The following is a 230,859-nucleotide window of genomic DNA, read 5'->3' as shown; positions in this document are numbered from 1 at the left end:
GATTATGGTGTCTAGTACATATTTGCTGATTCCACCTGTGATTAATTTTGTCCATCTATCTTTCTTATATTCATTAGTTAACGAAAGCACTTTTTTGGACTTAGATGGTGGAAAGCAGATGGAAGCCATGGTCACTGGCCTCAGGGAGCCCGCAGGCAGACACGTGACGGTCGTCACAGGACACAGAGGAGAACATGCGGGTGGCTGTGGCAATGCCACAGGCAAGGGTTCTGGTGGGGCTGGGGAATCCAGGAAAGGCTTCTAGAAAATAAGAGTTCCTGTAAGAATTAAGTGGCTGTCACCTAAGCACCATAGCTGACTTGTGCAAAGGTGCATTGGTGAACCCAAGCATGAAAGGAGCACTTGGGTTCCGAGTCATTTGCTATTTCAGGAGCTTCTGCTCAGAAGCTCAACCTAATCCCAAGGTCATCCACTAAGGTCAGGGCAGAAATGGGCCATGAAATCACAGGCCCTTTGCCTTGGTAAGTGGGCTCTGAGTGTTCAGATGCACCTCATGGTAACTGGGGCTTCATAAAAATCAAAGCTGATTGATGGGAAGAGGCTCTGCCCTCGTGTGTTTAGTCTACTTGCGCTTTTAGTCCTACAGTGGCTGTGCTTTCTAATGGAAATGCATTCCTATCTCTCACCATTACCTACATATAGACACTCTCAGATATATAAGAACCTTTTTACCCTAGGATTTCTGTCTTGTAAGGCATCCCTAATTCAGGAAGAAACTGAGGAGGAGTCAGGGAGAACCCACCACCAATGTTTTGTCAGGTAGTTCAAAGAGAGAGAGACAGGAATTTAAAGAGCTCATTTCCATACAGCTTGGGTTTGCAGCATTACTCTGACTCAGTCCAGCTCAAGCAATTAGCTTTCTCTTCCAAAGGGCTGTGACTCACCAAAAATAAGGAAAATATTTTTTTTGGCTTTGAAAAAAAAAAATGCTTCGAGAAATTATGACTGACAGAATAGTAAAATCTTCTTCCGAGGGCTCGACAGATATTACCATAGCAAGTCTGACAAATTCATTGTGAGGCACTAATTATCCCCAATATACAGGGTGGAACCTGAGGCTAAGAGATATAAAATAGCACATTCGAGGTCACAAGCATGTCCTCTTCCACAGGTGGGCAATCTGGCCAACACCCAGTGCCTTCTAGACATGACACACGCAGGTGTGTCAAATGCCAAGGCTGTCGATGTTCTGAGGTAGAAAAGGCAGAAACTGTGCCTATCTCTTTTACAGGAGGACAAATGAGTTGCCCATCAGAGTCATGGTAGGCAGACTTGTTAAAGGGAGATAAAGCAAACTTGGTGCTAATATTCTGAGGTTTCTTTCACATCAGCTGTTTTTTTCCTCAGATTGGTGGCTTGTTCTCGACTACAAAATCATATTATATCCAGCCCAAACTGATCTTTCCATCTTGATTCTTCCTGATGGTCAAGCTAAAAAATGTTCATGCTCTGAATTGAGAGTTCAAATGACAATGTGGAACTATGTCCTTGATTTGTTCTGTGACTGTGGTGGTGTCCCCAACCCTCTCTGAGCCTCTCATGATCTGCAGAGACTGACTGTATGTGGGCACCAGGGAAGAGTGGGGCTTCTCCAAGAAGCGCTGGAATCTGTTTTTCTTTTTGATGGAAAAGGAGAATAGGCCAGATGAAAGGAAGTGGGCGTTTAGAAAAGGAAGGAAAAAAGCAGTTTGAAAGTTCTGCAAGAGCCAGGCTACAGAGCTGACACTCACCTGCCCTCCTACTTCACTGCAGAACAGGGGGACACACTTTTTTTGTTAAGAGGCCGGTTTCTAGAAGTGGGCCCAACGCTTTCTGTGAAACCTGTCGTGAAGACTCTTCAATCCTGAAACCCTCCCTACATCCAACTGCTTCCTACCCATAGCCAGTAGTGTTTCCAAAGGCCTCAGCTCATGGCCAAATTCTTAAAGGAGACTTTAGTTCACTTTTGTTTAACAATGAAACAAAAAGTACTTAAAAAGTTTAGAAAAATGTGAACAGAATATGAAATGATACTGGAAATCAAAATAATATAAGGATGTTAAAAGCCTCTGCTAGAGGTGCACATCCTTGCAGGATGAGAGTGGGGGATGAGGGCTTTATTCTGGGGCACAGCAAGTGTTTCATCTGCAATTGACAAATCTCAAATTCTCCCAGCTTCTGATTCTCCCTACTTAAGACCTGGGTCACAGTATTTATTTCCTTCAGCGACGGAGAGGAAGGCAGGCTTAACACTGACCACCTGTCAGAAAAACAGCAACCTGTCTCTTAAAGGGATTTCAGCACACTCCTAACATTTTTATAAAACAAAAGGAGATTACCAGAAATTATACAGGAAAAATCTTCACCACTGGAGCTACAAGATGTGGTGGAATAGAGAGGGAAAATTTCAAGGGGAGAGAGACGCTTCAGGAAAAGAATAGATCTGTGGGTGCCATTTTAAGCAACTTTAAAGAGCAGTGACCCCTTCCTATTTGGAGATGAAAAGGGATTTTGCAAAGTATAATAACCAAACTAGGAAGTCAGTTTTCCTTATCTGCCTCCCCTAAATGCCCTTGGGCTTCTTCATATTTCTAGGATGGGAAGTATGTTATAGTTGCGAAGAATGCACACAAGCACGCTCTCTCTGACACAGTGCCACCTGGTGCTCTCTGGGGTGAGTAGTCAACAGACAGACTCCTGCCTCGAGAATCTCAAGACACAGCAGGGGTAACCACTGACAAGATGCCAGGAGGTGATCTCCATGTATGAACTCATATGTCACAACTTCCTCCTCACTGTCACCCCGTATCTATGGAGAAAATGAGGACCCAGGTGCAGACAGCAGTGCTAGTCCATGGTGGAGCTGGGATCTGGGCTGGCCCACTGGCCCTAGGGTCTCTGCTCTTATTCACTGCACCATCCTGGATCTCAAGCAGAGAGGAAGTGATCCAACTTGATATTGTTGGAAAGCTGTTTGCAAAGTACTCCAGAGGGTTCCTACATGAGGGACAGGAAATGTCCCAGGCTCACATCAGCTCTTGAAGGCATTAACTTAACCCCTTGAAGCAGGGTGATGGGAAGGGCATGTGCTATGGAATCAGACAGACCGGGTTTTGAACCTTACATTTTCCTAAGGGAAATGATTTAGTTTGGGGGAAGGATACTTTCCTATCTATAAAATGGGGCTTATGTGACTTCCCCCAGGATTTTGGGACGATCAGAAATAAAATCTGAAACCTGCTCAGCAGAGTGCTTGGTGATAGAAGGATAGAAAGGCCCGATTTATAAGAGCTATTTCCAATGTTTCCTTGTTAGCAGGCCCAGTGGAGACAGCTTTAGGTTTTTGAACAGTTTTTATGGATCTTGTGGTGGCACATGGAATTGTGGCCTGGTCAAAGTAATCTCTGTCCAGGAGCCAGCCTATCCTATGGATTTAGCAGACTGCATTGCTTCCTGCTCCCACACAATGGAAAGCAATTTTAGTAAGTGCACAGCTTAATTAGTTTGTGTCCAGACGTGCTCCTACACTTGTCATGGTGATCATCCATCTATTTACAGAAAGCTTGTTTTTTGAGAAGTCTGAGCTTAGCTCCTGGTACAAGAGCCAGGTGAGATTTCCATTCAGCAGTCTACCTCTTCGAGCCTTGAAGTCAATACTCTCTTCTACTGAGGGAGCAGGTCAAAGGAAGGTTGTGAATTTCTTTCAGAACTTACTTTGGCCCATCTTAGCAACCATGGCCATGGACCTCCTCTCCTTGGTAAGCTTGAGCATCTTCTCTGCAACCTTGGACTACAATGCCCACCACAGGCTCTGTGTGACATCTAAGATGCTTAACGAATGCTAACAACTACAATGGACCATAATGATTAAAAGTGAATCTGAGCTGAAATTCAGGCCTAGAACATTCTCTCTGCTAGTACAGACATTGAGAATTCCTTGTAGGAATTGCACCAAAGGATTCACAGGTAAGATGTACCCAAATGCAATTCAAGAGGCATTGATGGAGAAGTAGACTCTGGAGATACACTGTGGATATACTGACTTTCTTCAGTGGTCCTTCCAGAAAAAAATTTTTAAAATGCACCATTTTCCCTGCCCCACTGCCTGCCCCCTCCTGGCTGCTGAAGCGTTTTATTGGTGGATATTATTACAAGAAAAAACAGTGATGGGGAGATGGTGACTTGCTCACAGGGACAAATGAGAATATGCAGTGATGACTCTATCATTAACAGCTTACCCATACAAACACACCTGAAATGGTATCCACATACATAGTCACCCCATTCCCTCAAACCTTACGAGGGCCAAAGATGAAATCTGCACCTTCTGAAATCTACGGCAAGATAGATGACAATACAATGGAAGGACAGACCATGCTGGGGGCCTTACTGACCTACCGGCCAGCTTTTGAATAGTGGGCAATTAAGTTTATTGAAAATTAGAAAAAAAAATCTTGTATTTTAATTGTTCTGAAAGGGATTACCATGTTGCATACGAAGAAATTCCTACTTCCACAGGACGAAACTACCACCCTTCTACCAGCCAACCCTCCAAACAGCACAGATTTAAAAATCTTGCAATTTTATTTGCATATAAAGGCCGCTAGATATAGAATATCACAATAAATTTAAAGAAACAACAGCTTTCCTAAATTTCAAGATAACATAAAATAGAATAAAGCTCAACAGCATTTACAATGGGAAAACAGAAATGACTATTAGCGACAATATTTTGTGCTAGCGAAGATTGCATCGACACACAGTGCAAAATGGGAGAGGGGGAGAGGAAGTAAGAAGACAATTCAGGGCATTTAAATAGAAAGGACAACTAAGCCTTATTTTAGTTAGCTTTCATTGCATCCATTTAAGTCTATACACGCTTGTAACTGTACCTAGATTTAACTCAAGCTCTTTAAGACCTTGAGTTCTGAGAAAATGTGTCAGTTCCTTCGGACTTCTCAGGTGCTGCCATACAGCAACCCTTGGCAGTTGTACTGTCCTTGGCAATGTTAAACTCCTAACTTAGTCATAGTACACAAAAAATACTTATATGTATAAACCCATATTGAAAGGAGTCTGCACACTCATTTTTTTTTTTTTTTTTACTGCATGAAATACCTGCTCTTGGCAGGTTCATTTTCCATATTCTTAAAGCTAAAATAACTTAAAAGAAACGAACAAACAATGAGACCTTGTAAAACCACGATATGGATCTCACTAGCTAAGCCATCCTTTAAATGAGGGCTGTGTCTCCCCTTGACACACAGTCTTCTTCTTTCCAGCAAGAATGTGAAGAGAAGGCTTTTTCATGCCCACTTCAGTTGAGAAGATTGCTTTAAATCAGGGCCACATCTGCAAAAACGAAGCATTACCAAAAATACGACAACAACAAAATATTAAAAAATAAAATACTTCAAATAATACTCTTAAACAGTTGTGCAAATCTGGGTGGTTTTTAAAACACTGTCTACCTGTTTCCTTTTTTTTTTTTTTTCTTTTTCTTTCAGCTTAAAGCATATTAAAATAAGACTTCTATCACTTTTTAAAAGAAAGCTTGGCTGTCCTTTGGCGAACACTAACAATTTACAATGGCGTGGCCTTTGAGAAAACAGAAGTCATTTTACAAATTCACAATGCTCCTTTGATTTCAAATGGGTGCCCCATTTAAAAATAAAAATAATAATAATAATAATAATAATAATAAAGAAGAAGAAGCACAACCTCTAGCATCATTTTGTTTTGTTTGTTTTGACAATTTACAAAAAGAACTCACAGCATTTGGAAATAAACGAGTAAGAGAATGTAAGTTTATAATTAGAAAAATGGCAGTTTGTAGACCTTCCTCATATTCCAATAGGGCAGTCAGAGCTTCAGGAACCCTGTGGGTTCGGAAGGTCAAATATAATCGGAGGGTTGGTCGGTTGAAAGCTGACTGTACATGTGGAGGCATTGATGTACGTTGTGTAACCGTCGGTCATGATGCCGTAACCTGTGGGGAGACAGTGTCACAGTTACTGTAATGTATACAAATGATGGTGGCAGAACGCAGGGCTGTCAGGCAAGGCAAACAAGAAAGCCTTTGTTAGTGGGCAGGGAGTTGAAATTCAGTTGAGCCTGCCTGCCCAGATCCCAGGACTTTTCAGGAGCAGCCGTCTGATTTTATTCTATTTTCTTTAAGGGGGGGGGGGGGGGATTCTCCACTTCGACAAAGAGTGATTCTTTTTTCTTATTTAAACACTAACCTTGTCAGGGAAAGACTGTGATTTCTTTAGTAGGGAGAATGAAAAAAAAAAAAAAAAAATAGCAATCCCACCCCCACCTTTTTAAAATAGCATTTTCATTTCAAAGCCCTGGTATGAACTATTGAGTTCTAGGGAAGGAAGCGAGTAACCCAGGAGAAACTCCTTGGGGACAACAGACCAAATTCCAAGTGGGCTTCGGGGCAGGTGAGGAGAAAGAACTCTGGGAGTTGGGAGATGTGGACATTGGGCTTCCATTGCTATGGAATAAACTGTCTCTGTGAGAGTTAACCATAGGTGATTTTACCTTGAGTCCTAAGCTTACCTGGGCACTGGATCAAGCAAAATCAATCCCTGCCTGCAGCAGAAACCTCTCAAGACCTATTGGAAGAAAGCTAAGAAAACTTCCCTAGAACTTTGGCATGTATCCTTCTTTTATAGTTTTTATATGCTTAATTTTAGGACATTTGGAAGTTTGCACATTTCCCTGGATACCATCTATTTGCTTTCCAGCCTCTGCAACTAAGTTTGCAATTCTACATCGATAACAGGCTCTAAAGGCATGTAAAAATATAACCATGAAGAAATAAAATTACCAGGACTTAGAGAAATCACTGATAAGGTTCTTTTTCTCCATTTGCTAAAATTTCTGCAAGTAAGCCTGTGGAGAGCTTAATGAGGGTCAATGGAAAAATCTCTTAAGAAAAGAAAAGAGGCATTTAAAATGTGCACTGTTTAGTTCTGGGGTCATAAAGTCTTGTTATCTCTCTCCATCAAGAGGTTGGTATTTGCCCTCTCTCTGCCCTCTTCAGCTGTCTTAAGTGAATAAAAGCGAGACAAGTTTATTTGAATATGATCTCCTCCTTTTTAAGCAAGTTTATTATTTTGGGGCTTTAGTGGAATTCCCCAATTGTCTGGCTAGTTTAAAGCTAATTAATGATTTAAATTTTAAAAAGGTGGGGTGGGGCGTGGAATGCAATCTCGAAGGAATGCTGGAGGAATTCAAACCAGTTTTCAAGATCATCCCACCCCCCCGGAAATGCAACTGAGATATGAATTCTCATCTCTGGTCTCCTCTCCCTGTGTCCTACCCTCCTTCATCACATCATAGAGAAGCACCCTTCTTCGCGGGAAGTACAGGGGAGCCAGGGCAGGCTGGTGTCTGCTGCTTGCTTTGGAGGAGCTGCATCCCTCTTTTCCATCCACTCAGCTGATGCCTGTGCTTGGAGCAAGCTGAATTTTCTCTGGCCTCAGTAGGATGATTTTCAATATGCTCTTTATTACTCACATAACCAGGAAGCCACTGGATTTGTGGGCTTTGAAAAGCAAACTTTGTTTTTTGCTTCGTCAGGCACATAGCCTTGTACACCTCAACCTGACTGCAGCTTCATAAATTACTGCAGGGAGCAGCTGCAAGCAGTGTCTGGGGAGAACATGGTGGCTGCCCACATAAATGCACCCATTGCACATAAACGTGTGCCCCTGGTAGAGCCTTGTGGGCTCAGAAAACCTAAGGCCAGCTGAAGAAGGGCTTTGTGTCTGTACAAAAGCCCAGTTACCTCTGGTTTGAAAAAGGCAAGAGAAGCAAAACCCAGAGCCCTGAAACCTCCTTTGAGGCTTTAGTTCTGTGACCTTGACTCAATTTACCTTGAAAGGTAGAAAATGGCAACTGGACCAGTTCCCTAAAATTTAGGGGTGATTTAATTACTCTGTTTAGTCTCAGCCTGAGCTAATTGTGCTGATGATTTCTGAGAAGTCCGAAATAGTTTTCTGAGGTTAGCAAAGAAACATCTATCTCCAAGTGCACTGGTTCCTTTTGCTTCTGTTGAACATTCTTCATTGCAGGGTCGCAGTTATTTTTCAGAGAATGCCTTGCCTTCCTGAGTCTTTTTATACATTCCATATGAAACACAATATTTATAGGTAGGGATGAACTACAATAGCTTTAAATAGCTTTTAATATCCAGGGTATTTCTTCTAACCCTCTTAAAGAGAAAATTTGTCTTTATGTATCTCAGGCTTGCATTGCTGCAGTGATTATCAAATATTCCTCATTACAGCTCTGAGATTCTAAGAAGCTGCCTGGGGGTATGCTGAGTTTGTGGTAAGGTGGGCCAGACATGGTCCCTATACTCTACTCTCTGTAAAAGAGAACAAGCAGTTCCATATAAAATATTTACCAGCTTTATATGTGGATTTTTCTCAGAAGATTTCATCATATTAAAGGATTCCACTTCTAAAATGTTGAAGAACTGCTGCTCCTGTTCTTCCCAGTCTAGTTAAGCTCTCCCCTTACAGTGAGACTGAGGATAATCACAGAAGATGTCATGAATCCCTTTTCGCTTACCTTCATGAATGCCACCAAACACATGGAGCTTGGGTCGAACTCGCCTCTGGACCGTGTTTAACAGCTCCACGCAGCCCACCCTTTGAAGCTCCTTTGGAACCCAGTCTCGAAAACCTAAGGGTGAAATGCAATCAATACTCTTAATTTTCTCTCTTCAGGTAAGGTTTCATTTAGACTTTCAGGAAGCCATAACTCACAGAAGGATTATTACATTATCTGTAATCCCAGCCTCTCCATTAAAGCTCACAATGGCTTTTAAGAAACTTTTCACTCGTCACTTTGTCTTCTTTAGGTTCTTGAATTTTTTTTCTGGTTTCCATTTTTTTTCCAGTTAATTAACATTTTTTTTTTTTTTTTTTTTTCTGTAAGGACTTTGATTTATTCAGCCACGGGTTTCAAATCTTCTTCATGGGGCTCAATGACATTTATTCATTTATTCCCGGCAGCCCCATAACATCTCTTTCTCCCTCAATTCAGTTACTTTCTCTTTTTAATTTTTTCTTTCTTACACTTTCTTAGAGCAGTTTACTTCCAAAATGGTTCAAAGAGAGAGGACAGGAAGCGAATCATCTGTGAACTGGCCACAAGATCCCTTGCTCTCTTCAGAGACATCAGCTCTTAACCCTTGGTCTTGCCCGTGACCAATGCTTTGGAATGCCCAGTTGCTTCTCCACAGTCTCCTCTCCAGCAATAAGCAACAACATGACCTCATGGTGGCATCCAGCAAGTTGGGGCTAATTGACCACTTTTAAAGTAAAAGCCACTTAGTACCATGCTTAATGCAGAAAATCTATAAAAACTGACATCAATTATAGCCAAAGTCAGCTATATGGATGATTATGATCTGAAATGAAATCCATACACCTCAGCGGGATGGAGTGCAGGTGGGAATCCATTCCACTGTTCCATTAGGTTATTCCTACTATTTAGAAATGAATGGACAGAAAGGAACAGCCTTCTGCTTCATTTGGCCAAACCGTAGACATGAATATTTAGTGTCTCTTTAAAGACAGGTTAGCAGGGTGTGGGAAATGACCAGAGAGTCTGGGAAGAACATCAGATGAAGTGGAGGTTCCTGGCAAAAATCAAATCTGGGTTTTCAAAACTTTTTAACAAAAGGGGAAAATCCTGAATCCACAGAGACTGGCATATTTACCTCATGGATGTGTTTTTCTTGAAGGGGGAATATATTCCATTTCATACACAAGCACCTGAGAAAGCATCTCGCTCAAACCATAGTAGTAAAGTCCTCTGGCACTGTGGCTTCCCTCACAATGGGAAAGAATTCAAAGTCAATCTTCTTGCCCTACCCCATATAGCATTTACAGAAGCATCCCATAACTGTATTAACTAGGGTTGGACTTCACATTACAAAAACTGCCTGACTTTTTATTTTGGAACCCTTGGATGGAGATCTCCCATTGCTACCCACACAGCCTGGTTTACTCAACGAGAAGGATGTTAGCTTCCCTACTAAGAGTTCTTGGAATGCTTGAATTCTCTGGAGTCTAGTAATCAGACTTACTGTTACTGCCACTTACTTTTATAACAAAATGAATGCCTTGATAAAATTTGTGAATTAATTGTTCTATTCAAAGTCACACTCCAAATAAATGTTTCTATGCTGAATACATCCAAATCCCTTACAAAAACTAGCCAAAGGGACATCATGACTACACCTAATTAATTTAGGCAGCTCAGGCAGAGGGATCAACTCAGATGGGATGATAGCTCTGTAGGGTTACTCAGGTACCCTCACAGGGTAAGGAACACTGATAAGAATATTTAGCTAGCAATTTAACAATTTAGCAAGTGTAAGTGGTTGTCAAATGGGAAATTAATTGATTTTGACTTGATAAAGGGTGTCGCCAAGTATAGCCTTTGAAAACATGAATGGAGTAGGGATAAGCATGAGGACTGTGTAACACTTCCATGTCTGCAACTGGCTCCCTTCCCTCACCTCTCCATCATTGGAATGAGCCACCATGGCCTGTGTTCTGGTCCTCCCTTTCCCTCTTTGCAAAACATGGGAGTGCTTCCCTCCTAAAAGAAAGAAAGCAGCACCAAATGGCTTGGAGGAGGCAGTGTCTTCAAGGTTCAAATTTGCATTGGGGATGTATATGAAATTTTTTTATTTTTCAGGGTGATAGAGGAGGGAGGAGACATGAATAACAAACCCAAACCAAGAAAAATGGTGAGGATCACTTATAATTGTATTATTTCCCTCTCTCAACAAAATTATTAAGAAAACTCTTTTAGTACTGGACAATCAAAAATAGATAACAAGAGTAGAATTCATGTCATGTATCTTTTACCACAATAAAGAAAGAAAGAAAGAAAGAAAGAAAGAAAGAAAGAAAGAAAGAAAGAAAGAAAGAAAGAAAGAAAGAAAGAAAGAAAGAAAGAGATACCCACACACTTCTGGTTAAAGTGAAACATCTAGATTTTCTGAGTACCACTTAGATGGGCAGGCAGGGTCCTTGCACAATGGGTACTGAATAGATGGGGAACAGGTGGTAGGTCCTGGTTGAAAAATGTTCTGTGGCTAAGTCAAACCATAACAAGCTCATGAATAGTTAAGGATAATTATATAAATCAATAATCTTCTTCTGGCCCATAATCTGGGTCCCTAGGGGATGGCTTTGAAGTACACAGACAATATAAACCTGGCTGCAGCCCCAAGGTGCCTATAGAATGAGTATCCTTAAGTAACTTTCAACATAAGTCCGTACTGAACACTTTAACTTAAAAAAAAATTCTTTTCTCGTCTAATCAGCTCAAATGTTAAACTTTAAAGAGCCCCCAGGTTCCAGCATTATGTGGAAAAGTAAAATGAGCTCCTTTGAACAAAAGTTTCCATCATTTCATTGCCATTCAAAAGCCCTGAGATTGGTAGGCCCGTGTCTTCTTTCCATTCCCCACCTCCCCTTACTCCAAAGTGAATACAGTTCTTAAAATAAATTATCAAGCTCAAAAGACTGTGGGGCTCCATACTCATTTGATTTTTCCCTGACTCGACTAAATCAAAAAATTTAATTTCATGAACACCTGTAAGCCTTGCAGAACTGCTGAGTTTAATTATCATACTGGGTTTCTTTAAAGACATTGACTTTTCTTTTTGTATTCACTTTTTTTTTTGCGGGGGGGGAGGAAAACGATTATGTCCCTAAAGCATTATTCATTATGCTTGGGAAAAAAGTCATCTCCGATGACAAAAGGACAACCTTTGCTTCACTTACCTAGAGGAGGTCCATGTGTCATGAGGATGTCGATGCCCTCGGGGATGAGGTTCCACTTGTCCAGCAGAGACTGACCTCTGGGTAGGTTAAAGCCCCATCCATTAAACCACGGGGTCCTTTGGGGTAGATAATGCACACGGTATCAGGCCAGCACAGCCACATCTCCATTCTGCAATATTTCTCTCTCGCACATTCCCCTACGGTTTGCATTGCTCTCTTTTCTCTTTTTGATGGTTGGCCCTGGCAGCAGGATGCTTTTTTGTTGACTGCTTCAAAACCAATCCATTTGAAAGCAAGTGTGGAGCCTATGAATTGTTCCACTAGAAAGGGGCACAGGAGCCTTTACAGTGGAGACTTTCCCAGCAGGCCTCTATCGAAATCTTGACAATGCTTTGTCTTCCCCCAAATCTCAGTGCTTCCTAAGATACCCGGCCCTGATCCAAAGCATTTCCAGCCTTCCTGTAGTGCCTCAGAGCTAAGAAATTCCATCAGTACTCCTTGACCCTCCCCATCACTATAGAAGTACTTCACCAGAAAGATTCTTACTAAAGTCTTCCGAGAAAAAGGACAAGGGATTTGAGGCAAAAAAATCTCTGTCCACTGAGATGTCTCAAATACTCTGGATCGAGACGGCTGGAAGAAATATGGGGACATTCCAAAGTAAAAAGAGTCACAGTGAGCAAAAAGCAAATAAGGAATTGGGGAACTAACTTGACCAAATCACACTGTTATACTATGTGCATGTATATATGTTATAATATGGACTAATGAATTCCAACATTATGCATAATTATAAAGCATAAGAAAAAAGCTAAAGAGGAATTTTCTTCCTGCCACCAAAGGGAAGGTTTGAGGACATCACTGGTCACTCTGAAATCCACTACCCTGACAGTGACTGTGAGCACTACACTGGAACTTCTGCTCCAGGAATGAGTTTTTGAACAAGCAATAGGATGAGAATCTCTGTCCATCTGATTAATGTTTTAATTAGAGCTGAAAATGTCTCATTTATAAATATGCCATTTATAATAATGGGTGAGTGATCATTTTTTCTCTATAAATACGATAGCATTAGTATAACACACTTTCTAATATTGTCTTATTCTCAAATGTATTTTTTTTTAAAATGAGCTCTCTTGTCAGAGGTAGAAGGACAGCTATGGAAAGTTACGTTGAAATCCACATTAAAGGTGAGAACCTCCATTCCTGCAGAGGTGGTGGAGAAAGTTCCAGAAAGAGGAGACTGTGTAGCCCCAGCTAGACAGAGAAATCAAGAAAGTATCTGACTTATTTACTAACTACTTTTCAACCCCTATGCCATCCTCAGAGAGTTTACTTATGATAACAATAAAATGCTAATCACAAAAATGACAGCTGTCATTTATTGTGTCAAGGTACTATCTTAAGCACTTCATTTGCATTACCACATTTAAACCTTGCAACAAACTCCAGAGGTGGGTACCTTTATCATCTCCATATTATAGATGAGAAAACTGAGGCACAGAGAGGTCAAGTAAATACAACCAATAACTTGGTTCCAAATCCCACACTCTTACCCATTATACAACTCCTCTTCTTACATACTACCTGAATTAACGTACACCCTGGTGATCCTCTTCTAACTCTTTCAAGTTTGAAAGTCTTGTGACTTGGAGTCAAATAATATGCCAGTTCCATGGTTCTGAAGTCCAGCAATAACATGGTAGAGTGGATACCTGCTGTTTCTATAGACTGAGATCTTTCCCCCTCCTTTTGGTGACAACATCTAAATTTCCTTTGGGAGCCACCTCCTCCCTGACTCAGTGCGAGGCTATACCACATAGGGGTTGTCAGTGCATGGGCTTCTGACAAGGTTGACTCCATTTCTGCTCTCAGATGAAGCAAGTATTGCATTTCTCTGAACATGATTTTTTAGGGATGGACATGTGACCTAAGTTGGGCCAATGAGAGTCATCCTCAGTATTTTATTTGTTAGTGCTGTCGCAAAAAAAAGGAAAAGAAGAAAAAGGTCCTGGTTTTCTCTCTGCATCTTACAGGATATAAGCCTGGAATTGCCTGTGAGCTGTCTTAGCTCCTGCTTAAGAATCAAACCTAAGAAAGAGAGGGTTCTGATGACATTGCTGGACTTATGCTCAATGCCAGGTGAACTTTTCCAAGTACCTGGGCCAAAAAAATCCTTTCCTTTTTATTAGTTTGTGCTAGATCTTATTTCTTGCAACCGAGAGTCCTACTAGGAATACTTATTATATGAGGTGTAAAAATGACCTAGTACTTGTGGTAGGCAATAGTGTCCCTTACCCTACCATACACGATCCCTGGCACCTGTGGCAAAGAGGAATTCAGTTGACCTTAAAATACAGCAATTGCCCTGGATTATTCAGGTGGGTCCAGTGTAACCCACAAGGGTGCCTAATAATGGAACAGGGAGGTCAGAAGAGATCAGAATGAAGCAATGTGAGAAGACTCAATCCACTTTCCCTACTGGTGAGGATGGGAGGAGGAGGACCAGTAGCCAAGGAATGTGGGAGGCCTTTAGATGCTGAAAAAGGATACAAAACAAATTCTCCCAGAGAGCCTCCAGAAAGGAACACAACCCTGTCAACACCTGGATTTTAGTTCATTTGGAATAGTGTCAGACTGCTGACCGATACATTTCTCAGGTAACTGTTCTGTAAAGATATTGCATTTGAGTTGATTTGTTATAGCAGAAACAGAAACTAATACAGTCAGTGCCTACCGTGATTCCGAGGCTATACCACATAGGGGTTGTGAGTGGCAGGGACTCCACATGGCACCTGCTCAATCAATCAACTCCCATCCACAGCCCATCCACAGCTACGCCGCCTTGTTCCACTACCTGCAATGCCTCTGGGATCCTTAGAAAGCAATGCTCCTTTTGGAATCCCAGCCTGCTGGGCAGCCCCAGCATCGCAGGCCTGGGGACATCGCCAGGAGACCCTTTCAGAGTTGTCTTCCTCGTCTTGCTCTCTCCAATCTTCTAGCACTTCCTGCCTTCAGATTCTCAAACATTTTCATTAGAGTCTAAAATAGAACTTTCCCAGTTTGGGATGCCCCTCCTTCAATTTACAGTGACTCCCTTCCAAGATTTGTCTTAAAAGTAAAAGCAAAACAAAACAAAAAACAACTTCAGAACCTAATGAAAATCCAGTGAGCATTTTGGCAGGGAAAGACAGAAAAATAAGCAAAAACATCTGTTTTTCTAAATTTTGAAAACAAGCTTCTGGGACTAACGTTCTTATTTGGATGGCGAATAAAGAAGGGTTTGAAAGAGTACCAAGCACACCCAAGTTGTCACTACATAGAGGGGTTCTGATTTTACTTTATTTTATTTTATTTTATTTTATTCAGTAGTGGGGATTGAGCCCAGGTGCATTATACCACTGAGTCACATACCCAGCCCTTTTGTTATTTTTTATTTTGAGACTCAGTCTTGCTAAGTTGCTTAGGGCCTTGAAATGTTGTTCAGGCTGGCCTCAAACTTGTGAGGCCTCAGCCTCCCAAGTTGCTGGGATTTCAGGAGTGCCCCATTGTGCCCAATGAAGGGCTTGTCCAGTGAGTAAGATTTAACGCAGATCTGCTAGTTACAAAGTCTATTTTTTCTTGCACAATGCTGACAAAAATCTTTTAGCTCAAAGTCAGTTTTGGCTCTTAATATATAAAGTAAAAACATGGCTGCTCCATACAGTCTCCTAGGCTGAGCACTGTACAATTCCACCAAGTGCCAAGGAATGATGCAACCAAAGTGGCCCTAAATTAAACAGTGTGATGTGGCCTGTCTGGGGGGCTTGATATTTCTCTATAGAGGTAAGGTTTTTCACAGAGTGGCAATTTCATATTGCACTGGGAAAAGCAGTCCAGAATTATCCCACATTGATATAATAAATGGGGCATAAGAAGTTGAAAGATCTTTGTTCTTCTTCTGGCCTTGATTCATGAACTCACTTGCACCTTAGATGAGAGCAAGACCTTTACTGGACTAGTTTTCTCATTGGAGAAATGAACAAGTTGGTGGCCTCAATTATGGGATTTCAAGATTGCTTTTAGGTTGTGGAAATCTTATGAGAAGCCCAATATGCAAAGCAGAGGTGGGGGATGGGAGGAAGGAATTCAAGAGTCCACTCATTCAAACCCTCCCGCCCCGCTCCCACCCCCATCCCCAACCAGGGCCAACCTATGCCTCTTGATCAGAGTAGCTGGCCAAACTAGGAATTGATCCTCTTTCTATGATCTCAAAATCCTAACATTTTATCTTTCTGTGCAGATGATCAGGGTTGTGAGCAAGTGCTGTGAATTGCTCTCAGTGAATTACCCAAATTGCCTGAGAGGGACTGAGTCCAGTGGGGGAGAAATATCTGTACAGAGCAGAGACTGAATGTGTCAGCATCAATGAATAATGCTTTATCCAGTTCAGTTTCAACCTGAAACATGAAACCCCAGCAGAGAGCCCATCAGGGGTTCACTGGAAAATATGTGCACAGCCAACCTCCAGAGCCCCACAATGGGTTTTGTTCTGTAGCAATGGGGGGTGAGGGGGAAAAGGAGGGGAGAAGAATCCAAGGGAACAATGTCTATTGCCTGGGCCAAGGACTTAATAATTAGCTGTGACTAACAAACACCACATGGGAACCAACTTGTAAGAAAATGTCCCACAAAGCACCTTATTGCCAGTGGGCCAATCTGAGCCTGCAACCCATCCCCTCCTATGGAGGAGGGATTAGAAAACCCTGGAAGGAAGGGGAGAAGCTCCATCTGCCTGAAGTCACTGGACCTGAGACTCAGAGAGATGCAAGCTGGGGATGCTTTCAAGGTACCCGCCCCCTTGCTCTTGAAATTACAGGCACTTGGCCTCTGGAATTCCAAAGGCTGGGGCTAAGGGAGTTAACATAGGCAGAACTTCTAAACAATGTCAATACAAAACAGGTTTTCTATATGGAAGCAAGTTGAAATGAAATCTCTGCAAAGGTCATCTGTGTTTGCAGTACACATACGGTGGTGCAGGCAGAACAGAGCTGCCAGGCCATAAATCCAGGGAGGCTTGAACAGGTAAATGGCTGTTGACCTCTCTACAAACTTCAGAGGGGATCGGGCATGTCCTGGGAAAGCAGATTTGGAAGTAAGATGCTGGTGCTTACTCTGTTCAGGTGTGCTACTCAGGTTGCCAGGCCTGGCGCTGGTCAGCGTGCACAGATTCTTGATGGCCAGACAGGTCCTGGGCTGTCTGTACCACAAAGACTTGGCTTCTTATTAATAGAGTCTCCTGGGTGCCTCTTGCAGGGATTAAGGCTTGGAAGCTCTGGGGCAGTTCCACTGGGGTTCTGTACAGTAGCTGTGAAGGGTCAAGTCAAGGGCTCACAGAACATCCGGATTCAGGACCTAACAGGCTAGCTGTGCCACTTAGAGCAATGAGCGCCTGGAGGCTCTATAAAAGTTAGCCATTCTTATTCTAGAGACAGAGGTTAAGAGCATGGATTACGGAGCCAACCAGCTCCATGTTCAAGTTCCAGATCTGTCGATTACTGACTTCTCTGAACTTCAGTTTCCTCTTCTTTAAAAAGAAAAGAAAAAGCAAAGGAGAGAAAAGAAAAGAAACGAAAAGAAACCACCAAGAACCAGAAATTTTCATATGTTGTTTAAAGGAGTTAACTTATACAGAACTTTGGGCAGATTACTGACTAGGAGTGTTAATGCACAACTTTTAAATTTATATATGATAGATATTAGCAAGGCACACATTTTCTCTCTCTCTCTCTCTCTCTCTCTCTTTCTCTCGCTCCCCCCCCCCCACACACACGCAGTTGCTCATATTTTTATTTCTTGAATTTTCCATCAAACCACAGACCCTCCTGCTACAGGATTTTCGAAAAATTGCCAATGAATAGGCAAGTATTACTGGATGGCTGGACCGAGCCTGATTTCTTCTGGCTGATGACTTATTAAAAAGCACTTCCTCAGTTCACTTTTGAGTGGAAGTTTTCCAGAGAGGCACTGGCTCACTCAACGCTCGTCCGCTCAGTTGTGCATAGACAATCCCGCGGAACATGAGAGCACAGGGCAAAGCAGTTAGTCAAGGCTGCTTAGCCAGCTGGTACAGGTGGTTAGATTCTGACAAGATCTTAAATTGGGGAAGTTCAAGAAGAGGTTATTTTGGGTCCTTGGAAATATTTATAATAGGGGGCTCACAGAGGTTCACTGGAAGAATTGACAAGCTACTAATTAATGCTTTCACTGCTGCCTGGCACCTCCATTAAGCAAAACTCAGAAACTAGGAGCCAATTTTCACACACGCTCTCTTTTCTACATCCTGGCCCTTCCGAATGGCAACCTTCTTCACGCCTGGCACTCCCAGCCACCATCGGCCCCTCAACGACGGCACATCACACCAGGTCCAGGAGAACTAATTTAACCACCGCTGGTTAAAATCGTCCTGCACTTCACAGAGCCTTTCACATGCCATGAAGCTGTCATGATAATTCTTGATCTCTAGCTCACCTGACAGCTCAGCCCTCCCTTGACTGCAAAGCTTCCCCATCAGTTAGAAATAGCAGTTTCCCTGGCACCAGATGTGTCATCCTGAATATCCAGATGAAAGGCAGATACCTGCCCCTCCCTCCTTCCTTCCCTCCCTTGTTTTCCCTTAGCTTTGGATGTGAAGAAGCCAGCCTTCTCCCTCCACCTGGACCCAAGTCTCTCCACTTGGCAGCCTGGAAGTTACCCCTCCATGCAATTAAAAGGAAGGGTTGCATTAGCCCACAGAGCAACTTCACACCTCGCGCATCGAGGGGACACACACACCAATTGACATCGCTAGGAGAGGGAGGGAAAGCGTAACTCCAGGGCAGGAGTTCCACTCAGTGCAGCTGCCTGGGAAGCCTATCTTGCCAGAGCAGCGCTCAGCTGCCCCCAAGGGCAGTGTGGCTTCCCTCTCACCAGCTGTCTTGTCCCATCACTTCATTAGGACTTGGGAACTTGGTCTTCCGCTATGAGGTCCTTGGGATGCAAAGAGATGCTGTTTTGATAAAGGGCAGGCCTGGGTGGCTAATGTGGTACTGTGGATGGGAAAGGAAAAGATGGTACCTGAGGTCATTCCCATAAGCCTCATGAGCTACACACTGGGCTTCCCAAACCAAGGGAACACACACAGGCCAGCTGTGTCACCCTCTTGTAACTCATAAGGAACAAGTGTCAGAATTAAGTCTCTGTTACCATTTTCCTTTCTCCTGCTGGAAAGGAGATGGTCTGAGCAGAGCTTGCTTTAGGAATCAAGAAATAACAAAGGGCATTACAACCTGTTTTCAAACAGTGTTGCTCTGAATTGTTAGGAAAAAATGTCACAGTTTCTGCCCACTCCTCCCTCCCAGGCATACTGGCCTTTAATACTGTAAACAAGTTTATAGTAGGAAGAGGAATCTTTTCAATCCACTTCCTTCCCTGTGACTGTGAAGGAGACTGTGCCCATCCATCACACAGAGAGACTGACAAGGCAGAGGAAAGATCATAGCAGGGCTTGTACCAAGTCCAGACCACCTCAGTCAGAACAAGGGTGGGTCCAGCTCAGATCTGGGACTCTGACAGGAATAGGAAGAAGGCCCTGGACTGGGCAGCCCCAGTGGAACCTGGGCTGAGGTCTGATCCCAGATAGGGAGGATTCTTCAAAGAGGGACCTGACAGCACCTCTCCTTCAGATTTGAAAGAGAAAGGTAGAGTGACTGAATGAAGAGAAGTAAAGAAGGCAACATTCATTGTGGCAAAATATACACAATATAAAATTTACCATTTTAACCATTTTAAGTGTATAATTCAGTTGCATTAAGTAGATTCACCATGGTGCATAACCAGCACCACTATCCATATCCAAAATTATTTAAGCATCCTGAATAGAAATCCTGTACTCTCTAAACCCTAACTACCCATTTAGCCTTCCCTGGGCCATGATAACCATTATGCTACTGTCTGTCTCTATGAATTTGACTCTTCTTGGTACCTCATATAAGTGGGATCAGGCAATTGTCCTTTTGTGTCCAGCTTACTTCATTTAGCATGTTTTCAGTCCTTCCATGCTGTATGAGTCAGCAACTCATTCCTTTTTGTGGCTGAATAATATTCCATTTTATGGTATGCAGCATTCATTTTTTCATCTAAGGTTTCTGAATGCCCAGTTGTGTCAGGTGCTAAGTGCAGCAACCGGGAGACCCAGGTAATAAGCTCCAGTCCCTTTCTTTGCGAACTGCACACTTCCTGGGTCAATAGCCCAGTGAGGATAGGCTCAGTGAAGAATTTCTGGGGCATCTACTTATTCAACAAATTTCACTTGGATGCCTGTTAAGAGCCAGGTTCTGGAAAGACAGGTACTGGAAATATGAATTTCAATCTAATTTCTACAATGAACCTAGAGCTGGCCATTTCACAGGTAATGCAGCTCTGTCTTTAAACTCTGGCCTTTATTTCTAAGCAATCGAATTGCAGAGGGACAGCAGAATGATCTGAGAAATAATCTAGTAGTTCCAAGTAGATTGGTCCCTAGCCAAGAGATGAACTGGGACAAGACTGTCACGAGGAGGTCTCCTTTCCTTCCTATGTGCTCCCTAATAAGGCTCTGCAACCAAAATCAGGGCCACAAAGCACAGAACCACATTCCTCTAGAGAACGAGGCTCATGTGGAGGGCAGCATGTGTCACATGCCTGGCTGGCTATAAAGCATAGGACCAACAGGACAGGGGAGGAGGCGGGAAGGCTGCCAAGTACTTGGGAACTGGGCAGAGAACACCTGTGCTCCTCTTCCCCCTTTCTTACCTGGAGACATGTCACTGAAACCACGCAGAGGGAGAGACTGCTTGTCTAATTTGGATTTCCCAAAAGAGTAAGAAAAAGAGGAAAGATGGATTTTCGGGATTAGCTGAATTTTGTATTGTTCCATGGTGAACTCTCAAGATTTTAAGGGATAGGGATCGACTATCCCCCCTCAAATAAAGGATGATACATTTTACTATGTTTGGTTTAGTTTAGAAACCACATCAGAACATGTATACACCTTGATGGTCAGTGGAAAAGCCAAGTATTATCTTCCATATCTGTGTGAATTCAAGTATGTAAAAAGATGCTTAGAAAAAAAAAAAGAAAGAAAGAAACAGACCAATATACTAAATAGTTATCATGGGGAGAAGGATTATGGGTGTCTTTTTCTTTCTTTTTATTATTACTCACTTTTAAAAGTAATGACCACATATCATTTGGAGAGAAAAAAATCAGCATAAAAATCTTCATATGGCTAAATGTAAGTGGAGTGTGGATGGAAGAATTTGAAGAACTGGTTATCTACATAGACTCTACTATTGGCAATTACTCCAAGCGTTAGAAAAATTGGTGGATTTGGGAGACTTTTGCTCAGAACACTGACTTCTTTATCTTCTAAGGCCTGACTTCTTTATCTCTACTCACCACTTGTATTTGTGGGATCAGAAAGGCATCTCTGGCAGCAGAAGACATTTATTCATTCAAGTACTTCAATATATATTTACTGAGCACCTACTTAGTAAAAGGAACCACTTTGTTGGGTATATGTTATACATCTGATTGAAAACTTTCAGTGTAAATATCTGTATATATACTACACATTGTTCTCACATTTATTAGTTCACAATAGCTCTGAGAGGTTATCAGTTAATACCTTGCTCACCTGAGAGCTTACTTGGGCAAGGAATTAACTGTAGAGAAAATAAGGTACAGAAACGGGAATTTTATTGACTTGCCTAAGCTCACCTATGTTAAGTAGCATGAGCAGAACTTTGTAGTGCAAAGTATGGTTAACCTTATAGGCAGGGTTAAGTTAGGTCTGGGTTCAAATTTGTACTGCTTTCTACTTAGAAACACGGCATTGGGTGAGTTCACTCATGTGATCTCAGTTTTTGCATCTATAAAATGGAGAAAATAATACTAACTACACGGGTTTATGGTGAGCACTAAATGTGATAATACATGCAAGATGTTTGGCAGAGAGTCTGGCCTACATTAAGAACTAAATGGTGGCTGGGGATTATAGTTCAGTGGTAGAGCACTTGCTTGGCATATGTAAGGCCCTGGGTTCAATCCCCAGAACTACAAAAATAAATAAATAAATAAAAAAGAATTAAGTGATGGCTCTTGTCATCATCTTGATGAGTGCTAACGTCATCTTAAGTATCAATGCCACCAACCCCCTGGTTTTTGATTCCTATTTTCATCTTCTTCATGTAATCATAAAGTTTGCCTTCTCTCAGCTTCTCAGACTTAGGATTGAAGAGCTACAACACAAAGCCTTTGACGTGGTGGGCCAGCTTTGGATAATGGCAAGTGACTTGGGAATTAGAAGACAGGGTTTTCACTGATGGGTCATCCCAACTCACCTGCTATGTAACCTTTCCTCCCTGAAAGCCCGTTTCCCAAACTGTGAGATAGGATAACAATTTCTAGGAAAACTGCAAGGCTGTCAAATGCCTGTATAAGCCAGTTACAGGGAAAGGAAAGCACCTTCGGATGAAGCTTATTCTAATTCCCGGGTCGCTGCGTGTCTGCCTGGCCTCTGTGTGCTGTTGGAAAGCTCAGAGGAATTGGAGTAAGTGACAAGTGGGTCAGGTCTAAGTTAAAGTGTTGGCCCCCATTTATCTACCATTTTGGCTCTAAACGACTAGTTTCAGTGCAGACTGATTTAGTAAAGTGAGAAAACTGTGACTGCACACTGGCAGCGCACACAATCAGAGGAATGAGTGAACAGGCCAAGCCGCCCCTTCAATTCAGAGGTGAAAGCCAGCACACAGGCCGGGTGGCTCCCTCACCGAGTGCCAGCCAACCATATATTATTAATTGGGCTCAGCCAACATTATGAGAACCTTCTACTGCAAAACTCTGGCAAGGCACTCTGGGGAGATCTAAATACAATGCGAGGCAATGGCCCACCCTTCACCAACCTGCCATCTGGTTGGGATAACAAGATCGTCACAGGCAAAACTGTTTTCCCCTATCTCTGCCCATTAAAATTTTACTGTGCCCTCAAGGCTCAACTCATAATTATAGTTTCCCCAAGAAGCTTCCCCCAACCCCCTCAGCCTTTTGTTTAACTGTCATTTGTGAAGTTTATCATATTTTGCATTATCACTGGTGTATGTGAGTGTGTGTGTGTGTGTGTGTGTGCGCATGCTTTCTACTTTATTCTAACAAGCCTTCGCATCAAAGTCTTGCTATGGGTATATCTATCTTCCCCAATGGTCAGAGATCTAACAAAATACCTGGTGCCAAATAGATGTTAAGAAAATATTCCTAATAATGAAAAAAAAAAAAAAGGTCAGTGTAGAATAAGTGCACAAGGAAGTGGTCCAGATAATATATGTGACTGGAGGTTAGTTTGGTTAGTTGAGGGCAAGACAGATTAATGTCGGTCTTTTAAAAAGCAAAGATTATTTCTAAATACCAGGCTTTATATGTGTTATATATGTATACAAATATCCCAGGACAGTCCTGCCCAATATGACAGCCACTGTGTGATGACTGAGCACCAGAAATGGGACAATTTTTGAAATGTATGTATTGGTAAGTGTGAAAGACACACCGCTTTATACAAAAAAAGAATGTGAAAATGCCTTAATAATTTTATATTGAGTACGTGAATAAATATTCAAATGATAATATTTTAGATAACTGGGTCAAATGAAATATATTATTAAAATGAATGACTCTTACTTTCTAATACGGCTGACACAAATTTTAAAATATATATGTGGTTCATGTTATATTTATATTGGACAGTGCTGTTACAGACCATACAAATGCTTATACTATGATTCAGTAATCCCAGCTTACACATTATTTACTAACAAACTAATCCAAAAGCAAATAGAAATGCTAAGCAGAGTTGTTCACTGCAAGTGCTATTTCTAAGAGCAAATCAATGAACACAATTACATCCTTCATTCTGCATTAAAAAGGAAGAGTTAAAAAAACCAGTTGAGTGTGGTGGTAATACTTCTGTAATCAGGGCTGGGGCAGGAGTATCACAAGTTTGAGATCTTGTCTCAAAAGTAATCAGTAAAATAAAAAAGGGCTGGGTAGATAGTTTAAAGGTAGAACACTCTGGGTTCTCACCCCAGTACTGTGAAAAAAACAAAACAAAACAAAAAACAGGAATACCAATAAAATATCACTTGTGAAGACTAGGTAGCAATGCAGAAAATTCTTTTTAAATTTTTTATTTGTTCTTTTTAGTTATACATGACAGTAGAATGTATTTTGACGTATCAGACATACTTGGAGTATAACTTCCCATTCTTGTGGTTTTATATGGTGTGCAGTTACACTGTCATGTATTCATATATGCCCAATGCATTCCATTTTTTCCCATTCCCATTCCTACTCCCTTTCCCCCTCTCTGTAAGGAATTTCCACGGAACCATGCTGGACACGGGAAATCACATAAGGGAATTTATTAAGCAAACAGTGTCTCCCTGCAGGGTAAGAGAGAAAACGAGAGGAAAAGAGAAAGGAAAAGAAAGGGCGCGCGCTAGAGAGAGTGGAAAGCCAGGAGGATAGAGAAAAGTGAGTAGGACAGATAGAAGAATGGAAAAGATGGCGGGGAAGCTGCAGTAAAACAGTTGAATTCTGCCGGGCTAACAGGGGACCAATATCGGAGAAGGATACTTGCAAGCTGACTGATGAACCAAGAGCTAGCTAGGATGTTCACAGATTGACAAGTGGTTGGGAGGCGGGCAAAATGGCTGTACCTGGTGGGCGGGGGAGCAGCTTTATACATTACACTCTCCTCTCCCCACAACACAGACAATTCTTAAGAAAATAGAGTGCTGGAAAAAATCCCCCCATAGCACACACTGCACAGTGTCTAAATCTACATACATTTGCATGTAGGCATGTTCTTCCATCACATCACGCTTACTCAATCATTCCCACACACCAGCTCTGTCTTAAGGGAAGATTAGAACCGGAGGTGAAAGGGGACAGAGGCAAGAGGCAAAGCCCGGTAAGGGGACAACAGTGAGTAAAATGGAAATGTACACAAGGTGAGACGGTCACCTGAAGGAGGTCCTGGACTAAGAAATGGCTGGGAAAAATGAAGAAAAAAAAGAAGGTATTCTGATTGGGAGGTGATATCCGTTTTTCCTTGGGTTCCCTGTTTTCTTGGATTTTTACCATAAAAGGACCGACTGGACATGAACATCTGACTTCACATTAAGCCAATGGCACCAAGCAGATGCTCACGCTCCATGAGCCATCAGGGAGCCCTCGAAGTGAGGTGCTAGAGTCAGGCTTGTGTATGAGCTGGCTCCAACACTTCCACAAGTGTGAGCTTTGGCAAGTTCCTGCACTTCCTGGAGTCTCGGTTTCCCCATCTCTAAGGGAGATAATTGTAATATCTCTTCATTAATACCTTGTTGAGAAAATTAAATGGAATAATCCACCTAAGGCAGAGTGCATAATAAGCACTAAACAAACAGTGACTTTATTATTATTACTGTAGGGTTTAGGAAATAGCATGACACATCCTTGATCAGAATGACCAAGCAGAAGGTCCAAACCTGCCTGCTCCCTACGCTCCTGCCTAGTTGCACTGGGCCACTTACTTTCAGTTTCTAGAATCCTTTATAGTCATTGAATTTACTCAACCAAGTTTTCGTTTCCATTTTTATTTATTTATTTATTTTGATTCACTGAACACAAATGGGGTACACCTGTTGTTTCTCTGGTTCATTTCCACTTTTAACACCTTGAAAGATGACAAAATTAGAAATGTTCTATATAATGTGATATTGGAATAATTTACCAAGAAAATTATATAAGTTTGCTATTTTTCACTCAGCAGCATAATAACTTTAAGAAGTCAGATCGCACCCTCATTTCAAATTTCACTTTTTTGTGTGGTAATCCTAGGGCGTGAATCATTTGGTTTCCAATCTACTCAGACTATCAAGCACAATTTATCATTCTCTGGGTAACCTCTCATTATGCCAAAAACAAAACCAGGTCAATTGCTTAGGTGCTTCTTAAAAAGATGCTGATGAATTTAAGAAAAATTGAAAGCAGGAACATTTCATTTTTCTGACACCAGTTCTGCTCTTTCTCTCTTATTACTAAGTAAGTTTGCATGAAAACAAACTTTGTTTTATAAATAGAACAATGTTTAAGGTTTTCTAGAGGTGTCTGCTAAAAATAAAGAGGGCTGTAGTTCTTTACAGCTTTCACAAAACAAAACACCAGAGCTTAATTAAATGGGCTATCTTTCATTTTTTAAAAGATATCTTTATGTGAGTCAGTTCTGATTTGTGGAAATGAATTTCTCCAGAAATTAGATTTTCTATGTTTACAGAAGGCTTACCTCTGTAATGATATCACAGCGTTTGTTCTTTTTTCTTTTTATCTTTAAAAAAAAAAATGTGCCCCAGAATGAATACTACTCAGTGATGTAGTATTTTGCCCCATAAAATATTTTATACTTTCACCCTATAAAATATTGAAAATTCCTGTTTGGAAATTGCTTATGCTAAGGAATAGAAAAATCATCAGAAGGTAAGTGGTCTTGGCTATTGGCTCACAAGTTGAGAGCATGACTTTGAAGATGAACCTCCTGGTCCACAAACTGTGAACTATACCCTTAACTACTTCCAGGTTGCCTGGTTAGAACTGAAGTATCGTAGTATAGAAATAATGCCGGGTTTCCATTCTTGCTCCCAGGAGAGGGTAATTCATACGACAACTAATACACACTGACAAGGATCATGTTGGAACAATGTGAACATGGATAAGACACCTCTGATTTTCAGCTCTAGTTACCAGGGACATATGCCTCCTGGCCTTGGTGGAATGAGGTTCCCCAACCTCCAGTTCGGTGGTGGCCCTAGGGGCCAGGCAGGGACAATGACTTAGAGATAGCTGAAGAGAGGCTTCCTGGTGTCACTTTCTAGGGTAGTGTTTCCGACATTATGACTGATAGATCTAATCTGTTAGGATTGTTCTGGATAAAATCAGGTTCTGTGGTTAAATAAGTCTATAGTTGAGTAAGTGCATTTCTCCTCCAGCTTGGAGGTATAAAGTGAACTTTACCATAGTAAAGTCTCTCAGAAGCCCTGCAGAAAAGAAACCTGTTTAACTTGCTGTAACCGAACATGTTCCAAACATATTAGGCCACTATAACTCCTGTCCCACTTTTTAAAACAACATCTATGAATAACAGCAAACATTTATATACAGCTTGGGATGTGGCAGGCACTGTTATAAGCTCTTTCTGCACATGAACTCATTCGATATGCATGGCTTCTCTACCAGGTAGATGCTATGACTAATTTTATTTTATAGATGAGAAAACTAGGACAATGAGAGGTTAAAGATTTTTCAAGGTCACATAGAGGTCCTTGCTTAATCCCAATGCCAAAATAAACCCTGGAAACCAACCTCCTTGAATGCCACTTTAGGAAATGGTGTCCAATGGGCGGATCCAGACCTACTTCTGATGGCCACTGTCACCTTTCCTTTTCCTACATTGGTCCCTTACTCTCATGCTCCCAGTCCATGAGTCTTTTGAGATCAGATTTAGACATTTTTCTGAGGGATAAAAGTGTTTCCATTTTGCAAAAAAAAAAAAATGACAAAGTCTAAGGATGGGTCCTTCTTCATGAAAGAAATATTCATCCACACTTTTTTTCAGAGGAAATCCAGGTCTACTGGATCCTGTTGGATGAGTTTTCTATTGCTGCTTTAACACATTTCCACAAACTTAACACAAATTTAGTATCTTAACCATTTTCGAAAGCTTTTAAAGTTTTTGAAAGTCCAAAATTAATCTCAGTGGAATAGTATCAAGGTATTACAGAGCTGGAACTTTTGGAGACTCTAGAGAAGAATTCATTTCCTTGGCTTTCCAGCTTCTGGAAGCTCCCGCATCCCTCAGTTCCACCTCATATCATCCTGACCTCTACTTCTGTGGTCACAGTTCCTTCTCTTACCTTGAGCATCTTGCCTCCTCTCTTGTAAGGACCCATGTGATTTTATATTAGGCTTACCCAAACAATCCAGGATCATCTGCCCATCTCGAGATCTTTAATTTCATCACATCTGCAAGATTCCCTTTGTAGATAACATTCACAGGTTTCAGGATTAGGGTATGGACCTCTTCCAGGGGGTTATTATTCTGTCTGCCACACTGGCATTGCACTATTTAGGGTGCAGAAGGGGAGGAAGACCTGGAATTGGTAGGGAGTGGGGGAGAGGAGATTAATCTGCAACACTCCGCTTCCAATACAGGGGATCTGGGAAAAGACAAGGTCAGGGGGCTTCTCTCTTCCTTATGGGCCCCTATTACCATCATCATCTCAGCTACAATTGCCTTGAACAGCAGAGAGAGACAAAAAAGGAGGCCTGGGCTGTACTCCTCAAACCATGATGTGCTTACCCTCAAGGATATGGTTCCATGCTGGGAACATCTGAATCTATAGATCATCCTGGTTCATCATGCTAAAGAAAATTTTCCTTAAAGGTGGTGAAAATTTTAAAATTTAAAATCATTATTTTCATATGGATATAAGCTCATTTATTTCTGATTCTGCTTTAAAGCAATATTTTTTAAATCTCCCTGGTTGCCAGAGTGTATGGAGATACACAATCACTTCCAGTAGTGACAGATATTTTTAAGAAATAGATACCTATCGAAATGTGTCCAGCACACGGGAAGTTCTCAATGAGCTTTATTTCGCTATTATACACAATTATATGATCATCTGCTTTTAGTATCACAACAACTCTGGGAGATAGGAACTGTTATTTTCTGTTTTATAGACAATCAGATAAGACGAGGTCTACTGTCTACTGTTTAGATCATGTGGTTGGGGTCAAGCATGTGACTGTCAAAAGTTGGACTCCAAACTCAGATCTGTTTGTCTCTAGAGCCCCTAGTTTCTGCGTTTCTATTTCTCCTTCAAATTTGCTACCCAGGTTCCTCTGGGGCTAGTGGAGCGTGTCAGAATCATGCGTTAAATCAGAGTGAGCATAGTTTCTGAGTGAGCTCCTTAGGGGCTCTCATTCACGGGCTTTTGGAGTTATTAATTCTGCAGAGAACAAATTCCTATTTAGTTCCTTGTTGGTGCCAGTGTTTGGGGCAAGGGGACCAGATTTTTTTTCCTTGGAAAATGGTTTATGTCTGCCTGGTATCTCCTGCTCTTCCCTGTCACCTTTATTCTCTGGTGACCCGTCATATTTTGTGTGAAATGACCACAGCCTCTATGTAGTCAAATACTTTCTTCTAGAAGCCTTTCAATGAACAGTATCCAAACTGGCATTGCCTGACTTTTTCAACACGTAGAAATTTCCCAAAATCAGATTTTTGCTGACTCTCCCTAAAACAGAAAACTTTGAACCAGTGACAATGACATTTAATCACAGTGGTCATACATTTGGAAGACTGCCTAATGTGGTTGTCCCCAAATCTATGCTGCTTCTGAGTATTTTGGTTAACCATATCACAGGGAGAAAAAGAAAAACCTCACCAAGGTAAAGAATAGGAAGCTGTGTAGTCCATGTACAGTGACAGACACTTGGTCAACAAATCTGACTACCCATCAATCACATCTCTTCCCTAGCCTGGAGTTCCTCTGGGGTTTGTGAGCTGGCACTAACGGGGATTGGATTTTCTAGCTCTGCTTCTACCAAAAACTAGCCATGTTAATATATGTGGAATAAACTAGTAAGTGACAGAGTCAGGATCTGATCTGAGGTCAGCCTGTCCATGAGCCTCATGTATTTTTTTATCCATAACAAGGGGTGGGGTAAAGGAGGACAGGAAAGCATGCTCAGGAACCAAGAGAACTGGGTTTAACCCTCAGTCCTATCTCCAAGTAAGTTAACTAAGCTCATTTGTGGAGTTGTCCCTTCATCTGCCTATCAGAGTGGAGAGCATGGAGCATATTTTTTTTTTTTTCCCATTAACAATAACATACTCTGCCAACCTGAGATAACAGAGCTCAGTATACAAATTATTTAATCTCACTTTCCAAGCTGTAAGCTCCAGGAGGGGAGGCATTTTTGTCTTCGCTGATTCTACAATAGTGCCTGCCAGGTATTAGGTACTTGATAAATATTTATAGAATGTTAACAAATTCAAGATGTAGCATCCTGTGGTACAGTGGTTTTCAAACTTCAGACTGATCAGAATCACCTAAAAGGCCCACTCTAAGGTTCATGGGTATAGGTTGGGGGCCTGAGAATTTGCATTTCTAAGCCAGTCCAAAATGATTCTGATACTGCGGGTCCTGGGACCACAGTTTGAGAAGGATTGTTGTTATGAGCTGGCATCTGATGCAGCCTTCCTTAATTCAAATCCTGGCCGTTAGCTTACTTTATCTCTGAGCATCAGCTTCTTCATTTGTGAAAAAAAAAAGAGAGATGGGTAACAACAGCACCTACTTTATGAGTTTCATGATATAAGACACTTTGAACAGCCAGTTACATCATAAACATTGGACTTGTTGCTACTATTATTGTGGGATTTTTTCTCTCCTGCTTTGTTGTTTCAACTTATATTAATGTTAGTTCTTCAAACAACAATATGAGTATGTATAATTTGGAAATCCTGGACCTCATCCCAATGGTTACTGGGACACTGTAGGGGCTCACATTTTTCCCATTAAGGCCTATATGGATTTGAGACTTAGCTGAGTGACAGAAGGAGACCCCTCACTTAATAAGCTGATGTACCTTTAGTCTTTTAAGGTGAGCATTTATATTTTCCAAACCAGGCAACATCTAGGTTCCAAAGATAAATAAAGACATCACCTCTTGTCTACACTGCATAGCTGGGATGGTCATTCTCTGGCTGGTCAAGGCCCTGATGGATATCACCTCTCTGAAACTGCCTGGGCTGACCGTGGGAGGTGCAGAGAGCTTCCTTTATTTAAGCCGAAGGAAATTAGCAGTGAAACAAATTAAAACAACAATCAGATTTAAGTGGCCTCTACCAGGAAATTAACTTTAATGGATATTGTCATCACCAGGCCTACCCCAGAGTTGCTGGGCTCACAGCGTTGGGAATGCAATAAAAAACTAGGGCCTAAACACTGAGTTACCCACCCACAACTCAGAATGGATTTTCTTTTTAGTACCTTATGTTTGCTTTAATATGTTCCTTCCCCTGTTCATTCAGCCTTTTCTACGGTTCTATTAAACTGATTACACAATTTTTCAAGTGTATAATCCTACCTTAGTTGAGATAGAATCTCAAATAGGGACTAGGAGAAGGATTCAGACTCTTGAGATCTGAAAGCTTCTCCTTTCCCCATCAAATTCCAACTCTAGGATGGCAAAAAGGTTTAGAAGAAGCTACCCTGTTTCTAAGCAAGCCCTTTCCTTGCCGGACAGCGCTGAGATGGCAACCTGAACTGGGCTCTTCTGGGTCAACACTTACTTGCATACTAGCCTGAGTCCAGTCTGTAGACTTCTTCCACCCAGTGGACTTGCCTGCTGCCTTCTCCCTTCATTTAAAACACCTGTTGACTCTGCTTTGAAATTTAGGCATGGATTCAGCTGTCTTCTTGCTAACTCAGGAAGATCAAGAGTAGTTCAGGTAAGGCAGCCAGAAGGAATCTGACCTCACTAGAGAATCCCCTGACTTGTTAACACAGTGAACCTCCAGGGCCGAGAAGTAGGGATCTTGGGGAAAATGAAGTTAAAGAAATCTGGTCAGCCTAATACAGTCTAATAGATGGCAGCACTGGATGGGTAAAGGCCGAGAAGTAGGAATCTTAGGGAAAATGAAGTTAAAGAAATCTGGTCAGCCTAATATAGTCTAATAGATGGCAGCAGTGGATGGGTAAGAGCATAGACTCCAGAACCAGACAGTTGGGCCTTTTTTTCTTCGTGGTGCTGGGGATCAAACCCAGATCTTTGTGCATACGAGGCAAGCACTCTACCGACTGAGCTACATCCCCAGCCCCGATAGTTGGGTCTTTATTTCACCACCCAATAGCTGCATGAACTGTGGCAAACCTCCTGGTGCCTCAGTTTCCTAACTGTAGGAGGGGGTAATATAGTTTTTCTACGTCAATGGATTATCCTAAAGTTAAGTTCAAACATCCAAAATATTGGGGCTGGGGATGTAGCCTTGAAAGCACAAGGCCCTGGGTTCAATCCCCAGCACTGCAAAAAAAAAAAAAAAAATCCAAAATATTTAGAACAGTGTCTGAAAGTAAGTGCTAGGTGTTTGTTACATGAATAAATTGTAGTAAGACCTAATGTTTTGGAGATAACCAAGAAATGGCTCTAATTCTCAAGTTCGTGGTCCAGTAAAAGGGACAGACTTGAGAAGTAACAGCAAAAGTGTATCATATTCTATGTTTTCACATTTGTCCTCTATTTAATCCTTTTTAAAAGTCCTACAAGACAGGTAGTTAGTCCCAAGCTACCCATGAAACATAGGGCTAACAGGATGAAAGTCAGTGATTTAAGGGTCAAAGACAAGTGGGATTTGATCGCAGAGATGCCCGACTTCAAAGTTCACACTCTTTCCCTTGACAAGGCATAGGAGTGAGATGCTTACGAAACCACAGGCCATGGGCCTGTGCATCCCAGTAGACACAGGTGAGGCCAGAGGACAGGAGACCTGTTTTGTTGTTATTGTTGTTTTGCTATTAAAACCAGAGATAATTGCATAGCCTTAGAGAAATTACCAACTCCCCTGTGCCTCCGTTTCTTTAGATGAAAGACAGGTACTAATTGTTGTCCCATCTGCAATGACTCCCAGAATTATTTTGAGATCAATAAAGATAACCAGGGCTGTCCTGAAAAGCATTTAAAGTACTGGAGAAAACAGGCTGCTCCAACTGCCAGCTCAGAGTACAACATCCCTGAGTGACCTGCCTCCCTATCCCTTCCCGAGCTGCACCCCACCATCCTGTCTCCTTAACCGGGTCAGACACCATCTCCTCCTCTATATCCCTGTAGCATCTTGCCTGGTGTTAGCCACAGAGAAGGAATAACACTAAATGTTGTTAAAGAACGAGAGTCCAGCCAGGGAGAAGTATAGTTGTATAAAAAGACAAAATACGCCTAAGGAACTTGTTGAAGGATATGGAATTTGGTGGAGCAAGACAGCAGGACTAAAACCAAAGAACTGGGAAAGGAACAGTGTCTAGATCTGAAGTGTCCTGCATTCTGTTAAACTCAGGTTAGGCCCTTGTACTTTCAGATTCAGAGGAGAACAAAACCTCCAAGTCTCTGAAGATTTGCCAATCACTAATTATATGGCAATTATTCTATTTTGGGCTTTTGCTAATGAGATCTGGGAAGTGTTTTAATTACCCAAAATTATGAAAATAATTTCAAACTTGACTCTAGGGCTAGTTTTACTCCACTTAGGAAGAAAAACATAAGTAAATGTACACGGGGTTATTTTTTATTAAGAAATCGTCTACGTTTGCTGGAACTCAGCTGAGGTGTTTCCTATTAAACTCAAGTCTACAGTATCCTGGCACTTGAACATTTGAAGTTTCAGACATTTGCAGTGTCACTACTACATTCAATAGACTGCAGGTAGATTTCGGTGATTTTTGGAATAAAAGTGATTTCTTTAACTTATGATGAACTAGAAATCCCAACCATTGCTATGACTAGAGGTTGGGGCATGTGTTTATGTATTATATACTTTTCCTTATGGATTGCCTCCAAGAGCCCAAGTAAAAGGGAATTTCCTTAGATAATACTACATCCTAGTTGAGTATACTTTTGTAATTTATAATCTGTTTTTGTGACATTATAAGAGACAGGAGTTTAGCATGGTAAGTATGAGCACAGTTCTTGGTTCTACTTATTAATTATATTGCCTTAAGCAACATCTCTGTGCCCTTGGTTTCCTCAGGGAAAAATCAAAACATTGTATCACTCTTACAGGGATAGATGTCATATATGTATAAAGCCTTTGACATACTCTAGATCAGAAATTGGCAAACTATGGCCTATGGTCAAATCTGGCTTCCTGTTTTTGTAAATAAAGTTTTATTAGGACACAATCATACTTGTACATGTATGTACTGTCTATAGCTGCTGCTTCCACAATGCAATGACAGAATTGATTATCCCTACCAGAGACCCTCTGGTCTGCAAGGCTTAAGCTATATATTATCTGGTCCTTTACAGAAAAACTTTGCTGACCCCTGTTCTAGACTCTAAGCACTGATATATATCAGGGCAGTCATAGGACAAGTACATTAGCATTAGCCATTTTACAAATGCAAACAAGACAAGCTCAGGGGGGTTAACTTCTTACTCCAGGGAACAGAGCTGGTTGTGCCAGGACAGGCCCCAACCATCTGACTTCGAGTCCACCATTATTTCTGTTGGAGTCCGTTGGCATGTCACTCAGTTCCATAATCAGGGCTGAGTTGGCACTACCAGCAAATCAACAACTAAGGCCTCGTCTCTGACTTTTGTAAAGGTAGGCCTGCCTGTAATTCTTATCACCACAATGATGCATATAGAAGAGGCTCGTAATCCCACCGCTACCATGTTTCCCAAAGTGTATTCTGCAGAATGTAATGTTTCTTGGGTTAAGAACAGGGTGCCGTAGTCCAACATATTTGTGAATAGTTGAGGAAAGAGGTTTTTTGACTGTAGGACTTCTCAGATCCTTTAGTGCATTACCATGTTTGTGAATCTCCAAGAGGACACAGCAAGCAGCACTTCCTAACCCAATCCACTCTCTGAGTTACTCAGCAGGACTGGTGGTCTTCAGAACACTCCTTGGAAAACACTTCTTTCTGGTCTCAGGAATAGGGTTTTCTCATTTCTAGGAAGGGACTATACCTTCCCATACCCAGATGACATATTTTTTAATTAATTAAAAGAAATTAAAACCAAGGAAATGCCCTTTTAATTACAGCTGAAGCATTTACTGACCAAATAGTTCCCAGGAGTTATTACCAGCAACACATGCTTTCCAACACTGCTGAGAAAAGATTTAAGTAGCAGTTTATTCTCCTTCTAATCTTCCCAGACTTTCATAATTCTGGGCTGACCATGAGACAATTAAGATCATCGGTTCCATGTGGAAAATCAGAAATGGAACAAGTGAGAGATCATATTTTTATACAACATTTGCCACAATCTCCTTCCATGCAACCAATCACTCTTAGAAACATCTGTAATATATAAAAAACTTACAATTGACTACAATCTTGTGGTCACAGTTAATCATGCCTCCAAAAGATGCCCTCCTATTCCAGGAGCCTGGCAACAGATCTGTGATTCTGTGGTCCAGGCTCCTATTTCTCTCCCACTGTGTCCTTTAATTCAATCCCAATTATAAAAACGGGAAACATTTCTAAAGCTTTGGTCCTAAAAAGCTTTTCCAGTGCTGTGGCCCTCATTCTCTTGCCTTCTTTCTTTTTCACTTAGGTTTCCCCATTCCTGAGACCCAACAGGAACAAGTGCTGATATGCTGGCAGTCCTCAGAGCTCCTGCCCTGGGCCACCTTAGGTGGCTTTCCTGTTCCCTCTTTACTGCTCTGAAACACTAACCTTGAAATTGCTTCTTTGCTGGAGTAAGTTCCATGAGGCACAGCCCTGCCTTGTTTCATGCCGAGTCCTTGCAGCCTAATTGAGTGTCTGGCACCTAGATGTGAACTCACTAGTTGTGTCTGTTGATCTCTGGCTCATTGGGAAATTGGCTTTGAGCTGGCAAGACAGAGCATTTCATATATTTTCCAGACACATGGTTTAAGTAGAAATGTAGGAATTACTGGAAAGTTGTGAAAAGAAGTGGAAAGACTCTTCAGAAGAATAGAGAAGACCCTTCAAGGTTGGCAGTTTAAATTCTGAACTTCTTTGGAAGGAGAAAAACATGGAAGAATTATCTCCAGACTGAAATAGTTAGAGGGTGTTTTAGAGCAAACAGAAATAGAGTCCAACTAATTAAGATCCATGATGTGAATACTTAAGTCAAATGAAACTGAGAGTATTTGCAGAATTGTTTCTGATAGAGAAAAAAAAAGAGCACAAAAGCAACAAACCTGTGCCAAACACCTACTATGTGTGAAGCAGCACACTCAGGCAGCAGGGAAAAGAGGAGAGACTAAAAACCTCTCCAGATCCCTCCCATCTCAGGGCCTGGGAAGAGAACAAGATGTATATGTGCTGCTATTCATTCACCATTTTCTTCCTTCAGCCACAGACAGATATTACAAGGTTTACCCCACAGAGGCTAAAATGGAGAGTCCCAGGAAATATCACACGAAAAGTGACATTTCAGCTGACTATCCATTGGAGCTCTTTTTATTTTTATTTTTTTAAACATTACCAACACTAGCTTTGATTCTGATATGCTACAGATCAATCACAAGAGAATTTCTTCAGATGCAAGATAAATATATCCCTTCTATACTCACAGGCACAGACCCCTGAAACCAATCTTCCTCTACCCCTGCTTCCCCATCCGCTCTGCTGGGGACTTAGTGGGAAGTGATGCATTAGAAAAGTCATAAAAAAAAGAGCATTTATGATGAGAAGATGTGAATTAAGAGCTGTCAGCACCAAGGGGCAGCTTCCTGCTTCCTCTGTATCCGGCCCCAGACAGTGCGTTAGGAGCTGGGTATATCATCACTGTGAGGCATCAGTAGCTGCTCTGTTCTCAGTGGAGGTGTCCAAGGCTCTGGGAGGTTGGATAACTTATCCAAGGCCACCTGGCACAGGTCAAGCTCTGGTCTGTCTGGCTCTGGTTCTGCCTTACTATGCTCCTTATATATCACTTCACTGTGGGACCAGAGGAGAGACAGAAAGTGGGGAGGGACAAAGCGAAGGTAGACAGTAAGACAGACAAGTTAAATATCAGAAAAGTCTGGAAAGCATCCAGACTTCGCAGCAGACAGAGCTGTGTTCAGATATTGACTCTGCAGAATGAAGTTAGGGAAGAGGCAATGCTTTGTACCCAGTTGGGGGGAATAAGCAGTAGACTCCTCCTCCATGATCCTTCTCAAGAGAATGACCTGTCCCTAGCTTGATGGATTTCTCTGCCTACTTGAAGACAGTATGAGTCACTGACATTTCTCACCACAAGGATGACTGTGTAACTGAACAGTAAGCCCATCTTAGGCAGGGATGGGCCCACCTTATGCTTCTCCCTAGCACCCAGATGCTCAGAACAGTGTGTTGCCCTCAATCCACATTTAATAAATGGATGAACAAACACTGCCAAGGGACACAAGAATTTCTGGAAAACACACTAGTTTCAAAGCAGAGTGAATTTCTTCCTTCCGTCTGCTATTGCCATCTTGTAAGAGTTAAAGCAAAAAAAAAAAATTATTTTAGAAGAAAATTAACCAAAACTTATTGCAGTGAGTTCCAAAACATGACTATTCACTGGAAAAGGTGAAAAGCAACCAAGCAGGACCAAATTGTCATGGTAAGTGAAAAGTCTGCTCTTAACATGCAGAAAGAATGAAGGAAATGGAGAGAGAACTACTGGCCTGGCATGATCTGCATTCCACCTGCATTGTGAAGTAATGAAAATAAAGCCATGTGCTGGGGCAGAGTTGTCACTTTCAATTGCTCGGGATTGCTTTGCTTGTCTCACAAAGTGCTTCAAACGTATCCGATGCACTTGCCTTTCTGAAGGAGTCCATAAAAGGACTGCAAGTTACCAGTGATTTCCGAATTACTCTCAAACACACAAAACATTATCCTTTTTTATTTTTAATTAAAGAAAGGACACATTTCTCCAAGATGGTCTAATTCCATGATAGCTACAACCCATTGAAAACAAACATTCCAAATAAATTCACTTCAGTGCTGAGGAAAGAAAAGAAAATGTACATTCAGTGCAGACCTAAATAATATTATAGGGTAAGACATAAAAAGAATAAATTCATGTGGTCATTTTTAAAAAAGACATTTGTAATCTTGCTTCAACCTACGTTTTCTTTTGGCTTTTCGACCTGTATTTTTGGGGTTGTGCTGTTTTGGGGGAATATTTTCCATTTGTTTAATTTATTCAAATTAAAAATGTAGCAAGGGGCTGGGGATATGGCTCAGTTGGTAGAGTGCTTGCCGAGCAAGCACAAGGCCCTGGGTTCAATTCCCAGCACCAAAAAAAAAAAAAAAAAAAAAATGCAGCAAAACATTAAAAAATTTTCATTTTTTTCTTAAATTCCCATAACCATGTATGACACAGAAGCAGCCCAGCACTACCTTGATTAAACAGATTTCAGAATGTCCTCTGACTTACTTGTCAGGGATTTCTGGGAGTCAGTGATCAGCCACACTGGGCTGAAGGAACAGAACACAGGGCAATTTTTTAGCAGCAACTACATTAATTTCTTTTCCTCTTTGGGAATTGTGAAATTAAGTTTGGGGGAGATGAACGGTCCCTTTATGGTTTCTGTCTTCTCTTCCACTCTTTCCTCCTGACAATGCCTATTCTAGGTATTTAGTCTTTGTCTGAATGACCTGTGACGAAGAAAAAATAAAGAGAGCCAACCCCAGGCTGACCTCATTAAGATGTCGAGTGGAGAACTCACTGGCAGAGAACGGGCGCTGAGCGGGGAAGACTGGAATACTGTTCAACCCTCTCACAACACAGAGAGAAAACAGGGGCCTCGAAGGGCTGCACTGATTTGTCAAAGACCTTCCACTAGTCAAGGGACCGAGATTCCATACTGGCTGATGCCCACACTGAAGATCTTTCTATTCCACTATTGGACTAGGATGCAAGAAAACTAAGTTGTAGTCCTATCTGTCCCTGATTAGTGTGACTTCTTTTTCAATTGTGGTAAAATATGCATAACAAACAATTTTCCATTTAATCACTTTTAAGTATATGGTTCAGTGGCATTAAGTACATTCACCTTACTGAACAACCCTCACCGCCACCCATGTCGTAAATTTTTTCACCTTCCCAGAGTGCAACTCTATACTCCTCCTGTGATTACGTTGTCTGCCTCCCAGTCCCTGGCAACCACCATTCTACTTCCCACCTCTGTGAATCTGACTACTCTAAGTACTTTCTGTGAACAGAGTTAGACCAGGATTTGTCCTCTTGTGCCTGATTTAATTTTAATTCACCAGACATAATGTTTTCAAGGTACAGCCACACCGTAGCATGCGTGAGAATCTCCCACCTTCTAAAGGCTGAATAATATTCCATTGCAGGTATCTATGCTTTTGTTTATTCATTCATATGTCAGTGGGCACTTGGGTTGCCTCAATCTTTTGGCTATTTTGAATAATGCTGCTGTGAAAATGGGTATACAACCGCCTGTTCAAGTTCATGCAACTTTTAATCAATCCATTGCTCCCTTCCCTAGCATCACTACTATCACGTTGGAAGTGATGGCAATGGGAGTGTGTACCTTCTTGAGGTCCATGTTTTCTAATGGCACCAACATTTCTCATGGACTACCTCAGATTTCGCTTAGATGGTAGCAGAGAGCAGCAAAACCAGTCCCCACTTAGACTACCACAAATTGAAGAGCTTTGTAGACAAGGTCAAAGGTTGTGAGTTCCAATTCTTTCCTGGGAATTACAACTGCATCCAGCAAATAGTATGTGTTCGAGGAGACTGGCAAGTCTCTCTCCTCTTAGCATTTCATCCTGTGCAAACACTTAATTCAGCTCAGCCTGACGACCATTTATTGAGCACCTAGTGAGCACCAAGCTCTGTGCTAGGAGTTCACTGGCTTGATCAGAATCATTCGAACTACTTTTCTTTTGAAGACGCTATGATGGAATGGCATGTTTTTAAAGGTGCTAGTTGTTATGAGGCATGATTTTAAAAAATACATTAACTCCATGTGAGAGAGGAAAAAATAAAAACAAATACAAGTAAGCAGAAGAAATAAACAACCTTCCATCTCTTGGCACCTTTGTCTGTGTTTGTTTCCCAGTTTCAGCCTCCATGCTCTGCCAGGCTGTTTCATTCTTCCTTGCAGGCAGGATTTTAAATATCTACAGAGCCTGCTCGGCAAAGCAATTAGAGAGCCCCATGTATATTTCAATCTGGCTAATGGCTTCCTAAGCCATTCCCTTGCTAAAGAAGAGCATAACAGCAAAGACAGCCAATGAGCACCCCTCCGATTCTGCACTCCCGTAATGGAAAACAAGCAGCTCGATTTGTTTGCCAAGACTGTCAGTGCCCCCCACTCCCACCCCTCTGATGCCGAGTTCGAGTCTAAAATGACTTTTTATGTCCAAGTTACTGATTTCCCAGATAACAGCGACTTATAATGAAAATGTGGACATTTAACTCAAGTGCTCTTTTGTAATGGTTTTGCATTAGCGTTTGGAGAGGCTGAGCAACCACAAAGTTACCCTGTGTTTTCTAGTAGGGAAGGAGGGATGGAGGGAAAGACAAGCTGCGGAAAACAAAAGGTCATTTGATTTGATAATGTTATAAGAATATTAGATTTGTACTTATGAACAGGGCTGCATAAACTCAGGGTGACTCGAGGCAGACAGGCTGCTGTTTGGCAGGTGGGCTCTCCCTGCCTGGCATGCCTTGCATTCAAGTCCTATCTGGATGTGACAGAGTCCACTGGACCAGAAGCTGTCCTCCTGGGCGGCTGCTGCGCACGGCGAATTTCATACAACTTCGTAACTTCTGACAGTCCGATTTGATAAAAATTCCAAACCCACAGTAGCCCATTATGTGGGCAAACTATTCATTTTATATTCACCTCCTTGTCGTGTCAGTGCGGAGGTCATCTAAAGAGGAGGCCTAATTAATCAATCTGTCAGAGGCAATGAGGAGGAGCATGTTAATAGGACTTTTATTTCACCCAGGAAAGCGGCGGCCTGACAGGGACCGGAAAATATGGCCTTGGTGTTGCTGTTTATTAGCAATGCTGAGATCAGTGGTAATAGGAGCCAAGCAGTGTGTGGTTGATAAAGTGCGGAGTGTCAAGAAGCAGCAGCAACCAGAAATTAGACTGACAAGAGCCAGCACTCGCTGGATACTGATAGCTGATAAATAGGAAGCTCAGCACAAAGAGGCATATACAAGAGGGTGGCACAGTCAAAAAGGGTTTGTACAGTTAGGCAGGGGTGAGGAGGCAAAGGCAGAGCTGGGGTTTTTGTCCTTTGCTGACAGCTGACGCGGGTTTGCTTCATCCGGTGTATGAATGCATCTTTCATTCATTCCCGGTTTCCTGAGAGGCTGCTATTCTCCACTGGTCCCTACCCTGGAGATGGAGAGAAGCACACGAGGCCACCCCTACCCTCCAGCACTGGGCTTAGGGCTTTAGGGAGCAGCCCCTTGAAAAAGGTGAAGAAAGCTATGGATCTCGAAAGAGAAAATCCATTTGTACACCAAAGGCATAGCGTTTACATACAATTTTAGGAGCATTACAGAACTGAAGCCCCCTCAGCAATGATTGCAGGGGGAATCCCTGGCTTAACATGAAGAAGTTCTTGTCACTTGCCAGCACCTACTCTCCAGAGGGTATTTTCTCAGAGGTCAATGAGCATCATTTGTGGTAATGGAAAGAATCAAATCAAAAGGGTTTTATTTTTCTAAGAGGGGTAAGGAGTTCCCATCAGAAGACTAAAGAATATCTTGATGTCATTCACACTGAATCCTACCCATCTTACGCTTTCTGCAGTAAGGTCTCTATCTATTGCGGGGGAGGGAACCAGATGTTCAGAAGTCATCCTACAAGGGAATCACAGTTCCCAGAATAAGGGGCTTTCAGACTTGAGCCCCAAGAGGCACAGCAAAGAACCTGAGGAGTCCAATGATCGTAGATGCCAGGGCCCTACCCGGCAGCCTCATTCTCCAGGTCTGGGTTCTAGCCTCTAATCACTGCTTGGGTTCCACAGAATATCATGGAGGCACTAAAGTTTTAGTGCTTAGTCACATTTGTTCTTACAACAGCCATTATTCTTATGACAAAAGGTAACTTCTATGAGTTCAATTTGACCTACAGGAAAATGAAATTTTCAGCAATTTTCTTCAACAAGAATGAAATGCAAGTTTCATTTTTTTTAAAAAAAACTTTTTAGAAGTCATCCCTTAGTAACACAGAAGAACGCACTCCATTATTTTTAATCTCTGCTCTCTGAGTCCTTCATAATGCTTGTAATTAATAACTTTGGATTGTTTCGTTCTAGTTATCTGTTTATTTGCTTGTTTTTCATTTTCCCCAGCTAGATTTTAAGGTTATCAAATAGGGACTGTGTTTATTTCATTCTCTAATCTACATCCACTGCTGGACATAGTGCCCGGCACATGGTAGGTAGTCCATGACCATTAGTGGAAGAAATGAATGAGCGAGCAACACTAAGTACAAGTGAAAATTAAGTTAACCAGAATATCAGGAATCCTATAGTCCTGCTGTGCTTATATACTGGAGGAGTCCAGGGCGTACCAGTCCAGAATATGCTACTTTGGCATAAGGATTATTTTAGCTGAAGGCAACTGGAATCAACAGATGCAGGAAAAGCTCTCTGCTCTTCCCTTTTCTGCCTAACAGCAGGGCATACATTTCCCTTTTTTCAAGGAGATGTAAATCCCCTTTTCCTGTGCTAAGAGGAGAGGAACTCTTATGACCAGAGATGGAGTCTGCATTACAGACCTTACTAAAATAACCCTTTTCTTCCTTTAGCTGCCTGTGTGTTTCCTAGTCATATTCCTACAATTTGTGGATCCTAAAGGCCCATACCTCCCTGCATTTGTCTAGTCACTTCTGTACAATTTATTGTCCTTTGTTAAAATGGGATATAATCTGCTTGGTCTAACCATTTCTTTGGACTTCCACTTTTTTTCTGAAGTCCCCGTGAGTAAAATCAAATACTAATAAAATTGCCTGGCTTTTCTCCTGTTAATCTGTCTATTGTCCATTTAATTCACAAGTCAGTTTTTTTTTTTTTTTTTCTTCTTCTAGGGTATGAATTCATCACCTCATTCCAAAATAAGAAATGAGCATCTATTTCTGCCAGGTTTGCCAGACCTAAAGATGCAAAGGTTAGGGTTAGGGATACAGCTCAGTTGGCAGAAGGCCTGGGTTCAATCCCCAGCACCACAAAAAAAAAAAAAAAAAAAAAAAAAAAAAATGCAGAGGTTAACAAAAGAGACTTTGGCCCTACCCTCATGAACTCTACAATTTCATTCCTAATTTAGACCAGAATAAATAACTATAATGCCTGAAGAAATATTAGTAATAACAGGAATTATTTATAAATTGTTCTTTAATTTCAAGCACTGCACAAAGTAATTTGCACATATTATATCACTGATCCTCACAACTGTCTTGTAAATTAGATGTTACTGGTCCCACTTTATAGATGAAGATGTGAACTCTGGAGAAGTAAATTAACCTGCTAGTGGATAAAACTGAGTAAAAGGGGAGCTGGGATTTGAGAATAGCTGGCTTTGGTTCCAAAACCTGAATTCATAGGATAAGCAATAAAGTCTCTCCCAAGTGCTTCTGTAATATTCAGTAAGCAGAAAAATAACAGTTACACATAGGAACTTCCTGTTCTGCATCCAGGTTTTGTAGTCAAGAATTTCGCAGTTTTCAGAGTTTTTCAATTTGTAATGCATTTTCACATAACACAACACACTCTGCTCTAAGAGAAACTCTGTAAGAGGAAGAGGTAGAATATAAGCCCCTTTTTTGAGATGAAGTAACAGGCTCAGAGGAGGTCTGGCTCAGGACCTGAGCAGCAGAGCTGAGACCTGAGCCTGGGTTTCTCGGCACTCCAGCTTTCCAGTATCATTTTAATTTTTGCATTTAAAAGATTCATGAATGATCCCAGAGGATCCTTGGAAAACAATCTGTGGTTAGCATAATACCATGAGACTTGAGAACAGCAGCTTGGTGTGACAGCAAGAGCCATTCGTGTGGGTTTTCATGCCAGCAGCACCACTAACTGAGCAAATCACGTTACCTCTCTGGACCTCTGCTTCTTCCTCCATTACCAAGGTGATGGCAACTTTGACTACATGATGTACAAGTCATTTTCCAGCTCTGAAACTCATCATGAAGCTACATTTCACCTCGCTTTCTTTCTCCTTTTGGGAGCCTCTTCAGCTGCTTTTATGACATTCGAGGACTGGAGGTGACAAAGTTCAGGCCCCTTATGACGAAGGACCTTGGCTATCAGGCCTCAGGAACACTGTGCTCACTGCTAACCTGACCCATGTGAATTCGAAGCAGACGCTCAGAGTGAAAGAAGTGGTCTTTTGCTATGATGGATAACAGAATCCAAATGCCCGATGTTATTTATCATTAAAACCTGGCTGGTGAGGGATTTTGGTACTCATGGCCAAAAATGTAGTTTATTTCAACTCTTACTAAGAACTCCACCATTACCACCACTCCTACCACCTCCATGGGAGATGTTTTTGAATATTTAAAGAAGTTGGTACTACAAATGTCCATGTAGCTTTCACTATTTCATGTCTACTCATGAAATAAATACCCTTTCAACTCTAAAGAGAATACAGCTGCTTCATGCTATAGACCTTCTTATCATGCAACTTAAAGAAATGGAGTGGGGACATTTTCAAAGGCCTAAGAATGTCTGCAGACAAATCTTACTGACAGGCTTCAGTGAGGAGTCCAGTTGGAGACATGGAGGCAGCAGACCTAGTGTCCTAGTTCTGGCTCTTCGCACACTGCAATGCAATTGTAGGTAAGTCTTTAACCTTGATTTCTTAAGTTGGGAATGGAACCACACCAATTAAATCTGACTCAAAGGAATATGGGGAGAGAAGGAGCCACAAACAGCTCAATCTCCTGCCTCATCTCATTCCTTTTTGCTCACTGAATGCTGCCTAAAACCATCTCCACTTTACTTCTGATCACCATGGAAAGAAAACAGAAATCTGATAATTGTATTTCTCTACTTTAAAATCCTTAAAGGCTTTTCGCTGCCTATCAATGAACTCCCAATTCTTGAGCTCAGAACACAGATTCCTCCCTGCACCCAGCACTTGGGCTGCACCCATTCCTGTGAGCCCTGCACATGACCATGCCCTTGCACCAACACCTTCTCTGTTCCTATAGCACTCTGTGACCTTCATTGAGGCAGTTCTTGCAGATTGTAATCTCTGATGTTTCTGGGTCCCCCTCCCCCTCTGTGTCAGTATTTCTCTTGTGGTCCTTGTGTAAGAATCACCTGGGATGCTTATCAGAAATGAAGATACGTGGGCTGGGGAGATAGCTCAGTTGGTAGAGTGCTTGCCTTGTTAGCACAAGGCCCTGGGTTCAATCCCCAGCACCCCCCCCCCAAAAAAAAAAAAAACAAGAAATGAAGATATGTAACTCCTACTCAAATTGAGTAAATCCCAATGCTTGGAGATGGGGCACATTTTGTGCACCCTAAAGTTTGAGGATTGTTGTATCGAGAGTGGCAGGAATCCTGTCTGATTTACTGTTGTGTCTCTAGACCCAGATCCTTTGTTGTAAATGAACTGCCTTAGAATGTCTCTAGAAACACATGTGTCCAGAAGTGTGGGGTTATCCAAACCACTGTAAGGATTAATGAGCTGAGAGACCATCGTCAAGATTCTCTGTCAACATTACTCCATGATAGTCTAAGAAAACAAAGTTGGAAACTTGCCACCCAAGAAGGGGCTACGGGAGATGGAGACCCTGTGGGCTGCACCTGCATCTTGTCCACATATAACCTCCTGGTAGACTTAAGCAGGCATCCCCAGCAAGGTTGGACAATGGGGTTGTGTGTGCCATGGGCCAAAAATTCAGACCTCTGAAGTTTTCCTCTTACTCAGAACATTAAATAAACATAAAAGGTTAAACTATCAACAGCCTAAGTCAGGTCTCTGGAGACAGCCAAAATAGAAGTAGTGGATTCCCTTGGACTTTTTCACTGAGGAGAGAAGTTGGGGTCCAAGCCAAAGGGGATATGCTATCACATCAAGCTGCAAGGTCAGACTAGGAAGCCTCTAAAGTTTCAAGATCCAGAAAGACAACTGGGGAAACTGCAGAGGTGTTCAAGCTGGCTGTCCCTCTCATGAACTGACTCTCAAGGCATCCTTTAATTTAGTACTTTTCAAAACTGATCTCTTTGAATTGAGGCTTTGCAGGGGCCCTAGCAAAATAAAGATGGAGGCCACTTTATTTTATTTCTGGAACAATCAAATTTTTCTCCAATAGGGCAATTTCAAGACTGGTTATTTTTGTAAATGGTGTACTGCAACCCCAGTGGTAGTACTGAGCTCCACATACCTACTTCTGGCTGCACATGGTGACACTCACTGAATTCGATTCCTTACACATTAGGAAAATAACTGATTTTTCCTTCCCATGGGGAAAATTGAGTGCACCAAAAATTTCTGATCATTTCCTACAGTTTTCTTTGTGATTTCGAAATGGCAGATTTCATTGGACACTGATAAGGCCAAGAAAAGAAGACTCTCTCTTCTACCCTGTGCTTCCCCATTTGGCTGGGAAGGGCAAATGCTCTCCTGCTATGTATAACTTGATTACTCCCTTCAAAGGCTGGCCACGAATCTCAGATTTGGTCTCTCTGGGGCTGGCGCCCCCACTCCCCCCACCGCCCCCAGGGGATCATATTTGAATGGCATTTGCATGCAGCCAGAATCAACAAGGGAACTTGTGGGACTCTGTGCTGCTGGGGAACACAAAAGAGTTCTGGAAAGTGTCATTTCTTTCCCAAGAGGTCATCCCTGATCTTGTCACCTCTGTGCCACACACCTTTGTTTCTTTGAGGAAGCCACAGCTTCTTCAAAAGCTTCCTTTAAAACAGAGGGGACTTCTTTTACCTTGGCAGGAGACTTTGTTGCTCGAAAACAAAAGGAATCTGCACCTTAATCCGATGTCATTGCTATAGGAACCTTATTTACAGTATGACAAAAACCCGCTCCATTCTTACAGCCTCATTAAATCTAAGCCTCATTTAACTAGTAGGACATTTTTACAATGGGTTTACTGGCGTACTGTGATAAATGGCTGTCTAACATCCTTCAACAATAGCCTGGCTACAGCCATAACGTGATGTGTATAAACACTGCATCAGTTTAACAATGCACAGTGCTGAATAGCAGGAAGTGAAGGCAAACATTTTCCCTGAGCAGTTTTGCATGGACGGGGATGGCTGCAAGGAAAAATTTAAAAAATTTTTACAAGTTTAATGTTTCTGCTGAGGACAATAAAGATGGCCTTTGAAACTCACCACCAAGTTTTTTTTTTTTTTTTTTTTTTTTTTTAAGGAATTCCTAAAATTGGATAATTTGATCTCTCAAAGACAAAAGGAGTTGGCGATAGGATGAAAATGATCCTGTTCTCTTTCCTTTATTGAAAAATCCTATATCTGAAGGCAGGAATGGAATGGCTTGTGAATATATGCAGCTCATCCTTCTAAAGGCTGAAGTCCTCCTTTTCTTATTGCTTATACAAGAATTTGTGTTAGGTTGCTGGGCAAATCAAAACAATCAGTGCTTAGCTGGATCCTGAAGATCAAAACATTTTAAAAAGTCAGAGTGTCCATAAACTTTGAATTTCCCTATATGATAGAGACTCTTTAACTATCATATTTCTATTTAAGACCACTGGACCATCTTCCAGGTACTTGTGAGTGCTGACGGGTGGAGAAGCACAAGGTTTCCTAAATTAGGGGAGAAACTGAAATGTACTCAACACATTTAAATCCTATCTGGATTTTCACTAGCCTCTGATTTAATTTCACACCAAATGCTATTGCATAACTGGACAGAGCAAAGCCTCTAGTATTTACACTGGAGACTAAGGTCTGACATTCTGTCTAAATGAAATTTCCCAGTTGTCCCAAGCAGTTTTTACCTTGTTTCCATGCTAGCTGTTTGAAATGTCACTACATATTGCTGCAATGACAGGTGAGCAAAAGCCAAACCTGACTTGGCTGGTGCTCAGAACAAACAGGCCTGGGAGCCAGCACAGTGTCCCTGCCCCACTCCCCATGGGGACGCTGGCCCCTGCTCCATCCCACCAAGCAGCACTGCCAAAGGGGGCCCCAGAACTCTGCAGCAAGCCTCTCAAAAGGCAATTAGGAGGGAATACTGAAAAGAAAAGACACTTGATCTCTCTCTTGCCCTCTCTCTTTCTCTGTGCTTTAAGAATAAAAGGCTTCCTTTTGGAGTTTTGACAATAGCTCTATTTTTATTATTAAAATGTATATTTAAAACTTAAAACTTGTTTTTCATTCACAGTGTTAAAAAAGCTACATATATGTGTACATGTCCTTAAGTTACTTTAGCATCTTGTCTTTCTTTCTTTTTTTTTTTTTTTCTCCATAATGTCAAGAGGCAGCTTCTACAACCTACGCCTTCCCCCCATATGGGATGGGAGGTAATTAGAAGACTCATCTGTGTTCTTCGTCAACAGTGTAAATCAATTAAGCACTGCTATTCCCCCCCAGGAAGCCATCCCTTTGCAGATCAGCCTGGCTGAACATGATGAGATATGGGAGCTCCCCACTCTCAAAGATTCCTCACCTGGCAGTCCTGCCAAGCCCAGATCAGCCTCTGGGTACACCCAGCACTGCTTCATTTGCCAGCCATTTGGCTCTGTGAGACTGACATACCCACGCTTTGACCAAGAGCTCTGTGTCTCGGTTTCCCCACTCTAACATAGGTAGGGCACTGGCCTGGGTATTATAGCATTACATCCTGAACTGAAAGGCCTTGAGGTCTTGCATTTAAAGTACAGTGTAATTTCTAAGAACTTAAAACTCTCTCCGGGCTTGATTTTCATAGTCCACTAACAATATTATTTATCTATGGTAGACTTGCATTAGTAGAAATGGAGGAAACCTACAGCAGTTCATTTCTGGTAAAGGAAAAATTCAAGGGAAAGTCACCGTGAGAAGAGGAGACCAAGAACCTTGCCAACTACCCTTCGACGATTCAAGGAGCTATGAACAAAGGCTCAGATGATATGGGTTCAGTTGAAGGATTATTTGAGCAGAAAATACATCCTTGCCTGATAAATGGTTCTCAGCTGAGAAACAAACACGGGGTAGTGCAAGAGGAAGGAAGGGGGCTGGTACCCAACCAGCAAAATCAGTCTGAACTGGTATGGGGTAACAGGTGTCCTGGCCACATTCCATACACGACTTGGGCAGTACGGCAAAGAGGGGGTGAATTCATTCATACTCATTCTCATTCTTACTGTCTCTTTCTCCTGGTGTGTGTGTGTGTGTGTGTGTGTGTGTGTGTGTGTGTAAGAGGAGTAAAGAGGAGTATATTTACTGAATGTCCAGACAAACATTAAGGAATGTTATGATCCTGAGATGCTATAGTCTCCAAAATCAAACAAAAAATAAAAATGAAAATAAGTGGCCTAGGTCCCACCTCCCACCTTTTTAGCCTACTTTTTCTTTTGTCAGCTCAGTATATCTTTTCTGGGCCTTTCAATTTCTTAAATAGCACCATAAGAGGTTTTTATAAGACATGCATTCTTTCCAGTAGGGTTAGGCTTGTCAATACTTGGTGAGCACTGATTCTTCAGGTAACCACACAGCTATCAATATGAACATAATGGTGAGACTGAGCCAGATGCACTGGCCCATGCCTATAATCCTGGTTACTTGGGAGGCTGAGGCAGGAGAATTGCTTGACCCCTGGAGCTCAAGGCCAGCCTGGGCAATACAGCAAGATCCCATTTCGAAAAATAAAAATAAAAAGGTTTGGATTGACAAATACTTAGCAATAGGAACTAAAAGACACTTGTACAAAAGTGATCTATATTTCTGTTAAAAATTAATATTTCATCAAAAGCAACAAGTTGCTGAAAGAAAATTCAGTTCCTGGAAGGGGTCAATCTTCTTACTCTGTGTCGCAACTTTTATTCACTGTCCTTTAGTGGGAGAAAATTCACTCACGGAACTTCGTTGGTCTGTGAAAAAACTCACCAGCATTTACAGAGTAAACCACCAGGCTTTGGGAATGTGCTTCCAACACTGATTCCACACTTGCTAAAGGACTCTTGAGAAGAAGAAAAAGTGGGGACAAGACGAGGAAGAAGTTTTCTGCCCCAGTCTGTCACAATGAAAATGCTCAAGGGGAGTTCCTCATTTATGCAGGAGTCTGGCACTTTAGCCCAATTTTTTTCAAAACAATCTGCTAGGATTTGAATGCTCCCAAAAGCACATAGGTTGGAAATTTAATCCCCAAATATGTTAATGGCTTTTAGAGGTGGAGCTTTAGGGAGGTAATTAGATGTGGCTGAGAAGGGTGAGGCCCCGAGGATGACATTAGTGGCTTTATAAGGAGAGGAAGAGAGATCTGAACTGGCATTCTTGCTGTGACTCGCCATGAGACACCCTCTGCCCCATCATGCACAGCAAGAAGGCCCTCACCAAACACTGGTTGCCATGCACCTGAACCTCCCAAGTGTTCAGTTACGGTGACAAAAACCAGATTGTGACATAGTCCTAGACCTTTCTTTTTAAACTACTGAAAGCTGGTCTCCCCAAAATGACCCCTTAGCATTTGCAAAATTGTTGATAAGTGCTTTAAGATTATAAAACTTCAACCCCTAACAATACCAAAAAGTAAAGGCCCATGGAAGAAAAAGAGTATTTACTCAGTGCCCATTAAATTCTTGGAATCTTTGTTATGGGTCTCATTTAATTAGCAAACTATCTGGTTGCAGCCTTTATGCTGACCAGGCTCAGAGAGGTAAAGTAACCTGCTCAGGGTCCCAGTTAGTAGCTGAACCACAGTTTGAACACAGGTCTAAGTCCAAAGGCCATGTTCTTTCCAATACATCGAGCATAACAATGAAGTTTGCAATTTGTGTTGCATTGGTATGCTAAGATAGTAGCAAGAGTCATGTGGGGTTTACTTGTGGACTGACATAGTCATACTTGGATGTCCCTAGAATTTCTGACTCCAGAGTAAATACAGAGTTTGATGACACAAATATACTAATATGCATTCAATTGCTAATTTTCAAAAGTCCAGGGCAACATCTGTTGCTACAGAATGTAACAATTATGGGGTATTCCCAGAATAGAAGAAATGGAACCCTTCGTGTGACATGCAATTAATGTCACAGTGGGAGGAGCCGTGACTTGAGAGCTAAGGCCCTGGGCTCTCTTTCAGGCTCCTCCAAAGCAGCACCTCCTACCTGCTTCTCAGACTATTTTCTCTTGTGCTAAATGAGAGATTAAGAATAAATAATCTCAAAGGTCTTTTCCAGTTCTGTGAATGAGAAAATGTTTTGAGGGTAGGAGAGAAAATGTTAAGAGAATAATCTAGAGAACCATAAAATGTTCAGAATGGAAGGAAACTCAGAGATCAATTAGTACAACATTCCTATTTTATATGTGAAGAAAGTAAAGACCAAAGAGACAAAATGATATCCAAAATTATACCACTAGGAAGTGAACTCTGTATGTAATTGGTGTCCCCTGAATTTTATGCCAGTCCCCCTTCCACAACACAGAAGAGTGAGTTTGAAATGAAACAAATAAGGAAAACTAATTTTTAAAATCACTAAAAAAAAAAAACAAAAATCACAATTATTCATAGTCCAACCAACCTAGCTCCTGAGTGAACTGGATTTGAAGTTAGTCTGACATCTACTTTTACAGGAAAGAGGCAGAAAGATGTCCTCCACCAGGAGTCAATTCTAAGAGGAAATTCACAGCCAACCCAAACACCTTGCTCAAGTAAAATTCTCACACATTAGTGGGCATAAAAATCACTCCGGGTGCTAACGTGAAGACTTCCTGCCCCACCACCAAAGTTTCTGACTCATGTCTAGGAAGGGTCCAGGCACTGGATTAACAAGTACTCAGGTCAGGACTGAGACCTGCAGTCGGTAATCACATATTCTAAAGATGGATAAGCTAGGTCAGTACAATTATGCCAACTATGGTCACCTCGAGACACTAGAAGGCTCTGACTTAAAGGTCTTAGGATGAGTTTTGAAGTTATCAGGATAAAGAAATTCTTAGTTTAATCCTCAGAGATTTAAACTGACCCAAACACTCCATCTACCAAAGATGCCTATTCACTCATGTTGAGCTGCTTTCTGTGCACAGGGCTAACATATTCAAAATTAGACCCAGTTTCCTAATATGGGACTTTTCTGGGACTATAGAATATCTGGTTTGAAATAGATGTCACTATGACAACTCTAATTTTATAATAAGAAAGCCCACAAACAATATCCCAGCACAGAAAATAAAACCTAAAGTATGGCTTTTGAAATGCTGAGCCTCTTGAGGTTTTTGTACAACTGTAAATGTTCAAGTCTTCATAAAAAAAGAAGTCACAGCAGTGCCTCTAGGTCACGTTATAAGGACAGGCCTTGACAAGAAGATCATAAAATATTCAGCATAGCAGTTTTCAAATCCACAAAGTTGTACACAGAAGGGCTCTCTCTGGTGTCGTATAATTTCAAGAAGTAACACAAGTTAACAAAGTTACCTGAAATCAGAAATAATGTCCTCCTGCCCCTTCCTTCCTCTGTTCCCCAAACCAGACACAGGTACCATGTAGCAGAATCAAACATTTCTTTCTCTTTGGAAATTCTGAGCAGAACATGTGTATTGTGATAATTAGTTTTGCCCAAAGGTGGCAAGTGTTTTCAGAAAGCCAAACTGACACTCTTTTTCCCAGAAATAAAAGGACATGGATTGTACTATCTGGAGGCGAACATCAGCAAGGAGGCCGTATCTGAGAGTTCGCCTGGCATCTGTTCCACTTTGTAAACCACAAGGACTCCTGCATAGGACAGAGATGACACTGGGAGCTGGGCTCTTACAAAGGCACATGAGGCGTTTTGTACTTGACACACACAGGACCAGGCATCCTAAAATGAAGCAGTGATGGACAGATGGGAGTGTTAACACCCTGCTTACAGCATTTTCCTTTTAAATCCAGAGGACACTGTATCCTTTGTGAACACTGTCTTTTCTACTCTGTTATGCCATAATTTTTGCTTTTCTTCCCCCCATATCCTCTTTTAATAATGTTTGCTTTCTTGGGCCCAAGTCAGTGCCTTCACATTTCACAACATTTTCCAACAAGAATCAGGATTTGCCCAGTGTTGTGGGAGTAGGGTGAAGTGGGAATTATGGTTCCTAAAAACAATCTGACAGATGACTGGAAGGAATGTAAAATGGGGCAGCCACTATAGAAAATGACCTGGTAAGTCCTCAGAAAGTTAAATATGGAATTATCATGTAATCAAGCAATTGTACTTTTGAGTATTTTCCCAAAAGAACTGAAAGCAGAGACTTGAACAGATTCTGTACCCCCATGTTCACAGTAGCATTATTCCCACATGGTTAATAGGTTGAAGCAACCCAAGTGTCCACTAGCAGATGAATGGATGAACAATTTGTTGTGTGTACATACAACAGACTCTTATTCAGCCTTAAAAAATAAGGGAATTCTGACACACACTACACATAAACCTTGAAGATACTTTGCTAAGTGAAATATGCTAAATACAAAAGGACAAAGATTGCATTGTTGAACTGAAATAAGTATGGCCTAAAGTGGCCTTCATACTTGAAAGATAAAGTTTGGCCCAAAGTAGTTTCCATATATAACGAACTACAACCTAGCTTGATGGGCAAGCAATTTGTAACCAAACCAATTTGTAAGTAAGACTCAGCCAATCACAGCAGATGACCCCCAAGACAACCCCCGGCTGCAAGCTGCCAAATTATGGCCAAAGTAGACCAGAGCAAACTGCATTCACCAGGTAATCTCTGTATGTCACTTCCTGCTTTTCCAGTCATAAAGATATCTCACCAAATTATAAGAATGTAGCATTCTGAACCATCTTCCACATAGAAGGCTGCCAGGTTCTAGAACCTTTTTCTTGCTCAAGTAAAATTTTAAAATTTTAAATGGCCCCAAAGTCTTTCTTTTAACAGTATAATTCCATTTATACGAGGTACTCAGAGTGGTTAAACTCATATAGACAGCAAGTAGGATGGTGGTTGCCCGAGGCGGGTAAGGGGAGGGGAAATGGGAGCTACTGTCTAATGGGTACAGAATTTCAGTTTGAGATGATGACAAAGTTCTGGAGATAAATGTTGACTGATGCCCAGTGATGTGAATGAAGTTAATGCCACTGAACTGTCTGCTTAAAAAATTGCTAAAATATCAAATTTAGGTTATATATATATATATATATATATTGCTACAGTTTAAAAAAATAAGCCACAATAAAAGAACCTGGTAAGAAATGGTGACGTCCTACCACCTATGCCACTAATGGGGCTCAGTGAGCACTTCTTTTGTGCCACAGTGAAGTTGTTCCTGCCGGAGTGGAAAGGATCCTCTGGCTTCTGCAACTCACACTGCAACTCTGGTGCCAAGAGAAGAAGCCTCCAGAACTATCAGGGCTGTGAGAGGATGAAAAGATGGAAACCTGGCTGACCTCACAGTGCAAAGCCCAGCACCTTGAAGCTGGCACATGATGAAAAGACCTTAAGAAACAGAGATGGTTCGCGGAATAGATGTTAACTACAGTGGCTACATCTTCTTCGTGAAGAGTCGATGTTCTTCTGGCTCTCACATATTTAAGCAAAAATCATCCTGACAATTTAATCTCTAGAATTTTTTCCTAAGTCTTGTTTCTGATTCTGAAGATAAGCAGCATATATTTCCTATCACAAATGGAAACTTAACTATATTCCAAGAGATTATCCTGTGTAAACATTTGGGCAGAGGTGCTGGGCACTCACTGTCTTGCATAAATTCATTTGATCAATTTAGCAATTGTGTGCCAGCAAGTTGTTATGCCTCCTTCAAGTGCTGTCAGGCTCAGGGGTCTGGGATAAGAGGCCTGGAGGGAGACCAGGTGAAACATTGCAGATCTCAAACAGTGACCTGCACTAAAGAACCTGGGAAGCTTTGCCTGGGCTCTGGACATAAGTTTTGAGAAAAGAAAACTGAAAGTTCTCATTGAACACTTTTTTCTTTTTATGACCTCCTGCTTTCTATGATAAATAGGTCCCCATTACAAAAGAGTAATCGAAGATATACGCATTCATTTAACTGAAAGGTAAACTGAAAACTGCAAAAAGCAAACAACACAAAAACTTCAAGCACCAACCCCCTGTATGGACTCATTCATATCATTCTATGCCACATCTAGAAAGGGTAAAAAATCACCCCAAACGGTAGACTCCACTTGGGCTTGAAGAAGTAGTAAGACTTCAGTATTAATAGTAAGACTGCATAAAAACCACCACACCATTTTAAAATAATAGAAAGATACTAAGAGTCTTTTAACAGTATGTTCAGAAATACTCTTAAAAAGGAAGGGAACAATTAGTGTCTTTTAAGACGTTTAAATATTACTTTAAACAATGACTTCCTTCATTTAGAAAAAAAAAAATCCTGTTTCTATTTCAGGCCAGCAATCTATTTTCCTGGACTGGATCTCTAAGAAAAGTTTACTAACGTCCAAGTACTTGCAAACAAGGAGCCCCATTCCCATCTCCTCCAACTTCCATGTAACGGATGAAATAAAAAGCCACTGTAGTATTTTTTAATTGATGGAAACTGAAGTAAATAGATGTATTTATTACCCACATGGCAAAAAAATATGGAAAAGGGCACAATTTCTATCATCTGGCATTCATATGATGGATGGAAAGTTTAATGAGAAGTCTAAAAAGGCTCATATGAAGAGATTTTTTAAATTTGGAAAGAAGAGTGTCCACAGAAAGGGGCTGGCTGGGGAAAAGAGTATTAACTATTAGGAGGAGGAAAGATCGACTTTTCTTAAAAGAACTGTGGTTTACAAAAAAAGAAAATGGAGCACTCAGCAATAGCCGAGTAATTTAGGATTGAATCTGTCCTTTTTTATTCAAACAGTAAACTTATAAAAGGGGAACAAGAAAAACCACTGGAATCCAACTTTGTATAGATTTATGTCTCTAAATAGAGGTTTCTCTGCCATCCAACACATAATCCAGTTGTGTAAAGGAAACAAGTTGCAGAAAGGAGCTGTCCACGTCCTGTCTCCAGTACACAGCTCCTGGTGGGCATTTACTGGTTGCTTTTCTGTGTTCCTCCATTTCCTCTTGCCAACAGCCTTGACTTCCACAGGGACCTAGGGTAAGCTGGCTGTACTTCAGGTCCAGCAAGGTAGAGCTCACGTCCTAGGCTAAGGTCATTAATGCGCTTCATCCCTCTGCCCTGGTGAGATTACAGGGTTGGGCACAGGACCCAAGTCGGCTGTGGGATCGGTCTCAGGATTTTGCTGAGTCTTTCCTCTCTCCTTCTTCCTCAGAGCCACTGGCAGCCATTGTAGAAGTTTGAGGAGACAGTACGCCTAAGAAGGGAGCCAATCTGTAAGACAGAGCTCAGAAACAGGAAGGAGAAACAGTGCCCCATCACAGGTTTAAGGTCACATTTGACCTCCTCTAATGTCATAGCTACCTTTGATGTTTTTAAATATGTGGCACCCAGTGTTCCATTTGTTCAAGCCAGTTTGGGACTGAATTTCCTGTTACTTGCAACATAAAAGTTCTAACCAATATGAAATTATGCCTGAAGTGTTCTACTAATGTGTTTTAGAAAATGTAGGTCAGGGGAGGCTAGGTTGAAATTTACTCACTCATATCCAAAGAAACAAAATTCAAAGAGAATACTGAAACTATTAGACCACAAGTTGGTATATAGTAAGCATTCAGTAAAAACTGGATTATTTATGTTGATATATGTCTAAGGTATCTTTAAAACTACATAAATGTTCATTACAAATAACTCGTGATTAACACACAATGGCTTCAACGAGTTGATCTTTTTATTAGGGCCAGAGGTTACTGGGCTTTCAGATCTCATTAACAAACAACATTTTAATAAATGCTTATGTACTAATATGCTGTAATTGTTAATCTACCATGAAAGGATACTAAAGAACTAACACATGCACATACCTACACTCACAAACATACACCACACTTGACTATCATCTACATTTCATTTAAAAAATTTTCAAACCTGAAACACAGGATAGACAAAATTTCAGAAACAGGGATAGTCCTTCCAAGAAAGATAAGTCGATAGTGCTACAATGAAAATGCAACCCATACGTGCATATTGTCCTTTTCTTTTCACTTTGTCAGAAATTCTCCTTAAGTTTCTTACTGACTTGATTTTAATAAACATTTGAAACTCAGGTTTTCACTAATTCATACTGGCCCTTTCCCAATCATCTGGATAAACAGTTGGTATTTCACATATCTGCTCTGTGCCACTGGGCAGAAACCTGGCTAAGCTTCTTTGCTTATCAGAAGAGGCTTTGATCAAATTTGGAGAAAAATCTAGAAATAATCAAAGCTAAGACTCATTGCTCATCTTTTATCAATTTACTTTTATGATTTAGAATCTTATAAAATGACAGTTTTATAATGTAGCTTATGTTTTACTTTCTATTTTGAGGGTACAAGGATTTAGATGGGTAACTACTCAAGAAATTTATCAGGTTGGGAGGACAATACTGACACTCATGGATAGCTATCACAGGTTATGGTCCAATACTACTCAATTAAGAAGTCAGTTGTGGGATTATGCAAACTGAGTTTGATTCCTGTTTCTGCTAATCACTAGCTACATGACTTTAGGCAAGTAATCTCTTAGCTCTATGGTCTGTAAAATGAGAATTAGTATACCTTGCTTCCAAGGTTGTAAAGATGAAATGTTTAGTCTGGTGTCTGGCACATGGAAACTTCTTCAATGGGAAAAGTGACACTACACAAATTAAAATGATCACAAACAGGGCTGGGGTTGTGGCTCAGTGGTAAAGCACTTGCCTCACACGTATGAGGCACTGGGTTTGATCCTCAGCACCACATAAATAAAGAAAGAAGGAAAGAAAATAAAAGTACTGTGTCCATCTACAACTAAAAAAAATGATCACAAACAGTTCAAGCTGGAATTGCATTTAGAGTTCACATGGGTAGGTGAAGGGGTAATATTAAAACAACTGGAAATAATGATGGGAGACTACGGTACCTTAGGGAGTTCCTGTCTCACATCAAGACCTTTAAATTTATTTTTCTTTCTATGAGCAAAATACAGTACATGTAAAACAATGCACTTGGAGTCCAAGGTAGCCCGAATTCCTAGTGTGTGGCCTTGAAGGAATCTGTGGCAGATAGAATCTGAAGAAGCAGCAAGAGAAAGGAGGATTTCGGTGAATGGGGGGTCTTTGTAAGCCCCACTCAGGCTGGAGTGATTATGAGGCTTTCTCTAAAGTAAACACTCCCTAAAACGTCACCCCATTTTATTCCCATGAACAGTCCTTGTCAGTATCTGAAATTCTTTCGCATTATTCTTTTTGTCGGTGTGCCTATTCCTGGCTAGAAGCTAAGCTCCATGAGGGCAATGGCTTTTCTCTGAAGTCTGGCAAAAGGTGACAACAATGAAAGGCACTGACTTTTATTTGTTCCTGTGATTTCTATACAGAACCACTTTGTTCACATTAGGAATTTTAGTCTCTTGATTCATCTTTCCTTTTGAATTCAGACCCAATTAGAACAGCAGAGTTCATAGTCAAGTTGTGCAATCAAGGAATTAATATGGACTATTAATTTCAAAGGTGTTAGAAGAGGAATTTGGATTTATCAATTAAAGGATGTCACTCTCAGTCAGAGGGCTGACTGACAGAGAGAGGAGGTGCTACTACTGGAGGCTAGGACCAACCCAACACCTGATACTAATGGCCTGTCCTGCAAAAGCTGGGTCCACTGGAGAAAGGGCTCTCTAGGGAAGACAGACTCCAGAGCCAGTGCCGGTGGCCAGTTGGCAAAGGGGCCTGGGAATCCTAGCTGGCAGAGCTCAGTCCACCCTAAGATGCAGACAGAGCAGGGTGGGGAACCCGTCTGAATGCAAAATACAAAGGATCAGTGTTTTAGTCAGCCTTTCCATTGCTGTGACTAAAAGACTGACCAGAACAATTTTAGAGGAGGAAAGTTTATTTGGGGCTCAGGGTTTCAAGGTCTTAATCCATAGACAGTCAGCCATATTCCTCACAACTAGAGATGATGCAGAGCATCATGCTGGATGAGTGTGGCAGAGGGAAGTGGCTTACATGACAAGCAGACAGCAGAGAGAGAGGCACACCCCCAGGGACCCACCTCCTCCAGCACACCCTACCTGCCTACAGTTACCACTCAGTAAGTCTCATCAGGGAATTAATTCACTGTTTGAGTTCAGACACCATAACCCAATAATTTCACCTCTAAGCCGTCTTGCATTGTCTCACACATGAGCTTTTGGGGAACACCTCACATTCGATCCATATCAATCAACATAGTCTTGGTGTTTTAAAACATTAATGCTAACAGGGCATTAAGACAAGTGGATCTAAGGTTAGGCCAGACACTGAGTTCTGTATTATTTCCCTCTCTTTAAATACTTTAGCAAATTCAACAATAACAGTGCTTTTCAGTCCCAAATATCTAATGAATTACTAGATAAAATACAGCTGACAGAGATAATCACTAAGGCCTGTGCAACACGGCATTCAGATTCTATAATTCTGCACGGACTATTTAGTAAGGTAGGTAAACTATGTTTAATACGATACCTATGTGAACACACTTCTGAACCTGTGGCTTGAGTGAGTCTATGTAACATTGTAACATACACTTTATGCATACAAATGCATTTTGGATTTTTATTTCACACATGACAGAAAAGTTATGGAAATATTAACTTGTATTTGGTTCTCCTGTCTTCTACTTCCTTATTCTAAGAAGGTCTTTGTGTTCCTTTGCCTCAGGGATGTTTATGTGTGATGGTGTAAACAGAGGTTGCCAGAATCACCACCCTCGCACCCTTCCTAGTTTTGTTTTCACTGAGAGCATGAAGGTCAACACGGGGGAGAAGGACAAAGAATGCCTCTAGGGACTGGTGGAGGTAAAGGACTTACAGAGAGCAGTCAGGAAAGCAGGAGGGAGATCCTCCTAAAGAGAATAGGCAAGGACTGTGTGGAATGGTGAGGTCTTGGATGGGGTTCCTGGCAAAGGGGAAGGGTGGGTGGGGAGCAAGAAGCCCTCAGTAGAACAGTCGTGTGATCTTCCTTGGGAGGCCAAATCATGCTCTTGCCCCAGCTTGGGCAGGGATCTCTAAACCCGAGTCAGGGAGAACACAGCCATCACTTGCTCTCAAAAGCCCATGAAATGCCAACAGGGGCCCATCAGCAGCGGATAGCGTGGAGCAAAAGCTGATGGTCCCTACCACATGGCCTGGATGTCCTCAAGGCCCTGGGTTGGGAACCAGGGTACGAGGAACCTCCATCCTAAGCGTATCTCTTCCTTTTCACACAAAGAAGCAAGGGCTCAGATTTAGATTTGCCTCAACTCCAAAAACAAACACACTGATGTGAAATTACTTGCATCTGCATATCATAGTGGAATAATATTCACACCTGCTACACATGTTTAAATGTTTAAAAACTCAAGTTGCTAGTGCAGAGTTATTGCTCACGCCTTGGGCTTTCGTCAAGCAATGCAGCTGTGGAATTTTGGCAGATGGGAGGGGTTGGTTGGATTCAGAAACCTTACCTCTGAGAGAGATGCACCAAAGCTACAACTGAACCCAGGTAAGATGGCATGGGTATTCTTTAGAGATCACTCAGCGTGGATCAGTGCCTACATTCCATAGAGATCCCCAGGGGCCACCAATACAAGTAAAAGATGTCATGTCTTCTAACAGTGTGGCCCAAGTTTCAGCCCTGATGTGTTAAGAGTCATGATTCATTTGCCACATCTGTGTACCACCTGTACTAATATTTACTAAATATTTCTCTACATATGGACTCACTTGTATTACTTGAATAAATTTATCCTCAGTCTAAACAACAATATCCATGAAATCACAAGAGTGGTGTGCTACACATACATACACACACTTTTCAATATGCATGCAATAAATACAACATTAATAGAGAACAAACGTGCACCTGTGCACTGCCTAAGATGACGTCACACTTCACGAATGGCAAGACTTAACCACAGTTTGGGAGCCCTGCATAATACGCACCTCTGTCAGAATACAGGGGTTCTGAATATTCTGATCTCATTTTCTTTTTCCTTCCATCTCAGATTCTAAACTTTAATAACTTTCTGGTGATGATGAGTTTGAGCATAAAACAGTACTAAGAGAGAGGTAGAGGAAAGAAAGGAGGCTAGAAGAAGGATGAGAAAAACAAAAAGGAGGAGAAAAGATGCTTAAGCAAGATATTCATGCAAAAATATTTTAATATGTTTTTGTAGATATGGATAGACCTTTATTTTATTCATTTATTTATATGTGGTGCTGAGAATCGAACCCAGTGCCTCACACATGCTAGGCACGCACTCTACCACTGAGCTACAACCCCAGCCCGATGCAAAAATGTTAATGGCATAGAAATCTCACCTCGTATTTCTGTATGTATGAACAACACAACTGCACCAGGAAGTTTGTTCATCAAAAATATGATTGCCTCGTGGAGGGTGGTGTTATCCTTGACAATGAGACTACACTGACCCTGAGCATAAACCTGAAAATAGGAAGCATTTATGCTCTGCTCCTCCAGATTGTTCCAGGCCCCTGTGTCACCCTGTTGCTTGATCTCTGCCTTTTGCTCTATGCAGATGTACAGCAAGCTGCAGGGCCAGCCCTCCCTCACCTTCCCCACTTACCTTCCTTCTCAGCTCAGTAAGAATTTTCTGCAAAACTCTTCCTCTGGTCACTGATATCTCTGGGAACCAAATCCATTAAGATATTTTTGATCCTTACTCATGCTATTTTGAATGTCTGGTGCACAGGAAGGAACCGATAAAAATAGAATTACAATGCCCTTACTGCCAAAGTAGCAAAGGAGCTGATTAAGATTGATGTCTGAATAAATATACAATAGCAGGCCCTACATTTTAATAGCCTTTGATGGAAGCAGAAAAGAAGTAGTTTTCACTGACTGTATGTGTGCATTTGTTTCATTACTGTGTTCTTTTTACTTAAAATACGGCTTCTCTTCTTTTAAATATTAAAAGTAATATAGAATATGACGATAATATAAAATAATGTCCAACATTCATTGAACGCCTACTGGATGACAGGCTTGGTTCTAGAAAGTTCACATATACTAACTCATCTAGTACTCAGAATAAACAAGTTAATAAGAACACATGAATACTGCCATTTCTTTTTAATAGATGAAGAAACTCAGAAAGAGAGATGTAGCAGAAGCATGGTAGAGAGATCCAGGTCTAGTTCTGTTTCTCCCAATGAGCATATCAGCAAGGGACTTACTTCATTTCTCTTGAACCTGGCCTCTTTCTGCATATAAGGGGTACCTAAGATTGCTATAAGCACTAAGGGGGAGGGTCTATAAAGTCCTTCAGAGAGTACCTGCCACAATTTAAGTCCTCAACCACATGCTTTATACTTATCATCACTACTGTCATTATCATTATCATTGTCATGACTGGTCCTTCTTCCATATCCTCCACTGATTAAAAGGCATTTTTTTTTCTCTCAGTATTCATGAATCTGCATATATAAAACAAGTAAATTTCTTTGAAAGCACCATGACCCTAAGAAACCCCTAGGATTTCTCCAGGGGCTCACTCTCACGTGTGTGGGAAAGTATGTAGAGAACTCCATGGGAAGTGTCTTCAGCCCAACTAGAAACAGGTTCTTCAAATGCAGCATCAAATTTATGATATGTAGACACCTCAACCCAAAGAGCCTAGTGAGCTTGCTTGGGAGTGGCCATACTTGGTGACTGAATCTTTTTACTGTCCATTGTCATCATTTTATCCACTTTTATTTTAGTGTATTTATTTTATATAATTTTATTATTTAATTTCCCTTGTAAGGTATAAATAGGATGTTCCATCAAGAAGTGCACAGCACATGAATTTTCCTTTGAAAATTCACTCTTATCCTACTGTTATTTTATATGATACTGGTGGGGCCCACCTGATATCCTGTCTGGCTCAGGAAGGAGCACATGATTAGATTAGCCAATCAGAACATTCCATGCTTCTTTCCACATTGATTGGTTCTGGGAAGGACATGAAAATCAAGCTGAGACAAATAGTCTCCTGTTTGGCCATAAAACTGGGTATTTTAAACTGCAAGCAGTCATCATAAAGTTTGGTTACAGATAAAGCCGATACCTAAAGACTGCCAAAAAATAGAGATAGATTCCGATAATAACATATGGTTATCTGGATCAAGTCAAGCCTGATGTCAGTCATTCCCATGGACTTGTAAGATATGTGAGCCAGTAATTTCCCATTCTTTTGCTTGTGTCATTTTGAGTTAGATTTCTATTCCTTGCAACCAAAAGACTTCTAATTAATATGCTCACTCTGTTTTGCTGCTCCAAGATCTAAAACAAAACAAGTTGTAAAACTTGATAGATTACAGAATGTTGCTAAATACAAACTGAAAATTTTCTTGATTATTGAAAGCAGGAATAGTCTTGAGTAAAAGTCATAGTGAGCCTGGTTCTAGAAGGGTCATTCTCTAATATCTGAAGAAAGACAAACATGGAAACTAGAATTTGGATTGTTTTGCTAAAGAAGACTTGGATATCTTTCTACTCTTTTTCCTATCCTATGAAATAACTGACATAAATTTCCTTCTTTTCTTGTTTTCTCCCTCCCTGTCTCCCTTCTCCTTCCCCACCCTGCCCTGATAAATCACAGTGATAAATGTTGAATGAAGAAAGCAAGTCCCAGGAGATGACATTCAGCTAAATATTTTTTTTAAAAAATCAATTTTATTATGGTACAATTTGTGTGCAACAAGCTGAATCCAAAATACTATTTTATGGAAATTTGCACATGCATACACATCTACAATGATGAGACATTGCTATAATCAAGGTACCAAATATTTCCATCACTCTCAAAATATTCCTCAGACCCCTTGTAGTTTATCGTTCTCTATGCCCCCAGTGCAAGCAACCACTGATCTTTTTGTGACTTTAGATTAATTTAATATTTCATACAAATAGAATCCCACTTTATGTACTCTTTTGCATCTGGCTTCTTCCACTCAGTATAATAATTTCAAGACTCATCTATGTCATTACATCTATCAGCCGTTCATTCTGTCTTACTGCTGAGTAGTACTCCAATGTATGGATATTTGGTAGTTGTTTATCCATTCATGTGTTGATGGACATGTGGACAAATTCCCCAATTTTTGCTGCCATGAACATGTGTGGACATGTCTTTATGTGGATGTGTATTTTCAGTTGTCTTGGGTGAATATCTAGGGGCAGAATGGTTAGGTGGTATAGTAGATGTGGGTTAAATTTTTAAGAAAGTGTCAAAATGTTTTCCAAAGAATGCAGCATTTTACATTCACACCCACAGTGTGCAAGAGCTCTGCTACTGCATATATTTGTCACACCTGCCAGCTTTTAGGTTTCAGTGATTCTAATGGCTGTGTAGCACTGTCTCCTCTTGGTTTTCATTTGCACTGCAGCCATGAATAAGTGTTTAATATCTTTATTTTTTCTTTTTTTAGAGATGGGAGTCTCATTTTGTTGCCCAGGCTGGCCTGGAACTCTTGATTTTCCTGCCTCACCTCTCAAGTAAACAGGTAATATCTTTTCATATGTTTATTGCGCATCCGTACATATCCCCTACGAGGAGTCAATTCAAACTTTTGACCATTTTTTAAATTGGAGGGTTGGTCTTCCTTATTGAGCTGTAACATTCCCGAGTGCATATTCGAGATAGTTATATAATGCCACATTGATACATTTTGAATATGTTCCCAGACTGAGTACTCCTTTTCCAATTTTGAAACAATATTTTTGAAAGAGAAAAAGTTTTCAATTTTGGTAAGTCCTGTTGACATAGTTTAATTTTATGGTTCAGACTTCTTCTGATTCCTGTCTAAGACATCTTTGTCTATCTCATAGTTGTAAACATTTTATCTTAAGCTCATTTCTAGAGTTTTATAGATTTAGGTTGTTTTAAATTTAGGTATAATATGTACTTTATTTTGAATATGGCGAGAGGTAGTGGTTAAAGTTTTGTATAGTTATATTTATCTGCCAAAATTTCATTTATTTTTTTATTTTTATTTTTTGCTTTATTTATTTATTTATTTATTTTTAATTTTTGATTTTTTTATTGTAAATAAATGGGATACATGTTGTTTGTCTGTGCATGGGTTAAAGGCATACCATTTGTATAATCATAAATTTACATATGGTAATGTTGTTTGACAAAATTTCATTTATTAAAGATATTATTTCACCCCTCAATTGCCTTGACACAGTGCTACAGTCATTTGATCATGTATTTGTGGACAGACTTTCCTTTTCCATTGATCCACGTCTACTTTTTACCAACAGATTCTAAAAGCTTTATAGTAAGTCTAAAAATCAGGTAGTATTTAAGTCCTTCAACTTTTACTTTAAAATTGCTTTTGGTGCTGGGCATGGTAGTGCACATCTGTACTTCCAGTGGCTTAGAAGGCTGGGATCACAAAGCCAGTCTCAGAACTTAGTGAGACCCTGTCTCTAAATAAATAAATAAATAAATGGCCTGGGGATGTAGCTCAGTGGTTAAGCATCCAAGGGTTAAATTCCCAGTACAAAAAAAAAAGCTTTTGGTGACTGTATACCTTTTTCCTTTTCAAATAAACATGAGAAACAACATGTTCATTGCCAAAAAAAAAAAGAAAAAAAAAAGCCTGCTAAAATTTTTACTTAATTTATAGAGTTGAATCCACAGGTCAATTTGAAAAGAAGTGAACAGTCCATGAACATGGTACATCTTCATATGTTTAGGTCTTTCATTACTTTCAGCAATGTTGTTTAGTTTTTAGTGGAGAGATTCTCCTCATCTTTTGTTGTATTTTCTCCTAAGTACTTTATAGTTGATTTTATAACTGGCATTATGCCATTATAATTGACATTATTATATCATGTTAATCAGCTTTTTGTCACTGTGATCAAAATACCTGACAAGAACAACTTAGAAAAGAAAAAGCTTATTTGGATTCACAGTGTCAGAGGTCTCAGTCCATGGTGGGTCAACATCACAGTGGCAGGGTGTGGTGGAGGAAAGCTGCTCAGCTAATGGCAGTCAGGAAGCAGAGACAGAAGGACCTAGGGACAGGATATAAGGCACACCCCCAGTGACCTACTTCCTCCACTCACCTCCCATCTTCCTGTAGTTACCACTTAGTTGTACATTCAGCTATCAATGAATTAATCCATGTCCTGTATTCATCCACTGATGAACCTTAATCACTGACTAAAAAAAGCACCATTTTTGAATCTTGCTGCATTGAGAATTTTGTTTTCAAAACAAACTTTTGGAGGGAAATTCCAGATCTAAACCATAACACTGTGCTCTTATTGGTGTTATTATAATTCACATTTAAAAAATTCATTTTCTATTTTATGCTGAGAGTATAGAAATACACAGCTTTTCCTGATAGCAACTCTGTATATCTTGATGCATATTATTTTGTAATTTTTTGATATTGTGTTTGTTAGCTTTTGGTATTCATTTTATGCTGGTCATAAAACCTGTATCCTAAAACCTTTTTCTTATTCACTTATTACTTCTAGTTTTATAGATGCCTTACAATTTTTTACAATAACCATGTCACAAGAAAAAAAAAGTTTTACTTTTTTCATTTACAATTTTTGTTTCTTCTGTTACTTTTTTTTGTGTTTTATTACCCTACTTAGTTGGAACCCTCACAAAAATGGTGAATGCAAGTGTGAGTCCAGGAATCCTTAACTTGCACCTGATTTTAGTGTAAGAGCATTAAACTTTTACCATCAACCATGACGCAAACTATAGTTTTGCGGCTTTTATCAGATTGACAGAATTCCCTGTGACTTCTAGTTGAAAGTTTTTATCATGAATAGGTATTAAATTTTTTTCAAATGTTTTTGTCTTCAACTATTGACAAGATCATTTGGTTTTTCTCCCTAATTCTGTGAATAGGGTGGTTTACATTGATTTTTTTTTTTTTTATGATATACCACCCTTCTTGTATTCCTGAGATAAATTCAAATTGATCATAATATATTACCCTTTCTACATGTCTCTAGAATTTATTTACTAATACTTTATAAAATATTTTAATATCTATTCATGATGCATATTATTTTGTAATTTTGGTACCATCTTTGTTAGATTTTGGTAATTACATTATAATGGCCATAAAATGAGGTAAGGCGTATTCTCTTCTAATTTCTGGAAAAGCTTTTGCAAGATTTGCTATTTTTTTTTTTTCTTTGAATGTTTGATAAAAATACTGAAGCCATCTGGACCTCATATTTTTTTGTTGGAAGATTTTTGAAAATTAATTCAATTTCATTATTATATATAGTGCTATTCAAGGTTTGTTTCATTTTATGCCTTTTTTTTGGAAGAGTGTAATTTTAACAAAAGTTGTTCACTTCATGTAAGATGTCAAGTTTTGTTGGCATAAAGTTGTTCATATTTTTTTATTATCTTTTTATTGTTCTACTGCTCTATGATGATAATTCATCTTTCATTCTTGACATTGGTAATTGATGCTTTTTTCTTGATTATTAGTTAAAAGTTTGTTCATTTTGTTGATCTTCTCAAAGAACAAGTTTTAGTTTTGTTATATTCTAGTTCATTAATTTCTACTCTTTGTTAATTCTTTCATTCTTATTATTTTTGATTTGGTTTGCTCTCCTTTTTCTGGTCTCCTGAAATGACACCTGAGGTAATTGGCTTTAGCCCTTTTTTTTTTTTTTCTCCTTCCTAATATAAACAAACATTAGAAACAGAAATTCCTCTCTGTATCACACAAATGTAATGTATTTTATTTTCATTATTATTGAGTGTGAAATGGTTTTGAAATTTGGGGATTTCATCTTTGACTCACTTTGAAGTATGTCATTTAATGTCCAAATAGATTTTTGCATGTATCTCATTGGTACTGATTTCTAACTAAATTTCATAATGTTCAGAGAATATAGTCTGCATGATTTCTATCCTTTTTAGACTTACAAATTTATTTTATGGTCTAGCATATAGTCTACCTTGGTAAAAGTACCATATATACTTGAAAAAGATGTATATTTTGCAGTTGCTGCGTGTTCTATAAATATAAATTAGGTAAAGTAGTTAGTAATGTTCAGATCCTCTATGCTTTGCTGATTATTTCTTCCTTCTCCTCCTTCTCCTTCTTTTTCTCCTTCCTCCTCTTCTTAAAGGGACTAGTTTTACAATCAATTCATGAGAAAGGCATGTTAAAATTCTCCTATTATGATTGTGGAATTGTTCATTTTCCTCATTAACACGGTAAATATTTGCTTTGCGTATTTTGGAAATCCAATTTTATGTTAGCTTTTCATCATTGTGACCAAAATACCCAACAAAAAGGAGAGAAGAAAAAAATGTATTTGGGCTCAAGGTTTCAGAGGTTCAGTCCATAGTCAGCCAACACCATTGCTTTGGGCCTGAGATGAGGTGGCGTATCATGGAAGAAGGGCATGGCACAGGAAAGTTGCTCAGCACATGGCAGTTGGCTGAGAGAGAAAAGGAAGCACCAGAGACAAAATATGAAGCCCAAAGTCACGCTTCCAGTGACCTAACTTACTCTAGTCACACCTTTCTTGCCAACAGTGAACACAACACATTCAAATTATTAATCCATCAAATGGATGAAACCACTGATTAAGTTAGAATTACCATAAACTAACCGTTTCACCTCTGAACATTCCTGCATTAACACAGGAGCTTTTGGGGAACCCCTCGTGTTCGAACCATAACAAATGTTAAGCATGTACACATTTATGACTGTTATATCTTTCTGAGGAACTGATCTTTTTTATTATATTTATTTTATCTGACATTAACATAGCCATCCCCATCTTCTTATGCTGACCACTTGCATTTACATCACTATGGTTTAGATATGAGGTGTCCCCCAAAGCTTGTGTGTGAGACAATGCAAGAAGGTTTAGAGGTGAAATGATTGGGTTATAAAAGCCTTAACCTAGTCAGTACATTAATCCCACTTTTAGGGATTAACTGGGTCATACTATAGGCAGGTAGGGTGTGGCTGGAGGAGGTGGGCCCCTGGGGACATGCCTTTGGGGTATATATTTTGTCAGTAGTGAAGGGAGCTGTCTCTCTCTGCTTGCTGGTGTGATGTCCTGAGCCATTCTCCTCCCCTGCACCCTTCCACCATGATGTTCTGCCTCACCTCAAGTCCCAAGGAATGGAGTCAGCTGTCTATGAACTGAGACCTCTGAAACCATGAGCCCCCAAATAAACTTTTCCTCCTAAAATTTTTCTTGTTAGGCCTTTTGGTCACAGCAGCAAAAAAGCTGACTAAAATATACATCAAGTTATGTAATTCCATCCATTTATACAAGCCTATTAACATATTATATTTAAAGTCCTTATTTATATTTACAGTGTGTCTTTATATTTTAAAGATGTCCTTTTTAGGTAATATTGAGTTGTTTTTTAATGTATTTTTATAATCTCTGTCTTTGAAGTTCATGTAATGTAATTATTAATGTGATGTTCACCTTTTGTTTTGTCTTTCTTTCCCTTTTCTGCTCTCTGCTGAATCTTTTGTTATTATTTGAAAATTGTTAGAATTCCACTTTATCAACTGACTTTTTAACTATACCTCATTGTATTTTTTTAGTGGTTGTCGTAAGATTATATTGTACATCCTTAACATTTTATAGTCTAGAGTTAATATTGTACCATTTCACATAAAATATGAAACTCTTGCAATCATGTAAGTCTCCTTACCATACTTTATGATGCAGTTGTCATATATATTACATCCATATGTGTTACGAACACAAGATACCATAGGTTGAGGATCTCCTGAAATGCTTGAGTCAGAAATGTATCAGATTCAGAATTTTTCAGATTTTTGGATATCTGAGTAGAGTTTACCAGAGGAGTACTCAGAACCTGAAAATGCAAAATCCCAGATGCCTCAAATATGAAACTTTTTGCACATAATATCAGCACTCAAGAAGTTTCAGATTTTGGAGAATTTCAAATCAGATTTTGGAATTTGAGGGTGTACAACCTGTATGATGGTTGCCTTCAACAGTCATATAATTATTTAATCAGTGGGAAATAGGTTTTTATGTTCACTCAGATAATATTTCAAATTTCTTCTTTCAATCCTACAAATCCAATTCCCCTCTAATATCATTTTGCCTTAGCATGAAGAATTTCCATTAGCATTTCTTTTGGTTGAGTCTGGAAGCAATACATTCTTTAAAATTTTATTTGTCTGAAAATGATATTATTTTGATTTTATTCTTCAAGTATGTTTTCATTAGATGTAGAATTTCAGGGTTTTCCCCGCCACTTTTCAGCTCTTTGAAATCGTTCCACTGTTTTCTGACTGCTATGGTTTCTGATGAGAAGTCTAAAAACCATTTTAATCACCATTCCTTTATATATGATTGTTTCTAAGCTAGCTACTTTTCATTTTCTTTGATGGTCAACAGTTTGACTATGGTATACCTAAGAATAGTTTTCTTTATGTTTTTTCCTGTGTGGCATTAGCTATGTTTCTTAACCTGTAAATTTGTGTCTTTCATCAAGTTGGGGGATTATTTCTTCAAATTCTTTCCTTTACTCTGGGTCTCAAATTAACTGTATAACTAAACCTTTGGATATCATCTCCTGAGGCTGTTCATGTGTAAAATAAGTTTTCTTTCCCTCCTTCACATTGCAAAATTTCTATTAATTACCTTTAGGTTCACTTTTTTTTTTCTCTATTAGTTAATCTGCTTATTAAGCCTATCTGGCAAATAACATACTCAAATATTACATCCTTTCAGCTGCAAAATTTTCAGTTAGTTGTTTTTGGTTTTTTACTTCTGATATTGCCTAAGTTTTTATTCATTATAATTGTATTTTCTTTATCCTCAGTATAATTATAATAACTGTTTTCAAATTCTCATATGATAATGGTAAAATATGATTCATCTCAAGGTTGGCTTCTGTCAGCTGTTTCTTTCCTTGGCAATCAGTCACATTATCCTGGGTCTTCATATGTCAAATAATACCAGTTATTTTGAATGTTATGGTTGTGGCAACTCAGGATTCTGTTATATTTCTTGGAAGAGTGTTGATAATTTGTTTTAGCAGAAAACTAACTTGGTTAAAGTCAAAATTGTAAACTCAATATTTTCTGTAGTAGCTCATACCTCATACTTCAGTTCAGATTGCTCCCAATCTGTCTATACGTGCATGGATCAGGGTTTGGAGACTTCATGGAGTTTATACATAGGACTAGTGTTCCTCTTAATTGGCATTCTCCCCCTTCTTCCTTAGTCTCTGATGACTCTGATCACTAAGCTTCCTCAAATGGTTCCCCTTGACAAAAAGAAGAGTCTTTCTGCTAGAATTTTAGCTACCCCGTGCCATGACTCTACTCAAAGTGACAGTCCTGTGGGCAAAACCACAGAAATGAAAAATTCTATGGCAGCTGCTTCCTTTAAGGTTCAACTCCCTCCAAAAATCTGCCCACTTCTGTGCAGTCTCCAAAGTGCCCAGAGAGTGAGCGAATTATTTATCATCTATCCTCTATCTATTTATTCATTTATTTTTCCAGGGGTTATAGTTAGTTGTGAAAGGTTCAATCCATTAGGCATTTTCTCCTCTTCATAATGAACAGAGAAATCTACAGCATCATTTTTATAAAATTCAAAACTAGTAACTATATGTTTTTTAGGCATGCATGTGTATCTGTACACAAGTGTGTTACACAGAGCATCTACATAAGTAAAAGAACAATAAAGACAAAATTCAGATTGATGTGCATCTGGAGAAGGAAGGTAGGGGGATAAGGGAGGAGAATGCACACTGATAAATACAAGTTATTGTCAGTGTTCCAGTTCTCTGGCTGTGTATGGGATAATGAATTGTTTGCTATATCATTTATAAATGGATAAATAACATGATAATAATAAGGGTTAGATATGGACCAATGACGACAATGTGTCATCAACCAATTACTTTGATTAATTCTGTCCATCTGAAAACAAATATTCATGGAATCCTCCTCCTGCTTCTGGAATCCTGAGAAGTCTTAAAACGAATAGAGTTCTGAGAAGTTGTAGTCACAGGCTCTAAGAAGTGGCTAAGGATTTATGAGATTCATTTATAAATAAAATTTATGGTCCATTCCAATTCAGGCATGTCTTCGATACATGGTTACCTCGATACATGGTTAATAATGAAGAAACCTACTAAATAGTGTTGTCATTTTGAATGGGAAGGATATGAAACAAAACCAAGCATGTGTGTGTTGTTTCTCTGTTCATAACACAGACAGGCTGTTTGAGAAAAAAAAAAAAAAAAAAAAAAGTTCTTAAAGGTTTAGAAGCAAGGAACAACAGGCAAAGAGACTGAACATAAGAATGCTGAAGCAACTCTCAAAGCAAGAGAAAACTTCAGCATGCATGCCTAAAAGCATATCCACATGTCAAGGACCGTGGGACATATTCCCAGAGGGGACTGGACAAGAAGCCTCCTTGGTCCTTATTATCTTTAAACTAGGCTGATGGAAACACCAGGGAATATGCCAAAGGGAGGGAGATCACACTGGCCAAGGGGGTGGAAAAAGTGATGTAATCATAGAGTTCTTTCCCATCTCTAATTTTATGACTCTCTCTAAAAAGGAAGGAGAATTCAAACCACTTCAAAATAAGATCACCCAAGACCTGGCTTAGAAGATGGGATCTGAGGAGGAAACAAGTTGATCAAAATTTATTCTCTAGTTGATAATTACATACCATGCCAAAATACCTCCTCTACTTACACTACTGCTTCATAGCAAATATCAGGTAAAATTTTAAATGAAAGCAGGAAAATGTTTCTGGAAATTGTGAATAATAGGGGGAGAATATACTGACAATAAAAAAGAAACACTTTCCTTTCCAACAACCAAAATCTTGACAAATCAGGCCCAACCTTACATTTCTCAGGATATTTAAAAGAATACAAGAAACAGAAATGCTCCCTTCCACCTGCTGGCTACGTGGTTTGATTTTAAGAATGTACTCTGAAGCATAACTCTCTAAAGAAAAAAAAATCAAATTTTCTTTTCTGTTTTCTTATTTAATGTCATTAAGAATAAATCTTATGTATGTTCCTAAGTCCTGCGGAGGGGTTAGTTGGTGACTGTTGCTTTCACTGAAGTAGCCATAAAAATACATATTAAAAGCTAAGCCTTACAAAAAATATTTTTTAAAAAAAGAGGATCAAGAAATTTACTAATTGCTTGAAAATTCAAATCTCCAATCAACAGAACACCCCCCATGGGTGTAAGTAAATAGGGCCTCTTTGGGGGAAGGTAATCCTAATTATGTGGCAAGCCACAGGGACATCCAAGTTTATGTCAGTAGCAGATTCTGATAAGATATGCACCAAAAGAATTGCGTCTGGACTGTTTCAAGTGAGAGGTGCTGGTGTAATGTTGGTATTTAGTTGTGATCCCTGGGCCAGCAAAGGTCAGACTGGGCAAAGGAGTGTCTAATGAAGCTCCTAGTGTCTGGGGTGAAAGAGGCACAAAGCCTTTCAAATTAGCAGCTGAATCCTGACACTCATTAGTGATTATATATGCAAAGGCTGCATCTTAAGCCCCGGCCAGTAAAACAGCCTAGACGCTTGGCATGCACACAAAGGAAATAATGTACAGACATGAAGAAGTAGAATCATTTAAATGTGCTTCCTGTCACATTTTGACATTTCTTTTTCTTTTTTGTCTTTATTTTTAAATTCATGACAGGACTGCAGTGTGCTTACCTTCCAATTTAGTCCTAAAATAATTACCACTGTGACAAAAATGAGACCTTCGTTTAAAAAATTTTAATCGGGGAAGATCTAGTCAGAAATTGCTTCTGAGTTCTGTACAAGACATAACACACCCGTGTTCACTAACAAAACCAATAAATCACACTGAAATACTTATTAAAGTATCTTCTAGGACTAAATTTATCACTGATGACAAATTTAATTGGGGACTCTGAGAATTTGTTCCTTGCATATACTTCAACAGATTTGAAGGTGGGGTGAGAACAGTATTTCATAAGTAATGAATGTTAAATGCTTGTGATTTTTAGAGATGAACAAGACAACTTTCACCAGAAAACTGAGTTTTTCCTAGAGTCTCACTGTCACTGGGAAAAGTCATGCATTAAAAGCCTTTTCCAGTCATGCTACCCTTTGCACAACGGAGTTGGGAGAATTTTTTAAATGGTGATAATGAGCATTTTACGAAGCAATTTATAATCATCACTCAGTTAACCTACACCATCTCCACAGGTAGGTCAGTTCTTGTCCCTTGATAATGAAGATAAGAAAATTGAGATACAGAGTTTTCCTGTGTAACAGGTAAAATAATTTTAATCTGTGGCAAGGTCGTTTGGCACAAGGGAAGATGGAAAGAAAAAAAAGTAAGGAAATTCACAAAATCGTATTGAGTTTTCTCATAATTACCTAATACCATAGCTAAATTGTGATGACATTCTCACTCTTTAAGTATCAAAAGAGAATTACATTTCAAATACACATGAAAGTATTATAAATAGTTAACCTTTGCTTGACACCTTCTAGACCATACTATAAATAATGCCTTATTTTCTGTCCCAGTCAACTGCACTATGTAGTTTATTATACATCACAACCAGATTACCAAAGGTATATTTTCTATAAACTTTTCCTCCTCTTAAAACAGCTCTACAATTCTACATTAGCATTTTCCTGTTGTCTTTTCAAACGGTATTTTCTTTCTTGACAATGCAATTGGCATATAAAAAGCAAATTTCACCGCCTGGTCCCGTTTAAGGCAAACCAAGCAGCCTGAACCACAGCCTGACAAGGAGAACACATTAAGCTCTTGAACAAAAGCATCCAAGTCGACCTGTTTTGCAGACTGATTAATAGAAACAAGCTCCAAGGACTAATCACAAGTCGAGCCCTGTTTTGCAGATTAATAGAACAAAGACACACCAGAGGAGGAGAGGTTACAGCACTGGAATACAAATAAGCAAAGGTAGGCACCAGTCTTTCCTTGACTTAAGTCACATGCCGTGAAGTCAGACCCAGAGACCTGGTTCCAGGGCGTTGCATGCAGGTATGAATAGAACTGGAGCACCAGAGAGGTCTGGGTTTTATTAATGGACCCAGCAGCAGGTGAGCTATCTAGGTTGCACCTTCCTTGAAAATTCTGATTTAGAAGAGGAGACACCCTTTTTCAGCAAAATGATGCATGGCGCTGGGTGCTTCAAGGGAATCCTTCATTTTAGCACTTGTGAATTAGGACAAGCACCTCCAACTCCTCATCCTTTGCAATGGCCTGTCACACAGGTGACTGGTGAAGTATGTGCAGATCCACAAATAAATCTGACTATGTACAGGACTTGACCATAAAGCTAGAATAAGAAAGTTCATTTCCAAATTACCCGCAGACACACATTTTACAATTAGAGAATGTGGCCTTTTTTCCTGACTGTAAAAATAAAACTATGTCCTGTAAGAATGTTCAAGATCCCAGGAAAAGCTGAATGAGAGAAAGGAAAAACACAAGAGAAAATCACTGCCGCCCTTTTAGGGCATTTCCTCTTGACTTCTGTTATATATATATATATATATATATATATATATATATATACACACACACACATATATATATATAAAATTATTATAATGTTATGATTCATCTATATATTTTCTATGAGGATATGGTTTTTTAAATGCTTCCTGCTAATTAAAGGAAGAAAAACCTGTCATTGCTTCCTGATAAATGATGCCAATTCTTCAGTGGCTAAAATCATTCAAGGTCCCTATGAATGGCTTTACTTGAATTGTAAAATCTTCACCCTTTTGAGTATCTGGCTAACTGGTGAGAGTTTACACAGCTTGGGAAACTGAATCCTTAACCATGGGGATGTTTTTTTGTTGGTTTGCTTTGTTTTGTTGCATGATTTCTATCCTTGATGATTTTATTTTTCCCTTCATTTTTTTTTTTTTTTCTCATGTGTAGACAAAAGCTTTGTTTGATCTCATTCAGAAAAAGATCTGGTGCAATATTTTCACAGTGAACCAAATAGAATGGATAGTCTTTGCCATGTCTGTTATTCTTCTTTATCAACAACTCAATTGTTCTGTTTTTGGTAAGAGCAAAGCCAAAACCGATTCATAATGAAAATTCGCATCAGCAGTTACAGAGCCTGAGATTGACTTCAGAGTGCTGGTGAGCTTGTGTGGTTCACAGGTTAACCAAACTTCAGAATTTCCTAAGAAGTGATCCTGTTTCTCTCAGGCTTTTCAGAACAAGAGTTCAAACTCTGTAAAAGGTAATTCCTACAGCAAATAACCTTAGAAACCACTCCCCTCCTTGGTAGCAGATTTTTCCCTTTGGTAGTGATACTGAGCAGCGCATACATGAGTGTAGGAAGGCACTCAGTCAGTGCTCTGAAAATTCCCTCGCCTTTCATGGCCTCCTCTGATGCTGCTCTGCAAGCCAGCAACCACACAGAATTCGCCTCTGGTAAGAGCTATTTAAAAGCGCAAAGGTCAGATTCAACATTAAACACACACGCTTGGGTTTCCCACTTTTTCTACTCATTCTGCTGGCCCAATAGGTAAGTACCTCTTCTTTCATAATTATCTCTTTTTAAGAGAGAGGCTGAATTTGGATAAGAAAAGGAATGAGTCTGCCGCTTCATCTGAAAGAACCCACATTAAGGAATAAATGCTCAGTAACACAGGCAGCATCAGTACAGCGCCTGAAATCCTCATTGCCAAAATAACGGGAAGGTAAAATCCACAAATAAACCCGATGAGGTTTTTTTGGTTTTTGGTACCGGGGATTGAACCTGGGGTGCTTAGCCACTGAGCCACATCCCCAGTCCATTTTAATTAACTAATTTATTTTTGATTTTGAGACAGGGTCTTGCTAAGTTGCTAAGGGCCTCCTTAAGTTGCTGAGGCTAGCTTAACCCAAAATTTTTAAAACAAACTTGTTTTCCCCTAAATGATAACACCAAACGAAACAGAGAAGAGTGGGAAGGTGACTTAGAAAACCCAACAGCATATTTTGACTAGTTTTGCCATCAACAATTTCAGATTTAGTTTTAGTCTAGCAGCTAGACTAAAGCCAGAGTTTTCCTATTGATTTCTGATTCAAAACAAAAATAGAGGGCCCCACAATGAGAGTGATTTAGGGGTTAGTATTATATAAATCATTAAGGCAATTTAAAGAAAAAAAAAAAAAAAAGTTTCCCTAGTTTCTGTCTTCAACAAGCTTCTTTCTAGAACTGTGGTGACCTAAGCTACTTCTCATGGCTTGGGAAGCCTTGCATGGCATGGAAAGTCTGAATACCATATTACATTCAGCTTCAAGATGATATATCCCAGAATTTCAATATATACAGTAGCTCAAAATGCAGTGAGAAAAACAGTAGCCTCCATTTATTAAGCCAAGCAGCCGTCAGAAGCACTTAGGTTTATGTGCAACCTTGCACATAATATATGAAAGAAATGCATAACCCATTTTAGAAAAGAATGGAAAATCAGTGTGTCAACTCTGACCTTTCTTTTCCTTTACAAACACAGCATTGGTTTTACTTAATCTTCAATGTTGATTCACCATGGATTCATATGAAATTCTAGTACCACTTTTTATTTATGTGATCCATCCTCTACACCCATCAGGCCAAGACACTAGGCCTAATGTATCTAAATGAACCAATATATATCACCAGCACCAGCACTTTCTGATGCTGTTTTGGAAAATTCCATCCTGGGTAGAATCTTATTTAGGCAAGGGCTTAACCACTTTCTCTAATTTGCCCTTATATATGAGGTGCTTCTCTTCTCGTTGCCTTTTTATTTCATTTTTTTGGCTGCAAATTTCACGCTTGAACATTATTAGTCATAATAACTATATTTGCACTTTAACCAAGTTGATCTCTTCTAATATTTGAGCAAAACAGTCTTCTGTCCTCTCCTGAATTAATGCAGATTGGCAGCTCACCTTTTCTGCTCTTTGCAGAACGCATGCACATTCTGCTAACCTAGAGGTTTTCAAATTTGCCACTAACTTAGTGTTGGAGCAGCCCTCGTGGAACATTCACATTCAGTTTATAGTCACCATTTAACATTACCTTTATTTTTCCTGGGTGAAAATGCACTGCCAAGGGTTACTCATATATTGAATATGATACTCCGTTTAAGTGACCTTAAAAATGTCCCATATGTCTTCATTTAACTGACATCTATTCACTCTTCCACGCCTTTGGACCAAACGCAGCCAATACACAGGATCCTTTCCTAACTGGTTTTCTACTTATCTAGATTATAAGCAGTTTGTCACATAAAGAAACTGTAACCACTCACTTCTTAAATCCTCTCTCTCTCTGTCTCTCTGTCTTCTCACTCACACAAGTTAGCCATTTTTCTAGGCTGTGGCCTATTTACTTCATTTCTGCCCCTACTACCCTAATATATCACCAGAGAGACAAAAACGAAAACATCACAACCAGCTGAAACCAAGATTTTTGCTTTTCAGGGAAGAGAAAACACTTTATGTAACATTTACTGAGTACCAGAAACTTGACATACATGATCTCATTTTAATCCTATGAAAAACATGAGTGATGAAAAAAATAAAAATAAAGTCTTTGGAGGCAAATATATTTAGTTTGATTATTTTTTTAGTCCTTGCAAAATGAGTATCCGGGGTGAGCTATTTATCTTCTCTTACCTTAATTTTCTCATCTCTCAAATGGGGATAATAATACTTCCCTTATAGGGTTGCTGTGAGCCTTACAAACAGTTACATATGGTGACTGTATTTGAGTGATCCTCAAGATGAAGTAGTAATTATTATTTGCATACCCATTGGACAGATGAAACTGCAGCTCAGAGAGATTAAATAGCCACATTTAAGTGTTTAACAAGGTAATAAGTTCTCAATGATAAAACTGAGACTTAAGCTTGCTGGGAATGGCCTGTTTCCAAGGCCAAAGCTGCAGAACTTAACACCATGCTGCCCTAGTAGATAGAAACAGTGTCTGACATGCAAAGTTCTCAGTGTGTGCCTTCCTGCTAGGAAGGTCCCACTGGAAGTTCGTAAGCCTAAGAAACTGATGGTTTAAGCGAAGAACAAATAAGTAAGAAGAGTTTAGCCCAATTTCCAACAAATCCTTCACCATCAGGAGGTGTCCCTGGCCTCCACCAAGCTTCCCATGGGGCTTGCAGAGGAATCCAAGAGCGGAATGAGTGACGTCATGCCTTGTTAGCCCTCTCACAGAACGCACAGAAGGGCAGAGTGCTTCTTCCCTGTCAAGCATGGAGCACAACATGGCTTTGATTATTGAGACCACAATTGTGAAACAGCTCTGGCAGCACACAGGCTCACCACACAGGGCGGAAGGGATGTCCTGTGTGATGCTCTGCAGATGCAGTGGTGCTGGCAAAAGGAGAGCACTAGGCAGAAGGGCAACCTCCCATCTGTGTGCCAAGCTCATGTCACCTTCATGGAAGATCTCTGGAGAATTTAAAATTGTGTATCGTTACCTGGACTAACTTGTGAACACAGCTGAGCTCTAGGGGAGAAGTGCAGCATGGGAAGGCAGAATAGCCGCCATGACCAAAGCCAGACAAATGTGGGTTAAGACTGTCATGGGACCCCAGTGGGCTTACTGTCTGGTGAGATCTGGAGAAATTCACCCTACACTTACAGAGTACAAAATTAAAAAAAAAAAAAAAAATGTGTGTCTGTCAAACAGTTTAAAAATAAGTGGTACAGCATCTACCTGACTCTGACTTGAAGAATTCAACCAACCATTGAGAAAAAGGAACATGACATAATGGATAATTGGCTTATAATATCCAGAAGATGCACAGAGAGCCCACCTGGTGTAGCTATGAACCTCAACCTTTATGCTGCCCCTTGACTGCTGAAGAAAAGAAACAGTCTCCAAACCCACTAGCAATTTCTCTAGCTTCTCATGGCATGGGGATTTAGGTATCTGAAGTAAGGAAACAAATCTATTAAGAACCTAAAAATGCTGGTGGAGCCTGTCTTTGAAACTGTCCCTGTCTTAAAGTTAGGGTTGTTCTATTCTCTTCCTCACCTTAGGAAACCAAGCTCACCTGGAGAGCTACTGTGCTCTCTGCACTTCTGAATGCTCAGGATGGAGGTAGGCATGTTCTTGAAAACCCTTGGACATAGTGCAGGGCTTTGTTTGGTTCCATTTCCTTCTATAATCTCTAGTCTTCTGTAGATTCACAGCTGCCTGATCTTGTATTGGAATATTTTCTTTTATAATACTCTCTCATCTGTATTAACTTTTAGTCCATCAGCCATAGACATATTTCCATCTCTACCACCATCACTCATTCCTTCCTCAGATAAGGACTGCACGTTGACTATGTGCTAGACGTTGGGTTGGATGGACCAGGTTTTGCGTGAAGAACAAAGTCAACAGGCCCCTCTCCTCGGTGAACTTATAGCCACTTTATAATCTCCCTTATCCACGAGCTGCAACTCTGGATTAAAGGAGACAGTGAAGGTAACATGAGAAAATGAGATGACACCCAGTGACTGCCAGCCATGCCTCAGAAAGTCCAGGTCTTCTCTGGAGTCCAGTGTAGGGCCCATGCCAACCTGGCTTCAGCTGTGGCACATTGCCAGCATGCCAACGCTTGCTTCCTTTTTGTGCATATGCCCAGGAATGCTACCTCTCTCAACTGCTGCATGGTGATTCAGCTGGGAAAGCCACACACAACACATACTTGACCCCTGATGTGTGCTGAGTGTGAAGTTGTCTTTGTGATGCAGAAGGACTAGAAGGAGCTGACCCATGTCTACAACACACTGGGATGACACTTTTTCTTTTTTGAAACCTTACTCTCTGGAGCACATCATGCAGAAGATGCTGGGGTATTCCCTTTTTCTCAATACTCCTGTTTTTCCCCTGTAAGCAGGCCTCCCCACTTAATTCTGAGAGTCCCTAATGAATAGTGGCATGGACTTCTGTACACACTTTTTGCAATTAAGTAGAAACAGACACGTCTTTATGATGAGAAGTGGCCACTTCCTGAGCTGCTTCAGGTTGAGGAGTAGACTAGGATTATCCTGGTTTAGTCTAGAGAACCTGGCAAAAAAAACTCTGGATTCTGGTCCTATTTCTCCCCGAACCAGCTCTGTGACTTTGGGCAAGTGAACCCCCCTTCCCTCTGTCAAAAACTCCCTAACTTGGTCTCTCCATCTGAAGGAAGCAATACTGAGCAACCCTGATACAGAAGCACTTGTAGATGCTGGTTCTTGTTCAGTATTATTCCTACTACTACTCCTTATTTTAAAGAATTGCCGTGGGCCCAAGTGAGATAACACATGAGAGTTTTCGGAGTGAAAGACATCATCCAAAGGTAAGTTTATCCTTGTTGTTTGCTGAGTTGCCCTCTCAGCATGTGCAGGCAAAAACTGACATGATGCCAGCGGCTGATAGGAAGCACAAATGAATAGCCCAGGAACCTTTCTCTAACCCCCTCCACATTCCTCCATGCAAACGCCTCCACGCATCAGATAAAGTCAGATAAAGGTAACCGGACAGGCTGCAATGGTTGAGCTGCGGGCGTGAAGGTCTGAGTGGAATCCAATAAAACAGGCTCTGCATAAACCAGCTCTGGACGTGGACGTGGTATTTACTGTACCCTTTTGGCTATCAATGGGAGGTAGGAAGCCAACTGATCGGTTTTGCTTTCTCCTTTTTCAAATAAACAGGGCAGTTGTTAAACTAGAAGTGAATCTGATCCCGTGCGGCTTTAAGAGCAGTCAGCTGCATTCTGAAACAGGCAAAATGTAAACAGAGCCCTGTAAACTCTAGACCAGGGCAGAGCAGCCATAGGTTTCATAATGGGAGAGTCTATGGGCCCTGGGCCAAGAAAAATGAAATGTTAGCCCAGGCCTTTAAACAGAATCATGTAAAAGCAGAGTGCATATTTGTTTAACACATACACACAAGGCCTCTTTCTGTGCCAATACCTTTCGGAACCCTCCTGAATAAAAGTTGGGGATCCCTAAAAACATGGTGCAGAACCAATATACTGCTTACATAGTCTTATTCTGTAGTACAAAAGTATTTTTCTGCTTGCTGAACGTGAGATGTTTCTTTTTTTTTCTTTTCTTCTTCTTCTCCTCCTGTTTTTTTTTTTTTTGCCCAAGTTAATTACAAAGTAGAACTGTGAAAATAAAATAAATGAGCCCATTCCAACCATCCCCATATCAGAATTCTATCACATGAGTTGCCAATTGGTTTTCTAATCCTCTCACTCAATATCTGCTGTTAATTTGTTCGCTATTTCAAGAACTTAAAGACTGTCAGCAAAATACATGATGCATTACAAAACTTATAATTGGAAATAAAAACATCTGAGGCTTTTCTGACAGGGTAAACATAAAGTACTACCGCACTGATCAGAACAAGGAAACGTGAACAACCTTGTAGCTGTTTGTGTGCAAACACAATTATAAATGCTGCAGAGAGTGGAATCAACACTTAACTCCCACTTTGAAAAATACTGAGAAAATTACGTCTAAATGAATGAATGAACTCAAAGTGTTCGTGATATGAAATGAGGGGAAGAAAGGAGGGGGGAATCCTGCTCCAGCCTCCTTTGAAAATGCGACTCAATGGGCTTTCTCTTTCTCTTTCAGCCATTTTAGAATTACACTGCCTCGGCCTGATCTAATTTTCCTGCTGTAGAAGTTAAGGCACTTCCTCCACAGTTACTAAATCTGACAAATTACACCTGGGTCCACTCTAACGTGAAAAAATGTGCTCTTTGTTCCTGACCCCTTGGTCAGCCTAGAGATCAAATTCCTGGACATCGGAAAGTCCCACTCATATTCATTAAACGCCACGGGAGACCAGCTCTGTGTTTCTATTCAAGAGAACGAGGTGCAGGCTATTGCTGAACAATACAGCTGCTCCACTCCAGTCAGTGCAATATGGACCTTTCACTTTTTGCAGCTCTACTGCTGATCAATTAGTGTGTGGATTTTCTTCTACATAGCATCTTAGTGTCAAAAGAACAAATGAAATCAGAAAAAGTAGAGCCCAGTTGATTTTTAACTCCCAAGTTCCACAAGTAAGTTGACTGAAACCTGCATGCACTAAATTCAACTCATGGTCAGTAACCAAAAATTAAAAAAAAAAAAAAAAAAAAAAAAAGATTTTAAAATTCTACCTCCCCTTAGCCTGGCCAGACAAGCCTTTCATTATCACTGTGGCTAATATCTGACAGATTAGATGTTTTGTCTCTTTCTAACCAAACTGAGCCTTTGGAAAAGACATTCCAGAGCTGAGAGTGAATCCAAAAGAGGAAATAGGGAACCATCTTGGAGACACAGAATCTACACAAGGGGCATGAGAAATCCCTGAGCTTTCAAAGTTCAAGGCTGACCTAACTGCCTGGCAACACAAACCCTCTTCTCTTGACCCCCCAAAAGGGAGAGAAGAAACCAATGGCAGGGGAAGTTAAGCAGATCTGTGACTGAACGGTTCAAAGAAGATGCCCACTTGTTTTCCTCAGGGTTCCTGAAAGAAGGAAATGATGACAGGATACGTAAGAAGTCACAAAACCTGCCTTAAGGCTTTCAGAGGCAGGGGTGACCCAGAAAGTCATCGACGTTTGCCCTCCCTCCAAGGGAGCCCGTCTCCTTCCCAGACATGTCACATCACTCACAACTTCTTCAGTTGAAGACACTAAATTTCCCTAGACCCACCAAACCACATTCAAATTCTCTTGCTTGGGGATCTAATAAGTACCACAGCATACTCCGGTTGGAAAAGCTCTGATGTGTTCTAAGTTATTTTCTACATACAAATGTCTGTTAAATTGTAAATCAGGAAACTGAATTCTTCTCAGTCTTTAGGAAGCTTTTAGCTGAGACACAAGTTATAAACACGCAATGAATACAGATTAATATTTTCTGAAACTGAACTAAATCTGAATCGATATTTTTTTATTTATTTGTTGTTCATTTTTTATTTTTGATGCTGGAGGTCAAACCCAGGGTCTTGTGCATGCTAAGCAGTCACTCTATTACTGAGATACACTTTTAACCCCTATATTTAAAAAAAAAAAAAAGTACGAGTTAATAGTTATTTACTTGATCTAATGGCAATTGCTTTTGAGAATCCTATGGCAGGACAGAAATCCTTAGTGTCAGGCTTCTGATTTTGTTTCTGCTTTTAAATTAAAACTGCTAGCAATATTAGCAATTCAGAACTTAATATTTCCTCCAGAAAATTCATTGGAAATGCATGGAAATCAATATTAATCAGTTTACATGATTTAGGGATTCAAATATTTATTGGATCATTAAGCAGGCATTTACTTGCAGGAGAATCTGAGGGATGGCACAAAACTTTTGAAGGGATAAAAATAGTATCTATGGTATGAATTCTCCCAAATTTTGTTCTAGTCAAATTTTTAATAGCGGAAGATGTTAAAAAATTGTACAAGATATCAAAATCATCATGCATACTCCCAAATATATACTTAAAAAAAAAAAAAAAAGATTCTAACTGTGGTACACATTCCACTGGGGAGGAGGGCTATGGAAAAGACTAGGGTAGATCTCATTCCCCATTTTACGACAGTGTCCTATTGTCACCCAGTCAGCAGCAGCTGAACTAGGGCCAGAACTCACCCATCTGACTCCAAGTACATCAATGTCTTAGGACGGCTGACAAAGGAAGGAAGCAGAGTGGAAACATCAACGTTCCACTGGATGTAATGGCTACACTTATCAAATGTTTACTCCATGCCTGGAAGTCTTCTACCTGCTGTGAAGGCATTAACTCTGTCTTCAAACTCAACCACTTCAGGGAAGTAATGTTTCCCATTTTAAGATGAGAAAATAGAGGCAGGAAGGTGTTAAGAAAACTCATCCTGGGTCCCACAGTTGAACAGAAATGGAAGACATTGTTCTCCCTATACAGAAATGCTAATGTGGACATTCCTAAATGAATGCTCAGATTATCAGTAGTCCTAGAAATATTCATTTTAACACTATAGCTTCACAGTGAGATTCAAACAACTGATGTCTTCAAATATAGGATGAAACTGAAATTTCCTTTCCATCAGCTTTTGTATTCTTGATCGAAATACAGAATGCCAACAATTATGGATGGGAAAAATCCCATTTAGACACCTCCCTCATTGTAAAGAGGTGCTCAGTAGGAAATAATTCAAATTTGTGGAAATCCCAATACACACTACATGTAACAACAACTTCAGGATAACACTTCAGAAGACTAATGCTGCCTGTCTTCTTAACTTTACCACCCTCCTCAATATTAAAATTTTAAAATCTTAAATGGTTCTATCTAGTTCAGAGATAACTGTATTGTCTGAAGTTTGTAACATCACCAAAGGCAGCTCATGCCCAACACATATCACATATTTGACTTACTCTGGTTTGTTTTTATTTCTTGAGATACTGCAAGGTCTGTCTCAGGACCAAAAATCATCCCCTCATCCATCACCACTGGTAATGACCTCTATCCTAAACAGATTTGCATCAGTTCAGATAATGGAGGGAGTTAGTTGCTGTCATCATTTCAGCAACAATCAATCCAGGGATCTCTGAAAGTCCTGTTTGATTGGGCATAGCCTAAAATGCTCTGTGCCTCCTCTTGAAGATTTTTCAAAAATCATCTTATGTTATTAAAGAAATGATTTTAAACTCATATGTAGAGCTTCTTTGACAATCAGAACTCATTTGTCAACTACTACATTGTTTTTAAGAACTCGACTGTGAAGGGAGAAATGTTCTGGATGTAGTCCTGCCCTATACAGAAATGCTAATATCAACATCCTGCGTTACCCTGAGATCAGTTTTCTAGATGCAGGTTGACAGATTAATTTCTGCTGTTTGTTCTCTTGCCCTTTTCCAACTTTTCATGCATAATAATAAAAAAAAGATGGATATTAATACAGAGGGAGGATGAACTGGATCTGTCAATTATAACCTCTAATCATCACATCACACCCACCACCAGTCCTCAGTCATTCTGTGTTCCCTGCAATCAGAATGGCCGGGTTCAAATCCGGATGTTACCACTTACTATCTGTGGTGTTTCTGAGTAATTACTTCACCTTTCTGTGCGTGAGTTTTCTTATCTGCCAATGAGGATCATAACTGTCTATTCTCCACAGGTATTGTGAGGATGGAAAGAGGATAACAGTTACAATGGGCTTAGAATACTGCCTGGCAGATAGTATTAATTAAGAGTTCAAAATCATGGTCAGGTTGATTTTAAAGAGAAATGAACTTCCTATACCCATTCATCAGTTCCTTCTGGATACCAACCAGTAAAGGCAGGAAAACAATTATAGAAAAATATCTCAACTTTTATCTCACAGAAGACAAACCAAACTGTTAAGTGAAAAAGGCAATCTTAATTCACTGCCTGTCCTCTTTCAGCCTTATCCACAGCTTCTAGGGAGGGATTAGGGTGTTTTTCCAAATGGGGTAAGTAAAGTTGAGTTCTGCTCAATAAAATAATACACAGAGCCTTCAGAAAATAATGTGAAGGGCATAGACTTTGAATTCTCTGATACTGATCATCATCTGGTCCAACACTTCCCATTTTAAGATGAAAACAGGACTCTGGGGCCAAGTGACTTGTCCAAGTTCACATAAGTGCACAGTGGAAGAGCTAAGGGCAGAAAAATGGTAATTATTATCCTAGGCAAATTACCAGGCCCTCTCCCAAGTCCACTGCAAATGTCACTGTTTAGTCCTTATGTGATTACCCTAACAGGTATTATTTTTGCAGTCTAAGATACATAAACTAAGGCTCAGCACCATGAAGTAACTTTAAGACCTGACAACTATCAAGCAACAAAACCAAGAACCACAGTGCTTCCTGCCTGGTCCATAGGTTATGCACCTGCTTCAAGTTTTCTCGGGCCACAGTTTTGAGAATTCTAGGACCAAGGTCTCAACCAGTAACTTCCAAGCTGCCTGTGTATTGGCCTCACCCAGGGTACAGATTTCTGGGCTTCGTTGAAGAGAGGTGAATCATAGCCTGATTTGGGGGCTTCAAAATCTATTTCAACAGAACTGGTCATTCGGACATGTAGAGAGCTTGAGAAATCCCTAATCTACGCCAAGTATTTTATGACTCCGTTCGGTATAAAATGAGAGAGAAATGAGATACCAAAGGTCACTGGAATGTTCAGGAGCCAAACTTGTGTGAAGGGTAATATGGGACCTTCCCCAGATCACCCTGTGTCCTTACACAACAATATGCATCCCAAATCCCATACATATGTACATATCTATCAAAGCCCTACTTCCATTGATCTTTCCTAAAGGAATCTGTTTCAAAATGAAAATAACATATACTGTGTTTGCAACAATACCAGAGAGTATGTGTTTTGTTGGAAATACAGTAATAAGCTTTCCTTCCATCCTGATCATTTTCATTTGAAACATCCAAATCCAAATCATGCTTTCTCGATGTTGAGCTACAAAACAGAGGGACACTGTTTGAATTAACACTTACCAAGGTGCACCGTATATCCTGAATCCTTTCACTGTTACCTCCGAATCTTGCAAGTAAATACTGTTTGTCAGGAGGGACTGAACATTGTCAAAGTCCTCTGGTTTCAATTTGGACACAGAGGGGAAACGGTAGTAGTCCTGTTTAACAAGGTCTGCCATGAATTCCTTATCAAATGTCAGTTCATGATTCCCAGCAATCACTATTTTATATTCATATGGCAGGTTTCCTGAAATAAGAAAAAAAGAGCACCAATTAGCACGTTCATTTCCCATCACAAAGTACAACAGCCAAGACTGTGTGATTAGCAGACGCTTCACTCAAATGAAATAGCTCACACATTCCTTTATATTTCCGTATGAACCAAAATTTATGATTATTCCTTATGCTAACAAAAATAAACAGGAGATAGGAAGCTGCTAAGAAGCTAGAAAGCTACTGAGAAAACATTAAGCTTTCTAGTTCCATTTCCCTCTTCTGTATTCTATAGATTCACTGTGATGGGATCTACACTGTAATGAATCTATACTTCACAATTATCCCATAAAAAGCATTTTAATCATGATACCTAAGAGAAGGCCTGAGCTTGGTTTGGTTGTCAAAAAAAAAAAAAATAAGGCAAACAACTTTTCTTAAAAACTCAGATAAATGCTGGATTTTTAGCATATCCTTCATAGAAAAGACATGGCATAACCAAGCATTCCGCAATTTACATATATGAAAGGAACCACATAGTACAATTTCATATTGCAAGTCTAATTTCAAGTTTACCTTCTGGCTTGTGAATAAAAAGAACATTATTAAGGGCCCCCTGATTGGAAGGCTAACTTTCCCCCATTGGGATGGGAGAAGAAACTGTAACGCTTAACCCCCTTTTAATATTTATGGTATGGAAATGTGAGTTCTCGGTGTGTGCTTTTTATGCAAAAGTTTCCCGATCGAAATGAGATAATTCTGGGAAGAAGAATGAAAGCTATAAAGGAAAACCCAAACACCAGACTTCTGCATAGATTTATAATGTTTGAATAAAGTACAGATCATACATATTAATAACTCACCGTGATGCTATAGGAAACAAAATCCAAAGGCAGATAGTACCGGGCAAGCTGTCCCCATTCTGAGATTAATGCCCTTTTCTCTACTCTGTCACTACCCATCTCTCAAGCCTCGCTGTTGGGCTGCTGCTCATTTTATTTTATTTTGGAGGAAGAAAAGGACAACAGTGCCCATGATTCTAGCTTCCTGAGACTCCTAGATCCAATGCAAAATTAATGTTTCCTGCTATTCCAGGAAGAATTAAAGTTACTATTCTCAGGAAATTGGATACACTTGTTGTAAGAATTGGTCCTTACCAGCAAGCCAGGGTCAATGATCTAATTAAGGAAGCTTAGTGGGGAAGAGAATTGGGGGTGGAGGTTGGGGAGGGGAGCAAGTTCTGTCATCAGTCCACTTGGATTTCAACAACACAAACCGCAAAGATTACACTGCGAAGTCCTTCCTCACAATCTCAGCAGCATACTGCAAATGTAGCTGTTAATCCTACAGTGGTTTTTAGGACTGAGATTTGCACTGTTTTGCAATGTTACTATTTTTCTTTAGTTTTTAATTTTCAGTTTCTAATGGTAACAGAATTGCATATATAGCGGGTGCATTAATGGGGAGGATAAGAAAGAGATGAAAGCAATCTGATGGAAAATGACACCACGGAGAGATGAAATCAGAAACATTGAGGCCAAGAGTCAATGCATATCCTTGATTACTAGCCCACTCTGTCATGCCTTCAGCCTCAGTTGTTTGCAAGGCTGTGCTGAGGAGCACATCCAAAATAGGAAGCCTCCCTCAAATGCATGTTTATGCAAGTTTGGCAATTATTAGTGTGATGTATGTTGCAAGCTACTTAGAATTGGTGGCAATGCTTTGCACAATCCCTGCACTTGAAGCGCAGATGAAAGATACTATTAACAGGGCCACAAATTCCCAGCACTGTACATGCTGGAAATTAGTAGGCCCTCCTACTCTAATATCATGGCTTTGTGAATCCAATAACCTGATACTGTACCCACAGCCTCACCTGTGCTCCCAAAGCCAAAACAGGCTAAAATGTTTTCCTGGACAGTAAGCTGTCCCCAGACAGGTCCTGCCTGTGTGAATCTTTGAGCCGCTCTCCTTGTACACATCGCACTGTGGCTGTCCAGCTCCACTTTAATCTTTCATGATGATGGATTCACTGTAAACCCTTTCATTATGCACAACGGCTCTTGCAAGAGGGCTCGGCTTCTCCATTTGTCCTCATTTTAGAGCTTTGGTTCAGAACAGGTAAGACCAGGACACAGGGTGAAGGAAGTACATTTTCTCCCTTCAGATCAGTGTTTTTAAAAAAGAAAGGAAAAACTGCTGCAAAGTAAATCTTCCTCAGGATGACAGGCATCCTCGATGTCTTTTAAATCAAATTTTGGAAACTCGGCATGAAGAAGTAGCCACTGAAATGAACAGCCGCAGACACTGTGATGATATTTACACATCACCAACAAACTCATCTCTTTCTGGGAATCCAATAGTAGTTTCCAACTTCCATCCTCTGTTACCTATGTTATGAGATTGTCTGACATATTTTCTTTTTTGCTGAACTGACCTTTCATCTATAATCTGCCAACCTTTATGTTTTATATGAAAAGTGTAAGCAGGGCAGCTGACAAATCTCCTGTTACTTGATGGCATTTTCATTTTTTTCCAGACTAGATTAATTTGGAAGGCTCTGCAGTCAAGCTTCAAACTTCTTGATATTCAAATGGCGTCACTTTTAAATTGTCAGACAAAGAGGTGCCTGCCTTTAAACACTTTACTCAGATCAGCCCATCTAAGCCAACCTGCTTGGGGGAAAAAAAAAAAAAAAAAAAAAGGCCACATATAGATATTCTAACATGGAAAAAAAATTTTCCCTGAATGACATAAAGATCTCTAAAACCTAACCATTTCCATCTTTCTCAAGAGGTGGTGTATGTTCCACTAGTGGCAGACAAAATTATTTTAGGTGAAATGAAGATGAACCCTTGACAAAATGTCAAATAGTTTTGTGCATTTTTAAAATGCATGTTTTGAAAAATATACAATATAACAGCATTAAATAATGATATACAGCTTCATTTCTTAAAATTTTACATATAAAATAAGAAGTAACTCTCTCACTTTAATCAGAATGGCAATTATCAAGAATACAAGTAACAATAGGTGTTGGCGAGGATGTGGGGGAAAAGGCACGCTCATTCATTGCTGGTGAGACTGCAAATTGGTGCAGCCACTCTGGAAAGCAGTATGGGGATTCTTCAAAGAACTAGGAATGGAACCACCCTATGACCCAGCTATCTCACTCTTTGGTGATATCTAAAAGATCTAAAATCAGTACACTATAAGGACACGGTCACATCAATGTTTGTAGCGGCACAATTCATAACAGTCAAGCATCAAACCCAACCTAAGTGCCCTTCAACAGAACAACGGATAAAGAAAATATGGTATATATACACAATGGGATGCAATTTAACCATAAAGGAGAATGAAATGGCATTTGCTGGGAAATGGATAGAACTGGAGACCATCATGCTAAGTGAAAGAAGCCAGACCCAAGGAGTCAAAGTTCAAATGTATTCTCTGATATGGGAAAGCTAGACCAAAATAAGGGAAAAAAAGCAAAGCAAAGCAAAGAAGTGGCAGTGGGAGGGATTCCATCAAAATAGAAGAGAAATCAGTGGAGTTGAGGAAGGGGGTTGAGGGGGAAGCAGGAGGATGGGAAAAGAGAAGAACAATGGAATGAATTTGAACTCGATTTCCTATGTGCATATATGCAAATCTTACTAGTGTATCTTACCAACGTGCATATCCACAGGTGCTAATTTTTTTAAAAAAGAAAATTTTAAGTAAATAGCATAAAGCTCAGTGGAGTAAGAGGGGAGGGATAGAAAGGGGAGGGAAAGAGGACAACTAAGGACTGAATTAGAACAAATTATACTCCACACTTTCATAATTATGTGAAAATGAATCCTAATATAATGTTTAGCTAAAAAGAATAAAGCAGGAAGAATTTTAAAAGATTGAAAAGTAGGAGGTGACTTAAAGGAAACTTTGAGTACATAAGAGCAGGAGTAATTCACAGACGCAGCAAGGTGATGGTGGCAGCCAGTGAATGGATGTCCTGTGGGAAACCCGACCATCCGTCCAGTGCAGAGCTAGAGACTACGAATGAGGTGCGAGTGCTCAGAGGCTGCATCCGAGCCTCGTTCTAGTCTTCATCTTCTGAGCTTAGGGTCCCACAAATAAATCCTCAAGAAACAAAAGGCAGCAGGGTCCTCCCTGTGACTTGATAGTTTGAATTGCCCTACATTCTCGCCACCACCCCAAAGCAGCCTGGTTCCTCTCCATCTCCCAGGTTCCCTCTGGCCCCCTCACTGGATATGCAACATGCCCCCTAGCCACAGAAATAAAGAGCAGGCGAGTGTCACATGGCTCCTACCCTTCACTTTCAGGTCATTCCATAGGTGTATTCTTTCTAACATCTGGCCTCTCCCTCTCCTTCCTCCCGCTCCCTCTGGCACCTTCCTCTCCAGATACTGCCTCATTTTGCCATTTTCCTCCTCTCTCTTTATCTGTAGAATCTCCCTCTGCAGTGAGTTCACACTTACCCATCCCTTGACCCGCACCCAGCCACGTGTGCTGCACACACAATCCCAAACTGGCCTTGACCTTGCTGCTTTGACAAGCTTTCTCAAGTCACTTCTCACCTCTGGGAAGAGAAGCCCAGATATTTCTAGCTGGTAGGCTGGATTCAGCCCACGGATGTGTTATGGTGAGCCCACAACTCAGTTTTACTTTTTTTTAAAAAATGAACTATCCAGAGAGATATCACAGATATCACACACACACACACACACACATACACACACCCTCTGGGTATCCAGACTTTGGGAAAATCAAAAGATCAGGAAACACTGACTTCCATCTTCCAAAAGACCTCTGCCCTCCTATTTCTGTTTTTACCTGGCCCACTTACTGCATCTGTCTTGCCTGATGGACCACTCTATTATCAGATCTAACAACTTACAGAGAAATCGTTACTCATCCAACACAACCTGGATTCTGTTTCAATTCTCTTCCAAAAGCCTCCCTGGAATGTCACTAATGATGTTCTAATGGTCAAAGTTAAAGCTTTTTCACTCTCCTCACCTCTGTTGTTCATACCACAGTGACATGTGGTCTCTGAAAGACTCGCTCCCCTGATTCCTGATGCACTCTCTAAATTCCCCCTTTCCATCTGGGCTGATATTTTCCTTCCTGTCTCCTCCTCCTCAGCTCATTTCCCATCATCCCAGCTGCTTTGTAATTTACTCCCTGCAATGAGACTCTCCTCCTTTCTCTTCACTTCTATGGAGATTATTCAAGGCACTCTTACTATAATTTCCATATACCTATTCCTCATGGTTCAATTTTTAATCTACTACAACTTAAACTATGTGGGCAGCACAGGGTTAAGAGCTGGGACTCTGCAGGACCCACCATGTATTAGCTGGATGACCTTGGACAGATTCCTGTGCTTTCTAAAGTCCACTAGCAAAATGGGGAGAATAATGGCACCTACCTGGTGGGTTATGGAAAGAATAAAATGAGATGAAGGTCCAACACCTGGGCATAGGATAGAGTCAATGGCCAATGCTTGCTAACTGTTGTTACTCCATCTTTAAGTTTTGCTTCTCAGGTGTGACTTGTCTCTCCCTAGATCTAAAGTTATGGAGCATGGCTTGTGGTTCCTTGTTTAACCCAAAGTACCCAGTTCAGTACTTCCTAATGACAGGCACATAGTTCGTATTTGGTGGATAAGGGATGGAATGAATGAGTCTTTGCAAGACTCACCAGGAGCTTCCTAAGAATTCCAGGAATTGGGCTTGTCATCTTGGACTATGACAAAGTGAAAGCCAGAGTCCTGATTTCTTTCAAATTTAAGCCCTTGTGATGTGTCCTATTCTGTTCCCTGACATATGGTCTAGTCAACTAACCTCTAATTAACTCTTTTTAAACCTACGGATTGGGGTGGAGAGGATGTGGAGAAAAAGGAACACTTTCACACTGCAGGTGGGATTGTAAATTACTACGGCCACTATGGAAATCAGTATGGAGGTTCCTCAAAGACTAGGCATGGAACCACCCTATGACCCAGCTACAGCACTCCTCGGTATTTCTCCCAAAGAATTAAAGTCATCATAGTATAGTGATACATGGGTCCTATGTTTCTCTCATATGTGGAAGCTAGACAGGAAAAAGGAAAAGAAAGTTGGGGTGGGGGGATGTCTCATGAAGATCAAAGGGAGATCAGTAGAGGAAAAGGATGTGGAGCAGGAGGGGAAGAAAAGGGAAGATTCTGGGGAATGTTACTGGTCAAATTATATTGTTAAATTGTGTGCATGTCTGAATAATTAGCAACAAATTCCACCATTATGTACAAAGAAAGTCATAATTCTACCTCTAAGGTTTGGCGAGGATTAAACAAGGTCCTACACGTAAAGAACCTCTTGGTTTCCACACTTTCCATTCAGTCAGTAGATATGAGCTACGCTGTTACTGTTCTGATGATGAGGATGATTAGTCCCCTCTATTGCTACCCAAGAAATCATTAGTTTATCCATAAATGAGATTACTCCCTGGTGCCAGGCATCTGAATATGGAAAAAAAAAACTGAATACTCTAATGGTAGAGTCTGGCATGGTCCTGTGTGTCTTCCAAGCAACAACAATATTATTAGGGTTAATAAGTCATCAGAGAAAGATGAGTGGGCAGAGAGGCCTCTAGCCTATATAAGTGCAAGCAAAACAGTGTCGAGAATATCCTAACCTGGCAGAGTGTGTGCACTGGACACACCACCTCTTTCTTCTCTGTCTGGATACCCACGTCTTTCAATATTTACGGGGGAAGATATGCCAGGGCTGGCCTTTCATTCACAAATGAACTGTATAATCTGAGATAGATGGCCTCCAGGTGCCCTTTCTCTCAAGAGCTATTCCTCATCTGGAATGTCTCTGATTTCTTCTTGCAGTCAGATGGGGGTTGGGGGGGGTGCCTTTCTAAGAGCATGTCACAAGAAATAGAATACTGAGAAAAGTTTAAGATCTTCAGCTATGCATACATCTCGTAAATCTTTAACAACTTCAAAGCAAATATACAGTGACTTGTGTCAAGGTCAGCCTCCCTTCCTTATAACACTCTGGACGCTGAATGTGTCACTTACAGTGGCTCCCATGAATCACAGCAGATGAACCAGGAGGGTCCTCCGAGACTGCTTGATGGTTTGAAAGCTGTGCTCCATGAAGCTTTCCCAGGGCCAGAGCACAGAATATGAGAAAAACCCCAAGGGCTGAGGAGAGAGAGCTGCTTCCATGTTCACCAGAGCAAATCTGTGTTCCCTGATTTTACAATGTATGGACAGGTTTCCTGAAGATAGACTCCTTGGCTTAACAAAAAATTAAGTGAAAGCAAAACAAAAAAAAACCAACCCCTGATTCATCCAGCTCTGTTCTCTTGGTGAAGAAACCGAGTGCCAGAAAGGTGTTGCTATTTGCTGTGTAAAGTCACAAAGCTGGTGGCACAAGTGAGACAACAATCTAGCTCTGTTGCCTCCCAGGCCATATTATTTCAGTTGAGCCCAAATGTGTAACGGCACAATAAAGTTTGGCCCAGATTCTGCCTTTAACATGAGTCCTCTTCATGCTCTTCCCCCATTGATGGTGACCTCTTCTCTAGTTCTAGGCAGTGACGGCCCTTTTTGTTTGTTCCATGAAACAGAACTCCCCATTCTAGATGTTTCTCTGGCTATGTCATGGACTTCTCCATGGGATGTGAGGGGCAGTGTCAGAATCATGCCATGACAACATTCTGGCTCAACTAAGGCATTCCCCAAATGCTATCGCAGCTGTTAGTGTCATTTCTTACCTACTACCTCCCAGGAGATCTGGGAGCCCATCCAAGGACAGGAGGGTCACAAAGAATTTGGGTGCCTGCCCCAGGTCAGGAAGGCTAACTTTATGTAAGGTCCTGGAATTTTAAATTCTTGGCTATATTATAAGAACTAGGATGAAACAAGAATAAAAGAATGGAAGTTTGAGGTAATAAACACAAACACCTACAGGGACCAGAGAGATGAGATAAACTGAATTGAACTGGCTGGAAGATAATAGAAAAAAGTGAGACCTGGGGCAAAGCATACATCATTTTAAATAAACACATATAATCACTGCTCTAGCCAAACAAGATTCCCTTGCCAGCTTGCCCCCTTTCCTCCAATAAAAATTAATGCCCCTCAAAATTAAGTATCATAAAACTACAACCTCTTTTTCTGCTATAAATCATTATGGAATGTATTTCTGTAAAAAATTCAAGTACAGGTCAAACCAAAATCCAAGGTCAATTTCAGTATCTTCACTTTTCCTGGGAATCTGCCTGCCACCCGCTAAAAAATGGCTCTTGCTTCGTGTTCTTCATCCCTGGTGAATGGGAAGCACAGGAAATACAGCAACTGCAGTGGCTAATCAGGTTGGGGCTAATGCCACCTTCCCCACACCTAAGTTTTTATCAGGGACTGGGAAACAAGGCTAATCCATTGCTCTCTCCTACTCACTTCTGCTAAAACCAAGAGAGACCCCAGCACTCAGCAACAATTCTTCTGAAAGATGGCACCCAAAGCCAACATGGTTTTCCAGGTTTCCTCAGTAAAAGAAAGCCTAGTTCTATAAAGGTGACAAACTTTAAGATCTCCAATCCCTATGCCCATTCCCCTCCATGTTCCTCAATTATAGATTTTGAAAATCTGTGAGGAAATTAAAACAATCTGTAACACAGCACTCACAGTAAATAAAACTCACTCTTGTAGCAGGAAGAAAAACCATAGAGAGATGACAGGACAAAAGAACTTGCTATGACTCCTAGGTGTGGGAAAATCAGACTCAAAAATACAACCTTGAGGTTTACCTTCCTTTGCCAATGTGCTAGAAAATAATCTCACTTTCTGAGCTAAAAGAGAATGAAACAGACATATAGTTCTGCTATCATGGGACTGCTTCTAAACAAAAGAGATGTATTACAATTTGATCAGATTTCTCAACCTGCAGCTTGTGTGGGGCAGTGCCAGGGGCCTGTTTTAAAACACTGATCTCTAAGACCAGTGGTATAAAGGGACCTTGTGATACCCCAAAGGTAGAGAGAAGAAGGAAATTTTTCCTGTTTAAAATTATAATTATATTTTTAATATCATGACTCCAGCAGGAATAGGAAAAATGTTCAAACTCCTAAAGTCTCTCTATTCCACTGAGGACTGAGCAAGAATAACCTGGGCCTGAGAATCAGCCAAGCAGAAAATTCTGCAGGATGATGGAAGGGGAAAATAACACCAATGGCTCTGAGGACATAAGAACTAGGAGCTTTGGGGATGGGTTAAGGAGACATTTCATCTCAATTCCTTGCTCGGTGATTAACGGGCACTGATATCAGAGAAGGGCCAAGTCCGGCCTGGAGGAAGGGAGGGGGCTCTGTCAGACATGAGGAGGCAGAGGCCACCTTTCACAGCCGTGCCCCTAGCACCTAGGAAAATGCTTGGCACTTGGTACCCACTGCCTACTTGTTAAATGAATGAACAGACCTCCAGGAATCCCTCTTGGCTCCATGATTTGCACTCACTTGCCTCAGCTGCAAAATCACCAGGAACATTCAGTCGGGGTAAGCTCCGTCTCTGACCTCAGTCTGTCCCCCGTCAGGCTCCATTAATTTTCACAAGTCCTGACAGCTCTCACGTTAATACTCACACTTGCTGATGGAGCCACACGGCAGGTTCAGACTGCTACCTTCTCCTCTGAAACTCATGCATTAGGGTTTCTTCCATGCTTGCAATGGAAAACCAAGTCTAAGAAATATTAAACACAGAAAACTATATTACAATAATGTCAAGGCTGAGCCAGAAACCCAGGAGAATGTAAGGAATGCTCAGCGGAAGCCTGATGGTCCACAGCAGGAATTAGGTTGAGCCTAAGAAACCAGAGCTGAAAGGCTTCCTCCTCTTCTTCAGTCTCCTCCATAAAATAGAATCCCAAGACACCAGAAATGTTATAAGTCTTAACTTATAACAAAAGGAGACAAGAGACCACTCTTCTTCCCCACCCAGGAAGGTAGACTCCCTCTGGACCTAAGTGCTCACCAGTATTCTGCACCCATGTCAGGTAACACGGCTAAGAAGTACAAACCATGAGGGAGCAGCGGATAGCAACCACAAATATTAGGGACCATGAAAACAGCTCAGAGATTTGAATGTCACCCAGCAGCTCCTTGTTTGTATGCATTCCTGTCTCAAGTGTAACCTTATTCCAACATAACTTATTATGACTTACACGCACGCACACATATACATTCATATGTAAAGACAACCACAACTTAGTAAAAAGGAATGACAATATTCTCTTGTTTCCCAAGAGAGTGTCTCTAAGTTGCCACCAGGACCAACATGGCATGTTCTAAATGTGCAGCTGTGGTGGTAACTGTCCACTGAAGGTCAGCTTCAATTAGACTCATCATGGTCATCTGCCTACACATCAGGAATCATAAGGCAGTCTCTTCTACTGTTTATTTTATCCAACCTTTTCTTTATAAATAAGGACCTTGGCTTGTGAAAAAATTTATACTTTGTACAACAAATTCCATTATAAATAGGCTAGCTCTTAAAGCTCAATCTACTTCCTCCAACTCCAGAAAAGTGGATCCAAATCAGGGTCTCAGCCCCAAGAAAAATTGGTAAAGCCGTTGTCGAGTCTCATCTTGATCAGCCGGGTGCATGTTTATCTCACTTGAGCTTATAGGAATATTTGAATACAGGGTATGAAAGAACATAGGCTTTTTTTTTTAGGATTCAGTTTCTAGTTCTGTTATTATTCTCTATAATACTCAAATTCAAAATACACTATTTAACCTTCATCTTACCCAACAGAAAAAAGGAAGATTAATTGTTACAATCTGACTTACAAAGTAGATACAAAAATTAAGTCAGACTGGAAAGGACCTAATACAATACTGGACACACAGGATGATATTAATTTTTTTAAAAAAAAATTTAGTTGTAAATGGACATAATGCATTGCTTGTATTTATTTATTTTTCTGTGGTGCTGAGGATTACACCCAATGCCTCACACATGCTAGGCAAGTGCTCTACCGCTGAGCTACAACCACAGCTCAGGGATGATTATTTTTATCCTGTTCTTGTTTCTCATTGCAACTTCATTGAGGATAAAAAGGGCCATCTCCTATTTTTTTTTTCTACCACCTTAAGAAAGTATTCAGTAAATATTTTTAATAAATTAGAAGTATTGACTGACAAAGTCTATGGTGTACTGAAAAAATAATGCAGTGGATTAATCCCCCACAAAGCCTCTAAAAAGCAACTGAGAGGTGTTCCTTCCAGCAATAATTATAAAATAAGTGGCAATTATTCTACTGAATAATTAGAGGAACAAATGCAAATCCTATGTGTTTGCATTTTGCACCATTAAGTATGGTGAAGAACAAATTAAATAAAAATAACACAAGGTATAAAGGCCACATCTTTTAAAAGAAATAACAATTTTAGAGGCTTTTTGGATTCCCCCTCCTTAACCTTGCAAATAGGAATAAAAAAATCTTTTGTAATAATTACTATTATATCTGCGTGCTGAAATAACGTTTGGGCAGATGAATACAGGATTTCAGCATGCAGTGATTCCGAGGGGCTGGGCTGCAAAAGCCAGACTGGAGGGTTGACAGTGGAAATAAAATCTCTGCCTTAACAGCACCACTGGGGCTAGATGAAAATGGTCTTCTAGAACTTGATTAAAACTAAATTGAAAAAGAACATATTTGGCTAATATTACATTAGACTAAAATATAGAAATGAACCCTAATACTCTTGAAATCTAATAAGAAAAAGCCATCTCAATTTCCAAACTTTCAAAGCATCTTCTTTAAATGCATCACAGATCAATTTACATGGTACTTTTGCCAATAAGCAAAACCAAATCACAGGGTCCAATTGGCTTATATTGGAAAGTGTGAGAGCAAATGCTAGAAAATGCAATTACTGCAAACAAACTCCATTTTCTCCCCTCTGAAGGGAATTTCAGGGAATATTTTATTGCCATCAAATAATATTTCTGAAGGCATCAATACACAATTCTATTTTCTTTTCAGAGTCCCCACTCACTGTATAATCTAATCCACTCTACAGACTATCTTGAAATTTAGAAAAGTGCCTACGAAGGGGGATATTACCTTGCACACACGTCCTCTGTCAATTTTAATAATTTGCACTCTGGACAGGAAGCCTCATAGAGTAAAATTTAGGATCCAATGAAATTGACTTTTCTTATTTTATAACTCAAAATTTTAATGAAGCACTTCAAGGATGAAATTTATAAAGAAATCTTATGGGAAAGGTTATTTTGATCAATAGTGACAGTGATAAGACAGAGAGAATGGAGACCACATTTATTTCTGTTTTCATTTTTGCTTTTCCTTACCCCTGAACGGGCAACAACTTCCACTAATAAGAACTCCACTTAATCAGAGCAGCTACCAAGAAAACTGCTTGGATGGCATGAGACGATGAAGTTCCTTAAGATTTGGTTCCAACATTCTCCTTGGTAATAGCTTGGTGGCTTAAGGCCACAGTCTCCCTTCAGGTATGAAGAGCATAGACTACATACTATAATCCTCCAGGCAGGAAGAAGTTTTGGAAGGAAATCATGACCCTTGGGGCTCAAGATTCCAGGAAGTGGAATTAGAGATCTATGTCACTTTCCATACCTTCCTTCCTTGCCTACAGCCTTCCAGTTTCTAGACACCTAGCCTCCAGCATCTTAAAGCTATGTCTTCCTAAATTCATGTTTTCTTTTAATAAGTTACATAAGGTATATGGTATTCTTTAAGGCTCTCCTTTAAATAAGTCAATTAAACATTTTAAGGAATCCAGGTAATCAGAATACAGTTGAAGAGCACAGTTTTTGCTATTACCAGAAAAGTAAAAGGAACAACAAAAAAAGCAGAGGTGACCATGATACTGTAAGCTTCCTATTCCTGGGCATTTGGAGTCAGGTTTATACACTCTACTTTTGCCTTAAATTGTTTATTAGAACACATGTCAACTTCTGTCCCTTACTGTACATATTCTATACCCACTGGCAAGGCACAGGTTTCCCCCAATCTTTTGGTCCACTTCTGTTATGACTGTGTGCCCCCAAAAAAGAATTCCTATCAGGAGGCCCTTCCCTCAGTACCTCAAAACGTGACTATAGTTGGAGATGGGACCTTTAAAGAGGTGATTAAGTTAAAATGAGGCCATGAGTGTGGGCCCTCATCCAGTCTGACCAGTGTCCTTATAAGAAGAAATATGGACCTACAGACACCAGAGAATCAAACGCACAGAGAAAAGGTCATTTGAAGACATAGCCAGAAGATAGCCATCTGCAAGCCCAGGAGAGAAGCCTCAGGAAAAACCACCCTGCCTTGATCTCGGACTTCCATCCCACAGAACTGTGAGAGAAGAAATGTCTGTTGTTTAAGCCACCCAGGCTGGTATTTTGTTATGACAACTTAGTGAACTAGCCTACCTTACTAGAAGGCAGTGTTCATTTACTGCTTCCCACATTAAAACTGAAATGATCTATCAAAATCCAAATCTGATCATATCTACTCCCTCCACACACTTAAAATTCTCACCCACTTTAAAATCCTCCCAGATTTTCCAGCATTGCCTGGTGGGCGGGGGGCGTGGAATGACTAGCCTCCTGGGTGATGTGTAGAACTCTTTGAGATCCACCCCAGCCAGCGGCTCCTCCACCGCACCGCGCCCTGCACACTGAGCTTCGCCAAGGGCTTACAGTTAGCTATGACCTCCAGAGGGTTCAGACTATATTATCTTTGCTTTTATATTCCCAACAGGCTTCAATAATTATTTATTGAATGAATGGAAAAATAATTCTATCCCGGCTGAGAATCATGGGGATATGAGTGACTTGTACCCCAATTCTGGGTTCAACATGGCCTGAAAGCATTACAGATCACATTCTTGGATGTCATCGATTACATATATCCTGAATTATCCCATTCATTTGCTATTAAGAAACGAAATCTGATTTTAAAAACCTGTCATGGGGGTGCCTCTTTTGCTGGGAAAGGCACAGGGGGCAAAGAGATTGGGCTTCTCATACTAAGAACTCAAGATTATTGAATAAATGAACAAATGAAAGGATGAATAAATGAATGAATGAAGTACACATCACACAAATAATAATGCACTGCCATTTCAAAAAGAGAAGGGAGTTGTTACTACATGTTTAACATTACTCACTTAAAGATTTTTCCAGCCTTTGTTCCCAGGATTTGGAATCAATAGATGGAGTTAATGGAACGGTCATTCATTATGCAAAAAAGGTGCCTGTATTTCTTCCTGGTTGTATTCCTTCATCTGAAAGTTTTCACCCTTAGGCCTGTTGGGCAAATCACTGCTGTTTTGACAGCTGGCTCTGTAGAAGCCACTCTTTATAATTGAGCCTATTGCCCAGGCCCAAACAGGGCATGTGTGTGCATCTTCTCAGGCCCCCAAGTCACTGGGTCAGATCAAAGAATCCACGCTAATTTATTTGCAGGGCCAGCTCTTTTCTTTTACTTCCAACAGAAAAATCAAGGGGCAGCGGGGTGCTCCTGACCTCTTATCCTTGAATTCCAGGCTAATTGAAATTCCAACCTAGCCGAGTCCTGAGATCATAGTCATTCCTTCTATGGAATGGGAAGCTGAGACCAAGCAACCCAGCAAGGACACATAGCTACTCTAAGGTCACCCAATGACTTGGGTGCAAAACAGAATGCCTAAGATCACAAACCTATCCTCTCTGTTCCACCATATCACACAAAGACAGGATCAGGTTCTGAGAAAGACATAATTCATGGGCCTTGCTTTACAGATCAGAAAACTTTAGTTCAGAGAAACTGAGAGGCTTTTCTGAACCCATAATCATGAACCCTGATTTTTAAAACCCATCTACCACTACGTCAAAGTGTCTTCCAGTTACACCCAGAACGCAGAGTCACTCATTTCTTCATATCTTTATATTTCATAGACACCAAAGGCTGCTCAGGTTAAACCTTTACTATTCTGGTTTAAGAGATTTTCTTTCATTTGACTTGTGGAAGGCATCTACTTAGTTATCTTAAGTGTAAGCCTAAAAAAAAAAGAATAATTTAAGGTGAGGGAAATGTCCTCTCTGAATCCAGCCATTGTTCTTCCAAATGTTTCTTCTGTATCTGATACTATTACTAAGGCACCCTTAACATAACATAATAGAAAAGATCTTCCATCATGTCAATATTCCAAATTTACTTACTTATTTTTCTATCTGTAGCTAAGGGGCTACATTTGGACCAAGCCAATATGGCACCCCTTCTTCATTTCAAATACCTAGATAGTTCCTCAAGGTTTGGAGCAAAATATTTTACAAATTGGTATTTCATAATATGTAGACTCTTCCCAACTACAGTATTTCATTGCTACATGTCTCTCTTTCATTTTTTCACTGAGATTATTCTCCTCAAAGTATGAGCTGAAGCCAAGATCATTGACTATTAAAGGCTAGAAATGGAGGTCAAGTTTATTTGAAAAAAGGCTACTTTTATTTTTTTTTTAATTGAATTCCCTCGAAATGTTTTGACCAAAAACTATAGATTAGATACACTGGTAAGAAGAGAAGGTTATTATTACAGAGTTTAACATAATTCTCCAGAAACAAGAATTCCAAACACTTCTATTCAAATCCATCCAAAGCTTGTAAAGTTGATCCCTTACTGGGAAGGTCTGGCCTGATTTCAATTCTTCTTCAAGTTAAACTGTTCTTACTTTATAACTCAGTCATGTGACATTTCACTTTCAACTCCATGTTCTCAGATTCACCCACTTTGTGATTTAACTCCCTTTTCCCTGGCTTTTATTTCCATTTGGCTCATTTAAAAGATCTTGCAAAGTCAGGTCTCAACCTCATTTTCTAATGCAGCAGGCTTGTGGAAAAGAAATCCTTCCAGATCCCATTAAATCCCATTGGATCTCTGACCCTCTCAAAAGTCAGGATGAGATTTGATAAGGAAATAAGGTTCCAGAATGCACATTGAATGATCACAGTCCTACAACGTTCAACAAATAGTCCTTGGGGACCTAGGACTTGACAGGCAGAAGTCTGATAGTGGCTGAGAATAATGATGCACAAACAGTCAAGGATCCCCACCCTTATGGGGCATGTACTGAGTTGGCACCCACAGTCAATAAAGAAGTAAAAACCTATTAATATAACTCAGATTATAGTAAGTGCTAGGGAGAAAGTGGATTAGCAGATACCGTGAAAGACAGTAATAGTAAAAAACATGGCAACCAAGAAAGGTGTCTTTGAGGGACATCAGTCAACATTTTCCATCCGCCCATTCAATGGATGTGTCAGAAATAGACTTCCCTGATCATGTATGACATAATGCAGTGAGGCAAGAAGTATACCCAGGCACACACTGGAGACATTCAGAACAGTGTGTCAAGCACATGGTTCTTTTCAAATCTCAATTTTCATAAAAACAATCATCTATAGAAATCTGCTATGGTCAATTTTTTTTTTTAGCTGAAAAAAATTGTTTAATCTATCCTTAGGTTCAAAAATCTTCCTAACGTGTTTATCCAATTTTCTGCCGTAGTAAGGAAGGCATATTAAGGGTATAATATTGAAGCAACCAGGAGGAAGTAAATTGTACAAGATGGGGCAGATCATGTGCATGCCCTGAAAGTGGTTGTTACTGTTGTTGTCATCTAGGGGTGGCTTGGAGCAGTTCAACAAAGCTAACTATGAACAAAGTTTTCCCTAAATTTTTGGGTTCTCCCTTTCAGGTTTGTCAGAACACTGGCTTGACTGAGGGAACCTCAAACAGGCAGTAACAGAATGTCATATAAGGATTGTGTCAACTGGCATCCAGCCCCCAGGGGCCCTAGGGGAGAAGATGCCCTCATGACTAGGGCTCTGCCCCTTGGTTCCTGAGTCCCCCTCCATGGTCATTCTACTTGGCCACAGCTGACCTTCCATATTCTATTAATGAAAGCTTAAACATTCAGGTCTTGATGGGATTCTTCTCTCAGCTTGCTACAGATGGCGTGGGTGATGATATACAGGAAGACCCTGTGTCTTGGTCCAGAAGAAGATCAATTTTGTTTGTTACTTAGGTGGGGCAAAGGCAGGGGGTGGTTTATGTGGAACACTTTGTTTGAAGAAAAATTTATAAGGAACTTTGAATTAAGAAAAAAAAAAAAATGAAAAAGGTAAAGATGTCTTCCCTGCGGCCCCTGCAGCCCCTGATTCCTAGCCTTTCAGGGCCATTGGAACACAGTTGAAAAAAATCACTGCCCTAGAAGTTGAATTGTACAAACTCTCTAATTATTATAAGGCCTGAGATAGTCACTCTAGACTAATTGCTCCCAAATTTATCAGTCTTCTGAATTATATAGGGAGTTTCCTATTTTTTTTTTTTTTTTTTTAATCAGATTCTAGTCTCCCTTTGGCAAATTCAGATTCTCTGGGTCTGAGTGAGCCATGAACTTAAGGAAAAAAATTCTCTTTCTGCACTTTTACTTTTTCTTTGCATCTTCTAACAATTAAATAAGATCTCGGGGGCCAATATTGCCCTAGAAAGGAGGAAAGGGGAAGACTCCTGCCCTACTTTTATTCAAGTCTAGAAGTAGAGGGAGTCCACCCACCTATAATGGAACTGGGCTCAAACAGCTAGAATGGAACAGTGGGATGATTGTTTTTATTATTTATCTATTTATTTATTTACTTTTGTCTAAGACTTTCCCTCTGTGCATGATCTAGCAAGAGCTTCTTGCTACTCTCTTTTGGTGGGTTCAGGCTCCAACCAAGTGTCTTCACATCTCCTGATGATCAATTCATGATGACAACTAGCTAATTCATTTGGATGTTAGCCCCAGGAATCTCAACAGGACAGTTGCAGATGGGTAAGAGCAGAAGGCCAAGCTGCTCCCAACAGACACCCATCAGACACAGTGGACAGGGACAGGCTCAACCTCTCAGACCTTTGGAATCTGACCACAGAACAGGATCTTTCATCTCCCCCTTGACATGGTCTCTCCTGGAAAAGGCGCAAGAGCTCAAAGCCTCTCCTCCTGTCTGAAGGAAGAGGGTCTGGTGGCTGCTCCATGGCATGGCAAGAGCTGAAAGGCAAATTAGAAAACAGAAAAAAAGGAGGAGGGAAGGAAAAGAGAAAAGCAAAAACTTCCAAGAGGAAAACAGGAAACAAGGTGAGGAGGATGGTATTTTAAAACGTCACCCAAGGCTGTCCCAGTCACTGGCCACACCATGCTGCAGGGCTGTTCCCTGAATTAGAGAAAGTCGTACAAAATGGTCTTCATTCTAGGAAGATGGCAGGCTACTCTCTTGGAGGTGTCCTTCGAAGACATTTCATTACAGGGTCCACAAAGCAGACACTGGTAAGGAATCACTCAGATCCTATTCCCAGGGAACCTCAGTTTTGTTCTTGCGTGATCTTCCCCTGGGAAGCCAGAGGCTCAAGAAAGATGGGTTGTTCTTGAAGCCAGGCTGGTGGATCTCATTTAGTCAATAAGTTGATTTTCTTTCTAGTGACTGGTTTAAGGAGTGTGTGTCATCCAGTACTGACCTGGGAGGCATCTGAAGGGCTTCCGGGAAATGGTCATCACCTCACAAACAGACATGCTGAAGGGAAGGACCCTCTTTTTCCACCAAACACTGTCATATCATCACACTCTACCTGGAACTTTGGGATAGTCACTCTCCAATCTTTGGGACAAGAGTGATACATAAAAATAGGAAGAAGGAATACTGAAAGCCCTGGTTCCTAATCTAGCATCACCCCTGAACCCCTGAATTACCAGATCTATTACCACTATCAGATTTTCAGTTTATATATATATATATATGAGAATAAATCCCTCGTTACTTAAGCCATTTTGTTTCTTGCAGCCAAATGTCTCCTAACTGATTCAACTCACTAGTTTACATTTCTATAAGCTCAATTAATGTTTCAACCAAACAAAGCTCCTTGTCTATCTTCTATTCTTCATTATAAAAGTGTGGTAAGAGATCCTGATTTGATTTGCTGCCCCTGACAAGGATATTCGTAGTCCTTGCAAACAAAAGAAGTATATATACCAATGTATATGACACCTTCTTTCAGACACTGTATACTGTAAAGACATGCATACATTAACTTACTATCTACAACCATATAAGGTAAAAATTATTATCCCCTTTTACAGACAAAGTGAGCTAAGTCCACAGAGGTCAAGATGAAAAGAGAGAATGGCCTGATTGAGGATAATCAGAGTTTGCAGATTGCATCCCTAAACTCAGTGGACCATATGATGGAAAGCAAGAAGGTGGCGGTGAACTGGCTGCACAGAGGTCATCAAAGCTGCAGTTACTAAGACTGATCAACAGAGAATCAGATTCAATAGAACGGAAGTAGATTCCAGGAACATAAGATTGAGAGAAGTAGTGAAGTTCAGGACACAGAAATTAGGAGGTAGAGAAAACTGAGCTACCCAAGATTTGAGGAATATAACAGGATAAACTGAATTGACTGGTTTCTCCTGATCTATTAATCCCTGTCTAAACAGGAATTCAGAAAACTTCAAAAGTTAACTTCCATCGAGTGGTTGTATGACCTTAATTCCTTATGGATTTAGGATGACAAACCAAAGTTAAATTTGCCTCCTACATCCTATAGGATATGAAAAGATGTATTTTCTTGTCTTCCTGACAGTTTTATTGATACAAAAGCCCAACTTGCCTCACAGACATTCTGAGACCTCCTATAATGGACACAGGACAGCCTACAACATGAAGGAAACTTTAAAAAATCCCACCAAGCCTTCAGGAACTTTCTAATAAAGATCCTGGAAAGTCTGGATGTGGCCCTAAGGAGTTAAAGTAGGGGGCTGGAGTTGTGGCTCAGTGGTAGAGCACTTGCCTAGCATGTGTGAGGCACTGGGTTCAATTCTCAGCACAACATATCAATCAACCAACCAATCAATCAATAAATGTCCATTGACAACTAAAACATAGTTTTTAAAAAAGAGTTAAAGTAGTCATATAATTTCACTATGGCAGTTTCTGCCTACCACAGAGAGCATGAATAGGACCAAAGATGAATGACATTAAACCAGAAATAGTAAACACATGGTACATGAGTGACCACACCCGCTTCCTAGCACAGCAGCTGTCACTTATCAATCATAACATTTTTCCCACTGAGTCTAGACATGCATAAGGATCCTTTTTTACAAAGTGCATCAGACAGCCACTTTCAATTGATCAGAGTTGGCAAATGTTGTGATTTCTCTCTGCCATACTTGCATTGAAACCCCCTCAGAACACAAATAAATGTTCAGAAATCTCCCTACTAAAAGAAAAAAAAGTGTGTATCCATTTTCCAAACACTCTTCCAGTGCTTCCAAGGCTCATTATTATTATTTCAGTAGCTCTTCAAGTCTTGAACATTTAAAAAGGGCACTTGGATAAATGCTGAATTTCATTTAATTTTTTTTTCTCTTAGTTTGGCCAAAGGCTTTAGCATTTCCCTAATATGAATATTAAACTGAGCAGAGCCCATGAAGCACTGGAACCAAAACAGTTAATTAGCAAGTCACCAAGGCTGGTAGCAAGAAGCAGGAGGCACGGCTTAGGAAGCTGCCCATTTTTCTTGTAATAAAGAAAATAAAGACAGTAATTCTAAGAACATGTATTAACCCCCCAGTATGGGTAATTGCCATCAGATGTGGGTCTGTCAGTCTTGCATTAACATAAGCTACTGTGTTTTGGTTTTCAATGGCACAGTAATGCCCATGATACTGTAGATAAGTGCTAACGCTGGAATTTTGAGAACCAAGCCCTGTGTCCAGCAAATGCTTTTAAAAGAATTTCACTCTCAGTGGTTGCTTGCTCAGAAGAAATCCATTTTATGTTAAAAAAAAAAAAAAAAAAAAAAAAAAAACGAGAAAACAACAAGGCATTCAATTGAGCAAGCATTTTCTTAACTCATTTTAAGATAATCTCTTAAATTCCCCAACAATTTCTCCAAGGGATGGAAACATAGAAAGAGACTTTGTAGGGTTTGGCTGTGTGCTCCATTCTATATTGGTGTACGACATAAAATAATGGAATGATGATAAAACAAAAAAAGAGAAAGGCTTTATAATAGTCAGGACACGCCAACCAATTTTAAATTGAATTACACAGCCTGCTAATCTTTATGATGGGATAAAATTTCTTTCAACATTATGCATTATACTAAAATTTGCTGCGCTTTCCCCTCCCACTTCTTGAGCTGCTGCCACCCCTCCCCACCCCCGCACACACACCTCCCCAGTGAGATAGCTTGTCTTCAACCCCAAAAGCATTGTTCCTGCTGACTGGGAAGGCAGGGCACCGCTCTGTGCAAGATTTCATTTTTATGGCTATTGTTAGTTGGTGTGTATCTATATTTTACACCAGGGCGTACGAAAACAGTGTTATGAACACTGGGCATATTTTCCTAATACCACAAGCACAAATTTTCTAAAAAGATAGATTCAAACATACATATGCGGTAGAAGGAATTTTTAAAAACCAGCAGTACTAAGGAGCTTTGTTCACTTTTAAAGATGGATGTAGACAACACTGTATATTTGATGAAACAGCTAAGCCAGAAATTCCAAATTGTCCAAGTGTAGAAGTGGTAGCAACGCTGCGGGAATACAGTTGTCTCGTTTTGTGTGCCTCACTCCTGGGCCCTGGAGCAGGATATTAATGAGAAGGGAAAGACCTTGATCTGTGAACATGGACAGTCCCAGATGTCAACCCCCACCTCCCCTCTGACAGCTCTAATGGAAAGGAATCAGAAAGGATGGTAAGACCACCCTTGACAAGTTTCCTGATCCTTCCTCCTCCTGTCACCTGATGGGGAGTTTCCACACCTACCCTGGTCAAACCACGTACGAACTGTATGAACTACTACTAAAAGCTACAACGGCTTCTTAAGCTTTAAGCTCCTCCCTGATGCCTTCCATTACAGAATTTCACCCTGTGGTGCATTTTGACTGATTTATAATAAAAAGGAGACACACAACAACCCTGCATACTGACAAGTGAACAACAAATCCATGCTCTTCATCACAGAACTAGATCTAGATTTTTTAAAAAGCATTTCCCAGGCAAGGAAATACATCATACATTAAGGGTAAAGATGTGTCTGGGAACTTCTCAAAGAGACTACAGCAAGTTAAAAGCCACAGAACAGCACAAGAACCACAGGATTTTTTTTGTTCAGGATCTTTCTGATATTCTCTACACTGTTTTACTGAGTCTTCAGTCTCTCTGAGGCATGCACTCACTGCTGCCGGAAGTAAACAGACTAGTAAGTCAGAGGCTGTCCCTAGCAGGTTATTCCAGAGCCACCTGTGATGATCCCCTAACCTGTTCATGTCACTGTACTTTTTAGTGTAAACATCTAATACAATCATGTAGTACTTAAAAATCATAAAAACCTGAGGTACTCAGATTCTATACCTCAAAGGATTCTGTATTCACAAGCACCTTACATTCCTACTCACCAATAAATACACCAAAATAGAAATGTGATAAATCTGACAAATTTCAAACAAAAATGAGAAGATCCATGTGTGATTTAGAACAGAAATGCAGTACTGATCTCTAATCAGTGTGTCCATGTTCGAAGGAAAGGCCTGGGTGCTGCCCGGAAGGTAGGCCAAAGCAACACCCCTGGGTGCTCCAAGTTAAAAATCATTAAGCTACATGGTTATTATTTGTATGCTTTACTGCTTTTGTTGACACTTTTGATTAATTAAACAGTTTTCAGTCCTTGGCTTTCACTAGAGTAGGTGCTGCTTATATACCCCCCCCCCCCCCCACAAAAGTAGAAGCCAGGCCTTTATACCAACCCTCGCCCTCAGGTTTTTCAAAGAACAAAACCTCCAGGAGCTAAAGCTATAGCTGCAGGACATAAGCCATACATGTAGCTTTGGTTTCTACCTACTTCTATAGGGGAATGATTCATCTGCTCACTTTCACAGTGCTAAATGAACACGTTTAAGGATTCATCTCTTTAAATCATATATCAGAAACTTGTAGGCTTTGGGGACACTTTACGGTCTAAATCCAAGTTATGGATTTATCAAACGAAGAATATACAATGAAAATATTAAAGTATCAACTTGGCTTCCCAAGTCCACAACAACTCATAAATTATAGCTAATTAATGGAGCATTGCTGCTGGTACTATTATTACTATTGGTAAAACTACCACCACCATAGCTACCACTAAAACATATATTATTATATGTTTTTGGCTGATTATAGATTTCAAATTGAAGTAATGAAGGGAAATAATTGCCCAGGGCTTGGTGGGCACGAAGTCTCAAATAATTGAGTAATATAATTTATTTAGAGTTAGAAAGTGAAGAATTAGGACATTGACATTCTTAACATTTTACAGAGGAATCGAAGGTCAGAAGTTGTATATTTTACTGTCCTCAGAGCCAAGTATAGTCTACTCAAAATAAAAAGAAATTTTACCTACTGACCTTATTTCCAAACAAAGGAGAAACATATAAAGCAGAGGATAAGTGAGAAGGGAGATAGCACAGTTTAATTGCACAATTTTACCGGGAAATCAGAAAGGAAAAAATAAGTGCTATTCTCTTCCTACTCGTGAATTTTGAGCAGAATTTTTAAAAAAATAGTGGGAAATAAAGAGTTTGTTTCAATTTCATAATGCACACAAAACTTGGTATAATAACATCTAAATCTGGTAGATCAATAATGCATGTTATAGTTAGCTGCTTAATTATTCATTTCGGATGTACTAAATGCAGTTTTAAAACAAACTGCAGATGTGGGAAAAAACTAGGAGATACAGGCAATGTAACTAAAATTAACAGTGATTTTTTTTCTCTAATGTACTTCTTTTCTGGAACATATAAAAAAAAAAAAAAACTCCTCTAATTTCCAAAATTAGAAGAGACATTTTGATTAAGGAACATTATAATTTCTTTCATAATTATATATTTTATAGGTTGTTACAAACACTAAAATCAAATGACCTAAATAGCCCATGTTTCAAAATACTGCACATGAAAATGACATATCATACAATATCAGAAGGTTACAAGGTAATAAAAACACATACTTAGCATAAGAACATTAACCAAAGGTAAGTAATTCAAAATGAAAAAAAAAAAAAAAAGAATTCTTATTTGGGGGACACATTAAAAAAGACTGAAGGCTGTCCTGTATGGTTGTGAAGGTTGTTGACTAAACAAAAGAGCAGCCAGTGAGGGGAGTAAAGTTGCCTGCCATTCACCAAGTAGGTAACCTCAGCCCACAGAGGATACCTCTTTACACTCTGTACCAAAGCACCTCAAGGACAAGCAGCTGCCCTAACCAGGAGCAATGTATTGAAAAAACACTAAATGTTTAAAATGAAAATGCAAAATTACCCCCACTTGCTTCCCCAAAGTAATAAAACAGAAAGAAAAGGAAAAAAAAAAAAAGGAGGAATGAACAAAAGCAGAGGGATGTAATTTCATGTTCTGAACTGAATCTCCCCTATTTTGGCTAAACTACCAATGCCTACAAATCATCTGTCTTTGCAGATCAGTTCAGAACAATGGAAGGTGCCTTCAAGTTTCCACAGGGACTAACTCATCCAGGCCAGAAACACACATAGTACCTGAGCATCCAAGTTTCAGTACGACAGACCCGCTGTCACAGCATTTAGGAACCTTTTCTGCAGTCCATCAGTCTTTCATCAAATAAAGTGTACTTATTTGATATTGTGTTACTAATTTCACTGAGTTTTAAAATGAATTAAGATATCAGGCAATATCATTGAGATGCAAAAAAAATATATCAGGTAACTCTCGAGCATAAATGCATTTCTAATCTTTGCCAGTACAATATAAGAATCAGAAACAAAAGAAATATATAACATCAGTCCGTTGCACTAGTCCCTAGTCCCTGGGATCCTAGAGTGCCCCCTTCCGAAGTCGGCCAGGGAAGACTGCAGGACAGGGAACAGAGACACAGCACTTAGAGCCACTGCATTTAGAGCCACGTGGCCCAAAGTGAGGTCAGCCCTCCAGACTGCAGGCTCTGTGGCTGCAGATCAAAAATAACTTCCATGTATATAAGCTACGGGGAGGGAGGGAGGGAGGGTTTAAATGAGATAACAAGTGTGTTTACAAAATACTCACCCAGCACGGTAACTTGTCATTTAATATACAGTGATTCTTATAACTACTCATTTAGAAATGTAAATTAAAAAATTATTTAGAAATATAAGTAAAAATACTAATTTCTAAGACCCAGATTCCATTATGATCCCTCCCTCCTTAAAGTAAGAAAATGGATCGCTTTTGATTTAGTTGGATTTGGATTGTTGAAACCAACAGTAATACATGATGCTGGATTGGATTCTAGGACAGAAAAATGTTCACTGAGAGCAAATTCGCTTATGGCATTATTAGCAAAATAAGTGGCAACATTTAAAAGATGATCTGTAGAAAATATGATTGTATTAATTCATAGTTCTTGCATTTGAAAATTGCAGGGAGTTAATGTAAATGAGTATCTGTGTTCTTAGGGAAGACACATTGAAGTATTTGGGATAAACGGGCATGAGGTGTGTGACTTATTCTCAAATGCTTCAGAAAAAATAGAAAATGATAAAGGAAAGGTCGCAAAACATTAACAACTGGGGAATTTGTGTGAAGGGCATACAGATGTTCACTGGATTATTCTTGCAACATTTCTGAAACCTGAAATTATTTCAAAATAAGAAATATAAAAGTGCTAATTAAAATCCCAAGAATCCACCAGGGTGGAAGAAGGGTGGTCTCCACAAGCAGGGTGGGCCTGACGTGGGGCCCTTCTGCCCCAGCACCTGGGACTCCACTCCACTTTCACTCCCCAGACTGATGGCCTGGCCTGCGTGCAGGAATGCCCGTATTGAATTTCAGAGACAGTGCTGTAATTATGTCCTCTTCCCTTTCATCTTTCTCGCCGGACTCCCAGTGAGAATGTGCAGGGTGAGCTAATGATTTGCCACATATCTCTGATGGCTACTATATTATTTGCATCATAATATTTTCATTTCTTTCCCCTGCATATAATGCCATGTTGACAGCAAGGTCAGTTAAGTTACTATAAGGGATTTTTAATGAAAACAATTATAAATTTAAAATAACTGTGTTTAAAGCATTTAACAGTCACTAGGGTCAAGTGATTATAGCAGTTACAAGCCCCATGGGACATGTTCACACCAAAACAAAGTGAATAAATTACCTCAGCTGGCGCATGTAATCACTAAGTGACCACAGGGGTCAGGCAGAGTAGAACCCTGAAGACGTTCACGCAAAACCAATAATGAAAATTTATCAGTCAAAGGAGGGGAGGGGGGACATCAAGAATGAGTGAGTTGAGTGATAGACTGGAAGCAGGACTGACTCTCCATGCAGCTTGAAAGGCCAGGGAAATGTCATTCTAACACCCAAGGGACAGCTGGAATTAAGATGCCTGGAAACAACATGTAGGCAGGCTGGGGGAGGTGGGGAATTAAAATGGAAGCCATCTATGCAGTCTTAGCAAGTTCAAAGCTAAGTCAAAGGGTATAAGGATGCCTGTTCTCATCCAGAAACCCAGGGTCTGGAAATGCACATGGATTTCTAGAGTGCAGGCAATGTTGAGACCGGATGTTAACAACAAACTGACAACCGTGAAATTTACATGGCGTTTGACATCTTCCAAGGATGTTCTTTAAACTTCATGCTCCTAACTCTGATAACGTCCCCTTGTTACTGGACAGGCTGAAGCTCAGAGAAGCAACATACTTTGCTCAGGGAAGCACATGAGGAAGCGAGGAAAACCAAACATTGATCGGAGAGTTATTGTGTGCTAGAAAGTCTGCTGAGAGTACGCCCTCAGGAGAACATAACCAGGAAAGGAGACCAGAATGCCCAGGAGGAACGTGTGCCAGTGGTCTGAACATAGGATGGAGGGAAAGAAGGGATAAGGACCAACAGGGAAGATCAGGGCCAGCTCCATAACAGAGGTGTCTTTTGAACAGGGCTTTAAAGAACGAACAAGAGTTCCCAGAAGAAAGGAAACAAGATTTGCAGTCAGGCAATGAGACCAACATGATCAAATATCTATTAGAGGGCAAAAGTTTAGAGCACCTACTATGTACAAGGCACTGTGCTTGCAACCTCAATATCAATAAGAAGCAAGACAGACGCTGTCTATTCTTACGTGCTTGCCTTCATTCGCCCATTCAATCAATCACTCGAGACACAATTTTTGAGCAGCTCCCATGTGTCAGGCACTCTTGTAGGTATGGGGGACACAGTGATGAACAACACAAGTCCAGACCATCATAGTGGCACTATGTGGAGAAAGACTAACAACAAATAAGAATATCCAGAAATAGGTAAATAGCACCTCACCAAGGAAGAGGTGTTTGAGCGGAAACCAACAGACTGAGGAAAATGGTAGGTTTGAGGTGGGAACAAACTTGAACCAGAAAGTTTCTATGGTCAAGAAGAGACGCAAGGAAGAAAATGGCAAGACACAAGCCTAAAGAGCAAAGGAGAAGCCAGAGAGGTTGATGGGAAGTGAAGCTGAACTGGAAACTGGCCAGTTGGACCAGCTCATGAAAAGCACTGAATGTCACAATGGTCTTGACTCCATCGGTTAGCAGTTTCCAAAATGCATGCCACAGAATATCAGGCTGATGGTAGGTCTCATGTGTAAAAGGTCCTATGCCTCTAAGTCAGAAAAATACTGATAACATCATCAAGCTATCTCAGAGTGCTGTGAGGATCAAATGGATTAATGTATGGAATGGGTCAGGCAACCGTGGGTGCTTCGTATTGTTGTTATTATTAGAGGATTCTAGGAAAGATGAGTGGAAGGTTGGACCTGGCCTCTCCTAAGGCAAGATGAAGGCCTGAGAAGCCTGGAAGACACTCCAGAGATAAACCTGACAAAACACAGCCACAGTTAGAGAGTTAGGTCCCTGGGTTAGTGATAACGTAAATCAGAAGGGGAATGCAGGAGGATGAGTAGTATTTGGAGGAAATACTAATTCAGTTTGAGATATGTGTGTTTTGAGGTATCTATATATCTTTGCCATCTACGTCAAAGTATCTAGTTTCCAGTTAGATCCAAGGATTGGGGGCAGGGGAAGAGATTCCATTCCATACACAAAACCTCAGAGAAGCAGAGTAATTTCACAGGTGTTGATATGCAGAATTAGCTCAGGATGAGAACTGGCATCACACTCAGAAGACAGAACCCCTCCCTGGTCCAAGGTTCTCCACTAACAAATCGGTGCCAAGTTGGGTGAGATGGTTGAGTCCTCTGGGGACCTGGTGCCTCATTTATAAGGTGGGAAAATGATTCTGGTAATCAGGAGCTGAATGTTAAATGCAATGATCAACTGTCCCCTTGTACATTCTCAGTGCCTACCATGGCAGGGCCTGGCCTTAGAAGACATGTGGAATATATGCAAATAACTTGAAGATGATGTCCCTTCATGTTCTTGATAAAAGGATCCTACTCTAGAGCTTAAGACAACACATTTGGGGACTTCAGTTCTCCCTTTTGGACTAAATGGTTTGGAAAAATCAGGGACTTCTTTTGTATCCAAAGAGTTCCTTTTGCATTTTGTTTGTTTTGAATACAGTGACATAATATAATGTAGTGAAACAGAAAAAAAAGTGCTCTTTTTTAAAGAAAGTGTTTACCTGGCCTTCTCTGTTAAGCTGATGAAGTAATAATTATACGTATCTTGCCCCCATCTGTTTCTCTTTACGATATAGAAGGTTTCAAAAAAAAGAGGCAGCAGTTGGTTTTAGAATTGAAGGGTGGAGCAGTGGAGTCAACAGCCAGTGACTTTAGATGCCTTCCATCTCGTGCGTTGCTCCCCATGTGACCCCAGGCTGACCTTCCACCTTTCTGGATCTCCATCCATCCATCAGTAAGACAGAACTAATACTGTCTGCCCATATCAACTTCCCTGAATCATTATAAGCATTAATGATCTCATATACTCAAAGGTACTTTAAGTTCTTTGGAGGAAAGATGTCATATAAATTGGAGGCATCATAATTAATGTAATTTAAGGAAATGGTTGCCCATCAAATCAAAGATTAGGTTCACAAAGATTAGGTCACAAAAGACCTAGTCATCATGTTCTCAGGTCACCAACAATTCCTTCTAATGGAACAAAATCCAATCTTACTTATTTGTGCATATTCAACTACTCTGTGTTTAGGTTCATTTATTCCCCTAGTATTTTAACTTAATTCCACGCTAAGATTGAACTCTTCTTTAAAGTTAGCTTTGTCCTTATTGACAAGATGTACTTATATATGAATTAGAACATGGAGGAATTTCCTTCAAGAGAAAACATTCTTTAATGACAAGAAGGACAAGCAGATAATAATGATGAATCAACCATTATTTGGAGCAAATGAATAATCTTATTTAATTAGAGACAGGTAAATGGGGTGCATGGTATCCATGTGATAGAATATATAGGCTCCTATTGGAATTCTAGAATTATACACTAAGAAGAAGAAGGAGGAGGAGGAGGGGAAGAGAGGGAGAAGAGGGAGAGGGAGAGAGGGCAGGAGAGAAGGGGAGGGGGAGAAAGGGGAGGAAGAAACCCTAAATTAATTGCTTGAAATAGAAAAAAAAAAAAAAAAACTTAAATTATAAACCTAGAATGGAACTCAGAAAAGTCAAACTATGAAAATTAAAAAGTACAGCACATCAGATATTGTTTGGGGAGCAAACTAAAGATTAAGAAATTCTTTGGGCATTAAACTTTCAAAAATAGGAATCGGGGAAATTCTGGGCTCTAGGGAAATCTTTTTTTTTAATTCATTTTTATTGTAAACAAATGGGATACATCTTGTTTCTCTGTTTGTACATGAAGTAGAGGCATACCATTTGTGTAATCGTACATTTACCTAGGGTAATAGTTTTTGATTCATTCTGTTATTTTTTTTCTGCCCCTCCCAATCCTCCCACTCCTCTTATCCCTCTATAGAGTCCCTCCTTCCTCCATTCTTGCCCCCTTCCCACCCACTATATGTGTCATCATCCACTTAACAGTGAGATCATCTGTTGTTCGGTTTTTTGAGATTGGCTTATCTCACTTAGCATGATATCTCCAACTGCATTCATTTGCCTGCAAATGCCATAATTTTATTATTCTTTATGGCTGAGTAATATTCCATGGTGTATATATACCACAGTTTCTTTATCCATTCATCAATTGAGGGGCATCTAGGTTGGTTCCACGATCTGGCAATCGTGAATTGAGCAGCTATGAATTGAGCGCAGTCTCCTCTGTAAATTGTGGGGGGAGTCATCTCATTTGCCCTTCTTACAGCCTCCAAACTTTACCTCTTTAATAGACATAATGCCAACCAGTCATAAGGTTCTATGACCACAAACATTCCAGTGATGTTGCCCCTGCTCACATCATTTCTGAAACTACTCTTTGGGATGTGCTAGGCACCCCACTAGTGGCCCATGTCACTGCATCACATTGTCATTATTGCTGTTATCATTGTTTAATGGCATATCCTAACTTACCCAGTTCACCAGCTTCAGTTCCTAATAATTTTTGATGTTTAAAACAAAACAAAACAAAAAACCCCAGAAGCCTTAAATGTGCAGGCCACACCTGGAAAACACTGTGAAAGAGCTTTAAACATGAGCTGAAAACTGCCCTTGATATCACACCTAACGCCTGGTATGCTGGAGCCTGAAGACAGGAGCTGGTGGGCAGGTGGGCAGGGATGGCCCTGGACGGAGGAGTGGTGCACTGGAGGGCAGAGGGAGTGGTCAGAATGTAGAGGGGGGACAACAGGAGATGACAAGAGACTGAGGCAAGGCACAGAGAAGGGACAGGTTCAGCCGGCACGTGGTTCAGAGGCTAATCAGAATCTAAGAGAAAGGGCCCTGTGTGTTTGTTCCCAGGTCCCTAGAAAGGGGATGGTGTCAGATTTCTGGTGGCCAGGCAGGACCACAGTGCTGACGTTCTGCCCTATAAATTCACAGTGGCACAAGAAACTGCAAAGCCACCTTTCCTAAAGTTCTCCCTTCCCTGAGTCCCTTGGTCTTCTCTCTCCCAAGGTGTAAGAGAAATCCAGCAACAGAGCAGGAAGCAGGCGTGAGGCCAGCTCTGACATCACACCAGATTCCACTTCCTGACCATTTGCCACCTGTGCACATCGGGTGTCCTTTGTCATATTATTTAACCTCTCAACAGTCCTTGGAGGTCAGACATGCTTAGCACTATGCTTCTTTTTACCAACAAATAAATTGAAAATAAGAATGAACAATGCTGAAACTAGGATTTTAACACAGGCAGTCTAAATCCAGTACCCACACTCTTAACCTGATACTGTACTGCCCTTGTGTACATCAATACACAAGTGCACATATACCACACCACAATATACACACCAGCTGGTAACAGCAGTTCTTGTGTGAATTTTCTTGGGTGAATTGGCAATCTCATTTTTCCCCTTATTATTTACTTTTTTACAATGATCATGTTAGTTTTCACAGGTAGCAAAAAAAAAAAAAAGAAAGAAAGAAAGAAAAATCTATGGTCGTTTTTTTAAAGCCCTTAAAGATTTGCAGTCAATGAAGATGTTCAAAGACACGTGACACAAACCCTCAAATACTTCAAAAGCCTTAAGGAGGAATTACAATCTTTACAGAGGGAACTCTGATAACACATAATAAAAATGTCATTTTAAAAAAATACATATTATTTGGAACAAAATTCTATCTCTAGGAAGATACCCTATAAATATATTTAAAGATGATTGCAAAGAGAAGGAAAGAATGTTCATCACACCAGTGCATATAATAATAAAAGAATGGAGACACCTCAGGTGTCCAGTAATAGACTTGAAACTAAACAGAGTACATCCATACAACAGAATCCTATACCAACACAAAGCATAAAGGGCCAATTTTTTTAAGTTAGTTACCAGATAACATGCACAGCTCAATTAGTTTATAAAAATAAACATTAAACAAAAGTCCCTAAAAACTGAATATTTCTTCCTTGCTATTGAGTATATTCAAAATAGAAATGCAAAGTAGAAGTGTTACCCAAAGGCTGAACACCAAATAGCAACTATTTTGGAAATAGAATTACAAAGGAATGTATATTTTGCACTTTGCACATTTCGTATATTTGAATAATATATGGGCCTCTCATAATGAAAGTATTCTTTGGGGAAAGAAGTATTTTGGCCATATTTGTTAATGTGAAAAATTGTTAATGATATACTGTTTAGATGAAAGCAGTCTAGGAAATAGCATTACTATTTTTGGTAAAAGATATCTGTGAGCACGTGTGTGTGGGCATACATGCATCTACAGAAAACATTCAATTAGGACTCATACTAAAATTTCACAGTGGTTATCTCTGTTCATAGGTCATTCTGTTTTCTTCTTTCCTCATGATGTTATTTTCTAAGTTACTAGGAATGAACATGTATAATACATGTGCAATAAAAACAGCTCACTCAGAGAAGGCTATTCCTTAAAGGCCGTTCTGAAACTCTGAACCACCAGAAGGAACACAGTCTTCAGGAAGGGGTAAAATCAATTTGTATATCTATAATCTGGGATGTTGGTTGCAGTCACACTCTGTTATAACCATGCCTAATACAATGCTCCTACAAATATAAATAACCTCCTTCTTGAGATTTTCCTTGGAAACATTTTCATTCTTTGCTTTGGGCCTGGGAAAACTGAAACTCTGAGTTTTTAAAAGACAATCTGGGCCAAAGAAAAGCCATAATTAAAAGTTCATGGCACTGGTGCTGTGTAAAAAGGGATTTCTGACTGACTAGTTTGTTATGTATAAACTTTCAGCTGAAACAAGACCACCCAAGAACCCTGTCTTTCTAATTATCATACAGGAAACTAAATAGCAGCGACAACAAACGAATCTTCTTAAGTGTTTTTGCACAGTATATAGGAATCACTAACAACAGTCAACTAGATGTTATAAATTCTTTGAGGATAAAAGGAAAGGGAAGGGAAGGGGCCCATATATACAGAACTGTGTAATTTTAAAGTTGGGGCCAAAACTGCAAGCAGAAAAATAAAGTCTTGTACCTTTCTGTTCATGGGTTCATTCAGTGATTCAAGAAATATTGGTGTCCACTGACTATGTTCCAGGCCCTATGCTTAGAACCTGGGGTATGAAGGGCACCCATTAGGCCCACAGGTCTATCTAGGAGAGGGAAAGACATGCACAATTACATAACCAGGGGGACAATGTCTGACCAATGTGTTCGAGGACGCGACTAACTGTGAAAAAGAATCCATCACGAAGGATGAGGGATTTCTGGAGAAGGCCACCACAGGAAAAAGGAACAGGATTTGCAAAGGCAAGGAGGGGGGAAAGGGCTCACTGCATTTGGGGAAGCGGAAGGAGTGGGATGTGGTGTAACTGAAAATTGGAAATAAGAAATGGATATGCAATCAGATGATAAGGCCTCCTATAGGCCACTCGTGCGGAGAAGGCCCACAAGGGTACTCTGAAAATGAGAGGACAGTGGAGATGAAATCAAGTGAACAATAAAGAGTATCAAAGAGGCACAGGTGGGAAGAACACAGGACCAAGGCAAACATGGTAAAAATGCCTCACGGAATGCACCTGTAGGGAAAGTGATTTTAGAAGCCACTGATGGTCAGTGTTTTATTGTTTAAGAAAAAGCAATAAAAAAAATCACATTTTAATTGACACGTCCTTTACAGATAGCAAGTTATTTTTAAACCAAATCTTTGATCAGGAGATATTTTTGCCAAGATTTAAAAAAAAAAAAGAAAAGAAAAGGAAAAAAAAAAACCTGTTATAGTGGTTAGGTGGCCAGACCCCATTCAGCTCACCAAAGACTATTTGTGACATACCCACAGCACAGCTGAGCTAGCCAGGCATGGAGGCACATGCCTGTAATCCCTGAGGCTCCGGAAGCTGAGGCAGGAAGATCACAGGCTCAAAGCCAGCCCCTCGCAACCCAGTGAGGCTGTAAGCAACCTAGCAAGACCCTGTCTCCCCGCGCCCCTTAAAAAAATTGCATAGCTGAGATACAATACTAATGGGACTATAGCATTTAACTCTCATTCTAAGAAGAATTTGGGAGAAAATATTTATGGGTGTCTCTTTTCCACATTTCTGCAGTTCCTGGCCATAAGAAGCCATCTACCTGTCTCTCTGACCCTGGACTGTTTCCCTTCAAGACAGCAGCTAGATAGAGAGAGGCAGATTATTTGTGAGGAGGGAGTATTTTGATGTCCCATCAGCCACATTGGGGTTTGGTGTCTGTCTGATGGCCTAAAATCAGATCCTGAGGTCACCACCTTGTTTTACTACCTTAAGGAAGTTAAGTTCACCAGGGGTGTTTCCTCACGAGTAAAAAAGAATTCAGTAATACCAACTTCATAAGTTATTGAGACTGCCTGAAGTGATGCATGCGACAGGGGACTGTGGGAGTGTGTTACCCACAGACAGTATATGTTACTTTTCCCCTCCCCTGCCTCGTCCAAGTTTCAGTCCCAACTTGATCATTCAATAACAGTGACCCAAGGCAATTCACTTCATCTCTCAGGCCTCAGTTTCCACTGCTATTAAATTAGGAAATGGAACCCAATGACCTCCAAGGCCACTTCCAGTCCTAATTTTCCGTTCAGTTAGCATCACTGTCAGGAAGGAAGTTTGTTTTCAGCCTCTAATTTTAGACCTTTTGGTGCTCCCTCTTATACCCTGAGTCGATCTTGAAATCCACAGTGCCAGCCCCTTTCAGCTTCTGCCTATTGGGGTCTATGATGCTGGCTTTGTTGTTTCCATTTAGGCTATTAGTTGAAAGTCGTCACCGATCAAGAGTTGTTTCAAGAATGGTGTAAGCTTTATCACAGAGTATAACCTCATGACCACCATGGAGCACATTATTACTATGATGCCCATTTTACAAATTAGAACATCAAAGCTCAGGAGTTCAAGCAACTTACCCATGCATTATTTTTTTTAATATTTTTTTTGTTGTAAATGGATACAATGCCTTTATTTTATTTATCGATTTTTATGTGGTGCTGAGGATCTCACCCAGTGCCTCACACATGCTAGGCAAGTGCTCAATCACTGAGCCACAACCCCAGATCTCAAAAAACTTACCAAAGGTAACAAATTCAAGGCTAGATCTTCCCAACTGCTCATGACCCCAACCTGCTACTCTACTTTCCCATCCTTTGTCTATACCTGGCTTGAGCACTGTGCTGCGCTAGCTTATCTCAAAAAGTACCTTATCTTAATAATTTTACATGTTATACCTGTCAGGTATGACATATATGCATATCATCCAGGGCCCATCATCTCTGAACCAACAGGGAGCTCATGGCAGGATTCTCAGTCCTTAGAGCTGGTAGTCAGAGGAGAGTCAAGTGGGCAGGACCTAAATACATCTTCAAACCCATGCAATATTAGTACATGGCCAAACAGCTATGCAACTTCCACATGAAGCTTCCAGAAGCTATAGCAGTTCCTTTCATTCAAACCCACTCAGAATATTTAGAATAATAAAGGAACAGGACTCATATTTTAGAGTTAGACAGCTCAGGGTTTACTACCTGAGTGACCTGGATAGATTCCTTAGCTTTTCTAAGCTTCCTATCCACTAAATGACCTTGGGTAGCCAACCTGAACACAGGTTCCTCACCTGTAAAATGGGACTGACATTAGCAATTTAGAGCAATGTTACAGGTACAGAAGGAGTCCCTGGCCTGTAATAGAAACATATTAATCCATAGGGAGAGTAGAGGAGCTTGGGGTATGGCCAGGTTGTTTTCAACCATCAGGGTAGTCTAGATGGTTAGAAAGATGGAAATCAGAGGTTTCGGTGCCTGACTGATCTGTGAGACCTATGCTAGTGAGAGAGCTGAATGCACCATTGTGGCAAAGGTCCTAGAATGATCTGACCTGACTCTGCTGTGCCAGGCTACCTGGCAGCTCTTGCTGGCAGCACCCCTTCCTGGGGAGAGGTTCCTGATTGGGCCAAGTGGCAGAGTGTAATCACACACCATCTCTCACCCTCTGAGCACCATGAGGTTGCCCTGGTAACAGTGAGCTATTCTCAGCCTTCTCGATGGGATCCCAACTTCTCGACCCATATCCCATGGGCTCCCTTTGGTCTCTCGTTCTGCAGCCCATGCTGAGGTCTCTTCTTCCTGCCTCACAAGATCAGAGGGGAAATGAGAAAAGGAGGAACTGACTGTGCAGCTGGGCTTCAGCATTTTATTTCCTTATCATTTTATTTCCTTAGTTACGGCACATTTCCATTTATGGAGTATTTTCCTTATAAAATCACCCAGTGTTTACTTCTAATCTACTAAATAATTCCTCTGACCTCTTCTTGTTTTCATCCTTTAAATATCTGTTGATGGTTCACTCACCACATTCCCCATTCAGTTATTAATGGCCCACAAAAAACTCACTAGCAACAATCATTTACTGATTAATCTGCACAACAATCCAGAAAGACAGGTAGTATTAATCCTTAGTTCTGCAGAGGGAAACCAAGGGGAAAAGTGGTGCACTCAGTTGCTCAAGGTCAGTGGCTAAACAAGATTATAACCAGGATCTGACTCGTCTCCTGTTTCTGTGAACACTTCCCACAATGCAGCTCCCTTCCTCCAAGAAAGGAACTGTCCACCATGCTCCTCAATATCTGTGTTGAGATTCAGATGTCACAGAATAGCTTGAAATTCCCAAAATTCACCCCCAAATAATTGTAACTATGAAGAGTTCACAGTGAAAGGTGCCTAAAATGATGAGGTAATTGTCCTTGAAAGCAAATTTTACAGAGGCAAAAAATAAATAAATAAAAGTAAAAAGATAGGGATCAGAAACCCAACTTTGCCACAACTGGGAAAGTCACTTAACTTTTCTGTATCTCTGCACCACCTAAAAAGGAGGTGATTATGCCAAATGGTATTTAAAATGTTGCTGTTTTAAGTAAGATTGAGCATAAAAGAACACAAATTATAAAAACCCCAATATCCAATGCTGCCAAGATTGTGGTAAAACCGTTACATTCACTTCACTGCAGCAAAATGCACAGCTACGGTGCTCTTGGAAAGCAAAATGCCAAAAGCATAAAGAACCACAGGAATTTCATATCCTTTGACTTAGATATTTACCTCAGACATAATGTTTTATCCTAAGAAATAAAGTCAATGGGAGCAAAAAAAAACATATACACATGAAAATGCACACTTCAGTACTGGTTACCAGAGGAAAAACTGATATCAATGTAAATGTTCATTTTTATAGAAATGTCATACTGTTAAGGTATAGCAAACAAAATGAAGGTCACACTGCTATTAAAAAGGATAAATAAGAAAATTATATAAAAGCATTTAAATCTTACCAACACTATTAAATGAAAATAGCCAAAAGTAAAAGATATGTATTCTGACTCAACTGTATATAAATTGGATTGATCTGTAAGATCACATGAAAAACCAAAATAATTACATTATTAATTAGGTTTGTTTATTTTTTAAATACTTTAACCGTTTTTAAAGAATATTGTTTTTCATTTAACACATACATTTTATCATTTAATCAAGCATTTAAAAACTTCTCAAACCTTGCTCTAGGTGGAAGAAAAACAACAATTTAATGTTTTTGCGTAAATCTCCTTAATAATTTTTACTGCCTGACATATTATTCATGACATTAATTTTTCCAGAGTAATGTCTGCTTGTTACTTTATAATTCCTTAATGCCTTCAGAGATTCTAAACTCTCAGAATACTGTACTTCCTTACTCTTCCTTCACCTAAGAGAATTCTTATAAAAATCACGTTTTTGTTTTTATTTTTTAATGGATCCAGGGATTGGACCCCAGCCCTGGCACATGCTAAGCATGTGCTCTACCACTGAGCAACACCCCAGCTTCAGCTCTGTCTTCTAATGAAGGTATGAATATCCCCAGACTGCTTTGTAATACTACTTGCAAAGTACCTGACTTAGGACCCAATATTTTTCAGAACCCCCAACCTGTGGGTGCCTTTCCACCGTTACAGGGAAGTTTCATATTTTAAGTTTTGGGGGTTTTACAGCAGGTTGTAATTTTTTTTCAGGAATCCCAGGCACCCTCCAGGACACTTAGAAAAGTTGCTCCAAAAGAGCACTGTGCTGTAGCAACTTCACTTCATATAATGACTATTACATCCTCTTCCGTTTCTTAGAAATGTTCTCTGACTACTAGGTCATTTGTACATCTTTGATCCTAATATCTGGGAAAGATTGCAGAGCCAGTGAATTAAAAATATGATTCTAGGTCTCGTGTGTGCCAACGCATACCCTCATTAAAGCAGAATGAGTGAGACGGGATCGGTTTCAAAGCTTCCCATCCCTTTGCCCCAGAGCCGCCGAGGCCAGGCACTGAAAGGATGCACAGTAAAATTAAATATCTAAAAATTCATCTTTAATTAACAGGATTGGATTAAAGCTAGACACCACTGCATATCATACGAGAAATGGCTGAGCTGGCTTCCAAGTGCTCTAATTCAATTAGGACGCAGTGAGTGACACTCGGACGGGAAAGGTTAATTGGGGCCGCCAGAACGCAATCATTCCTTACCTAACCAGTCATTAAACTTCTTAACCTCTGAGGGCAGTCCCAGCTCGGTGAAATCGCCTGTGTGGAGAAGGATGTCCCCATAAGGCATCTGGATACCATCTGTTCTGGAGTGTGTGTCTGAGATGCAGACAAACCGCGTGTGGCCCGCTGGTTTTGGAGTGTCATATGGGATGGGGTCGACCCTAAAGTAGACATAACAGATCCCATAACAGTTAAACATATTAGAACCCTGGCAATTGTCATCGCACATACATATCGACTGTCATCCGCGAACACACCCAAACCAACTGATGCACAGGCAAAAGGGCCCGCTGTAACAAGGGACGTTTTGGGGCATGAAGGAGACAACATCCCTCATCTGCAACCCCACCAGACAAATTCAAAAAGTCTTACTTACCTGGTAGAAAAATTAAAAGGAAAGAATATCTTACCTGGAGAATCAGAAATAACCCAGGAAATTGATAGAGTGATTAATAGTGAAGTTTGGGGATATTGAACCCCAACTGAGGAAGCAAAATTATGCTATTTTTCTCTCATCATGCTTCAATTGATCCCAATACTCATTAGGAGATGGCTAACTAATTTATTCCTTCTTAAACATGCATAACTTAAGCAATGAACTAATTTACAGAGAGCAGTCTGTACATGCTCTGCCAACTGAGATGCGGAGAGACAGCACTTACATTTAATTTCCTTTCCCCAACCATTCAACACCTGTACCTTTCTGTTTTTGCTAAGAGAGTCACAAATCAAATTGTGGAGAGGGAAATTGATGCCAAATAACAGGGCTTTAAAAAAAAAAAAACCTGGATGTTAAAAGAACTTTGTCAAGCTCATCTTTATACCATGAATTATCTGCTGTCCCAGTTACACCTCAGGTTACAAGGAATGTTCAAGTGCCTTGGGCAGGTTCTATTTAGTACAAATAGTACGCCTTTTAATGGGTATGTATGTATCTACATATACATTAATATATGTATGGTTTTAGAGACCTAAGCACTGTGAAATTACACCAGGGCATAAGAATCAAAAGGCAAAGTGATCAACCCGCAGCAAAGAAAATGAAACAGAACATTCTCATTTAATTGAGTGTAACAAAGTGTACTAAATAAACTTGGTAAAGAAATGCAAATGTGACTCTTGGAGCATACAGTTTTAATTATTTAAGAGGTTGGTAGCAGAGTTAAGAATGTTTTAACTATATTAACTCTCCACTGACAGCTTCCTTTAATTTCTCTGTAGGAATGTCTGCTTACTTTTGGATTATGGGCGAAAAGCAGCAGTTATAAATGCAAAGAGAAGGTCACAAGAGAAGCAAATATGCAATGCGTAGATTAGAGAGTAAAACGTTGAGTAAGGAACAATATTTCATATCACAGCCCCACCCTTGATAGTTAGCATGCAGCAGAGAACACACTGAAAACTCCAAGCAAGACTCCAATACATAGTGGCTCTAGAGACTCTTGTGTTGTTGTTCTTCAGTACTAGGGATAAAACCCAGGACCTCACATAAACTAGGCAAGCGCTCTACTACTGAGCTACACTCCATCCCTTTTCATTTTACTTTTAGAGATGGGTCTTGCTAAGTTGCCCAAGCTGGCCTTGAACTTGTAATCCTCCTGCCTCAGCCTCCTTCATAGCGGGGATTACTGACATGCACCACCATACCTAACCTCCTTTTTTTTTTTTTTTTTTTTTTTGAAGAAATAATAAGTTTTAAGAATGGCAATTTCAGTGAGGAAATAAAGACACGGGAATACAACCTAGATGGTCTCACGTTGTTTCAATGGTGAATCTTTTATTTTTATTTTATTTTTGTAATAGAAGAAGGAAATTAAGGAAGAAAGGACAAGGAAAAGAACAGAAGGAAGAAAAAACTGTGAAGGGTTACCAGAAAGGGCAGAAATAGGAGTTTAACTTTTACAAAAAAATTAATATTTTTTCTGTAAAAGTTATAAATTAATATGGTGTTACCATGGAGAAACTTCACTAACCCTTGGCGACCTCACTGGTAACCCAAAGTCCTTCAAAATTACATTCAATGCTGTTTTTATACATATCGATGTTCGGTGTCTTCCTTTCTGTCACTGAGACTAGATTATACTCCATCTCAGTGCTTCCAATCCAACCGATATCACCTGACTTCTAAAAGTAGTTTCCCCAGAGAATAAATGACCCTTCCCTGACACAGCTGTCACCCAGTACCAAAAGTCGAGATGCTTACTGGAATGGGTTGTCAGCATTCACACTTAATCCACAATATTTGAAAGGAAGTTCAATAAAAACCACACAACCAAGAAACGTAAATAAATTCACTATGATGTGTGCATGGACATGTGTATCATTATTTTCCAGTTTTCCTTCTAATGGTAATTCATAGACACAACCCCCAATTCTCCCCTTCTGTCATTGGACTAAACTACTGGCATAGCTGCTGCATCAAAGCCCTTGGGAGCCCATCTCAATTTATTGGAGAAACAACACTGTCATCATTTGAACTTGTTATATAAAAAATGGCAGAGATGAAATCTTAGAGTAGTTTTGATTTGCGTTCCTCTAATTGCTAGAGATGTTGAACATTTTTTCATATATTTGTTATCGATTATATTTCTTCTTCTGTGAAGTGTCTGTTCAGTTCCTTAGCCTGTTTATTGATTGGGTTAATTGGTTTTTTATGTACATATATGACTACATGACTGGTGTGATTCTACATCATGTACAACTAGAAGAATGAGAAGTTATACTCCATTTATGGATGATGTGTCAAAATGCATTCTACTATCATGTATAACTAATTAGAAAAACAGAAAAGGATCCCCCCAGAGCTGGAGTTGTGGCTCAGTCATAGAGCACTTGCCTAGCATGTGTGAGGTACTGGGTTCGATTCTCAGCACCACATATAAATAAATAAATAAAATAACCATCCATCAACATCTAAAAAATTTTGATAAAAAGGATTCCCCCCGCCAAAAAAAAAAAAGAAGTGGCAGAGATATAAGCCCCTCATGTGAACAGGCCCTTACTCTATGCCTCTACCCATGTTGGAGCAGCCAGCCATCCCATGGTATGGGACTTGTCTGCCACCTTGGCTCCATACTGGGCAGTAAGCTTCCTGAGACTCTGGGGAACACCAGTCAGGTATTCAATCCCTTTAACCTCCTTCACCATCCTCCCACCTCCTCCAGAGAAACGTTTAAATAGTCAGCTGAATTAACACTTAAATAAAGTCCAAGCAACTTAAAAGTAGGGGCCAGGAAAAAGGAGGCAAGTGCTTCTTCTCAGCTTTGAGCTGGAATGACATGATGAGTCCAAAGTGGCCAGCAGGGCAAGCTTTGGCTGTCCCATCCACATGACCAACATGATGTCATCAAAGAAAATTCCAGGTAGGGAAATGGGGGCAGTGGGGAGCATAAACATGCAACCCCGAATGTACACAGAAGCCCTGACCCGGGAACACTGACATCCTTTGTTCTTCACAGGACTAAGTGCAAAGCAAGAGATGGTTTCAGAAGACAAGACAGCGCAGCACGCCAGAGCCTTGCTGCAGGACAACAAGGCAAATATCACCTGGGGTCATCAGAAGGAAGGCATTTCCTCCCACAGACACTCAGAGCTGAAAATAAGACGTCTGGTGGAGTGGGCAAGTTGCAATGGAGGTAATTAAAGTTGAGACAACCCCAGGGAAACGACTACTCCCAAATTGGGCATTTGATAAACATCTTGAAAAGACGAGTCAAGACAGCCAGACATTTTCACTGTAAGAGCGTGTCCAAGAGAGACCTTGACGCTGCAGGGAGATCCACTTTTTCACATTGTGGGGAGACCCTCACACTCCATTTTCCTCCTTAGTTAACAACTTTGTCGCTTCCTGTTTATGCTGCTGACTTAGCAGATGACCTAACATTTCCCCCAAGGCATCATGTCAAATATCCGAGCAAGTGAATATCTTACCCAGGCAATCTAACCCCCAGAGCCAGATTCAAATATCAGAGTGAGATTTGCACGTCTGTTTGAGGACACCCAGGGGAAAACAAGATGACATGGGAAGATGAGAAGAAAACACGGCGTTCTAAAATCCCAGAGCAGGAGAAAAACCTCACAGGGCATCTGGTTCAACACTTTATATGATGCTTGAATTTCCTCTACCCCTTCCTTTTCTAATGGATATAAATTTTCATTTCAAGGTTTCCAAAGAAAGGGAGGGAGATCCCAAGCCCACTCCCCTCCCACAGCAGGATCCATTCTGAGTTCTGATAGCTCTACTCGCTGGAGAGTTGCTATTCCAAATTCAGCACCTCTAGGAAACCTGAGCATGGCCCAAAGACTTGGCCTAGAGCCTGAATTGTTGAGTAACTATTCTGGCTGAGTCATTTGCTTTGGGCAAATTCATTAATTCCTTTGAGCTTCCTTTTTCTCATCTGTAAAATGGGAATACCTAATTTTCTGCATTGCTATGAGGATATGAACTGTCAAGTATAGGACCTGACAAAGAACGCATGTTCCAAAAACAGAGACATAGAAAAACAAGGGTAAAGTGTGTTCGACTATTGAGTCAGACTGCCAGGGTCTGAATCCCACTGTACACCAGTGTGACATCAGGTGGTTCAGCCCCAGTGCCTTGATCCCCACATCAGCATAATGAAAGCAGTGCCTATCTCCTAGAAGTGCTGTTAGGGTGAAAAAGGAAATGCTCTCACAGCACAGGAGACAGAGTCTGACACACGACACACAGCTGGCATTCAATCAGTGTTAGTATTTATTTATTCATTTATTTATTTATATACTATTAGTAAATCACATCAGTGATACAGTATCAGGGCTGGTGTGGAGCTCAGTGGTAGAAGGCTTGCTAGCCTACTTAAGACCCTGGGTTCAAATCCCCAGCAGAGAAAAAAATGTGTGTGTGTGTGTGTGTGTGTGTGTGTGTGTGTGTGTGCGCGCGCACATATATACATACATAAATATATCAGAGAAATAGAAAAATGTAAATGTTCTGCACTCTGAAATAACAAGAGTAAAAGATTCTAGGACTTTTTCCACGTGACATTTCTTCAAATATTTGAAAGTATCTACAGTGATCCCGTGAAATCTTCTCTACTCCATTTAAGCAGCCAGTTTCCTTTTCCTTGTGTGGTATGGTATCCGCTGCCCTCGGCAACCTGATGATCTCCTCCTAGATACAAACCCACCAGTCAGAACCTCTCCATTTGCAGTGTCAGAATTCACATCCTGTGTGAATTCATTGACCAATGAACCATTCATCAAAGACAAATGCTAAACCAGGCCACGGAGAGGTGACAGTGCTGGATTCGCAGATTTTCCTAGGGGAGGCCTAAGCGACCATCTTAAACTGTTTTCTAATTAACTCTCAGAGTTTTGTGCCAAGTCTCAAATCTTGTTCTTGATGCTTGATCATCAAATGGTTATGTATCTCACTGCACATTCAAACAAAGAAACCATTCCCATTTATTCAGTCTTGACACATGACCCATAAAAATATGTATTACTGATTCCATTTTGGAGTCCTCCTCTGACCATGTCTAGTATTTTTTTCAATAACCAATTCATTCAGTGTCATTGATGGATTTTCAGAGAAACTGTTATCATGTGATTTCCAGTATCATGGAGTTCTTCTTGAGACCATATGTTTAGTAAAACCCTTTGTGCACACAATTAACCTGTAATTCCATGTGAGAAATAAAGTATTACCCTTACCGAACACTTTAACAGGATTTCAATGTATTTAGCATCTCCTATTCCTCTTTAAAACCCCAATGTTGTGCTTATGTGTTCCACTGACTTTATCTATAAAAGTCTTCCAGTGTAACATTAAAGTTTTCATTCTTATCAGGAAATTCAGATAGCATGAAAGCGAAAATTCTATTTGTGATGTTAAACCATCAAACCTAAACATACTCTGATAAGACAAATGCAAAACCTGTAAGCACAACAATGAATAAATAAACACCAGGCTTAAGTTAACAGAATCATAGAATTTTTATACTGGAAGGGAGCTTATCTAATCTTGTGCTTTACTTCTTTGAATATCATCTTCGTGATCATTGCCTTACTCACTTGTAATATGACTTAATTTTAGTTAAGTGTGTTATAATTTTACACAAGTATTTTTCATCTATGCAGTTACAAATTGGATATGTTGATTTCATATTTCTACTACACATTAAAATAAATACATAAGTATTAAAATGTTGTTTAAGGTCTATTTACTTTAAAGTATCCTGCCTAACATCAAAGAAACATATTCCACACTTTGGAAAGCTGATCGAGTTTAAAATGACTCACTTTAACATAAGAAATCTGAGCTGGAACTAGAACTCAGGCTTCCTAACTTCCTATGCACTTCTCTTTCCACCGCTTACATATGAAAGCTAAAATGTTTCTGCACTTGGAGAATAAAAATGATTTTAACAATAACAAAGTGCCAGAAAAATCAATCCCCTAAACTCTGGTTGGGAGATCATTAATAACTAGAGATATTGCTCAAAATGACTCAAAATAATTCACTGACAAATTTTCCAAGGTTTCTAAGTTTTTCCTGTAATGAACCCATTTCTCATGTAAGTTATGGAGTCCTCTAAACTCTAAAAAAAAAAAAAAAATGCATATTACATTTCATTGAGGAAGTGAACAACATAAAAGTTTGATTTTTAAAACACTGGTGAAGATGTTATGTATTTGTCATTTGCAGAGATGTCAAGCCACAAGTGCAAAGCAACTGTTTCCAAATCTGTTTTCCAAACAGGTCTCTAACAAGGGACTACTTTTCCTGACAGATATGCCTTCTCATCTGGTTGTGGAGTCCAGGGACTTTTGTACTCTTCCGACATTTATCATCAATCAGCAGTGTGACCCTGGGCAAGTCACTTCCCTTCTTATAGCCTTTGTTCCTCAACTACTGAAAGAGGGGCAAAACTAATGATTCCAAGGTTCCATGATTAACCACACAATTTACATACTGTCCATTCACTGGTGAGAGACTTTAGGAACAATTTAGTTTGTGAAGTCTCTTAAAACATGCCTTTTTGCTTTATAATTTTTTTTCCTGCTTTCCCAGACAGTGCAAAGGTAAATGCAGTCAGATCCATCCACATATAATCAGAGTTAGTATTCCTTTTATAATGAGAAGTGGAATTGCAATTTAGGTCTGTAGACAGTTTCCAGATATACCTAGTGCAAAAGGGAACAAAAAAGTCAGAATTCCAGATACCACACAAAACCAAAATGAAAGAATGTGTGACTTAACTTCGGCATGTCAGAAATGGGGCTGTTCTTATTTTCCTAAAACTACAAGCTGATGAAATTCTTGTAGCTTAGCTGTCATGCTCCAGAGTAGTCCCGGTGCTGAAACACAGTAAGCACAGCAGAACCAGATGTACAAATATATTCACATTTGTACCAAGGGCACTGCTTTCCTTTAACTGCTGAGCTGCTGTATCAACACTGTTCTATCACCAACTAATTATAGCTAACAAAGCCCACTGCACGGAGTGTGTGGCTCCTCTATTTTTTCCGAGTACAAAAGTACAGTGCCGACATTCAATGAATATTAAGTGGTAACGATTTAATTCTTTGAGCACTGCATGCAATATGAATTCACCATCCTCCCAGTGCCATTTGAGGTGTTTCCGTACCCATCAGGCAAGCTTCCGTGTCAGACACTAAAAGTCCCTCAGCTGCCATATTGTTGGGTTATAAAGAACCCACCAGAGATACACTGTCCAGGGTTAAATGTTTCTCTCCTCTGTCATGACAACCATGTTAATCAGCTTAAAATTCTGGGTAATGGCCCTGCATTGGAGAAAAGGCGGCACACGTACTGTCCCGAGTGCTCATTATTCCACACATCCAAATGATCAGGCAGTTGGTTAACCATTTCTTATGCACCTACCTATGTGCTGAGTTCTATGGTCAGTGCTGGGAGGACAAAGAAGCAACAAGCATGGCTCCTTCGAGGATTCTGTCTGCAATGATTTGTTAATTGTTCAAAACATGCTTATTAACAACTGGTAATGATGCAGTCATTTAGTTATTTCACAAACATCTACTGAGCACCTTCTATGGTCCATGGATTACGTTAGGTGCTGGGAAAAGAGCTATAGGCAAGTCTGAGATGGTCCATGTGATACGTAAATAGATGATTTTTGGAACAATGTACGAAGTGTTGTAATCAATAATATTCAAGATGCTGTAGGGTAAAGGAGAAAATACCACACATAGCCTGTGAGCCAGGGAACGTTACAGTGGCACAGAACACAAGACAGCAGGTCAATTTCAAATGAGTGGGACAATGGATCAACAATCCTGGAGCTTCAGAAAGAAAACTCATGAGAAGGCCTGCATCTGGGACTTGGAATAGAAACAAGCACAGGCCTTAGGAAAACAGAAAGAAAAGGTCTGTCCAGGCCATACAGAATTTAGCCTGTGTGGAGACTTTCTGGATGTGACTGGAGCAGAGTCCTTACGACAGAGAGCAGAAGCCTTGAAAGGCTGGTACAAATGGAGGCTAACTCTGAGAGAGCCAGACGGCAGGGCCTGAACCACATCTGGAGGCCACAGGAAACACGTTCCTCCCCTACTCCCCTAAGAGGTGAGCAGGGACACGATGACAGCTGACTTTTAGAAAACTAATGTGGCTCCATGAAGGATGGGGGTGGGGTGGAGAGCACTGGAGGAAAGGCTGGCTCAGAACTGATCACAAAACATCTAGGCATGAAGCCAAGCCCAACCCAAAAGAAAACAGAAATGAAAGAACATGAAGGAAAGGCAGTGGGAAACCAAAGCCATCACAATAGGAATGTTACCATAATCATGCATGTGTAGTCTGTAAAGAAGGACTGAAGGAACAGTCAGAAATGAATCACAACATCTGACACTATTAAGTCCACTGTAGCCCTAATTTGTGCTCACTTTTGTCACCTATCTGGACCTAACATGGAATTTTTCTTAAAGAAAACAACAGTAATGATAATGATAAAGGCCGCAGGTAGATTCTGTCATTTTCCCATCTTACACACAAGAACACTGAGGTTCAGATTAAGCAATATGGCAAAGGCACCGGGCTAGCAAGTGGCTCTGCCCTGTCTGACTGCTCAGCCTAGGCTTTTATCTTCCACTTGCAAAACACACACATCTAAGAGCAGACTCTGTCCTAATGGAGGGCACACAGTTTTAAATCCACTTCAGGAACAAAAGGTGAATTGTTTCTGACTCATCTTCACCCAGCTCTGTCCAGTAGAAAGAACCTCAAGGGACATCAAAAACACCAATAATTCTTTTTTTTTTTTTTTTTTTTAATGTTGTAGGGAGAGAAGAGTATGAGAATGTTAGCTCTAACTGACTTGTGCAAGTAAGATTTTTTTGTACTCAAAGTTTGCAAAAATGGGAATAAATTCTGTCTTTCTCTACCTTTCCAACTCATCAAAGCCAAGTTTTCCAAGGCTTAATGGCTCACAAGTAGTCGTTAATGGGCTTCATTGCTTAATTAATTGTGCTTAGCACAAGTGCAGGGAACTTCATATTTGCATGGTTAATGGACCTTTTTAAAAGTATGTGGTCATTTCAGTTGGTCTTAATGGTCTGTATTTTTTTTCCAACTTTTGGATTGAGTTGATATACTCACTTTCACAGAATCAGTCACGATTAAGGCAAAAAGACCATTTTATCTAAGTATGGAACATCATTTAACTATGCTGCATAACATCATTTAAGTATGTTGTATAAATACACAATTTAACATGGTTGTACCATTTGATGGCCTTTCCAAATTTATCCAATACAATACATTTTAGACAGTATTTGTTTCTCTGGATATTGTTCTGCAATAATAAAAAAATATTTTATCCTATATTATCCTATTTCATTCTGCATCATTATCCCTTAGCTGATCCACTAACTAGCCATAAAAGTTGCATAAATCTCACACAACTGAAGAACCCATGGAAAACTCTCTTCCCACTCTGGAAATAAATACTACCTTGGTAGAATATTTCATAGCTTGTGCCTCCCCATTGAGTATCACAGGATTGGCATATCCAAGTTCTGGACATGATGGGTGACTTGCCCATGACCACTTTGCTAGTATGTGTCTGAGAAGAGAATGAGGCATAGAGCTGACTGCAATTCCAGTGGTCACTTTACTTCTAACAACAGCACAGGGAAATAACACCAACCACACTGAGCTATAGCTTCTGGTTAGCACTGGCCAAACTCTGCCCAAGTTTTCCTGGTGAGTGACATTGGCAAGGTCTACCAATGGGTGTAACTGGTAATTAGTCCTCCTCCCCAAGCTTTTGGATTAGCCATTTTATTCATTGAGTCCACTGATCACAGACCTCAGTCCAGAGGAAAAAAATCCCACCCAAAGTCTGATTTTGTAACATTTCACTAGAACACAACCACTCTCATTGGTTTAAATATTGTCTGTGACTGCTTTCAAGATACTTCAGCAGAGTGAAGAGCTGCAACAAACACTATATGGCCTGCAAAGCCTAAAGTATTTACTACCTAGAACTTGAGAGTGTACATCACAGGAAAAAAAAAAAAAATTGGTGAATACCCCAAAAATCAGTGAGATCTGGGAGTTTAGATAAGGTCTTCACAGGGGAATGGGGAGGAGGACATGGGCATCCTAGGAGACGGTGAATGGTTTTTAGGAAAAGAGGAACGGGCCCTTGGGAAAACAGATAGGAGGAGAGTAGCTTACGACAAGTTTGTCTGCAGGTGTTGTTAACTTCTGGTTCCTCTCCTGTGATAAGAGCCAATTTTCCCTGTTGGTCAAACTTCCGGGAGGGAACTGATGACAACTGAGTGCTTTTTGCAGGGTCTGTCTTTAGGCAGATAAAGGGAGTTCAGACATATCCTCTCCCTGCATTTGACATTTTTTTAAGTGCCTCAGCTCAAAGTAATCAATATACCAAAGTGGCATATTTTGGGTTGGTATGTCCAGAACTCTTTCAATGGAAAAAAGTTTGTTCACTCCTGATTTAGTGCCTTGAGGAACACTTACTAAACCACAACTTTTGTCAGGCACCTTATAGCTACTCTATTTACAAACAATAATACCTAATATTTAGCAGTGTGTATCTACTGCTACATTTCTCTCAAAATCTCTGTGCGATGTGTGTGTGTGCGTGTGTGTGTGCGCACGTGTGCATGCTTTTTTTGTATTATTCTCCAAACTTTGCTTACAATCACACAATAAGATTGAGAATTTGAATGTGGATCTTGCCTGTCTAAACCATGAGCCTATGTCCTTTGCTATACAATACTGTTTCTTAGAGGTATAGGGGAAAATTTAAGCCTTTAGAGTAGGCATCCTTTTAATGCAGTTCTGGAGCCTTTAGGGATTGACTGATCCCACAGGGATATAGGCCTTAGTCTTAGGCCTACTTTATAACCTGTAGATAACTAAAAGCAATGAAAATTCTTGTCTGTAGAGGCAAATAAGTTCTGTTCAATGGACGCTAAACTGGCTTCCACCCTTGTTCTGCATCTATTTGTAAATTCATTTCAACATTATTATATTCCATGTAAATTTTTGGCTCTCCTAGGAAGTTTTAACGAATTTCTTGCTTCCATCATTCCTTAAGAAGTTAAGTAAAATTTAGGACAAGTGCTCATTTTACAACTGTATGACAGTCATTTTTTAAAGATGATCATTTTACATAGGTACCAAGATGCCGTTTTTACCACCTTGAATCACATTTTCATTTGAGAGTGCATACATACCAAAGTGCAATCAATAAAACTAGAAAGTACATATGCCTATGTACATATGGGGGTGGGGAATAAGAAGGAACAGTGATTAAAAGGTCCTCGTTAATGGATTCGTGTTATTACCACAGGAGTAGGCTCTTGAGAGAGGATCTGTCATAAAAGCAAGTCTGCCCCTCTCTTGCTCTTTCTCCCTTTCCCATCCTCTTGCCTTCAGCTTTGTGTTCTTACAACAAGAAGGCCCTCACCAGACACAGACACCTTGATATTGGACTTCCTAGCCTCCATATCTGTGAGAAATAATTTTTTAATAAATAACCCAGCTTGTGCTATTCTGCTAAAGAAATAACAAAATGATCTGAGATACGCATATAAAGGGCCCAATGCACAAATCAAGTGCTCTGTAAGTTTGAGCCAACGTTTTTGAGATTATTCTATGAGAAAATCAATGAAAGGAATTAGTTCTATTTGGGGATGGAAAAGTCCTCAAAAAAAAAAAAAAAAAAAGAGTATATATTTTAACCGAGTCTTAAAAGTTGAGTAGTGCTCCAAGTAGAGAGTTAGAATAATGTCATTCCACATAAAAGGAACAGTGTTTAAATTTCAAGAGTGTGAGAGAGAGATGAAAAGGTCAGGGAAGGTGAGTCATAGTGCCAAATTTACAAAGAAGACAATTTCCCAGTGGGCACTGCATTTGTAAGATGACCTGAATTTTCCTAAATTTGTTAAAGTGTGTACCTCTCTACTTCCCTCATGTATAAGGATTACTAAAGTCAAATAGGAATTATCCAGATATAACTCTTCACAAAATCTGGACACCAAATCAACATGACTGCAGTTATGACCACTCACCCAGTTCAGGAACTAATGGTTATTTTATCCCAAACGTTTTAAGCAACAAGAAAGCATTAACCAAGAATGACAGAGTCCAAAGTATGAAACATATTTTATACAAAATTTTATACAACATACTTTAATGGTTAGCTTACTTTAAATGCATGTGTGTGTGTACACAGGCACACACACATACACCCCTATACACACACGAAAATAACACACAAATCCAATTCTATCCCATTCTAATCCTGAACAGATCTGCTTTCTTTCTGTACCTGGTTGTATGTCATTTCAACATTATATTGATCTCACAATGGTTCACATTGAAATTACCCCTGTTTTACCTCAAATTCATCATTTTTTGGATGCTTTGGATAATTCCAGTTCTGTGTCAACATCTGCTAAAGTTTACAAGAAAGTCTTCATCTACCTCTGTGCATAATTCCCACGGTTTGTCTCTTTCAGTCCTTCATACACTTATGCAAATGCTAAAGAGTAGCAGAGCCTCTATCTTCAAGTGTGCAACGTGCAAAGATGCTTATTATAGAGACCCAGAAGTCTTCTAAGACAGAAACATTAGCTCTCTCCTTCTGCTCAAGCAATGATGGATAAGACGAAAAGGAGGTTAGTCTACTTCAACGTTGTGGAAAGAACATAACTTCGTCAAAAAATCATCTTTAAAAAAAAAAAAAAAAAACCCTTACTGGGTACTACCTGTGCCTTGCTATCAGATATCACCCCAGCCCCAGTCTCCAGAGGTTCCGCCGTGTGATCCTTTCAAGCTCTCTTCCTCCTAAGAGGTGAGCACGTGACTGCCGTCATCCATAAAAGTTGAAGTGAGTGTACTTAGCTAAAGGGCATTGCAATAATTTTTCCCTTCCACGTGAGAAAGTTAGCCTTGAAAATTCTCTGGCTCTCTGCCTGTTTTTAAATCATCTTTTGGGGATGGGTAGCTAAGGGGGCATGTTAAGTTCAAATCTGTCCCCTTCCCACGTCTCTATCAACTGCTGTTTTAAAAAGTAATACTAAAAACATGGAAGCCCCCATGAAGCCTTCAGATTAATTTTCAAAACAGTGCCAAAGACTCAGCATTTCAATGTGCAATGCCCCCAAAGGGCCACAGTAGGAAAGCAGTCCTAGCTGTTAGATTAAATCTGACTGGCACAGGTGCTATAATTTGGAGACAATAAGATCTAGGGTGAAGAGAACTGAGACACAGTCCCTGAAAAGATTCATAAACCCCAAGTACAAATCGGCCTCTGGTTGTATCTTTCTCACCCTTGCTGTAACATGTTGCCCTACTAGGAAACCCCTTGGGAATGTTGAGTCCACTTCAGTGAGTGCAGCAGGACTAATGTAATTTCACTTTGTTTGCCCTGACTATTTGCTTTAGAACCTAGGGCCAGTAAGTACTCCCATTATGGTCCTGCAGAGGGATGTGAGTCTGCCAATCCCTGATGGCAATTTAGATACAGATGATTTTTATAAGAACATGGACTGAGGGGTACAGACAAACACACACACCTGCCCTTGATGCTTCCACCACTTGCAAGGCTGAGGAATAGTCTCTTTCTATCCTACACACACTCCTGAGTACAAGAGTGAACCTCAGCCAGGCCTGTCAAGAAGCGCCCTATTAACCAAAGGCACAGCCTGGGAAAAAACGCAATAAGATCTCCCGCCAGGTCCAGTCAGAGCTGGCCCTTTCTTGATGAAAGGCCACAAATCAGGCTGATTGGTGAACAGCACCACTAGGTTTCTGGGTGAAATCTTTTTCTCACAGGGGATAAAGCATAACTCACTCAACTTGTTCTATGCAAACTGAACTCCTGTGGCAAAGCCTCAGTTATGACTTAAATTCAAGTAAACTTAATTTCGCTGCCCCTCTGGCTTGTCTGCTGTTCCCCTTCTCCTCCATCTTTACTATGTATTCTGGTGGAGCCCATCAAGCTCCTGGGGGGTGGGAAACCTGCTTCATCTATAATTTTGTTTCATCTTTACCTTATAGGAAACTGTAATTATTTCCCCTGGAGTCTCAGATCCAGAAGAGCTAAGTTACTTGCTCAGTGCCAGTGTTAAGCAGCAGAACTGGATCCAGCCTCCAGGCTTCTCAACTCCCAGTAGTAAAATTATAGCTACCATCAATGAATGCTATTACCATGCATCAGGCACTGTGCCAGACACTTTATGAATGTTACCTCATTTATTTTTTGCAAGAACCCTATAAGGTAGGTATTATTAATCCCATTTTACAGATGAGAAACACTGGGTTATGAAGTTAAATTATTTCCCCAAGGTCAGAGACTCCATAAATGGTGAAGCCTCAATTATAAAGGGAGTCTGTCTGCCTCCTTGGCTCATTCCCTATTATACAGCCTCCCAGACTGGGCCTTTCTTCTAAGAAAATCCAATGCTAAGCTGAACAAATACAAATGTTCTTCAAATTTCAAATAAATTACTTTTAAATACCTAATAAACTTCTGAAATTCTAGTTTTGACAACTTCGGTAATGTCAAACAGAAAACACTCACTAAAAAGTGCTATCTTTTGTCAGGTGTTTTTACTGGGTCCAAATATCATTGGCTTCCATCTCTTATTTCATTTAAAAGAAAAACAGATGGTTTAATATAAATTCCTGCATGAATTTTACTAGACTCCCCAGAAAACTTTATGAGCATAATAAGTTCTGGAGACAAACGACAGGGATTTAAATCCCAAATACACAAACTGACAACCTTTAGGATATGAGTAAGCCGCTAAACCTCATATTCCAGTTTCCTCACGTTTACATTAGAGGTAAAAATATGTATTTCATGAGGATGTTGTGCGAAAGTAATTGAATGCACTGAGCACATGGTAAAGGATGAATAATTATTGTAATTATTACTGTTTTTTGTTGTTGCTATTGTTTCTGTCTCTGCAAAGTTTCTCAGTATTGCTCTAATTTAACCAGGTGGATAAAACTAGAATATTCTCCCTCATGAAATGTTCTAAATACATATCTCTTATAAACAGATAATAAAGCACCCCATGCCCTAACTGCAAAAGAACATGCCATTTAGTGAGTCATAAGCCAACCCCATCTCTTAAAGTTATTATTCATCTGGTGCCATTAAAACTGTCAAGTGATCTATATCACCTCAGAGCCTGTGTCAAATAGGTGTTATTCTACACAATGGAATGTGTTAATTCAGTCCAAAAGGAGTCACCTGAGAAACCACAACAGCAAGGCACAGTGAATTTCTCTAAACCACAAGGAGGAGTTTCCCCCAAATATGAGAATTTACATTTTTGTCGTGAAAAAGCTTTTTCCCCCTAATTACAAAATATATGCTTACTAAAGTTAGGGATAATTAACTTCTGTAAATTATGAATGTGTATAAATAAAAAGCAAAGAACGATACACCCATAATTCTGCTACTCAGAAATAGCTACTGGTAACATCTTAGTACCTTTCCATTTCCTCTCTCTGCTATGAATTTTTAAAAACATAACTGGGATCATTTTGTATTCAAAATGTTATATTCTGGGTTTCGTTCTTTTTCGCTTAAACCATTATAACACCAGTGAGTTCACTGTTACTCCAGGCTCTTTATAAACATTTCCACTGGCTATGGGATATTAAATGGGTTAGTTTTGTCATAATTTTCTTAACCATTTCCCTTTGCTAAACTCCCCCAAAAGGCTTTTAAGCTGTCAAGCCCAGACAAGATTTCTAGACGCACAGCCCTAACAGTGGGGGCTGCCTGGGGTCCTGAGCTGGGCCATTTCAAGAACTGACTATGTAACTTCTCCCTGTAGGTGAGAAACACCGTGGGTCCTTCTCTTCAAATGCCAACAGACCGTGAATCCAGTGATGTGTGAACCTCAAATGCCAGTAGTTCTGGTCAACAATTATAGCAGCTCCTCTAAGATAAATAAAAGAATGTTCTGGACAGCCCCGGCCACCCACATCGAGCACAGGGAGAAGCACAAACACCTCCCACCTATGCAGGAGTGCAGATGTGAGTGGCTTCTCTTCTCCTCTTTCCAAGCTCAGTTTATTTCCAAAAGCACCAATCCATCAGCACTCAACACCGTTTGCCACCAACTGCACCATAAAATTCTTAAGTAATGTATCATGTTCATTGTATTTTCATTCAGGGGGGTGGCAGGAGGAACAGCAGAAGGAGAAGGGTTAGGTAGAAAACACAAGGCAGCCCTTGCTTATAGTCACAGAATGGAACACGGATGCCAGAAAACATCAAGGCTTGCTCAACAGCGTCGTGATCATGTCTGACCATCTTAAGATCCAAAACTCAAGGCCAAGACTTTCTATTTAAGATGGTACTGTGGTCCTAAGAAAGAACTCGTGAGTTCCATTTGCATTTCCTACAGTTAAAACAGATTTTGTTTTAAGCAGCTAAAGGTCAAACAAAGAGAAGACAGCATTTACAGATATTTAGGTACACTGGCTGAAATTTTGAAAAAGCTTCGTTGTTTGTGTTAAAACAAGATTGAGTCACAGAATCCATCAAATCCAAAGTCAGGGTGGCCTAATGGAAAAGAATGGGCTCTGTCTCAGGAAGAGCTGGACCTTACTTCTGATAAAAGCCTCATGAAGGAGAGATAAGTACCGATTAGAAAGGTTCTCTGTCAAATATGGCATCTATAACTCCACGTGCCACATGAAGCACAGAGCAGATATGGCCTGCAGTGCAAGGGTTTCAGGATAATTGAGGACAATAGAAAAAGTGATGCTCCAAGAAGAAGAAAGCAGTCAGGTTTTCTGTACCGACATTTTAGGAATATAAATCATCATAAACCTAAGGCCCAGAAATCTTAGAGATTAAGAAATTAGAACTGCTTCTTTGTGTTTACTTTATGAAACAAACTAAGAACCAGGAAGAAAAAGCACACCCTTCCTAGACTCCTTAGTTCATCTTGAGGCAGTCTACCCAATTTAGGGTCTTCTGGCAACTTTCTGGATGTTGCAATAACTGCAGAGCCCCAGTCTTTGCCTGATGTCAATTCCTTATCTAGAGTCCTGGCAGCTTTACACCTACCGTTCAGTCCATTCCAAGGCCAGGTTTCCAAACTGATTAAACTGCAGGTGGCATTCAGAAAATTCCACTCCAGGCCTCACATCACTGAGGAACAAGTCATTTTCTCCCTTCCCACTCTAGAAAATGAGCTTCTGCCTCCTTTCTGTTGCTGCCTTATGTCCTAACACGATTCCAAGGACTGCAGTCGATTCATCCTTGCCTCGTTCCTTTAAAGCTAAGCTCCTACTTTTAAATCTCTATCCTGAAACTCTAGAATCTATCCCCAGAATCTCTCTGTTTCTGCTACCTGCTACCACATTTTCTTGGGTTGTAAGATCTCCTACACTTCCTGTACTTGGGCCTGACACCATGTGCTAGCGTCCCTGACCCCAGTTCACTCAGCACATAGCTCCACGGGGCCATGTGATTTTCAAGCCCAGATGTAGACAGTGGTCTCTGAGATTCCACAGCAAGGCTGGTCTGCTTCCTGCCTCCTCCACGGTTTCCTGGATGCCCTTGTGTATGATGGCAGAATTATCATCTATTCAACTTAGCCCACAAGACAACCTGTTCTTGCTCAGCAGCAGATTGTCTTTCTGATGGTGGACTTCTTTCTCCCCAGAGAAACTTCAGGTCTTCTGAACTGGTCCCAGCCATGACTCGTGCCCCTTGAAACTCAATCACAATGCTGTCACTCTCTTTCTGGGGTGGTATACAAAGGTAAAACCAACCTGCAGATTTTCAGCAGCAGAAAACAATTTTTAGGGGCCCACTTTACATCTTAACAGTCAGAAAAATGAGATTGAGACATTGATATCAAAGTGAGAGTCTGTAGAAATGCTCAAATTAGAAGATCTCATACCTAGTCTCTCAGGTCACTGTTCACATGGTTCTATGATAAATATATCTGTGAACCAATGAAAGAAATGAATCCTTGACTCCCTTCCCTGGAATCTCAATTTTTTTCTTTCCACTCAGTAAAGGGACCAGTCTTTACATCATTATTTATCATATGTCTGTATCAGCAAATCTCTTAAGGAAATCTCCTTTCCTATGCCTCCCAGTATGTAATCTCAAGGTCAAAAAATCTGTTCCTTTTTCAAACTTTTTCAACTCCATTTTGGGTGTTTCACTGAGTAAGTTAATAGTCTCAAGTGTTCCCTCTGTCATTTCATGATCTATGAGTGTGCTGCTTCCACTTGTCCCCCTCTCCTGCATTCATGTCCAACCCCTGCAGTTTTTAAGAGGGATGTCCAGCAACTAATAGAAGGAATTCTAAATAACTTGGGTCTAAAAACTTTGAATGCTTGAAATGCAAGGATCCTGGGAGACCATCCGTTCCAGCCAGCATGAGTCTCATTTTACAAATGGGGGCACTGAGGTCCACACCATTTGATTCTGAACCCAACGTGCCTTTCTCCAGGCCATGCCTCAGATGCCTCATAATGAGTCCCTTCACATTTGTGTTTCTGAGAGAAGAAGTCATTCTAGGTCACGCTTCTTTATGGAGTCTCAATCAGTGGAACCATTCCAAAAATATGTTTGTGGGTCTGGATTGTATTTACTTCATGCTTCTTCGTGACTTCAGTTTCACATGGTTTTATCATGAGCATTGTTTTGGAAAATAAAATAGTCAAAATCTAAACCTTTAATCCATGGGTCCGTCACAGCCGCATTGACAGAGTAGCAAGACCCATAGGTTTGGGCATACTTGAGTTGCACTAAAATGCTATGAAATCCAGGTTACCCTCAGCAGACCCTTTGAGCCTTGGCTTTCTCATCTGAAAAAATGAGAATAATACTAGCTATCCTGTGAGAATTCAGCAAGATAGTATATTATCTTAATAAGGAAATTAGCACTTGGTGGAGTATACAATAAGCACTCAATAAATGATAGCTGTTTCATCAGCAGTATTAGTATCATTCCTTTTGTGGATTTTGCCTCCTTTTATCTGGCTTGCTTCTTTTTAATTGCTTTCATGGTTCTCATTTAGGCTGTGTGCTCTACAATCCAGAAGATCTAAGGGAGAGAAGGGGTTACACAAAAGCAGTGTTTAACCAACATAAGGCAGTACGATGAGGGCCAAGCCACTGGGATGGAAAAATCATCAAATAACCATGGTTAGTTCCATACTTCCAGGCTGTGACAAATTTTGTATCAAGACCAATACAAATCATTAGTGGGCACTATATTGAACTGTTCTCCCCCACAATGAATTTAGGCAATTTATCATTTCAACTTGTTTAATAGTTCCAGACTTGCAATTTGTTTGCCTGGCACATAGCAGGAATTCAATAAATATTTGAATGAGTGAATGAATAAAAGAATGACTGTGCCAACTAAGCAAATGCACATCAAAGCTGAAATAGTTGCACTCACCATTCCATTTACAAGATGAAAGTACATTTTTGAATATTTTTATCTTAACTAGAGGTGTCCACTCAAACTTTTTGTTGGAGACAGTGTATAATTTTGCAAAATATAAAATATATGGATTCAAATATACTTTTGGACGTTTATGGATATTTTCATTTATTTATGACTACTGGTAGCCCCAAAGCAGCAATTAGGTCAAAACAAACTATTAACTTCCACAATAGTAATACAAATAGAGTGATAATTCACTTTTATTTGGAAATGTCCTTCTCTAGTTACTGTGAGGTTTAACTTACATACATAGCCAGATAATCTATTATGACTGTTAGTTTCCTGGTTTTATTTTTTTAAATTTTTTTAAAGAATGGCTACTTGCTAATAACCTACCAATAAAGATCTCTCATCAGCCATCTTGGTGCCTTTAACAGAATGTGCACTTATTTCAGTCTCCAAGTGGAGAGACCATATTTCCCCTTCGTCTAGAATCACTTGGATCAGCTGCTGACTCAGCTTTCCAGTGTTCAGTCCAGTACCTTTGTGGGCAAGTGGGAAGCCGCTAGAACAATGTGCATACGAGAAATCTTCATGGCAATGACCAAGAGGGATTCAATGGAAGGCTTTTAGTCTAGTGAGTCTAAAGAGCCTATGGCCGGATGGAGAGAGTCAGATGTGAGAATTCAGTAATGAATTTTATTTCCTTAGGTATATCGAACCAGAACTGTAAGGACCATGTCAAGAGGATAGAGGTAAATATGAGTGAAGATGATTTCTGCAGCTGGTAAACATGGAGAACTCTTTCCTTATGTGCCCATGAACTGGTTCCAAGGACAGTTCTCAAAGAAGGTGGTTTTGAAATTTTGTCAGCAATGCTGGTATCACAGGAGTAGGTAATAACAATGCCCAACAGAACCCACACACACTCACAGACACACCCATGTATATGTGCGTATATGCTTTATTATTACTTTACTTATTTATACCAGTAAATTATTAAAAAGAGAAGAAAAATCTGACTCAGTGGGTTGGAGTCACACTTTAAGCCAACAGTCTTATCAAGATCATCTTGAGTCCTCTTTCCTCCAAAGGTAAAATTTAGCTACTGCCAGGTAAGAGCTACCTTGCTTATAAGTATTTTGAATCTGTTTTCCTTTTTTTTTTTTCTCTCTTGTCTTTGTTTCCTTCCTTTCTTTTTTCCTCCCTCCTTCCTTCTCTCCTTTCTTTTATTTCCTGGCTTGAAAACATACCAAATTTGCAAAGAAAAAAGAGAAAGCATAAAATGCTTTATGGTCACAACTAATTCTTTTCAAATAGTTAGCAAACCTGGTCCTCCTCATTTGGACAATTACAGTCAAAAGAAGGATCTGGTTTCAAAGTGCAGCTGCTCATTTGAAGTAGGATAAGCATGGTTAATTTTTTCAATGAGAAAATGGTGATGAATGGAATAGAAAATAAAGATATCTTTAAAGTTAAACTTTAAAAAATGTTTTAACTCAAGAAAGTCATCAATTTGGAAATATTATCCTGAGAATTTTTCAAATCACAGAAAGGAGCTTTCAAATGAAAAGTGTGCCTTGGAGACCAGTTGAAATAAAAGTCGCAGTAGTTAAGATAGGTGAGTCTATATGCTAAAACATCCAGCTGCAGAAGAATCTATGGGAGGCCACATCAGGGGTCCTGATGTGTCCTACTGTCTTCTTTGTAAATCACACAACAATAACAACAAAGGTCTTTACCATTTTCATTAATAAAATTAGTTGTAGATTGTAATAACATTTACATTCTTATGACTTTATTGTTTTGCAAACTAAAACAAATCAAATGATCTTTAAAACTATACCCAATACTGTCTCACAAGTATTTTGCTTTGTAGAAATTTACTGCATGGAACATGTTTAACTTGTATGTGAGGCTTCGATTAAAAGTTTATAATTCAAAAGCAATTATACTCAATCTTCCATATGAAATATTTTCCCTGAATACATTTTAAAAAATACTATGAGGACACAGACTGAAAATTTCTTTTGAAATCTTATTGAAAAAAAATGTAAGCCATTTCAGAAGGTTAATTTTTCTTTTTGGTGACGAATCCTTAGTTATCTATTTTGACAGGAAAAACAAACAAACAAAAACCCCTATGCTCCATCACATTTAATTCTTTAATTTTCCATCACATTTAATTCTTCCCCTTTCTCATTTTTATTCCAAAAATCAAAGATCATCAACTGTTATCAAGCACCTACACTTTGCTGGGGTACCACTGAAACTGGCCTGTATTTTCTTTTGAAAACAGTCTTCACTTTAAGCAAAGGGTATAATCAGTACACTAGCTGCCTGCTGCCTTGTGAGGTTTTATCAATAATGTAGTTAATAAACAGAGGTTTTGTGGGCAACCACATCATTACAGGTCATCTAAGAATTCATACCTTTCCTTTGACTTCCATCTTAAAAATTCATGAATTAAGACTACCTCTGTGGAGGGGAGGAGGTGATTTATGAAATAGGACATTCTCATTTGTCACTGAAATTACTGACTTTTAAAGTCAGTGATTATTATTGTTGTGTTAAATGATTTATTTTTGAAGAAATAAGTAGAGACTCTCAAAAGGACTTTTGAGTCATTTGCCTTAAGGATACCTTCTAAAGAGTCAATTAAGATGTGTATTTCATATTTGTCACTAAATATTGGTTGACTAACTTAAGTTTAGTTTATTTTTTTAATTATGCAACCCATTTAGTGTAGCCAACTGACTGAAAAGCTTCAGATTGTTCTATACTTCCAAAATTGACTGGCATTTACTCTTAGTAAGCAGAAGTTGTCAACAAGCAACAGAAAGTGATTAGCCATCACTTGCAACCCGACATGAGCTAGTCTTAAAAGTCCCATTTACCCCCTACCGAACCAATATCTTAGCTCATTCTGGAGCACTCAAATGAGGATTTCTCTAGCAACTAACATAAGTGAAAATATGAGCCTTCTCGCTCTGTAGAATACAACAAATTTGGTCACAAAGGAAAATGAAAGTAAGCACCCTAATACTAACTCAAGACACTTTAGCTGGAGAAAAACAGCCTGCATCCCATAACATTTTATGATACCAAATGAGATGCAGGCAATGTAATTTCACTTATGTGATTCACTTACAAGCAATGCAAATGCAATCTTGCTGATTACATTTAAAACAAAGGACTGAATCTGCTTATTTATAGAGCAGACCCATAGTCATGCAAAATCATGCCATCCCCTGCCCCATGTAAAACAAAAAGAAAACAATCTGGCTGAGGACCTTTTCATCTCTGCAGAAAGAAAAATGATGTTAACGTGAACTCAGGGTTGACCCGATATGCTTAATAATGTAGCTTCTCCATAGAAAACAAGGTCAACTGTGAGAGTAATCCTGAGCTGAGGTGTTCAACCCATAAGCAGTCGTGTCCGGTGTTTTATTTGTTTTTTAGATAGTTAACACAAGGGTTCAGGGAGCATTTTCACCTCTGTCTATCTGAAACTTTCATTTATCTGTAGGTGTGCATGCATATATATACACACACATATCCACACATAGACAATACAGATATCTAATTTCCTTAGTGAAATCTACTGCTACAACCAATATATTCACCAGCTAAACTACTCACAACACATATTTTATGAACTTCTCTGCCTAGTAGGTGGGATCTTGAGCATTCCAGAGCAACTATTTTTAATCACTGCCCCAAACTAGAGCTTTTATTACATAATTTTCCCATTACGAAGTTCAACATTTGAACTGAATGTGAAGTCCAACAGTTTCAACTAAATGCGAAAGCTCCTTTGAGATGCCATCTCTGACCTTCCCAGAAAAACTACGAAGCTATAAGACTTTTTCAGCTTCTTAAAATGCTCAGGCTTAAGACCTAACAGGTACCACGCACGGGATCACCACCAGCAACCACACCAATGCCAGGTGCCAGCCATTGCACCAACATCCTAAGCATCTGGCTACAGCCTTACTGACGGCTAGATCTGTAGCACCCAAGCAAAGATCACCAAAGCCATCTTGGGCCCAGTTGCAGTTGTAACATGAAAGGCTCAATGTGTTACCTCCCACCTGCCACAGAGCATTTTTCAAGAGGAAAACTGCACATGGCTTAAAATGCGCCTCGTGGAATGACTTGTGGTCCCAGGGTTTCTCAATCTTAATGAGGAAGATACACTTGAGTGGTCTGCCCAAGTGATGCCAGCACAGATCATGGACAGCAGAGCAATTTTCTGTGCAACAGTGACTCTGCTCTTTGGTCACAGATAGCACTTCCAAAAAGTTACATCTGGGAAGCTCTCAAAAATAGAGGTGCCTATGAAGTTATCCTTGATCTTAAATATTGGACCATAGACCGGTCTCGACATTATACTCCAACTGACCTTTGTAAAATGTATTGGATTGATGCGTCCAATCTTCCACTTTCATGTCTCCAAACAGAAAAGACCCAGAAGCACACAGGTTTGCTCACTTCCACGCAGGGCAAGCAGTGGGCCAGAAACCATCTAACTTGCTAGGAATGTAAGCCATTATTCAAGCCCACGGCATACAGCCACACACTTCTCAACTCCCACATCCCAGCAAAAATGCAATTGCTGTCCAAGTGTGCACACTCAGTATCGGAATAGGAAATGGCAGTGGTTTCTGGAGCCCATAGGGCCAAGAGATGCTGCCAGACTTCAGAGGAACCAAGGGACACAAGAGTGGCGGGAGCAGGAGGCAATATTCTGAAATAAATGCCAAGTGCTTTCGTTCCTCCAGGGCATACAGTAAATAGCCTGCTTCTGCTTATTTTAAAGTTTTCCATTACAGTGTGTCTCCTATGGGGTGCCTACCTTCTTTCAGCTTTGGGAGAAGAATCAGACCTGAAGCCCCTTTGACTATTCTGGTGCACATCTAGGGGGGAAAATTATGAAATAACATTGAAACATTCAAAAACAACTTAATAGAACCAAGTCAAATGTCCCAACAAGGTTTATTATAGATGTTCTCTTGCAGAAATTCTTCCTCACATCTCTTAGCTAGTTAGCATTTACTGTCTGCCCCATCTTTAGGTACCCACATCAAGTTAGAGGTCATAAAGAGCCACACTGTACTGGAAATCAGCAACCCTGGGTGATTCTGATGGGTCACTCACCTGCTCTGGGCTGCCAATAGGTCATATATAAAATTCTCTGCTTCTTTTCCCCTCGAAGTTAGACAGTATGCAAGTATTTTTTAATGGTTTGATATCTTATTATTAATAATACAGACACAATTATTTTATCAAGTATTATTTAATACTGATGTATTTGGTTGTTTCCCTAGCACACAAGGACTGGGTGGTTGACAGTTCTGTTTTTCTGACTGCTAAACCCAAGAAGACATTCATTCCTCCATCTGTTCATCAGTAACAGTTTATGTGTTAGCACTGGGGTGTGCACTGGAGGTAAGAGGATAAGCAAGACAGCCATGCTCCCTGGCCCCATGCTACCTCCAAAACGTACTGCGGGTTCACTGGTTGTGACATTTTCAGTGACAGCCGACAAAGAGGGGCTCTGAAGTAAGCAAGTGGGGGGCAATAAACTAGTGCCTGAGTGAGCATAGTAATAGGGATGATTCTGAAGACAATGTGGAGATTGTGAGTTTAGAGAAAACTGACCATGAAGACAAAATGACACAGAAAACACATACTGAAGACGGTTAACTGAGTCGGTGCAGATGCATCTGAAGACTGAGCCCATGGATACTGCGGAGGATTGAAGATCAGCCAGCTGAAGAGCTATCAGTCTAGAAAGCAAAATAGTGATACACGTGGCTATCCCCTTCTATTTGCAAATATAAATTTTGGAACAGAAGTAACTGGTGCTGACATGTTTGTGAATTTAAGCCTGGTGACCCTGGTCTTCTGATCTTTCTCCCGTGTGCTTCTGTGTTTGGGGACAAGGCTCTGAGAAACAACTCGGAAAAGGAGATGTACAAACGTCTTCCACTATGGTCAGAGGAAAGCAGCCTCTCTTGCTATTCCTACATCTTCTCCTAAATTTCTTGGTTTCTGGACCACATAGGTCAGAAAGAGACACTTTACCAAGTATTTTATATTTTTAGTGGCTTCTTCTAATTGACCCTGTTCTCTAAATTGCCTGCCCCCAGCCTGAGTGTTTGAACATCTACTGAAGGCCAGATGGGCTTATAAACTCGGGCTCTGGGTGTTCATACCTAGATATCCCAGGGCTACTGGAAGACCTTCTGCCTTCCACTAATAATAACAACGATGCCACTAATAAGGACAAACATGAAATAGGACTTGCTGTATTCCAGGAAATCTTATCGGTACACTACATAAATCAAGTGATTTAACCTTTACCACAAACCTTTGAAGGGCATAATATTGCCCCCATTTACAGAGGAGAGCAGAGACAGGTTAAATAACTGCCCAGTGTCACACGGGTAGTAAGAGGCAAAGACTCACACCTTGGGAATGTAATTCTAGAGTCCGTGTTCTCGAATGGTACACTCCCGCTTCTCTGCTTCCTTGGGCAAGAAAGTTTGGGAATATATTTCTAGACCCTTAAAATTTATTCCCAAACTGTTAAAAGTTCTATATGTTAAACTTGACTAGATTTTCTTAATTTACACAGCATTCACACTTATTTTTAAAATCTAACCAAGAGACCAAGAAAGGGGAGAGAATGAGTGAAACCAACGTGCCCAATTCTACGTGCCCAAAACACCTCTGCAGTGCCCTAATCTGACTCCATATGTGAGCAAACAAGATATATAAATCTGAGTAGATTTGGTGGTTCATATAAACAATTCAGGCCTTATCATGCCTCTCTGAACTGACTCCAATTCATCAAAAATGTAGGAGTTAAGTTATATATGGCACCCTCCATTAACTGAAACACACTAATAAATTTCCAAAATGTAGGACTCAGCACCACAAAAAAATAAATAAATAAAAGTGGTGAAATCCCCACATATATTGTGGAACTCCGTGCAGCCTGCGTCTCCTCTGTGCAATCTTGAATCATGCATAATGCAACACGGCACCGCTAACAGCAGGCGCGCACCAGATAATTTACACTTGTTTTTATGGACACGAGGAACTGATCTTTGAAGCTGTCCCTAATGAGATTCCGCTTGGCCCTAACAGCATCCTGAGAGAGTGTTCCGGTTTTCTACTTGGCATCCGGTGCATATTTATAATGCAGAATTCAGGCTCATTTAAATTGCGCATGTGGATTTTGGTGTCTTCCCTATTTTAAAGAAAGATTTTCATATACTATGGAGCACTGACTCCTCAATTACTACACCACATTCTACCTAAACAATGTCACTGCCAGTCACTACAGGTACTTATCAAAGAGGCAGATCCATCAAAGGGCTTCTACCTGCAGGGCAAAAAGCTCCCCCAACTCTAACCTTGCACTCAAGTTCAGAGACTCAATTAGGTCTACAGCCAAAGGGCATCTCCAGAAAGCCTAATTACAAAACACTGTCAGCAGCAGGTACAGCCAGAGGGGAAAATTAGGGGGAAAAAAAACCTGAAGTCACCTAAATTAAAAACTTCCCGCCCCAGAAAGGCTTGCAATGCAAACTTCACTTTCTTATTATCTCACAGCTTTGAATTTCTGTTGCATGTAAAATTCATCCTTAAGCCTGGCATTTTGCACCAGGGTTTTTTTTTGTTGTTGTTGTTGTTGTTTTTTCTTTTTCTGATCATTTGGTTTTCAAGGAGTTTGTAGTTTAGTCACCCATAATTAGAATGCCATCACATACTTTCCCAGAATTTAATTTGCTTTACCTTTAAGTCAATTTTTAAAGCGTCTCCATTGTTGTTTCGATAGTTTTATCTGTATTTAACCCAAATCACAGACTTCTGTCAAAACAGTGATTCTATAAAAAGCTTTTAAGAGTTTACTCTTTCAAAAAATTTAGCGATGCTGTAAATCATAAAAGTACTGAATAAAACTGGCGTGCCTTATACATGATTCCTGTGCTGACAGATGACCTGTTTTCATTTCAAGTGAATTCGGAGCAATTGTCAATGAGACTCCTGGTAAATGGGCTGAAATAAATCTGAATTAGTTTCACACTTCTAACCCATAATTGTTGACTCCCAATAGGATCTATAATTGAGTATTTTATAAGTTAAAACAATATACTCTCCAATGCCTCAGTTTTGAAGTCATAGAACAATATAGGAAACCCAAACATTTAGGGTCAAGTTAAAAGTGAATCTTTGATATTTTTCCTATGTTAGAAATGAGTTTACTACAATCAAATCAAGAGGCAACTGAAGGCAGAATAGATCACAGCATTAGTGTAGGAGTATCAGAAATACTCACTCTGAGCTTCATCCAGTTCTATCCTGAAAAAGACACGGGAGACTTATATAAGTTACCCTTTTTAAAGCCAAGAATACTGCCAAGTCTACATGCATGCTCTCAAAATGAATGGATGACTGCAACAAGGGAGTACCAATTTTTTGAGAAAGCACATGTTAATCCTTTGAATCCTTGCAAATTTTCAGTCATTCATTCAACGGGTATTTTGTGGAGTTTCTAGAATGTGCCTAGCACTGTGATACATGCTGTGGATATAGATAGTAAAATAAATGAATAAGAATAGATGGAGTCGCTGTCTTCGTAGAGCTTACAGTCTAGTGAACAGCAGACCTTTCACAAATAATTAGAAGATACATTTACAATAAGTAGAATCAAGGTAAAGCAGTACTTATAGGTATCCTGAACACATGGATATACAGTTTTTATAGCTTCCAAGTGACTTTTTATATTTTTTTGTATTTTTAATGGTGAGTGCATGTAAGTAACCACCTAACCCAGAGAGGGGTAGGGGCATCCCTAAAAAAAGTGACAAAGGTGGACAAGAAAATAGCACTGCCAGAGAAGACTGCCAAGGTTACTCATTGCCTCCAAGTTCAAGGCAGTGGATCAGCCTGCTGCCATCCTGCACCTCTCCACTTAAAAGAAAATAAAAATAAAAATTCAGGAGGCGTGCCTGCAGAGCTGGACCTACAATGAATCCTTCCTTCAATGTCAGCACCAAATCCAGACGGTGTTGAAGACCTTGGGAAAAATCGGTGTACAGATCACCAAAGCTGGCACTAACTGTTGCCAAATGTCTGGCTGGCACCAATGTACAGCTAAATTGGCCATAAAAACCTCACTGTAGTCTTGCTCTTCTCAGAGGAAATAATTCTGTGATCAACAAAGAGGCTCACCCAGAGGCCAGTCTTAGAGGGAGGCCTTGAATTTTGAGCTTAACTCAATTGCACGGTTTAGGACAGGAGTTTCGAGTTTCAGATGTGCAGTCAAGTAACCTGATCCCATCAGACTTTTAATGGCTTCTAAAAAATCCAAAGTGTTAAATCCCTTTCCCAGGCTCCCCCAGAGTAATCAGAAGGTACTTTGCTCCCCAATTCCCACTATCCTTTCTCTCATCTCTATTCTCATCACTTACTAAAAGTCGCTAACTTAACACATTCAGTACTCATTTCTTAAAGTTTGACTGTCATCTGTGATCTAAAACAAAAAACATGCACTGACCCTACCACTTTTGAAAAACAGTGAGAAAAGAAATAAAAGGAAAATCAAGGTGTTTAGAGATGGTGCTTTATTTTAGGGACAGCCCTGTTGGTTTGATTGCTTGTCAATTTGAGAAGAACATCTTCACCTACACAAACTCCACAGGTTCAGCAAAAGACAGATCACTGAGAGTCACACTGTCCCAGGCAGCCTGCAGGGAGCTGAGGTAAGTGTTGACTAAGCCTGTGCCCCTAGCTATCAGCAGGTTAACAGGGACTGCAATCTGTCTCCAAGTACAGAATCCCCATGGGAGACAGCACAACCCTAAAAACTACTTGACAAGAAGAAAACAGATGCACCAAACTTAATGGCACGAAAAAAAGTTCTGGTGATAACGGACCATATGCCAACCCTGAAAGTGCTGAAGCTCAAGTGTTAATGCTATAGAAGCGATCAAGATAAACAATATTATTGATAACAGTAGCCGCCATCTATGTGCTAACTCGCAACCGCACTGTTATCTTTCAAGGCATATCAAGATCCCCACTATACAGATTAGTCATTAGTAGCAGAGAAGATAAGTGAACACATGCAAGAAAAGCCAGGGGAGGGGACAGAGTAAATTCTGAATATACTGTTTTTATAACTTCTCAAATGACTTCATTTTTTTTTTTTGTATTTTTAATTGTGCCCAGATTTCTGCTTAGCAACAATCACTGCACTCCCAGACTCTCCAGTCCAAAACACAAATGCTCATATGCTCATATTCTCTCCCTCTCCCTCCTCTCTCTCTCTCTCTCTCTCTCTCTCTCTCTCTCTCTCTCTCTCTCTCTCTCTTAAGATACTGAGTCCAGCAGGGCCTCCTGCAGCCTCAGGTACAGCACCTTGCAAAATAGCACTATGTTTATCACATACCATGCCCTCCCTGCAGAGTCTGGGAGCTCAACTCAAAGACACTAACGGCCAGAAAACGCATTTTCATTCCACACTTGACAAAATCAACACCTCATAAAGGCAGGTAAGCAGAAGACACTTTTCACTCTGGACGGCTTTGCCTTAATAACCTTTGAAAAGGAGGAGCCATCTGTAGGCAACAGACCCTAGCACACACAAAAACACAATTGCAGCATAAAGAGTTCCAGCTAAAAAGCAAAACCCTTATATAAAGTTAGACTGTTTTTCCCCTCCCACAGGGGTACCCCTCACCACAACAGACCACTGCTGAATTTGCAAAGGTTCTTTTCAGTGCAAATCCTGGCTGAATGAGTGGGATCTAACTGAGCCTGTCTGAAAAACTCGGGCATTTGCTCTGAGTTCCCAAAAGGGTTCATTTCTCTTTCTCTCTCTCTCTCTCTCTCTCTCTCTCTCCCTCTGTTTTTGTCCACAGAAAATGAAGCTCTGCTTACATGTTGAAAGAAATATTTCAAAACATTCCCTTTTTCCTCAAAGTACAGAATTTATGGTAACAGATAATTAACAACAAATGACAAACAATCTGAGCAGTAAGGGTCCCCATTTGGTTGCCAAGATGATGGTATCAAATTCCAAGATAAACAGTGGAGCGTGCCGACTGCCATTAACATCGTGGTGGGGTCGAGATGGGGAGACACAAAACAGAGGAGCCCTCCACCACAGAGGGGCACAACCTCCCACAGGGTTATTCTTTTCCTTCCCAATCCTCAGGAGGACACGCTGGGAGCTAGTGTAGAACAGGGCTCACAGGACTGGACTGCACAGAATACCCACACCTTTGTATTTCGCATGGGGAAAACATTAGACTCTTCTTTGAACTGCAGTATGGAAGAATTAGGAACTAATATCCTTTAAGAGTTAACACCTCCTAGTCTGTTCTTCCCAAAGTTTTACCCCTCCCCATTCTTCTTTTCTTTAAGTTTGTTGAGTGGAAATAGGTTTCAGTGCTACCAGCTGTGCCCAAAATCTGGGGGTTAAGAACAAAGAGAAAACAAGTTAACCTGTAAAAGTCAGGATGTGAGCAGACATATGGTAAGTCTCCCAGACACGAACAGATGGCAAACCTTGGGAAACCACAACTTCAAATGTTCATACATCTCTCAAGAGTCGGTTCATAGTTCACTGTTTGTCAAATGGAATTTTTTTTTTTTAAATATTGAAATCCAAACCTGAAGTTTTGAATTACCTAAAAAGGACTTAAAAATTGTTCCACCCCAGAAAGCAAAACAGGTCAACATGTCAAAAATTGCCATCCCAACCCTTCGGACAGCTAGATCTATTGGCATGTTGAGCTGGGTACCTACCAGGATTAGCCAAGGTATGATTTTAACTCATCTCTCTGTCAACCGCAGTTTATGGAAACTGACCCTCTTCTGGTGCTAAACCCAATGTCAGAAACATCACAATAGCCAAGAAAGAGTTATGATCTCACTACTATATCCACTCTATCACTATATTCTCTTCTCTCTCTCTCCCCCTGCTTTCTCCTTCACAAACACCCCCATTTCTCCAATATTTTATAAACAACAGGGATTTATGTCCCATATTTGTGGAGACCAGGAAGTCCAAGATTAAGGCTGATTCAATCTCTGGTGAGATCCCATCTCTTAGTTCACTGACAGCTGTCTTTTCACTGAAACCTCAGATGATCGAAGGGCAAGGGGTCTCACCTGGACCTCTCTTTAAGGGCACTAATCCAATATCTGGGGGTTCCATCCTCATAAGCAAATCACCTCCTAACACCATTACCATGGAGATTAGGGTTTCAGCATTTGAATTTTGAAGTGACACAAAAATTCAGACCATAGCACTATCCAAGCAGATCCAGTACACAAAAGTCATACAATTTTAAAAAGCAGAATATATTAAATATAAGATAACAACAAAATCATTTTTGTGATTAAAAAAATCTAATAGTTTAATAGGCTTCTGGGTTATCTCTGAAGTCTTAGAGCAAAGCAAAACGAATCAAAATGAAAAAAAAAAAAATTTCCAAAACCTCAGGATTTAAATAGAGCTGGTGAAATGTCTACATCATAGCAAAAGGCTAAACCTTTCAGGAAAATAGGGAAGCATGCTGGGGTTGCTTAATGGTGGGAGATTTTTTTTTTTTTTTTTTCTTTATTTCATTTTAAGTCTTTGTTAAAAACACATTCTAAACTAAGTGTACAACATGGAAAAGGTTTGAAACTCGGTCTGTGGCACAAATATCTCAAACCAAGTACAAGGAAGCTTCATTTTTTAGCCATCAATAAAAATGCCAAAAAAGCCCACAGCAAGATGGAAAAAGACATTTGTCTAATCCAAGAATTATCAAATCTTTGCGTTAGAAGGTCTCAGAGACTGGCAGTACAAGAAACCAATGGGTTTGAGTAGAGTCTGTTACGGGGTAGAATCCTACAATCTTTTAAAAGTCACCACCGACTAAGGAACCTCACAAACGGTCTAATTCCCACTTAGAATTTTAAAGCTCAACACTATCAAATTCTAAAAATGGATCTGTTTTCTTTATTGGATGGTGATGTCTGTTTCCCTTTGCTTTTAGTTTTTTAAGTTTCCTCAGCTTTAATGTACAATACAAAACTGCACCAAGCAATTTATACCAACTAGAGAAGCTTGGTTTTTGATTTGTGGTAAGGAAGAAAAAATGAAAAACTTGCAAAAATGCATCTTATTATATGCAAACATTTTACCCTTTTACAGGGAAAGAAATTGAAGAAAAAGAAAAAAACCTTTAAAGCAAAATGCAACAATATGCAGATCCAAACAATGCAAGGGCCAATAAATCCAATGGTTTCCTCCATGCAGAATTATTATTTCCATACAGAGGAAACCTCCAAGTGTGCTTTTACATATTAGAGAGAGAGAGAGAGAGAGAGAGAATGAATCATGGTGGTCTTCCAAAGTGTGGCAGTTTTTCCCATACTGATATTGAAGTAATAGCCCAGCAATGCCAGTACAGCTACTGAAATGTCTAGTTTCCAGTACACTATGAGAGTCTAAAGGGGAAAAAGACAAGGGGAGGAAGAGCTAAGGAAATAGTGGAAAGGAAGAAAAACACACCAAACCATCCAAAACGTGGCAAGCTTTTTTTCCATTTTGGAAACAGATCAGAACTACCTCTGTGCAAGATGTGATAGGTTGAGTGGCATTAGCTTTGTCTTAAAATCTATTTTTCATGGGCTCTAAAATCTCAAAATTAAAATCGAAAATGTCTCAAATGCACACCACCTACTGCATTACTTCTTATTTAGTTTTTCTTGCCATTTTATCAAAACATCTCCATAAAAGGATTAAAAAAAAAAAAAGAAAGAAAGAAAAAAGGTTATGTAAAGGAGATTCAGTCCAGGAGAAGTGATCTATGGCTCCCCAGGGACAGAACTTGTCCTTCCATTGCTGTGACCATACTTTCTCTATGATCTTTCTTTATCACTATGAAGTAGTAACCATTTCAGAATTTGAAATCCAGATATGACCTAGAAGATAGAGGATCTGTTTTATTTGTCAAAATTCTTTAACCTCCCCGAAAGTCAAGTAGCTAATAAACAAAATAAAACAACAACAAAACACCTAACCACTTACCCAATATCCAGCTGGGAGTCTAAGAATAAATCCATATGGATAAAAAATATATATAACTTTAGATTGCCTTTTTAATGCTTGAATGCAAGCAAAGAAATCTACAGAATAGGAGAAAAAGTCAGCTCTAAAACCAAGTCCAACTGTCACGGACCACAAGACGGTACCCTCAGGGAGTGTATAGGAAAAAGAACTTATTTTCAAAAAGAAATGAGAGACGGAAAAGAAAAATACCCTGTGTTTATATATGAGCGCGAGCTAAAAGGGCCATTCAGTATCTTCAAGACAAATTTCAGACTGAAAACATTAAAAAAAATTATGGCCATGCTAATGTGCAGGCCAGTGATAAATTTGTAATGAGAATGAGAAAGTGGCTTACCAAGAGAGAAGTGTGTGTTTAGAATTTTTTTTCATACAGCTAATGCAGCCCAGCTCTGTGGCAAAGGATAAATTTCTACCTTATTAGAAAAGTGCCAATTTACAGAACCCAAGACCTTCATTGGTTCTTTGCTATTACTCTTTCCCCTGGGAGAGTTACAGGTCATTTCTCTTCTCCCAGGCCACATCCCCATGTTGTCTCACTAACATATTCTTTCCCTATAGAATATCACTAAGGGTGTGGGGTTGGTGTTCTTAATTTTAAGGGGAGAGAAGAAAAGGAAAGAAATAGGAGAAATTCTAGACAATCAAAAGAAGAAAGGATGATGCAATAGGCCATCAAGTCTAATAGCTGGTGATGAACCCAGAATTCAGAGAGGCCCAACTTGCTCAGATCACAGAGCTAGTTAACAATGACCACACAGGGCCAGAATCCAGGTCCTGAAGCACTGTCAGGGAGTCCACTGCAGCAAGCTATCTGCTTCCTGTCACCATATACTCTTCTAGCTTCCAAAACTGGATTCAAAGATACTTCTTTTAGAACTTCCCTTTTGTTAGAGGTCTAAGAAGTAAGCAAGCTGAATTCTATTTAACCAACAAATAGCCTGGGTTTATTCCTCGGTTTTTGCTTTATATTTTGTTTGTTTTGCTGTTTTTCATTTTGGTTTGATTTGGTTTGGGTTTGGGGTCGGGGGTTTGTTCTTGTTGTTGGGTTTTGAGCTATTCTCTATGCTGCCCAGGCTGATCTCAAAGTCTTGAGCTCAAGTCAACCTCCTTCATCAGCCTCCTGAGTAGCTGGGACTAGAGGCGTGTGCCACCAGACCTGGTAGGGGTCTATTCTTTGTATCATAAAACAAAAGAAGCTGCCACCCTAGGAAGGCAAGCCCCAAAGAAAGCACAAGATTTGCATCAAAGAGAGGCTTTAATTCAAACCTTGCAGACAAAACAGAACTTGGACACTAGCTACATTTTTATCGTTCTTTTTTTTTTTTTTTTAAAAGCTTTATCTTAAGATGAGCACTTTTTTGTTATAAAAATAATTCAAATTATACAAAAGTTTATAAAATAAAAAGTGAAAGGTCTTTACCCAACACTTCCCTGAAACTTATTCCCAAGTTTATTCCCTAAATATTCACCAATAATATTGGTGTAAATCCTTCTCCATACTTTTACATATATGTACATATTTTTTGACCAAATGGCATTTTTCTATAACACTCTCCTGTAACTTTGTTTTTTCAACTAAGGATATCTAATACAGACCTGAAACAAACATTGACTTCCTACCACATTCTTGAACTGGATAAGAATGAAACCTCAGATCAGACAAACAAACAAAATCCCTTAAGAATCTGGCATGGAATGATCACTCAGCATCCCTAAAAGTTCATTTTTGATCAACAATGCTCAGGCAACACTGATATTGTTACACAACGCAACAAGAACACAGACTGGACGTGTCAGGTTTACATGCAGAGCAGTTCAGAAAAGAAAAAAAAATTAATAGCTCATGCTCACGTGCTAGTAAAACCTTGGATGTTATCACAACATCAATTCATTAAGTGCTGTGTTTCAGCATTGTATGTCATAGGCATCATTTCATTTAACGTTCACAACTGTCTTAAACCTTATTAAGAAAACTGAGATCCAGACTCTCCATTGTCACCTGACCAAGCCATGGCATGATCAGCATTTGTATACAGATGTCTGACTTCATGCCACTTTCTTCCCTACCACCTCCTCCTTCTTCAGCCCAAGCTGTGTCCTTTGCACTCAATCCTAGGTAGATGACCATCAACTCCTTGAAACAGATATCAGTGGGGAACCTGAGACACTCACCAGACAGGGCACAGAGTTAAAAGGATCCATCCTATGAGGAAGAAAGCCATTGTCATTCCACTGAGGCAACAGGGAGCACTTGGTTAACAGAATTCCTTCCTCCTTGGAACCACCACTCTCAGGGAGTAACTGGAAGTAGGTGAGGCCCTCCTAGGCTATAAATCAGGACACCTGCAGACCCTAACAACCCAAAATCCCACCTAGAAAAGTCTCCATGGTGTCTTCCGACAATGACTCCTTGAGAAAGACAGGACAAAACTTACCAGTGACTATTTTATTTATTCCTTCATTTACAATCCACCAATTTTCAAAATGGATGGAGACTATTTGAATAAAGAGCTCAGAACTGAATAAAACAATAATCAATGGTAATAGGTAAACAGGAGTTGACTGGACACGCCTGAGAACTTCATTTGTTAACATGCCTAGCCCCTATACCTCCCACAGGCTACTTTCATCAACCCCATTTAACAGATGGAACAAGAAAGCTCAGAGCAGTGACCTTTCTCTGTGGTCGATGATACGGCCAGTAAGTGGTGCAACCAGGTTTGACATCTGGCGATCTAAGTCCACTAGTGATGTGTGACCACTCTCTGACACTGCCTCTACAAATCCAGGGTAAAAGCAAGAGCTACATAAGTTTCCAGGGCTGTCAGCAACCAAAGGCAGAGACAAGGAAAGAGGCTAAAACTGAAAATGAAATTTAATTTGAACCTCTCTATAGCTAATCCTTAAAGAAAAAAATGAGCAATGATCCCCACTCACAAGGTAAGTAGTCACCCTGGTGTGCGTGGGACTGAGGGGCTTCTCATAACATGGGACTTTCATGGGAAAACAGATTTGGATACCCTAACATGATTTTATATTATTAGGCCTGGAGTCATTAAAAACATACAAAATCCTTATGGCATTTTTAGACTTACATTGGTTCCTTCAGCACCTCCTCCCATCATCATTAAAAATACTAAATAATTTTCTCAACATTCTGCTTGAAAGATGAAGGGGTTGTGGAAAAACGAAGCCCTGCTAATTGTTAGGCTTCAATCATCACATCTATTAGCATGATCAAGAGTCTGAGTAAGAGGGGACACAAATTCTAGGCTAAATTTTGGTCTGCAAGTTCCAGCTGTGCTTTGATTTTTTTCCCAAAGTCATATAGGCTTGCTTTCTTAAGCAAAAAGAAAAAAAAAAAAAAAAACCTACCCTAAGTCACAAGCAGATTCAAGGCAATGGTTCTCAGAAAGCCTGCTAGCAATCTTGTCAGAACTGAAATAAAAACTACATAAAAACTAAACCAAAGCCTCTTAAAACCAGATGAAATGTCAGCTCTGAAATCAGCAACATGCTTCATGAAGATGGTGAACAGGTCTTATTTAGCTTTGTTCCCCAACCCCAGCAACAACTTGTAAATGAGCCCTGTCTTAATTGCAATCTTATTAAGTCAGACTAAAAAGATCCTTAACTGTCATTTGGTGCAAATGTTTACACAGGAGTAAACTGAGGCCTGGAGAAGGGAAGTAAATTCATTGCCCAAGGTCAGTCACAAAGCTGAGTTAGGACTAACTGAATTAAATGGGAAATGAGCTATTCCTCGCTTGAGGTGAGACAACCCCACCTACCACCACTAGGTCGTAGAAAAGAAAACAAGGAACGATTAAAGAAACCAGGATTTTAACCTTAAACTAGGTAATCTGTCACTAGTCTTCACAGACCTCAGGAGTAAGTGAAAAAGAAAAGCAATATTTTAAGAATCCTGTGCAAAATAAATGAGCAACCATTCAAATGCACAAGGCAAAATATATTCAGGGAGAGGAGCAAAGTTCTGCCAAGACATGTTGAAAATTTCAGGAAAAAAATTGAAGAAATTTTTAGACTAAATATTTCACATATATTTTCGAGCTGCTTTAAGTTTCTACTTAGATTAAGGACAATGTTCTTTAATATAGCACACGCTATATTAAATTGAATATAACATGATTATATTCAAGGAAGATAACTGAATATCTACTATGGGTCAGTCACAGTGCTAGGTCCTCAGGCCTACAAAACAATAACAAGCAGACTCTCGCAAAGAAAAGTAAAGGCAACAAAAAGGTAAGCCAGCTTCCCGACAAAACATATATTCAAACAATCAAAACGTCAAGACAGAAAAATTCCAATGAAACTCTCCAGGCAATCTCCCAATTTCTCATCTCAATGCATAATCTAATCAATCGACCAATCAGTATATCTGAACATCTGTCACCTGCTCAGAACTACAATCCCCTCTTTAAGAATTAAACCATCTAGATGAGAGAATCAGAGAAAGAGATATGAAAAAAAAAATAATGGAAGACTTAGGAAACAAATGCCAAGTAATGGGGTATCATGTTGGGTTAGCACAGTTATTTGGATTAAGAAGAAAGTGGGAGAAGAGGTTTCACACAAGAGCAGGAGTCTAAACTGGCTTTGAGGCATATGACAATCAGATAAACATTCTGTCACTATGAGAAGAGGTGGAGAGCCCAAGGTGTGCTCAGGGGACGGAATGCCAACTTGAGTGGCTGTAGCTGAGTGCAGGTAGGCAACCCCATTGGTATTACAAATGGAAAGAAATGCTGTAGCCAGCCTGTGAAAGATGCCTCTATTCCTAGGTTGGAGTAGGAGAAAAGGGTGACAGGGCTGTATAAGTTGCCACTGCAAATCTCATTTCTCAAACCTTTTTATTTTTTTCCAAAAAAAAGGGTATAATTCGATCCTTCAAATTTTTCATGGCTAGCTCTAAGCAGGTCATTTCTAAGGTTACATGATTTTAAAATAGCTCTGTGCATTCAGGAGTCATCAGTGGAATCTATGACCAAGAACAAGTGAGCAGATGTCTGCAGACCCTAAGACCAAGCTGAGCCTCCCTGTCAGTCATTTCCCAAGGAATCTGGGTAAATCACAGTTTCTCCTGCCTGACGGGAAACAGGATTCACCAAGTTGTTTGTGATTCCTTAATACATAATGTCACACCAGCAAACCCAAACTAAAAATATCCCAGAATATGGGTTGTACAAATTTTAAAACAAATGCACAGAAACAGAAAATAAGAAGAAAAACAAATGCATACAAACAGATTAAAAAGGCAAAATGAAGACATATTTATTGTTCAGGAAAGCCATCTTAACAAAGACAAATCTTATTAACCTTAAAAACTTTTCCCTTAAAAATCACGTTAGCAATCCTTCATAACCAGGGACATATTCTAATTTGAAGTATAAAATTCTTTGAAGTAGTTTAGCACTAACCATTTGCAAAGATTTTTTTTCATTTTCTTTTCTTTCTTTTTGGTTCAGGCATGCTGTTTTAGTTTTTCAACTTGGCATGCATTTTATCATAGGTTATTGAGTGGCTCTTTAGAATAAACTCACAAAGCAACATCCCAGTATTTACACTGATATCAAGGTAGTAGAGGAAAATGCCTTTCTGTTTGGTTAGTGTTTCTGAATTTGAGAGGATTTGGGGCAGGGGATGGGACTCTCTTTTTAAATGCCCACATAAAAGAATTACTAAAGAAGGAGGTGGTGACTTGGACATGCTCAGAGTTCAATTCTTCCAGAAGTGAGAAGTGGTAAAAACAGTCAACAGAGTCCTAACCTCCCTTCTATCTTGACTATACAATAGTTTTCAAAGAGGTTTAGTCCTACTATGAAAGACTCATGTTAGACATCGGAAGGGTCTCATAGAGAATGAGCACCAGGCCTTGAATAAACAAGGGAGATGGTGACCTTTGGCCCCCTTCTGCTGAAAGCCCAGCACATCCTGTGGCAGAAGACCAGAAAAGAGCTGGTGTGCAACCAGGTGCTGCGAAATCCTTGCCTCTGGGTTTCTCCCACACTTTACTCCTTAAACAGTTTAAACCTCAGACATGACTTAAACAGTATTAGGGAGTGAGAGAAAAGTACAATTCCTGGAACCAACTGTTCCACTGTCCCTTAATCCTTTGTTCCCCAGTATTGTTCGAGGCCTGCAGCATGCAGCACACGTTTCACTAGCAACAGGCAAGACAATGGATTTAGCAGTAGCTGGACAATTAGTTCCAATTAGGCCTATTTCCCAGCTGAATGTAAAGGGGTAGTGGGGTGAGGTGTGGGAAAAAACTACAGAAATTTTAAAGAAATATTCATTATGGAAGCAAGTAATACAGGGCAAAGCAAACTGAAATAGGGGTCAGAAGACGCTGCCAAAATTCGCTGAGCAACATTAAGAAAATACCTTAACCTCTCTGTTCTACAAAATGCAGGCAACCTACCATACCCTTCAAAGGCTCTGAATATCTAATATCAAACTGTGCTTGCGAGTACTCTAAAATTTGAACTGTTATGTAGATATAAGGGATTTCTCCTGGGTTGTATTTGAAATCACAGATACCCATCTGTTCTGTACATCATTTACTTTTTAATTCTCGCTAGCAGAATGCTAGGAGAGAATGATTTTCTTTCATATTTTATTTCTATATTCTTGATTGCTAATTTTTTTTAAGTTCATGAGCAATACTTACATATGTACATGTGGCGGCTGGAATCTGCTCTGGTTGATGTTGTAGTGTGTGAATGCCTGGGTGGGGTTTGAGCTATACTCATCCACCGTTATGGTAACTTTGCCTTGAGAAGGAATCCCATGTGCCATCCTTCCTCCCTATAGGCATGAGCAATTCACAACTTTCTGGAGCAAAAGATGGAAGCAGGCATGGTTCGTTTCAGCCAACCTCTGAATCCAAGGATTTACTCATCAATACCGCTGTGTGTTTCTAGAAGAAAAAAAATATGTGTGTGTGTATATATAATAAGAACAAAGAGAAAGAAGATTCTATGAGATATTAAAGTTGACATCTAGACACAAAATTCATTCAGGAAAAATCTGAATTGATGTTGCCTCGTGGGTACACCACTGTTCCCACCTCTCTTCCCTGCACATACTTCAGAGTGGACATTACACTCTATTTGACATTGCTGGATGCTAGTAAATCACCTCAATGGAGTTCAACCTAAGATTTCCTCTTTAATTATAATTATGGCACTTAACGTGAATTACGGAAGGGGCAAATCCGCAGTTGCCATGGTGTCTAGCTATAAATGGTTTGTGCTCCAAGTGAAGACTCTTCCAAGCCTTCCCTGCTAATTGGAATGTTTGGTTTTTACAAAGTTGGTGTCACATAATCACTTGAAATCTCCGTGCTTCAAAGATCTGTATACCACAATGACAAATATAAATAAAAACCCTGTGCTTATAACAGATACCTGTGCATAACTATAATTCTCACATAACACTCACACATTAACACATGACTTTTCTTTCACTAGCAGTTCCCAAAATATACAATGCCTAGGCTGCATATGCATTTCTCTCTGGCCAAGAACTTTATGGTAAGGCAAATCCTTCTCGCTAAATGTAGTACAGTTTCTTTAAACACTCTGGTTCACTTAGGGAAACGCCAAACGCATCCATCCAGGACTGAACTACCACTTTGGATGCCATTCATTACCTCCCCTCTACCAGCCCTGATGGACCAGTAACGGGGAGGGCAGTCCTGACATCTGCCACCTCATCTTGGTGCCGCATAATTCTCACTAGTTGGTTTTATCTTTTTAAAAATCCCATTAGTTTTCATTCTTTCATAAATGTCAATGTATCAGTTGCTACAACGGATTGAGAAATGAAGACGTCTATTTTTTGGTAGGGTGCAAAGACGGAGGAAAGCGAATCCTTGCACAGAAGCTGCTGAAACTGATCAGTGCAATAGAGAAGTGGGAAGCACCCCCTTTGGCAACCCATGGGTAACTAGTACTCTTTCTTTAAATGTTCTGCATCAGAATACATTTGCCATGTGCACCATTAAGCTCCAGAAATCTTAGCTGCTATCTCAAATAAAAATATTTAGAATAATAAGATTAGATTTAAATTTGGCATGAAACACCTTAAATATCGAGCAAAAGGCAGATGGCCTGCCATAGGCCATTTATTTTATTATTTTACAACCCGGGGCTTGTGTAGTCCTCCATATGCTAGCTGGGCTAAGAAATTCCACAACGTTCTACTCAAATCATTGCCTTCTTCATATTAGCAAAGCAATCTAAATAAACCTTGTCTGTGTTCCTAACGTACAATTGCCCTGCCCAGAGAGGAATCCCTGGTGCTCTGGCATTTTAAGCTCTGTCCCTTTGGGTTCTCTTTCTTCTTCCTGACTTCATGGGAGGTATGACTCCTTTAAGCACCAGTTGATAGACAACCAGGCCAGTAGGATTAACTAAATTAAAATCTTTCCCTGCTTCTCTGATGTAAGATATCTATAAGAACTGCTTACAAATCATAATGTAGCAGTTTTCATACCAAGTTTGCAGCTGTTTCCTTAATTTCCCCCACAATTATATTTTACTGTTATTTTGCATAACAGTAAAACACAACACCTGCTTCAAATTGCAGTCCTGTTCTAAGTACTGTAATTCTCTTTTGAGACACAAAGTACCGAGACACTACTGAAGCGCAGAGCTGCATAATTGCGTGGCGCTGAAAAGTAAATACAAATGAAAACATCTTCCTGTTATAGAAATGACTGTCATTAAAGAGAATGTTAGCCATCAAAGCACAGAGGAGAAAAAAATACACATTTTCAGACTACGAGAACTTAGTGTTTGCATAAATTAGAGAGTGGTATAAAAATTACTTGGCAATTCTTATGTTCCTTCCATCAATGTCTATTGTGTAAAATACAGAACATTCAGAAGCAAAAGAAACCAAATTCATGGCTAGACCGCTGTGACCCCAGAGTAACAATCTCTGCACTCAATGCCAGAAAAAGTTTAAATGTTTCTGGAGTAAACTCATTAAACAAAATGTGGCCTAGAAATAAAATATGCAAACTTAACAGTGAAATTTCTACGCAGTGACTTGAAGTAGGTAGCACGATATCCTCCGAAGTTCTCCTATTTGAAACCTAGAAGAGATATAACTTAGAAAGCAATCAATCCACACTCCTAAGTAGTCTTCTCCATCCTAAAGTCAACCTGTACATTGCCTTTTCTGTCAGTGGATATCTGTGCCTCTTGGCACCTTTGCCCCTCCAAGACAAATAGAACATCTTTTCATCAGCAAGCACAGGCCCCTGTAACTCCGAAGGGCTAAATGGGTGGTTGGCAACTCATTTGAATTCATCTTTGCCATGTTCCCTTTCAAATGCTTTATCGAAACAGTGCACCTGCAGCGCCTATCTTCTTTAATCTGGAGTCCTTTGAAGAAAATGTCAGACTGAGGCAGAAAGCTTCAAAACTTTCACAGCACCTTTACAGACAAGTCAAGAAAAGACTTACTTTTTTAAAATGCTATGTTCACCTCCATCCATATCTCAAAATGAACATATCCTAAGAGTACTAAGCACAAACGCAAGGAAAAGACTGGATTTGGGATTTGGTTGGTTGCTGGCTTGCTTTTTGTATTATAGTGTTTTTGTAAACTCTCTCAGACAAGGGACAATCAGCAAAATCACCTCTCTTCCTATGAAAATTTGGGAGACACTTGCAAGAAGACACACTGCCTAAAACTATCAAGAGGCGGTACCACCTTGCTTCACATATGTATGTAGCAAAACCTTCCAAATGACCATATTTTGGTGTATCTCACCCTCTTCACGCTTACACTACCACAATATTCAAAGAAAGTCTTGTCTTTTCTTAATTTTCATTTTATATTTCAACACATTTGCTCCACAAAACAAAGGCACCCGGTACAAAATGCCAAGCTGCCTAAAGAAAAACCTAAAAGGGACTGATGCTGCCAAACATTCACACGCTGCTGTTAGTTTGATTTTCTTTTCTCCAAAAATCATGTGAGCACATTTTGCATTTCCTAGACAGCAGTCACTTCTCCTGCCCCTGACGCTATACAACAAGGAATGTTCTTTTCCAGGAATCTACTTGGAAAATCTCTTAAAGTCTGCTGGCAATGAAGGGATTAAAATCTGAAGAATTAAAAAACTATCTCCATCTAGACACCAGAAGTCCAATTTACCAAAAGTTTCAAAGCAACAACTCATGACCTCTCTACCCCGTGCACAGCCTGGCAAAACCTAGGAGAAAGGAGCCCGCGGTTTCCTTGTTTAAACAAGGATGCTCATTTTAATCACTTGCCCCAAGAACATCGCCCGACAGCGTGAAGGGACTTTGGAACTCGCCAGTTCCAACTCCGCCAAATTTTGCTCTCTCCTCCCTCTGCCTCACAGATCGACAGACCGACTGCTTTCTTGACTCACGCCCCTACTCTTTCATGCCCACTTCCAGTTACTCATCCCTGTTTGCGGGAGCGATGCACACATGCCTTCTCCAAGGCTCCTCCGCCAGTTTGGGGGGGATGCTGACACAAAGTTCCACGTGCCTCTGTCCTCGGAGCGCCCTCCCTCCCATCGCACTTACACCTGAACTTGTCTCCAGCACTGCGGACACCCGGCTGGCACATTCTTGCGGAGAGGGAGGGCGAGACTTTTCTCCCGCGCCTCTGACAACGCGTGGAGTCTATATATGGTGGGGCGGGTGGGCGCAGAATTCTCTACTTTGGATTGGTTTGTTTGTTTTAAATCGAGGGTGGGCAGTTGGAGGGGGGCTTCAGCTACTACACACACACACACACACACACACACACACACACACACACACATACACACGCGCGCGCGCGCGCACACACACACACTTGCCCTGCCCTCCCGGCTCACGGCTGCCTGGTCCGAGCCACAGCTCTCCCCCTTCCTTCCTGAAGCACCAGCTCGCCTTACTCTCTCAGTCCCGGTTGCCACCGCTTCGTCTCCGCTGTCGCAGCCGCTGCTGGCACTATTGGCGCTAGCGCTCGCGGCCCCAGGGTCCGCTGGGTGCCTGCCTTTTTTCTCTCCCTCTCCCCCAGCCCGGGATTGATTGATGACCACCAGTGGCCAATGGTTCTGACACCCCGCCATCCTCGGTGAGGCATCACAGACCCACGTCCCCGACGTCAGCCTCCTGGGCACGTTGGCATCCCCGAACCCACAGAGCGGAGCCTGAGCCCCAAGTCGCCGCCGCCTCGCTGCTTCTTGCCCCGGGGTTTTCAGGCTCCTTCCCCGAGCGACTGAGAAAGGAGGGAGCCAGAGAGCATTGGAAGGGGATGTGGAGGCCACCCGTTTCCCCCTTCTTTGGAAATCTTTTCTTTCAGTTAAAGTTTTGTTTGTTTTTTTTTTTTCCACCCTGACCTGTTTGTGTTTATTTGCAGCTTCGCAAATCAATTACACATTTTTCATGACCCGCATTCGAACTTAATTTGGGGTGTGTGTGTATTGGGGGTGGGTAAACGTGATATAAATCAACCCCACAGGGGCATCATTTATTTTCTTGCTGATGGATTCCAACCCCCTCCCGAACCTTCAGAAAAATGCCCCCTTCACCTCCTAGGCCGCAAAACCCTGCAATTCAAAGGCTTTACAAAGATAACCTTGTTACGTGTAAATAGCAAAGAAACTCCAGCCTCGGTAGAGAAGAAATCAGGCGGCAACGGTTACTTTTTCTTATTGCTCGTCCCCCGCCGCCCAGCCCCAGCCCCAGCTCGGGTCGCCGGGTCGCTCCGCAGGCTACGATCGTGAAGACCTGAGGCGGCGGCAGAGAGTGAGGTTGGGGCGCGGGGACAGGGTGAGAAAAAGCCCCGCGCGAGAGCAGCGCGCGCGCGGGCAGCCCCCGGGGGTGGCCGCGGGGCGCAGCCGGAGCACAAAGCTGCACGGCGCCTTCCCAGCCACTGCACCTGGCCTCGGAACGCCGCGGGCGCCTGGGGCTCGGGCCAACACAATGCACCCGGGCCTAGGCCGGGGCGGCTCGAACACACAACCCCAGGACTTTCTAGTAAACAGCTCGCCAAACCCTCGTCCCCACCCCCATCCCCGCTGCCCGGCTTTCGCCCCTGCCTTTCGCAGACATCCACTCCTAAGAAAATCCGGGCGGAGGAGGGGGCAGGGAGGTGGGGACCCCAAGAGGTCGAGGGGCCGAGGGTTGGGGGGAGGGGACAAGAGAAAAGGGGCAAGATAGGGAGTAGGAGGGAAGACAGTTCCTAAAAAAGAATTCGCTTTCGCCCGGGGGTTGAAAATAAGCCCTCCCCAGGTTCTGAATTGCCCGCTCGGCCAATGTCAGGGGCACCGGGGCAGCCGCGGTCGGCAGCCTCCGATCCCCCCGCACGCGCCTCTGACAAGGCACCTCTCACCCGGGCTCCGCTTTGTGTGTGCATTTTTTTTCCCTTCCTCTCGCGCTCGGCACCGGGCGCCCGGCCGCCTCCTCCCCCTCCCCCGCCCTCCGCCTCCCTTCCCGGGGCGGATTACCTTTCCCGGGCTGCGCTCCGGGTCCCGGGGATGCCTTCAGCACCCGGTGTGCAGGCGATCCATCGCCGAGCGGCCCAAGCCTGCTAGAGGAGCGCTGGGGGCGCTTGGGGGCGGCGAGGGGCGCGGGCGGGCCAGAACCTTCGACCCCGAAGGTCCCGCCGCTAGCTGGGGCGGGGGACCAGGGGGCGCGGCGCTAGAGGGAGGCGGGGGGAGAAAGGACCCGAGCAGCCTCGATCTGGGGCGCGAGCGAGCGAGGGGGCGAGAAGAGGGAGCGAGGGCGCGGCGAGCCGGAGGGAGTGCGAGCGGTGCAGTGACAGGGACTGCCACTGGGGTCAAAGGAGCACAGCTCCAGGAAGCAGGGCGGCCGAGGCGCAGCTCCGTGCGCGCTCCCCGGCGGGACCCCGCGCCCCTGCACGCCCCTCCTGCAGTCCCGGCCCACTCGAACCCCCACCGGCGCCCCGAGGCCACAGGGTTTCGAGGAGGAGGAGGGAGCAGAGGGCGAGGCCGGCAGCCTGCTGGTGCTCCCGGGTCAAGCAGGCTGCAGGAAGCTGAGCTGCAAGTTCATCATCATGAGTGTGATCAGCGTAAAAAATGATAGGGGACGGGGAAGGTGGGGCGGACTACAGAGAGCCGGGAAAATAAGGGACTTCCCCCCCCCCCACAGATGGGTGTCAGCTGCAAAGAGAACACCCGGGACCCCCACCCATCGACCTGCCAGGCACTGTCAGAGGTCCTGGCACTGCTCCAAGATGCAGAACTCCCTGCGGGGGCAAAGGGAGTGGCTGGGGCACTTTGCTCAAACCAAGGAAGGCGACCCTAGGTTCCCTACTATCTAAGCTGGGGTTTTCCTGGAGATAACTGTATTCCCTTATCCCAAACCTTTCAACAACAACACCACACACACACACACACACACACACACACACACACACACACACACCTTTCTCTCTGCTGCCTGTTGTTCCTGAGAAAGAAAAGGCCAACCCATCTGATCTGTTTTTTTTCCTTTCACCTTCATGAATTAAGGCAGGTTCAGAATAGAAAGGTGAGGAGAGTCAAAGACCAATTGTTTCCACTTTTGTCTTTTGGGCACATTCCACCTCCCCAAAAGATAAGCACTTCAAAAGCATTTGAAAATCGAAGTTACTCCAGTTTTCTCTACTACTTTGGAAAAATGTAAGAGAAAATTTTCAGAATTGTTATGTAAAGACATAAGGAAAGGAAATGCCGCTGAATGCTAAAAGACAGAAAACAAGGGAGAGAAGGTTTTAGAAAACTTGGATGGTGGGGTTGTCTGTGAAAGATGAGGTTGCCTTGTGATATTATGCCATTGTCAGAGCTGAAGGATTTGGATGGCAACCAGACCTAATTCCTTTCAAGGAGTCAAACCCAGAGATCTCTGCGTTCTCCAAAGAGAAATCCAACGTATGTGTGTGTGAGAGAGGTGTGCCAAGTATACTAAGTGACAACCGACTAGACCCTGGCTGAAATTATACTCCCTAAAAATAAAATGGAGCCATTTCAACCTGGTCTGTGGCTTCTGTGCTGAGACTAATTGGTTTCCAGGGCCTGGGGAGGAAGGGAAAGAGGCTGGAAGGAGCCCCTATAAAAAAAGATCAAACGGAATTCACTTGAAAATATTTCCCTTTTACAATGGGCTTTCCTGGCACTTGAATTTTAAATAACCCATCTCTGATGCCTGGGCCGAAATGAAGGGGGAAATGGTCTTACTAATGTATTTATTTTATTGTACAGCATGCCCAGAGTGTCGGTACTTGTCAAATGTGCTGAGATGGAAAGGACAATGTCTTTCCTTGCCCAGCAGAAATCTCAGCAAGTGACATTGATGTTAAAGGATGCCAAAGATGGGGTGAAGGGGCACTTTTATATTTTGTTTTCTTTTGTTTTGCAGCCCAACAGCAAACACTGACTAGAATCATGTTTTTGAAGAAATGCTTGGTTTGTTTCCCTTACTCTCTGAGTTAACAGTACACTCCTTTTATCTAAGTGATTTGAATTTTTAGACTGATTTGGACTGATTTAAACAGTCAAAAAAAAAAAAAAAAAAAAAAAAAAAGTCACCAGCCAAATAACTTATGTGGTTTTCTTCTTCTTTTTAGACTACTGGTAGTCAATCAAAGCAACAAAACTTGTTTAAACATGATTTGGAATCTAAATATGTGCACACAGACTGTAAATAATAATGCATTCTATTTTAGTGGCACATTTTACAGGATATTTAATGCTATAAAAATCAAGTGTGTGATTTTACAAAAGTTGATGGAAATTCACGTATCATTTTACTGAGTGGGGAAAATTGAGGTAAAAAGGCTTAAAATTGTAATTTGTAGTACAGGAAGAAGTCAACCCTACTGTGTCCCTGCTGATAGATAAATCATCTGGTAGTGACCAAGCTGTATTTGGTTATGAATTTTTATTTCCATTAGGCTACTAAAATAAAGAAGTTGGAGAAATATAAGTGAATTTAAATAATAAATAGGAACAAAATGAATCATTTTTCAAATAATTCTCCTTATGTGGATTTGAACTTATTGCAATTTGTTAAATTATATTCTCCACAAATACTGCTATCTACACTCAAAGCTTGTTTTAAAATGATTGAATGTGAATTACATCTGTCCCCTGATATAAGGTGTGATATGTTACCTCACTATATCAAGTTTTAAATATTATAGGTTAAAGTTTGTTTTTATTCTTATATTTTTAGAAAATCAATCTGTAAATTCAATTTTTGTTGTTTACAATGAAAAATAAAAGGACAAAAATCAAATGTCAGGTTTGTGATGGGCTTTAAATAGATATTACAAGTATTTTCCTTTAATAGAATATAAAGCTTGGCCCTTTCTCCAGTGATTTCATCAATGGAACTAGTAAATATGCTTCCTGATAGTTCTCTGCAGTACCTTTTAAAATACCTTGTCAGAATGCATTTAGGGAAGGAAAGGAGTGAGAAGAGCATGGAAGAACTCTGTGTGGATGCTTGGAAAAAGAATGATATTTCTCTTGGAAGTTTAGCACTTTATTTGCAGTACTTTATTTCATCCTCCTTATGAGAACAGGTTTTTCAACCCTTCAGGGACATGTGTATAACTTACAACTTACTTCAGTCCTGTAGTTCTTCTTCAGAAAAAAAAAAATAAAATTCCTTGAAATTACAGCACTTCATTGAGCAACTTCATTGAAATTATATAATCAATCTAACATCTTTTTTTCTTTAAGTTTCTGCATTTTTATCACTTACCAGCAAAGGTTAAGAAGAATACCATCAGAAATGACCATCTTTTAATAGGACTACTATTCACATGTAATTAGGGGGAGAAAAGCTGCAGCCAACTCTTTCTTTATTCTGAATTCTCACAGTTCACATTATTTTTTATTTGTTTCAAATATTTTATTGTCACCCCTCCCCCAAGTTGAAGAACTGTGCCTTATATTTCTTTTCTGTCCTTCATCTTGTGTACTATGCACAGAATGGAGATGTGGAAATATTTATGAAATGGCTGCATGGGTCAATAAATGAGAAAGTGATGAAGAGAACACATCAGTAAATGAGCCAAATACACAATGAAGGAAAATCCACGCCAGATCTGCAATAAAGGAAGTGATGTCATGAGGCCAGTGTTGCAGGACCAGAGCTAAGAACTTTCCCTGGGGTTAAAATGGCACACTTTAAAGGAGTCACAGATGTCTTTAGAAACATGAAATAATATAATAAGATCATTTCAGAAATCAATTTTCTCAGAAAGAAATCAAAATTGTTATCTGTCACATTAAAGGCAGACATCTTTAAATACAGTAAAATGCCAAAATAAAAAGAATTCAGAATTATATTTGTGCCTTAAAATTTACAGAGATAGTTTAACAATATATGTTCTCAAAAGAAAGATGATCAATCTTATTTTATAATAGATCTCTTTTTGAAGTCTTTAAAATAAATATATTTATAATTTTGGCATCATTTGTATTTTAAATATTTCCTTTTAGGTAAATATGGCTATGAAAAAGTCAGAAAACACTAGAATGGTGTTATTTACAAAATTTTATCTCATAAAATAGATTTTTCTAGTCATCATCTTAGGCTAAATGTAATTCAGTATTTCTGGCAGCTGAAATATTAAACGTGGAGGGAATGAAAACCTTAAAATTTTGCAAAACATTAATTCTTCCCACATTTACTGACCAACATTTAACATGTATCAGTAAATCAGAAAAATAGTACTTATGCAATAATTAATTTTTTGTGGTGCTAGGAATCAAACCCAGGGCCTTCAACATGCTAGATATGCTATCTACTACTGGACTACATCCCCAGCCCTATGATAATTCATTTTAAAAGTCTAAACAAGGTACTGAGTGAGCATGGGTTAATGTGTTTTCAGTTTTAATGTTTATCCTAACAGACTTACATGATCTCTGTTAACAATTAATGCTTACTTAATCTTTCCTTATGTCATGGTCCCAATTTTGGAAAAGTGGTAGAATTTAGTCATACTTGGGATAGGCTTGTCATAATGAAAGAGCATTCTCGTTAAAGTAAAAGCCAAAGTAATGGGCAATGTGGAAAATCCACACTAATCTGGTAAAGAATAGGTATATGGGTGTTTTTAAGACTAATAATTCAGTTTGACAAGGTAGCATAAGATACAATATTTTGAGACTATATAATATAAATTTTCTTCTCAGCAATAAATAAATTAATGCATACAGTTTTTTAAAGCTGAGTTTGAGACCAACAGAATCTGAAACCTATTTCTCACTCATTAATGTCATGGCTCAATTATTCAACAAATATTGTTTAAGCTGTACTCAGTGCCAGGCACGGTTCTTAAACCATACTGATGGTCTAATGATTCAAAAACCAGAGAGTTCTTCCCTACCTCATATAAAATACAATGGTTCTTCAATATCCATAAGGAATTTGTTCCAGGACCTCTCCTTGAATATCAAAATCTGCAAATGCTCAAGAGCTTTATAATAAATGGTGTAATATTTGCATATAACTTATGCACATCCTCCCATATACCTTAAATCACCTCTAGGTTACCTATAATACATAATACATTGTAAATGTTATGTAAACAGTTATTAAACTATATTGTTTAGGGAAGAATGACAAGAAAAAGTGTATACATGTCCAGTATGGATGCAATTTTTTAAAAAAATAATTTCGATCTATGGTTGGTTTGCACAAGCATCTGTGCATCCACAGACTCTAACTGACTCAACTGAGGGATGACTACATACAATCTCATGGGTATAGGGGAGCCTGACTTAATCGTTACACAAATGGATGCAAATTATAGTTGTGAAAAGGAGAGGCAGTTAGTGCAAAGAAAATTTAAAATAGGGACACTTTTCTCCTTTGAGGGTGAGTGAAGTCTTGCCTAATGAGGAAAAGGAATATAAGGATATCACGAAAAAAAAAAAAGAGAGAGAGAGAGAAGAGAGAGAAGCCAGGGTCCAGGCACTAAGAGTGATGGTTTACGTGGTGCTCAAGAGTGTCAGGAACTGATGTGGAATTGTAAGTAGAGACCAGAACTGCAGGACCATGCTAAAGACATTTGAAGGTCATTGTTAAGGCCCTGTTCAAGATGTTTGACTTTATCCTGAGGGCAACTGGAAGCTGTTTAAAGATCTTAAGTAGAAAGGGCAACATGATTACATTAGTGTTTTGTAAAGGTCACTCTTCCTTCACGTGGAGAATGGATTTTAGGAAACTAGAGTGAACACAGGAAGGCCATCTGGGAACTACTGTACTCATTGGGTTGGAGGCCTTCCCGAGGACGTTTTAGAGAAGGTGAAATGTGGAGAAACATGAATGGATTCAAGAGATTTGAGTAAATTTTACATAATAACAAAAATTAGCAAAATCTCAGAATACTGAGTGAAGGCTCTGTATTACCCAGCCTGAGAGGCTGGAACCACACTTACCCAGTGACTCCTTTTCCATTTACCTCAGTGGTTTCATGCTACAGCCTCGCTCCATCTCCAAGCCATCTTTACTGAATCCGGTGCACACCTTTTAGAATCCCATGTCAAAATGAAGAACAACACTGGTATAAAATTTCATTCATCTAATTGTGTTCAAAATTAAAGGTCCTGAAAAACATTAAGTGTCCTACATCTATTTTTTGTTCCACATGTGGACTTGTTCTTATTTCATATGAAATAAAAATGCAGGAAGTGGATGTATTTCTGTTTTCTTTTAAAGTTTTTATATGCTACAACAATTCCATGTCTGATTTCATCAGAACTAGTTCACTTATATTTAATATTCAACACAGTATTCTAAGGGATTCATAACTAGTGGTTGTTCATTTGTTAAGATCTTCAAAGAAACAGCTATGCTTTCAAGGGGACACATGGACACTGACTACAAATATTGTTTTCTCAGTACTGGGATTGTTCCATATGGACCCCATCAGTCCTAAAAATTCATTTTTAAGAATGATATCCCAGAGCTGGGGTTGTGGCTCCGTAGTAGAGTGCTTACCTAGCATGTGTGAGGCACTGGGTTCGATTCCCAGCACCACATAAAAATAAAGAAAATAAAGGTATTATGTCCATCTACAACTAAAAATATTTTTTAAAAAATGGATGATATTCCAGTGGCTAGGATGCATACTGGACAAGCTAAATCATCATGACCCTGTTTAACAACTTGAACTAAGAAAAGATGAGCTGAAATAAATAAAGACATTTTAGGACTAATGCAATGACAACAGTATTTTCTAAGTCTATTTCTTTCTTAGCATTTCTACATTTAAAAATTTCCAACAATTTCTTCTTCTGTTCTCAGGGTTCTCCGTAGTAACTAGCTATAAAACAAGTAAAATCTGCACCCAAGAGAACCAACAGTTGGGTAGTGAAGATCTACGGCATGCAGTTTTACTAGATGCATAAAATCACAAAGGTTTACTGGAGGGCAGTTCTTTAAAAAACAAAAAATCACAGTCCCACATTTAAATACTCACTTTGTGCTTAGTATAGAAGAAACTTTAAAAAGACTTTTATTTTTCCTTTTCAAAATGTTCTATTGATTGTTGTGTGAACAATTGGGGAAAAAAGACAAGCAAAAGGAGAAATTTTAAATTCAATTAATTCCATCACTCAGAAAATTTACTGTTAATATTTTGTTACACAGTTATTCAATCAAATGAATTTAACAAAAATGGAGAAAAATTGGGAATACTGACAGCAGAGCAAGGTCTGAAATCCACCTCTTTCTCTTTCATCTGGGTGTCTTGGATAAATTACTTAACCCTTTTGTGCCTTGCTTTACTTTTTTGTAAAAAGAAGATAGGAAAAAAGAGACTCCTACTTCATAGAGTTGTTATAAGATTTGAATGAGTTAACATTTTTAAAGTGCTTAGAAAAGTGTCTCATACATATCAGACAATTCTTGTATGGTTTTGTATTAATACTCAATCATTAATACATTTAATATTCAATCATTGTAAATAAATACAGAAGTACATTAAGAAGCAAAAGTTCCCTCTTTCTCTGTCATAGCCCATCACCTGTATAACCTGTTCCTTTCACTGTCATACACTGTACACATTTTTCCATGTCATTAAGCATCTTTCTATGACTCCATGGAATATAACTTTCATTAGAAGAAGTGCTATGCTTGTTATAAGTTCAGAATACCCAAAAGTCCAGATTCCATTTCAGGATACTGCACACATCTTATAATCATAGAGATTACTTTAGGAGATTCTCCCTTAAGAATCCAGTAGTCCTAAAACATATTAAAAAAACCTTTCTGATATTCATGTTTTTGGAGCAGACTGAATTTATGTTTGGAAGACCAAAAGATTTGCATTTAGTTTGTCAGTTTAGTGCTGATTATATTAGTTTTCTTCTTTTAGTGGCATTAGCAATATTCTAAAAGGCAAATTAAGGGTTTAATGTTTTGCTAGCTACAGTAAGTTCTTTGTTATTTATGCTGTTTAAATACATAAGCAAAACAAGTAAGCTCTGAAAATTCACTGAAAAGTGGTGACTTACTGATATTTAAACATTATCACCAATTGTTGATATAACACTTTATTGCATACTTCATCGTTGTTTAGAATACATAATGGGCCTTCAGTTGCCACATTTATCTGACAAGAGGAGGTTCTAGATGTGATGGAAATAACATGGGGAAGTTGTAGAATTTAAGGGAGGAGGGATTTGAGGATTCTTTAAAAGTTGGCAGTTCTTTGGCAAATTGTATGGCTGCTGCTTTTTTACCTGGCGAGATACGGCGTATACGGAAGTATGTAGCCAGCGTTTATTTTACCATAAAAATTAGTCTGTAGTAATCTTTCAAATTCGTTTCAGACACAGGTTAATCTAATTAAAAAAGAATATGTTGTGTTTAGGTGTCAAGGAGTTGGCCTGGTGAGTTCTAAACTTTTCATTTAAAAAAAAAAAAGGCTGTACTAAGAGCAAAATGTGTTCTACCTCATCTATTATCTGGTATCTGAATCTGCTGTTGGCAAACTGGTCCTCATGTGTCTTTGAGGCATATGGAAATAGATGATGAAAGTGTCTAGTGTAACTAGAAATATAATTTGATGAAAACTGAAGCAGTGAACTGTGAGAAACTGTTAAACCAGTGTCATCAAACAGTGCTTCAAAAATAATGAAACAGAAATACCAGTCCTTTATGAGTAATATTGGGTAAAAATGAGAAAAGCACATGGTATACCCAGAAAGCTTAAATATATGAGGTAATGTTCTTTTTAATTACTATTATTACAAAGACCACTCCAAAATTCTACACCCAGACTCCTTTCCATTTATCTCTAAGTAGACAATGACATCACGTCTCCTCTAAATTATTCAGACTCAGGGGATGGAATTGGCTCATTCAATAGGAAATGCCATGTTTGGGGTTGGCACAGTACTTAAAGCTTCTCTACACATTATCCCCAAACTGAAAAGCACATTTGATGGTGGCCAAATGATTAAAAATTTTTCCCTCTAGACGTTAAGCACTCAGAAAAACATGAAGAACAAAAATAGAACTGCACCATAAGGTATAATCATAAAACGTCATAGAAGGAGAAAACCGAAGAAGCAAAAAACGCTCCAGTCATCTGAGGGCTAGCAGTTCATGAAGTCGTTAAAAGTCATACAGGCTGAGTTTGAGGAAAAGTCAGGAGTTGCTTTGTTCTTACTCTGAGTGAAATCAAAACCTACCCGGACTCCGCACAAAGGCAACGCAGACCGCCTTTTCCTTGCTCAGTGTATACCACTAAACACACGTAAATGACTTATGTTCAGAAAAGTCTGTGATTCTGTTCATATTAATCCATGTTTCAGGCTGGCAAAATGCCTAAACACAATCAAAGGGGGGTTAAAGCTGCCTTTTCAAACAAGCTAGAAAATTTGTACCAAAAGATCACAGGGCAACAGAGACAGCTGGAAAAATTGGAGCCAGGGCTCTGATTTTTGCGCCAGTGTTACACCTAATGCAGAGGGAATGCAGATGATAGACTGAAAGTTATGTATGTTGTTCGGTTCAGCACTGTACTTACACAGAGGTGAAAAGGTAATATATTTTAGGGTACTATTATGGTATAACAACATTGAAAGCCTCGCAAAGAATTAATACATCAGAATCCAGGAACAAGTTGCTAATAAAATAAGACAAATGCAAGCAGAATACAGAATAAAAGAATAGCTCCACAATGGGCCAACAGGAAGTTGTTTCACTAATGACCTGTAGTAACAGTTTCTTTGGAAAAAATACTCCCTATAAGTATTTTTACAAAAATAGAATTCTCTGCATTTCTGCCCCAAATGCTTGGGCCACAAGGTGTTTTCAAATAAAAGGTTTTAGGACATTTGTAATTCTAAAAAGAACATTCATCGTTTTTCTTGGGTTTTAGTAGTGATTTTATTCCAAATGGATGATAAAAAGCAGGGTGTTAGGTGTAACTCTCTATAGCATTTTCTGGATGGATCTTTTCATCTAAGGTGCTATTTAATATAACTTTTTTTCAGATGAAGTCTTCAGTCATAACTGAAATACTGTGTATAAAATAGAAATCAATGGAAGTTTTATTGAGATGCTGTTGAGAGTCTCTTGGGCACACGTTGATGCAGGCTGTGTTTTCAGCCTTCCACACTCTGTGGCTTTTGATAGACATGAAGAGAAGCAAGGCCACAACAGTATGAACAACAGAGCTAATGGTCACAAAGAACAGCTCATGGACTGTCTGTCTGTCACTGATTAGAGTAGCCTACTCCGGAAGAGAACCCAGGAGAGAAGGAGGTCAAAATGGAGTTAGGGAAAGAGTGAGATAAAAAGTAGATGAAATGCAATACCAGAGCACCAATGAAAATTTAATCCTGAAAATTATCAGTGGCTAGCATCACTGGCATGTGTTTGTTCTCTTGTATCCCCAAGGGCTTCATTAATAAAAGAGTCTGGAAGTGTAGATGGTAAATCATACAATTACATTTTTAAAACATTTTCTTGAACTTTATAACATCTTCAGGAACTTATTAAATTTCCAGAAATTAAGAATGCAATATTTCTAGAAACAACAAACTTAGTCTCTACTTTATTTAATATTATCATCTGTAGTAAAGCACCATTATATTCCATATATTATCTCATTTGCTATTTTTTCAAATCTGCATTATTGATATTCATACGCTTTTATGTCAAAATTCTTTTCTCTTTAGAGGGATGTTTTGATCATTCTTAGGTTTATTTGAACATATATTGTTATTTAAAATATATTTATTCAAACTATATATACTCTGAAGCTTTTTTAAAAAATAATACAGATTGATAAGTGCAAACACATATACACACTTAAACCCATGTACCCCTAATATGTAAATTATTCAAACAAGACTGGTTAAGATAAAATCATAAGCTAATATGTAGCTAGGCTTCTATTCTGCCATTCTCTCACTACTTCTTTTTCCCCCTGGTTTTACAAATAAACAGCAGGCCCTAAGGGCTCTTTGAACTCACTAGAGTGTTTAGTTTAGCAATCACTGGTTCATGTAGCTTATCTTTTCCTGGTATTTCTATGTGATTTAATAGTTTTAGCCTGGCCCAGGGAATGAAAACTTCTGGGTCTGTTTCTGGAAGCATTGCACTCCCCATTGCCATCTGTGATAAACCAAATAACCTTTCTCTGCCTCAGCTATTTTCTTATAATCATATCTATTTTGTAGCAATGGAGTGAAGCTTGATAAAATAGTTCATCATTCAAGCAGAACAGTCTCTGATTCATGCAGGTGTGCCTAGTAATTAATTAATGAATAAGTACCAACCTCTTGATGGTAATATTAATTAAATATCCAACATCAAAATGACATTTGATTGCCAAGGGATTAATAAAACTGGTCTTTACTCTATTAGGTTGAGATTCTTTACTTTTAAATAATAGAATCTGACCCTGGATAAGGTCAACAAGGGAGTTTATTGAAAAGTAACAGGATTATGTCAATCAAGAAAGCTTGGTGTGGTGGTTTAAATTTTCTAAAATGATTGTACCAATACATAATTTATCTCACCTGTTCTTACACTGTGACATTGATGTTCTACATTGAGAGGAAGATGGGTCTATTTTATTTTTCTTTGAACCTGGGTAGACTTCTACAGTGTTTCAATTAAGAAAGCAGGGCTGGTAATCCCAGCAATAAAGGAGGTTAAGGCAGGAAGAGACCAAGTTTGAGGCCAGCATCAACAACTTCTCAAGACCCTGCCTCAAAATAAAAAGGGCTGGGATGTAGCTCAGTGGTAGAGCTCCCCTGGGTTCAATCTCCAGTACTACACACATGAAAGTGCAGCAGAAGTGACACCGTATGATTTTAGAGACTAAGCCATAAAAGGAGATGGGTTTTCTGCCTTGATCTCTCTTGGGATCCTTGAATACAAATGAACTGCATGTACAATGTTTGTCTGCTTATGACATTAGTACGTTATTGAAATAGTCTTCAAGATAAGACAAGTCATTAGGTGTTAGAAGACATAAGACTTCCTTCTCTCCCTCTGTCCTTCCTTCCTTCCTACCTTCCTTCCTTCCTTCCTTTTCTTTTTTCCTTTAAATGATCTTCAACATTTGAGTATTTAGTACCCGGTCTATGAATTATTCACAGACATGAGAGTCTTAAGATTATAAAAGTACTCAGAGTTGCCTTAAACCTCCATTGGAACAAGATGGCAGAATAAATAAATAATAAATATTCAAAAATTTTCAGAAACATTGTTTCTCAAACTCTAATCCTTTTTCACTTGCATTTAACCTGTATCAAATGCTGTGGTTCGACACACACACATATAGTTGCCTCAATCATTTTCAATCAAGTAAGCTGCTCAATTGTTTGAAAATAGCAAGACTCCCTGGTTGTTGGACTGGATCAGAAGTTTATTTGACTCAATTGAACAGCCACTGATCCAATGACCCCATGGACAGTGAATGTAAGGATAATTTTTCCTTACTGTCAGTGTTCATTCAAATTTTAATTTGCTTTACTTATTTAATAGGAGACGTTGTTCTCTTTTTAATAATGGTGCAACCCGTGGAAAAATAATTCTTTATTATTGAGATTTCTCTGTGATATTACACAGCAGAAATAAAGACTTTTAAAAATCCAAGGTGCTTTCTTTCCTGCAGGAAAAACATCTGCCAAAGGCATGTAATTTTCCTAAGTGTTGCAATCAGAGTTCATATATTTAGACACGACATATACCGAAACAATACATTCTTGCTAACAAAGTTCATTGTTATTTCCTTCAACATGTGTATGATACACTTGAGAATACAACAAAATATGAAGAATTAATGCCAAGATTGGGATTCTTATTTGATTTCAGTCTATGCTGGTTAAAAAAAAAAAAAGAAATACACGCATATACGCTCACACACACACACACACTTCATTTCAGAAATCAAGCATTCTGAAATTCTGCTCTGAGATTAATTGTTGGTTTTTTTTTTTTTTTTTCCTTTTTCTTTTCTTCTTATTCTGCTCCGTCTGCTTCTTTTTAGCTTGATTTGGCTAGTGAAACCTGGCAAAATCCGGAAAATGACTTGAGAGTGGAAAAGCGGTATAAAAGTACAAAGACCAATATCATTGCACATTTTTTTACTGTTGTTCTTTCAGTGTTCTGTGAAAGTAAGATTTCTCAAACTCAGCATTACTGGAAATTTTTGTTGTAGGAGCTGGCTTGGGCATTATTTTATTAAAACTTGTAGGATATTTAGCAGCATCCCTGGCTTCTACACATCAGATGCTACTAGCACATCCAATCTGTTTTAGTCAGTTTTTTCACTGCTATGACTAAAAAATCTGACCAGAACAATTTTAGGAAAGAAAAGTTTATTTAGGGACTCAAGGTTTCAGAGGTCGTCGTCCACAGAAGACTGGCTCCATTCCTTGAGGCTTGAGGTGATAGCAGGACATCATGGCGGAAAAGTGTGGTAGAGGAAAGCAGCTCTCGTGGTGATCAGAAAGCAGAGAGAGAGAGTCTCCACTTGTCAAATAAAAATATATTCCAAAGCCACACTCCAATTCCCACCTCCTCCAGCCACACGCTACCACGTCAATTACCTCTCAGTTAATCCCTATCAGAGGATTAATTCAGTGATTGGGTTAAGACTCTTATAATCCAATCATTTCTCCTCTGAACCTTCTTACATTGTTTCACAAGTGAGCTTTTGGGGGACACCTTATAGCCAAACCATAGCACAGTCTTTTTATTAAATTGTGGTAGATATATATGGAACATAAAAATTCCCATTATAATAGCTTTTAAATGCAGAGCCCAGTGGATTAAATCCATCCACATTGCTGAGCAGTCATCACCACCATCCGTCTCCAGGACTGCTTCATCTTCCCCAACGGAAAGTCCATACCCAAACAATAACTCCCCATTCTTCCCCTCAGCCCCTGGTAACCACCACTCTACTTTCTGTCTCTATGAATTTGATAACTCTAGATACCTCATGTACATGGGAATTGTGCAAATTTATCCTTTTGTTCTAGCTTATTTCACTTAGCAAAATGTCTTCAAGGTTCATCCATGTTGTAACGTGTCGGAATTCCCTCCTTTTCTATGACTAAATAATATCACATTGTATGTATTTATTACATTTTGTTTATCCATTCGTCTGTCAATGGACATTTGGGTTGTTTCCACTTTGGGGCTATTGTGCATAACACTGTCATGAATGTGGATATACAAATATTCATCTAAGGTCCTGCTTTCAATTCTTTTGGGTACATACATAAAAGTACAGTTGTTTGATCATATGGTGATTTCATGTATATTCTTTTGAAGAATGTAACTGCTGTCTTTATAATAAAAGATGTGTTCAAATATGTCCAAATATGCTGTAGGGTGCAAAATAACCCCAAGTTAAGAACTAGTTGCCTAAAGTAACAAAATTCTTTGAAAAGCTGTATTTCCACAGAGCTGAATCATGGACTTTTTGGCTTAGAAAGGAGATGGTTGGTCATTTCGTCAAATGAGCCATCTCTCTCTTACCTGACCAGAAAGAGTTTTCAGAAATTTAGTGACCCATAAGGCCACCTTGACCTTGTCTCGTCAATTTTTTCTTTTTCATCTCTTTTAGTCCACTGCTTCCTTCCCATCTTGCCACAAACACATTTGTGTCTCCATAGGCTATATCTTCTGCCCTTCAGTCAATAACAAATATCAAGTATCAGAGGGCGGTGATGGTATGTTTATATAGGTGATAATATGGCTAAATCTAGGAAATATGCCAAATAAGTCACCCCAATTGGGATGTGAGCCTCCTGAGGAATGTAACGTGTGTGTGTGTGTGTGTGTGTGTGTGTGTGTGTGTGCACATGCTTTTGTATATGAGCAATTTAAAAGAGTAATGAAAATGATGTCTGGCACGAATTGAAGCAGGGGATCTATGAGTAATTTCTGTGATTTATTTTAGTTAATATCAACAGCAACCCTGTGAGATTGTCATTTTTAATTCATTTTAAATAAGAAAGGAGTGAGGTTTTATAGTTAGATTGCTACTTGAACCAAGCAATATGACTCTGGAGTTCCCTCAGCCAACCTGATTCTAAAAAGCATGCCCCAGGCTGAGCATACCATAGCGAGAGGTATCTTCACTCCTCTACTGCGTGAGACATTATGGGGAAGTGCAAAGGCTCTGGTCCTGGATTTCCATGCACCCAGCCATTTGCCTGTAACCAGGCCTGAACTAACATCCAGACTTGGGACTAGTGGAGCAGGTGATGACATATAAGACCTCTTAGGAAATTTACAAATGTATTTGGGGAAGGAGAGTCTTTAAAAAGCTGGACTTATTATTAGGCCTAGCTAAAGAGATCTGAATGTGGAGGGAATTGTGATATTAATTTCAACTCCTGGTTGATGAAGTCTGGCATATTCTGGTCCTGTGATGTTAGCCAGCTCCTCATTGACCTTCATTTCCTTGATGACATGAAACTACCAGCTCCCATCCTAACCCTTTTGTACAAAAGTTGAAACCATTCTCTTGACTGATTTAACTTCTCAGTTTGTATTAATCAATGTCAAGTCTTTCCAAATTTTATTTTATTTATTTAATTTTATTTTGTTGTACTGTGGATTGAACCCACTGAGCAACACCCCCAGACCTTTTTATTTATTTATTTTTTATTTTGAAATAAAAATAAAAGGGGGCCTTACTAAATTGCCAAGGCTGGCCTCCTCTTGACTCAGCTTCCTGAGTGGCTGGGATCGCAGGCATGAAGCACTGCACTCAGCATGCTGATACTATTGCCCCAACACTCCTGTCTCTCCACTTTAGTGTATGTACTGCTTCTTTGGCTAAAATAGTCTTTTTCATTTTATTTCACTTTTAAAACCCATTTCTATATCCTTCCATGAAGTTTTTTTGGTGAACCTCACTGCCTTTCTAGACCTGCTATCTTTATGATCTACTTTTTGCATATGGTTGTACTTGAACTTTATTATAAACTGCTTTGTTTTTACCTAAATGTTTGGTGTGGAGTTCCAGAAGGGTGTGTCACAAACTCCTGGTGAGTCAAAGGAAATTTTAGATGCTTCTGTAGATGTAGCAATGATTGGCATCAAATTGCATCGCAAGAAATGCATTCCCTTTTCAATTCTTTTTTTACAATGACTGGGATTAGGACAAGTAAAAGTATCTGTTTGGTACTAGTCTATATTTTATACCAATATGACATACAAATATCTCTCCATAGAAATGAAAATCCCTTAGTATTTGGCTAGGATATTGTAGAATATTTTGCTTTCATTGTATTTATTTTTATAAATTAAAATATAAGGCAAGACATGGGGTTATGACTTTTACTATAACAATATATTTTTAAGTAGATAAATTTAAATTAAATGGAATTCTTTTTTTTAATTAGATACTAGTAAAATGTGTATGTAGATATGCCAAAAATTATGAAGTGATACATGAATGCCTGAAGTTTGAAAAATTGTCATTTCATGAGTCAGTATTATGTCACTGCTATAGTTAAATCTGGAGGGCACTCCAAAGGCCCATATGTCGGCTTGGTTTTTAGCTTGGTGCTGTCAGAAGGTAGTGGAAACATTTAAGAGGTGAGGCCTGATGGGATGTAGGTCAGTGGGGTGTGCCATCAAAGGGGATTGTTGTATGCCAGTCTCTTTTACTATCTTTGGCTTCCTAGCTGTATGAGGTAAGCAACTTGCTCCACTGCACGCCCCACTCCCCACCATGATGTTTTGCCTCGCCACAGGCCCAAAAGCAATGGACCAATAGATCATGCATGCATGGACTGAAACCTCCTAAACTGAACCAGAGTGAAAGTTTTCTCTTTTGAAGTCAATTACTTCAGGTATTTCATTACAGTGATGGAAAACTGACTAACAGTCACCATGATGCATGTATTTCACCAAGGTACTCATATTTTTAGAAGAAAAGTAGGTAATGAAAAGAATAGTGACAGGAATACTGGGACATTTTAGTTCTTAGTTCATGACAAATTAGGGGTCAGGACCCCCTACATCAGAGTCTTTGTTTTATCATGTGTTAGCTATGTAAGTGTAAAGAACTATTTAAACTCTAAGGCAGCACTGTCTGACAGAATTTTCTGTGATAATGTTCTGAATTCTGTAATTTGAGAAGATTAATACCATAGTTGCTATTGAACACTTGAAGTTTGGCCTGTGCAACTGAGAAACTGAATTATAAATTATACTTAAATTAAATAAAAATATAAAGAGCCACATGTGACTAGTAGTTACTCATTGCATAGTGCAACTCTAAAACAGTTTTCTCACCTATTAAAAAAAAATATTTGGTCTCTGGAGAAAGTTTGAGAATTAAATGAGGTAATGCGTATAAAGTGCTTGGCTTAGTACTTGACACAGAAAAAATTACGCAAATATCAGCAATATATTTGACCTTATGAGCAACTTGCATCATCTTTCTGAAACTAAATTGTTGCTTTTGCTCTTTCAGAAAATGGTGTCTAAGATCCTCTGATACTAATGTACTTGGATTGAGTGTGCCCTAACACTCAAGTGCAGAGTGAATAGTAAGAGAAAAATAATGAGAAACATTGGATGACTTTTGTTGGAGGTGGACTTTGCCCCACAGTGGTAGAGATTTAACCCAGGGCCTGACACATACTAGATAGATAATCACTCTACCATTGAGTCACATCTCCAAGCTGAGGACTGGATTTTTTAAAATTTTATTTAGCCTCCATGTCAAATTTCTTGAAGTGAAGATTTAAATGTCTAAGAAAATAAAATAAAATGCAGGGTGACTAAAAGAAAATTTGAGTTTATAATATTACTTTATATCCCAAACTTTGTAATTTCGATCTCAACACAAATGTGAATGAGGCTTTATTGAATTGATTCTATTGTATTGTATTGTATTATCTATTCTGGTCTGACTATGTTAAAGGGCCTGCCTCTCTTCCTGAAAAATAAGGGGAATTACCACTTATTGTGTGCCTATTGTATGCCTAGCACCCTCTGGTTATCATTGCTTATTGAGACAATCTTGCAAGCTGTGTGTGTGTAGGGGGGTTTGTTATTTCTATTGTAAAGGTCAGGAAACAGACTGGGGAAGATCAAATGAGCAGTTGAAGGTCAAATAACTGCAGTATCATCTGACCCTACCTGACTCCAAGCTTGACACTGCACCTCTGCAGGTGCATATAATGAAGCTACAATCATTATTCAGTCATTATATAATGCAATTAACTCATTAGTTTGTTTTCATCTGAATTCAGAGAATTCTTCAGAGTTCTTTTTCAAAACTGCTACCAAGGAATATGATTTTCGTTTGCACTTGAAAACAATGCCTACTTGTTTTAGTGAGTCCTTCTGTAAAGGTTAGAAAAGAAATTTCCAAGATACAGCTTTCACTTTTACAGTCAACTTTTGTTGGTAATTGATCAAAAGCATCATCTAAGTGCTTTACTGGGAATACCATATTTGATTCTCTTATCTCAGTCCCATCCATACACACCATTTTTACATTCATTTCCTTGACAAGTAAATGGAAGTACAGAAACAAGCAACTTATCTAAGATTACCCAGCTGCAAACAGGATTTGCACCCAGGCAGTGTGACACCAGCCTCCAGGTTCTCGCTGTCACTCGGGTACCTGCTGGTGGCACTGGCCAGTGCTGACGTTTGTGCCCTGGGCATATGGCTGCCTCTAGCAGCTTCTTTACCATAGTACTCCTTTTTCTTCATGTCTTTTCTTCTCTAGTTTTCTCCAGTCCTCTTTCTACTCTGCTATGTTTGTAACTGGGATATGTAGGTGACATTGGGAATTGTGTGGGTTTTCTGCCAGAAAAGGAAAGGAAAAAATCTTTCTTGAACCAAATAGTGACCCATTGAAGTACCTGGAGTAGAAAAATGTTCCATGAATTCCGTAAGTCAACATGCCCAAATCTTGGCTATTTCTTCATTTTGTCTGACTTGTTGTGAAGTGGAAAAAGAGTGAGCAGCTATATCTAAAAGAGAATCTAATACCTCCTGTTCTGTTAATAGAGTTGGGTTCCAAAAGAAAATCTATGTAACTCACTGCTTCTAGAAAAACTGCAATTCTTAGGGCTACAATAGTTAGGGATGTTAACGAGAAATATTCAAGGGAAGCACTAATCATTTGAGGGGAAAATACATTTTCTATGTCAAGGAAAAGATATGCCAGTGTTGAAAGGGGGCCAAGTTATGGGAATTATTCACAGATTTTTTTTTTTTTAATACGGCACTTACCAGAGCAGTTAGGATAATCTATGCTCTATTGCATCATGTGGCACATTCAGGATTTGGCATTTGAGTATGATACATACTAAATTGAAAATACCTACTCGTTAAAAGAGAGAGGAAGAAATTCAATGGGTGGTTTTTCACCTGTCAGGGGTTATCGGAAGCTGTAATTCAGGAAACAATGAAAGGAAAAGACACAGTTTGCCCAATAGATTAGGGCTACTTAGGGAACTTTCAACCTCACTAATGAGGTTTCATTTTGTCACGCAAAGAAGTGACACATTTTGGCGATGATAATCATGAGGATTCATGGTAAAGTCATCCAAATAGTTCCAGAATTTGTACAGATCACCAAGAAAAGCCAAGAAAACACACATGCAGACACACACACACACACACACACACACACACACACACGCACACGAACAGCACCAGTCAATAATTTCTATTCTTCCAACACTCCAGCCTAGAAATGATGTAACAAAGAAAAAAAAAAAAAAAAAAAAAAACAAAAACAATGAGTTGGATGCTACATGCTGAACTATATTGTTTTTAAATTTATTCAGGAATTTAACATTTATCTTAGAACTGCTATGGTCACAAGCTTTGAGTCTCTGTAAATTGTAATTTACAATTTACAATTTACAACACTCTGTAATCTATGAGCTTTCATCAAGAGGAAATAATAACAATAAACAACATGAATAATTTTGTTTGTTTGTTTGTTTGTTTTTTGCAGTGCTGGGGATCAAACCCAGGGCCTTGTGCTTGCAAGGCAAGCACTCTACCGACTGAGCTATCTCCCCAGCCCTGAATGAATAATATTTATCTGATAAATATATCTGCTATTATATATCAATAATAACAATAAACAAGAATCATATTTATCCGATGTCAGCATTATAAGAAATGGGTTGATTTTAATGGGGTGGATCATATGAAATTGTCAATATTCCACTGTTTTTGATCTCCCAAGTGGCAATTTTATATAGTTAAATCTTATATATTAAAATATAAATAAATCCACAAAGCAGAAAATGTTCTAACTGGAATTGCACTGGATTTTGTTCAAGTTTACAGAAGCTATAATGATATGAATGTTTTTACTTCATGATGGTATTCTGAAGAGATGAGCTAAAAAATAAATAGCAATGTAAAGTGTCCTCTGACATTCTTAAGTATTAAATCAGGTTTGTTCAGCACAGTAGACACTTTTCAAAATTATCATAAACCCAAACAAACAAAGCATAAATTGCTAATGAAAAACATCTAGTGATTGAGTGTTTTCTGTGTCTGTCTGAATGACAATTAAATGCTAAAAGAGAAACATAGGTGACTTTTCCTCCTTAGAAACTCTACACCACACAAAGCATCCATTGCCTACATAATCATAGTTGGGAAATTAAAACGAAGAAAAAAGGGCACTGTACATTAGGAAATAGTTAAGACCTTAGTCCCTTGATTTAGACATATGAAATTCACTTTATCATTTAACCTATGGAAAGACCTTTCCAAGAGTGAAAATAAAGTGACTCATTAAAACGATCACTACAGAAAAACCAAAGGTCACCTTTTTCCCAGAAAGAACAATTAGCAAATTAGAAAATTATCTTCCCCCATTTTTTATTATGAAGTATCTCAAAACTACAGGAAAGTTGTAAAAAAAAATACACAATGTTCACCCCATGCTTCTGACTTAGACCCACCAATGGCTTAGTTGTCAGTATTTTATCTTCTCTTTCTCGCTCTCAGTTGCTATATTTTTTCATTCTTTTTTCATGATTTTATACACGTTTTACTCATTTCTTTGTGATAAATAACCGAACAATAATGTCAAGTATATGAACATTTATAAAAATGAATTTTTACACCTATATTTATTTGTCATTTTATGTATGTAATTCTTTAATAAAATAGCATTTAAATCAATTAGATTTTTAAAGATACTTAAAATAAATAGTATTTTCCCTTTTTTGCTGCATTTTGGATTATTTGAGCATTTTTGTGTTTGCTTTATCTTGATTGGCTCATTAGTCATACATATTTGTTCCAATATTTTAGTAATTGCTTCTGGGCTTACAATATGTATTCTTTACTAACTTTAAATAATGTTATACATATAGTATAGTAATCTCACAGAATTGTAGTTGCAAATGCTTCTTCAAACCCATTATGAAATTATTATTTAAACATGTAATAAATTTCACTATATATTACTTGAGTTTTTACTTTAAACAGTAAATTACTTTTGCTGAATTTCAGGAGAAAAATTACCCCATGTGCATACATAGGTCCTCTCCCTTTCTCACTCTAGGTTGCTATATCTGCTCTGACAGTGGCAAATAAGCAAAGATATATCTCAAGGATGTTTCAAGGACTTTTGAATACTCTTCATGTCATCTGTGACTCTCTCCCTGTCCCCCAGGTTAACCAATGTGGCAAGGATTCATAGAAAGATTCTGTCATTGGAAAATAACAGTTTACCTCAGAAGTTTTATCCTAATCTAACCTACTCCATTCTTCAGAGTTGTAAGGTTCCTTTCTTCAAGAAAGAGGAAGCAGGATGGTTATTTTATCATTGACCCACAGGGCATGTAGGTGACAGTGATATATTCACTTGGTATCCTCAGTTAGAAAACAACCTCCAACAAATCAATGTGCAGGGGGAAGGGATGGCATTGTCTTCCGCCTATCAAGGCAAGGTCTAACTTTCACAGCAAAACCCTCTGGGAAATGACTGTGTTCTTCTCACCTTATCTTGTGCCTGCCAATTGATCTCCTTGCCTCCAGATTCTTCCTCCACTCTCTTAACTAATCCTGCATATGGCTGCCCATTCAACCTTCTAGAAACCCAACTTTGATCCTGTCATTCCCCTGGTCAGAAATGTTCATCTATGTCCTGTGTTGAACAAGGTAAATTTCAAGCATCTTAGTCTAGGACTAATATTCACCTGACAAGGCTGCACCAGGTGTTTAATATTGAATCACTGACTCCATACAGGACCATAGGGGTTAGCTCAGGAGCAGCTATGGCAGAGTACTGGGGCTTGGGAATGGTGCTGGTATGAAGGCAGGTGGTCACCGGCAATTGCTTAGTAGACGGAGGTGATGGGGTTGGTGGCCATGCTAGTGGCTCTGGGCAGCACTTGTCAGCTCCAAACAAAGCTATAATCATCCTTGTTTTAGGTCTTGACTTCAAAATACATCCAGTCCATTAAAAATAAATAAGTAAATACAAGATCTGTCTCATGAACAGCACTCCTATACTCCAGTCTGGCTCAGCCTTCCATTCGTATTTTCTCCTCTGCATTGACAGCCAGGTTGACTTTTAACGCTTCCGTCAGAACGCATCAGTGCACTGGGGGAGGTGCATATCCTAGTTCCCGATCACAATCTACTGTGCCATAGCGACCTTGCCTACTCTTTGAGCTCATCTTCCTCTACACTTCTCTGACTCTGGTCACTCTGTCCTAATTCCTGTCCCTCAATGATGCCAAACTTGTAGTCCTCCACTTGGAACACACTTCATGTCATTTTGCATCATGGTTATCTCCTTCTCATAAGTCTGTTCAAAGCTAGTTCCTTGAAGAGGCCATCCCTGACCATTCTAGAAAGTCTTATTTCCCTTTTTTAACCTCTCTCCCCTCATCTCCCTATATATGTTTTTTATTACATCCAAGGATGCCTGAAATCATCTTCTGTTTACATGTTTATTTTCTATTTCCACTGAACTCTAGGTTTCTAGAAAGTAGGATTCTATGTCTTGTTCATTGTTTAATCCCTGCCCAGAAAGCAGTGCCTGGCTTAATATGTTTTTTGACCTGATTGACAAAAGCATTGTGCTTGGTGTCTAGCAGTAGTAACTCCATTGCTTGGCTGTTTTATCATCACGGTATTCTAATTAGTTTTATGTCAGCTAGTGAGCCCGGCTCTTCTGGCCCCACTCCCTCATGTTTGTATCTTAGCATCAGAACACTGCTCAGCACTTAACTGATTTTGTTGAATCTAATTTTTTATTGTGATAAATAAGAACTAATTTCTTATATAGAACTTGGAAAGAGATTTCTTAAAGAAGCTGTAACCTTTTCTTTCTCTCGATTTTGATGTTGGGAATAAAAAAGAATCAGATTTCTTAGAAAGATTGGTTAAAAATTTCTCAAGTTATGCCTCTTTCCTGTGCAACAAATTTTGTATACTGGCAGTCCAGAGGTTTGCAATAGCACTTGGATGCCATTTGTTTTATTCAATGGTTCATTAAAATAAAAATGTTTCAGGGTGCATTTAAAAATCAAAGGAGTTCAGTTTTACTTAGATAAAAAAAAATTGAAATCATATTTCCAGTATCTCTTATAAAACAAAAACAGAAAAGAAGATCTGGATACAGCAAACTCAGTTTCAAGCACAGTTCACTAGAGCTGAGTAGGTTGCTTACTTCCACCTGGCCAGGAATCCCTGGGTTTGCCTGGCCACCACCTATCCTTTCTTATTCAGTTTTCCTCTGCCTGGATCCCGAGAAGTGGAAGCAGTCAGGTTTGTGATTCCTCTGGTAAAGAAAGTTTCCAGAAGAGGATAAATATTTTTACATGTGGTTAGGTGGAATTTGAATTCTCCAGCATTTCTAATCCAGGGTCCTGGCTTCATTGGATGAACTAGGAATTAAAGAAGGAAATATGGGCAAGGATGCTAACTTGGAAATAACAAGAGGGATTGGAGCAGTTAGGAAAGAGGCAAATTTATGTTTCATGGGACAGGAAGATAATACATTGTTTTGGATCCTAAATTTTTCTAAGAATATAATGTAAATTTATAAAAATTTCTAGAATCTGTCCCAGGGTCTTAGAAAAGCCTTGAGCAAGGGAGGATGTTTAAAGTTTAAGAATCACTAGCTCTATGTAAACCCACCTCTGATTGGAAATGGAGAGATCTATAGGCAATCACTCAGACATTAAACATCTGTGCTTACTACAACGTCAAACATGCCACCATAGAACGGAGGAAGTTCAATAAGTTGACAGAAGCTGAAGCAAAGGCTTTGTGTCAAAGCCTACTTTGATTCCTTTTCCTTCATTATCTACTTTGTTCTGGAAGTAATCCTCTTCTTGCTTCTAAGGATTCTTAAATCTCCGGCAGCTTGGTTTTCGCCTATGGGAGCCACTGGCTGGAGAAGGGAGGGTGAGGACTGGGAGAAGCAAAGGAATTTCACACCCAGACCTCTTGTCTGAGTGGCATCTCCAGAAGCAACTGCCTCTGCTCTTGCCTGTAGGGTTGGAGGAACCCTTGATGGAAAGAACTTCCAAGAAGAGATTTGAGCCCTTTGGCTCTGTTTAGGGCCTCTTCCCTTGATCTCTCCAGCATCAGAGTCGCAGAATTTCTGCTTGTTGAATTATATTTTTCTACTAGACTCTTACACATTGACTGATGTTGGGACATATTCTTTGTCTAGCTTTATTCACGTACTATATAGGTACTTAATTCTCTGATATTTCCATTCTTATTATAATCTGTGATTTTTAATATAATTTTTTATGCTTTTACAACCATACCCTTCACATCATGAAGTTGTTATTTTTATTGGCTTATTTGTTTTATTATTATCCAGCCTATGATAATCTTTGGTTCTGTAAAAGAGTGGTTTTTCCTTATGCGAATGTTAGTCACAGGGCAACTATTATCAGTGAGATATTAAAATATCACAGTAAGTTCCAAAAATTCCCCTTATAAAAATGTGAAATTAGTATAAATCTAAGATCACAAAGCAAGCATTAGGTGATATATGAGTAATCCTGGATTATATGAATAAAATTTTTATTTTGGAAAAGTTCAAACATAGGCAAAGTAAGTAGAATTGTATAATGAAGCCCTGTGCTACTGTCACCCAGGATCAACATTTATCTGTATTGTACGACTGAGATGTACCTCAGTGGCAGAGCACATACACAGTGCCTTGGGTTCCATCTATGGTCCTGCCCCCCAAAAAAAAGTAGTAAATGGGGAAAATTTTTAAATATTTTTAAAAATATTGATATTCCTTTATTCTAAGATCATCTATATTTCCTTTCAACCCCTATTTCCTTACTGAAATAAAATTTTTAGAGTTTTTATCATAAAATTTCATACATTAAAATGTATGTTTTAGTTATACAATTCAGTCTCGCAAGAAAGTTCCCCTCTCCTGTACCTTCCCAGTCGATGCCTATGCTGTTGCTAAAGCAATCACATTTCTGATTGATTTTAACTGTTATTAGTTTTACATAAAACATATGCAAACAAAAATCTAGAACATATAAGCAGACTCACAAGTGTGTATGCTTTCATGCCTGGCTGTTCGGCATGTTTTTGAGATTCATTCATGTTCTAGTGTGTATTAGTAATTCACTCCTGAGAATCATTGTATTGCATTGTAAAAATAACCAAAATTTCTCCAGTTTATAGACTTAGGTTGTTTTTCAAGTTTATGTTTTGTGAATAAATTTTCTTTTAATCTGCTTTTGCATATCTTTTTGTGATGATAGGTTTTCATTTCTCTTGGGTAAACAAACAAGTATGAGTGGAATTTCTGAGTCAAATATAGATACATGTTTAATTTTATAATAAACTGCCAAAACAGTTTTCAAGGTGAATGGACATTTTTAACATTGTCCCCATTGATGTATGAGACTTTCAGTTTTATCTCCATCTTGCAAATATTTTGTATTGTCATGTTTATTAATTTTTGCTATTCTAGAGGACGTGGAATGGCATCTTGAGATTTTAATATGGAAATCTCTGAAGACTAATGATCCTGAGCACCTTTTTCATGTGCTTTAGATTTTGAATTGTCTGTTCAAATCTGTTGTCCAACTTTTGAATTTGGTTGTCTTATTATTGAGTGGCAATAGGACTTTTCTTATATAATCAGTATATATAGTTCATAAATGTGCTATTCAAGTCCGTGGCTTTCCTATTTATTTAATAAACAGTGACTTTTAAATAGCAGCAATTTTTTAATTTCAACATAGTAAAAGTTAATCATATTTTATTTTAAAGATATTGTTGTATGTATCCTGTCTAAATTTTTGTCTATTTTTGAATTATAAAAATAGTCTCTTACATTTTTTCATAAGAACATTGTAGTTTTACTTTTCCATTTGTTTGTATAAGCCAGTTCAAATTAATATTTTGTGTATCTTGTGAAAAATGGAAAAATGATTGGTGCTTTTTTTTTTCCATATGGATACCAGTTGTTCCATGTGTTTTGTGGGACATTTTGGCCTACAATTCATTCATTCATTCATTCATTCATTCATTCATTCATTCATTCATTCATTCCTTTCCCTTCATTTTCTTTCTTTTTAAAAATTTGAGTGTCAGAATAATGATTGCTCCATAGGTGGTTTAGGAAATGTTTCTTTTTTTTCCTCTTCTCTCAAGGAGTAAGATTGACATTATTTCTTCTTTACACATTTGGTAAAACTACCCAATGAAACATTTGAACCTAGACTTTTTTCCCCCTTTTATTTGTTTATGGTTTTTGTTCATTTGTTTGTTTTTGTGGGTTAGGCGATAAATACTGACATATAGTGTTTATTCTCTTCTTCTTATGTCCAGTCATTTTACATTTAAATGTTTCTTAATGCTTTCACAAAAAAACTCAAGAAAATATGAGGTAATCAAATACAGAAATACATAAAAGGGTAATGCATCCAAGTCAAGTGGTAATTATCCGAGGAATGCAAGATTGATTTGACATTTGAAAATTAATAAAAACAATGCAACATATAATTGGATAAAGGGAAAGTATATAATCATTTCAATAGATACAGAAGAAATACTTGACAAAATTTCTGATCTATTCATAATAAGAACTCTCAGTAAATTGAGGAGTAAGAGAGAGCTTCTCAACATAATATAGGACACCTACGAAAAAAGTTACAACTACCACCATATTGAATGCTCTCTTCCCTAAAGTGAGAAAAATAAGAAAGCTATTTTCACTCTTTTATAAACCATATTATTGGAAGTTATATAAATAGACAAAGAAAGGAGAATAAAACTACCTCTATAAGTTGATAACATGATTATTTATATAAAAAGGAATGGACCAAAATGCTACCAGAAGTAATAAATAAGTTTGATAAGTTCTCAAATATGAATTATTATTGTTTAAGATTCAAATGAATGTGTCATAACAACAAATATTACAAAAGGATTTTTTTGTAGTGCTATGCATCATACTCAGGGCCTTGTATGTGCAAAATAAATGCTCTACCACTGAACTACATCCCCATCCTTAAAAAAGAAAATTTAAAGTGTGAAATAAAACATAAATTAAGAATTGATTTAACAAAGGTATTTTTAAAATCTCTACAAGGAACTAAGAAATTAAAGAAGCCCTAAATGAGAGATAAACCATGTTTATGGATTTGCAGAATTAAATAGTATTATCATAATAGTTCTCCCAAATTTATAGATTCAACACAATTCCTGTCATAATCAAGCAGACGTTTTTATAGAAACTTATAAGTTGATACTGTTTTGTGGATAACAGAGAAAAGATATTGCTCTTGCTTTCAAAGTACTTAAGTCTATAGCAAGCAAATAGATGACTATAACAATGTGTGATGAGTGTTTTGGGGGTTAGGAGAACATTTAGAAGGGATGCTCAATTTCTTTGGGGGTATTCTTTTAGTTTAAAAAACATTGCACTATTTGGTCATGATCCTGACTTCTCTAAAGAATTTCAGCATATTCTACCTGCATAATACTTGCATGATTGGATTCTTACTTCATGTTTATCCTTCCTGGCTTTCTTTTGTTCCAGCGAAAGGCAACACCTTCTCCAGTTTAGATTGTCATATGGCCTTTGGTAGTGTGTCTAGATGTGAAGTATTTTCATTTATCCTCTTGAAATTAGTTGAGGTTTTTGAATCTGTGGATTGATTCCTTTCAACACATTAAAAAAAAAAAAAAAAAAAAACAGGCATTTTCTCTTCAAATGATATTTCTCTTATTCTCTCTTTTTTGTTCCCAGATTCTGCAATCAAATGTCTGCTAAAGCTCTCCCTGTTCACACTACACTACTTTTGCTTCCTTCTGCATTTTCTATCCCTTTGTCTTTCCGTCCTCATGCTAGATATTTTCTTCTGTTTTGCTAATTATCTTGTCAGCTCCGTCAACTATCCACTTATTTCTTAATTGTGGTCTTGGCATTTTTCCATTTTGAATTTTTGTTTGATTTCTTTTTGCATCTGACTTATCACATCTTAATAGTCTCTCAATCTCTGCTTGAAATTATTAGGACTGAGTTTTGTGTTCCTGAATATAGTTGATTTATAGTCTGTGATTATGATTGAAGATTACAGGATTTGGAGTGCTGGTCGGTCTTTATCTATTGGTTTTTACATCTATATATATCTCTATCTTTTCTTCTCCTGTATATAATTAGATTTGATTTTATACTATCTTAGAAAACTATTTTGTAGAAAAATTTTAGAGAATATCATCTTTTTGTAGAGAATATCATCTGTCTCTAGAGAGTCTTTTCATATGTTTCAAAGAGGCATCTATTAGCAATTAAAAAATCATTCCAATGTAATTTTTACATCTGTACTTTTTCTGGGTCACCCAGATGACTGGAAGTTAGGGCCATCTGTGAAAGTTTTGCTTGGCTTCTAGTTCATCTATCTTTCATGATGTAACACTTCTGGGTTTGAGATTGAAGTAGAAATGGCTCTGCAGAGTTCCCACTGATTCCAAACTTTGAACTCTGACTTTTATTCCCTAAACATCTTGAGGATGTTAAAGGCAAAACTCAACCCCTTAACTTTTCTCCTGAATGGGCAAGTACAGAATAAAAATAACCTGAAATAGTTGGTTTATGTCTCTAAACTTCCTTCCTTTTTTGGATATTAGTTTATTTCTCTCTTATTTGTTAGCTATTTAATTATCTTTACAAGATTTTTAAAAATTACTCCCCCTTTATTATTAGTCAACGGCAGTGATTTGGAATGATCTAATGTGCCATTACAAATGGTAGAAGACCCATTCCACCATATTTTCTCTAAACTATACGATGATTTCATTTACTTCTGTTTCACTACCAACAACCTAAGCACTGTCAATTTTTACCTAGACCACTGCAATAGTCACTTGATTAATTTCCCTGAATTCTTGGTTACCTCCTTGAATCCAGGGTTTCTCCACCTCAGCACTATAGATATTTGGGGTAGGATAATTCCTTGTTGTAGTGGGGGGTAGCGTGGTGTACTGTGCATTATAAAATGTTAGCATACTTCACTTCTACCCACTAGATGAGAGTAGCAACCTTCTCCTTCCCTCCCTCTCTTTTGGGGGAAGACATTGTCAGGTGTCCTGTGAAGGACAAAATCATACTCTTTTGAGAATCACTTTTTTAATCCATCCATTACAGAGACAGAATAACAATCCCCAGCATCAATTCAACTTATACAAGATAGAATGTCAATTTCTACAAAAGGTAATTTGAATGACATAGTAGAAAATATTTTCAAACACTATACTAGTATGCATATTATATTCCATTTTACTTGTGTGTATGTACGTATGTGTGTGTGTGTGTGTGTGTGTGTGTGTGTGTGTGTGTTATAAGCTGTCATTTTTTAAAGTTCTTTACTGGCTCCAAGGAAATCATTGAAATCCCTTATAAAGCCATTCAGAGCTTTATCTAAGATGGTTTCTGTTTAGATTCGTGACATCTCATGCCAGTGTTCCACCCAGAATTCACGCTGCAGCTGCATTGAACTTCCTTTTCCTCAAAACTCTTTGGAGCTTTGCGTGTGGTATTCCTTTTGCCTGGAATGCTTCCACTCTTGATGTCACCCACCGACCGCATCTGTTTTCCTATCCTGTTGATCTCGGCTTCATCGCCATTCTTCAAAGAGGCATTTTGTTCAATGAATGACTGACTGAATGAAGCCATTTTAGCTCTAGGTTGGTTACGACCTTTAGATGACACATTTTATTCAACAAAATAAGTCCATTAACAAAATAAGTCAAGTCAAAACAAACAAAACAAACAAACCAAAACCCCTCAACCACTCTATCATTCTCTCTACCAAGGCCATCTGTGACTGTCTCCTGACTTGCTGGGTCCCAGAAAACAGAGGTACAGGGAACTTTCAATGGCCAATTCCAGAACTCTCTCTGCTCATCTTTTTTTTCCCCTAAAACTATCTCTTAATTGGTTCCGCAAGCCTGTGCTTTATGACCAAACTGATGATTTCTGAGGAGACTAAAAAGTAAACCCAATTCCTCTCTTCTCTTTCTTTTACATTTTCCTCTACTCTTTCTCTATATTCCTACAAACTACGATTTTAAAGCATACATTGAAATTATACAGATCAAGTTCCCCAAAGGTAATTATATTAAATTATTTTATTTCATTTAAAGAAAATGAAAGTAATAATTTGACTTCAAATTCCTTTCATGGTTAGGTTTACAAGGAGACGTGATAGGATATCTATTTAGCTCATTTTCCCCTGAGTTCAGCATAATGACACCTTTGCCTTAAGATGGAAGTTAGTTTAACTCTTCAAATCTCAGTTGAAAGAACTCTGGCAAACTTTTATCCAAATCACCAGATATTTACACCTACTAACTTCCTGGGTAGGGATAGACAGCTTGCAAATACTGAATATGGAAGGAAGGAAATAATGCTAATTCACAAAATTTTTTCCCCACCAGTCCTGCTCTAAATGAGATTGTAAAAGAGAGAATGTTGATTTCAACAAAAGAGAGTTTGAATTGACAAGACTGTAATGGAAAATATTTTGAAAGTGTGCACTGTCTTTTCGAATGTACAGTTTATCTTCATTATTTATATCAGACTATGAGAAACAGATGCAAGATGTCTGAGGTTTTCTCTGGGGAGAAATAAGTAATACTAATGAAATACAGATTATGCTTAAACAGATAATCAAGAAATTACAATTTATGGCACTGAACAACTCTTGGCATGAAAATGATCTACTTGAAGCTTCTGAAGACCACATGCACCTGAGAAGAAATATCCGATGCTCTAAAATGAGAAAATAGGTACTTGAACTGTACACTCCTGAAATACTAAAATGAGGCCTTAGGAAAATCCTGAAATACAAATAAGTCTAATCCCTGTTTTCTCTGTATGAATAATGCATGTAGCATTAAACAGGATGGAATGAGAGTAACATTTGGGAAATCATGGTTCACTTATGAAAGGATCAGTCAGCTCCGACAAAGAACAATGCATATGACAAACCAATATTTTAACTAATTTTTCAAGGTAAGAAAAATAAAAACTGACACAGGAGTGGAAGGAAACATGATACAATGGAGGAGATGTCGAATTGGAAACAAGAACACTCTCTTCAAATGTTTGCTCTGGCTGTGAGATCTTGGACAAGTCACTTTTCTTCAAATTAGTAAACTAATTTTTTTAGAGGGATTTTAGTTCTGAGCAAATTGAGTGGAAAGCACAGAGAGTTCCTTTAGTCACCCTCTAACACACACACACACACACACACACACACATACACTTGCACCCCTCCCCCCACTCTCAGCATCCTACACCACAGGGGTACATTTGCTACAATCAATGAATCTATGTCAACACATCATTATCACCCAATGTCCACAGTTCACATTAGGATTCACTCTTGGTGTTTCACATTCTGTGGGTTCTGGTAAATGAATGACATTTTCCCATCGTTGTAGTATTATAAATATCAGTTTATGTTCCCCAAATCCACTGTGCCCAACTTATTCGTTCCTCTTTTTTTTGCCCTGAAGTTTGCTCTGTATGAAATTAGTATAGATACTCTAGTTTTCTTTTGGTTAGTGTTAGCATGATGTATCTTCTCCACCCATTTATTTTAAATCTATCTGTGTCTTTTATTTAAAGTGGGTTTCTTATAGACAGCATATTTTTGGGTCTTGTTTTTTGATCCACTCTTACAAGCTCTTTTAATTGGTCTATTTAGGTCACTGACCTTCAAAGTGAGTATTGACACAGATTAGTATCTAACATATTTATTACCGTTTTTTATTTGTTGTTCTTGTTATTGTTTTTGGGGGGCAGGGGGTACCAGGGATTGAATCCAGGGGCACTCAACCACTGAGCCACATCCCCAGCCATTTTTTGTATTTTGTATTTATGTAGAGACAGGGTCTCACTGAGTTGCTTAGTATCTCACTGTTGCTGAGTCTGGCTTTGAAATGGTAATCGCCCTGCCTCAGCCTCCTGAGCCGCTGGGATTACAGGTGTGTGCCACTGGTCCTGGTTATTTATTCCATTTTATTATCCACACTTTTTCTAACTTTTAATTGAGCATTTTATATGTGTATTAGTCAGCTTTTTATTTCTAGGATGAAATACCTGTCTCACTTTCTTACGTGAGTATGAGCAAAAGGGATGAAGGCATCAAAGACTGTTGGGATTTACAAGGAGAGGAATTCATAGGATTGAGATTCATTCGAAGTGTTGAGAGGAGGAAAGGGGCAAGGAAGAAAGTAACAATCTCACTGGAGGTCTTCCAAAGATCATGGGTCAAAAAAGTGAAGTAGATATGGGAAATTTTTGATTCATATTGGCATTGCCTATTGAAAAGTTTGCATTTCACCCATTGCCTATTTGGACCCAGACATACAGAGGTGACATATTGGCCCACCAATCTAAAACAGGCCTCAGAAAACAAGGGAATATGCTCCTAATTATTATGCAGGAGAGAACAGAGATGGAGCTAATGTGATATCCAAGTGATGGGGACTCTGGGTGTCTTGCAGCAGAAATCTTGATTCTCCCCAAGACATTGAGTTCTTTTCTCAGAGGAACTGCCTAGCTGTATGTTCATTAATTTCAAAAAATAATTTAATCACCTTCATGGATTATATTATTTCCTTCATGATTTTAACACTTCCATGAAGTAGCAACTCCTGAAGGGAAGCCCTTTGCCCACAAACCCAAAGAGAACGAGGTTCCTCTTCTACCCCAATGCCTTTTTCATGTCTCTGCCATGACCCTTATTACTCTGGAATGCAGTGGATCCCCCACACATTTGATATTTGAGCATGGGATTCTTGGCAGAAGATTTGAAGAGATTAGCGAAACCCATCCATACTACTGTGTTTACTGGGAACTCATTCGGTCTCTTGTTGCTATTTGAAAGGGACATTTAACCTTCTGATTTGCACACTCAGAAAGCAGACTTTTCAAGCTTATCAAAAAATGCACACTTTCTCATCAACTCTGGTTTTTCATTACATCTTGAGCTCCATAGAGTTCTTATCATGCAACATACCAAAGTGCATGAGCGGCCCAGCTCCTTGTTTGGTATCATAGTATTTATTCTAATTTCTCCTAAGTAAAAATTTCAAAGTGACTAAACGTTGGCACCTTCCTACGGAAGGCATGTAGTACAAGAGAGTGATACTTTACAGTATCTGAGATCTACTGCTGTATCAAAATGGTCAGGAGTTCTTTTCTACTGTCTACTAGGCTTAAAGAAATGAATGATTTTAACTGAGCATGATAAACTGCAAATGTGTGTATGCATTACAAATGGAAGAATTTAAGAAGCTTTCAAAAAAAAGTGAGCTGGACCTAAACTTTGGCTATTTCTTTCTTTCTTTCTTTTTAATACCAAGGATTAGACTCAGGGGCACTTGACTACTGAGCCACAATCCCAGTCCTATTTTATATTTTATTTAGAGACAGGGTCTCAATGAGTTGCTTAGTGCCTTGCTTTTGCTGAGGCTGGCTTTGAGCTCACAATCCTTCTGTCTCAGCCTCCCAAGCCACTGGGATTACAGGCATGCGCCACTATGCCCAACAGGCTATTTAGTATTTTAAAGACCAGAGTTCTTTGTCCTAAGTCACCTCTCATTTTGGAACTTTCCTATAAAGCTTTTGCCCAGATGTCTGCTTTTCTTTCTTTTATCATGGCTTCTCCTTTGTCTTTTGTTTGGCACAAGCATTTCTCTTCCCTAATGTTTTGGTAGAACTCTGAAGGTTGCATAAACCCCAACGTGAGAAACTTAAAAAAATGACACCTCTTTTTTTTTTTTTTTTTTTTTTTTTGGTGGGGGGTACTGAGGATCAAACTCAGGGCCTTGTGCTTGCAAGGCAAGCACTCTACCAGCTGCGCTATCTCCCCAACCCACCTCTTTTTGTTAAAGGTAAGGAATGTATTTTATGGGGTCTATCCAGGAGATTTCAATATTGCAAATCCCATTGTGGCACCTAAATAATTAACCTATGGCCAATGTATGTGTGAAATTATTGCCTTAAACTTGCCTCAATGACTGTCACTAAATTAGTAGGATTAATAATTTACACCAAAATGCGAACCTAACACCATTAAAACTGATAGGAGAACTTGTTCATTAATTGCAAGAAATTAGATGAAACACAATTGCCTGAATGTGAACTATCCTGTGGCTCAATTGGTGTGTTTGTTCCATAACTGCATGGGGGAATGGATGGAGATCCTGGAATTGCTCAGGGGATGCAATATCCAAATGAGTAAGGTGTGTGTACAACAGTCTACTAAATATACACAGAAGAAAGGGTGGATGTCTTTGAAATGACTGGAAGCAAGCCAATGAGAACAAAAAAATTGGGGAGGCGTAGAAAAAAAATAGGGCTATTTTTGTCTTCAATTTATGGCAGTGGTTCTTGAGCGCTGGTTGGCATAAAGTCATCAAAATATTACTCCTCAAGAAAATCCAATTTAGTTGATCAAGGGTGGGACTCAAGAATATTCTTTTTCAACAAACACTGCAAGTTATTCTGATGCAAGTGATGTGGACCAAATTTCAAGAAGCAATGATAGGTGTGATTTGATGCATTTGGCTATCCTGTGGGCAAGGTCGCTGTCTTGTTGACTTGCACAGCTCCAATATTGAGCTTGGTGACTTTGCTTAATAGATATATTTATAGTACCCTTCTCCAAAGGGCACTTTGTGCCTAGTTCTAATGCAAGGAATGGTCACTAAGGTAGATGTTTGGGTCAACGTCTCACTCCTCACTTCTATTAGCACATTCTCAAGACATTCCAACCATTTTCATGTAATATGTTGACATGCTGGTGGGGACCAGGATAAAATGATGTCAAAGAAAGCTATCAAGACCAAGAGTCAGACTGTTCAATGCACCATGGAAACATCAGTACTCATGTGGTAAAACAGGAAGGAAACAGTTGTGTTGACTGCTTTATGTTTTGTTCTCCTATACTCCAACAGGCCTGACCTCATTTTCTGGCCTAGCCTCTCTCTGAGGATGTTTTCCTGTTGTTAGAACAGGTTGCGCTTAGCCTAGTGGAGAAAAGCACATGGAACAGGTAATTCTCCATCTCTGGGTGTTATATAAAATATGCTAAATGAACAAATAACAAAGGTTGCCAATGTAGGGTGGAGTAGTCCAAGGGAATACTGGTGAAGAATTGCTGTTTAAATTGAGTTTGAAATGTTGGTGGATTTAGCTAAACCAAAACTATGGGAGTGGGGATGAGTGAGGAGATTTTCATGGAAAGCAAAGCAAGTGTACAGAGGGATGGCTCTGAGGAAGAAAGTCTGTTTTGTAACAAAACCCTAAAAACCCAAGTAAGTCTGTATCCCTAGAGTGAGGAGAGGTAGCCTGAAAAGATAAGCAATTTTAGATGATGGAAGACTTTTAATGACTGAAGTTTTAAGCAGGGTGACTAGGCATGTAGTACATATTATAAATAAATAAATTTTTAAAATATATTAGGATGGAAATTACCTCAGAGTTTGTAACTTGCTTTAAACTTTTTAAAAAATTTCTAATTTTTTGTGTGTTTTTTTTTTATTGGTGCATTACAGTTGTACATATTGATGGGATTTGTTATTACATATTCATACATGCACACAATTTAACTATATGATCACGTTAAAATCTCTCCCCACCACTTTCCCCCCTTACATTTGTATGTCCCTCTTCTTACATGTTTATAGAATTCCAGTTCATTTCAGACCAGCAACATACTCAGCCCCAGGGGATGAATTAAAATAATTCTACCACAATCATAACCATTTTCTTCCTGTTTGTCAGCAACTTGTTATTCCAGCCTCCCTCGTGTCTACAGATAGCCTCTATGTAGCTCAAATCTGGTCAATCAGATATGAAGGAAGGTTGCTGGGAGCTTCTATGAACTTAGTACTGCTGCTGTAACAAGTTACCATGAATCTAGTGACTTATATGTGAGCTTCTCTTATAGTTCTGGAGGTGGGAAGTCTGAAATCAGTTTCATTGGGCTAAAGTGGAGATGTGAGCACCGCTCTTCGTTCTGGAGACTAATAGAGAGTCAGATGCTTTGTCCTTCCCAGTTTCTACAGGCTGCCTGCATTCTTGCTTCATGATTCCTTCCTCATATCATGCCAACTTCCTGGTTTGAGCATTATATCTCCCACTTCTCTTATGTGTCAAATCTCCTGCCGTCTTTCCCTTATCGGGATACTCATAATTATATTTAGGGCTCGTGGGGTAATCTGGAATCATCTCTCCATCTCAAGATCTTTCTTAATCACTTCTGCAAAGTCCTTTTGCCATGAAAGGTAACATTCACAGGTTTTGAGAACTAGGACAAGAATTTGATGGCCGTTACTTAGTCTACATTAGACCTCTGGATAAATTTTTAAATTTCTGACCATTAGAGAATCCTTGTTTCAGCCTTCCCCTTTCTTTTTTTTAGAAATTTTTTGGGAGAGGCTTTGATGCCTGGAGCCATTATAGTCATTTGTATAATCAGTAAATAATATTTAAGACTGAAAATCCTACACACTAAGGACAGTAAGAGCCCAGGTTCCTGGCAGCAATGCTGAGTTGCTAGACAGAATTTTGAAGAATGTGCCTCAGAGCTGCATATTTGGCCTTGTGGCTGAACACATCTTCACAGCTCCACTTGAGTTCAGTGCTATTGGCAGACAGGAAAATTTTATGATTGTATTTTTTAATACTTAGAAATGATCAGAGATAGAAAAGAATGAAAATTCTGGTTCAGTCTCTTTATCTTAAAGATTCAAGACTCAGAAAGGTGATGTACTTATTCAAAGTCCATAGTTGATGGATTCATACCTAAAAGTACAATATTATCTCCTGGCCCTTGGTTTAATAACATTCCTCCATTTCATGAAGACCTGGGACAACTAAAATGATGGTTTTGAGTTAAAAAGAAAAAAAAAAAAAAGCAAAGAACAAGCATTTTAAACAATTCCTAAAACAGACTTAACCAGGTTTCTAGTTGTTCTAACTTAATAAAATGTAATAGGGAGAACTTGTAACATTAAGAGGAAAAATTTATATTAAAAGACTAGGACTGTGACACATTAAAGGACGTTGGCAACGAACATCAAGAGAAACTGATGGTTGTCATTATGTAAGAACAAAGAAGTTGGTTCTCTGGAATTAAAGGTGTTCCAGTGTTATTGTTGCTTGTGGGGAGGAGCAGGCACCTGGCTTTCTCTTTTCCCTTAGGACAGCTTTATCCAAATAAAGCATAGTGTGTTTCATCACCCATAATGGAAAGTACCTGTCACTCCTTGAACATCATCATATGGTTGGTGGCCAGTGGATAATGGACCACTGAGTGTCAAGGTGACTGGCTTTCAATGCACACAAAACTAAAAATTATAGACCTGTCATTCCAGAGGCAGGCCACAATTAGCTGTCTATGCAACTTGAAATTTCCATTTTGCCAGCTGAGTAATCGTTTGACTGGAGTTTCTCATTTTGGAAGCATTTCCAAGCCTTTTGTGTGCAAGTCTTTTAAAATGTGGATCCTAAAGTAAATAAACAGTGCACTTAATCAGATGTATTCTTCTTAGAAACACCCCTTCCTAAACACACGGGCAAACCCCAATATTGCTATAATAGTAACAACAATAAAGTGACAAAACAATATAAGCCTCGGGTATTTTATTTAGGAATGGTAAAAGTTCAGACTGAAAAGTAAGAATCACATCTTAGTACCTTGGAGTCCTGCACTCAGAAAGAAAAACAGATTTTGGCAGTCAGATCATTTGATTAGAAGATATGTGAGAAATAAAAATCAGTACAAGGAGTCAAAATTGGGAAATTTTAGTCTTAGAAACATTTGTTGATTCACAACTATACAAATTACCAGTATTCTATTTAGATTTGGGTTCTAATGCCATATCTGAGTTCTGACTTTTCTCTTAGTCTTTTAGAGGTAGAGAAAATGATGTCAAAGGAAGCTGTACTGGAAAATTGCATTGCAATTTCCATTCTAAGTACAGTAAACTTCAGGACCCACAGTCTCAGATCAGAGTCTGAATTGTCTAATTGAACATGGATCTTCTTTGCCCTCTTACTCCCCTGCCTCTAGTCCACGTTTATCCTCTCTTTCCCTCTCACTTGGATGAAATATGTCTAAATTTAAATTACCAAACCACAAGGAAACCAGAGAAGTTGACAATCAATACAAATTAAGGGAGAGATCAGAAGTGTTTCAGTGAGATTCTCCCTGTAAGTCTTGGCAACCTCATGATTTTATTTAACTTTCCATCATGGTTTTGATTACTGGGAAGGGGAGGCAGGGTTACACAGAATAGAAAAGATTTGCTTGGCACTGGAAAAGAACTGAATTTGTATTGTATTGAAATAGGTCCTAACTAGGCTGTTTATGGTGAAATATTGACTATTCTATTGTTTTTGAATGACTGAGTGTCATATTTTACTGGGAATTGATTTCTGAGTCTCAGTCAAGGAGCGATTGAATTTGCAATTAGAGTCACTCTGTTGTATAACTCAGATTATGCAAGGATCATTCTGAACAGCAACCAATATATAACTCAGCATTTGGCGCATGACTTTTCTCTAATTTCTCATTTTTGTGTTTGTATTCAATTTTTAAAAAAACCTAAAAACCTTTTTTTATCATCTTTCTAGAACCAAAATGGGAGTCGGGTGGTGGAGGCATAATCAAAGATTTCCAGAGACTTGATTGTTTTATAGAACTCTCAACCCAGTAATTGTTTAATATTGTCCCCCATTTAGAAAAATATTAAGGCTTTGATATTGATTTCTAATGCTTAGTACACACACACACACACACACACACACACACACACACACAGCATTTCAAAACCAAGATAGGATCTCTTTAATTCCAAAAGTGCCCATTTAAGAAATATAAACTGTGAAGATAAGCAAAGACTATTTTCTCTAAAGGAAAGCAAGTTCAAGTGAACAGAACAAGCAAATGTGGACTTAATTAGGTGGAGTCAGATGGGTATTAATTATTCACCTTTTCAGGGTGAGAATGGTGTTGTTGCTAAAGAAATGAAAGAAGGCATGATATTGGCTTCTTTCTTACCCTCTCTATTGAGGCTGCTCTGGGGTGAGCTGGCCGAAGATGTGACTGCAGCAGGAGAGAATGAAAATGTGTACTTGCTTTCACAACTGGGGGTAGATTGTCTTTGGAAAGTGTAGTATCCACCATTGAAATAAAATGTTATTGACTACCTGCTTTGAGACATAAAAACCCAATGTTTGGAATATACACATACTTCTCTCTCTTGCTTTCTCTAATGTTTTCAAAATAACTAAATAAAGTTTGTCCTCATTTTCAGAACTCCATATATTCCAGATTTGGGGACAGTTACCAAAAGTGACCTATAATTCAAATTGATGATTTTCACAAATGGGTTAGATTTGTTTATTTTTGCAGGATTTCTAAAAAGCATTTGTCACAGGTTATACAGGTGAGATTGCATGATAGATCTCGAGTCTACAAATGAACAATTCTTAAAACCACAGCAGTAAAAGATCAGCACTTACTTAAGTACAATTTGTTAGCTCCAAGCACTGAAAAGTGGAGTTAGAATGAACCTAGGTATAAGATTTAGCAGATTTGGATTCTAGTCCTGAAACTGATGGTGACAAGTATTACCTTTCTCTCAATAATGGTCAAAATAGTTGTGAGTAAGTGTGTGTGTGTGTGTGTGTGTGTGTGTGTGTGTGTGTGTGTGTGTGTTGGGGGGTGTGGGTGTGAATGGTGAGGGATTTGAGAGCATGTGACATGATGATACTGGAAGGATAGAGGCAGAGAAAACTCACAACCTCAAATAGTGTCCCTGAGAAGTAAGATGACTCTGTTACCATGTCCACATACTAATTATACCTGTATTCTACACACTTTTAATTCTTTAGGTAATCTCTGTTAATTGCCTTTTAGAACTGAGAAAACCAATACCCATGAAGACAATGTAACTTGACCCAAAATGGGCAGTTTGTCAATACCTAGGCTAGAATAAGACTCTAAAGCTTCTGATTTTTCTCTGTAAGATATAGTTTTTCTTACATGACTTGTTTTAATCATGGGGCTCTGAAAATAAGCAATCTTTTCAAAGTAGCTCTGCCTCCCTGTAGGTTGTTTCAAAGAGTTCTTTTCAATGTCAAAATAACTATCCCATCTTAATAAGTACATTATACATTTTGATCGAGTATAAAAATTATGATTTACTTATATGTTAATACAACTATCTTTTAAACTTTATAACTTTAAAGGAAAATAATTATAGATATACAGGAAAGTATTTTAACGTGTTTTTTGGTGGAGGGGGTATAAAAAATAAAATGGAAATCAAAACCACAGAATCAACATCTGTAACAACTGTTTAGGTAAAATTGCTTGGTGAAGCAGAAAACTGCTTGAAGAAATGTATAAATGTAGAGATGTGGTGGAAGTTTGCCTTAAACTCAAATCAGCTGACATGATTTTTAAAAGTAACATTCCATTTGGTCAAAGTCCTAGGGTACATAATAATTTCCCTTGCTTTCCAGAGAAGGTAAATTAGACCATGGTTTTCTTAAAAGGTTTGTTAAAGATACTGTGCATCACAACTGGTAAACATTTCATTTTTACTAAACAAATCATCCATTTTAGCTTTCAAATTAAGAATAATTCTAATGTGCCTCTGTAAAGATATTTTTTATGTTCATTTGTAAAGAGGTAGGTTAGTTGGAAACAAAATAAATGCCATGGGAAAGATTATTTTCAGACAAAAATAATGTATTTGTCAAACTCCAAATCATCACAAGCCTGATAATGCATCCTACTTCTCTTCCACATCTCACTTTATTACTATTTTGTAACAGACTTTCTGCATTTTGCAACTCTATGGTGGTGTTTTTCTGAGGAAAATCACCTTTTCAATAGGAATAGAGGTTAACCAATTTTTATATCTTAAACATTTTTAATTTTTTTGCAAATCACCAGAATTATGCATTACTATAAACTCTCTTAAAATTATATGTACATAAAGATTGGCCACTTAATGAATGTATTATTCTTTAAGATTATGGGTAGGATTATATCCCACACTAAAATGATCATAAATAATATAGTGACTGCTAAGTCAGGTTAATATTAAAAGCAGAGTTTTGTGGTGCATCTTAAGTACCCATGTTTTCAGTCCTATAGTTCAAAATTAAAAAGTCATGTAGTTTATCCTCCCCGTCTCCCACCGTATCCCGCAAATTCATCTAGCTGTTTTGTGGGACTTTTTCTTTCCATAAAAATTATTCTGTCACATCATGTGCATGTATCTGTCACTTTATCTGAATTGCAAGTGAATTATACCTTGAATAGATTCCCCAAACTGGAGAACGAAAATGTTCCCCTTCTGAATATTTTAGACTTGTATGAGTTCTCTAATATTTTTGTTTTTGTGCAAGGCCGCTTGTAAGGCGGCCTGGAGCCTTGAATGCTGACAGCCTCCATTAGCATTAATGCTGGTCTCTTATCTCCCCTCGCTCTCCTCCGCTCCCCCCTCGCTCTTTCTTGTCTGATGGTTCACTGACACCGTTGACAAGGCTGACACCACCAATCAGCTTCGGCTCAGCAAGGTCACTGTTCAGACTTGACTCGTGATTGGCTGCTGCGCTTCAGCGTGTTATTACTGTCTGATTTGATCGGAGGCAGGGGGTGGTCTCCAATCAAACAGAGAAAAGGTCCTAGAGAAGGTAATTAAATCCTGTCAGAGGCAATTATCGGTTCCAGGGCCATGACTCTGGCCCTGAATGCAGATGATCTGAAACTGTATTCTTGTAGAAATTCAAGAGGGCTCCTGGCATGGCTCAGTTAGGCATAAAAGAATCAGCAGGCTCTCTGCAAACAATGCAGCTCTGTATTTTGAACCTTTCTGCCTTTTTTTCCCTTTACCCGAAGACTTCTGTTTTCACTGATCAAAAATATTCCTTTTCAGGCCACATTCTAATTAATTTAATAGACAAGGTTTCCCTTTCTTGTACATAAATAATGACAAGTTTTACCAAAGAACTTCTGCCCCCAAACACGGGCTGCGACAAACAGCCTTTATCAAGGTAAATCAAAGCATTTAATGGACGGACACCATGCTGGAGTTTAGATGGAGGGAGAAAGAAAATTTAAAGACTCTAAGGTGGATGTTCGACCTGAGGAGGAACTTGCCCTGTTTATGCCTTAACATGAGCAAGCATGATGGAGTTTGCTGCTATGACAATCCTGAAGTTTCTCCAAGGTAATCTAGTGATGGCAGCATGTATTTAATGGCTACAGTTTTTTTTTTTTTTCATTAAATTTTATCATTGTTAAGATGGGGAAAGGATGCACAGTAGATTTTAGCATGTAAGAAATATGCCTCCCTCAAAACATTTAGGAAAGTTACATTTTTAAACTGAGGCCTGGAAAATAAATACAGAATAAAAGAATGCTGCATTTTTGTGGGAGAAGAGAAAGTGCAGACAAACTCCATAGGCATTCAGCGTTTACATAAACAGAAGATTTTGGTTTTGTTTCCTGTGTGATTTCTCTTCATCCATTATTAAACAAGCTTTATGAGATGATTTTTGACCTAGAACTCAGGACTCTGAGTTCTCAGAACATCTCCCAAGATCCTGAATAATATGCATTGTTCTCAGTAGAACGAATCACTTTAGCATAAAAAATATTTGATCCAGTGTGCAGGTATGCCACAGTTTCTATAGCCTCATGCTACTGGCTTTAACAGATTTGGTGAAATATTGCACTCCATAAATGCTAACCTTCCAAATGGATAGCCTGGATTTCCACTCTTGTGTTTTGTGAGCCTGGGCATTATTTTTGCAAGAATAAGATGTTCAGAACACCATTAAAACAATTTCTGTACTGTTGCTGATGAAACAGTTTAACCACTAGGGTTTCTCCCCAGGGAACAGTTAACTTTCCTCTAATCTTGGTTGTTTTCTTTGTTTCTGAAACACCATATTCCTTAATATGCCCGACTTTATTTGTTTTGTTGAAACATAAACAGACACTCTAAGCAAAACATCATTTTTAAAAAAGTAGTCTCTGCTACTAGTCCATTAATCAGAATGAGGTATCAGGCTGGGAAAGAAATTGGTGGAAGAAGATATTAATAATAATGAAAAGCACTTTGGACACTGGTTGGTTGAATTAAAAAAAAAAAAACAACTCAAGTTCAAATCTGCACACATGACTGTGAAAATGATGTTTAATTCATCCCATATTGCGTTTTTCGAACATCAAAGGCTTCATCAACTTCTCTAATAAAGATAAAATAGATATGTAGAAAGAAGCAAACTACTCACGAATGTGGCAGCATATTTAGATCATTAGAACCCAAGTTCACCGTTAGTATCGAAATATTTCTCTTTTCTTCCATCAGAGTGACAACTCTGTTTCATTTTTGAGTTAGAATGTTTATTTTTATTTATGCAGTCATTTTATATTATTGTATGGATCAGTTGTTTTGTTTTGCTTTCTTTGTACTAAAGTGGTAGCTGTTTTATTGAACACTTCTTCAGAAAGAATTCTTTATTTGGGAAGAAAAGAATGGTTCTTGGAAGTAAAACACAAGGAAAAATTGAAGTATTTTCCCGTAAAAATTAAGATCAGTTCTTCTAAAAGGAAGGAAGGAAGGAAGGAAGGAAGGAAGATTGGATTACCTGTGCCTAGTTTATTGAAGAATTCTTTATATTCTGGGCAACAAGGTCTTCTTTGCTCAGATGCATCTCTCAAGCTGTCTGGCTGGATTGGGAGCTACTGGAGGGCAGGGAAGGTACCTATTCCCACCTGGTATACCCAGAAAACCCATAAATAGATGACTTCATCAATTCCACACACCCTTAGGGGGCACCTATATAACCCTCTGTGAGGTGAGACCATCCCAAAATGTGACCCTGCAGACATCAGTAACTACATAGCAACATTATTTAATGAGACATTGAAATAAACTAAAATATCTTCTTAGAGGGTTGACCTTGATCTGACTGCTCTTACTTGTATCAAAGTGCCTAATTTGTGCTATAAATAAAGACAGGCGCTTTCTTCATGCTGTTACTTAATTCTGTGATTGTTCAGGATTGCTTTAAGGACTACTTTAAGGAAAAATATCTCAGGTCATTAGAATTATAAAGGTGGGCTCTGTGCAAGATGCATCTTTAAACAGAACTCTACAGGGGACCTTATGGTGCATTCAATATTAAAATGCATTTTAAAATTTATAATGTTTATGCAAAACACAGAAAATAATTCACATTTATCTCCTTATGTTCAGTTGCTTTGGTCAGTATTATTGGAATGGGAAGAGAGAATTTGCCTTTTAATTGTTTTTTTCCAGATTTCTGGTGAGATTCCTAGCACTACCAACCGTAGGAATACACACGTCAAACAAAGCCCATTGGGGTACATTTTCAGGATGGTGCATATGGGAACAATAATTTATGAACAGTAATAGGAGCTGGGTATGCAATTCCCTGCCCAACACCAGGATAAGTGTACCCCTCTGATTACTGAGTGCACTGAAAATACTTGAGTAAATAAGATAAAAGCCATCTGCAGTCCTTATTTGTAAGTTGGAATTCCTCAAAAGCAATTGAAAAAAGAAAGAGAATGACATGAAAATCACTATTAAGCAATATGGGCTAAGAACCATATATATTTTTTAAAAGGGGGGCTGGCAGTGAAAAATTATCTGGGCCTTGCCACATAGGGAATGGAAAAATTAACTTCCACCGTTCTGCCACGTTGCTGTGAATTTGCTTCATTGCAAGCTGCATGTTCACCCCTCAAGGGATCTGAAAACTTATCAGGTTTTATTAATTTATCGGCTCTGCACGGAGGTGTATTGTAAACCAATTTTAAGTACTTCATTTTGGTATTTATTCACTGCTCACAAAAAGAAGCAGCCTTTCCAACTAACCCCGAGGGTTTCTGTAATCAACCTGAGGATATGAAATCTAAACACATTTAAATATTTTATTTGATATTTCTTAATGAGTGTCACCTTCATTCCTGATTTGCAAAATTAGTGACATATTCTTTCACTGGCAGCATTTGGAGTGCAGGCTTGAGGAGGTGATTGAAGGAGTAGAACCTCTCCCCTTCCATAGCAGAAGGCAATTTTACGCCACTTGGGTACACAAAAATCTGAGAATATGACTGATGGGGTAGGAACACTAATTTCATGATGAACTTGAAGTTGACTAGATGAGTCAGAGAAATGGTGGGAAGAGAGGAGAGCCAGAATTTGGCACTAGGAGACGTAAAGCTAAAGAAATGGGAATGAAGAAGAGTTAGAAGTAATGAAGGAAGAAACCTTTGAAAGGAGGTGGAAAGAAAAAGGAAATCTAGTGGGCAAATGGAAGAGATGCTAGACTGGAAGTCAGAGGACTTGGTTCCAGATCTTGTACCCTAGTTGACCACCAGGTGTGACAGCAGTGAGATAAACCTGCTCAGCATCTGCTCATCTGCTTCATTTCCTTTCTCTATCCCAGAGTTCTTAGATAAAATGTAGGATCCTCAGTTAAGTCTGAATGTCAGGCAAATAATGTTTTTTTGTAAAATTATATCCCAAGTACTGCATGGGACATATGCTAAAAAATTATTTCATGCCTATGTGCTATTCATATTTTACTGGGAATCCTGTATCTTCTTTGCTAAATTTGCCAACTCTACCCTGCCATCTGCAGCGATACCTGGAGCCCAGTGCCGGCCGATATAGAAGTTCTCCAAAAATGGAGGTGATACAGTACAAAAACTGCCCCTTGATCAAATTTTACTAAGAACTTTGAGGTTAGTTATTTTTTTGCTCTTATCCCTGTCATCTTCAAATACATACTGCAATTATGTCCTTTCATACTCTAATACCCAAACACCTCTGTCCATTTGCTGTTTCCCTAATTAATCATTCCATTTCCCACTTTATTCCAATTCTTTTCACAGTGTTCCCAGGGGTTTGTAGTCCATTATTAATAAAATAATCTTTGTTTAAATGTTTAAATCTCCTCTTTTCTTAGCAGAAGCATTACTTTTCTTTGAGGATATATTTTTCTTTGGTAGCTGTCTTGAGTGGAGTCCACTCTCCAGTGATTTATTCCAAGAACTATGGGGCAGGGAAGCAGGGGTGAGATTTTTATTGTTAACTTGCTTATCTCATGCAGTAGTTTTTGTTATTTGAGAGCCCGTTCCATCTATTTATTCAAATCTCTTTCTTCTCTTTCTTGATGTCTTCTCATCTGTTCACTCTCCACATTAAAGCCTTTGTCACCTGTCTTATCTCCATCCACATATACACATGGAACATCTACTGTTATTCACGAGAGTTTCAACATCCACACAGTCTACTGACATCTTGCTTATATGTTGTGGCAGATCACAAATGATAGTGAAGTCTTTGGACTTTCTCCTGTCAATAATTGGAGTCTATTTCCCCACTCTTTAAATCTGGCATGACCTCATGTTTGGCTTGTCCAATAAAATGTGGAAAAATATATATTGAGCTACTTCTGAGCCTGGATCTTAAGACTTGAAGTTTCTGTTCTGTCTCTGTGGGTGGGTGAATGGGTGGTTGGTGTGTCTAGGACCATTTCTACCTTGTGAACAGGCTGAGTATAGCAGATAGGAGAGAGAGACCGTGTGGAACATAGACAAGCAAACCAGCTGAGATCCAAACACAAGAGGAGTGGGGCCATTTTAGACTCTTCAACCCCAGTGGAGTTATCAGCCAACTGTCAATCAGGAATCACCTGATTCCATCTAGACCAGAACTGGGTTGTCCCAGTTACCCCAGTAGCTCACAGAAACATGAGCTAAATAGCCAAGATTTGTAGTTTTCAGTCAGTAAGTTACAGGGCAATTAAGTAAGCAGCAAAATTTGGATGAACATTTTGGCAACTGCCTGACATTTTTTTTTTCTTTTTACATATGGATCCTATCACTATTCTTGAGAATTTCAGCATCCATATAGAGATTTTACAGACATATTTTCCTTGGGTAGAAATGTCTTTTTCATCTTTGAAATTCATCTTCATCTAAAGAAGACAACTAACATTGATAGTTAAAATGTAGAAAAAGAGGCCAAAAAAAGATAAAGAGGAGTGGGATCAAGTCTCAGGATTGCAATCTAAAGAGGTGAAATCCCTTTTAGAGTAAAGATAGACAAGTGGAAAATAAGTAATAATAACCATGTCTAGACAATTTAATCAAATTTTCTGTCCTAAGAAATATCTTCCCCCAAATCCACCATGTACTATCCTTTCCTGAATGAATATTTAAGAGAAAGAATTGGACCAAAGTAATCAGGGTTTGTTTCAACAGGTTGTAATTGAAGACTTAGGTGTATTTGGAGTCTCAGATAATTGACACGTTGATAGGGTGAGTCACCAACAGATACATTCCAATAGCTTCCAAGGGTTTGCATGGGAGAGATAAGAAAATGTAAAAAAGTAGATTATATGATGAGGATGGGAATGCGGGGGTATCTTTTATCAGCTTAGCTAGTATGACGAAGAACAGGCATCGGCAGGGGAGGGGGATGCTAAAGAAGGGTGGGAAGTGGTGAGCTTCATTAATCTCATGAGTCAGCAATTTTAAATCTCTGGGTCTTGCTTTCCTCTCTTGTAAAATTAGAGATGAACTCAAGCAAATTCTTGATGTGCTTACCACCACTTTCCCTTTCCATGGACAGGTCAGACTCTGGTAATCCATTACAGCCCACACTTCTGTTCAGCATGGATATGGCTTCTGAGTCTCTCTCAGGCCAGCCAGGCAGGCAACTCAATCAATACACTACAAATGACATCTGAGATGGAAGTCTATTCCTTTTCCCTAGGCTAGGTTATCTCAAGCAACCTTTGCAATATTAAAACTTTCACGCTTAATGTGGGAGAATCTCAACGTGTCTTTCCATCCCTGCTTTAGGAGATGATACCGGTGGTAGCATATTATAACCTGACCACTCACATCAAATTACTTCAAGTTCTAGAAAAATAAAAAAGTCAATATAGGTATTTTCTCTCTTCAATACATTTTTCAAAATTCTAAACATAGAAAACCAAAAAAGACATTTAAATTTAATTTTATCAAGATGAAGGAGAAATTGATTTTTGACATCCCTAACCACTACATTATCAGATATATAGATTTCAAGGAGCCAACATTCAATTTTGTGAGCTTTTTTCCTTTCCTGTATATGTCATGTTGCAAATCTACTTTGAAGATACAATGACAATGCTTTAAAGAATTTCATTGGATTTTTCTTAAAACAGAATCCAAATCTAGCTTTGAAAACAAAACAAGTCTCCTCAAAATAGAAGACCAATTCTTTTCTCAAAGATCATCTGTCTTTCTCCTCTTCTGACAGAAAATGGCACTTCCTCATGGTAGAAAATTGTAAAACAGGGGCAACTTCCAATTTAAAAAAAACACTTATTAACATCTTGAATAATCTTACGCCCTGAGAATGACACCAACATTTGAAGAAATTTAGGATAAGTCATGTTTTGAATTTTGTTTCAGCAAAAAATATTAAGTAAAGCCAATATTGAATATAGAGTTGGATTATATGAAAAATCTGTCTTCATCAACTCTCACATAAATTTTACACTTCTAAAGTATGTTTTTTTTCTCTTCACAAATATCACCCATGCTCCATGGGAAAAACAGAAAACACCAAGGGAAAGATCGTTTTCACTTCTTCTAGCCAGAAGTTACCATGTTTATCATAATTTTTATATTCTTTAGCCATTTTTCCTCCTTCTCTCTCTTCTTGTACTCTTCCCTCCTTCTCTACCTTCCGTTCTACAATCTTGTCTTGTTTCCTCATATCTTCCTGACCTCCTGAAGCATCTATTGTTTTTCATTATCTCTGTGTTACTTTATGAAAATATATCCACATAAATGTATATTACTTCTTAGTAATGCCTTGAGGTTAATCTTATATGTAGTGAAATAGACTATACTGTTTGATGAGACTTACAAATGTACACAACCATGCAAACACACTACAATCCAGATATGGAAGGGTTTAGACTTCCAGTTAATTACTAGCACTAACCCCAAGATAACTAATGTTTAATTTTGTCTGTTCCTGAGTTTATTTAAAGAGAACCATTCAGTTGTAGTTTTTAATATTTGACTTCTTTTGCTCAACATAATACATTTGAGATTTGTTTATGTAGCACAAAGTGGCTCAATCATTTTTATTATTGAGTAAGAAGTTCATTGTATGATTATGACACAGTGTGGTTAGATTATCCTTCTCTTATGGATGAACATTTGAAACATTTGAGGTATGGAACGTTTTTAAAAATATATGTAGTTTCCAGTGATTGCATGGTGTACCATTTGAATTTGTATACTAACTACACTTCACTCAATACCTATTGTTGGTCAGTAAATTATTTCCTGTTTTTATTGTCATAAACAGTATTATGGTGTAATCGTTGTGATTTTTTTCTTTCCTTTATATTGTTAAAACATACCTAACACCTGTGTGCGATGGCATACACCTGTAATCCCAGCAGCTTGGGAGGCTGAGGCAGGAGGATTGCAAGTTCAAAGCCAGCCTCAGCAATGCAGCAAGCCCTACACAACTCAGCAAGATCCTGTCTCTGAATAAAATACAAAAAAGGGCTGGAGATGTGGCTCAGTGGGTAAGCACCACTGGGTTCAATCCCTGGTACCAAAAAAATACAAACAAACATTCATAACATGTGGAATGTGGTGGAGCATGCCAGTAATCCCAGTGACTTGAGAGGCTGAGGCAGGAGGATCCCAAGTTAACGCCAGCCTCAGCTATTTAGTGAGGCCCTAAGCAGCTTGGCAAGACCCTGTCTCAAAATTAAAAATAAAAAGGACTGGGAATGTTACTCAGTGGTTAAGTGTCCCTGAGTTAAAGTCCACTACCAAACGTTTACAGTTTATCATTTTTGGGGGTACTGAGATTGAGCCCAGAGGTACTTTGCACTGAGGGATATTCTCAGTCCTTTTTATTTTTTATTTTGAGACAGAGTCTTGCTAAGTTGCTTGAGGGTCTTGCTAAGTTGCTGAGGCTGGCCTTCAAGTTGCAGCCCTCCTGCCTCAGCTGCCTCCTGCCTCAGTTGCCATTTTAACCATTTCTGTGTGAGTAATCCAGTGACATTAAATACATTCACTTTGTGCAATCCTCACCACTATCCATATCCAGAACTGTCCCTTATCTCAAATTGATACACAACATTCATTAAACAATAGCTCCCCATTCATACCTCCCCACATCCTCTGGTAATTACTATTTTGCTTTTTGTTTCTGTGAATTTGACTATTCTAGGTACCTCATGTAAGTGGAATCCTACAATGTTTGTCCTTTTGTGATGTATTTCACTCAGTATAATGTTTTCATAATTCATTTATGTCTTAGTATATATCAGATTGTCATTTATTTTTAAGGATGAATACTATTCCATGCATGCATGTATGCAGACACTCCTTGACCTCCAATGGGATTATTCCTGATAAACCTGATAGAATTTGTTAGAAGTTGAAAATACAGTTGAAACACCTAACACCTAACACCTAAACTCCCTAGTTTAGCAACACAGTATACCATAGAGCATTTATTGGTTGTTCACCCTCGTGATTGCGTGGCTGACTTGGAGCTACAGTTCCTTCCTACTGCAAGGGTTTACAAGGGTTGACAGGTTTACAAGGGTTCCAATTTCATCCCTTTCCTGTCAACACTTGTTATTTTCTGTTTTATTTTATTTCGTCATTTTTCTTTTACTTTTAAAATAATAGCCACCTCGATGGGTTGAATAGTCACCCCGTGATTTTAAATGTGAATTTTCGTACCTAACTTTGGACATATCCCTGATTATGTGTTTAGATGAGGTTTCTAGAAATGTTATTCGTGGGCCCAAGGCTGTGTGCATTCTAAAGTCACCTAATATGCATAGCCACACTTCACTCTAGGATAATCTTTTTGAGTTTAGGTTTCGATTTCTTTTAGACATGTGCAAATTGTTCTAAACCATTCTATTTTTGGCTTTTAACATCTGGGCCTTTTGCCTTTCATTATGGCAACTATCCAGTTGTTTGGAAATATTTTCATATTTTGAATACTGGTGATGGCCAATGTTGTGTTAATGGCCATGTTGTGTTAATTATTGTCCACCAGTAATTTGAAACTTTCTATCAGTTAACTACTATGCATTACTAGTTTTTTTTTGGTGTGTGTGTGTGTGTGTGTGTGTGTGTGTGTGTGTGTGTGTGTGTTTATTTTGCTCTTCTCCATGTAGTTAGTACTTTGCTATGGCCTGCATAATTTCCCCCCTACACCCACCAGATTCACATGTCGAAACCTAGCTTCTAAGCTATTAGGAGGTGGGAATTTGGGAGGTGACAAGGTCTTGAGGACAGAAACATTATAAATAAGATGAGTGCCCTTATAAAAGAGGCCTCTGTGAGATTGCTTGCCCCTGCCACTGGGGTGACATGGAAAGAAGGCACCATTTATGAACCAGGAAATGGGCCCTCATCAGTCACAGAATCTGCCAGCACCCTTATCTTGGACATCTTAGCCTTTAGAACTGTGAGAAATAAAAGTCTGTGGCTTTTAAGGCATCCAGTGTATGGTATTTTATTATAGTAAGTAACCCACATGGATTAAACAGGTCTCGATAAATAAGAGTAGCAATGATAATAATTACTTGTACTTGTTTAGTATGTTCACTACTTAGGTACTATCTGAACTCTTTCATACACATTATCTTTCAGGAGTCTCATAACAAACTTTCCAGGTCAGTAAGAAATGCACTGTTATTCTCATTATTCTGGATAAGGAAATATACAGAGAAATTAACTGTAGGGCCAGCAAGCTAGTTAGTAGAATAGGCAAGGATTGAGGCTGACTCTCCTGGTTCCTATTCAAAGCTCTTTTTTGGACTCTATACAATCTTCTATAAATACATAAAAGGAATATTTAAAAAAAAAACACCATATGTATAACATTTAACATAAAAGAAGTGAACGCAAATAGATTTGCCACTTTGTCAGGCTCAACACACATAATTTTGATATGATGCCAGGATCTAATGAGGATAGGCATATAATTTCATCATTACACTGAAAATAGACATTTTGAAGCAAGCACAGTGGACAAATTAGCTCATCATGGACAGATGATAGTTGTTATTTTCAATTACTTTGTGAGTACTTTTCTCAATAATGTACAGTTACAACTGTCTGGTGTTATTTTGTGTCCAGGAAGACATGGTCCTCTAGGGCAGAACAACAACAACAAAAACAACAAAATATCTGTGATGCTTTCTTAGTCATGAAAAATTGATTAATATGGAAGTTGTTGTGTCTTTAAAAATTAAAATGTGAGGTAAAAAACATAGAATCCAAATTTCAAAATTTACGCCATCATGATATGAACAAAAAACAAGAGTTTTTCCAAAATCCAAGTCTAGCTGTTTTATGTAGAAATGACTTGCTACCCAGGTGCCTGCTGGTTCAGTATTGGTTTTATACTTGGAAACCTTGTGGAGGTAAAGAAACTTGTAGCTCATGGCTATCAAACATATTAAACCATTCTTTAAGGAAGATGTCTTGGTGGAATTCCAATATGTGAAATAGAAAAAGAAGGAGTAATCATAGTTAAAGGAGGGATGAGAGGAGGCTGAGTCCCTGGCACCTGAAGATTCACATTCGTTCATTCACTCACTCATTCGTTCACCATTGAGCTCTTGTTTGGTGATAGGGATTCGGTGAAGGGCAAAAGAAACAAGGTCCCTGCTCTCATGAAGTTTACAGTCAGTCTGATGGAGGAGACAGATAATCAAGTGATCATGACGTCAAATGTAAACTACAACTCTGACTCTAACGCACACAAGATGTGCACAGTAAGTTACAATGAGGGACATGGCATGGTCTGGGGAAGGCCTCTTCCAGGAAATGGATCTGAAAGATGAACCAAAAATTACTAAGGAAAAACAGGAACTGTAGTTAGGAAGAGGGAAATGTCTGCGTAAAGCTCTAGAGGTGAATAAGAGGAATTGAAAAATTAAAATGTTGACCTGTATCAGGGACAAGAGAGGACGCTAGAGACCAAGATGACACAAGGGGTAGGGGAGGTAGAGGTTGAACCTTGTAAAGGGATGGCTGGTTGCCTTAAGGGATTTTATTTTTTTCAAAAGAATAATGGGACCCACTGACTATAAGTGGCATGATTCAATTTGCATTTTGAGGTCATTCTGCTTGTGCCTGTGGAACATTATTGGGGGAGTTTAGTGCTGTGATCCACACAAAAGAGGATAAGAGGAATTGTGGAGAGAATGCAGAGGAGTGGATGAATTAGTGTTGTTTAGGAAATAAAATTTGCATGACTGGGAATAGTAGGGGAGAGGTGTGAGGGGAGGGAGAAGCTAAATACTGGCTTGTGACTGGTGTAATAGATAATGCAGCTGCTGAGGGGGCAAGAGCAGGGCTCAGCAAACTGTAGCAGGGGGCCAAGTCCTGCCCATGACCTGGTTTTGAAATAAAGTTTAATTAGAATACAACCATGCTTATTTGTTTATGTATTTTAATGTATTTATTGCTTATGTATTTATAAGTGCAAAGTTGAGTAACTGTGACAGAGACAGGCTCATAAAGCCTAACAAATTTATCATCTGGGTCTTCACAGAAAATTCTTGCCAACTTTGGTCTTGGGGGGGAATATATTTATACACACACACTTAGATGTATACACACACGTAAGGGGGACACGATAGTTCGGATGTGGTTTGAATGACTCTCAAAGTTTCATGTGTTGGAAGTTTGTTCCCCAGTGATGTTGACAGGTGATGGGACATTTAAGATGTGGGACCTAGTGAGGAATAATTACAGCTTCCTGTTTGGGATTGTGATCTCTCCATTTTGCCTGTTGTCCCACCATGATGCCATTGGCCATGAGGTGTTGCTGTCAGGGCATGCTTCACCAAAGCCAGTGATATGTTTGGATTTTCAGCCCAAAAAACTGTGATCTAAGTTAACCTCTTTTCTGTATAAAATATCCAAACTCAGGTATTTCATTAAAGTAACAAAAAAAGAACATGTACATACTATATGTAGTATGTATACAAAACTTATATATATGTACTGGATGAAGCATGGGATTGGGAGAAAGGTAATGAAATGAGTTTAATTTGGTACATGTGTTTGAAATACTTCGAGAAAGTTGAGAGGTAAATTCAGGTAAGAAGTTACATTTAGGACTTTAGAGGTGGTATAAATGTAGTAACCAACTGTATGAAGTTTGTAATGGAAGTAATGAGTGTGGATGAGGCCCTCTAGGGAGAGAACAATGTTAGAAAAGGAAGACTCCCAGGGTACAGCCTGGAGAAACTTCATTTCTTAAGGGCCAGGCAGTCTAGTGATGAGAGAGAGTGCAAAGCCAAAGAATGTGGCATTCCAAGGAGCCAAGTGCATTAGTTTCCTAGGGTTGCAGCAACAAAATACCACAGCTGAGTGACTTCAAACAAAAAATTTCTTCCTTCACAGTTCAGGAGGCCAAGAGTCTTAAATCAAGGTGTCAACAGGCTTCGTTCCTTTTGGAGACTCAGAGGGAGAATCAGTTCTGTGCCTGTTTCTTAGCTACTTAGTTGCTGACAATCCTTGATGTTCTATGGCTGGTAAACACATCACTTCAATTTCTACCTCTCTTGTCAAACGGGGTTGTCCCTCTACATCTCTGTCCGTGTGTCCCTTTTCTTCTTAAGACCAAGGACCTCCCTTATACCAGTATGACTCAAGTAATGACTCTTTTCAAATAAGATCACATTCTGAGATTCCTGGAAGGATATGAACTTTGAGGGGACTCTGCCCAACTCAGTACACCAGCGGAAAGGATACATTTCAAAAGGATGTACTGTTAACACAGTCTGATCCTATTGTGAGTCCCAGAGAATGGTTTCCAATTCATCCTGGTTTATGAGAAAATAGAGACCCAGAGATAGAATTTAAGCAGATCATGTTTGCCTCCGAGTGTGCAGACTCCCTTCTTGTTTCCTGTCAAAATGAAGCCTTCCTGATGACCGTGTGCAGCATCTGTCTTTAGTTCTGAGATATGGTCCAGTTGGTATCCCTTGTGTGGCACAGGGGTCCTGACTCTGGAGTGATGTGAGAGTTGCAATGCCACCTTTGGAATTTCCCTTTTTGATCTCTGCAACCACTTGATTTCCCTTGGAGATCTTTTCTTAAGTAATATCCAAGCCTGCTTCTCTTCAGAGTGCACCAGGGCTAATGGGATCACTAGCTGAGGTGAAATGGTTGCAGATGGTAATGTGAAGACTAATTTATTTTCAGAGGCTTTTAGGAATTCATGTGCTTTTAATGATAGCTTACTATAACCACAGATCCCTCATTTTCATTCTTTCAGGGGAGAGGATATTGCCCATTATTAACAACAGAGGAAGACAGAGTAGGCAGCTAATTGACCCAGCTAAGCTGACACTATTGTGGTGGGGTTATGAACGCAGAAGAGCTTTACTATGCTCCTAGGACTTCTGTCTCATTTTTTTCTATTGACTTCTTTAACCCTTCTACAAGCCATCTTCACCTAGGCATCCCTCTTCCTCAGTCAGCCTGTCGGCAGACCCCACAGTCGGGTCTGTTGGGTAGGGTTTGCTCTGATCCTCCCCCACCATCAAAAATCTGATGCTGCCTGTGCCCTCCCCCAACGATTGTGTGATGACTTTTTCTTGAAAAGGACAAAAACGGGCAGAATTATATCCTGTCAGTCATTTTGCTCTCAGATCCTATTATCTACTGCTTCTTAAACCAATAGGTGAGGGTGACATGTTGGCTGTCACCAGCCAGTCAGGAGAAGGAAGGAGAATGGGGGGATGGGAATGGAAAAAAATACTCTTTTTCAGTCTTGACATAAAAGGAGTAGGGGGGAGGGGTAGTCTTCCAGAGCTAGAAATCATTCATTTCAGAGAGAAAGATGTTGATTCCTTTCCTGGTCCTTTAAGCCAGCTGGATTGCTGATACCACAAACCTATAAATTCATAAGATGCCAGGGGCCCTGGCAGTGCTTAGCGAGGCTGACTTCTCCTTTGCTGATGGCTTCTACCCTTCTATCAGCATCTCCACTGACAGTGGACTCTTGGTACTGCTCCCAAGATTTATGTTCTGCCTCTGATGAGTTGCAGGTTCATGTACATGTCTTTACAGGTCTCGAAGCTTGGATTTTTCTGAAGGTTTTCATGAGCTGCACTTGAGGCTGTTGGGCTCTGGTTCACTCATGTCTCTCTTCTACCTCACACTCCACCCATACCAGCCAAGAAGGCCCTAGAGCTTTGGGGCCCGAGCTACAAACAGCCTGCATGTGAGATTCAGAGGAGATCTTCATGGTTTGGGAAATGGCACATAATCACTCAAGATGGAAAAAGTATAGGTTTCGAAGTGAGACCCATCCAGGATTGAATATCAGGCTCTCATGACTTTTAATTTAATCTTTTGGGAAAAAAAAATCCACTCAGTTTATTCTAAAAACAACTCAATAATGTTTATATATATATATATATATATATATATATATATATATATATAAAATGTATGTATTAAAACATAGACTGAGTTCTATATACATGTTGCATGATATTGTCCAAGGTGAATCAGTGAACTAGGCATTACTAGACAGGGAACACATTTTTCAATAATGGTTTAAGTTGTTTTATTTATTTTTATTTTTTTAGAAGAATCTGAAGCTTCCAGGACAAAAAGTTAAACTCCTTGTAAAAATGCAGGTTATATTATTCTCCCTACTTTTCCACATTAAGTACCTTTTCACAAATTTATTTGCCATTTTATTTTTTCTATGAATTGTTTATTCATAATTGCCTCCTCTTTTCCCACTGAGTTGTTTATCTTTTCCATATTGCTTTGAAGTTATTTATGTATTCTCATATCAATTCTTGGTTTGTTAAATGCATTGTTTCTTCTCCCTGTTTGTGACTTATCATTTCCTTTTGATTTTTGAGTATTTTGACAGAGAGGGACAGAAGTGATGACAAAAATTGACTTATTGAACTTTTCCTTTATGTCTTGAGTTTTTGCTGTATTGCTTGAAATGTCCTTCCTTACCTTAAGTTTATAAAGTAGGCTATTTTCATTTTTTTCTTATAGATTTATAGTTTTGTTTCCTCTTGTAAGTCTCCATGGTAGTCAGTTTTTCATTACTGTGACAAAATAACTGAATATAACACAAACTGAATATAAAACAAAATAGCACAACTTAGAAGGGGTTGATTTATTTTAGATTATGGTTTCAGAGGCCTCAGTTCATGATCAGTTGGCTCCATTCATTCATTCTGGGCTGGTGGTGAGCCAAGACATCATGATGGAAGGACATAGAAGAACAAAGCTTCTCACCTCATGGTGGTGAGGTAAGG

The 230,859-nt window shown here is 39.4% G+C and overlaps 1 protein-coding gene across 9 annotated transcripts; it reads right to left on the bottom strand.

The window, feature by feature from the left end:
• Window positions 1-5,474: 5,474 nt before the first annotated feature.
• On the bottom strand, window positions 5,475-173,403 carry MPPED2 (metallophosphoesterase domain containing 2). Of its 9 annotated transcripts, none has more exons than XM_079102779.1 (7): window positions 172,892-173,398; window positions 167,075-167,323; window positions 126,270-126,451; window positions 87,400-87,625; window positions 11,826-11,941; window positions 8,587-8,700; window positions 5,475-5,989 (listed from the first exon to the last, which is right to left on the bottom strand). In XM_079102779.1, the coding sequence occupies exons 2-7, from the start codon at window positions 167,200-167,202 to the stop codon at window positions 5,871-5,873; spliced, it is 885 nt and encodes a 294-aa protein (XP_078958905.1). In that variant the 5' UTR covers window positions 167,203-167,323; window positions 172,892-173,398; the 3' UTR covers window positions 5,475-5,870. The 9 variants fall into 9 exon arrangements, with proteins under 9 accessions (XP_078958905.1, XP_078958906.1, XP_078958907.1 ...); XM_079102780.1 differs by lacking the exon at window positions 172,892-173,398 and adding an exon at window positions 172,021-172,208; XM_079102781.1 differs by lacking the exon at window positions 172,892-173,398 and adding an exon at window positions 171,335-171,997.
• Window positions 173,404-230,859: the final 57,456 nt, after the last annotated feature.

This window comes from Sciurus vulgaris (assembly GCF_902686455.1).
Source record: "Sciurus vulgaris genome assembly, chromosome: 11".
NCBI classification, from domain to species: Eukaryota; Metazoa; Chordata; class Mammalia; order Rodentia; family Sciuridae; genus Sciurus; species Sciurus vulgaris.
Note: the sequence above shows the minus strand (reverse complement) of the source record. Positions and strands in the feature narration are given on the sequence as shown.

What these genes read in the sequence shown, in the direction of transcription:
- MPPED2 (XM_079102779.1), bottom strand. Translation starts at nt 167,202, where the DNA reads ATGGCACATGGGATTCCTTCTCAAGGCAAAGTTACCATAACGGTGGAT. An exon ending in GAAGTTTAATGACTGGTTAG is followed by an intron (nt 87,626 to 126,269) that starts GTAAGGAATGAT and finishes TTCTTATTTCAG; the next exon opens with GAAACCTGCCATATGAATAT. An exon ending in AGGATATACGGTGCACCTTG is followed by an intron (nt 11,942 to 87,399) that starts GTAAGTGTTAAT and finishes TCTACCCCAAAG; the next exon opens with GACCCCGTGGTTTAATGGAT.